We start from the raw sequence: 288,358 nt of genomic DNA on the forward strand, positions 1-288,358 counted from the left end.
ATACATAAAGGTATGTGTGTACCTGTAAGTGTAATGTAAATATTAGTCATGCGTTTAATGAGTAAACAGCATATTATACTATTGCATCTTTATGTCTTATTATTACATTCATCTGATTCAGCAGATGTTGCCTTGTGACTAACCAGAAACACAATGAGCTTAAAGAAATTAAAACATTATTCTATAATGGTGTTATGAGTCATATATTATCTTTTATTGTTGGGCGAAATGATAAAAAATAATGGAGTTTTCTTCCATCTATTGCCTTTTCCTGAGGTATCAAGTCCTCTTTCGTATATACAAATTCAATCTTGTGTCAGGACAGGAGCCAAGGCGCACAATACATGTTTATGGACTGCCGTTATCTCCAAATACGACCACGGAAACATTTGGCCTTGCACAGGCTACATTATGTGACGTCTGTGCGTGTGTTCTTGCATGCTTACCAATTCAGGTTTCTACATCTCAGGACGAATCTGTTCTTTTTCTGCAAAAATGTGCCCACTGAAATGTGTTTGTTATCTGTGAATAAATCATGCAACAATGACCTTAGGGCAAAACCTGTCTTCACAGCTCTGTTCTATAAAAATTAAGGTGTGAATCAGTGGAGAATGGGATTTTCCTTTTCTCTTCATGCCATCATACAGTCTGTGCTTTTCTATTTGAGTAATATTCTGAATAAAGAAACAGACATCAATATTGTATAACGCTTTGAGCTCAGAGGATATTGCTTCTATAAACCTTCTGTCTTTGTAATTGAATGTAAAATATATAGCATATATTTTCAGAAGAAGAAGGGCAAAATAGTACTCTAGATGGTAATTGTTAATAGTGTGTTGGTTAGCTCGCAAAATGACATCCTTGAGTACACTTCATTTAGTCACTTTTTATAAGTCAAACCATTACATATTCAAAAACGTAAAAACTTTTTATGAATTGATACTGTTTGAAGGGCATACATATACAATGACAACTACAGAAAAGTACACTGAGAGATAAAGAGACTGGAAAAAGGGAATTAGACAAAGAAAGCTGAGCTGAGCTAGTGTGAATAGACAGGTCGTTTGCCGATGAATAGCAGCAAAAGTGTTGTGTTGTTTCATAACCTTCAAGAGAATAAACTTCATACATAGAAGTAAAAAGGATGCCTAATTTCTCCTTACACAACTTCAAAGGAACCATGGAATTTTTCATTAAATTAATTAAAGAAACACAGATAATAATTCAAAAAACTATCTTGATTTATATTGATAATTCATTAATTAATACTAATATGATTTTTAAGTGGGAAATTAATCCCCAGTTCATTTCCTACGTAAAAATCATATTAAAATGATAATCTTAATTGTTATTAGCAGATTACACAATTAATTGATTACTTTATTTAATCAGTTAACTGCCAGAAGTAAAACTCTATCTTTTAACCCTCTGTGCAATAATATATTTTATTTATATGGCATATTTAAAAATATATATAGATATCAACACAGAAAAAATGCAGTACAGGTAAATAAATACAATGATTTTATTGTTTAGAATAAACACATGGGAGGAAAGGTTAACTGAGTTTAACAATGACCCTCACATGGTTATAGACAGTAAAAGTCAAGTATTTAATTGCATGTCCCTGAGCACTGCGTAAGTACTCAACAAACTGTCAATTGTGTGGAGTTGACCTGCGCCTATAATGAAATTAAGAAGATAAACTATGCCAGTATAGCTTTCATTATAGTTTCAGATTTGCCTGTAACACTGTATAATGAGTGGCTGCAGGGAAACGTCCCATTACATTTAATTACACTGATGAATGGATTACCACTGACCACCACCAGATGGTGCTGAACTTTTTAAAATTTTCTCTGAATACATAGATTGTCTATCCTTCTAACAGAAGAAGACAATGAGCCTCATTGTAAAGCAAGGTACCGTGCACATTTAATATGATGGAATGAAATCATTAATGAAGTATTGAAGAAAAGCAGTGTAGAAGCAACGACAACTTTGCATTTAACATCAAGCTGCTGCCCTTATAAAACACATTTTGGCCACAGAATTGATCTGATTTGTACTGAACGTTTCCATTTTTACACATTGTTTGCTGTTCACATTATCGTAGGACTATTTATATTTTACTACCTTTCTTAGAATCAGGTTCACAAATCTGTGACTGATCCTGACATGAAGCCTATAAAGCCTCGAGGGCATGTTGAATTCAGGAAGCTACATGAGAGCATCACTGAAGCTACTCAGAGTAAGCCGCCTCTCTCTCAGACTTTCACACCCTGAGGCGATGCGCTGCACACAAAGTTGTTTACAGACACCAGCCCTGTGTACAGGCTCAGCCTCTCTCCCCCATCTCTCACCCTCACTCACAAATTCACTCTCTCACAAGCAACCATACACTTGCCCACACCTTGCTGTGCCTGCACAGCCTGGACTGGGGTAATCCTCTAACTTATAGGCAGTGCTGAGTGCTCCGAGCAAATCCCATTCCTTCAAAATGCAGACACCTCTGGAGCTGTGGCCCAAACACCTCAGAGGTGATAACATTGCTTTGTCTTCTTTTATGCTTGCTCCACTCCTTCCTCTTCTACATGCAAATAATATTTTGGATATGTATAATGTAATAGAAATGTCCACAACACACAGGCTCTACTATATAATCACATTAACGTTTGCAGATTTGTCAAGGCGAGAACAATTTAGTGTGTTACAGTTTTCACAAAATTAAAAGAAAGCCTTGATCACAATTACGTATGTATTATAGATCGAGAAACGTGGGCAGCATGTGGAACGTTTTCTTCTTGCCTGATTTGAAGCTAACATCACCTGCATGGAAATGAACAGGGTGTACACTGGAGGGGGAGGGAATACTGATGCAAACAATGTACATTTCCCAGCTCCTTTTTTATTTTTGTGGTTTTAATTGGTGAGAAGATAGTTAATCTCATAAGTGCACATGTCAATCCATCCATTCACCCGATTGAGGATCCGCAACCCCGACCAGAAGCTCAAACAGCTTCAACTGAATGCTATTGGTCAACAGAACTCTCCTCTGATGCAGTTTTACCTCCACATACCGTTGATTGTCTCCTCATCCAACATTGCCAGGTTGTCAGTGGCTCCAACTGAATGTTCCAAGTCCTTCCTTCAAGTGTGATACCCAAAAGTGGGGCCTGAAGCGGTGCATGTTTAACTGCCTTAACGCTAAACGAGGTAAGCGTAGCTATTCCACGACCCTGCCTTTGTTTTCAATGTTTTACAAGAGAAATGTTTTTCCTTTTAAAATTGACTTTTGGAGTGAGACAGAGGGCGAGCTTCTTGAGCTTCTTTCCTGGTGATCCAGCTGGTGTGTAATTGGCCACAGCTAAATGCTTTAAAAGGTATTGGGTTTTGTTTTCTCTTCTGCGTTGGCTCTTTGCTTACCGCCACAACAGATTATGTTTTTTTGCATTGGGTGGACGAATGATGGATGGTTTGACTCAGCACACTCAGCAACTGGCAAACTGGCATAACAAATGCAGTACCATCAAAATATGTACCTGGATAGGAACAGAATATAATGGCGCGTCATACAGTTCATTTGCCAGGGTCGGCTCAGGCCCAGCACACTATAAAAGATCAAGTATGTCAGCACAACAGCCAACTAGCTTGTTGAAAACAGCTGCATGCAACTGTTTTTATCTACGATAAGAAAATCTAAATATGTAAATAACGTATTGAGTGTACGTTCCAGGGCTTAACACCAGCGCTAATGATGTTTGAAGGCCAGGCATTCCAGCCTTGACACAATTTCAACGCTTAATTAGGTGAACACATTTTGTCATTTGTTTTGAGATAAAATAATGATATCATCTTCTCACTCATCTCAAATTTCGATGTTTTCATAACCCTTTGCAAAGCTCTCTTTTACTTGATCAGTCTCGGGTGGCACAGAATGCATTGCGCGCCCTAGTGTTGGGTCTTTGATCGCTTATCAACTGTGTGAAGTCGTCAAGAGTTTTTCAGGATTTGATGTGTTCTTTGAAATTTGTTCTGCAGTTTGTAAATCTTTTTCTTAAGACCTAAATCTTTATTAACCTCGCCTGACATTAAAGTTTTCTTTTTGCCGGGTGATGATGTTATTGCATCACTCTTCAATCTCTCAACACTGAGTGTGTGCCAATGCTTTTGTGCTGCTGGAAAAAGCCTGTGTTAGTTATGGTTTAAATGTGATTGATACATTTCTTCTGCGAAGGCAACCTAGCCCCACAGTGGCAGATATGGAAATAAGTGGAAAGGAAAACACAAATGTAAATTAGTGTAAGCAGAAAGTGTAGCTCTAGATAAACCCCTGACTGGCTGTAAAGACGAGTGCCTCCGTGCACAGAATGCTGAGCACAGCTAGCCCCTTGTAAACAAAGCTTCTGCTATTTAGTTTCAGTTGGCTTAATTAGAACGAATGAGGGGGGCTTGTGCAAAGAGGACAGTTTTTTGTGGGTGTAGAGAGAGAAGGAATTGGCCATGGTGGAGGGAAAGCTGGACTGAGAGATAAAGTTACTAGCGGGTGGCACAGATCAATTGGACAATGACAAACAAAGCCTCGAGCCAAAAGCCCAGCCGTAATGAATTTAGGGGAACAACATACATGTTAATGTGCGATCAAATTGAATTATTCTGATTATGTGTGTGTGTGTGTGTGTGTGTGTGTAACTCCTATTGAGGCAATTCACCAGCAAGGGGAACATATTGTTGTTCATACCCATTTTTAATAACAGTGTAATGGAGATTACATTATAAAACAAAAAATGACCCATCACAGGGAAGTTTTCACACATTCTTACTTAAAGCAACATTTCTATACAATCTTGCATTGTACCACCAGTACCTGGTAACTATTTTATTTCACTCTTTTCAATTGTTAGTATGTGGATGATTGTGCATGACTGTGTGAGTGCAAGAATTCATCAGCACAGCTCCAAATCTGTGGGGAGCTGCTCAAGTGCAAGCCAACAAAATGAGATTTGTTTTCATAGATAATGCAAGTAAAAACAGAGCAAATGATGCATCACACAATGTGTTTTGTTTCTCTCTTAAAGGCAGAGTTATTGTTCAGGGCGATAATTCTTTATCTGATGCCTTAATTGCGTTTGACTTCAGTAACTTTTATATGAAAGTGAATGTCAAAACATTACCTTCATTTGTGGCGGAACGGTTTCTTATGTCTACAAGGGTTTTCTGTTCATTCGTTCCCTTTCTTTTTGACGATTTAACACCCTATGATTTAATCAATCAATCTAAAAAAGCAGAGGCATGATATTCCGTTATATTTGTTAGTCCGGCAGTCAACGGCTGCACCTCTCGCACACCTTTGACATAGGTGGGCTGTCGAAACCTAGTGGGAGCTGTTGTAGCACCATAAAGCATCGGAATATAAGATTAGGTAATGCATCAGTTCCATTTCCACCCACAGACATGACATATTGAGGATGAGAGGCCACGTCCACATAGAGAAGGTGATAATGACCAATGTTTGGGACAAAGATGGAGACTGGAACCCAATCAGGTATGTGTCACACCGAGTCCTGTCAACCACAGAGCACTGGATGATAGAGTACCTATTGTCAAAAGTAAAGGATTAAGACAAAACCAGGAAACAGAAAGAGTGGAAATGTTCATTTAAAGTATTGGGGTGGGTAGATGAAAAACCTTGACCAACACACTTCCACATTTGACTTTAATGAATACAGTTAATCTACATTTTGTTCGCCACTGAACAATGGTGATTAATCAACATGTCCCATTCTCTCCCCGATAAGTTATAAACAACAATAACACAGAGGTTACCGTGTGATGTGTTCAAACGCGAACAAGTCGCTCTTATTGACTTTGTGTCACCCTACCACTTGGCCTTTTGTTTTGGTGGGGATGGCCTGTCACTGAGATGGCCGTAGAAGGAGGGAAGATTTCTCTGAGGAAAGACGGAGAGGGAAAGGTCATGGTGAATAAAAGCCTTTTAATCTAAATGCCTTGTGTCGTGTGCCTAGGGAATATCAAAGTCATCCCATTTCTAGTGAGGTCAGACGAGGGCAGCAGCTCTGTTTGCCCACCACTCTCTTCTGTGTTTGTGATGCCTAAATACCCAGAGATGGAGCACTTTAAGAAAAGGTTAGAAGCAGCATGGTGTTTGGTCTCACTATGTCCGTTTCTCTCTCCATGTGTTCATGTGTGTTTGTGTAAAGCTCTCTGCATAGAGATAAGATATGCAATGTGACTGTGTTCGGAGCTTAAAGCTTTGTGATGTTACCATTCTCAAATAGAAGGAAGACTAGATTCTATATTTGCTTGTCATTTTGTTGGCAACCATTGAAGAACTGGAGCAAGATTATGTTGCCTTACCTGATTCAGAGTGAGATGCATCGCAAAGGCTATTACATTTCTGCAGGGTTATAGGTGCTAAAATATGTACTAGGTGTACTCTTTTGCAAACATGTACAGTAGGTATGCTTTTGTTATACAATATGCTGGGTGTGATTATCTGTGCCAGCATTGTTGTCAGCTTGGCAAAATGTCCAGGCCTTTATTTAGGAACTCTAGCAGTCTAGAGGACGGCTTGCCAGTCCATTAGGTGTGAAGTGGAATCACGTTTTCCACAACACTGGCCCCGAGCATCCATCATGTCACACATTCACAACTATTCAACTCCACCACAGTGCTTTCTGACTGCTTTTAAAGTTGCACCCTGGGATCCAAAACGTAAACAAAGGTTTAGGAATGAAAACACAACAAAGGCGAAAAGCAATAACTTTAAAACTGCCTGACAGCCATAGAAGAACAAACACATCAGATCAGAACAGTGTAAGACACACATGAGGACAAAATATACAAAGCTTAGACAAAGAGTATATGTGTGTGTGAAACTTAAGAAACCCCCTAACTGAAAAGAAGAAGGTGACCGCAAAACGAGACCTGCCTGATGCATCCTGGGCAGTTATAAAACAGGGATATTGTGTTCTGTCGTGCGTTAAAAACGTCCATGTGCTGTGTGCGTGTTGCAGTTTTGTTTACACACTTTATAAGGGTCACTTAATTTGGCCACCATACACCAAGCCACACACATCAGCTGATATTCCGCTGCAGTTTGAGAGGGATTTTATAGGGTATCTTTAAGCAGTTTATAGATGTGTGAATAATTTGTTGACTGAGAACACAGTGGTCGCAGTGAAAGCTGCAGATGATCCTGACTTGGCAGGCAGGACACAGTGTTGGGTGGGTTTCTTGTGTCAACTGACACCTGAAATCCTAAATTTGATGTTCGCACACAGACATTTTAAACTACTGTTTGAACTCATCGAACTCCATATCAGTTGTAAAAACGACATTTCCCACAAATGTGCTTTACCTTATGTAGCTACTATGTTATTCAGCTCACAAGAGCACAGCACTGTAGCAAACTCAGCATGCAACTAGTGAGACAATACGTCTAGAAACATGTACTGCCAATTAGTAAGTTCCTGTGAGCATCCACGTGAATGTAATGTGAAGCCAGGAGCAGAATAATAATGTGGAAGTTTGCATGTGTTATTGTAAGAGAACACGTTTTGCATGTGCATAGTGCCGATTAGCGTAATTAACATGCTGCTAATGCTAGCTATCTATGGATGTTGCTCTGTCACATGTTCAAAGCCAAACTAATGCAGGATAATATTGTTAAAATTGTGTAAAATGTTCATATTTATTTTGTTTCTGTTCTTTATATACTGCTGTGGTTAATGTTGAGAGTCCAGTTCCACCGTTCAGTGAAACAACATTGTCCATATGTGCATTGGAATGCCCTCTGGAGGCCGTGTGAAGCGTAGCATTTAACTGTTCTCGTGTTAAACTCATAACGCCGTTTGTTTTATCTAACCTACAACGAAGGTGCTTTAATTGAGTTAATGTCGTAATTACTAAAATGATTTAATTGTATTAAGTTCACGCCCATATAATCTCACATCGACTGAGTCATTGTAATGTTTTGTCCTTGACCTTCTGTGGTGGTGATTTGAGAGACTTGTCAGCCTTTTCCTTCTGACCGGGAGGATTCCGTTGCACGTTACTGTGACTCCTATAACCCTTAATAAAAATAATTTTAGCAATATGTTCAGCTATACCAGTTGTCTCTCACGCTGTAAAAATCTAGGCGATAGAAGTTACACCTTTTGAGCTATGGCCATTTGAATGCTGTCAATAACATTCAATACTTTACGGTCCTCCGTGTCTGTCCAGTGCTGAAACTTCAAACCCAGCCTGCTGCTTGTGATACTACTGTGTCGCCGAATTACCACAGCGACTAACCCGGACACCCAGCAACTCTTAAGCAACAACCTAGAAGCCTAACAGAACACCGTATCAACCACCTGCGGTAAAAATGCTCACAGGGAGACTGTAGCGACAACCAAGCAACCCTAGCAAATGTGCAGAATATTGTTTGGAACTTATTATTTATTTTATTTTCCTTATCCATCACCTGACTGCCACACCCACCTACACACCTGCTTCCACTTCCCTCATCTGCTCTGCCTGCCACCTCCACTCCTGCATCACCCAACCACCAACCTGCTTAACATTCGCTCTGATTAGATCCTGGTACCTGCCTGCCTATTACCTGCCTATTACCTGCTTATTACCTACTGCCGGACCTACTGCTATATTTGGATTCTGTAAGTATTTGAACATTAAATCCCTGAATGCATCCTGCTGCCTCCTCAACTGTCTACATTTGGGTGAATCCCTGTTGCACGCACCAGTTAGATTGAGATTAATCTGATTTTGAAATTTATGCCTAACCAAGCTTAACTTCATTAGCGATTTGGGTTTGAAATGTCATATGTTGCATGTGTCTATATCTTATTTGGCCACCAGATAAAGACATCTAGTGTGTGTTCATCTACCATCTGATCTATATTAATGGTTCCCAATAGATGATTATGTGACATATGTCCTACGCTGAGGTTAATGTAGACATTTGCAGCCACAAAATCAATGAGGGTTGAGTGGACATGTGGGATCTTTAAATCTATGTTCATTTATATTAACCACAGCACCCTGTAATGGAGGATTCAAACAGTTTAGTGTCCTTCTGAGTTGCACTAAATGAGAAGTCAGGGATGACGTGTAGGTCAGGACTAGTCGATGTCTGAGTGACTGCTCCATGACTATTCATCCTGACAACACACTGGACTGCTTTCATCCCTACAGCATGCCATATTGCCTGTTTTTTATTATAGAAAACTGTTCAAAGCAAACAAAGCATATTGAGACACAAAGCAAAGGTAGAGTCCTGGCAATTTAACAAGACTGTTACATGTCCCACTTGGTTTGCCACAAACACACTGGTTTTATTAAATCATCTGGACGGGCTCTTTTTCAGAGCTGTTGCTCGGGCCTTGCATCTTAAATGAGGATATTGTGGATGGCTTTTTTTTTTATTCTAAAAGGAGATTTGAACAAATGGTCACATGTGAAATGGTTAATAAAGCCTTTTTACCTTTTTGACACGTCCATAGTTAGACTGAGCTAAAAATCTCACAACAGAGAAATTTCAATACACTCAGTGCTGGATTATAAAAGAGAAGAATGGGTGTCTTTAATAAGATGGGAATGAGATGCCATTATATGGAGGTCAGCAAGATGTATTGTCAAGAGCCGAGGCAGCAGAGAAACACACTATGGAGAGGCTATTTTGCATCAGAGCACTGTGTCTGATGTTGTGGATGAGATATGATGAAAATGCTAAAAGAAAAGCAGCTTTTTTGACATAAATGCCAATTTCAAGATCAATGAAGGCCAAATGTTGTATAAAAAAATTATAAGGTGGCCATGCTTCACCAAAGGAATGTGCATCTTGGACAAGTTGACCTTTCTTGTTGGGTTCATGCAAGGCAATGGCAAGACATTCACAGGAATTCCATTATAGTTTTATGTCTTTCCCCCACTTTTTAGGAAAGAAAATGCATTTGTCTTCCGTAACTCTGCAGCTGCACAGGGGTGTTCTTGAGGGCTGCTCTCTGAATTAATTGTTTTTTTTTCTGTTCTACTGAATGCTAGTATGTGACTTTAAATGCTGCCTTTTGAGTAGCAACACATATTGCTTATTAATGTGCAAAGGCATTGATTATCATGCTTGGCCTTGGCAGCTTGTCATATTTATGGACTACCTTGTGAAGAAATTTAACGCAGAGATTACTTTGCATTTCAGCAGAGTAATTTCAAAGGTAAAATGCAGTTTAGAGGTTGGTGCCTCCTAAGGGAGAGAAGATGGGGCTGAACCTGAACCAAGGCTTAAGAGGATGTGCCCGTAATGCCAAGTTTGATTAATGGCACCGACGGCCTGCTCATCAAGTGGTAATAAAATATGAGGGCATAAGTCAGGCCTCATTCTAGGATCTGGCAGATCTTCAACCACAAGCTTCTCAAAAGGTATCCCAAACCAAAAGATCTAGCCATGGTCTTTTTGTTCAGATTGCAGAACTGCACATTGTTTCTGGCATGTCAAAATGTGCTAGATGTCAGAAAAGCAAGGTTTTCAACACGTATATATAAAAAAATTTTCTTAAGAAATTGAGACACCAAACTTTGTCTAGAATTCCCAAGTATTAGAAAATGTATCTCCCTGACGTCTTCTCCACAGAAATGGACTGGGCAAGAAATATGCTGTCACAGTACGTCATGTTAGAAGAAGGCAAATCCTTAAAGACAACCTTAAAAATCCAATAAGAGAGGAAATCTCTCTGTGGCTCCAAAAAAACGGCTGCCTCAAAACTTGATGGAAGACTAGACGTGACTGAAGAATGCCACCAGAGCTGTTTTTCAGCTGAAAGCTGTGGAAATAACAAAAAAAATGCTGAATCCCAAGTTGTCTTGTGAGATGGGCTTCACTTGTTCATGCCACTGTCTCTTCACCAGTAAACAAATCAATTTCTACATACTTTTTTTATATTGTATATCTTTCACTTTTATAAAATGAGTCTTATAATGAAGGTTGGCTTGTATTGGCATTATTTTCATTCTGTAAGCGCTTCCTGTAGCCACTGTATATGTTAGTCCTTGTTGGTTGCTGGTGGTTTCCCAGCAAGCAAATATGTAAATTTGATGCACGCACAGGGAATGATCCGTACACATATACAATACGCTCAAACACAGGAGAGAGCAGCTAGTGGAGACAATGCTAATCGTTAATGAGACAGCAGATGAATAATTTAAGAAAGGAAGACGATCTACCACTGACATATCCTCTTAATAAAACACTCAGCATTATCCCAGTTTAACATTGAGGGTTTGTTGGAGGGGGTGTTTGCTGTATAAATGTTTGTCTTCTGCTCCTAATTAATCTCTAGGCAGAGCATATGCTTAAAGGCATACTGCTGCCCCGTGTCAATAATATATTCTGTTCCAGATGAAAGTGTGAAATATTGATGTGACCATCAGACAAAACAAGTGTTGCTGAATATACTAAAATAGCACCACACAACAATCTGAGACTTGGATAGCAAATTGAAGTTTTATATACTTCACTTTGAGATAATTTGCTCAAGCCCATTTTCTCTTTCACAAAGCCTGAGCCCGAAACAGCAAACACTGCAACAATTCTCTCCGCTGGTATTGAGTTGTGATTTCTATCACAGGGCATGGTTGTAGTCTCCTAACATATTGAAATCGTCGCTATCGTTTTATAAAGATATCTCAGGTTTCCACCTTGATATATTAAAGTGCAACTTTTTTAATCATACCACCTTTTCTACCTATGCATGCATAAACCCGTTTTTGTATGTGTGTGTGGGTATTATTACACAACTACGTTTGTTCTGCAAAGCATGCAATATGACTGGAAATACTGTACCACAATGAATCACATTTTTTAATTTCCTGTTTACAGAGGGCTTGCGATAGTAATGGTTGATACTGTGCTACTGAGAGAGCGTCCTATAAGATGTTGGTGGAACTGACCAGTTTCTTCTTTATACGTCTCCTGATAAGAGACAATATCTTTCATTAAAAGGATCACTTTTTTTTTTCTTTCTCCCATATTGCCTTCTCAATATGGTTGATACATATTGACATCCCTGGCCTTTTTGCAAATCCAAGTCAATTTGGATAATTGTTTGTGGCATATAAAAGTGTCAAGAGTCATCTTCAAGAAGGTCAAAGGAAGTCCGGGTATGTCTGCCAGATTGTAAATACCTAGCAGCAGCAACAGCGTCAGCTGGATGAAGAATGTCTGTGTGGGGTTCAAAACAAGAGTTTAAAATATGAACTAGTGGATGCATTCTAAAATAAACTAAATATTTGAATGAAGACCGCAGTAATACAAATGATTTTGTAGGTAACGGTAGATACTGTATCACAAAAGCGAAAACTTGATGTAATGGACATGCAACACTGTATAGAAGTTATGTCCACCATCTTTTTTTCAGCATAAACTGACAAAAGCACAAAGTTCTCGGAGCACAATGTAAGCATAAGTCACTAGAAAAATGTTAATGTTGGGATTGAACAACTCATGAAACTTGTGATTCACCGTTTATGGTTTAAGCACCTTCCGGTCAAAATACCTTTTTTAAAGCGGGCACGCATATTGTAGAGGAAGATGGCACTGCATTGTGTTCAAAGGCTGTTACAATGTAAAGTCACGACAAAGAGGGAGATTGATATGCTCCCTCTCTCATCTAATAGACTGTAATGGGTGCTGTCAGAATGACTTCATGTCAGGCTGTCACTCCAGGCTCCGCTCAATCAAAACGAGGCATCTGTGCTTAAACGGGGCCTTGCTATAGCCAGGAGATGCCATTAAGCAAGAGTTCAATTGAAATGCTAAAAGTTTTCACTGATGGCGACCTCATTTAGCTTAATAGGTGATGAGTTACAAGTACCATTACACTCTCCACCTGAATTTGTTTGGCAAATTGTTCAATTTCAATTTGTGCTTGCTTCACACGTTCAAGTTTATTAGATTTACTTCGTGTTTCTTTGGACATACAGTTTACACCAAACTGGCCCCATAGCCTACTTTCACTGAGACACTTTGAAATTCATATTCTGGAGCACATTCTTTGTGCTTCTATGTAAATGTTTTATGTGTCATTGAACTTTTCTCTACTTTTGCTACATTTAAAGTCAAAGAAAGACCATATGGGGACAAGCTATGGCATTTCAAAATAAATAAATAATGGCACATCTAGATTTTCCCACAAGCCTCTTCTCTCACTACATACATTTTTTTTTGGTGTTTTAATGCTTAATTCGTGGGTAGAGTCAACTCTCATATGTTCTACTACTCTATAATCTACAGGTTATACTTTTGGGGGATGTATTGTCTGAATTGAGTGTTTTAAATGTCTTTGTCAACTTTTAAAAGACTCTCCATCCCAGACAGGTGTATGGCATTTGACTGATACGTCTTCTCCTAAGGAAAGAGTGAGCCTGGTCATTGAGCTGTAGCCTCACTATAAAAAGGTCCCCGGTTGGTCCTTAGTATGGCCAGCTTTTACCCTTGACAAAGCTCTGTCCTAGTATTACAAGTTGGTTGATTTGACAGAACTTCCTGAAGCTTTTAAGAAGTCTATTCAGCTCACACAGGTGCCTGGCTAATTCCATTTATCCTCAAGAAAACCTTAAGCTTGTGGAAAGCATATTTTCCCTGACAGATGCTAAAACTCAGCCGTAAGAACAGCTGTTATCCCACCTACTGTACAAGCGAGTTCAAATCCATCTCTGACCAACATTTTATGTCTGTTGGTTGTTTACCCTGACATTTGCCTTACCATTGGAAGTGGTTGAACAAGCGTTTTAAAGCTTTGTGATGTAAAGCACTGCCCTTCAGCTAAAGCATGTTTTTTCTTTTTTTGCCCTCAAAAATGTGATCTTACTTTTCTATTTCTAATGTATGAGTTATTTTAACTTGTCAAAGCTGTAGGTCATTCATTTAAAAAAAGGTTACATTTTTTAACCTGCAAAAACTGACTTGTTTCCGCTCCCCCCCCCCCCCCCCCCCAAAAGGGGGGGGGGGGGGGGGGGAGCGGAAACAAGTTGTGAACACAACACTGCCATTAGATTCATTCTTTATTGTTCTCTTTATGATCTGGCAAAACTTGTTAGCAAATTATTGCTTATTTACACATCCAGCAGTTTCAGAGGGACATTATCATTAATTTGGAGTTGTGTTTTTGTGGCCACCTGATTATAAATGTTAGTCCAATATTCATTCAAAGTTTTATCTCAGTTGGTCTCCCAACCCCAGAGAGAGAAATCTGGCTCTTTTATATGCAAAATGATTCACTATGTTCACCAGCTAGTCGCTAACTGTATAACTTATACCCACGTTACATGCATGCCAAATACCAGCCTTCTGAAACAAATGCTTTACGGCCAGCTGAAGGAAGGGCAAAGCACCCGAGGGGAACAGAAAAAGCGGCACAAAGACAACATCAAAACCCACCGGAGAAAGTATCGCTTCAACCTTAGCAACTGGGAGAAGGTGGCTTTTAACGGAAACCTATGGAGCAGGGTGGCCTATGAAGGCACAGTAGCACAGCAAGAAAAGGACCTCCACTGTGCCATTGAGTGAGATTTCCAGCACCAAAACGGCTCCTCATACCACCGCTACCATGATAACCACCCACAAATGCTCCCATTGCAACTGAACCTGTGGATCAAGGATTGGCCTCTTAAGCCACCTGAAGACCCGCCAACAAGAGTACAATCATAGTCGACTTTGAGTAATCGCCGATGATGATGAGGATGATGATGATGATACTGGGCTTTTATACAGCTTTTTGTCTGAAAACAGCTGCTGGCTGAGGTCAAAAAACAGTGCTCTAGCAGCGGTGAGGGCGAAAGTTACATGCCAGACAGCTAAACAATGAGCCGAACTTAACTATAAAGCTCTGCAAAGCCGAGGGGAGCTGGAGCATCCTTTTCACATAGTTGCAATGTTTTCACATTGTCATTTGATACATTGTTATTAAACACAAATATATATTGATCTGCCTTAAGCTCATGATGTTCTGGCTGTAGACCTATCTGTCTGGATCTGCTGTCCCTAGCAAACATGAGGCAGTAAGGGATTTGCTTAAGAGCTGAAGCAGAATGTGCTAACTGCTGTGAAAATTAATGCTAACTATCCCCCAGTTGTAATGCATCTCTGTGCCTGCCTCTGAAAATACTTTCTAAAAGATGGAGCCTTTTAGTGAAATCAGATTTAGTTCCTAATTGGGAGTGTGGACTCCCTCAGGACAGTGATACACATACTGTACATGGCTGGATAAAATAACAAGAGCACATTACAGTATACCGTATTGCCATGCAATAACACATCAACACATTACAACTATTGTGAAACTTAAAATGTTGACGTTATTGTCGCTCGTTCGTCAGAGAGATGTTGATTTCGTGCTGGTGAATTGAGGCCATAGTTTGTGGTGTTGTTATGCACAAACACCATGAAGTGTCCTTCAATCAGAATTTGTGGGGGTGTAATTTTCAGCACTGTTCATCTTTGCCAAAGCAATATTCTTGTGTTTGGACCTTGACACATTAGATCATTTTGTAGTGGCTGTGACCAATCATCCAACAATGGAAAGAAAATCAAAAACAAAAGTGTCAGGACTTTTTCTAGCTTAAATAGATAATATAGCCCTTACATTTTTAAATAGTAATTGTCTGACTGACTGTATTAAACGTGCTATTAAAAATGCTTTTTTTAAACAGAATTTTATTTCTCTCTGTTTAGCATATTTACTGCACTGAGTGTAAGAATATGAAAATTCTAAATATAAGTAACTAAGACAAGGATTTACTTTACCGTATTTGCCTTCATTTACTTTGTATAAAATAGAGTGTATATAAGGTCAAAATAAGACAATGGATAAGATCATAGTAAACTGATCATAGTAAAATCATCCTTTTTTTATTTCAGAAATAGGAAAACCTCTTAATTACCCTCAGCTCAGATGGACTGACTGAAATGGAAACACTAATGGTAGCTTCTGCTCTCACTCAGAGCTATAACCACTGGAACCCTCTAAGAGGTCTCTATCTGAGGAATGTCCTGCTGGTTTCCCAGAAGGAAGATTCAGGCTATATTGTCTGTCAGGAGCTTCAAACAGGAGCAAAGACAAAGCAGTATGGCTAGTGGCAACCATATCTCCTCTGAACACACAGCACAAGAAATAGTAATTAAAAAAAAAAAGATACTCTAGGGGTAATGCTTTGCTCTTCAGTGGATAGCTGGGGTGTCAGATAACACCTCACTTTTCACACAGGTATGACACAGAAGAGACATCGTTAAGACCTGTCGCTAATTTGTTTTTGTCGGCAGAAAATAAAGGTGATGTGGGGATAGCTAACCCATTCAACTGTCTTAAAATATGAAGGGTAAATTTATTCATTCTCCCTTAAGCACTGCTAAGGGATTCTAGGCAATATTTGATAATGGCATAGCTGGAGTGCTTGTCAAGATATGTAATCAATTCTGAGTTTACTTCCTAGGGATATATTGACCCATATCTGTGCTTAATTGTATGGCATAAAACACATATTTTTTTGAACAAGCACCTCAGCAGAACGGGAGAAGAAAAAGGAAAGGAGACGATAACGATTCAGAAAAAGAAACAAAAGCACAAATTCCCGCTCTGAATTTTAACGTACAAAGTAAAGATTCAAAGAGACAAACAGCCACCTTTTCTAATAACTCATAGTGAAATGCTTTGAAAGTAACACTACTTCCCGTCCTTCCTTTCCTTGAGCCTGTTTGGCTTCCTAACATGGTTGACGGAGCACAAGGAGGAGGAGGAAGGACATCTGACTGGGCTCTGTTGCAGTCCATCGACTGTTTCCTTCAGAGAGAAAGGTCAGAGGATAGAGTACGGTGGGACACCTGCTGAAGGTAATCATTAATACGCCTGCTGTCTTGTCAGCAGCCCCTGGCTTTACCAGATGTGTACTATGGAAAAGAGGGAAATGCTGCCGCACATCATTATGATACTGGCTCTCCTAAGAATATATGCAGCCACGCTGAAGTGTAATTTAGGACACAAGAAACGAGGCAGAATGTGCTTCACTGTCATTCTGACTGTGGTTAGCTACATTTGTGACCTGTGTGACTGAGAAACTGGATGCCACAGAGCTTCAAAACCCTAGACATGTATATATAAAGGTTACCAAGACAACCCTCTCTCATACAATAGATGACTACCAAGGGCAACTGTTAATGTTTGAAACCAGCTTCTGTTGCAGTGCTGACAGTATCGCAGTATGGCAGCTGCAATGGCTGAAACGGTAACTACTTTTTGTCACAGCCATGGCAGTACTCCTGTCTCTGCCTTGTGTTTCTCTGTGTTCCTCACTCCTCTTGTGTCTTCTAGACATATTCTCTTCCTTGCATTTGAGCTCTGCCCTCGTAAGACGCGAGCAATAGATGAGATGCGAGGACAGAGGAATCCTCAGTAATGAAATGGGATATCCTCGTACACTTGAGCGTCACTTTTAAACGACGTCTCTTAATTATGGTGTGTGCACAACCACACTGTCACTGGTCTTAACTCACAACTAATCCTTTAGTCCCCGTACAATCTACTTATTACATGTTTATTGAAACAAATTCATCCATCTCTTTATAATCATGGGATTCAATGTATTATCTCCAGTCCTGTAATTGTTTTCATGCCTGAAATCTAAAAAATACAAATAAATATTAATAATAATGGGTGGTAATCTATCATTAGGTTATTAAAGCTTGGTTTTGTTAAGATGCAATGAAATCTTACTCCAGAGGCTCTAACAGTAGATTTGTGTAGTTGTTACCTTGTTTAATGCCTGTTTGTTCCCTATTCCCCGAACAGCCGCTCTCCATCCCTCCCCTCTCCCTCCTTCCGTTCTCCAGCCATTCTCTCACCTTGGTCATCTTCTGCTTCAGTAACTCCTGCAATAAACCAGTTAAACTTTATCTGCTCGTTTGGGTCCACTTGCCAACACTATTAAGCTGTAGTTGATGTCTTCACAGTTTGTACCTCAGCAAATTTGAGACACAAATTAGTTTATTTCTATTTTGATGTGGATATAAAAAGGGCAGATTGGCAGCAATAGATCCACAGTCTAGTTTATGGCTTTGCTGCCTTGTCTATACCCACTATACTTCAGTTGCAACATCATGCAAATAAGTCTCCTGTCCTGCAGAGGAGAAAAGGTGGGAAACCAAATTGGATCGAATGTAATTCAGTTCACCAAGCAGGGAATGAATCGATAATGCTGAGGAATGGCTTTCGAAGGACTGAGTGCCCACCTTTAGAGGTAAGAGGTTTCTACTGTTTACAGCGCAACCTGGGCCTTCATGCTTATGTATTTTTTACGACGGGTTAATCAAGAATCACGGTTCCCACTGCTTCATTCCTGACGTCTCTTTTTTGTGATGTTCACTGTGCTGCTCTTCAGAAAATGTCCTGCCTTTATGCATTCTCAAGTGTGATAGGTCTGCTTGAATGGTTTTTCCATTGACTGTAGATTTGCATTCTCATCTTTGTGTAATGTATTCACAAAATATAGCTGAGCAGACAAATTGGTATCGTCCGTATTTACTCTCAGGCCTATCAAGCTACTTACAAGATAACGTTTGTTTACTTATACACACAGATGCTTACACGGTATACCGCATATGTACTCCAAAGGACATTTACTACAGCAGTTGTTTTTTCTCAATTACCTTTTGCCAGTCTAACACACATGCGTACATACACAATTACAAATGTCATGATTACAAACACATACTGATTGAATTTATCCTTTTCATTTCTCTTTTTTGCAATTGAATACTGACAAATGGTCAGCACTTCATTTTCATATTACTAGATAATTAGGAATACAAAAGCAAGCTATTGCAATCATACTAGTTTATTCATTACAAGATTATAATTATGCAGTGTTTATTTTATCCAATTACCCACGCTGCAACAACCAAAGGCACTCTACAAACAGGGTGAGGACAACAGTGAGGGACCTTGGAGTCAAGCAATTGCTGCTCTACAAAGGGAAGAGCCAGAAGAGGTTGTTCGGGCACGCGATGCAGATAACAAAATGTTTCTTGCAAGAAGCCACCCGAGCAGAGCAACTGCTATAAGCACTCAGAGATCCCACAGCAGGAGGTGGTTAGAAGGAGATAAAGAAAATACATGGAGCACCCATGACTTAATAAGGTTTTTTTTTTTCCTGCACAAGGTGTTTGGTGGCATCTTCGCCAGTAGAAAACCTGGGGGAAAGGTAATGCATCTTAAAATGTAGATTTGTCCAACATTAGTAGACATACTACCTGCTAAATTTGCTCTCTTTATTTAATACATCACCTGAAAGAATGAGCTTGATAAATGCTAGTGAGAAATACAAATGCAGTTAACAGCTCACTATTGGGCAGCAACTACATATTTCCCTAACAGGGACAGATAAAGCTGTGTTAAATTGAACTGAATTGATTTTCATATGGGAAGAGGGGTCACTGAATGGTTTGATGAACATGTGCTATGGCCTTCGCCGTCACTAGGTTTCAACTCAATTTGGGTCGAGTTACAGAGACTTTCAACGGAGCCTTGAAGATGGTGGCTCATGGTGATCCAACACGTAGGTAAGACACTTTAATGTATTTTATTTTTCTTTAATTTGTCAACCATCCGCAGCTTTTTCTGAGAGCTTGAGCCAACACTGGCGTGATACAACTCAAATATGCTTTTACCGCATGGCTTGTGTGACCCAATGTTTAGTTCAACAATAACAGCACCTATTCACTCTAAATAAAGCAGGTGTACTTAGTAAGGTGACTATGAGTGTATGTCTTCAGGCTGGAGCATAGTGTAAACTTTTGTGCAGACTCGATAATCTGCCAGCTTTCAGGCAACGCTATGGAAAGCATGGATCCATTAGCGGACCATTAGCATGTTGTTTGAACAGTTCCTGGCTTTGTCTCTCCCTGCTTGATTTACAAGGGCAGAGAGAGCAGAAGGGAGAAAAGGCAGTCAAATAGACAGGGTGATGTTCTGAGTGAGGGAAGACACGGCGAGAGGGAGACACAAAAATGTGCTTTTCATCTCATGACAGCCACATCTCAAAGAGAAAGAGAGGGGATGGCAAAGCCAAGGGAAAGGGGAGTGCTAAAAGATGCAAAGTGAGAGTTACAAAGATGTGGAATATTGCTGGAGGGATCAAGAGAAGAGAGGTAGTGAAAGGTGGGCTGCAAAAAAATGAAGGGAAGCTTGGAAGAGTGACAGAGGCAAAAAGACATCAAGGTATAGTAACAGAAGGAGAGGAAGGTAGCTATAACCTTATACAGATTAAGAATGACTGGCGGAAGACGGGTGTAATTAAAGTTCTATTAAGCGAGATTAACATTAAATAAATGTCTCTGTAATTAAACTGTCTGTAATGTGGAAAGGTTGCTTGACGGGTGACGTACGGAGAATTAACACATAGCAGCTTGTAGCTAATTGTTTAGGTTCTCCAGCCCATGTTCAGACAGTAAGGTTACTCCCTATTGGCTCTTATCGACCCTCTATATACTGTAGGCACCAGTGGTGGGCCGTCAGGGCCAGCAAGGCCTTCTCTGCTGGCCTAAACATCATCAGAATATACATTTAAGTTTTATAATATATGTATTAAATTATTCCCCATAGTCTATTCTCTTCATTTCATAGCTTTCCTCTTGGTTGCGCTGCTTCCAGCCTCAGATCGAGATTTGGAGGGCTGGCCTTTATGTTAGAGCTTTTATCCAATCAGATTTCAGCCATCATGTGTTGCCAGGGTCCAAGAAATCTGCCCTGAGGCCTTCAGAATCAACAGTGCGGGCACCTGTCGCTTAAAGTGAACGGAAACAAAACTGTGGCGTTAACCAATCAGATTTCAAGTTGGGGACACCGGTGATGCAACGCCCGGTTATACTGCGTTTCTGTCTAAATGTATAGTTTCTAGAGCCATGGCGTCATAATGATGGTATTAAGAGATGGAATAATTCAGGTAGGACTGTGTAGCACATCACTGAAGGCCTAGGTGTGACATGCAAGGACCGCCACTGGTAGGCACCCATTTCCAGCAGACAAGCTGGGTTTATGCTACCTGCTCAGTGAGAAATGGCAGACAATGAAAGCTAAACACCACAAGCGTTTTCTCATGTGTCAGTGGACCATACCAAAGCTTAAAGATTAGGGGGGGAAAGATTACAAAGGGATGCCCATGTTGCTGTTTCTGATGAAATGTGTAATATTTTTGATATTCTGATTCTTATTACCTTGAAAAGCCTGAATGATACCAGGGCTAAGTTGATATGATATTGTTTTGAAGTCCTTGCCTCATCTAGAAGTAAAAAATGCATAGAAATATAGTATCCAGAAAGAAATTGTCAAGATACCTCTTTTTGACTGCGCCGTTATGTTAAATAAAACATTTCATACAATGGTTTGAGCATAATACATTTCCTTATAATTCTTCCCAGACATTTTTCTTTTTTTAAACTACATGACCTTGAGTGGAATTTGCATGTAAATGATGTTGGTCTGAACAACGGTTGACCACTCAAAATGCATTTGCAATAATGAGTTGAATGCTGTTTAAGAGCTAAACCTGATTAGTCCGCCAGTGTACCCATGGACATCTCTAATGACTCTTGAAAGCACTTATGACAGACATAAAGACGGATGTACCCTGTGACTCATGTCACCATACTCAAGAAGGGCTGTGTTGCCCAGAGCAACACTGTCTGCTGTTCTTCTCTTTTCCCATTGAGAGGCATCCATGACAAACAAGCATGTCCTACAGCGTGGCTGGCAATGGCTAGTTGCCCTGCTTTCATATATCCAAGCTCGAAGCTGAGGCGAAAAAGGGATGAGGAAAAAGTTAGAGGAGGGAGAGTAACAAAGTTAGAGGGGGAGAGAAAGAAACAAAGTAAGGGTGAAGGGGTGAAAACAAACAACCCTTACATGCACTTGGCTACAGCGCTCACAAAACAATGGATTGGAAATTAATTGGTTGGTCATACACTTAATCTGATGCAGCATTGGCAGCGGCCACCAGAGAGTCTGAGCACAATTAGAACTGGTTTTGGGGCACTGATTTTCTGATAGATGGCTACTTAGAAGCCCTATACCTACTGAATAAGAAAGTCGGGGCAGTGTCTGGGGATGCTGCATCAATGCTACTCACGTAACATGCAGAAAATAGAGGGGGTGACTGGCAGTAGGGGGGAGCCGAGCTATTTGGAGTAAATCCACTGATGTACAATGCACTGAGAGCACATAAGCAGCAGGGGCAAAAAGGAAGGCACACAAAGAATGCAGACATGATACAAATGCAGGTGCACAGTAGCTCAGGTAACATGATATCTATTTATATGAACGTTCGGTCTCTTTGGAAAATTGTTGATTTTCTAAGTGAAAAGAAGTAGAAGCTGAGGAGGCAGTTTATTTTTGGCATTATTGGGCAATTCAAGTGGTACCCCAGAGTAGACAGTTTTTTGGAAAAGGCAAACAAAAAGCCAGACTTTGAATATCCTCATCCTACAGCTCTCCTCTCTCCCCTCCCTGTCCTAAGCTACAAGACGAGCATGGACATGTGCATGCAGCTGATATATCGCGGCAATTCTATGAGAATTACCGTCCTGTTTTCTTTGCATACTTGGGCCTGTAAAGCCCTTTGATATTACATACTGGGATTCTAGATTCTAGCTAGTTACAGTATCAGCAAAGCATTTCACAGATGGGAAGAAAGTGTCACTAATAGTTTAGCCTTCTGTTGACCGTAGCTCACACGGGTTAAACCCTTAGAGAGATGGAGAGAAAAGAGGTCACGCTGAAAGCTAAACTACAGAGATACCCGAGCTACTGCTATAGGCTAGCTCATGGCGCTAGAAACAGCAGTGAGCAGAAGGCTAGAATATTAGAAACACTTTGCCAATATTATCGGACCCTCCTTTGGATAAGTCCGTCTTTCTCTTTTTGGTTGCTTTGCAGTTGTTGCCAATGCTGGAAGAGCAACTTTTCCTGCAGGATATTCCATCGTTCAGGCTTTCACCGAAGGGACGTGTGCATTTGTTTGAACAGCCAATAGGAACGCTCTCTCTCTGAACTGACCTGTGATTGGTTAAAGTCTCCTGTCACAGGCTAGATTTTCTGAAGCCTGAATACTGAGCCAAGAGAAGATGCATCATTTATCTCAGACCACCTGAATTACAATATGCTGGTTATTGTGGCATTCTTGCCCAATTATGCCAAAAATAAACTGCCTAGCCCAGATTTAATTCAACTCTGCAGGGAACAATTCTTGAACAAGACACAACATCACGACAGCCTTGGAGTTTCCAATAAACGTATTCCCCTGCAGAACATCTCTAGTTCAGAAAAATGCATAGGTCAATTTTTATGCACTGCACCTTTTAAGATATAACTACAGCTATTCAGTAATATAAAAGTCTGGGGACTGAGAAGGCCAATGCAATACCTCAAAATCATGTGTCTGTAAGTAGTTCATGGTTGATTTAGATTTGGATACTTAATTGTGATATTCAAGCTTTTTCATATTTATCTTTTTCACAGACTCTGGAACATTATGTTTTATGGATTTGGGCTGATGTGATCTGGGCTGCTGGGTTTTAGAAGGCATGTTGGACTCCTGCTGGGAAACCCAAATAAGAACTCAAGTGACCTGTGCAAGTTACACTTTGTGCACTCTAATTAGCTGTTTTTTCTAATCCAGTGAGTTTTAAAGTTGGCTATGTATTGCCTGTTAATAATCGTCAAGGAAAGTGCTTGGTTTTCAACTTAGAACATAAAAAGTAAGAACTCAAAAGTGTCTTCTCGTCCTTTGTCGGATAAAGCAGATGTAGACAAAGCCTGTGTGTCAGGATGTGTTAGAGTTCCAGTGTGTGACTCATGAGCTCGTAAATCAGGTCTGCTAGAGGTGGCAGACTCTGAATGGCAAAGAAACAACAAGAGTTTTCAGAAAAAAATATCCCCATCACATGTTATTCAAGGTTCACTATAAGGCGATAAATACAGTTTACTTAGAGTATTGTATCTTGTGTTGGCACAGTTTTATGTGGGAAACTTTGCCTACACAGGCATACAGTATATTGCAAGTGTTTGCACCACAGAGCTGGCATATGTGCAGTGCATACTTTGCTGACAAATGGGAGGAATTTCATATTTTGCTACTACTGTTGCAGAAAGGGGGCCTCCATCCCAGCTTGCCCCAGCAAGGTCAGGGATGATTTAATATTTTTTCACCCCATTGAATACCTAATTTATTGGCATTGTTCGGGTTAGCATTACAACTGCTACTTCACTACATCTGTCAAGTTGTCTATCAAAATGTTGAATGCCATAGAAAAAAAGAATCCCTTACAAATGTATATCTAAAAAGTTTTTTTCAGTTTTTTTTATAGAGCAACTTGTGCTGTTACTAAATACTAACAATGTTGAGGGATCCATGACAATGTGTAAGTGTTTCTGCTCCCTGGGTTTGAGTGCAATCTTGATTGTCTGTAAAGGGGAAATCCATCTATTTGAATCCATTCTTCTCGCTGTTCATGCAATACTTACTTTGCTTCTAGCTGCCACTCTCTATGTTATTATAATTTGAGGATATACTGGAATTTGAGGCCCCAAATTATACTGCACAGCAATCCAATTTCTCAACTGCATTAGGAGGAACCTCTTGAACAATCTTGATCACCTTTTAATTAAATATTTGGCCTTAAAACCTGTACTTTTTGAAATGTTTATGATACGCACATGGACATTTCCTGGCTTTCACTGAATTGCCAGCTGGACCCGTTCTGGAACGGGCTGATTGACAGTTTGATGGGGTGTGTGATTGGCAGGCAGGTACAGTATGCTTCATGCTGTTGCTCTACTGATCAGATGTACAGTGCATCAATATTTTCACATTCATTAAAACATCAGACGTTTTAATGTCAATTACGCAGAAGAGATGACATTCTGTGGGCAAAGAGGTTGTGGAGTCATTTTAATCCTGTAAAGCACAAAAGCCTACAGACATTTATAATTAGATCCATCACATTTGAGTGTTTTCTCCACACAGGAAATATGCGGTCCTGTTTATAGCATGTTGCTTGGCGTCAGTCTGCCACAGTTGACTTTCAATAATTCTCTCTGCATAACCAAAATAAGTGCCTAAGTCATGTAACATGATTATTATTCGGGGTTGTCATTTTATGCAGTTCTGAGCATGGCATTTGCGCTGTGTAGATATAGACAATAGCTTGCTGAATGCAACCAAACAACAGATAAGCCACAAAATACAGCAGTTTTTAAATTTAATTTAAATAATTCATTCATTAATTTTAGAAAGCAATATCATTATTTTATTTTAAAACATTTAAAATGTATGTATTTTTAAGGGACAACAAAATTAAATCTTAAGAATTTTTAAGAAATGCTTTATCAGTATTGGCTGATTTCCATCTGTCCATCTGCATCTTTACCATCAAGAAAGATATTTTGCTTACAATCTCTTGATACCTTTCATGATGCTAATGACGCTTCCTCCTATATTCCCAATAAATTCCACACTCAGAAACTCTGTGGATTGTTTTACTGTTGCTTACAAAAGTGGCCAGTCAAGCCATTAAAGAATGAGTTTAGGAATATTGAAACGGCTTGTGCCCTTCAGATGTGGGCAACAGAAGGCTGCATTTCTCATCAGCATATGAGGGAGCCTTTGGAACAGCCTTGTTGACTCGTTATATATATGATGTAGTCTTGAAATGTGGACTTTGAAAGAGGCAGTTCCTGAATTGAGACGTACAATTAAGTTGTCTCGTGAAATATTGTTTGGCCTTCCCTATGGAGCTTGCTGTAGCTTTGAGCAAACAATACTTTTCCCTCCACTTCTACCTCAGTTACCAACACCGCAACACTGATTTAGCAGTTTCTCTTGGTGGCATCTGGTGTTCAGTGTAGTCCAAGGCATATTGGCAAACATAATAGCTCAACATTCTTAGCATATTGGCTCTTGATTGCTTTCACTGGCGGAAAAAAGAACTGGGTGGTGAGAATGAATGAGTAGCACTGTCTCAACCTTGATGAAGCGTCTGTTGCACGCTTTTCTCTTCTCAAAACTGATAATAATACATAGATTAGAAGAAATATCATAAATCATCCTAATTACTTAAAACGACTGGACCTTATTTCTGAAAACGTTATTGCTTAGCATTTTCTCCTTGATATGGATATTGCCAAAGTCATTTGTATTTGTGCAGTAAGTTTTAGAAACAAAAAGTGGAACACAGTCAGTGAGTTTATTTTAAGTGTCGTTACCGGCTTGTAAAGAACATTTGTAACGGTTCATTAAGCAGCTAGTTATAATTAGAGCTAAAACACCTCATGTGTATTGCCTTCCAACGCACAATGACAAACATTCATACAGTAAGTGCTGCAGTTGTGCATTAAAATTGCATTTCCTGTGGACCCGTACCTCACAGAAGGACTTCCACAGCAAATTAGTAACTCAAACAGCCGTGTCGCAAACTGTCACTCTTTCAAAGAACAGCCAGATGGTGAATAACTGAGCCAGAGAATGTTATTCTTCACCGAACTGACTCAACAGGACACAGCATGAACATTAAGAAACAAAACAAAACTGAACTTGCTTCAATTGAAATATCATCCTCTGAAAATACATGAGAAATGCTGTAAAAGCACTTGAATTACATAATTAGAATGACAACAGCGCGAGACAGTATAAAGGAGAGGGCCAGGGATATGACCACTGTGGTTCACCATTAATAGAGGTTTGCAATCACAAAAAGGTCATTCTATTGTGTCCTGGCAAGGCAGGGGCTCTTTGAAGGGAGCAATTACAGTATTCACTGCTGCCAGGGCCCTGACTTATTTCTCTTCAGAGAGCGCGCTGTACACATAGTCCATTTTGCTTTTGCCCTATTTACCATCATTCTGTCTTCACATGCTGTTCTGAGCTCTTGTTACGACTGCTGTGGCTTCCAGTACAAAGACCTAATTACAGTAATGGCAAGGGATAAACAGATACACAAGCAAGCAGAACTGCAGGCCATGAAGGCAGTTTTATAATATATAAACCTCCCACGCTGCTTGAATAAAAATCCATCCCAACCAGCCAGTTAGCTAGTCAGGATGATCAGCTAAGGGCCACACCAAAGCAGATTACAAATAAGCATTAATTTGATACATGTGCTGCGTAGTTATTCAGGAGATGTCCAACAGTCTCATAAAACATGCTATTAAAATTAAATCAAATTCCACATCAAATATATTTTTGAAATAGAATGAACATCTGCACGAGTGTGTATGTGGGGTGAATATATTCAAAGCATGTGCGGTGATAGTAGCTCCAGGCAAAATAGGAGAATATGGAATGGGTGACGAATGAGAACATGTTTTACCGCCTTTGCCTCGACTCTCCGGGTGCAGCGCTTAATCGTGTCCGTCATTTAACCAAGGGCCCCCTACTTCACAAATGAAGGGCTTGACGTAGGTGTTGGAGACGGACGGCGGAGATCTAGGAATGTGTTGTTGTCCTTGATACTGCATAGTCCAGGATTATTGATCCAAGGAAAACCACTCAATCATGACTGTGTGCCTTCTGCAGAGCCAGCAAAAATTCCATGCTGGAAAATGTCCCAAGGAGAAGCCCTGTTTTTAAATCACAGTTTTTTTTTCAATTACACATGAAAAATGTGTTTATGGGTGCTTGAATTTATAGCAATACAATGATCATTTAATCTTCAGTAGAAACATAAGAGAGTTTATTTGCATGTGTACACATGTTTCCCTTATTAATGATCTATTTGTACAAAGCATTTAAAATATGTTCCAGCCCAACTGGTGATTATTTTTCTTCCCCCACAGCACTATTTCAGCCCAATTATTCGTTACATATTGTCAATATCAAGTTCCAAGTTCACGGTCCTGGTTTTTTTTATCATCCCCGCAAGAAGCGTGCAATTCCCTTTTCACCTGCCTCAGCAAGTCATCCCTGAACTGTCAACAAATGGGCCATACAGTTGCTGCAAGGCTGTTGACCAGGTACAGCAGGAGGACTCTCATCACACCCATCTTATATTCTTTACATGGGCTTCCATTGAAGTTCAGGATTCTGTTGTTGTTTTGAAATATAGAGCCCTGCATGGCCAGGCACCAGAGTACATGTGATGACTTGCTACATCCTTATATCACCAGTAGGTCACTTATAGGTCTTCTGACTCGTGCTCGACTGAAAACAAAAGTTGCTGGTGCCTTTTTGAAGTGATGGACTGCTCTTCCTATACACCTTGCTTTCTTTGGTGACCCCTTTTATAAAAGCAGCTGTGTTTGTAATGATGTGGGTATTTTCTTTTTTTTTAAAGGTCTGTTGTTATTTATGATTTATGGTTTTTATTTTTGTGAAGCACTTTATGACCTTGCTCTGTAAAAAGGTGATATACTAAATAAACTTTACTTATTCTACAGGGTCACGTACGTAACATACTTAACAAACTTTAACCTGAACCATGATCTTTTCCTGAACCCAACCAAGTAGTTTTGTTGCCTGAGGGGTTCCCAGTGCGTTTAAAAGTTAAGCCAATGGCTACTGACCAATGATTTATGTGTGGTTGAACATTTAAGCCTACATTACAGTAATGTTTACAGTATATGCGCTGTGCCTGTGTGAGCAACAGAGACATACTGGAAGTACACAAGATCAAGTGTGAATGTTTTTGTCCCTGTGTGTGTGTGTGTGTGTGTGTGTGTGTGTGTGTGTGTGTGTGTGTGTGTGTGTTGGCCCTGTGATAGATTGGTGACTTGTCCAGGTCTGTCCAATGCACCCTGGGATAGGCTATGTCCCTCTCAATACTGTACATCTGTAAAAGATGAACGTATGGATAAAAATAATAGTAGTGTGATAAGACAGTTAGCAATTCTGAAGATTGTTGATATTTGATCTCAACACCCACAAATAAACCCTCCAGATTTACAGTCCCTCTCGCTCCCACTGCTTTTCTCGTAATACCTCCACGCTCTTTCCCCTGTCCTGTGCACGAGCACTAACACCCCCTGTTGCTGATTGGCTGTAAAAGTGTTGTATGGCCCGGTCCGAGCCACTTTGTTTGTTTTCCCTTTAAAGAGCGCGGGTTGTGTATGAATACCAGATTGTTTTTCAGCGCACAGAACCGACAGCTATCAAACCGTGACAAGGTATTCACTGAATTTGACAAAAAAGGTTATTGGATCGGAAATGCCGACTACACCTTTTGAGTCATAATGTGATTAAGTACTACAATGTGCGGTACAATTCTTTGCGGTACAAAGAATATTTAAAAAGACAAGTCACGGTCACGTAGGATGTGATGTCTAAATAAAAGATCACAGTCTCAAGTGTAAAAGAAAGAGAATAAAGCACAATAGCAAGAGGAGAGAGGCAATGAAGTGAATCATTGAATTGCACAAAAGTACAAAGAGGGATTCTGATCTGTTGAATGTGAATGATGTTAATGTTAAAGTTAATGGTGGAGGAGCGATTTAGTAACTCAACCTAAACTTCTGCACAGATCACCGCCTTATGGGAAGCGGGTGAGATGAGCAATGGAGAGGAGCTGGTATCAGTAAGGACAGGCTCGTATGCAGGATCTAGCACAATGAATTCACTTGTGTGGTATGATTTTAATAATAATACGAAGCCACAACGCTGGTTACTGTTTAAAGTCTGTTAGGCAGTTTGAAGAAAAAGAGGACATAATAAAACAGGGTCTCTATATTGTTATTGATTTTTACAACTACTGTGACTTTAAGACCGTGTTTCAAACAAAGTTAGAGCACCAATATAAGCACAAATAAAAATGCAAGGGGACAATTCTGCTATTACTGACTCGGTCCCCGATGACGTGACATTTTGATTTTCTATATTCAACAGCAGGAGTGAATCCTTGGAGTGCAATCTGAACTGTATTTGGTTACATTCGCTTGTACAGGTGAACATATGGAGAGAGCGCTTTCATCAGCCCTGAATTAATTACCTGATGGACTTACACAAGCAGAATTTTGATCACATGAGTAACAAATATTCAGAGCTGTGTCCTTCACAGCTATGGAGTAAAAGTGGATGATGCGGTAACAATTTTAAGTACAAAATGACAAAAAATATGCACAGATGTTGAATCTTAATCAACACAACTAGGAGTCCAGCACAGTAATTGTTTGCTGACTACAAAGCAAAGGTAAGTCCACAATAGATCAATATTACTTGTGCAGTAAGACCCTCAGATACTTATATTCCTCATGTGGGGCAATAACTTAATCCCAGCTGGGCAAGCCTCCTGTTTCTGGCAGAGTGTCGCCTCCGATTTGACAGAGCTGACTTTAAACCACCAGGGAAGGAACTGAGACCACGCTCGACATGGTGCCAAGAATGTGGATATGACTCTTTGGTTAAACAAGAATGGAATAATAAAAAATATATAGTCTGTGAGTTAAAACAGAAATTGTGCTCCTTATAAAATTAGGCGTACCTGTAAACTTTCCGTCATAATATCCCAGAGCCGAGGTGATGTCTTCAAATTTCATCTTCTGTCCGATCGACAGACCAAAACGCAAAGATCTTCAGTGAACAATATGAAGCAGAGAAATGCAGCAAATCCTCACATTTGAGAAACTGCGACCTGAAGATGTGTGGCACTTCTGCCTGTCGAATGACTAAACTGATGTCCATTAACTTGTGGACTAACCATTTGATTAATCAACTAATCCTTTTAAGCACTAATTGAATTCAATGAACTCTAATCGTTTCAGCGTTAGACAAATGCATTCTTCCATACTCGTCCTCTCTTTTCCTTCCTTTTCATTTCTTTTGCAAAACCAAACCCTATAGGGCTCAACTGCCGTTGTCACTCTCATCACTAGCACGTAAGCCCTTGTCCGACCCCAAGGACGAGTGCACTCAATAACTGTCCCTGTCCAGACGCGGTAAGCCTATGCCACAATCCCTTAAACCCCTGAACTCTGACATGCTTCAATGAGGTACATGAAGCCTTCTCCTTTGGGAGATTAAATTGAAACTGTTTCCCACTAAACTCCTGAATAATTGGAAACATTTTTTTTTTTAACTCTGCTAATCTTCACTGTTGTGTATTGTCCTCAAGCAGAGGTAAGTGATAACATCAGGGCATAATGATGAGACGTGACAATGCTCCAGATCAGGACTTCTAGACAGAGAAATGATATGATGACAAAGGCCTCGCATATTTCTCTGAAGCAACTGCAAATGCAAAAAATTCAATTTTTTGCCACTGTTGTGCAAAAAAAGTTTTAGACCCTTGTCGCTGCTTATTTAATTTCAGCCACTGCTTTTATTTATTTATGAGTTCAAGATAAACTCAGTTTTTTCGCTAGACGATTATCTGTCATTTCCCCCTATCTGCCGCCTGTGTCCTACATACAGTTTCTGTATTCACCCTTCAAAATTTCTTTATTTTGAGTTGGGTTTCAGATATGAAATTGAAGTCTCAGACAGCTTTTTTCACATAGATTTATATATTACTTTTATCATTTGTTTTAGCTGCTTACTTTGTCACGTACAAACGGCAACATTAATCACTGTTATGACAGCGCAACTGGCAACAGGAATATGTGTCATGTTATCTACCTACCTACTTACCTTCCTTCCTTTCTTCCTGTCTGTCTGTCTGTCTGTCTGTCTGTCTGTCGGTCTGTCTGGGATCTAAGATGCCATATTACACTTGTTTACTTTGACTGCATACTATTGTAATCCCTGAGGTGAGCTGAGATGCTCAAAAAGGTTCTCTCTGTAGTGGGAACTGGAAATAAAACCTTTTGAGTTTGTGTGTTTTTGTGTATATTTTGAGCTTTTGCTCCACTCAAGTCAGATCATGCAGCTCTACAGTGAGCAGTGCAGTCACATACTGTGCTGTACATTGGTTCCACTTCATAGGTTTTCCAGTAGAGTAATTGAATCTCTGGCTCAGCTGACCTTTACCATCAATACTACACTATACACAGTATATGTTCTTTGTATCCTAAATTAAGCCTTAAAACTGTTCTTTTGAAGTGTCAACTGAACCTATTGCGGTACACATTTTTATGTTATAAAGCTTAGAATAAATGTTTTCAAAATAATATATTTTATTTTATATGGACATATAGCATTAGAATTGTAACATACATTTATGCACAGGGACCAGATAGTGTTTGTGTCTGTTACAACACCTGTCCACAGGGAGCTCCTTGTGCATCAAAGCCTAGATTTTTCATGGCGACGGTCACGGAGGGCTAACTTTCGTTCCGGTTCACCGCCCCAGTATTGGTCCTCAAGTGTCATTTAGCCACAACTTGGAATGGGGCTCAGATCACAGACTGATTCCTCAGACAGCTTTGCTGAATGTGATATTTGGCTTCAGTGTCTGACCTCTTATCTCAACCTCTTTAATACCCTTCATGTATGTCTCTGAGAAAAAAAGATATCTTTCATCCCTCTTTTGCATGAAAATCCCCTTAATCTCTCTAGCATGTTATCACTGGATAAGTTTTGCAGGCATGAGATCTGAGCCAGGTTCGTCAGCATATTTGTCACATTATCTGTGTATTAGTGCGCAGGCCAAATCTTACAGGTGAAACAAATATGTTTTATATATGTTATGATTTTAATATAGAATGTATCTTTGGATGATATTGTTTATTGCCAGCAAATACAGTATGTTGGCAGATATTTCTCTCTTATAATGTTAATTTACTGCCGGTTAGGAGATGGTTGGCAGTATACTAAATACATAATACTACATTTACTGCAATACATTAGCTCTGCATTAAATCATAGAAGTGTATGCTAGTGCGTATCATGTCTGGAAGGAAGTTGTCGAAGGTACGAAACTGTACATATCACTGTTTGCATATCATCCCTGTCCTTAATATAAGGATGAATCATAGCCCAAAACACGTTAATGTTTTGACACAGCATTCTCAAGTTTAGTTCCAATTGTTAATTTTATAGACTTAATTAAAAACAATACAAAAACTTCAATACATTTGATAAGAAACAATAGATTAATGACCAGCCGCAGATATAGTATGACAATCCTCTCGCCTAAGATAATATAGTTTTACTGACATTAAAAGCAGTCACAGCACTGGGAGCCATTTATTTTACAAAGGTGTCAGTATCAAAGAAGCATCAATGCAGAGAAGCCCCAAAGCTACTCTGTATTGGGGAGAAGTCATTATCACAAGATCTCACTTCACCGTTGGAATTAAATAAAGAGCATTTCCCTTAGCAGGTGGGTCCGCTTGCATTAAATCAAACTTTTATATTGCACTGCATGCTTTTAGTGGAAGAAAATACAACATGCACATAAAATATCGTAAATCGTTATTGAAAACAATAGTATGAACGTTCCTGTGTCTTCTGGTTAAACACGCTTGTTATCGATACTCTAGTTACAGTATCGATAACAATGTCAGGTACCTTTACTTGCAAATTCATGTCATGTCCACTATATCTAAAGATATGCACACGCTATGTATTGTCATACCAGTGGGTGGTACTTAATGTGTCACTACTTTTTTAACATTAAGTGGTCTAGGTGGTATAATAACCATGTTGTTGGAATTTTCTATCACCATCTATTAACTGAAAAAAAATAAATAGAAAGATTGATAGTGTAAATAAAAAAAACTATTTTAAATTTCTTCCATTTAGGAAGATTTGAGTTTGTGGAGTACATTTCCCATCAAGCTTTGGGGCATCCAAACAGGAAGTAAACCGTGGCCAAGCCTCGCTGTTTTAAGCCTATATTTGTTCAGATTTTCATCATGTTGCCTTTGAAGATAACGGTTTCTGTTAGCACTTTAACCACAGATGTACAGACTACAATCAGCTGAATTAATCTTCATCCTGAAAAAAATGTCTAAAAATGATGATTGCGAGTCAACATTTTAAATTATAAGGAGGTACTTGTCATATGATTTCGAAATGAATTTACGGACGTCTATCCTTGATGGACGTCGGAAAGAACTATATCACTGGAAAGAGTAAGTTGTGCCAATTCCAGCAGTGTGTGTGTGTGTGTGTGTGTGTGTGATGTTTGTACGTTCGGATTTGACTGAGTTATTACTCAGAAAAGTGGTATTTATGATGCAAAAGTGTGCAGCAGTTAGCTAGCTACAGCCGTAATACAACCAGGATCAATGTAGAAAAACATGTCTGTATCAGGTCGTGTCACTCCAGAAATCCACAGACCTGTGTTGATGCTCTGTCCCCAGGTATGGTGCAGCCATGGGTATGATGCTGATACTGAGGCTGTGTTCCTGTTACATCTGAGTCCTCCCTTGGCATCGTTTCTAAACTTCCCTGGAATTTACCTGGAATTTACCTGGAATATTCGAGACACTTGCGCCATCAGGCTGAAGGAACCTGGCTAATCCCTGACTACTGCTGACCGATGTGCAGGTAAAACCAATCCTAGCTGCAAAGATGGTTGCTGTATGCAATGTTTGATTTACAATCTAATTTGTGTGAGCATTGCTGGGATATACAGTGTGTTGGTTGGAAGACATGCTTGGTTTATGATTGAAGTTAATGAATGCTTTGTATGGATTTGACAGATGTGTCTCTGACCTGCACTCTGGCTTTCAACTGTCAAACCTTGGGACGGCTTGGCTTGAATGGCTGCCGTGTTTAGTGATACAGGTGTACATCTGGTTTGCCAGCAGCGGTGTCACATAATGTTGTAAACATGTTTTATTTATATCATGTCTCTCTCTGCGCACCCGGACCAGTTTTGCCAATATGTATTATTTGTGACAAGACTCTGCGTGTCTGCAACATTGACAGGGAATGCTTTGCAGTCATGTTCAATGTAAAAGAAAAAAGCCAAAGCAAATTAGCTGTATATTTACATATCTTTTAGAAGACAGGGTTGGCTCCGTTTCAAGATAATGTCTTAATTATGCGGTAGAACCCAAAAGGAACAAAAAGAAGGAAAACTGTTTGAATTATTCAAACCAAGAGACTTTTGACTAATTGGATAATCAAAAAAGCCTGCACAAGTAAAGGAGCTATGGGGGAAGCTAAGAGGGAGTTGAGAATAAAAGACGTGCGGACGTGTAAGAGAGTGCACAACGTTAGTTTCTAAGGCAAAAGATAACATATAATCCAGCCACAACTCGTTTCTAACACAGACATATTAGGTCTCTACGACTAGTTGTCATGCTGTGGGGCCTCAAACCTCTGAATATGCCTGACACATTCCACATGTCAAAAAGAAGTACATGGTAATCACCGACACAGCCACGCAAGGCCTTGTTTCAGAAGAAGTCAATACCTGTCAGCAGTAAGCATCAGCAGCCTGGAGTTCTGGCCTGGCCCCCTATAGCCGACCTGTCAGTATGCCTCAGGCTCTGCATCATTAGTATAACCCCATGTCAGCACTCTCTCTTGTTGTAGCCAAATACCCACTGTTTTTGTTCACAAAGATTACTAAATGAAGGCTTTGCACAAATCTATAGGTTATCTTCATTAACCTGCAAGTGAAAGATTGGAATTGAAAGTTGCCTCATATGCTAAAGAGCCTCACATATTGACACAAATTGCTTGGAGATATGCTCTCCCATTGTTTACCAACAGCCTGTGTGCAACTCGGCTTGCTTAGTTTTGTAAAAGCTGGAAATCCTGCAAGAACGTCCTACTTGTATTCATGCATTTGAGCATCACTGTCTAATGTTGCAGAGAGGTTTTTGTTGATTAGTCGTGTTAATTCCTAATTGCAAACAGTATACATACTATCTATATACTATAATGGTACACATAGCTATTTCTATGAAAAGAGGTTTTTGTGTTCTTTATACAATTAACTCGAAGATTTCCTGTGAAGCAAATGTGCAAATAAAATATGTATAAATTCTACATACCATCATCAATAAAGACTGGAGATATGTCTGCATCTAATACAAAACAAACACAAAAACAGTTTGAATAGGACACTGCTGACTTTGCCTTGTAATTAGACTTTCACCTGTAGGTTAATACAACAAATAGCAATAAACTATGATTCTAATGATGATTGTTTTTATTTTGGCTTTGTACACTTATCAGTCTACCCATAATCATACGTCTTCCGTAAGTTATTTGTGAAATCTTTAGAGGCTGCATCACTTTTAATGACGGGGACACTGATTAGACAGTTTTTGTCTTAAATGGATTGAGGTTGTTGACGGGGCTGAGGTTCCTAAATGAATCAAAAGTCTAACAAAAATCCAGATCTTGACTAAGCACTGTGAGAGTTAAAGGCATTATACAAGCTCATGCATGGTTTCTGTCTACCTCCAGTGTATATATATATATATATATATATATATATATATTGCAAACACATACAGAATGTCTCGCATGAGTGTCAAGATGAAAAACGGAGGATTTCAAGTCATTTTTTATCCATGATACATGCTCAGTCTGAAGCCTAGGCAACTCAAGTGTCCTCCGGGGAGTCTCTTATGTCTTTCTCTGTCTTTACAGAGTGACAGGATGTATGGCCATTGTCACCGATGTCAGAGTCAATGCTTGTTAGAACACAGTAATGAAAGAACACCAACAGTTCACTGCATACATTTATAGTTCAAACACTGCACAAGTCACAGGATGCTAATACATTGTAGACTGAAGAGTGTGTTCTGCTTTCCCCTCAGTATTGTTTTTAATAGCAATATAACATTTGATTTCCCTTGTTCATCACATGAAATTGTCAGCTGTTTAATAGTCAAAATATTTAGACTTACAGTGGTTTAATAAAAATGTGAAACATGACTCACAACAGCGGATTGAGGAGTGAACAAACTGTCATTTGCACTTTCACTTGACGGCTCCACAACAGGTGCACTTTGCAAATGAGATATATTATAATGTCATTAATAACAAACAGCCTACGCAAAGATCATCATCATTAAAAATAAATAAATATATATTTTAACATTAGTATACAGGAACACAAGAAACCTAAACTCACTCTGGACTTCTGCTGACGGCTGTGTTGCTGGGCATTGACTCTATCTTCATCAAAAATATCAATTCATCTTTTAGCTTTTGTTTGAGTGCCTTTTTTTTGTTGCAGGCAAGCTGTTTGACAGGGGTCCAGGGTTTTTTGAGCAACATGTGATGTGGAGCCAAATGTTTCTTTATGAGTTGAGAATGAGTTCTTGTGTGTTTCGGCAGATACCTCCATCACAGAGAGGAGGGTGAACGCTGCGAGTGCAGTTGGTCCCCGGCTTGAAGTGCACAGTGAGAATACCCTGAGATTGTTGGCTGAAGTCGGTTTGCAATCTTAAGAGAAACTCACTCCGTCAACCTTTTCACTACAATGTTACTATAAAAACAACATAATTCAGATTTTTCAACTGCTTAATAAACTACAAATCTGCTTAATAAACTATAAATCTGCTTAATAAAGGCTCGCACCTGCCTTGGCATCTGCAGTGGAATCAGAAAGCACATGAAGTGTATTAAACTAAGTCTCTGCACGCAGTTTCTCAATATCAGTGCAATGTTTAATGCACTGTTAACATATTCAACTGCAGTGAACAAATCCATATTTCCTGCCCTGTGGTTTTCTGTTTGAAAGCTTCACGAATGCTAAACCCTTTATTCCTTATGTGTTTAGGTAGCCTTAGCTGTAGTGCCTGTTTTGTCATATTGTAAGGCAAGTGTCTATAAAACAGCTTTTACCATCCTTGACTGCTCTCCATAAGTTTTATGAGGCTGTTTTATTTTTTTATTTTTTTATATAATGGTCTATGTACTCTAATACAAGCCCTGAGTTACAGACAGAGTATAAACTCTCAGAGCATTGTGAATGGATTTTTCTAGTGAAAAGCCGCAGTGGTAACCAGGGGGACGATATCACCCACCAGCCTGACACCGAAGCCTCGCCGCGACTTCTGTAAGTCTTTATTCATTGGTTGCATTTTTTTTTTTTGTTGCCGAATGACATTTGCAGTAAGGCAGGCAAATGACAAAGTATTCTCTGCTGTGTGTCATGGAGTGTCTTGACTTGAAGGCAGACTGAATCATTATCTGTGCAATCACGCAACTTAATTACGACTGCTAGGGGCTAGCCCCGCATCTCTACTGTCCATCTGTCTGGCATTCTTGAACTTCATCCATCTTTTTTGTCCCTCCTTTTTTCTTTTTCTTTTCCCACTTCGCTTTCAAACACAAGGATGAAAGAAACCCAGGATTTGAAGACAGCTGAGGGCTGTCATCCGTCTGTTCTTTCTTTATTCTGATATTGCGGCGACATTGGTTGTCTTGTTTTTCTAGTCTATTGAGTGAATGATGTTCACTTTGAGCGAGAGCTGTTTTAAAGTTGAGGTATTGTTCTTCGCTAAGGACGTATGATAAGTCTGCCTCTTTGAAATGCTTTCAATCTCTCTCCAGTCTTGTTGGTGACAGACACCAGCGTTTGATGGAAACATAGGTTGTTCTTCCTTGAGTACTGCTGACATTTGACAAGCTGTGTCTTGAATGAGTGCAGTGTTTGGGCTGGTGAAATAAAGTTGCTAAATTGTTTAGTTTTTTTAGAGAATAGAATAAAAAAAGAAAAGAAAAAAATAACTATGCAGATACCTGGAGACGTATGTTGTCATCATTAGCGCTGAAACAGTCTACTTTAAAAGCATTGGAGAGATAAATGCGCAGTAGCCTATATATATATATATATAATTTCAGGAAATAGTGAAAAATGTTTCCTAAAGTCCCAGATGACATCTTCAAATGTTTGATCAAACAATAAGACAAAACTCAAAACAGATTTGCTTAACTGTCATGTAAGACAAAGCAAAGCAGCATATCCTCACATTGGAGAAGCTAGATGGTGATATTTTTGCTCAATAAATGACTTTTTAATTATAAAAATAGTTGGCAATTAATTTTCTGTCAATCGACTAATTAATTAGCTCGGTCCAGCAGATCTTGCCAGTAAACTAAAAGTGCTTTATTTATTTAGTTCTCGGATCACAGATATATTCCTAATACAAAAGATGCTTTTTGTACATATGAGGATTAGAATTGTTTTCATCTAGTAAAATAACAGATATTCTCCAGTTTTATTGTCAAATGACCCTTGACAACCTACTGTTATTCCAGGGATGGGAAAACTATTCTTCACCTAAAAATGAATTCAAAATGCACATTTTTAGTAGTTTCACTGCCCCATTACCCTTACACGCGCGTATGAGTAAAGAAGATTAACATTCTTTGTCGTCAGTCGTTCTGCTTTAGCACTCAAACACGTGCTATATTATTTTCATATTAGTGGGATGCGCAGTTTAACAAAAAGTACATGGCATTTGGTGCAGTGAAATGATTCAGTTTAATTGATTAATTTTGATTTACAATGAATGGAGATCTGCGAAGCTGCACTGCAGTCCTATACTGGAGGACATGAAATAGATGCACACACACACACACACTGACATTATTCATGAAGCTGAGAAATGAAACCATGATGAATGACTGGACCGCTCATTTATATAAACACACACACACACACACACGCGTGCGAACATAAAAAGACAAGCATCCGAGCACACGAGCCCGCAGACGCATACACACACACCCTGCGCACACAGGCTGCTTTGAAGCCAGTTCAGTGAGTCAGTCAGAATGGCTCTGTCAGTCTAATCAGTAGTCAACACAAGCTCAAGACCCATCAAGAGAGAGACGAGAGATCAGTCATTTTTACTTACTTTTAATTTGCTGTATTTATTCTCACTCTCCTTCGGGTGTGTTTTTTTTTGTACTTATCCTTCGCAACAGACAACATATTAATGTCATGAAGGTAGTAAGATGAGAGAAAGCACTAAGAGGTTTATTATCACTTCAACTCTCTTTTAGCTCACAGCCCTTTGGACAGAGCAGAGATGGAGGAAAGGGTAAAGGAAATGAAAGCGTGGATAAATAGGAGGTTTGGGGCCAAAGGGACGGTAAGTTAATTTCGAATGTAATGATCAGGCCTCGGGCTGGAAGATGGTGGTAAAAAAAAAAAATGCTCTCGTCCATTTGCTCAAGTCCGGCATCTTGCCAGCACACAAACACGAACAAAGCGAGATGTATGTGTGTGTGTGTGCGCGTGTGTGCAAATGTGTGTGTGTTATCATGTTGAGGGGAAGTTTGTATCTGTGTGTATGTGTGTGTAGGTGCATGAGCACTTGTGTGTCACTGCTATGTGTTTACCCAGTGTTATGAGCTACAACCTTGGCACTGTTTTCATACTCCAGACATGCTCCTCCACCCACACAGCTCTGCTAGTGAGGAGATCTGGAATGAACCATCCCTACCACCCACCCAGCAGCCCTAGAACAAGTTGTGTGTGTGTGTGTGTGTGTGTGTGTGTGTGTGTGTGTGTGTGTGTGTGTGTGTGTGTGTGTGTGTGTGTGTGTTGAAAGCCAGCAATCAAAAATGTATTTGCTGATCTGCCCAAAATGTCTGCCTAGAATGAGAAGCAATAAAGTGGTTCTCGCCACTGTTGCACCCCTACATCCCAAAAAAAGTTAAAGCGCAGTTGGAATTGTTTCATCTTTTTGTTTTCTGTGTCTCATCTTTGCCCTCTGGTTTCACACTGTTGCAGCTGCTGACTGGCTCACTATTTTGTACTCACCTTTGTTTGACATTTTCATCAGAAAAATAGCTTTTAATATCCACAAACTTCATCTAATATACACATTAAAATTACAGGTGTATTATGCATTCTTGAGATATGAGACACAACAAGTTTTTAAATAGAAAACTAAGTAAAAGAAACCCACATAATTATGATGCATTGTACATAAGTAGGTCATTACTGTCATCACACACACAATTAACTTTTCCAGTTTGAAACCAGGCCAGTGTCAATTCCTAACACCACTTGTTATATAATTAAACAGAAATACATGTACCTGATGGAGAAGCCTCTTGAAGAAAAATAACATTTTCATTGTGTTATTCACTCAAACTATTTTTTGATTCTCTCTCACTGTTGCTAGGTTGCCTCTCAGTCCTACTTGCATGAATTTATTTTCAGGTTAAAGAAGAATCCAATCATAACGCATTAACGTCTCATAGCTCTGTGACTGCAGTTAACATGGAACCGGTGTATATTGTCAAAAATGTAGCGAACCTGCGTGACCTCGAGTCCTCGCAGCTCCTGCTGACCATGTGGTTTCTGTATCTGCCTCTGCTGATCAACAGCGAGAGCACAATTCCGAAACAAAATACTCAATGTTGTTTTAAGGTTATGAGCATGTGATATATTCACGCTTGTATGTCAGATCATGTTAAATAATATTTTTTCTGTCTTTGCACTTTGAAATTGCCTAATTGTCATCTAAGGACATGTAATAACAAGATGAAATATGACAGAAAGCATATAGCCTTCAGTCATCTCTGAACTTCAACATTACATTTGCATCCATTGTAAATAAGAGCAGGACTGGGATGTGTAACACATGGTGGTTCTGGTGTCAGGAATTATATTTTTGTATTTTCTTTCCACCCATTATGAAGCCACTCATTCGCTTCCCCCGAATGCACGTGTCCTCATATTGAATGTTCGCCACAAACGTGTTTGCTGCAATATTTGCTGATAAACAACTCAGTCTTTGTTTGTTCTCCTCCGAGGACTGAACTAGTGAGCTACACGTGCGCAGACGAGTGTTGTCCCTTAGCAAACAAATCAATAAAACTAATTTCCTTTTGGTCAATTGTTAATTAAATGCCAGTTTTCCCTCAATTAAAAACTGAATGAAATGCAGTATATAGCATATAATCATATTTTCCCTCTGCATCCCTGTGGGCAATTGAAAATACCCAGGGATGATTGCTAATGCAAAATCATTTTCTGATTTGTATCTGCAAATTGCTGCTGCCCTTGTGGTATCATCAAAGCTAGGTAGGCTTTATCAGCCCCCCACCTGGTAAATGATTTCAATGTTGATGGGTTGGATTACCCAGAGAGCAAGGCTTGCCAGTTTGCTAAAGGTCATTCGGTATTATCTAAAGGTTATACCTGACAATTATGCAGGGTAGGAATGTGGTCTTAAATCCAAAGCATACCGTATATGTATTTAAAAATTACACCAGCCGTGTTATTCGAGCAAAGTGTTTTCATTACTGTGATTTTTCTAAAAGGGATGATGCAATGTCACTTTTATATTCCTTGAACTGCAAGGTCTTATTTTTAAGATGCTATCGTGCTGCAAGATGCACTGTATAACGTGAAACTGATATTTGACCAAGTGAAGCTCCCTTGGCTCTGACCCTAAGAGTAATGTATTCGATGTTGGCCTTGGTGAAGTCGCCATCAACCAGGATCAGGGGGGGGGGGGAATGGACCGGGAGCAGGAAGGGGGGAGGAATGACCATGGATCAAGCTGTGGAGCAGAGAAGTTGCTCAATGGGCCGCATTCGCAGTGAGATATAACACTTATGACAGATTCTCCTCTTGAAAATGCATTACTGCATCGGGCTTGAAACCATCCGAGTTCGACTGAGTGTTGCAGAGATTAACTCACCAGAATACCCAAAGCTTTCACAATTGTCAACATGCATTCATTCCCGTCGCCAGCACCCAAATGTTTACGCGTACACATGCCTGTCATATTTCCCAGACAGACATGCTCACACATATCCTCGCTGTCACGCATCCACCCACTCGTGCACATGCAATAAAAATCAAGGAGAACCCTCCCCGAGCATTCATATTCTCATAAAACCTCCACAGTTGTAGTCATAAATACTGTATATCTGCTTCTCTGTCGAGAATGATCCCTGAAGTCGAATCTGCAGCACGGATTTGCTCTGTACTGTCTAACACCCAGACTATTTGATTTTTCTCTCCCCTTTTTTATTGATTCACTTTTTTGCATGTTTATGTAGATGCCAAAATAGAAACAAAAAATACCATGGTTATTAGATTTTGTTTTTAATCGTTGGTGAAACAAACTACTCATTTAGTTACCTAATAGGCTTAGGCAACACAATCGAAATAGTCTCTCAATATTGAGTTTATACAAAGTGTAAATGCTGAGTTAAAAGGCTTCATTGGCTTTTAACACAACAGGAAGTCGATCATTCATTCGTCCGGGCAAATTAATCTGCGTGTGACTAGAAGAATTAGTCAGAGTCTGCAATAAAACAGAGGGTAATGTCAGCTTAGCTGGGATTTTTAGAACTAGTTCAGCCAAACCAGTGCACTCAGCTGTGCTTAAGTTTAACATGATTGCCCAGTAGAAACACGCACAAAATAAACCTTAAAGCGAAGTTGTCAGATTTGTGTCCTCCTAAGGGAGACTGTCCTCACCAGAGAAAACAACACCCCTGGTTGTTTCTTCCAAACACTTCAAACATCACATCTTTGCTTTGTGCGGAGCAAATAAGGAAGTAGTGAGACGTTGTTGCAGTGCCGCAAAACCTCTTAGCGGGCGTCCGGACTGAAAACTGAAAAGAAAGTTAGATTTTTAAAACTCTAAAACTAGTGTCATCAGAACTGTGTGGATGTGTTTTCTTTTGGGTTTTTTTATGTGGGTGACAGCGGCTCATAAATGTCATCACGTTTTGATTTAGATGTCGCTAAATCCTTATTGGATTGGATCCACCTACTTTAAACCAGTGAGAAGAACACAAAGACAGAAATTTGGCGTGTAAAATAACCAAAGGTGTTGTGTAGGAAACGTGTGTTCTCGAAGGATCGCATCGCCCCATCACTCAGAAGCTGACGGAGGAAATAGGTTTTCAGGGTCTTAAAGAAATAATAAAAATGAAAGGGTTTGTTTGAATATGAAGGCTTATCAGACACCAACACACTGCATACTGGGTTTTATGATACGAGGAAGAAAGATGCTCTGGAAAATGATCACTGTGGCAATTATTAATATCTTTAGTCGCTGTGATTTCCAGGTGAGCAGGAGAAATGCGTCAAAATACTCATGGATCCAAAACACACCAAATGTCAAAGATGATTTTATTAAAGTTTCCTGTCAATATATCAATTAAAAAGGATAAGCTTTATTTTACTAATTTTATTTGATCATATGCCTAAAGATAACTGTATGATTTGTTGTTAGTTATGAATGCATTTGCTCATCCACAGTTGGTATGGTATGGTATTAAAAAATGAATTCTTAGCCAGTAAAATGACATCCAGTCTAGTTCTATCCGAACTATGATTGAACTTTTTTGTTTTTCTAAAGGAAACAATAGCAGAGCTACAGTAGACGGGTCCTTTGGGAAAGTTGTCAACCCTGAAAACATATATTTCTTTTCTATCCCGAGAAGCCTCAGTCCCACTGGCCGCTCCTCCCTGAACAGCACAGCCTCAGTGTGGTCTTGTCAAACCCCAATACCACCGCCGCAGTCCTGGAAATCACAGATGGATGCCAGGGATTCATGCTGGTCGTCCATAATGTTCGGCAGACTGTCCTCTGCTTCGGCGATGGCGTGAGCGCGGAGCACATGGTCCACTGTTTTCATGCCAGATGCAACGGCGCAACTCCTGTTCTGCATTTGGAGCCGCTTGCGGATGCTCTCATTGAGTTCCAGAAGGAAATTATCCGCCAGCAGGCAAACAGACAAATTATTATTACCTTCAAACACTCAATACACACAAACATTGACACTCATTTCTAGGGATGGATATATAAATCCCTGGGGATCAGAGCCTTTGCAAGTGCTCACAAAGGATATTTTACCTAAAATGTTCTCCACATTAACATTGATGATGGCATTAAACACTTTAGTACTTAACATTTGAGATCTTCATTGAGGAACACAGGGATTACACCATGTTTAACTGTGACACATTATGTTGCTGTATGCTCTATGTAGTTTTGCATTATGATCAGCAGGCGTGGAATTAATGTATAGTTATTAGTCCCTTTCAATTTTTTTTACAGTATGTTGAGTACCATGTTTTATGCTCCACTGCACATCGTAACGGCTGAATACACAGTTGAAGATCTTCCTGTAGAGGACAGTTGACAAATGGCTGGGCTGTCGGCCATTGAGAAGCAGGGTGTGAACGCATTAATTGCTGCCAGACATGGAGGATAGCTAAGCTATTGCAGCAAAATCAGGTAGGTTTTTCTTTTTGCAATTGATGATATGATTCAAATGGAGATGCAACATATATAATTAAGTAATGCAGCAACAATTTTGTCGTCTCACAAATCATTATGTGATTTTTTTCCCTTCCCATTTCAAATAGAGAGGTTGCTATGGTGCAGTGCTGCAGCAATTTCAAACGAGGTTCCCGATTTTCATCCGTCATGCACAAACCCGGAACATGCACTTCTGGGTGATGGAGACTGGCTCTGCAGCGAGGCATGTGAGCAGAATGGATCATATAAATCGATTGTTACTGCCACTAAAGTCAAGGGGGGGCAACTGGTCCAGTGTGCACCCGCAGACAGCTGCAGATGATTTGAGGGGTACCATGTTGAGTGTCTGAGACAGCAGAAAAGTTCACCATTAGACACAGTGTACTGTATACTGTAAGTCTCTTCATTGCAACTAAAGTGCTAACTTCAGCTAAAGACTACACCGCATATAGGTTAGTGATTAGCAGGTTTAATTGCACTGTAATAGTAGAGGCATGAAATATGAAAGAAAATAATATTGCCTTTGTAAATTATGTGTTTAGCACAGCACATTACTGCCGCTCAGACATTTCTTGCTAATGCATGCAGAGAATATGAGGACAAGGTCCAGAATGATTCAAAAGCTGTCAATGGAGAACTCTTCTGCCACATGGCCAGACGTCACGCTGTGTGGGAGGGTGATGGTGATGACAGAGTTCTTGGAAATTAACCTAATGTGTTTTTTGGGACAAACACACACACAATTCCTAAACCATCAAATGTTGACTGGTAAGATTTATAAACCCCAGGCTTCATTCATTTAATCATCATTTGAAAGATGTCTCCAGTAAATAAAGGTTTAAGAAATTGTCTTCTAATTTATAAATGAGAGGCTAAGCCCCGTACTCGCGGAAAACACGAGAGCAGAGGTTATTAATGATCGTGTGAAATGAAGAAGTGAATATCGGGGAAACACTGGGCTAATGAGCAGCTTTTGGCAGCTCAAGATGAAGTTATATGTGGCAATGGCAAGAGGAACATCTGTATTTTTGACAGTATTGAAAATCATACCTTTGGGATTTCTAAATACCTTGATATATCGTAATACATTAATACTGCCCAAATTAAAGTGGCCATTGAACATTTTCTTATTTATTTCTCCATCATTAGATAAAATGTACAAAAACTGTGTTTCCCGAGTCACCGTTCGCACTGTTGTAAAAATGTTTTAGGTTTCATTGCTAAATGCAAATAACAGACTCTCTTAATGGGCTCAAGTTTAGGAATTTGAACTATGACTATGGCGACTAATGGTAGTATCAACTGCAAATCAAGCTGCCACCTCTTGTCAGTCAATCAGTCCTGGAAACTCCCCCGACTGCTCATGACCATAAGAACCAATAAGTAAAAGCTAGAATACATTTTAAACTGAAAATACCCCATGCACAACAGTGCTTCTCTCCTGGGTGCCAGCTGGTGCAGGATAAACCCCAGTAAAACAAAAAATAAAGTTGCAGTGGATAGACACTATTTTACCTTTTTTCCCCACAAAATTCACTTTGCATCTATCTGCAGCTGGCTCATTATTTGGAAACGATACTTAAAACAAGCACCGCGGGGTGCTCTGCCTCAGCAACGTACAGCTCACATTGCCCGCTGATAAGACTCAGTTCAACAATTTTAAACTCCATGATGTATATTGTTAAATTTTTCTATCGCAAAAATGTCATGCCATTATATTTGAGTACTTGTTTATTTAGGTTATTTACTAGGCCAGGAACGAACGATCTCCACTCTGTCAGTTTCGGGCAAACTTTTGGACGGTACCCCAGGTCTGCCTCGGGGCTTTCAGTTCTCTCTCCACTGTCAGACGCCAGGTCTTTGGTCTCCCTCTCTTACACTTCCCTTCTGGTGCCCAGTGGAGGGCAGTTCTGGTAATGTCATCCTGTTCTCTTCGCATGATGGGTCCAATCCATCTCTAGCGCCGTCTCATGATGATGGTGTCTGCGCTGTCTTGATTTTGAAAGAGCGAGTAGTTGTTGGGTTGGAGATGGTGTTGGGCCGGGAGATATGCAGGAGTTTTCTGAGGCTCATTGTGTGGAGTGTTGACAGCTCGGAGCGATCTCTCTCTCTCTCTCTCTCTCTCTCTCTCTCTCTCTCTCTCCTTCTCTCGTCATTCCCCACATGAGTTTTATAGAAGCGGACAAAGACTGTTGTATTGCTGTTTTCAGGGGGACTTCCGCACATTGTGTAGGTTGTTTCTGGTCCTCTTTTCATGTCACTGCCTTCTCTTCCGTTTTATCTAACAGTGCCTTTAAGATATATCTGTATCGGCCGGGTGTTTTGAGCGTTCAACGTCAGCAGTTCCGTTTTCTTCAGGCAGATATTCAGTCCTATTTGTTGGGCAAAGGTGCTGCGATGAATGTGTTTTTCTATTTTCTGTTTTACATTTCTTATTTCAGTACACTCCTAGTAAACTGTGAGTGTTCACCGAGCTTGAATATTGTCCCATCTAAAGAATCTGTTTATGAGTTTATCGACCCGTCCTCAAACACATAATTCACACTCAAACATAGTGGTGAACGAAGTCCTCGACCAAAGTCTTAACCCTTTTAATTTCTTATATCTTTCTAAAATAGTAGTCAGTCATTACAATTTTCTTATAAAACTCAAGGGTTGAACGGCCAAGAGTCTTGCACTCAGACAATAAAATTGTCCAACGTGCAGAGATTCCCAGGGAATCTGGGAAATACTTGGATGAAATGTTTGCCAAGGCTGAAGCCGAGTATTTCATGTCCACACTCTTATCTCACGGTTCCAATTCTGCACACACACGACAACAAAGGCAATACTTGCAAAGTTTGCGAAACAGTATGGAAAGGATGGGGGTGTTTGTCTTCCTACCAGGCAGGTAGCACAAAGGCTTTCAGGGATTTAGATATACCTTGGGGAAGACGAGGGATAAAGATAAAACACCGGTGATCGGAACATTGGATGAGAGAGGAAGGACATATGAAATAATGTTAGTTTAGTTTTCAGTATATATATATTTCTGCTAAACTAACACATATTTCTTTCAGTTTTTTCAGAAGATATATTACAATGTAGCTAACTGTCACACACAATGATTAAATCATTTAGTGTATTTTGTTTATGATTGAGATTATATAACTTGGTTGAAATCAAAGTTATGATCAAGTCTCTTTCTCAGCCAATAGGGAAATGTGTGAAATGTGTAAATGTAAAACTCACCCTGTATTGCAGACCCATAACTGTTATTATTTATTTTGTCTCGCTGCCTCCTCCTCTCTCATCCTCGTGCCACTGGATTGGTTAAATGCCAGGTTTGACTGAGAAGTCAAAGCTGGCATTGGAGTGGTTTCTTCATTCCAGAAGATGGAGAATTATCCATCACTCATGTCTTCCGCACATTATTTGTGGAAAATTGAAATGATGTGTCTCATATGTGACTATTCAACATTCTGGGTCTCAGTCTTTTGATGCTGACAGTGTTGGCATCCTTGAGTGTTACCTTGCAAAATGAAAACGCTTCTGCAATTTTCTCTTTTCAAAACTGCAAAAGCAGGAATTCATGGATAGCCAAATGGTCCTTAGTCCCCAGTGTAATTTATGCTTGTTAGTGGTATAAATTGTATGCAGTGCCCCGAGGAACGTCACAGGGGAGGAAGAAAAAGGGTGTTTACTTCAAGTAAGGATCCAAATTGGCTTTGAAGAAAAAATGTACAAACTAAATAACTTCAAACTAAGAGATGGTCAGACACTTTGATTTCTCTGCTGGATAATTTAATGTGAGTTCCAATGTTTTACCAGACAAGCTCGCTTCATTAGGGTTTATAAAAAGCATTGCACACAGATCTTACATTACAATCAAACAAGCACAACTACAGTAGGTGTGTGCTACTTTAAAAGCTTGACTGAAGAGCTTAAAACCCTTCAATTTGAGAGTTAAAAAAAAAGTTAAAGTTGTTCCTTCTTTGCTTGAATTGCATGCGATCACATTCAAAAGCCTTGCCTGCGTTATTTGCTTTCTGCTTCTTATCCAATCCCAGCATGAATACAGAGAAGTAACTATAGACCTTCTTGCGATGGGATCACACCAGCCATGATGCCGAATCAGGCTACGGGTTAAAGTGGGAGGGGAGGGGGATAAATGGACTGGATATAGCTCTTTTCTAGTACTAGCGACCACTCAATGCGCTTATACAAGAGCGATAAACTTCACACGACAATTCAGTATGTTGCCCAAGGACAATTCGACATGCAGACCGCAGGGATCAAACCACCAACCTTGCGATTAGTGGACGACCGCTTTACCTCCTGAGCCACAGCTGGTAGGAAGGGGACATGTGACTGCATCTTGCACAGTTATGACGCTATCATGTAAGAAATCTATCCAATGACACCTGGCAAAGTACTCAAAGCTGCTTCTGTGGTAGATCCAGACAGTAGGTGTCTCACGGACCACGATTTGCCATGATGGCACGCACCAAGACGCACAAAGTGAAAACATCACCAGCTGCGACAGCGAGAACATAAACGGTATTAAAACAGAGATCACACAAATGCTAATCATGTAGCACTGCTTGTGTTAGACTGAAGGATAAACCTTTTTTACCAGCTTAATCCTGCATAGCATTATTTCTGATGGGATATAATTGCGCTATCTTACTTGAGGATCATTTTGAGTTCATCCCTCACACAGTGTTTACCCTCTAACATCACTGCTGGCTATCTGTGCAACTGCACAGTCAGGTTTATCCACCCAGTCAAGTTAATCCTCACTAAGAGCTTTGAATGTAGCATATCATGGCTGGTTTTGGCACATGCACATAAGAAAAATGTCATTCAGAGGGAAATAACAGACTCCTGTTGGCAGTAATTTTGAAACAAAAGAAACATTAGCTCCCCATATGGTTTTCCATTCATTTTCCAACGTGCCAAATCCATATGTTGTAAATGACTGTAGTACAGACTTCACAGTAGACTGTTCTGCCTAATAACACTGTATGTGGCCTGATTCATATATAATAAGTCAGTGCAAGTGGGGCTAAATACAAAAAACAATGTAATTAATCAATTGTATAATCATTTACTTAATTAGATACCTTCATGTCGCTCACTTTACTCATAGAAGGAAACAAAATCAAATCAAATCAAATCAAATTTATTTGTATAGCCCAATATCACAAATTATACATTTGTCTCAGTGTGCTTTACAGACTGTACAGGTTACGACATCCCTCTGTCCTTAGACCCTCGCATCGCACAAGGAAAAACTTCCTAAAAGAAACCCCAAAATTAAAGGGGAAAAAAATGGAAGAAACCTCAGGGAGAGCAACTGAGGAGGGATCCCCCTCCCAGGACGGACAGACGTGCAATAGATGTCGTGTGTACAGTTACACAGTACCTTTACAGTTTGACACAACCTTTCTTTCACAGCTTTAAATGTCATGACCCAGACAACCTATGAACCTCCGTGGTTCGTTCAAGATCTGGTACAGTTGGATGCGAAGTACTTGCAAATTGACCCACACATAATTTTTGCCCAAGGTCCCCCTAGTGGGTTAATCTGAACATCAGCTGATTGCACATTTGCACGTTTAAGTAAATGTTGTTGTTTTTTACCTAGTTTATCTGATCCAAATGGTAAACCTGGGAAATCATTAGCAAAGTCTAACTCAAGTTTAAAGGCACAGTCTTAGGAAACGGTGCAAAAAATAGATCGTTTTTACAAGACCTGCATGGGAAGGCATAAAATAATCAAATACATGTGTAATGTGAACAGAATCATCACTCGGCTGTATAGAGCGTTTTAGCATCTTTTAGCTCCTTGTTTTGGTTTTACGGACTGCAACTTTACTAATGATTGATTCACTCTCACGGATCTCATAGTTTAGTTTCTTTAAAAAAACAATGTACGCTAACTTCCCAAATTAGCGTACGTCGACTTACATTGTACTAGCTACACAGTTATGCATTTAAGAGCTAAAGAGTCAGATATCACCATCAGGAGTTGGTGGAGGGAAAGAGAGATAGAACGAGAGACATTGAACTTAACTACATCAGGTGACCAGGAACACTACTCCAAATGAATGCTCCGAATGGACTGAGCAACTGTTCGCACAATGTTTGCCATATCAGGTTTATGTACAAGGTGATATGTCAATGTTTTGTTTACTGCTGGTTTCTGCTGCCCCCAAGTGGCGAAAACAATTAGTTAATTCAGATTTAATGACTCTTATAAGGTGATTAAAAGCCAGTAATATTTGTTTGGGTCAAAAATGTAGGTTGGAGCCAGACAATTTTTTTGCGACCTAGTGAGAATTTAAATGTACTTTTATGGTATCGTCAACACTGGAATGTGTATATGTGCGCGTGTGTGTGCGCGTGTGCAATTTTAACCTCACTTCAATAAAAAGTGAGCCGAGCACATTCCCAGCCACTTTGTTAATGACAATGACTTTCTTGTCACATTTTTCAGACTGCCGAGGCCTTAGCTTACTGCTGCTCATTTTATCTAATTACATTTATCAAACAACAAAAGGCCAGAGCAGGCAGAGGAGATCCACACTAATTACATTAGAGCTGGAGGAAGCTTGCCACATGTGATGAAGTCATTTGGCTACTCGCAGCCCTACCCTCACCGGGCTCAATAACTTCAAGCCCATCCCAGTTGTTTATGAGATTGAGCTGTCAGCCAGACATCACTCACCTAAGATGCTGTTTTAGTCCCTATGTTACAGACCCTTACCAACACAAGCGAGATGAGCACGACGTTATTGACTCGGTTAAATTAAACAAATATCAGGTAAAGAATGGTCAACTAACAAGAACTCTGTTGGGTTGAATTGAATATAAATATATTGTTTTTACACTGCAAACACTTGTTTTTGTCATTACATACTGTTTTTAAAATGTATATAGCCATACAACATTCTCATCATCATGCAAATACCACGCTGTTTATATTCTGCACTACATTTTGCTCCAGATGCTCGGCACGGCGAGCTCCAAGAGTGGCAGGCAGCTCCAAACAGGTCCCAGATAGCAAATCCAGAATCTCTTTGTGGCAATCAGGATTTTCCCCAGAAGACAGAGTGTCACTCTTACTACTGTACACGCTTTCAACACCGCTAAGAATCTTCTGTTGACACAAAAGGGTGTTTGTGTTTGTGTGTGTGTGTGTGTCTGTGTGTCTGTGTCTGTGTGTGTGTGTGTGTGTTTGTGTCTGTGTGTGTGTGTGTGTGTGTTTGTCTGTGTTTGCTTAGGGGGTACAGACAGGAACTTAAGAGTTTGCAGCTGTCACAATGAGGTGTCAATATTTATGACACGTTGTTTGCTATCTGGTACGTGTGAACTCTTTCTCCTTCAGACATCTGCTTCAGATATTTGCACATGCAAACATTGCATTATGAATAGAAACTAGAAAGCCAGTCAAATCGAATTACCTATTGACAATTATTGAGTTTTATTTTCAGCGTGTTTTGTACAGGGGAACAATTCCTCTTTTTTTTTTTTATCCAGGCAAGGTAAGAGAGTGATGCTCCCTTTTTCAGGAACTCACATCCTCACACTGTACTGTTCACACATTACCACCTGGAAGCTCACCAGTACAACCACAGTCTGATCTGTTTGCCACTGGAGCAGTTGAAGCTTAAGAGGTTCTTCATTTCTCAAGGTAACAAGGGAGGTGCAAACGCTGCTCCTCCAGGATCCCCATTCATTTTTTTCCCCTCGTGGCACTGGATTGAACCAACAACCTTCCAGGTACAAATTGCCTAAGCAAGAGGTCAAAACATTATGGATTGATTGTAATTTATTTTAATGAGGGAGATACTTAAAGGTGTAGATGTGTGTGATGTCTCGCTGCTACTATAAAAGTTTACAGCCGCAGGTTTATTACAGGTTTATTAATGTCGGGGGTCAATTCCATCTTCCAGCCCCATTCAAATACCTCCACACTCAATTAACAGACCCCTAGTCCACACGGTAAGCACACTACAGCACAGAGCATATGGCTTGTTTTTGTAGATGAACAGACCATGAGGGAGATGGCTTTGCCTTGATGCCTTACTAGAGCTTGTGTTGTTCCCTCAGCATCCTCAACACTGCACAGCCCTTACTTGTGGACCAGGACATTCGCTGGCAGTCAGTTAGGCAGGTTTTTTCCTGTTACTGTGTCCTGCTTTCCAACACCCGCTTCAATCAGACCCACTCCAGCACTGCTCATCAATTAAATAAACAAAAAGGTAAAAAGGGACAAAAAGCTTATATCTTACCATGTAAAACTGCGCCAATGTTGTTTTGCCATTTATTTGATTTTTGCATGTTATCAATCTGGCATATAATTACTTGCCCAATTGGGCCTTTTGTGTCCCCTTTTCTTTTCAGGCACGATGCTACGGACAATGCTTTGGTGCAGGGGTGATCAAAGTCTGAGACTGTGGAACTCCCCTCAGACAGAGCTTGGAAACATGTGCCCCTCATCAACACATTTACAGGACTGTCTCAGAAAATTAGAATATTGTGATAAAGTTCTTTATTTTCTGTAATGCAATTAAAAAAACAAAAATGTCATGCATTCTGGATTCATTACAAATCAACTGAAATATTGCAAGCCTTTTATTATTTTAATATTGCTGATTATGGCTTACAGCTTAAGAAAACTCAAAAATCCTATCTCAAAAAATTAGAATAGTTCCTCAGACCAAGTAAAAAAAAAGATTTATAACAGCAAAACAACATCAAACATTTGAAAATGTCCATTAATGCACTCAGTACTTGGTTGGGAATCCTTTTGCACGGATTACTGCATCAATGCGGCGTGGCATGGAGGCAATCAGCCTGTGGCATTGCTGAGGTGTTATGGATGCCCAGGATGCTTCAATAGCGGCCTTTAGCTCATTAGCATTGTTGGGTCTGGTGTCTTTCAGCTTCTTCTTCACAATACCCCACATATTCTCTATGGGGTTCAGGTCAGGGGAATTGGCAGGCCAATCGAGGACAGTAATGCCATGGTCAGTACACCAGTTACTGGTGGTTTTGGCACTGTGGGCAGGTGCCAGATCATGCTGGAAAATGAATTCCTCATCTCCATAGAGCTTTTCAGCAGACGGAAGCATGTAGTGCTCTAAAATCTCTTGGTATACAGCTGCATTTACTCTGGGCTTGATGAAACACAGTGGACCAACACCAGCAGCTGACATGGCTCCCCAAACCATCGCTGACTGTGGGAACTTCACACTGGATTTCAAGCAACTTGGATTTTGCTCCTCTCCAGCCTTTCTCCAGACTCTGGCGCCTTGACTTCCAAATGAAATACAAAACTTGCTTTCGTCTGAAAAGAGGACTTTGGACCACTCTGCAACTGTCCAGTGCTTCTTTTCCATAGCCCAAGTCAGACGCTTCTTCCGTTGTCTTGAGTTCAGAAGTGGCTTGACCATGGGAATACGGCTATTGTAGCCCATTTCCCGGACACGTCTGTGAACAGTGGCTTTTGATACCTGGACTCCAGCTTCAGTCCACTGTCTTTGAAGCTCCCCCAAATTCTGGAAGCGACTCTTCTTCACAATGCTGTTAAGGCTGCGGTCATCTCTCTTGGTTGTGCAGCGTTTCCTGCCACATTTCCCCCTTCCAACAGACTTTTTGTGGATGTGCTTTGAAACTGCACTCTGTGAACAGCTTGCTCTTTGAGACATTTCTTTTTGTGTCTTACCCTCCTGATGGAGGGTGTCAATGATGGTCCTCTGGACAGCAGTCAGATCAGCAGTCTTCCCCATACTTGTGATTTAGTTTACTGAACCAAGCTGAGTGTTTTTCAAGGCTCAGGAAACCCTTGCAGGTGTTTCGAGTTAATTAGACGATTCAAGTGATTCGTTGAACACCCTACTAGTATACTTTTTCATGATATTCTAATATTTAGAGATAGGATATTTGAGTTTTCTTAAGCTGTATGCCATAATCAGCAATATTAAAATAATAAAAGGCTTGCAATATTTCAGTTGATTTGTAATGAATCCAGAATGTATGACATTTTTGTTTTTTTAATTGCATTACAGAAAATAAAGAACTTTATCACAATATTCTAATTTTCTGAGACAGTCCTGTAAATGTATAAAATCCGTTCACTGGACCTCCCCCTGGGAAAGATCCGCCTCTGACTTTAAAAACTGCTGCTTTGGTCAATTGGAAAGAGTTCCCTCGCCTTCCCATACTTGCTTTAAGACTGCCTTTTGTGCATGCTGATTTGTGTTGCAGTCTTTTGTATCAGACATTGCTGTCTTTATCTTGTTAAAAGTACACAACTTTGAACTTACAGAAAAACATAGTCTCGCTGACCCTCTGTCGCTCCGCAATGTATTTCATCAGAGAACCCAGAAATCAATCGTCGGCGCAATATTGCTTTTCTTCTTTCCATTTCATTTAAAGTGATTTCAGCCTCTCTTTCAGTAATGTTGCAGTTCTTCTTTGTCGTCCGCACTTGTGTTGCTTTCAAAAATTTCATCTCAAATGCACAGTGCCGCTGATTGCCTTCATGCTGAGATTCGTAATGAGACACAGGTGTACGTGGTGTTTTGTAAATCTAGGAATATACACAGGTACATAGAGACCGGGGATTGCATTTGTATCTTTTTACTTGCAAATCTACTGAAACCTTAATATATCTGGGCCCAACGCTCCAATATTCTGCTAAACTCCTGCCAGGCTCAGGCATATACAAGCTCTCCTCTTGCTCTGGGTGATTAAAATATCATCAAAGCTTAAATTAGCACTTGATTAGCAAAAGCAGATATTTCGCAATGGAGCAGCCAGGACCCCTCTGCAAACAAACATATACAGGGTATTAACAAATGAAAGAGCATGGCCTGAAATGAAATGTCGAAATGATTAAATGAATCTGAAAAACAAAGTGTCATAAGTGTAATGTGCTTCAAAAAAAGTGCCCCGAGCTGAGAAATGCACAGTGCTATGTAGAATGATGAGTGGGGGTGCACATATGAAAAAGGCAGAGGAGCAAAAATATAATCTGAAAAGGAATGAAGAAAAAACATGCAGATATAGAGTTGGAGGGAGAAAGCGAACGCTAAGGACGGAAGAGTTGCTGTCAAGTGGAAAATGGAAAAGTGGGAGGCATGAGATTTTCTCACTGCTGGCAACAATAATGCATATTTTGAGAATGGAGAGCTTCAGCCCAGTCCACAGCATGCCACTGAGCCCATCAGACAGCCTTTGGCCACATCCTAATCGGTGCTTAATTATTTAGAGTGAACAACTGCTCTCAAGGCTGCTTTGTTTTCTTTTCCATTGTAATTCTATTGCATATGTTTATTCTCTTTTTCTGTCTGGAGCGAGAAGCAAACAAAGCCCACATTTCTTTTTGTTTAAATTACACTATTTGCAAAAAGCAATAAGACGAAGGAGAAATCCCCGCAGTCACCGGAGATCGATACTTCCTTAATTTGCCCCACATTTCTATCGGAGACTCCATATGATAATAGTCAGTCTTTCACACGATGTCGGTGGATAAATGCTTAACAATTGGAGGTATTCAACAGGAGGTAATAAAGAGTGCACACTTTATAATATATCCTGCTAAAATACCTGCTGTAACTTTACTGATTAGAGCCAGAGGTCTTGCATGCTTTGGAAGCTTCAGCCTACAGAGAGCAGTGCAGCAGCTGTTTTCTGTCCTCTGCGGTTCATAGTTGAATTATTCTTAAATACTCGGCACTACGCTGCTCATAATAATGTATTTGTGCTGTCCAAACTGGCTTGGCTGTAACGCAGCATCCTTACAATGCACCAAAGTTGCAATGACTGCTTCCCCTTGTGACCGGCTTAACATAAGTGTTGCCTGAAACATGTTGTTTTTAAATTGCTTTGGAATAATAATAAAAACAACAATGTTTGCAATGATACAATAGGTTGTTAAAAATGATCTTTTAAAGGTTTTTTACTATTTATAATGGCTTCATAGGCGTGATTTAATTATTAATATACATACTTAACAGAAGTAACAGTAAAATGTTAACTTCTTTATATACTTTACACTGTATAAGTGCTTTAAAGGGGTATAAAATACATTATAAATAAGTTATAACAAACAAGGTTATTTAAAGACTTCCTTTTCATATGCATAGCCAACTCAGGCTATGAATATGGAAACATAAATCAGTCATATCACCTTTAGTTTCCAAAATGTTTTATCTCATGATTTCACCACGATGGACCATATTTCTGTAATAAAACTCCTGCTCCTTATAGACTGCTGTTCAGATGATCAATTATCAATGGCACCACACATATACAACCTGGATTTATGATTTATCCTTTGTATTTCATATTGCGAACAAACCCACTTCCAAGCAGAGGTTAGCAGAAAAAAGGGGATGTGAGGATACCGCCAAACAATACTTTGATGGCAAAGTGTTAGTGAAGTCTAACAAGGAGGCAACAGTCCAGCAGTACTCTCCTCTGTTCAGAATTCTGCAACAAAAACATAAAGCACATTGTTGAATCTCACACAAAACACAATATTGTTTTCAAAGGTTCTCAAAAAAAAGAAAAATCTCTTTTTAATGATCTTCTAAACTTTGTGTTTCGGTGTGCACCCTCTGTGTGCACAGTCCTTCGTTTTAGTGCCAGATGGGCAATTAGAAGTATGGTTACTGCATGCTGAGCAGCCACCCACACACCGTCTGCAACATTGCCACATGTGGTGAGATTACCTGTAATACCACTCGTATTATATACCTCATTAATGGTCCTTGTCACTAAACTTAAAACTTTCTGTGCATTGCACACAACAGCCGACAAGGAGGGAGCAGCTGACATATGCAATTTTGTTACAGCAGGATTAAACCGTTGAGTCACATAATCATTATGTCTTCGGTGGCTTCTGCAGAGATATTATAGGACAAGTCATTTCACTTTAAGTGAAAATGATTCCTCTGTGACGTACAGTTTAATACGCTTATTGTGTTAAAAACAATTTACAAGAATGTTTAACATTTACTTCTCTATAGATTTTTCTATATCTTAGCGACAAAAGCTTCCTCATGATTCCCTCTCTACTGAGACCATCCTCCCAAGAAGAACGACAGAATCGGTCACTTTAAGTGTCCATGTCATCGTGCGCAGAGAAGAGGTCGGGGTAGATAGAGGGGTCAACGAAATATTGGACTTTAATACGTGGGACAGCTGTTTGCTTCCCAGTCCCAACAGTCCCGGCAGTTGGATTTTTCTTTTCTTTTTAATCATCACTGTGATCGTTTCCAACCCTTAACCATGTGTTTTTTTTTATTATTGTCACCATGACAACGAAGCTCCCCTAACCCCAGAGAAGTCATTTTAACCCAAACCACGACGTTTCCCTTCATCTAACCCACTTACAATGAACCAAACCTTTAACCAGCGATGTCATATAAGAACATTTATATATTTTTAAACAAGGATTTGAAACGGCACAAACAAATGATGTCGTCGTGCCGTATCAGAAAACGCTCCTGTGCTGTTCAACGCTCCCACAAATAACATATTTCATCATTTAATTAGGAGGATTTTCTTTCTTTCCTTCCTTTACTCTAATTGGATGAATTTAATTTCGCTGTGTCTTAAGTAACAAATACATTGACACCTGTCAATTAAATATTTGTTTTTCTAATACTCAGGATTTGTCTTTTAGCTTGAAATGGAGGTGGCCTCAATAGTAAGGTAATACTTTTAAAAGTTGTTGTTGTTTCTATATTTGGATCTGGCTGGCTGGCTGTCTTATTACCCAGAAACTTCCTGAAGATGAGATTGTTTTTCATTAGACTAGCAGAGAGGCTAGGATGGTGTCATCTTCATTCATCTGTGTTTCCCCCACTTGACCCTCCCTTCCTTGACCTGCGAGAGAAAAAAAGTCCTTATGACTGATGGACCTGTTGGCTATTTGGACATCTGTCTTCTCCTTCATAGTCCTGGCAGGGAGAGGCCTGGGTACAGTGTGACAGGCTTCCACAACAGCAAGTACTAACACCGGGTAGAAACGTCTCTGTGGCCTCAGCCTTAGAGATCAGCCATTAGTAGGTTGTCAATCTAGCAAGCGCTAACAGTCTTCTGGGCAGCTGGGAGGAAGATTCAGCCCATGCTTTCCAACAACGAGGTAGATGTGAGATCATTACAGTCCAAATAAATTTAGCTCATGTAAAGGTATAGTGTCTAAGCCTGGTGCTGAATATAGCACAATTATTGTAGTTATGTGGACAATGGAGTCAACTCTGAACGGTATAAAAGAATATTTCTTTCTTGACAGTTTTATTCCCAGACGACTGTGAGTTACAAAATTTGATAATATTTGACATTATGGAACACATGTTCAGCAATAATGAGGCGCTGAATGTCATACATGTTGCCATATTGGTCCTTAATTCTCCTAACAAGAAGGCATTAAAGAAGTGTACATACATCGTATTCTTGGTATGCTTTGAACTGTACGCTTTGTGGCTCATAAGGTCTGTCGGAAAAACTCATAAATTGGTAAGACCGTCTAAAAGAAATTTAGTCCATAGATCTAAAATGATGTGTATATAGAGATATTAGTTAAGAAAGAATAACTCTGAAAAGTCCATTTTGGAAGCCAGATGAGAAACCTCCAGTATTCTTCCATCAAATATATTACATCATATCACACTTGAGTACTTTTGGCTTATTTCTTGCCAAAGTATTCTACCTCTTTGGGATTAACTTTGTTCCTTTTGAGAGTTCCCTTTGACAAAGTAGTTAGTCCTTATAGTTGTATGGCTTATTTTTGTTTTTCAAACAACATGTAAGCCACTATATGGTATGGTATATAAAGACAAACTGCATTTTTAATTAAACTGAACGTGTCAAAAACAATTGATTACAAATATTAAAGTCAAACCTCCTTGTATTTGGTAAATGGTATTTATATAGCAAGGGAATCTTTTTTTTCCAATTTTTGCGATGACTCAAATCGCTTTACAACACATGTCAGCATTCACCCATTCACACACATTCATACAGAGTCAGAGAATACCATACAAGATACCAACTGCTCATCAGTAGTGATAAACATTCACACACACTCACACACCATTGGCCATGCCATGGGGAGCAATTTGGGGTTCAGTATCTTGCCCAAGGACACTTCGACATGGTGACCGCAGGGGACAGGGATGAAACCACAAATGGATTCACCTTTAATGGATTCCATTAACATCCTGGTTGTTAAAATCCAATATTAAAAAATATTTTCAAAAAGTATATATTTTTACAGTCCTTGTTAAAAAGCAGTAGTACTGAAAAATAAGGAGCACACCAACTGACCAGTGTTTACATTTGCATTCGCTACAGCTTAGAGTTATCTAGCCATGTTGGTGTGAAAAACGAAAGAAAACCTCCAGTAAGTCTTGGAAGCAATTTACACGTTATTCCAAAAAAAAAGTTAGACATCAGTGCTAGTCGAGCATGTAATTTACGGAGCAAATATGTATGCTGTTGCAGAAAATAACAGTCTACTTTAAGTTGGACTTCAAGATTTTGATTTTTAGTCTTTATTATAGTTCATCAATAAAACCTTCAGACATCTGTGAAACTGCAGTCCTGTCGGCTCCGCCTGGGCTGACTTTCCCTTAATTTATTTGTCTGAAAGGTAATGAAGAATCCGAACAAGAGAGCACATAATTTTATCTCCAAGACCCGCTATGCCAAGAAATCTGTTTTATAGCCAGGTCTTCACCAATCCACAATCACAAACAATCCAAATGGAAGATAGCAAACTATTAATATGTAGTTACATGCTGAAAAGGTGTACACTGTCTATTTTTGTTTAAATGTTATTCTGCGGTACACAGTGGAAGTCGGAACACATTTTTCATATATTTTAAATAACTAATAGACCTTTCCTTCTTGCCATTTTTTCCTCTCTTTTTTCAGTCAGTTTGCTTTCTTCCTTTAATCCTTCTCTTTGCTTTTAGTGTGCTAACAGTACCTCTCCAACACTTCCCCTCTGGAGATAAGGACATTTAAAATATGCATCATTCCAACACTCTGCTTGTCATCAACCAACCACACACACACACAGTGCTGCACATTTCCCCAGACAGGTGTACCCGGTGCAACAGTGCTATTGAAGATTCACTAAGACATTCACCAGCATGAGCTGCAGTAACAAATGGAAAAATACATACCTAAAAATCCTCATTATGTACTTAGCTGGCTTTGGTGTGTTGGATGAAGCTTTAACTGACATACATATGCAATTACACACTTTTAGTTTCACTGGAAATCCAGTTTTCTTCCTCGTATACCGGCTTATATGTCCTAGATAGGCTGATCATGACTTTGTTTTATGGGACATTTAAGAAACTACACATTCATGATTAGTGAGAGAAGTTGAAGGGAAGTTTCTAATTAAAAGCTTCCACCAATATGAATTCTAGAATGCAACAACTTCAATGATCCCGGAGGTATTTTATGTCGACTATTGCAAAGGCAACGTGTCAAGTGTCACCACCACTTGCAGGCTAATGACTCTGTAATGGTGCCATTTATCTATTTAGCCTCATTGAGTTCTATGCAATGCTAGTCCCACCAGTGTCTTCGCCTGTTGGTGGACGCGTCAAACACTTGACTGCAAGTGGTCCATTGGAGAGCTAGTGGAGTTGAAAACCTGTCTGTGACCACAATGGATGTAGGGGTGTCAAAAACCAAATCAAAGCAAAGTTATCTTTGTTACTTGCTTAGAAGATTTTCGATGAACATGTATGCTGTTACATATACCAATGGCGGTATTACTTTTATAATTATTTGTATTAGTACTATTAGTCGTGTGCAATCCCACCACCTAACTAATGTGATTTAAGCTATTAATATTTCCACATTATCTGTATTAATTTACTTGTTAATATATATTTTCTGTAAACTTTGCCTCTATAAGCACCATGGACAGCAACATCCAGTATTTTACCCTTGAGTTGTGTTTCAGCCCCATGGCCAACCACCACCAGTACTAACTGTTCAATTGTCTGTTAACATTGTCTAAATGCTTCTGTAAAGCCTTCCCTTTTAATGCCAAAAATACAAGTCGGGGTGAAAACATACAAAATCCCTTTATCCTAATTATGAAAATCAGTCTTAAAAAGTCACTGAAATCTGTGTGTAACTGTATATATCTAATCCAGTCTCAACACATGAGTTTGTGATCTGTATATCTCCCTTGTCAATTGACTTAACATCCACATCAGTACTGTACACCTATTGAGATATGTTTCAGCACCATGCACAGCAACCACCAGTGTTCCATTCACTTTTAGGTGAAGTTAAACAAACTCCACAGAGGAGAGTTTCACAGCGAGTCATTCCAAGATTACATTAACACAGTCAAACAGTCACGTTGTATTTTATGCAAAGTGCAGAGCCTGCACGTGGCACCTTCTGTGCCACTAACCGCCTTCTCACTTTGTTGCAGTTTGTTTTTCTTAAAATCTCTCATACTTAAATCATAAAACCTCTCTGTCCCTTTGCTTAGATTTTTTTAACCTCAATTCTTTCACGGTTAAGCTATGGTGGTCAACCTACAGCCTTGGTGTAAATGTTTACCCATCAGCAGAGAAAAGTCACGACACGGCTTCTTATCCTCATCCACCCTCAATTCCCTCGCCTTCCTCCTCATCCAGTGCAGACCCACCCCTTACTGTCTGCCATGACCGTCCTCTACAATACGAGACTGTATTCTTTGTACCTCCCCTTTCTCGCCCTGAGTCTGTGCATCCCAGCCTCCCTTCCTAGATATCCATCCCCACACCTCTCCACCCGCAAACGGCTCCTACGGTGAGAAAAAAAAAGAGAACAGAACAGTTTCAAACACGTCGGCATAAATCTCACATCCAGAGCTCCCCTTTTCTCTTTCCCCTCCTGACGGACTTCATTACTTTATTCCTCTGCGCACCAATGCCCGAGACCACGCCGAAGCGAAGGATTTTTTTCCCTTGAGCATGAAAAGGATTGCCAAATCATCCGCAATCCAACATCACCGACTGAGCCACCAGCATGAGCACTGGATACATATGCTCCAGCAGAAGTTGTTGGCTCGAGAACTAACACATCTTGGACCACAAATACAGCTAAGAGGGGAGAGTCAGTTTTAGGTAAGTAAGGGTTATCCCGACTTGGACCTCTAACATAATATGTGGGTATCTTTTATATATATATATATATTTATATATATATTTATTTTCTTCTTCTGTCCATCACTGACCACGAGGTAGTAGTCGGGTAGGCAGGGCTATATTGTGCCACGATTATGGCGATGTTGCGTGGTCAGCATGTTACTGAGGTGGCCGGTGGTGTCCTTTTTTTCTTTTCTTTTTTTTTTAGGATTGAAGCAATTTGTTCTCCTCACTGTGAAGCGACCTTTTAAATTATCGGTGTGCAAGTCCTTCCAAGCTCCGCCCGGACTGGATGTCGACGGAGCGTTCTGAGGCTGTGAAAAATAATATCATGACTCTCGTAACCTTATTACACCCATCATCTCCAAACATTATGCAAATGAGTTATTCTCTCGATTAGGTGCACTCGACTGCGTTCTCTCTGTACGTTGTGAGACAGCATCTTCCCGCGGTGATGCTGCAGAAGTGCGGATAAAAAAAAGGAGCATAAAACACTGGCAGAAACAATGATCTCAGAATTTTTGGGGTGCGCATATTTACGCGGACCTGCCGCTGCTTCAACGAATGGCATTACAGGGGCAACATTCAGTATGGAGGTGCATTAGTAGGCCTACAGATCACTGTGGAGTCGTCCTCAATATTTGTATTCAAGCTAAATCCGTTTGCAGTCCAGTCGTGGCTTTTTTTTATACATCCATGTTGATCAATTCCTTCCCGGAAACTGCATGATCCATTAACTAAAAGTGAGTGCCATCCCAGCTTGGATATTGGATATGGGATGAGTTGCGGTCATGCTTCCTGTTATTATTATTATTATTTATTTTTTTGTGGATTCCGTGTCATGAATGAATTGCTGCCTGTATTGGATTCTGTGAAAGCAGATAGTCAGCTGGAACTGTGTTTCTGTGAACGTGCTGGTCTGTGTTGTACGTACGTGGCTCTAAGCGCGCGTGCAAGAAAGCAAGCACGTACATGCTTGTTTTATTGTGTGTGTGTGCGCGCATGTGTGTCACCAGTGAGGCAAAGTTGCCGTTCCGTGTTCCCTCAAGTTGCTTTGATTGCTGTTCCACTGACTAACTGCGAGGGGAGCTCATGCTCTTTTACACCAGGTGTCATTATGTGGCTAAAGGCAAGAGAACTGTGTATGATACTGATACCAACTCTATGAAATTAGAGAAGCAGCTTCTGTTTGAAATTGGTCCGGAAGCATTTATCTGCACTTCCATGACTGCCACTGCAGTTTTTGTTATTTTTCTCATTGTTTCTTTTTTTGGAAAGAGGGCCTACTTTGCTACATTCATGTAGTATTTACAGATATATCCAGAGCCATACATGCACCGTATGCATGTATTATTTCCAGGTATAGAACACAAGACTTCTGCCTCACACATTTCTTTTTTCTTAACTGATCACAATGTACAATACAATATTTAAATATTTACTGAAAGACTGTAGCCTTCAAAGAGTGCATCGACAATGTGTCTGTGTGGCACCCGACTGTGAATAATCCTGCATACTGAATGTGAACTTTAATTTAAGCTTTAATGTTTAAAATTGACATTATACTGAACGCAAGTCAATACATCCTGCAGTATTGTTCTGTCTTGGTCTCCAAATGTGCAGACAATTGCACTGGCAGTAGCGGAACTTGCAGAAGAAAAGCAACCTTATTCAGTATGCCTCATTCAATCTGGTGGCCTTTTCATTGGCAAAACGCTGTAATCATTTTTTTCACAAGGGAAGGCATTCCACATCACATTGCCAAAAATAAAAATGCCAGCAGTAGCTTAAAGCTCTATTTGTGTCATGGCTTGAGATGACCCAACGTTGATGATGCTTTCAAGGACTGAAGAGAGAACATTCAGCCTCAAAGGTCCTTTTACAGACCTTGGCAGTGCAACTTATGAATTGTCTGTAAAGCGCGTGGCTATAAATCTTTAAAGGCGGGGAAATCAACACTTGAAGAAATGAACGATATAATTCACGCATTGAACCTTTACACCCGGCGCTGATGTAGTTGCCTATGTTTTGTATAGATTGTTCTTATCTACAAAAGGTCTCTGTGGTGGCCGGAGAACAGTACTAGTGTTGTATTGGCAGAACCCACCAGCTCTCTCTATTTCCCTCTCTGTCACTGTCTTTGTGTTCTTGTATTAGCGCAACATTGTTTATATGTGGGGGCTGGTTGCAGCTCTAGTGGCCAGAAGGCTGCCTCCCAAGAGGTTTGAAAAAAAAAAGTCTGTTTTTATCAGAAACAAACAACAGGGTCACATAATGACATGTGACAAAGTCTCACAGAAATGCTGGTGAATTTACAAATATTTTGGAGAGGCAGCTGAATCATTTGACCTCCACTAGGGACTGTCTGACCTATGTGCTGTCAGTCCCGTAAGGCCACGTGGAGGCGAATCCCGCTCGATGTTCAAAATGAATTCTCACCCTGTAGGCTCATAATTAAAGGGTTGGTAGCTGATCAAAAGTGGTTAATTGCATTCTTGCTCTCCATGAAATTCAAACCATGTTAAGCCTTGATTAACAATTCCAGAAGGATTTTTTTTTTTACAATGGCCTTTAAAAAATCCTCCCTGTACCCCCATGCACAGTACATGAACTGCATAAAAACATTGACTTGAGACTCTGAGAAGGCAACCATAGTTTTAGAATTTTGATTGTTACATCTACTGCCCTTTGCCATCTTTGTCAGTTACTGGAGCCGCACATTTGGGGCTCTGTGCGATGCCTGGGTGGCGCTGAAAGCAGGCTCAGAAAAGCATCACAATAGTGACAATCTGTTGTGATAAACTATTTAGGCCTTCTAACACACACAGTTCGTCCCCCGAATGCAGCTGCGTCTGTCCAGTCTCTCTGTATCTCCCTCTTTCTCTTCTCTTCACAGTAGTGTACCACGGTCTGAATGTTTGTGAGTGAGCATAAGCACCATTTTATTATACAATCAAGAAATACATTGCACATTAAAAGTTAACCAAACAGAAATCAATTATTTATCAGACAAATATATGCACTTTCGACAAAGCCTGTTGTGGCTTTCCGTTTGACTGCTGGTGAATCTGAATGCGAAGTTACGTAAAAATCATTAATTATTAAGATCATTTGCAGGGGCTGCAGTTTTAGAGTTTTGCACTGTGATACATTTTGTAACATGTTTTTTTTTTATGTTTTGAGTTTAGAGGTTGTCATGAAAAAGAAAATCAGCTGATCACCTTGATGTCATTAGTATGTATGCACTGGCATACTTTGACCAGTATGCATCAGCAGTGGCTGTTGAAGTTGTGAGTAAAACCAGGTACAAATAAAAACAACCTCACAAAGGAGGAATATTTCTGCTTTTGAATGTGCAAGAGCTGACCTTGCATATTTGGTTAACATGCACAGTCCTCTGCAAATTATTCGTCTCAAACTAACATTAGGTGGTCGCCAGGCACGAGACGCCGGATACAAAAAGTGATGCTAAATTGAACGTCTGCAAAACCAGGCCCCTGTGCCATTACGCACTACCATGGAGCACAGTTATTACTCCTTAAAAAATATGATAACTCTGACAACACAGTAATAACTACAGTCATTTATCTTGCTCGACACAGTCTGTGCTGGGCTCGGTGATAGCTGTGGTTGTCCATTTGGATTTTGTTACCGTGAGTACGAGATGGAGACGGGAGACGGGGGGAGACGGGGGGGAGAGAGATGTTTTGATTTACCGTGCTCTTTCACATCACTGAACAATAGAGGGCTGCACTGGCCGGCGATTACACATAGAACCTTTTAACTTAATTTGCTTCACTGTTGCCTCCCATATTCCCTCCAGCGATGTAATTTGATCCGCTCCAGTCTAGAAGTTGTGTCTGAGGTATCTTAAACAAAATGCAGTCTTCTCAGTCATGAAGTATCTCCGGGCCCCAATTTGTACAGAGATGAAATGCAGCTGTGACCAGGATTTGGCGAATCTGTTGTGGAACATTTCTTTTCAACCTGTATCTTTGCTTCGTAATTTTTTATGGGGTAGCCATAGTATAAATACATTCATGGAGAAAATGTAATACTGTGTGGATTATGTTCTATATCAGCGTATCTTGTTGATATATTATCCATGCTGAACATATCTACAAAAACCTTCACAGCCAACATATGTTTTTTTTATAGGCTACTGATTGCTGTGAACATTTTTCAGTGTTATATTCTACAAGATCCACTTGTTGCAACTAAAGTACGATTGAAGATATCGTTAAAGTTTCATCAATAAATGATTCTATTTCAGTGAATCAAATGGATGTGTATAATGTGACAGGTGTAGCTAGTAGTGATGAACCCACAGAAACTTATTACCTCTGCAGTTCCCTTCAGCTTTATGGGGGCTCATTTCTTTTGGGGGGTTTTAGGGCCCGCAGCTTTACTGTTCTCGTTCGGTCTTATTGCTCCCAGATGCATCATCACAGGTGCAGCATTCTGTTTTTCAGAAAAGAAGATAACCCCGCTATACACTGTGTGCCACCTGCCCTGCACTTAATGTCGGACAACGTAGCATTTAGCTGACAATGAAGTCTGCTCAATACGTAAATAAACCAACCTGCATAATGTTGCCACATCAACTCTATAAGTGTGTTGATATGTCAGCGTTGTTATTGCAGCTTGGTGTTGACGCCAAGAGGCCAAAACAAATCTCAGTAATGTATGTGTAAGGTTAGTTGCCTTGGTTAAGATTGGGTAAATATTGCAGTCATGATACGATTCGACAAATCTTAACATGTTAACCAAGTTCTTTTGTAAACCCTCCACAATCCTTCATATCAATGCCAACACTCCTTCCAGCAGTGGCCAATGAACGTTGTAAATTAGTCAGTCATGAGGTCATGTACCCAGTCCATCATGCTGCTGAGAGGTTAAAGAAAACACTCCAGTTACTTTATCCAACTTTAACCCTTATTTTCCTTGGTTTTTTGCCGTTTGCTCAACATCGAAACAAATCCTTTTAAACACAATATCACATACCCAATGCGCTTTGGGCACCCAAAAACAAAAACAGTCGGTGCACAAAGTTCTTTACACTTGTGTTTCACACATCCAGCTGGTTGGTCATAACTCAGTGTTGTCGTGGTGTTTACAGCTTCAAGGGTTGTGCCACTGCGCCGACAGTGATTTCCAGGCTGCACACTGAAAAACAATAGCTCAGATCCATTGAAGAGTTTCAGCATTAAACTCTGTATTCTCACCTTGAACACCATGTTTCCAGAAGAGTCTCTCTCTCTCTCTCTCTCTCTCTCTCTCTCTCTCTCTCTCTCTCTCTCTCTCTCTCTCTCTCTCTCTCTCTCTCTCTCTCTCTCTCTCTCTCTCTCTCTCCAGCACAAACAAACTACTAAGAAGCACAACCTTCGTACTTATAACTTAAGTTATTCAAACTAAATGCAAAGTATAACTACGTCTTGCTTTCCGATTGTCAACAATGGGTTCATTATTTAGCATTTAAATACAGCCATTCACCTACTGAGCGCAGCCTCTGGAGCATAATGGGGAAAACAATCTACAAGCAAGCAACAAAACAATGCCAGCGCTAACTGTACTGTGCGAGTCTTCTATCTTTCATAATTGGTTTGAGTCAATATGGTCAGACAAGGGATTTCACAATTTGTGGAAATTGAGCCCCTCTTAAAAAGCAGTTGGTTTGGACTTCTCTGGATAACTCCCAGTGTGTTGTAGCAGGGGACACACTTCCAAGCATTTAAGGGGGTTGAAAGGATCAGATTTTATTGGCAATAAAATTTCAAGAATATGGTCATTTTGACGGTCATGTACAAGTGCAGTGGAGCCGCAAACTTTCCCCAGCACTTATGCTTTGTTCCATGAATAATGAACATGAAAGTTTAAACACTCTCTAAGAAAGACCATCTTCATGAATAAAACACACAGACAGCACAGGCTTTTAATACATTTGTTTTCATATGTTTAATGTAACTTGAACAATCAAAAAAGATGCAACGATATAAACTAATCCAACACATTTTATTGCTATATTTATTTACATTTAAAACAATCCCAGTTATAATGAATGCATCTGTAATCTATCAAGAAATTAATCCACAATTTTTACATTTTTCCACTTTATAAAATTAGATGTGTAACATCTTTGAGGAATTGTTTAAAAAGAAACCCGTCTCTAATCCTTTCACACTTACTGTAAGTAAAACTTAATTATATGACTCAGCTAAGTGTCTGCCAGTGTACAGTAAAAAGCCTCAATTTAAAATGTGAACAATCATGGGATGATAATCTTTCTGACACATTTTAATTAGGCCTCTCACAGAGAAGTTTTTAATCTTTTACAATCTTCCTAGTGCTGACTAGCAAGTGAGAAGCACTCCCTGCTGGAACATGCTATGCACCTCCAATTACTCCTTAAGAATAGAGAAACATTTGCTGAAACATTGAACTAGTCTGGGATTTAGAATAAGATTCTATTTTCAGTTCGTACAGTGTGTCCAAATTTTGAAAAAATGTAACTTGTAAAGCAGTCATTTGGGAGAGAGGATGGATTCATTGACTGACCCATGACCGATGTGACGCTGTCGAGTCGATGCACTGTTGGCTCAGGCCAGTAGGCTTTCAGCATCAGTGACCTATATTGCAGCTCAGGTCAGCAGCTGCCTAAAATGTAGGAAATTACTGATCAGATTCTATTATTCAAATTGGAGTTGAATGATATCTTATTAGCTTTCTTACATGGCTAAAGTGCTACATTAACTGTTCAATTAACAACGCTCACTTTAGCTTCCTTATTGCAGATAAACTTCTATTAGATCTGCATGTGTATACTGATTGTGTACCCTGACACTCTACTTACAAGCTACAGCCACAAATGATGTACATTTACTTTCCACAAACTGGATTTTGAGACTATTGCGAATACTGTGACTCGTCCGTACAAAGACTCTTTCAGACATGCACCTCTTAACTTAAAAGTGATGGCAGTTTCACCTAATGTCTGAATAAGGAGAGTGTCCTCTTAGAAGAATGACAGTTTCAGTTGTTTCAATTTCCCCAAAATGACTTATAAATATTGTTATACAATACACTACAAATATCCATGTTGAGGTATTTGGTCAAACAATATGAACCATTCTTTATTTGCAGGAGATTGTAGCATCAATCTTATAAAATCACAGGTCTTGAACGGTTTACATGTGTACGGTACAATATGGTACTAAACATTGTGTTGGTGTTCCACACCTAACACACCAGGTCTTTTGTCGGCGGGAATTTCGGTAACTCTAATTGGCTGTTCAGCTTAAGCGAATCAGAGCGCGAGAAAATAAACGGAAGTGAGTGAAGCAAGAACATGACTATTTAAGAGGTCACACACCGAAAGCTCTTCTAATTATTATTATTTTTTTAATGGTAGGCGAACGCTGCTGGTGTGTTAAAGGTGTTTTTGGGCCATACACGGGTGAGGCAACGCAACAATCGGCCTTCGTCGCCGTGAGTTCTTGTTCTTGGTGTGTCTGGGCCTCTTTCTTTAGAAGAACATAATCCCAGCAGCAATGTGTTTCCCCTGAAAAGTAACTGCTAAAGCAAAAATGTACATGTACATTTTTTAGCAGTTGATTAGCGCTGCATTCTTAGTGCTGTGAAAGGCATTGTGCTACTGACTCCAGAAGTAGCACATGAATGGCCTGACACAGCACTTTCACAGAAGTACTGACCTATAGATTTTCTCTATACACCTGACCTTGTCTGTGCCTGCATACGTCCGTGTGTGTCTCTTGCACTGTGAGCATCTTTTGAGTGGCTGTGGCTGAACATCTGCTGCAACAGACATGTATATTAATTAGGATTTAAACATAGATCCTTCATGTTCACCAATGTCAATCCCACGCGTCCCAATGGGTGAACCATTAGGACATTTGCATTTTTAGTATGTGAGGTTTTATCGCCTAAGCACCAAAGCCTGTCACATTTAGCCTGAGGGACATGGAAAAGAGATCCACACATATTTGTGATCATTTGGCATTGCCTTCAGGGCTGTTGCTATGGTAACTCTTATAACCTCTTGTCACGTCTTCAACTGGTGTTCGTGTATTTGGTCAGCTTGTCATCATTATGCATTATTTTAAATTAACTCGATGAGAGAAAATGATTAACTGAGTTTCATAATGACCCGCCTTTTCAAATGATGTGGATTCACTGCTGTAGTTAGATTTTCACGACTATTCGTGTTTTACACCTGATGGCTGTTTCAGACATTATTGAATATAAATTGGATTTGCCTCAGGATGAAGAATATAATTAAAAGACAATAAAATAAGAATATTTTATCACCTCCAGGCAAATGTTGTTGTTATTGCTTGGCCTTTAGATAGACTTTATATTTTAGTGCATGTTTGAAATTCTGTGTTCATACTCTTACCGTGTGTATGCACAGCATGTAGCGACGGCATAAATGTTCTTACATTTAGTGTCCACCAATAAAAAGGTATTTTTTTAATGCACATTTCAGAATGTGTAAAAAAAGAGATGTTTGCTCATACATATGTTGGCATTATTACAGCGGCATTTACATGAAAAGAGTCAGTAAAAGTCTGGAATTATTGACATTAATAAGTAAAAGGCTAAATGTGAAGATGGGGTTATGTGGCCGGGACGTCTCTGCTATTTTGTTTCCAGTCTTCCAAATCCCTTAAAGTAAAAAAATTATGCTTTTTTTTACAAGTAAATCTCAGCTGAAAGGGTTAGAAGTGGGATTAAACATTTAAAAAAAGTAAGAACTTAAACTGAAACCCCAAATGTAATGTCTGCTGAACAAAACAAGCGAGCAGATGTTGACTGAAAGACACTGAAGCAGATGGAACTGTGCTTAGACCAACTGTAATGAAGAATTCTACTGAAAAACCACCATCTTCAAAACTAATGATCATACTGTAAAATCCATAATGTAAACCATTACTTTAATTCCGCAATTAAAGTTAAAATAATGCTTAATCCCACACACTTAACAGCAAATGTATTATTTCCACCCATGAAGAATACCAGCTGTGTTATTAAAAGTTTTTTGTTAAATGCTGTATGAAAAAAGTCAATCTACAAAAACGCTCATAGTTTGCTGGAAAGAGGGTTAGGTCAACTGACAGCATGGTTTCTGAAAAGAAGATCAAACGTTGAATATTTAAAAGTAGGAAGAGAGCTGTAGCCAGAGAACTAGTAAAAATAGACGTAACTCTGAATAACAACTAGAAACTTAGTAAGGCAAATTTATGGGACACATTGGGGATTTAAAATACCAGATATCAACAATATTTTTGCCATTGTTTTAAGTAATATCTTAATTATTAATCACCTTGCTTAACGACTTTCCTATTTCTTCGTCTCTTTTCAGTGTCATATAGACATCTTTCTATTGAATTCTAACTTATATTGCCAATGTAAGTGCCTAGTTATGGATCTACTTTTTAATTTCAAGACAAAATAGCATCAATTTAATGCTGCAAAATAATTTAGTATAGTTAATTGAACCTCGCAACCACCACCCACATCTCCAATTTGTCCTATTATCATATATATATATATATATATATATATATATATATATATATATATATATATATATATACAATACATACGCCTGGTCCATTTATTGGGCCTGGTTTAGCTTCTACACCATCCAAGATAAAGCGCTCTGGCACGTGTATTGCATACTATATTTCCCTCATAATTTCATAGTTAAACTGCTTGTGACGGTAATGCCCGGAGCCTCATCACCACCTGGTTGCCTGCCGAATCAACTAAACATTCAAATTCTCCAATATGACAGGATAGAACAAACCAGTCTCACTGCAGCGGAGGCTTTCACGCACTGTTTCCTCCGTTCGCCTCTACTTTGGTTACCATGAAGGCTGTTGGGATTACTAATAAACAATGGCAGTGGGTTGCCACCTGGCAACCTTTTGTGATTGCCTGCTGGAGGAAGGAGACCCAACCAGCTGGCCATTCTTCACCACAGGTGCCAGCCGCTGTCCCTTCCACTGCACATGTGTAGTGTTCAGTAGAGAGGAATGCGAGCTCTCTTGTGCATCCATCATCCTCTGTAGGTTATAACCCTGTCGGAGACTGCAGGCAAGACTTGTACTGTATGTTTGTAATAGCAGCTTACCTGTGTTAGGTAGAGAGTGTTGTATGTTATAGTTTTGTGCCGTGTAAGCTGGTGCCATTGTGCTCCGGCTGCAGCTGCCTTTTAAAAGAGTCTAGGACTGAGTTCCACTTCAAAGAGGAGACGTTTGGAGGGTGAATAAAAGCTCCAAGTCAGTCAATTGGCCCTGAATTGCCCGAACTTAACTGCAATATCAGCAGTGCGAAAAGAAAAGTGGCTGGCGTGGTCAACTTCTTTCTCGGCTTAACTTGCTCGGCCCCTCACATTGACATCAAGGCCAGGTGGATAGGGAGGAAGTGAAGGAGAGGAGGCACTGTGCTCGATTTATCAGTAATTATGGAGTGCTATTTTCTCTGTCTCCTATCTGTGCCTGCCCTGGGAAGCAGTAGCCATTCTTTAATCTTGACACCTGGTGATCATGTAACACAAGGAAGTGCCTATTAAAGGAGGAGAGAAATTGGAGGGGGCTTCTCTCCTGATCCTCTTTTAGGGGAGTCGGGTTGACAGAGATGGTGAGTGTGGGGATACGCAAGCGAGGGGAGAGGGGGAATGGGGTCGACGATAGATGGTGTTCGAGGTAACGAGGACTATTTGGCAGTGGGTTTTTTTTCAAAACTCAAGAGGTTTTGTAAGGGTACGGGGTTAAGGGGAACATCCCGGGAATCTTCAGCAGGCTTTTCTTCTTCCATGAGAAAAGAAAGACTTGCCAAAGGACATGTGAACTAATATGATTTTAGATGAACTAAAACAACTGTAATAATGTGAAATTCCGTTGTAGAGCAGAGAAGGTCTTTATACTGCGCCCTCTGGGCATGCTTTGCACTTAGTCAAACGCAATCAAGAAAATGTCGGGGGTAATTATATTATGCTTTGGGATGATTGTGCATCAGATATCATAAATCAGCTGATGAAGATGCACCCTACGCCAAATGTTGTGTTTTAATACCTCTTATGATTTAAGTTCAAGATTATACCTGCCAGCAAAAACTGACTCAACACATCAGTTTTTTATCTCATTGATTTCTGCTGTAGTCTTTTCATGGACATGCAATATCCAGAGCCACGAAGCCAAACGGTTGCAGTTAATTATTTTCTATGTTAATTTTTATCTTAATTGGGTAAAACTGGATACCCCCTACTGGATCATACATATGCAGGAAATAATACATCAACATTCTTCCAATTTGATTAAGTCTGAAACACTTCAGTGGGTGACACACTGACTTGCCTTCAATCGGCGGAGCCATTGGAAATACACATTGATTGAGTCTCTTAACATGAATAATTTGTTTTCTCAACCAAGTGCAGTGCCGCCAACGCTGTGCCAACCTGGCACCTCACTCCATTAGCAGTCCTCTTCTAAATTTGGAGCAACATGAAATCACCAAGTGGCAGGATTATTATGATCAGTCTTATATGTTGTTCTTCACACAAAGAAGGCAGACACAGACATGTCCTAACTGTCTGAACTATGAATATAAAATCACACATCAGCCCACAGTGGGCCTATTTGTTACGCTGAAACGCCGTTTTAGCACGAATTGCCTGCAAAAAAAATCTGACAAGCATGGGAAATGATTTGTGTTTCAGTCAGATTTGTGTTTGAATCAAACCACTGACAGTGTGCTGACTGAGAGAAGATGCACGCCGTGCACTATAAATACGCAATAAAGCATCTCATATATGATTTAATCAGCCACTGTATACTGTGATTCACTGCGAACATGTTCGGCTATATTTAATTCCCACTAAATTAATTATGGATGTAATGATGATGTGGGTATTCTGCATACTGTGATGTTACAGTTGCATCATCCTTTTAATATGATGCTTGCTAGACATTTGCCACGTGGTTAAAAAAAAAATACAAAATGTTTTGCTTCAAGGTTGACTTGAAATGCTCTTGTAACCCACGACTGGTATTATGAAAGCTCTTGAAATGCCTGTAATCAAGGAACCGCCTCAAAACTAGTGTTTTGTAACTGAGTGTAATAGATGTTTCAACTAAAGGGATAATAGGATCATTCTTCTCATGTAATTACCGTAGTAACGATAAGAAATTGTGGATTTTATTAAACATTGTCCACATTTTCATACTTTACATTACATTACAGGTCATTTAGCGGACGCTCTTATCCAGAGCCACTTACAGTGAACTAACTACAGGGACAGTCTCCACTAGACTACTAGGCCATCACCACCCAATACCGTTACTTAATCATGCCGTGACCGATGTGGTTACATGTTTAGTCTTCTGGAAAATATGACACATTACCAATGTGTGTTTCATTGATCCTGTATCGCTGCTCACTCAACCACATAAATACATACACAGCCGGTTTTGCAAACGGAAAGACATCGATTGAATCGTAAGGGGACAAGGACCAGTATGCATTTACATATGCCTGCACATGTTCATAAAGCACACACACACACACGTGTACCATCCCCAAAGACCTCTGCGCTGCCTTGCTGATGTTAGTTTTAATGATGGAGTCCAGGTGAAGCTGGCCCAGGCAGTATCCTCTCTGGGGTGTTTTTTTTGCAGACTCAGCACACCAACATGACACCAATGTAGGGCAGAGAAGAGGCAACGCGGCATATTCAAATAACAGTGGTGAGCAGAATTTTGTTTTTTTGTTGCAATGGTGGTAGCCTTTACATGGATAACAATCTGGTGGAACAGCGGACCTAAAAAGAGATCCCATTTAAAAGAGACGCGGATAGTGACATCAGATTATATTCTGCCAACGTACTATTGAGCTCAGGAGAGAATCCATAAAATGTGCTTGTACTTTGATGCTCCGTTGCAATGATCTTCTGTTCAAATAGTTCATCATCAGACAAGTATTTTATCATTGTGATTGAGCTTAGCAAAAGTTTAATAAGGAAGACTACTTAATTTTTAATTCTTTCACCTCTAGGCTACTCTTTCATTCATTACTCCCTCAAAGCCACACCTCTTGGCTACATTCCTTTCATTCCCACCTCCCTCCTTCATCATATCAGTTTACAATTCAAGAGGCAAACCTCCTCTCAGTTCATCATCCAATCCAGTAGGCTCTAAAATTAACTCTCTCTCTTTACCCACATGGGAGCTAATCACTAATCAATGCCCTGTTTATTAACCCATTGCCTTCAGTCGCTTTTTTTGGCACTTTAACATAAATACTCCTGCCACCCAAAAGTTGTACCTGACACATAGCGTGCACGCACATCATTTCGACAAGCCTGAGCCTTGTCACAAAAGAGGAAATGGATTACCAAAGCTTATTTCCAGACCAGACAAAGATTGTTCTCCCAGCGGGAGCCTCACTTAGGCACCATTTCTTTAAACAGCATAACTTTACTGTGACATTACTAGTTTTCTCCACATTTGTTCTCTTAAAATGCCAAGTAGTTTTTGTTCTATAATGACCACCCTGAGCTTAATAATATTGCTATTATTATTATTAATAATAATAATAATAATAATGTTTAGCATTAACATAAAATTAGGCAACTCTCCAGATATTCACACACACCTTCACACACACCTTAAAAAAACATTGACATCTATAGATACAGTGATTAGAGCAGATTAACCACTAATGATCCAGCCTTTTGAATACAACATTAAAAGGTTGACTCATCTGTACATGGTGGCCAAAAAGTATTCACTGCAACAACAACAACAGGCTAGAAATCTAACCGTATTTACATATGCAGCCAAGGCTGGAAAATTAGAAAACGATACGGGAGATTTGCCTTCCCTACGTGCCGATCTACGTACCGCTATTCCCATCATGTCATTGTCATCTTCGGATGTTTTTCTTTGACCCTGTGTATATATATATATATATATATATATATATATATATATATAATAAAATATATAACTCAATGCATCTTTTCCCCTCTTGTTGGAACAATTGTTCGGGAGTTGAATATAAATCGTTACACTAATCTATTGCTGAAATTACTATTCAAATAAGTATTTAAAAAATTGAGCATTTACAATTAATTCCAATTGCTACTATGTGTCATGTTGAAAATAGATCTTCCATGCTTTAAAAACAAAATGTTTCTAATATTTTAAATTACTATTTTGTTTTTTTATTTTTGATATATGGAAACAGTTATAACCGTTGTAATTATGATTATTGTTCCACTACCACTAGGGGGCGTCAAATTAGGACATCTTCAAATTCTACACATCGTGGCTTTAATTGAATTAACATATGATGTACAGTAAGTGGTGCGCTATACCCTAAAGAAATGAAGGGCTATTTATGGAAATATCACCAAATTACAATCTAAATAGTAAAGAGCCATTTGCTTTCCTTTTATTGGAACATAAACGTTTGAAGAAGACCTTAGAAAATTACTCCAGTTCTTCTGTGGCCCACGGCGCACATTTTGAAAAAATTGGTCTGTCAATTATTAAGCAGCTGCGGGCATGTTGTTATTGGCTATCATGCATTGAGGTTTTACTTATAACCACAGCGGACTTAAATCTCTGTATAAGGACATGCATTTTACATGGCTTATGACTCTGCTTCCGTCTTGGAAAGGAACGAAGCCAAAGAAATGCTGGAACATGGGAAATGAAAATGCAAGCCTCATGGCAAAAGCCTCTGAGCTTCGGGGAAAAAAGAGGACAACTTAGGGGAGGAATACAGCAACAATAGAATTTCAAAGGCAAGAGGTCAAGAGCACTCTATTTTCAAAATGGGTACAAGTTGGCTGCTATAACCCATATCAAGGGCACATTTTTGCAAACGATAACCTCCCAGGAAGAGGAGGTACAATATGGTGCAGAAAGAAAGAAAGAAAGAGCTTTTCTCAGCAAAATTCACAATCCTTTTAGTCATATCAGGCCTGAAAATGTCTGCTCAGGATGCCTCAGCGCATGGGGATCTATATACAGTACTTTATGACTTTGTGTGTGCATGTGAGTGCGCTTGTGTACAGTGTATGGCAGAGAATCCCCCCAAAAGCAGAACTCTTTTCACTGAGTCTCTCCTCTTAAGATACACTGACACATTTCTTATTTGAAGCACTCAGTAAAAATCACTGAAAGTCATGATGTGACAACATTTACCATAATATTACATAGATTCGAATTTCTGATTTATTGTGTAATCATATATGCATCTGCAATTACATGGTACTAAACTCATAAATACATCCAAATGAACTATTTCCATTTGTTTATTCGTTAATTGTCCTTGGTGCTGCAGAGTAATCACTAAAAATGCTCCCATGGCTTCACAGCTGATGCATTCAGTTCATCCTTTGAAGACTCCTTCTTATATATTACAGATGTAGTGCAGTTTTGAATAAAACAAAACAAATATAGGAGGTATTCTACGTGTGTCTTCGTATGACAGGAGCTGTAATGTACATTGCAATACTAAAGGGCGTACTGTAGGTTAATAGATTACACTAAATTGGGGTTGACACAGAGTAAATTCCTTCTAACTGTGAGGGTGATTGAGCCTGGCACGGAACAAAAACACCCTTAGAGTATTGATATTCATGCACAGTCCCGACACGAGCTCTACGTAATACGGAGCAGTTTAGTTTTGCAATCCTTAATCTGCGAGGAATTGAGATGGTAGCACTTTTTTCACCATCTGCTCTGCGTCTCTGCAAATTTTGCTGATTTATGGAACCCACTGAGTCGGCGCTTGCTCCTCTGCTTTCCTTCCATTTCACAAATTTATAGCTTCGAATTAGGAACAATAGGAGCGGTGACCGTCTCCTTAACACCAAGTTCTTTCTGTCGCTGAAAAGCAATGCGGTTGGTCAGACGGGGAACTCTTGCCAAAGTGTCGTGATTAGCCATTCGTCAAAGGGTGAATTGGAAAGTAAACATCACATTTATTGGGAAGAAAAGGAGGTCAGTAAATTCAGGGATGGCATTGCATCAGAGAGGGGGCAAACGGGGGTAGCAAAGGCGAACAGAAATAACCCACTGCAGCTGGACAAAACCTCTCTCCACATAATGCCAGTGGTCCAGTCTCTTGAGAGGGCAGCAGCTGCTATGTATTTCTGTGAGAAAATACAAAAATAAAAAAAGTAGAAGGTTGTTGTTAAAAGGTTAGGTGAAGCAACACTCAGAAATATGCCGGCAAAAACATTTTCCTTTATCTTTCCTCTCTTGTCACAGTCTTTTTCCTGTAATATATAAACATCTGGCAGTGGAAATTGCTCAAGTATGACGGTCGTTAGGTGTGCAAGTGAGGAGGGACGACTGAGTGAAACACATTGCTGTGTTCAAGCTTCATCTTGTGCCCACGCCCATAAAAATCCCGGATGAGAAAACGAGAAACATTTATTTTCCCTTCCCCAAGTGCCGTACCTCCGATACTGAAATAGGATGAGCAAATCATGCCCTCACCCTGATAAGGTGATACTTCCCTCACATATGTCTGTAAAATAAAATGCAGCACTGCAATCCAATTGCAGTCTTACAGTTGCCTCGCAACAACACTTCATCACACCCTGTGGCACTGATAGTGAGATGTGAGTGAAATGTTACAGACACAAGCAATTATGACAGATCAGTCACAGAAGGGAGAAAAGAGGAAGGAGGATCTGCTGTTAAATTCTGCTGGTAATTACAGTAAAAAAAAAGAAAAGAAAAAATAAATATTAATGAGGCCTGAGGTGAGCTTCACCGCAGCTTCATTAAATGCCTATTATGTTTAGTTTTTTTTGAGTTTTTTTTCCTGAATGCGACAAAAAAAACTAATGTGTTCACACACACACAGACACTTTAGAGAAAAGCATCACCTTGGGTGTGTTTATATTACACTTACATGTGTTCATGTTCCTTTTCTCCCTGTTCAACTATTCCTTTGGTCAAAAAACCTTTTTAGGTCTATTCAGTGGAAACCATACAGTGGATAACATCACTTGACATTTACATGCATGAGCAAGGAAGAACTGCAGTGCGAACAGTGTCATTTACATCCTTCCAGCAACTCCTATTCAGGCTCTTATTCATGTCAGGGGCTCCTCTGGGTGCCTTTTGAGTGTAACCAGCTAAGGGGATGGAATTCGCTCTGGCAGTTTTGCCTTTAATCTCACATTGTTTCAGTGGAACGTGAGCGTGAGGGAATATGTTGAGGTTGGAGCATTTTGTTCCATTTTATTTTCCCCTCTAATGCATTTGGAGAGCAAGGTGGAAGATAACATATTCAAAACAAAGACTGTGCCCAGCAAGGTAAATCGAAGGAAAGCAGTCAGTGGTTTCTCATCAATAAAACCACAGAGTAATTAGAGAAAGCACTTGAAAGCCAATTTGCGAGTTGACAAAATGATCAATCTTCATCTATAACGCAGCCACAGTAGCAGTGACAATTGGCTCTCCTGTGCTAGCATCTCGTTCTCTTTGGTGACTCTGATGCTGGCTAAAGAGATAAAGAAGTCCTCCTCTTATTCCTATCAGTGCAGACCACCTTCTGCTGGAATGAGATGGAACATACGAGCAAATCACTTCTTCTCTGCTCTTTTTTTTTTTGCTTAACGTGTTTAAGAGACATATGCTACCGATCAGTTAAGCTGCCCCATTCAATACGCTAATGAAAAAAGGTGAGCTCTGTGTATTTACATAACAAATTAGAGGGGGGAAATCCGCCCAGCAAAAGAAATAATTGAAGTGTCACAATGTTTTTACTTCCCCTTTGCCGCATATTTCCTCATGGAGCAAATTCATTTAAATTTTATTTCATGCTAAATTGAATTGCCCTTCGGTTAGCCAATGTGCTTAATTTATCTGTATCGCACGCTCAAAAACCTTATAGGCCTACCTTTACCATCCTCGCTGTTTGCTCTCCTGCTTACTCTGAGACCTTATTAATTAGTTTGCTTTATGACAGAGATAGTCCCTGTTAAAAACCGTGTCATAAACCGCCCCCGCATTGCCGCTGTTCAACTAGGCAGCTATCAAATAAAGCTCGCAGCACACTCCTTGCACTGCTTCACATGACAGATGCAACCCGCTCCCCTCTGCCGCACTTCTCCCCGGCTCGCATTGATCCTCCCCTGAATAGATTTGGACACAATAATTCAGCAGCCAGGTAAATTGGAATAACTCTGACCATTAGTGAATTAGTTTGCTCTTTAAAATCAGCCATTGATCCCCCCCCGAGCTGAGCTGATTGGTTGCTGACCAACCAGAGAATTTAATTATCAAACAGAGTGTTGCTTGCTCAGCCATGTTTTCTGAAGGTCAGGGTGTCACTGCAGTCCTTTTTCTTTTTTTTTAAAGAAACGACAGGAGCAAGGCGAGAGATTCGAGGGGGAAAAGGAATCCAGTACAAATGAAGTTAGCCACGGCCTACCTTCCTATTACTCTGTTGCTTCCCAGCAATTGCAAGTGGCAGACCATTACCGCGCCTCTCCAGACATGGCTGTGAGCTGTGCAATAATAATTCTCAGAATTGAGATGACACTGCTTTGGCATATTTAGATGCAACTCTGCTCGCTCTCTCCTCATTCTGTCATTCCTTTACAAACCTTGCACAACCCTTTTATGCCCAATGAGGTCATATTAATATGACTAAGTTAAAATAACTTATTGTTTTTTTAGGATGCCATCCACAGCCTTACCTCAAAGGTTTTGCTTCGGTACGAGCATCATACCTGTATCACTGGGAATTAACTCTCTCTAAGATAACAGTTCAGACAGAACTCCATCTGCTTATGTCTATACAGTTCAAACTACAAATAATGTAGAGAATAAATATTACATATTGGGGACCAGGTGTCATGCACAAGCAATGGATAGAATGATAGTGCAGGAATACATTATATCTGCTCTAATTCCCTTGGGTCTACCTGTCTTTCTGCAAAAGGCTTCATTCTACCACGATCTCCTGCCTCCCTGGGATTTAGAATACAAAAAGGAGAACAAGCCTCCCCATTCTTATGAACTTTATAGAATAAAGAGGGACACTTAGGGCCTCACACAGGGGAGAGAGGAATTGATTGGCAAAGCTAGTGACGGGACCAGAATGGAGATTGAATTCCCTTGAATGAACCAGAATGGAGGAGGAGTTGCAGCATGAATAAGGCTGTTTAAAAAGAGGATGGAGGAAACAAGCCTCCCTTGTCCTGTCTTGTGATTTCCTGAAGCAGACATCCTCCCCTTTTTACCCAGTTTATTCAAGGGTAAACGTGATCCACTCTCTTTCTCTTCCACTCTCTGTATCACTAATCTACTCGGCAAATAACAGTAATCTGCACAAGTAACAGAAGATAAAGAATATTTCTTACACAAGACCAAAAAAACTAATTTGTGGGAATGCATGTGAGATTTGGGATCTGTGTGAGTTATGATCAGGACACAAATACCTCATGAGTTTGACAAATGATATTTTGCCATGAGGTTGATGGAGTGGAGTGGAGTGCAATTGGTGCATTATTTTCTGTTGAGTAATCAAACAAGCACTCTTGAAATGTGACAAAGTGCCATTTGTTAACATTAAAATGGATGGATTGTACCAGCCCTTTAATGTCAGGGTGGACTTGTCAATTACGTTTTGCATAATATTTTGGTATGGGTGTTTTATGATGAAATGTGCAATTTTTATGATGGGTATGGCTCAAGAATTATGTCAACTTGCTTTTTTTTATGTTTTATTAATCTTTTAAGGACGAAAACTCGTCTTTAGGGAAATATCAGGATTGCTGTTGTCTGTGTTGGACCTGCCGGTGTTACATCATAGGGTTGTTAGTGTTATTGAAGAGTAAGGTCCACACCAGCATCTAACCGGACCAAAGTGACATTTGCAGGTACGTTTACATGCTGTTTAATGTTCTGCAAGCTAATTAGCTAGATAGTAGCAGTGCACTTTCCTCCGGCAAGTGTTTGTTTGGTGGCTTGTTGAACAAGCTAAGGTGTGGGACAAGATGTATGTTTATGTTTTCTAAGTTAGACGCAAAGGAGACTTTAGCAGGAAAGCTAATGTGGTTGTTGTTGTTCAGAGCCTGTGACTCTCGTGTTATGTAGCTGGCTGCTATCTGGCTCAGTGTGACCATCTGCTGTGCCTACGAAAGAACACTAATGTTACTGCCTTATGTAAGATTTGATTGGCTGCATCAAAATAAGGTCTCCATCTGGGGAGACGGATAGCGGGAAACTGTATTCCGTGCAACCGATGCATCATCATGACACAAAGAAATATAAAATATAAAATTCTCAAATTATCTTTTCTGATTGTAGCTCAAAGGAGGACACGGGACGTGTGATAGAGCAGAGATGTGTGCCGTACGAGAAAACAACTTTTAAGCATCCCTCTCAAGGAAGCCATTTTCTTTTTGAAGACATCAAATCCACTTCGTAGGAGATGAGGGAAGAGCAGAACACCGTCGTCCTTTCACTGGCGCGCTCGACTTTCTTTAACCTGCTTTGACCTTGACGTAGGTGTGACACTGGCTACCTGAAGCTCTTCATGTGTGACAGAGGGGTTTGGGTTTATTGTTCTCAAAATATTCAAAAGAAAAAATCTTTATGAAGTTTGACTTTTTTGTCACTACATGTAAGTAGTAAGTAAGTCATTCGTCCAATGACAATTTAAGGAAGTCTCATCAAATCCACAGGGTTTTTATCACTAGAACTTGACCTTTGAAATGTGAACATGCACTTTCTCACCTGAAAGATTCGGTCGCTGTTTTTGTTAATATCACCCCGCAAGTCCTCACGTTTCCTTCCAAAGCTTCAACATTTTTTGGCAGGTGCAGTCACATCTCAGTACCAGTGAGGGACTGGCTATAGTGCATGGGCCCCATCCAGTTGTTAAACTGCCCCCGCGGTTCTCTCCCAATTTTTTTTTGGCTCTCCTTGCGATGCCATTGAACTGTTTCCTATATCGCACAACAGTGCACAACAGACATTATTAACCAAATGTGTTATCTCCTCCCAAGCTAATTTAAAATCATCTGCCCTCCGTGGCTTATTTACAGTGCTGCACATTTGCTCTTGATGAGTCAGGACTTCTTGCAAGTGAACATCAGTTTATGCCGGAGAGAATTTGATCTTTTTGTGTGGTAAATGCTCCCAACTGTTCTCTGTGGCTTCCATATTTAAAGTGAAAGAACGGCATGGCATACAGTCTGCATATTTTACAGAGAAGAATAAGAGTGTATCTGATTTCCAATCCCAGCCCTTTTCCAGCTGTGCAGCTGGTGCACTGCACCACATGGCTCCAACCCCAAAAATACCAAAAGTCCATCACCCAAACCCCATGTGGACCGTGTTTTTCGCTGGTGTGAATTGATTCAGTAAAGTGGGGCCTTCAGATTGCGATGGGGGTATCCAGTGGGAGAAAAAAAAAACGTAATACAATAATGAAATATTTTATTGATCATAAGACCTCTTCTCGTTAGGAAGACAAATTGGATCCTCGGACACAGAGGAAATATTTCACATAACGAAAAGATGACAACATGCATATTGTAATGAGAGCTTAGCATTACATTTTGGTTCAAGGTGTGATAATGTTCAGATGCAGAAATAACAAAGCAAACGAGCAGACACACACCTGGCATGAGATAACACAGACAGATATAAGAGTATAGATAGAAACAGGCTTATAGAAAGAAGCGGTGAGAAATGACTCTCATCATGTGGCCTTATGAATGTAAATGTACTCACTGCAGGAGGTTTCTGGGAGTCAGACAGCACTGACGCCTCAGGTAATGGAAATGACTAAGCCTCTGGGTCAGCTGCACAACTGATTTTCATTTTAGTGGGGAAATGAAGAGCACACACTACAATTACATATGGAACTTTTTCATATGGAGTTAAAGTGCAGATCAGAGTTAAGGGTTCAGCAATGAATGTAATAAATGGGAGATTTGCAATGGCATGTAATGGTAAATGTGTCCCAGTAGTATATGAAAGGATTTAGACGTCCATCAATCAGCTGCCACATTGACAAGTCTAGCAGTTTAGTCTCTCGGCACACAGTTTTATGAACAGTTATTCTTCAAACGCCAGACAACAAAAAAAAAAAAAAAATAGTAATGCCAAATGTAAAAGTGTTTTGTGGCACATTGTTAACACATTGAGTACAGTCTAAAGCGTAGAAATATAACAGAGTAGAACAGATGTTCACATTCAGATCGACACAGCAGGATGGTTTAGTTGCCATTGCAAAGAACCATGACCGCTGTAGCTGGAAGTTACAGAACGAACAGTGTTGGTACAATTCAATGTTAGTTTTTGATGGTTATGAATGTAATTATAGGCCCAGGCTACATATGAGCCTCAACAAGAGACAGACAAAAGGAAAACACCGGCTTAAGCCAAAACAAAGTTCTCAAACCTAGTGAGTGTGGCACACTTTACGACCCCACTGACATGTGTTGTCACCATGTCGACTAACAACCATCGTCACTCTCCATTTCTATGGTCTTAACATATTTAATGCAACACACACTGTATCTAGCCTGCGCCGAACGACATTTGTCAATATGCACTACTGTTGTTTTTTTTTTATAATATGCTACCAAAATGGTGTTAGTGGGCACTAATATTAATTAATAATAAATGGTGGCATAACTGAATTTGTAATTTTTAAGTTTGGTTGATGGTTCAACCCTAATATCCACCGTAAAGTGTAAAGATACACTATATATAGAATTGAACTGTAACATGTTCAAGGGCCATTTCAAGTTATTATATTCAGTTTATTTAAGTTAGAAAATGTGGTCATGACTAAATAGTCCAAACATTAACACAACGTTAAACTTAAAAACTCATAGATTTATTTTATATTCGTAAATAGGGAACGAGAACAAAGTATGCCCCATCCAACCTTGTACTCGTTGCCACAAATGCCGAGGAAAGTGAACTCTCTTGTCGATAAATTAACAAATTCTTTTTTTATTCACAGACACATTTTCTCATACAGGTTTTGTTTTCCTGTGAGAATTCACACTAACACCCCATCTTTGCACAAAGGCATATTATTATCATTCCCCCGTTTAGCAGATTATTTTATTTTGACAGCCAAACTCAAATTACTTTTACGCAATTAGCCTATAATGGACCTGTTCAGTACACTGTCATGTGTTGTCATTGCCGCTGAGTATCTGGTTGAACGGTTACAAAAATAAGGCTTTTTTTCCCTTCTGTCAAATGTGCAATAATAGTTGACATTTGAGATGTCATTACAATCTGAAGAACTTTTACATCTAATTAGTTTCACAAGTTGAGATATTCAAATTCATTCATTGTTCCTGGTACTTTGGTCAGCAGAAGCAATGTTTAAATGATAATATACATAATAAATTGGAGGCGTTGCATGAAACCGACACACTCATTTTAACAGTGATATGACGGACCAAATATATTTCCCTTTTAAGTGTGCCACTGTGATTTCTTTATAACTTTTGCAATCAAGTAGTTCATCATCTATTTAACAGGAAAAGATTAGGCCCATTAAATTTCCCCTGCTCTTTTATGATGTGTTATTGTCTAATAAACCATGAAAAGGGGGAGGATTTTCTTTGCATACAGTAGCATTTGATAGCACACTGTTGGGTGCTCCACGGCCAGGGGCCAAAGTTCTTAAATGCAATTACTGATGAAAATCGTTTCCTTATCACTAAGAGACATAATTTCACTGCCAAGTGGATAATAATGTTCACAGTCAATGCAAAATTAGGAAATGGATCATTTTAATGTTCTGTTTAAAATGGTAAAATGTTTTTTTCATCTTCTTCCATTAAGCAGGATGTGATGCTGCTAATGTTGTGCTTTTTTTGGCTTTTACTTTAAAGATTATTTCAACGGAAAATAAAAGGGACATTGTGCTGTACTGTATAATATATCATAATATTAATCATACTGTATTCTTAGTTGGCATGAGTTACATTTAAATTGTCCAATCCCGTCAGTGTGTGCTGTATACTGTCTTCTGCCTCTATGCTTGTTTAAATAAAGAAACGCCATAAATCTGGCCTTGTTTAAATCTGTTTTTAGACGACCTGCTCCTGATTTCTTTTCTGATCTGTGTGACCAGTTTTCTACAATATTTATAGACCGAGGGCCACATTTAGTATTACCGTGCCATTTTGTAGAGTTAACAGCAATAACACAATAGTATTAACCATTTCTAGAAGCTTTCGTGGAACCAAATGGAGGTTTTATTTAGCATTTGATGAAAAAGGCAATCTTTTGTATCACATTAGTTTTAACAATTCATGAAGTCGCGAGTCAATAGTTGAAAGTTTCCTCCAGCAGTAATTGACACCACTGGGTAAAGGGAGATGGTGTTCTTCCACATTAGTGGCTGGGTGTCATAACATATCGTAAAGCAGTCCTCCGACCTTGTCAGAACTTATCATGACACCAATTAGATGTTACAAAAAAAAAAGAAAAGAGACAGTCACACAGCTGAGAATGTTCTTCATGCTCATCTGCAAAAGGGTAACAGTCCTCGTATGAAGAGGCACAAGCTGTGTGGCTTTCCGAAAAACTCCAGGGACGCATGAAGGGTGAACCATCTGAGGAAGTGCAAAAAATAAATACACATCATGTCACAGTAAAGTGACACTGACAAGGGCACTATCTTATTTGTTCAGTACAACACAATTAACCTAACTCTATGACATCCACTTGCACAGCTAAAATAGACTTTTTCATATAACAGCTCTTTTCTTTCTGTGTCTTCCTCCCTCCCTCTTCTTTTCTCTCCCCATCAGGTCTCCACATAATGGAGCGAGAATGAACAGAGAGCGGCTTAAAAAAAAGCATGAACTGGAGGTTTATTGAGGTCATCTGCTTCCTGTTTATATGGGACCATATAACAGTTCAGTCTTCCCGCCAGGACCCGTTGGCCACTGAACAACATGTCACCAAGCAATATGACTGGCTCATCTCTGACCGTGGACCTTTCCACCACTCTCGGAGTTATCTGTCCTTTGTGGAAAGATTCCGCCAAGGATTTACGACCAGATATAAAATTTATAGGTGAGTTCCCTTTTCAGCCTGTGTCCTGATGCCACGCATGCTTTTTAAGAATCTGTCTGTTTAAATGTTTTTTTTCTATTTTGAGATTTTGAGTTGCCAAAAGCTGCACTGTGCACATTCTTTATCCTATTAAGTGTGCATCTTTTATACTGACTTGCGACCACTCTCAGGACTGTGAACTTCTTTTTCTCATATTAATCATTTACTCCGTTCGGACTTTCACTCCACTCTTAGTCTGAGATCCCGATCCAAATATACTGCACGCTACACTTCTACTACTAGGGTTAGGGTCTACTTCTACTTATTAATGACTTCCCTGACCATTTTTAACCGGCTATTGATAAACCAAATATTATTATTCCATACTGTTATTTGGCTAATAGTATGAAACATTAAATTATTATATTACACCAAGAAGAAAAAAAGGGTTGAGGTCCAAAAAGGTTTAAAATCACTAAAGCGAGGCATAAATTATATTTAAGTAGTAATCCGATTCATCCTTTCCCCTACTTGTGACTTGTAAAATACATAATCACAAATGAATATACTATAAGTTCTTATTTCTTTATGCTAACCATAGCTCTAAACGGTACAACGGTCATTAGAAATACTTCTGTCTTTTAAACCACTGACCAAATTTGCTCTTCCATCATCAGTATTTGTTACCAAATGAATTACACATTCAATAATTGCATTATGTTTTATATTTTCCACCTTAGATTTTGCTTTGCATCGCGCATCTCCCTCATTTGTTACATACAGAGAAATTAGATGGTTAGAAACCCTCTTCCTCAGAATGATGTGCTTTGATTTCCTTGCATCCCTAATCCCTAGTCTGCTCACTCGTATAGCACGACTGTGAAGGAGTAAGAGAGTCATTTGCTACATTCCTTTGGCGCTTCTTTCACAGAGTTTGTTCTCTGTCTCTCTGCTCGATCTCTCTTGGTAACTTGCCACAGCCTCACGGTCCCCGCTGGCTTTCGTGCCTTGATATTGTCACATGAACAGTAAACAATGCATTAGCATAATATGTAACTTGACAGAGCGGGATGTTGCACAGAGACATGAATCTCAGAGGCAAAACTTCTGAGGCCGCTTTCCACAGACGCTGTACAGCCGCCGAGTGCTGTCTGTTATGCTGCGGTGATTTATTAAAACAGAGCTTGTGTGTTTGCATGTTGAGGGGCTGCTGGGAACGTTGCCGGGCCCAGGTGGCTCCTGTTGTTTCTCCCTCTTAACAAACCATTAGTGGCATCAAATTCAGCGCTAGATATCCTTTTCCTCGTGACAAGACGATTCATTCTCGCATTAAAAGTGTGAAGTATTGGATGTGCTTCTCGTTAAAAATTAGATGACGATATTTAACAATCCACATTCGCATCTGTCGGGCATCTGCAGCACTGGCAGATTTACTTTATGTAGCTTTGTTCTGAGTGATTTCCCTCAAACAGGGCCTTTGAACATATCCAGTACTATGATATACAGTACACACCGTTCGATACAGTGCAGTACGAATGTATTAGTTGACTAACTGAAAGCTGCTTTTTAGCTTGGATTAGATATTTAGTAAGTAATCATACACAGTATTTGAGGACAAAGCTTTAGAACATTGTCCCAGAGGTCCAAAGGTTTTCCAAGGATTTCCATCCCAACCTGGACCAGCAGTTAATTTCAATGATTAGTACATCTTCAACCAGAGAGAGGGGGAAGGAAATCAGTGACATCAGCTGGTGTAGTGTTTGGTTCGTCTATCCTCGGCACATGATTGCCCAGCCGTGCTCTACTCTAACCAGCAATGAGAACTGAATCGCTTTGTAAATTTCCCCAGGGACTTTCTCTGCCTCGACGATTTAGTGGTGGAAAACGGTTGAATCAGATTTGCGGAGAGACAAAGCATCCATTCCTTTCGCGTTCTCTTATCAAGAGAGATTACCCCGGAGGCGTGCTGCGTGGACAATGCCAACCTGATCAGCAACAAACAAATCTGCCTCATCTTTAATGACATGACCTAATTTGAAGGATAAACACAGATTTAGGAAGTGCCAGCCTCTTGTCGAGTGCTCTGAAAAGGTCACAGTCACTTGAAGGGGAAAGACACACCACCAAGGCACCAATTATCCTCTCCCTCTGGACTTATGGCTCTTAAAGAAATGATTGGAGTGTGTCTTGTATAAGTAATCGTCACTACTGTGTCACCGCTGATTGCAATCTTCAAACGGAATTCCTTCCTTTTCTTCCTTCCCTGTTATCGCACACATAACTGTACATTTCCTATATGGTATTCATCAGTCACAAGAAAGCCACTTTCACCGCTGACTGCATACTGCTCCTGTATCCGACCTGCAGCTGAATAATGTGTATCAATGTGTGCTTCAGTTAGCGGTGAAACTCCACGGCCTGTTTTGCTCACACTAGCATCTCTCATTCTGTTGCTTGTACTCTATTATGGGGTCGAATGTGTTTCAGATAATGCGTGTTCTCTCTTTGGTCTTTGTTCACAGAGCTCTATCTCAGGTTCTTGTGTGCCTGAGTGAAAAACCAATATAAATGCAAATCTGGTAGCCATTAATGCATTTTAAAGGCCTCAAATCAGCACTGCACTGTAATCAAAGCAGCAAGATGGGGGTTGTTATTTAGAATAAAAATATTTATGAAAATGAATAGTTCTGAAAGACATGTTGAAGTGAATGAATAGACAGGATTGATAGAGCCACTCTTGTCATTGGACCAAGGCTCATGAAAACCTCAACAGAATCTATCCGAGGTTTTGAACAAAACGCTGCAATGACCTGTTTGATAATAATGTTTGGAAATGAAATGAAAACTCAGTCAGTGTAAACCCCTCAGAAATTCTAAGTGTTACCCTTTTACATTATTCTATGGTGGGTGTTTGCATAAAAACTCACAATTCAATTAATTAGGATATAAATGATTTACTGTATATAAATATTTTATATTAGTTTATTTTTATTAGTTTTAATGATGTATTATATGCTGCTTAGAACTAGTGTTAGGAAGTTAAACAGGTATTAATAATACATAATACATTTATTTTTTTACAAGATTACATTTGAACACATCATGAGACCATTAGAACATATAATCCGCTAACTGGCTGCACAGCTAACATTAGCTCTCCTGCCGATTTCAACATGGATTTGTTGCTCACGATGTAGCATTATAAGGGTAGAAATAGAGTGCATCCCCTGGACACATTGGGAAAATCTCTGTTTATAGTATGATCCTGTAGGCACTTGCCGTACAGTGGTGGAGTGGTGAGAGTTCATGGGGGCTGCACTCTCCGCGGTGCTGTGCGTGAAAGCTTGGCAAGTAAAAACACATGTGTGACAGCGGACGTAAAACAAAGATAGCGCTCAAAATAGCCAACACCGATCAGTTAATAAATATCTTGATCAACTCTGATACCGAGATCTGATACTCATCTTTGAGATCTGAACATCCTAATGAAATTGGAAAGGATCACATGTATTCTTTGCCTCGCTCGATTGGGCAACTGCATGACACATTTCACTAACCTATACACAGAATTGACTTGTCCTAGGCAAGCATGATTGACGAGCTCTGCAAAAGTAGTTCCATTTTGGGTCTTTAATTATTTTTTTCACGATTGGATTGGCTACATGCTTGCAAAGAAAACGTAACGAAAGGTACGCACACTGTACCTGCCTTAAGAGCAATTTGTTGGCACAACCACACATCAAGTAATGTTTCAAGCTTCATGCTTTTCTTCAGATTCCTCTTTAACACACTTTCAAAGCAGAGACAGAATTAGCAAAAACATCTACGCTCTGAAGTATGATTATATTAAGTGTCACATACAGAATCATTTGAAAAGGAAAATTGAGCCATTGTATGTTTTCCTGCACTGTTTAAGTTCATTGGAAAGTCAGTATAATTTATATTATCTCCAAACTAAATTACAGACTCATTAAAACATTTGGAGATTGCTTGCATGTATATGTTACCAAAATGGCTCTCGCTCTGCTCAAAGAAAAGAAATATCAACTCTATGATTTTCATGTTGAATGTCTAATCTGGGACAGATCCTCCTTTCTGATACACCAAAACTGGTAATAATATCTTAGCCTCTGTAATATAGTTTATCTTATCTGGTCTGTATTTCCGTCTCACTTAATTCAATGTTGGATGATACAGCTGTACAAATGGCTTTTTATTAGATGTTACATCAATTGATTTCCCAACAGAAAAATAAATATTTCACAGTTTCTGAAGCTAATTAGATAGCTAGCAAACTAAGAAGTAATGACACACAGTCTCTTGGCGCCAGTCATAGCAAGCTCCTGCATAACTCTGCTTAAAATGACAATAACATTATTGGTACAGCTGGCCATCTTGAGTTTGAATATTTCAGTCAATGTAAGTATCATAAATCTTCAAAGTTGGATCGTAGTTATTTTTGATTAGCTATAAATAATGAATATTCCAACTTTAGTTGATCATATATTCCAAACTTTGTTGCAAGGTGGACATTAAAAGGAGTAGTTGGACATTTTGGGACAACTTTCATGTCTTTGTTCAGTATATGTACAATATGTATGCTGCCAGCAGCAGGTTAGTTTAGCTTAATTCAGTTTACTTTAGCCTGGAGATTAGAAACGGCTAACCTGGCACCGTCCAAAAGTATAAAAATCCACTTACTTTACCAGCATCTCTAAAGCTTACTTAGTAACACTTTGTATCTCATTTGTTTGTCTTCTGTACGATCTCCTCTCAAGACTGCAGGTGTCGTACAACAGATGCGTAAAAAGGGAGGGGGTCAAATCTTTTGAAACGTTACCTTAATGCTATTGAGGGCAACATTTGGCTGATAAAAACAAAGATTAAAAGGTTCAGACAAACATAAGCGCTACTTGGCACAACGTAGGTGGCTAATCTACACAATGTTTGCTAACGAACAATCTGCTATCTTACAAGCGTTCACACGACCACAGTGATGAGGGAGAAGTTTCAGAGGTGATGTTATGTCCTTTATGTAACATCTCCCAGTTGGTCTCCACCATAAGGGAAGATCTCATTCATGTAGATGTGTCCTTTGAGGTTTCAAATATTAATTTGTTATTTAACATTCTTTAAGCTTTAATAGCTTTGAAAGGCACGACGTGGTTATATCAATGCAAGCACATATGCATATCTCTAACTGAACATTTCTTCATGATATTAATTATTCCTAACTATAATCAGTCCACAGACAACCACTTGATCAGCACAAAACCTTGAATGAATAATCAGCAGCTCTAATTTGCATGTGCAAACAACTCCTTTTATTCAGTCTCTAATTCAAACCGTTCATCAAACAGATAGCACTGCATCTTGAGACTCACTTCACCTTTTATTCCAGATTTTCTTTATCCTCATTTTTCTTTTTATTTATTATTAGCATCGTATCTGTCTGTTGCCTTGTGGTAATTTGGTGGCGTTCTTTGATGACAAAAAACACATTGAGTTCCCCCATGTGTTCAGTGTGGACGTGTGTGTCTGTGCTGATCTGAGCCCCATTTGTTTCAAGGTGTAACATTTGTCCGGCTCAAGTCTTGAATTAGTTTGGATCAGCCATCTGTAATTGGATAGAGAGAATGAAGGCGGATTTGATGTAGTCGGCAGATTTGCTAAGGGATGCTACAGCAATGTTTAATTCAGCAGGCTGTAGCCAAAGGAAGTGGAGGAGAGAGGCAGTCGGGAAGTCAGGAGGGATGAAACAGACTGCAGAAAGAGGACAGAGACATCGTTGGGTCTGAGATGCCATTAGGCTGTGAGACAGGAAGGTGCTAAAAGTGTGTGATAACAAAAATCTATATAAGTGCTAGAGACATGGAAGGGGGTGGGGGTCCACTGAGTTCAGTGTCAAAACAAGGAATGGGGAAGCAGACAGGTACGCTGGCAGTGAGGTCACAGTCAAGGTGAGGAAGAGCTACCTCAAAGAGGCTTTGGAGTGGTTCGGTTGACTCACAAATATCATATACTGAAGTGCAGCTCTACCTCGCAAACAAAAAAACAACCAAAGCCATGTATTATTAAAGCCTTCTCTGCATCTCATCGTAGCTGTCAAAATGTTGTCTTTAACATCCAGGACCTAAACAAGTATGCTGGGCACCACTAGAAAATGGTACACCATTTCTCTATTTTTCTTCAACCGTGCACTTATCTGCCAATGCTCGGTACGTGACACAGCATCATTTTTATTTATGTATTACTTACTTATTCATTCATTATTTTTCCAAAGTGAGAGGGTGACAGAGACGGTGTCTTAAGGACAAACGCTGTGGTGGAGTAAGGATAAATGTGGAATAATAATAGAGGCGATGACAACGATACAGCTAGAAAAATAACAATGCATCTCGCAATAGGAACAAAAATGTCTTAATACAATTTTGTATTCTACCAAACTACAATATAAACTCCCTTTATTGCTGAAACTTGTCACGTTGACATTATCTTACATAAGGAAAACAAATCCAGCTGCCATATGGCACCTGTTCTATCTAAATGAAGGCTAAATAAAGCCCTAAGAAAAAAAACAGATTTTAATTGCCCATAAAATAGAAAATGATAATATTGGAAGTATAAGTAATTTAAGCCAAAAAAAAGCGAGTTAAGTGTATAGTTCATGCACTTAGTGCTTATTTGCAGCCGACTTCCAAGATGTTAAGTCTTCCCACCATTTCTTGAACTCGGCAAACGAGGCATTTGCTGCAAAATGTATTTATTTTGTGCAGTTTTTTAAGTGACATTGTTACAAGGTAACTCGTGTAAATTTAGCATAGATGACTCATGAAGATGCTGTCACCAAAAATAATGTTGGCTGTCATCTCACACTCTGGCAGCAGACGTGAGTTTGCTTTTGCTGACTGAAGCAGTAACCACTTCCAACACTTGGATTTCGAGCACTAGGCTCAGCCAATCAGGCAAGCGGAGCAAGTGTTGCGCACCAACTAGAGAGTTTTTTCTTTTTAAAGCTAAAAAAAACAAAGAACTTTCCCTCTGCATATTTCACTTTTACACGCCAGACACACATACACACAGCACACAAAGTTATCCTGGGGCTACTCAGTAATTACAATCACTGGAGCAGTGCTGATTCTGGGTGTTGATAAGTTTGAGAAAATCAACAGGGGCTGATCAGAGGGGGGGGGGGACTCAATGCCACTTCCCTTCTCCTACCTAGTGGTAAAAAGCCTCCGCTGTGGGACGACTTAATTACTGGCAAAAAAAGGATGGTAATTAGAGGAGAAACAGGAGGCTAGAAGAAACTGTCAGGGTTAAGCACTGACTAATTCACTGTGTGGGACGCCTGTGCCACTCTCCCTCGAGACTGGCAATATAACATCACCAAGTGCAACAGGCTCTGAAGAGAAGACGCTGGAGCAGCCATGTCTCATATCATTTCGGTGATGTGATATGAGCTGCTAAATCATCCTAAATATTCCACTAAAGTGAGTCCTGCATTTTTCTATGCGAAATAACAGAAAGGTCCATTTAATAATAATAATAATAATAATACAAAACATTATTATTACCTTAAGTAGTTCACTGCTGCCCATTAAATGAATAAAGATATATGAGCCATTCGTTGACTACACTTTGCCGTTGCTGACTTTTAATGCACACTAGTAAAGCCAAAGGAATCACTGTATTCTTTAGTTCATATCTTATGTTTTAAAAGATTTTGTTAGGCCGTACAAGTGTTTTCCTTTTAGCTGATAAGTCCTCATTTCAGGTTAGGGTCAGGTGGAGGTGAGGGCTCCAAACTCCATGTATTCAATCGAATCAAAGCTGTTAGTGTTGCCTTTGAGCAGCCTGGATGCGCAGCTGGGGCATTGTGTCGGGGAGGAAACGGGCGAACTCCGCAGCACCCACTGCCGCATATTTTGCCCTCAGTGCATCATTGCATTGGAGGTCAATCAACTCCATTTGGAGGTTTGGTGGTGAGCTTTCCACGTCAACAGCAAATGGGTTACCGAGCAGTTCCAACCTGCTTTTTTGTGCTTCAAAGTCAGCAAATCGGCGTCGAAAGTCAGCGGCAAGCATACCTATTTTATCAGCCAACTGTGCGCTCATATTCTTGTTTTTGTCCGCGTGTTTCGTTTCATAATGTCGTCTCAGATTATACTCTTTCAGTACCGCCACACTTTCTCCACACAGAAGACACACAGGTTTTCCAGCTACCTCCGTGAACATATACTCCGACTCCCACCTTGTTTGAAACCCCCGGTTCTCAGTGTCCACCTTCCGTTTTGCCATTTTTGATGGGTATCTGAAAGTTAATTTTACTGTGATGCTGACGACTCTACCGGGTCCAACACAACTAACACTGGAGGGTCAGGGAGATGAAGTGGATAAACACTTCAAAGTCCTGGGAAAGGTCTTATGCTCTACTGTGCAGTGCACTATTCTAGTTCCAAAAAATATGGGCAAAAATTAAGAAAGTAATTATAATAATATGTTGGTTATACAATTAGATTTGGCAGAGAAGGATCTGCCTTTTGAGGGATTGTGTTGTGTTGAGTTAGTTTCACTTAATAAACACATACAGGAATCTTAGTTAAGTCAGCAATACAAATATGCAACATGAGTTTGGGGTGGCACCAAGCGGTGTTGGCATGTGCATGCTCATCAGCGTAAACCATTATAGTGTCAGGTTATAATGTCTGCACTATAACCCTACACGGATACGATGGGACACATTACTTGAATTACAAAGATTTAATCGCAAATGTGGGTCGAGATATTTACTAATTCCGAAAGCTCTAAAAATATATTCGCTGGAAATATTTCCGTCCCCAGAGTCAGCGTGCAGCCTCTCTGTCGAACACCTCGGTGGAGGTGTCTTTAATCTCTCACTTCTCTGTCCTGCAGTCAGTGCACAGCTTTGGTGGTTTGTGTGACCTACGCAAACACAAAAAGGTTTATTCTCGGCCTCCCGCGGAACATCTGAGTCAGTTCTCTTCCAGCTAAACTCTGAAAATTCTGGGCATGTTATCCTCGCTGTGTTAGAAATATAGTTTATGGCAGGGGCAAGGTCACTTGTCCAAAATGAATTTGGAAAGTGCTTTTCTGTGATATTGGCCTCAGCGTGTTGGGTGTTTACCATCGGTTTAAAGATATACATTTAGTACACATTGTCCAATTCTATTGTGAGTCAGGTTGAAAATGAGATTTATTGCATCATTTTTCCTTCAGTAAAAAGTGTACAGTATGTATGAAGAGAGTTTCATAAAGAGGGCACAGAGATAGCCAGTCTGATATCCGCGGGAAAGTTGTTCTGATCTCGAGGGGTTCGCACAGCAGAGCCCTGATAAGTGGGTTTAACAAGTAATGACGTGTTTCTCATTCTCAGACTAGAAGCAATGGAGCAGCGATGATATTATAGATAACCACGGACTTGTTCATGCTTGTGTCCACTGCCACACTTGAAACATATACTTACCAATTAAGGGCCAAAAGTACCTACGGAAGGCCAGGCAGGACACTACAGACACTCTTTTGCCTTCTGTAAACATTTGATGGTGACTATTAAATGGAAAACCCCAATATCAACCGAGATTCTTTTTTATCACATTGCTCTATATTGAATGTGTGACGTTAAGCATACGGCATATGTCAAACAGGAAACTGCCGGTTTTCCAATGCAGCTTGCGAAGAACATTTATAGAACTTATATTGGCTTTCTTGAATTTGACCTGCATCCACAGGATTCCTTTTGTGAAGCAACTCTGGCTGTCCAAGGTGCTGAAATCTATCCTGAAAACATCTTCTATGCCTCAATGCTCTTCACAGTTTGTGCCACAATTCACTGCACGATGAGAAAACATATTCTTGTCCATTTTTCTTCCAGACAATATTGAACAGATGTTCTTTTTTTTTTTCTGATTTGATGTCATCACCATATAACGCCCTACTCGTATGACACTGCAGAAGTCATTGAGATATCCTTGATTTAAAGTGTGTGTAAGAAGTAAGACGTTTTGTTTCTGGGAGATAAAAAAATAAAGGGATTATTGAATTGAAAGAGCGGGCAATTTTACCCATTCCACCAACAGCGAATACAGTACATAGAAAATCATCAGCATAATGCTCTTTTATTTGGGGTATGACCGACTGTTATTACGGGGCAAATTGAGTTCAGCGGCAAATGGATAGGATACAATAAACTGCATCTAGGGCGCTGACAATAGCAATACTTTTTTTTTACTGCATGAATGCCTTGATCTTGGTAGGTTTTGTGTTGTATGTAGATTGGGAGAGCATTATTGGGGTTTTCATTACACGACGCAGAAGGTGATACAGTGTTTCATCAGCTGTAAACAGTATACAGGAAGACTGAGATGAAGACATGTGGGAAAAGATGAAATTATCTCCTGAGCTGCGCTGCCTTTTGTGAATGCAATGTCAACAATATTTTCGAGGGGATCATTCATTTTGAGATTCCACATGATTGTGCGTTCCACATGAATGCAAGTCAGTGTCTCTCATCCCATTAGTTGTTGTGTGGGCTCATAATAAGTTCCATTCAGTCCTTGCCCACACATTCAGACTAGTTCATCAGCAGAACTTCTCACATTACACAGTTAATTAGATTCAAGCACATGCTCGTGTCACTCACCCGTGCATACGCTTCCGGCACCATGTCCCATCAAATTCTTCAGATCAAAGTGAATTAAGAGATTGTTTTTGATTAGATCCATTTTGGTTTCATTGCCTCATCAGAATTACAGTGCAATAACAAAGCTATTATGACAGCAATCATATTCCGTTTAGGCAATCACGCTCCATTTGCTGATATGCTCCAATTAATGGTTAATAACTAAGACACTTACATGTGAATATGGAGGAAGTACATACATCTCTTTAATAAGTTAGAATGTAGTTAAGTAGTCATTTTGGAATGCATTTTACTGCTTTAATATAAATTTCCAACATATTGCAACTCTGAGAATACATAAAATGAGTCTGTGCTATGTTACCACTGATCCTATTTATTGCCTTAAGTCTGTCATTGTGGTAGTAAGTAAATTCGATTTATGCTGTTTATTTCCTCCTTTGCCTTCACTGAGGATTTCTTCTGGGGTCAGTCAATATTTGGCAGACACCAAATTAAATTAAATGATGACCCAGCCAAAAGCGGTTAATATAAGCTTTATACGAACAGCAGAGTAGTTACTGTAAAGAAATTACCCTCACAGATTAATTCTCGTCTATTTTACTCTCTTCACCTTTCTCAGTCTCTGTTTAGACCTCACAGCTAGCTTTGCCAATACCGACTTTTTGATAGAGAAACTGTTGAATTTTGCCAGTTTATACTAAAGTTGGCAGAAGAAATCCAAATTAGACTGATGTCTGTGTGTTGCATTTGTACATTACAGTAACATTGACATGGGAATAATCCTTTATACACAACTCTCTCTCTTCCTTCTATCCTTTCCTTCCTCTGGACTGAAAACAGTACCGGCCTAATGCCACCATTTTACACAGATGGACTCTGCAGGCATCATGTTGCGTGACGTCACAACTTGGAAAGATCTTTCAATTTGCAAATTGGGTTGTGGGGAAAAAAGAAGCAATTTTTGCCTTCATAGCTTGAATTCCACTATTGTGTCAGTTAAAATAACTAATCATTCTGGCAGGATTAGCAACAATATTATAGCCAACAGTCCAATCCTTTTTAAAAAGCTTGTACTTTAAATTCCTTAGAGCCTTAAGACTATCACTTAAAAGATATCTCATACAAAATATCTCATTATAAAAAGTCATTCTGTTCTAGATCACGTTTTTAAGTTCATATAGGGACACTTGTCAAGAATGTCACTTGCCTCACTGAATGTTTCTATTCGTGATGAAAGATATGCAGCTATCTCTGTTAGTACAGTGTGCGGTATTATTATTAAGTTGACAGACATGGGGGGACATTGACAATGAGTGTAAAGTGATTTACTGTTAACACACACCTAATTTTATCTAAACCCATCAGCTTGAAACAGTCACTCAGATATTTTTACATAGCCTCTCTGCTGATGGTATCTTCTTTTTTTAGCAGCACTATAACAGAATTTCAAAATAGCCCCTCGGATTTCCTGCAGTATTTACACTCCTGTGTTTAGAAATCGAGCCCCAGCCAGTGTTGAAGTGAAAATAAATAAAACAAGCCCAAGCAAACAGTTCAGGCCATCCAAAATAACATTTTTGCATAGTCCTTTACTGTGCACTGGAGCATAGGATTAAGATTCATTCTATAATATTCTGAATGCTTCTTGGTGGTTGAAATGTATACAGGATTTCAATTGTGTCTCTGTCTGTTTGATTTATTACTGGGCCTTGCCTCCTTTTTACAATGAAATGCCTGGATTTTTTTTTTCTTTCATTCCGTCAAGCTGCTGCATAATACTGTGGCAGCGCAGGAACAAGGCTTCTATGGTCTCAGATTATGGGTCCTTCACCAAAGAAATAACTGCTAATCCTGTCCCCCCCACCAAAGCTAATGAAGATCTGCAGTATGTAATGCATTGTAGATGATGAACGATTTCCGGCTGCCTAGTTGTTCCAACATATTTCAACCTGTAAGGCATTTTGATTGTCAGAAATTATGATTTTCTGTCCATATATGGTATTGCTCCCTCTTTACACATTGAGTCAGAACAATACCCTGATTGATCAATGCCCTGTGACCTAAAACATGTGCTATGGTAGAAAATGCTAGCCTAGTTCTAGACCTAAATCTGAATCAGTGCATCTGGTGTCGTGACCATTGATAGCTATTTCCACTGGTTGGAAAAAACAATGGACCAATCAGAGCACTGTATTAAAGAAGATCGGGATTAAGAACATCACGTCATATTACTGCATAGCTACCTTGCTGCACACAAAAATGTGTGGATGACTTACAGAAATAACAACTTTTAGTTTAACATTTTCTTTTTATATTTGTGAAAAATGTTTAATTTAACTGCTCTTAACAACTGCTACTGCAACTTCCGTGTCAGCCAAACATGTGGATGGGGCGTGTATATCCCTCGCTACTAGCATACCCTTACCTTCACATACTACGATACTAGCTTACACAAAAACAATGTCCGACTGATTGAATAAAGTGACATGGATCGGCAATTATGTCTGATGACCAGGCTAGGCAAATGCTGCATAGAATATGAATTTAATCTGACTTTCAGTTTTCTGAATCTTCACAAACATTGTGCTTTGTGTCCTCGTCCTCGTTATCTATTGCTAGCAAGCCACCTAAGTATGTAGTAGCAAACCTTGTACCCATTACGCTAAATATATTTTGAATGTAAACCTTAATGTCATCCGCATATTAATACTCACTAAAAGTTATAACTTATACTTAATGATACATTTAATGAAGCAAAATTGGAATCCAATAAGTGTGACTCCCCTAGAGGATTGTGTCCCAGTTTAGGGACTCCATTCTATAAAATCTGCTTTTCAAGAACTATATATAATATAGTAATAATATCTTGACAAATGGGTGAACAAAGCTTACCCTTTCCAAAGTCTTGAAATGCGATCTTTTTACGAAAACTGTATCCTTTGCAGTCCTTACAGTAGTATGCCAGTATCAGTAGTGTGCTAGTATCATTAGTATGCAATTAGTTAATTGTGCAGTTGAGGATGGCAGTAATTAAGTTTTATATACCAGGTGTTTGTCTTTGGGTACTCATCTATCACTGATAAATCACATGAACTGGACAAATAAAAACGCTACTGCCACATGTAAATCACGGAAGTCCCTCGGTAGCTTGGACAAGTTGTTCTTTAAGGAGGCAGCCTCTGAAATTCAACACATATGGAAATTCATAAACCCTGCTGGGCAACATGGTGCTCTAGATATTATACCATTTACTTACATGCCTGGAAATATATCATATCCAAGTAGATGAGCTCATGCAGCCTTGTCTCTGTGTTGGAACACCATGTGCAGAATGAAGCGCTCGGGAATAAGTCAATACTGAGTGGGAAGACAAAATCGCTTCACAAAGTCATTCATGGGGGAATTACCATTATTGGATCAAAGTCTCCCCCAGTCTTTGCAGCTTGCCAGCATTTTGTGTTGAGGCCCTCATGGTGCACCACTATCAGTCAGCGGCGCATGGCTCTACAAAGAAAAGTGTGGCAAATAACCAATCAATTATGTCTTAGGAATGTTTAATGGTCTTTTGCTAATAATGTAGGATGTTATAATGCAAAATCTCCATTTGTAGGATCACTTGCTAATTCATTTTAATAAGATAGTATTATGGCCATAGACAGACTAGATCATGAGGGTAAGGATGATCCCGACACCCCCAGTCATATCATACTATGTTACCCAACTCTTATCATTCCTAAATGGTTGCACCAATCCTTAGTTTAGACGTGAAACAGCTTATTATCTGTCCACAATAACATAATTATCCTCACATTTCCAGCAGCCAGGTTTCTGACTTCTTCATCTCTCATTCACACTTTCAATAAAGAAAAAACAATGATAAATGTAAGAAAGTGGATTGAGCAAGTAAATACAACACAGTAGCTGAAAAGATACATTTGCACCTTTATAAACCACTCTCTTGCCGTGATTAAGCATCCATTTTCTTTTCTTTTTTTTGTTAATGGTTGTTTGATGGATCATTATGTTTATGCTAATTGTAGCATTTACTATTAGCATAAGCACTGCTTCTGTGCCTCAATGTTGTGTTAAAATAGTTTTATAAATACCAAAAATTAGGATCTGGTAAATGACCTCGCAGAATTCTAAGCATGCATGTGTGGCAGTCCTCTGAGAAAGCATTTATTTTTCTCGCATTTAAAATTGCAGTCACGTTAGCATGAAGCTGCCATCCGTACAAACTTGAGCTCAGTTCGAGCTGATTTCGACTTTCAGAGCAAAGATTGGAGTGACAGCAATTGATGTTTCCACTCCTTTTCATTGGTTGTTGGAAATGGACTGTTACCCTCCAGAGTATTTTGTTTGCTGACAATACATTTGACTAAAGTAGATAGTTAAAAAATTATGTTGTTGTATCATATCCCTTTCAACAAGCAATTGAAGTATTAGCCAATTCATCCCTAACAAACACGTAGTGGAACAAATGAGTAAAAATGAAAGGTTCATCCTTCATCAAAGCATTAAAAATCGATGCTGTCTATCCCTTCTCACATCAGTGGCACCAAACACACACGGCTCATTCCATGAAGTTTAGTATTTCACAGGCTCTGTGAAACAACTGTAATTTTGAGGGTGAAATGCACATTATTCAGTTAAATTGGACATTTTTTAATTTATGGCTTTGTTTTAGATATAGCTCCGCTCCCCTCCGAAACAAAACTGTTTCCATGTATCATTGTCATGTCATAGAGAGCATCCTGTCCTGGATTTCACCTCAGATTTCATTAACTAGCCTATTGTAAAAGTTTATAGATTGTGTACAGTACAGGGAGTGAGCAACCACCTAGCGTGTAACCATGAGCATTTAAATATATATCATAGAAATATGAGCAGAAATAGCAGAATTGACTGACTCACCAGATATAAAACATGTGGAGTGGGATGAATGCAGAGGGAAAGTGAAGGAAGATGAAGGAACTACCAAGTATGGTTCGTCCCAATGGCTGCAGAAGCTTTCAGCGGACACTATAGCAGGAGCAATGGGACAACAGGGTTTAAATAATAATAAGGTAAACTCTAAAAAATAATGTAACTCTAAATTAAACATGTGGTCTGACTTCAGCAGGATAAATATAGTACTCTTGTATATAGTGAGTTTTAGTTTTGTATCTTTATCTATAAATTAAAAGAAAGAAAGCTCCTTTTAGGGTATTCCATTCAAAGATTTTAGATTTATTTTTATTATTATTGGATAACTTTTTAGTGTGGCGCTTTCATGTGTCGCATTTATCTATAACTAATTACAAACCAACCAATTCTTCCTTTTAATTTGAATTAACATGTGGTATGTTCTTGATTAGAGCTAAACATTCAATTATTATCATCGTAAGAGCAATGCTGAAGAGATGCTTTAATCTTTTCCTCAGTCTTTGAAAATGTAATTTACCACATGCATATGACTTTGTTGCACTAATGTTATTTCAGATTTGGCTACTTTGTATGCAAACATTATTGCTGTTTTATTACAGCATCAAAGCAGTGAATACTACATTTTTAAAACAAAATGTACACCAATTGTAAAACTATCTTTAATCGTACCAAATGACCTTTGCCTGTGACAGGCTAACTATAGAAACTGCTTTTACTATTAAAATATGATGTAATTCAGTACAACATAGGCATAAACTGTAGCTATTACAGTTGAATCATCACCTCTCTGACACAGTCCGTTTAAAAATGTTGATTATGAGCTCACAAATGTATAGATATATAACATAAGGGGTTGATTCTCCCGGCCCTCTCATATACTGTTAAAGAGTTTATTTTCTCTCATAATAATAATAATAATAATAATAATAATAATAATAATAATAATAATAAGCTTTATTTGTATAGCACCTTTCATACAAGAATTGCAACCCAAAGTGCTTCACAGCAAAAACTGCAAATTAGACATTTACAGTACAATAATCACAGTGTTGATGTAAATGAGTGTGTAATAGCATTAAAAATAGTATGAAATAGCAGAATAAAAATAGTACAATATCAAGACTAATAGTAAAGAGATAAACATCATACAATCTATTCTTTTTTAATGCTTCAGTCCTGCACCTATGCGCCAAATTGTTCATCCATTCAAAGAATGTGCAACGAGCTGAGTTCCGTCATTAAGTGGAAAGTCAAGATATAAAATTAAAATATATTCAGTTAGTGGATAGTGATATACAATACAGTGCAATGCACTTAAATAAAATAGAATCACATTACTGTTTAATGTCCACCAAATGTTGCTTTACATTAACACTGTCTGCTAAACGTCTATAGTCAAACAAGGAGGCACAAAGTTCTAACAAACAAGATTTATTTTGGCCTGTTTTTGTTCTTGCATGTTTTTTTCCCCACAGCAGGTGCATCCTTTAAATCTTCCTCGTAAAATGTTTTGTGCCACACCGTTGCCCTTTATGACAGCATCTTGTCTGCTTCAAATAAAGTAAGCGTGTTTTGATAACACTAACATGTTTATAGCTAGGTGTAACATTTTTATTTGGTTTGTTTCATCATAAATGGTTGTTCATGAGTGTGAAAAAAGACAAAAACGGCACAGACTTCCTGTCAGATATTCATGATTCTTACCACAAGCTGACAAAGGTCAAGATGTAACTGAACAACATAGCCTTCTGAATATGTATTGCGTTTAACAGTAAAGTCTTTGATTAAGTATGAGAGGAGGACCGAGGTAAACAAGAAGCCACGTATGACAAGTTATTTTACTGACACTCCTGCTTTTATATTTCTTTCTGATGTCATTTATGAGGCGGCCATGTTATCTCTTGTTCCTACAGAGCCAGTTTCCCACTCAGTTACTTAGCAAAGCTTTGCCCCTCTTACCTCTGCGCCACCACACTTTGAATGTCAGTCGTGCTCTCTCAAGGTTTTTTAATTCAGGATCAACAAAGGGCCTGTGGCGACACACTATATGATGGTCGTTTCCTGTCCCCTGTCAGAGCTTCAGGGTATATTCACTGCATGTTAATACAGCCCAACTCTTATTGAAGTGGACAACATGCTGCCTGGAAGGTGTGATGAACTGCCATAGCAACACTACCGTTTACGGAGAGCACCATGATATTCATAACACCTTTAAACTCCAGTCAACTCAACTCTACTCAAGATAAGTGTTTGCTGCCTAATGCTCCAATCAGACAGAGCGCTTTTATGCAGTTTGCGGCGTCTTTATTTAAATTTTTGCTAGGCAACTACTGAATAAGCTGCCCTTAGCCTCTGCATTACTCTTCTAACAACACATAGTAGAACATAACCTCACACAGTCAGTTGCTTAACACTAAACCTTCGTGTTACAAAGTTTGTTCAGATATGTGTTGCCGCCTCGCAGTTCATCCCATTTTTCAATGGGGGAAAAACGTTAACGACGTGGCTTTTCTTTTTTTCTGTTGACGTTCTTTCAACTCCAGTGTGCTGAGTGAATAAGAGCGATACAGATCATGTAAGATTTAAAGCTACCACTTTAAGATTACAACTTTGTGTATGGTGAAAGGTTACCAACAAGTAATCAAACAATTGGCAATTTGGCGCACATGGATATATGTGTATCTGCTTTGTCAAAACAGTGTTTACAGTGCAGTCAAACAAACTGACCGCAATCAGATTTCCTGCTGCATGTAGCGGGATTAATTTTCATCGCAACAGCATTCAGAGCATCTTAATAGAGAGGGCTAGCTCACCGAAAAGTTGGAGTTGTGCATTCTGTCGCCTGCAACTCTTCATGGAACAGTTTACCGTGCTTTGGTCTATCTTGTTCCACGACTCCCTGCGACATTTAAAACTGCATTGGAACCTGCTGTTATTGTTTCACAATAAAACCCACCTTGCGTTTCCCAGTTTAATGTTAAGCAGCTTCAGTAGGAAATGTATCGGTTGGCATTAGCATTAACGTGATACAGCTGTGTAACTGCGCTCGGATAACCAACAGTTACGCTGGACAGGCAATCTGTGGAAGAATGACCTATTTCATTAAAATCTTATGGATTAATAATTTGATGTTTAGTAGCACACTTTTCATTTCTAGTCACCTAGCATGATCAACTGATTGAAATTGAAAATTGTTTTTTTCAAAGAATTTCAAGTTAATTACTGTATTATTTACTTAATTAGAGGGAAGCAGTTGAATTGGCATAATATAGAGCTGATACATTGATGCAGTGAATGGATCGTTACGCCCCTCGTAAACATTCATTAGTGGCAAATAATAAAACTGGGACACTGGCAGAAATGTAATATGCATTCTCTATTTTCTGTTCATTTTTGTTTTCATTCCACCATCCCAGTATACATGGCATTTTGCTTTCAGTTCCTCAAAAGATGACTTTCTAGTATGTTCATGAGCGTTTTCTGCAATAGTGGCTCTAACAAGGAGGACAGACAACAGTAGTGGGTAGTTTAACATCGATATGCCATACAAAGAAAGCATGGAAAGCTCCGACATGCTCCAAACATTATCGTCCTCCCACTTTCTCTTGATTAGGCTTTTAAATAGAAGCAGACATGTTCGAGCCACCAGTACATTCATTAGAGCAAATGATCTCCAGTGAAAAACAGTCTCCTTCTGATTCATTCTGATCTGTTTGACATTAGGAGGTTGCCTCTTTGCATTACAATAATGTATTTCTTAGCAACCACTGTTAATGTTTATTGGACTAAACTGTGCTGAGACAAACATTGGACAGGAATCAGATACAATGGTGGTGTCTATGAGGGGACTGGGGGATTAACTGACTTTAGCTGAAGAAAAACATCGAACAAACTCTTTGTTCAAAATGCCAAAATGTTGCTGGTAGGGCTCTACCGAATATTTAGAAGCTTTGTTCATAATGTTGCTTGTTAAAATATATAAATGTCCTGTATGTATGTGGGATGAGTGCACATTACCCATGCATAAGGAGCTTATGGTGCTCCTCCACCATGGAATTATCCAGCAAGTATTAAAGGCTGTCAGTGCCATTTACAGTAACTATTTATAAATTAATTAAGAAGTCATGGCCCTCCACGTCCATATCATGTATTCTATATTTTCCTGTAGGTCACAGAGACTGCCACAGGCAAATGTAATGTACCCACCCTCCCACACGAGTTACTTGAACACCATAAAGCAATAATCACCTACGTTCCCCTTTTCCTCCTATACAGCTGCAATGCCATTTATCTCCTCTTAACTTCCTTTGATAGGTCATTAAACCCGGTCTTGGAGCTGTGAAGTAATACACTGAATCATGTCGCGGCATCCATCTGCTGGCATGCCTAATCTGGGGCAGAAGGGCTCAAGTACATATGGCTGCCATATAAAGTTTTATATAATAATTGGCAGTGACGGAGCCATGAGGACGATTCACTGGAAATGAATTGATAAGGGAGGAGATGGCAGCACAGAGGGGTACAGTGAGAGAGCTGGGCAAAGAATGAAAAGGGAGAAATGTTGATACATCTGCTGCATATCTGAAAAGCCTCTCGCAGTTCTCCTGACTTGAATGTTTGCTCCAGATTCCAGAAATAACAGCCACTGTGTACCTCTCATAAAGCTAAGTCACGGAGCAGGAGTGGAAGCTGAATCAGCATGTACTAGTATGAGAGCTGAGGCTTGTCCCGCCGCATGAGGAACTTTGTCTTTGCAACATGGAGGAATAGCAAAGTTCTCAAAAAGGAAAACTTCTGCAAATCTGCCACAAAGCATTTATTGAATATCTGGTTGGAAAACATTACTCGATGATGTACGTGACCAGACAGAGTGAGGGAAAAGCGGTGCAGGCATTCTCCTGTCAGTTGTGAAAGTGAATATTGTCATTAGAAATCATTCAATCATTCTGATGCTATACGTCAGAGGCAGCCAAACTTTTTTCCCTTGGAGGGCCAAAGCTCAAACTTAATGGTGGGCCACGGGCCAAAAGCAAACACCGATTGTATCGTTTTGTTTAGATGCAAAATGGTATTAAAATCCCCAAAACGCCTAATTAAAATGCCTTTTCTCTCTGTGCTACTGAGTGTCACTCTGCCCGCCGTGCTCAGATTATGAAAATCATAATTAGGGATTCTACATATTTAAAGAGCATGTGTACCTTTAAAACAGCTTAAACGTCTTCTGGCCGCCCAAACCAAACTTTACGCCGAGCCAACTTTGGTCCGCGGGCCTCCACTTTGGGCAACCCTGCTACACGTGAACTTCTTACTGCTCTTTGATAGTACTACATTTGTAAAAAAAGTGCCTCTTCCTTCAGAGAGTTCTCAAGATATTACCTTTGAAATGTTGGCTACTATTATGAAGTTGTGTGATAACTGGCAGAAAGGAATTCAACTTTAAATGCTAATATTGAGTGCCGAATGGAGCATTAAAAAGCGCTGCAGTCAAGCCGTGCTCCGGCAGACTGACACATCGCTGACTGCGTGTCGGAGAATTCGAGTTACTAAAGATCAATTTGAGGGCACACAACTATTCATGGCTAAATCATGCATTAGGAGCCCCTGAAGGCTGCGAAGGAAAGTACTTGAAGGATGAAGCTTTTATATAGCTGTAGCTTTTATCCATCTTGCTTACTTTTAAAACCATAAAAATTAAATAATTTTTATAGGGGGGGGGGGGATAAAAGCACTGTTGGGTCTCAAAATAATGTGTAAAACAAACATTTAGAAGCTCAACGTGCGTATGTTACAGTATGTGGCTCTGGTACACCTCTTGTGTTTCTTGGTTTGTTTTGATTGCAATCAAGATGGTGTGCAGGAGTTTCTTCACATCTGTTACCTGTTGTATTAGGGGAAGTAGAAGACACACAGACATCGTATTGTTCCACAGAAATCAGACCAACTATCACTCTCTACAGTGCCTAAAAGAAAGTGGTGAAATTAAATCTATGACTAAAATAAACTGTGTTGCATCAGAAATTAACTGATTCAGGGAGTTCATTTCATCAAACTTGAGGTTATAGAATTGCTTGTAATGTCCTTGTGTGTTGAAACATCTTTAATTTGTTTAGATGATGTTAGAGCTTTGGAAAGGGATGCAGGATTTTCTTGCGGACAAAAACAACCTTGAAAGTCTCTCAAAAGGGTATTCTCTCTTTTGTAATGTCCTTATTGTATTAATACAGTTATATGCAAAACCCCATTTGATTTCTTCAAGATTTAAAAACATGTTTCAGTTAGATAAATAGCTGAAGTTAGCATAGCATAGCTAAAATCTTCCGGTTGGTTTGGATTGTGTGTGTCTATTTTGTTTATTTGCTCTGTTGGTTGATTTTTTTTACATATCATTTATATGTATTTATTGAACAGAACACAAATTATTTTGATTAGAGCATGCTTTTAGGGTGAAGTTATTGAGACGACAAAGCCTTTTGTTTGTGCCTAATCTGATGGAGCTTTTGTTGCACTTTAAATCCCACACTTAACGTAATTGGGCTCATTGTTCATACACTAAAGTCTGCATCATTAACCATATCTAAAAACCATCTAAACATAATTTAATTTTGAGGAAATGCTTTCAAAACTATCAGTCAGTAATTGGGAAATTACATTTCCCTATAGACTAAAAATAATTAGTTTTGTGCTCCTCTCAGCAGTGTGGAGACTGTACAAGTGTGTACTCGTGCCCATCTCAACGTTCCCGTCATCACACCTTTCAGGTTTAAGTGTGAGCATGTGCATCACACATCCAATACAGAAGAAAGATCAGCATACAAAGACATGTATGTTTGATGGTGGTGTGTGAGAATGTGCACAATCTGGAAATAGAAACAAACTGGGATTGACTGAAAGAACAGATGGTGATGAAAATCACACTTTGTTTAAATTTGCATTAAAATGATGATTCCTTTTAGAGTGAACCAACACATCAGAAATCTCACGTTGCCTTCTTTCCGCAGGAAAAGAATATATGCTGAATTACATTTATGAACCGCTCGTTTTATAACAAAAACACAATTTATATGCAGCTCTCCAGACTGACAATTTTAGCATACAAAGAAAAGTACTTACATGGATGCCTAATAATCACTGACTGTCAGTACCTGGATGTGCCAGGCATTAGACCCTGACTCAATAACAGAGCCTTATTTTGAATTTCAGATAGCTGAAGAAAGTCGTTTTATCCTCAGGGCAGGGACATTTGTTTGTTTTTTTCTGTAACCCTCAGAGAAACAGAAATGCCTGTAATGTCTGTCTGTGGAAATATTTTCTTGATGTGTTCTCAGCGGGAGAAGAAGCAAACATCAGGAACATCCACACAAATATTTTTGCAGGATTTTAACACTGCAAAATATATCTTTAACTGCAGGCAAAGAACAACAAGGGTTTAGCAGTTTTGAAGTTGTGCTGTTGTTTTTTTGTACTTTTTTCTTAAAAGGCTAAAGTTGGAGCCTTAAACAGAGAAAAGGATCTTGAGAAATTTAAACAGGTCAAAGTACAATCCAGAAAACTGTGATATTTATATCTGAGCGGTAAATGAACACACCTGAAAGCTTCTGCATCACCAGACTCATTATTATTTTTGCTTTACTGTCTTACAATGTAACTTTAATATGAATGTTCACATCTGTGAGCTCAGAACTGCTTAATAAATTATTAAAACACCACTTTCTTTTTTATTGCATTAATTATTTGACGGATTAAACCACAGTGTTCACTTCTAGACGTGTATTGTATTCCCACAAATGCATTTGGTGAGATGGAGTTGGGCTTATTAACGTTTAACCACACTGTAATTAATGCCATTTTACTGTTATTGTTCATAGTGTGGTTGTATAAAAATAATTACTAAGTCATTGTGCTTGCTTTTCCTGTGATTCTCAGGGAATTTGCACGTTGGAAGGTGAGGAACACAGCCATCGAGAGGAGGGACCTGATCCGGAACCCCGTGCCACTCATGCCTGAGTTCCAGCGCAGCGTACGCTTGCTGGGCCGCAGACCCACAACTCAGCAGTTCATCGACACCATCATCAAGAAATATGGAACCCACATTCTCATCTCAGCCACCCTGGGAGGTAAGACAGGTTTCATTTGCCCCCCTTCTATACTTGAGTAACAGATTTAACACACGTTATTTAATCACTCTTATACATGGGTTGTGGTTTGGTCAATGAAATTACTTTATGGGCAAGTTTCTTTTCAGAGCCAAATTTATTGGTCTGCAAATAAGTTTTTATGCAACTAGATTTTAATATTACATCAGGTCTTTAAAGGACCATTAGAGCTGCAACATTAGATGGGTTTTCCCCAAATATACGCACGTAAGAATAACAGTCTGTGACTTTTTGCTATGATGACAGAAAAACACGAATAACGTCTATAAAGTAAAGTTGTATTAAGTACTAAATTGGACCTGAACATGTGAATTTTAATAATTAACAATAATGAATATATTATTTAAAAAAACGACAATTGTTTCATTAAATATGATCATTCTCAGAATCTGGGATTAGCCAGATAAAAAACAAGACAGAACCAATTCAGTAAAGTAATGCATACATATTTCTATCTTCGATGACCTCATCTGATTATTATTTTGGACTGCGACACCAAAGTGTCCTGGATCATCTGCCTGTTTGCAACAACAGCTCAGTGAAGGAGTTTTGGACCACATTTTTCTCCGGGGTGTTTGGAAAGCTTGATTGTAATTGCATAGTGTGCCGTGTGAGGAGTTAATGTAACAGCATATAAGAGCTGCATTCAAATCTATAGTGAAGGTTACATTTATGTCTATGGATTTGTCAGTGTTTGTTCGGGGTCGGTGACTTGACTGACTGAAGGAAAAAAGCATAACTCTATTCTGAACAGGTATTCCATCTCGTCGGGCTTAACTGGATTTTCGAGCACGACAGTGACCCAAAACTTGCATCAAAGCTACAACAGGACTATCTTAAATCTACAGTCACCAAACTCTATCCCATCTGAACACATGTGGGCAAATTTGAAAATTGAAAGGGCAAGACATACTGTGACCTCTTAACAAATAATGTGAATTGTCACACTCTCCCATGTTGTGGCACCATGGTGCGGCTGCCGGCTGGAAGCTGTCAACAATTTAGAGAACTCAGACTTTCAATACGTTTCTGTACGAGAAAAAAGATCAGTATATATCTGTTACGTCCCCAAGGTGCAGCTAGGGGAAGAGGGGGACAATAACACAACAACCAATGATTGAGCGAGTCAGAGTAGGAGTGAACGTGTATAATTGTTTATTGCACAAATAAACTGGTTCCAATGAACTCTCAAACGTAGGGATGAGGAAGGGACCAAATGGTTGAGCCAAACAAAAGAAATAAATATAACAAAAAAAGGCCTGACAACTACTGTCCTTGCAAACAAAACACAAACAAAAGCCTTTACTAACTGATCTAATAACAAGTGGTGTAAAACACATACAGAGGTGGCAACAACCTGCTAACTAGTGTTTCTAACAAAGAAGACTCTACGATGGATGAAAATGTACAGGGTACCCCAACTTAACTAAATCCACAACCTCACACCACACACACATATATATATATATATATATATATATATATATATATATATTACTACAAACATAGAAGTGTATAGAATTTGCTTGGTCTGGGGACGTCAGCAGTAAACCATTACACAGGCTGAAGAGAGAGTATCCCAGCTCTTCCTGGTCCTCCTTTATTGAGGGCCCTTCCTCCTGATAGGCCAGCCAATCAGGTAATCACCACCTAATTATCTGACAGGTGAGAGAAGAGGGGGAGGAGAGAAAAAACACAGCAAAGACCAACACACAACCTGCCTGGCACGTAACAGTATCCAAAACAATATACCTCGTGCACGGCCTTAAATGCTGCGCCATGTAACATTACATGCAAATAAGAAACTTATGCAATTAGCAGTAGTAGTACCAAATGTGATAACAAAATGCAGATTCTAGGGGACTTCAAAAATGAATCTTCTAAATGAGCTCCCTGAAAGGATCTAACAACACGGCTTCAATTTCATTCGCAACACCCCAAGACCATTATAGTCATACATATGGTAATTGCATTTTTCTTTTATGTTCATGCCAAATTTAACCTGGAAATAATCTTCTTCTTAAGTACTTGCACTTATAGACCTTTCATGTAAATAGGGGAGGATTATTATCATGTGTGTATTGCTTGGATTTTTCTGCAGTCTGATTTGCTGACATGTGAAAGAAGAATAACGGATTCCCTAACACATCTTAGGTAGCATATATTAGAAAATAGAAATAAATGTTTTTTAATGTTTTAATGTTTTTTTTAATTTATTTTTTATTGTTGGCAATAATTAACCACCACCACCACCAAAATCCTGCAATTATAGTGAAATATATAATTACATTCCTAATACAAAAATCCACTTTGGAAAGGGGAATAAATGCCTCTCATGGAAGATTTCAGTACGTTGGATGTCCTTCCCAAAATAAAAGTTAAGCACCCCTGCTGTCGAAGTCTAAATATAAATGGCTTCTTCCTCGAATCTCTTATCGTATCTCAAGCTCTGAGGGACACATCAAGGCAGCTAACTGTGCTTACTTTGTCAATTGCATTTCAAAGATATAATTATTAAGATTATCCACACTTTTACTCAATCCCTTTATTATATAATTACATGCATGAAACATTGCCAAGAAGTCGCTCCAGTTGTGTAAAATTATGTGTGTTGCATTGTAATTTTATAATCAAAGGCCGTAGAGAAATATTCATAATCATTTTGGTCATGTTTTCCCTCTATTTGGTACAACGCTGTACAGTACAGACTAGACAGGCTAACCTGATTTAATTGGAGTTATATTTGTAAAAAAAATGATGATGAAGAGTGTAGAAATGATGGTCAAGTTTGTAGAAATCCATTGAATTTAAGTGGAAATCCTTTGTGTTATGTACTCTTGTGATCTTGTTCTATAAAAGGTGCTACATTAAATACATTTGACTTCCTTTAGAAAATAAACCGTCCTTATTGTTCTTTTCTTTTGTCAATTATACAACAAATTCAAGCATTTATTGTAGCACAGATACTTCAACCAGAACCATTGATGCTTAAGCAGTTAGCAAAGAAAATACATCCGGTAGGAGACTTCTTTCATTTGAAAATGTTGCAGTCCACTTAGTGTCGAACACTGGGCTTTAATAATTTAGCTAAACTGTGCAGAGGAATATCAGGTGTGAAGGGTTAGAGTTGCAATATTGTATACACCGCTCCGTAAGGGGATTCATGCTGAGACACTCATTTTGGAAATTGGAAATACAATACTGCTCTGAAACATTATATGAAGGTAAAATGTAATTAAGTGTGTCTAAGCTTGGGACAATGCTACTGCCGCTGATACACCAGGTGGCTAAAATTGGACAAATGAGCCACAGAAATAATCCCAGTATTATTTTCAGCCACCTCATCCTTCTTACTCGCATTGCATTGCATCCTCTTATATTTGTCCTCCTTCTCTTAACATGTCTTGCCTTTCATTCAATTGTAACCTTTGCCTCATCTTCTCTATCGCTGTCTTATCACCATATTATCTATAACCTTGAGGCCATCTTGTTTCAAGTTATGGGTCAGTACACTCTTATCTCAATCTTGGGATTGCCCCATTAAAGAACTCCGCTATATGAAGCATTACACGTGCACACCTGACTGGTGATGAAGTGGGAAGAAGAGGCTAATTCTCTCTTCAGCCACCTACACTTTTTGGTCTCAAGAGCCATTATACACTTGAGAGGAAAGAAGTGAATGCTCTTTGCGCAGGCAACTCAGAGTTGAGAATCAATGAAACGCCACATTATAGGTTTCCTCCTCTGAACTGAAAAGGAAGTGCATGCATGACCGTGAACCATTGTTATATCACCTAGCTTTTGTCTTCTACTTTTTTTTCACCCTAATGGTTGTGCAAGGCAGCAAATGCAAATTAAAATGCACATTATTGCTGTCTTCTTCAAGTCCCACATCTCTACCTGACTCAGTGAATCACTAATGACTGAGCTGAGATACGCTGAAAAATAAGGACCTTTATGGATGTAATTTGGAAGCATCATTTTTATATATACTGCAATATCTCACTTTGATAATTTGGTGTTGATAACTGATTCATAATGAAGTGACAAATACACATCGTCACAAGCAGAATTAATTCAAACAAGTACAATAATGTAATTTCAATTGTCAGGGTGTTCCTAAAATGACCCATATGTCCTTTTAAAAGAAAGTCTTGTACAAGTGTTTTCTGCTCCGGCACCACGACCGTTAAAGGTACTGTGTGGAGCGTTTGACCACTAGTAGCGCTGTGGAACAATATTTACGGGTTGGGTTCCTGATTTGTTCGTATTGTGCACATGTACAAAGACTCACGTGCACACAAAAGATCACACAGCTGACACCATGCACTATCCTGGCGCCGGTTTCACGATATTTCTGGGACTGACATCTGGTGGTGGCAACAGGCAAAAAAGAATATCAATGCGCCCGCAAAGGGAGTGAAGAAGAAGAAGACTGTAAGCTAGCAAACATTGATGTAAACATCACGATTATAAAATATTAAAATAACAACTTTGAGAATTATTTATGAGGAATGAAATGCACCCGACACGTCTGTTATGTCTCAAGGATACACATAATGCTTTTTGATGAGTCCAAAATAAGATTCCACAGGGCACCTTTAAGGTAAGGAATCGTGGCTGCGCCTGCTGACATGGTCCTGCTGGACACCGGGAAGCCTTTTTGACATTTTCCTGGATTCATCCAAACTTTCTCTTTTTCAACACAACATCATTTTCTGTCAAATGTTGTATTTGTACTATGTTGTTTATCCTGTACATACGACATCTATTGCACGTCTGTCCGTCCTGGGAGAGGGATCCCTCCTCAGTTGCTCTCCCTGAGGTTTCTTCCATTTTCCTCCTTTAATTATGGGGTTTCTTTTAGGAAGTTTTTCCTTGTGCATGCAAGGGTCTAGGACAGAGGGTGTCGTAAACTGTACAGTCTGTAAAGCACACTGAGACAAATGTATAATTTGTGATATTGGGCTATATAAATACATTTGATTTTATTTTATTTTATTTAAGGTTAAATTAAGGCGACTAGAAAACATGGTCATGGTGATGGGTTGGTTAAATATTGCCTTCAAAGTAACACACTGTCGGGGTAGGGATTGGAATAGAGGACGACTACCTGTTCTGACACAGTTTCATTTTCCTCTGCCGTTGGCATTGACAGAGACTTTTCGAACAAATGTCAAATGCTGTTGTTTTGTGGTAGGGGGACACTCTTATTTAATCCTTTCAAAAGATGATGAAACGCCATCCCTAAGTTTAGTGAAGTATTACTTTTGGATTCTACAAGGAGAGTGTGACCTTTTTTCAATGTATTTATCTTTTTGTCTTTATTTTATTGTCCCTTGGCTTCTTTTCAATGCCACAAACAATGATGCTCGTGGTGCCTGGAAACACTCGGCATCAATGCCCCTAGAGAACAAAACCCTGTTTGTGACAAAACTCTTTGTTTATGTCTGCATTTATGGAGACGCTCTTTACTGAATATAATGCTTTAAATGTTTCATTTTCATATGCCTGCTTTCTCATGTCTGCGGAAAGGTAAAGTGTGCTTTGAGGCAATGACTCACTAATTGTGCTGTGGTTGTTGTCTGAGATCACACATTTATTTAAAACACAACTATAATAGCAATAATAATAACACCCGTTTTAACTTGTGTTGTCTTTGCAAATTGGAACATGTTAATTTAATACCCGAGCGCTTGGAGTTAACAAATGTGTCAGTGTGAGCGTTCTAACAAGCATTTAAGAGAGGAAGGATTTTCAGTTACTTCCTCTGCTACTGACTGACGGCATCTGCTTAAGATGTTTGAGGAAATAATCATCAATTATCTGCTGCTTTTCTGCCATCGGAAAATTTTAACAACCTCATGCAACTCGAAGCCAAGTCTCAAGTGTGGATTCTTTAAAGTAGGCATCAAGGGATGTGTATTTTGAAGTGCAACATATGACCCGACTGCATCCTGTGTGCGCGCCGCTCGTGGGAAAGTTGAAGCCTAAATAGAATGAATACATCTTAGACTTTCCAACAAAGACACCACGACTGTGAGTCGGTGCTCCGGCATTTACCCGAGTTCTGAAGCTGAAACTGAAAAATACATCAAAAGCAGTTTGACATAGATGCTTGACGTCTTTGGTTTGCCTGCAGCCACTGATAACTATACTGTAGGTGTTTATTGACAGTATGATTCAAACCTTTATATGTGTTCAGAGCTTTAGAAATGGTGAAGGAGTCACTGCAAAACAAAGGCTGTACTGTATGTAAATGCTGGAGGAGGGCACTGCTGTCGGAAAAAAGTGTGAAGGACAGATTTGCCTTTTGCTAAAGCTGCGAGGGTCGTATTCCAACACATCTGTCATCCCCTCTCCCTCATATGTTTTGAAATTAGTCTCACACGTACGGAGGGGTCCAGAGAGTATGCAGAGAGAGGCGAGGCGCAAGTCATCATGAAAGTGTAGGATGATAAATGTGCACTTAAATTCACTACATCTACATTTTTGAAAAGGTCATTATGCCCAATATAGAGCTATAGAGGGGCAGAGAGATACACCTCCTACGTTACTTCTGCAGAACAGCAACGGCCGTGACGACAAGTTACAAATACGAGACGGAGTAATGTCCACAAAGCAATTTCAACCTCAATTTTAGTTAGCTAACAAGTTTAGCTAACATTTATGGCAATACAAGATCAAGAAAGGTTGCATGTGCACAACCCCTGAGTTTATTGAGTTGAAGCAGGGTACATTTTATTGCTAATCATTTCTATTTTTTGTTTTAGTTACATAGTTTCACTTTAAGGTCAAGCAGAACTGAGACTGACATGTATCTTAGCTGAAGGGACTCCTTTGCCATCCTACTCTCTAGTGCAGGGGTCTTCAACGTTATTCAGGCCAAGGACTCCCAAACTGGTGTAGCATGGAGCAGGGACCCCCTGCATCAAACGAAGGGGGTGGGGGGGGATTCTGTCGGAGTTCTGTGCGAGGGGGGTGGGGAGGATATGAATGTGCAAAAAAAAAAGTATTTTTATTTTTTATAAAAGAGCTTTATCTACAAACAATTTTGCGACCCCCCCTACAGTACCTCATGTAGGGGGGGGTCGCATGTTGAAGACCTATGCTCTAGTGAATACACAACCCATATGACTGGATCGGACACCTCTGCAGTGCAACAGTCTTGTGCTTTCAGCACTGAAGAGGAAGAAGTAGTTTATTGAAATGACTTGTGGTCACTGGAGCCTGAGGCTTCAGTTCATATGCAGAACACTGGCAGTGCCCCGTGCTGTAGTGGAAGGCTGCCCTGCGAACGCTGTCGGCGCTACCTTTTTACCACGTCGCACTTGAAACTTTTTTACATTCGCTGTTGTTCTGCTGCCAACATAAAATGCACAGGGCATAATTGGGCATTGCGAGCGTGGCTATCTCAAAGAAACAGCTCCACTCTCAGAATATCTCTTGCATAAAGCAGGGACAATCTAGTTATAGTTGAGTAGAAAATTGGTTGAATTCATTCCTCTGCTTATTCGGATGTATTATGCGTATGCATTTTATTTTTCGAAAGTTTATCCACCTGTTTTCAGGCATGAATTATAACAATAATCAGAAGCTCTTTGTTCTTGATTTTTCTAACGTGGCTTAACATAAGAAAACTAACTTTATTTTATTTAGTTGGGTTTAACTTCTCTCCACTGTGGTCTTTTGACATATACACACATTTATTGTAAATGCAGAACAATAACTCATTATTATGATGGGATCCATTCCCCGAATTTCACAATATACCACAGTTTAAATACATAAAAGAATACGATATGTTCTGATGCATTTATATAATCTGTAAATCTATATGCTTTATGAAAGTCTTACAGTATGAACAAAAAAAAACTATCCATTAGCATATTTCCGCTGTACAGTATAAAGCAGTGTAGTTTAATGCGCTCCATAAAGTGACCCACACATGTACCATTACCACCAAATTGAGCACTCCCAGTCATTCCATTACTTTTAAACCTTAACTGCACTCCTAACCCTCGTTGACATCCACATGCACCTACACACACGAAAAAAGGACACAAAAGATGTACATATGTAGGAGATGCCTTTGCACACACACACACACACACACACACACACACACACACACACATGCGCACACACACACACACACACACACACGCACACTCTTTTGAGGTGAAACAGTACATTGTTTTTAAATACTTCCCAGCTGTAAACGCATAAGCTCTCCATGAGCTGATTAATTCTGGCAGTGTGCCAGCGAGGCTCCCTGTAATAGTGTAACACAATGTATTACTCACAGAAAGGTGCACGCTGATGAATTGTTTTTAAAGCCACCGAGGTAATGATTCTACCTGACCAGCAGCAATAACCACAGAGTATTTATGTACAGAGGATTCTCCTTTATGTCACACTAACATGTGATAGATATAAATAAATTTAAAAAAGCTTAATGCGGGAGCGCTATTCTTGTGCAGTAGTGTAAGTGAAGTGTGTGTAAGTAACTTTGCTAACCCCCGAGGGAGACAGGGCTTGTAGCGTCAGAGAATGGGCCCTCGTCCCCTTAGTGCTTATACTCTAACCAGGCATGAGACATTTGCCCTGACTGCTACCCACCCCTAGACACGGTCACCACAAGTTAAGTGACCAATTCCAATGCATCACTTGGGGCCAAATAAGCATTCACATCACTGGAAACCTGAACATATGTGACATGCTCTTGAACGAGTTCCAGGCATATGGTTTGCCATTTGAACAGTAATCTTCAAAGGCAAGTTTGTGTGAGCTCGCAGAAGCAAAATGGTGTTTGCTTTGTATGCTTCTGTTTCTGCTCGTAAAGAATGAGAGATGGGGGGGGGGGGGGACAATATGACGTGTAAAGGATGAGCAGCTCAACCCTTTCACAGTGTGTCAACAAACAAACACATGCCATGCAAATCGGAGAGATTGTCTGGTGCTCCATAAATATTTGGCCCTGTTAGTGCTTCAAGCTTCCCCTTTTTTTTGCAGTAAGCAGACACTTACTGAAAGGTCAGCGGTTCAGTTTTAAGTTCAACCCTCTCCCCCGTCGTTTTCCTGTGGACATTCAAACTTGACATACTACACGCGTACGGTGAGGATGAAGGTGTTTTTGGGCTTTAAATTCTCTTAATCTGGGCATAGTACTGCATTTATGGAGAATTGGGTGGTGATAGTGGTCTGGTGATACGCCTTCCAAACCAGGAGGTTGTGAGTTCAATACCAGGGCTGCCACCATTGTACCATTGCCACCCTGAGCAAAGCACTTAACCCTGAGTTGCTTCAGGGAGACTGTCCCTGTAGTTAGTTCACTGTAAATCGCTCTGGATAAGAGCATCTACCAAATGACCTGTTTAATCTAAAGATTAAAGATATGCATTTTAATATTCACAGTTGTTTTGATCGTAATACAGTGGAAGTGATTTTAAATTAATTTCACACTGGAGGTGGAAACTCTGCCTCTTTGTCTCAGCAAATGAGTAAGAATTTATCTCACAAATGACACCAACACTACTAATAACAACAACAAGAACAACAACAATGGCTCATCGGGAGTGTTTGTCTAAATTCTGGCACATACTTATGCCAGCAATACACCAAAACAGATTGTTGTTGATTTTAAAGAAGAAAGAAAAACTTGGTTCTTAAAAGTATTTTTCTGTGGTAAGAATAAAACTAGAAGTAGGAAAAGAGTGGGAAATAGAAAAACAACTCTCCAGACAGTGCTAGTATCACCAGACTAATTTCATTTAACTTTTAACCACTTTTAATCCACACATAGTTTTAGTCAGTCATCCAGATGAAGAAAGAACAATTCAGTTGGACTGTGGTAATCCAGGAACATACCACACAATACCTCATTAGAGATAAACAGGTACAATTCTCCCCAAGTGGCTCCACATTAGCCTTCTGTACTCATTTCTAGTCTACTCATTTTCTCTGCACTAATTCAATCAGCATTTGGTAATGTTATTTTCTATTTGTGTGTTTACATTTCATTTGTCTTTTCCCTGCCTGGGGTAGTTGGAAGAAGAGAACCATTTTTTTTTAGACCGGATGTGATATATTTGTTCTCCACGGGATACAATTCCTGTGGTATTGAGGTAAAAACTCTATATCACTAAACCTCTCATTGGAAATAATACCATCCCAATAGGGGTAAATCCAGGGACATTTCTGGGGAGGGTGCCAGATGGGGATAAAGCAGCAAATACAGAGACTGTTCCTGGAAAACTGGGGCATCTGGTTTCTCAAACTGAAAGTGCTTGCTTTGGTACTCATACCTCGGCCTTATCCCTCCTGTTAAGAGCTCCATTGGCTTCTGAGATAAGCCTGGATTGGACAATTCTCCCAAATGAAGATATCTACAGTACACTCACATTATTTATTCAGTGCTCCCCTTAAATCAAGATAAGTCCTTCAATTAAGACCTGAAATACTTTACTCGCCATTTTACTTTACTTTAAATACATCAAGTACCCCCCCCCCCTCAGAAAAACTTCAAAGGCAGTAAGTATATATAATCCTAATAATATCTCCTTTTCCTTGTGCTATCTGTAGGAGAGGAGGCACTGACTATGTACCTGGCCAAAAACAAGCTGGACAGGAAGCTTGCCAACGCTACTCAGAACGTGGAAGCTCTTCATCAGCTGGCCTCGTCCTACTTCATTGACCGTGACGGCACGATGAGGAAGCTGCATGAGATCCAAATTTCCACCAATGCCATCAAGGTTAGTTCGTATTGATGTTGTGCCATGAAACACAGATGCACTACCTTAGAAATGCTATTTATTTTCATATGCAGCCTACATACAGTACATTCACAATACAATATACATGCACTTGACAACTGGAATTCAGAATAAATAGAAATACTGTACCTTATATTTTTGCTAAACAATAGTATGTATTATTACCATAGATGGCTTTTTCAGTATTGTTTGGTATTCCACCGTAATTAGACAAAGAAAACTCAAGAGACCAAACAACACAGTAGGTGTGTGTGAGTGCCCTCCAAAACAGCCCTTGTGAGTGTTCCAACTATAGTATTTTCTGATCTGCCAGCTCTGTGGTAAGGTTATTGACAAACTAAAACTATATGTTTATGGTTGGTAACAGCTTTTTTTGTATGAAAAAAAAGACATAGTGTACCCTCCTCCACACAAACCATGTGATTCGACAGGCAGACAAACACTTTACTCTCACTTCCTCCAGAGACAGATGGCGCACCGTGTTTTTACAAATAAATTTAACTGAAAAACATAAATACATCCCAATGAAATGCAATTAGCATACGTTTTAAGATAGAATTATACAGATAAGCTAGTTTTAATACACAAATTCACAGAATTAACATTTCACAAAAGTACTTATATAAAGGAGTAGGTGAGACGAATAGAAACCAATGTATCCCTGCCGCGCATGATGGGAGCAGATGTATTGTAATACTTTCATTTACATACATGAGACTGAATGGCAGCCTCTATGATTCTAATCACATACTTCCTGTATGCATATTCATCACATTTCAGGGTCAGATGAGCAAATAAATATAAAATGTCACCACTAGAAGGTGCTGAAAGTAAGTGTACCATAAACATGAACAAACAGGGACAGGTCACAAATCTGCTGAAGACAGTTTTCCTCTTTTTTTGGCTGTCAGACTGTGTGAGTCTACTGCTTGCAACTGCTTCCCAGTTGTGGTCATTCAAATGCTCATTCACTCAGGGACACTGAGGAGAGGTGGCTGGGGAAAGTGAAATCACATCAGTCAGAGTTTTGGAATACCCCTCTCTTGTGAACATTTTCCAGTAATTAGCCCAAATGTTAAATCTTGTCTCAGATGACGAGGGAGGCGGTAACAGTTGTAATAAGGTTTAACTTTATGAAATGACTCGATTTATTATTGATACTAATATCCATAATAATGATGATATTAATACATCGAACACGGCTTGACGTTCTGCTTCCTGCTAACTGAATTTTTTTTTGTTATCAAAAGACATAACAATCAAAGTATTGTTGTCATAATATGATTATTACACCCAGGATGTCAGAAATGTAAAACCTGATACATTATTATTCCCCTTGATTTCTGTATCTAAGCCCTGAATGTCATTAAATGCGTGTTAAGTGAAAGCACTTACTGCAGTTTTATTGCAAGAAAAACAAAGCATTAAAACAAAAGCAACAACCCAGCCCCCCCCCCCCCCCCGCCCCCCCTTGCTTGTCCCTGCAATGTTACTGCTTTCATTCACAACACAGCTGTAATGTTACTTAGTCTTGAGGTGGGAAATTGGCGCTACAGATTTCCCAGAATATAGATCCCTGATCTCATCCACACGTGACCCAATGCAGGAATAGTTAAAGGATAGATGGCATGTATGAACGGGACTTAATAGTGAATCACTCCCAAACTAAACTGGCTTGGATGTGTTTACCCGTATATCAAATAACTAATACTGCCCAGGACAACATCCCATCTCTGCTATGACCTTGCTCATGTGCACTTAGTTTGGAAGTAACTAAACTAAATAACTTTATGGAGTGAGCATGAATGTGCGGCACTGCCTCTGGGATGTTTCGTTGTGTGAAGATGTCAACTTGATTAACAAGTCAGCAGTTCAGCAGCATGGACTGTTTGCTTCTATTTTGCTTCCAGTATAGCTGTGGGGACCCGGATAACCCAGAGGAACGCAGCGTTGATTACTTGGCTGTGAAATGCATCGGTGAATATGTAGAATTATTCCTCCCAAGTATGTTCACCTTTAAGTAAATATGCCAAATAAATCACAACTCGCACACACAAAAAGGATATACGAGTAGCGACAAAAACAACATACTAGTTATGTTAATGTCGTCCTCTCCGATTTCTTCTCTTTTAACATTTGCCATCCCGACTAGAAATGTGTTGGTGTACACATCTGCTGCAACGAAGCGACCACTGTGCTGTAGATGAAACAATGGAAGACATATCACTTTTTGATCTTATATGTATTTTAAAACGAGTAGGTGGTAGGGAATACATTAAAGCACACACAGTTGAAGGCTCAGTACCAGAGAAGCTTTGTGTTGATATGGAAACAGAAACACCTCTGTCAACAAAGCCTGCAGGTAGTGGTGTAGGTGTTACCTGCCGCAGTCACATTTTACCTAGACTGAGCGAGGTTAGCTGGTGTTCATTTCAAGCTCTGGTGAGCATAATTATTTAGACATCTCTGGTTTTTCTTTCCTGGTTCTGCAATCACACATGTTTTAGCAGAATGCTGATTTGAAAATAGTCTTCACCTACGTATAACTTGGACACGTGATTGTTTAACATTTCATCCTTCACTATGAAGACCATCTACATTTTAATACTCAAGTCTGACTTTGGACTGAGAGATTTCGCAATTTGTGAAATATAAAGATATGTGTTGTTAACTATGGCATAGGATAATATCTCAATTTAACTGGCGACTCCTGAGATTGTAGGTTCCTACAGAGCACAATTTGTGAACCACTGTCTTACCCCATGAATCCCACACTTAGAGCCCCAGAAATGGAATTGAGATTAGTACATCAACAAGGGTATAGATGTAATTAATCACACTAAAAGCGTCAGGATCCAAAATACCATTTTAATGTGAATATGGCAATAATGCCGGTAAAGTCTCATTTTATCATAAGATTAATGGGTTATATATATTCATCCATGGCTCTATGAAGGCTGTTTGAAGTTTTTATTTTTCATTCGATTGAAATTAGCTGTCTGGAGGCTACAGAAATTATATCTTTAAGTTTCACTAATTTGAAAAAAAAGCACTTAATGAAAGCAAAGTGCCTTTACATAACTCTAATCCATTGCGGCTAGCTTATTGAATTCATGCACAATCAGCACTAGGCTGTTGCAAAAATAACCAGCCAAACAGCTTGGTTATTATAGGTGTTCTACCCAAACTGCTAGTTTTACGCAGTGCAGATCAGCAGGAGCGTTGGCATCCTGTAGCCATAATTGGACACAGAAGGACTATAGAGATCTTTGAAAACTCATTTAAACTTATCTCTCCTCTCTTCCTCACCAAACATCCTCAGGTCTGCCCATTCTGCCAATCCTCTTTCCATGTCTTCATCCTGGGTAACAGCTGCACGCCTCATGCTCTTCTCGCCGGTGGGTCTGGCAAAAGCAGCATTGATTAAATGCATTTTTAATTGCAAAGAACACAAATCTGTCAAAGAACAGAACCATTCCTTAAATGTTCTAGCTCCTTTTTTCATTACTTCATTTGTTTAGTATCATACAACACATTTCCTACATAGTACGATACTTTTTTCTGGGCTTCCTCTTGGCATAGCCTTGGAATATGGTTAAAAATTTCCATAAGTCTTGGAACTCTCGCAGCTGCTGGCATGCACCTGTGTTTACGCACCTGCACAAAAACCTCCAATCCAACTCTCCCGTGCACCCACCGGTGCTCCACCTCCCTGTCTTAATTCAAGGAGCATCTTCCTAGCTTTTTGTTGTTGTGAGTGACAAGTGGATTAAGGGGCTCTGGCAGATGAGACTCCAGGTAGCAGGAAGTCAACCATGACAAAATTAAGCAGACCTGACAGTGGCTGCTGAGTCAGTTTCTGAGGCAAAGGAAGGCAGGAGATGTTGAGAGGAGAGAGTATACATACAGCACACACACGCACACACACACACACACACACACACACACACACACACACACACACACACACACACACACACACACACACACACACACAACCACACACTCACACACACGCAAAGTTACTCCAAAGCTGAGTGGACCGCATGTCTGCTGATCAAGACCGATGGACCTGAAGCGTATGTCAAGAGGTGAATGTCCGTCTGAGTTCAGAAAAGGGCCGGGGATGATTTGGTGATTGAGTGAATTTGTGACTTAGTTAATGGAAATACAGACTATACAGAATATAGCTTTCACCTATCAGGTATAGCATCCTCTGAGAGTTAGTAATGAGTGTCTCTTACTCTCCTAACAGGATGAAATAGCAGTTTAATAGGTTTGCTCGATCAAGTAAAACAAACATGGCTGTGTACACATAAGGCATGAAGGAGGTATAGTGGGAACGACTGCGCACTTATAGCGTTTAGTGTTTCTTGTGTTTGGTACAGTGCACCTGCAACTCTGTATTCTTCACAAATGTTTGCATTCTATGCTATTTAATTTTGTAGCTGTGATAATCTGTTCTGTAATTGTATTATGTTGGTTGTTCTTTACCAACGACATCTATTGCATGTCTGCGTCAGGGAGAGGGATCCCTCCTCAGTTGCTCTCCTGAAGGTTCTTACATTCTTTTCCCAGTTAAAGGGACTTTCATCATGAATTGAGGGTTTAAGATCAGAGAGTGTCGTAATGCTGTACAGATTGTATTGCCCCTTGATTCAAATTGACTTGACCCAATTTAACATACACTTGGTACGGAGGGGATTAAGAATACATAATCATACTGGTAGAAATGTTGTTGATATCTCTCATATTGAATTCAAGTTTTTCCAAATGTTTTGTGTTTAATGATGCACACTTTTTTAATAACTGACTAAGCATAGCGGTCAACTGCCACAGGGGCCCTGGAAACTCCAGGTTCAATAAGTGTGACTTTGGTAATCTAATAAAATTGAAAATAAAATGAGTACTACATCATTATATAATCCTAATACTGAATTCCTATTTTGTAAAGGGGCCAAGTTTTAAAATCTAGCTCCCTTTTTTAGTTTATATTGTGCTTACATGATGCATAATTTGAGGTACAATTGACATTTAACATAAAGCATACACCAAAGGCTCAATACTGTCTGTCCCCGTACACGATTTCAGGGACAAACTATTTTTTTCTCTCGCAATTTTCGGGACTACAGGCAGAATAGTAATAGTAATGTATGTAGGAGAAAGGGTGAAATAGGAATGAATACATTGTTCAGGAATTATCAGAAGATTGAGTTGGCATAGCCTTCAGTAATGGCCAATCACATTAACTCTTCTCATCTCATTTAAAAGCAGCAGACAGTTTTGTAATGGGCTCGGGCACCTTCTCTCCAAAGAAAACTGTCTCCTGTCTTCTGTACTATAATTTGCATTGCATAAAACTTGAGAGCCACAGATGAAAATCTGCCTAACTGTCAAGATATACCTTTACCAAAAAATTGTCAAAGGCTGAACTTCTCGTTTCTGTCGACTATAAATAAAGGCGGTATAAATTGCAGTTCTCCAGTCACGTCGGCAGCAGACAGACAGTGATCAGAATGTGCAGAGGAAGCAAAGTCCAGCAGAAAGCATGGATCTATAAACACAGAGAACAAGGGCTTTGCTCCTCCAATATTGATTCAGTATGGCTGTGAGACCTGCTTTGGATTGCAAACTTACAATCAGGATGAAAAACACGTGTCAATACAGCAAAAATGTTTTAGACATGTCCTGTCTGCAAGTAAGCAGATTGAAAGTCAGGATCACTTAGTTCCACTGGAATATTTTGTGAGGTGAGGGCAACTGTGTCCCCAGGATTCGCTCGTTTACCAGCGTTCTAAGAGTTTTTACGCATTCAGCCACTTGATTTGTAGAATTGTTTTGCATACATAGAGTTAACACACACATAAATGCTTTCATGGACATTTTTGAATAACTTTACATTATTGTGAAGTACAAGAAGAATCCTAAAACCAAACCATATTAAAGAAAAGCGCTATACGATATTTATGATAGCGTGCCAATATTTAGCTTTTCCTTTACTTGATTCCCTAAGGGTCAGTGGGAGAAGAGTGTTCTTTTATTCACTATTTCTCTATGCTCATAAATTAATAAGCAAATGTATGCAGATGACATAGTGCAAACCGACTGATGCAATGAATAAAACTGCTGATTATCTGAAATGTTCTCCTGGCACAATTTACATTGGAATATGTATGTTGTCTTCCATCAAAGATAGATTTCCAGCAATGATAATTATCAACCTGAGGCAAGCGTCAGTGTATAGATACCAGAGCGTCCGTCATATATTAAGATTTTTTATTATTATATAAAAGAAAACAAACTAGAATTACAAATACGGAAACCACTTTCAAATGAGAACCTAAAACATATTGGAATAAAAAAATAAATATATATATGTTTTCTTAATGAGAGACACCCCAGGAGTATAGGGTACACATATTTTACTAATAGATATGACTACAGAACTTCCCCAGTTGGTTACTTACATTGAGACAATTATTTCTGTAAGTTTTCTGAAATTGTATGTTTGAATACGCAAATGAGGCATTATCTTTTATTATGGACTATTTTGCATATATTTCCAGAACAGAATCTGTATATTGGATAAAACCAGATTAAACATCTGCAATAAAAATAAATACATATTTTAGTTTTTAGAAATAAAATAAAAAATCAATCAGGCTATAAATATACATATATATACACAAGTAAAATAAACACCTAAAATGTGTATTTTGGATGTTTTATTATTAGTTTGAAACAAGACATGTTATAAAAGCAAAATTGCCCAAACTCACAAAATTGACCAGTACATGAAAAAATGTTTGTGCCCGTAGTCTTACTTTTAACATAATGCCTGTCTCTTTTGCCGTGTGAGATTTTTCTTACACCATCTGTGAGAAGGTATGACAATAGCAACCAAACAAATGCAGTCAGAAAACTTTATTGATTAATCAATCAATCAATGGATCAATCAAAACCAAAAACAAAATCCCTTTTGAAAAATTGTTTTTACAATACACCAACTATTGCGTCTGGTTTAGAATAGAGAAGAGGCTCTAACTTGGCGATGGCTGCATATTGTGCAGATGTCAGGGACAAGCTGGTGGATACCCCATCCTTTTAACAAAATGTCCCGAATGGTTTGCTGCCAAATTTTGTTTGGCTTGTCGCCTGATATCACAGAACTGTTTCCTATGATAGACTGCAGCTGTCCTAGAACCAAAACAAAATAGTAACCAAATGTGTTATCTTCCTCAGAGAAAATGTAACATCAGGTTTGGTTCCATATAGGATGTTTTAAATTCACAACTGTGTAAGTGGGCATATAGAATAAGGACCGCACTGGCATCTAACCTGACCAACGTGTCGTCTGTGGCAACTGAGCAGCAATCGAGCCGGCCAACTGATGTTCGCACCTTTCCCTGGCGAACGTTTGTTTGGTCGCTCGTCCATCAAGCTAAGGTGCAGGACCAGAAAGATAATGAGCCTGGAGGAAAGCGAATGTGCATGTTGTTCTAAGTCCGTTGCTCTTGTGTCGGCTGCGATCTGGATCAGTCTCTGTCTGTGATAGAACGCTGACGTTACTGCTAAATTAGTCCGACTCACTGGATGTAGACTGTGGGTGTAAATCTGCCATTGGCAGCGTATCTCACGCGGCATTGTGTTATCCCTTCCACTATCTGCGCGTAACCGTTTTGCGATGGCCGCATCCTGTGCTTAGCGGCACCCATCACGATTTGCGATTTGGTTTAAAGAAATACAAACTAGCCTAATGTGTCGAGCCAGACCTATCTCCCGCGCTGACACAGCGCTATGCAGATCCGGGCTGTGCGAGACTACTGCTTAATGCTAGGTTTGAATATAATTATAGAATGTTATTTACTTCCTTTACATGAACATGAAAATTATTTTGTATCTACAGTATATCAAAAACAACATTGATGCTTTTAATAATTATTTTGCAAGCATTATTTGATTAACTGTGTCATTATCAGACTACTAATGAGGCGGCAGAACAGTACGTGAACATCAGGGCAGCCAGCAGGACATATAACAATCAGTCTTTGATGACATCAGACATCTGTGCAGGCAGTAAATTCCAAGCTTTCTCGTTATAAACTCCGTCGTCTTTTCATCAGTGAGAAATACAAACAATTGTTTGATTGTTATTGGACTCCTACAGGTTGCACATGCTGTGCAAGCTGCAATGGTATGACATACAAAATACAGTTATAAAGTGCTTTTAAGGTTGCATGTAAAAATCTGTCCCTAAAGATCACTGATTCTATTGCTAAATACAATTCAATAGTAATCAAAAAAACATGAGCTCTTTGAACAGCAAGGAATAGCTTTCCTCTATGTGTACGTGTCCTTTGTGTAGGTTATGTCTATCCAATTGCTTGTCACTAAATGTGTGGGCTGATAGACTACGTGCGTAGTGGCTGTCTGAATTTATCAAACCTTTCATCCTTGATACCCCGTTCTGTCTCCCTGAGCCGTTGCACTGCTTAAGAGGTCTTAGCTACATGTGAAAGTTAATCAAACCCAAGACATATCCCCACTGTTCTGCTGGCACCTTTTGCCAGAATCTTAGCCTTCTTATTTACTTTGTGCAGTAAAAAAAAAAATGAACCTAAATCACAGCTGTGTAATAAAAAACCACATTCAAGTTAAAACAAAAGCAAAGAACATGTGCCCGAAAGGAAAGTAACACATTCGAGGATGAATCAAAACTGTCAAATACATGTGGTATTTGAAATTGCCTCTTTTTTTATTTTTGGGTCGTGAAATAAGAGCTTAGTTATGGCTGCATGCGAGCATACACGAAGAGACAAATACAAACAAACAAGCACACATCAGACCCACAGTCGTGAACAAGCTGTCCTGGGGTCACGATGTAATGAGTTCATACAGTGGGGGGAGGGGGGGGGGATTCCTGTTCTACATCATTTATCTCCATGAATGTATTTAAGCTCTGATACCTTTCCCACTAGTATACCAATGTTTCCCTATGACGTCATTTAGTCTTTTTTTTTCATGAAAGAAAAAATCATTTAATAATAGGGACAACCTTCTCCATTTATATTATATCAGTAGGGTTCTGAAACACACACAATAAATCAGTGAAAAGACAGCTTTCTTCCCACTGTGACCAATATCATACCTTGCTGATAGAAATAAATGCTATGTGGTTGTTTGTCTTTGTGTGCCTGAACCTGATTGCTGCAAGCTAAGGACTCCAGTGGGGAGGGAGGGTCATTTAGGAATGAAAATAAGATACCCAATGGAGTGTTTTAATGGAAAGAAAATGTCAGTTTTACGAGTGACTGCCTTCCTGCGGGAAAGTGTGATTATACAGGAAGAAGTACGATTAGGAAATCGACTCCTTGTATGCATGCTCACGCGCCATCATGACCGCATACATGTGTGCATGTGGGGCGTGCACGTGTATATTCAGTCATGCAGGAGGTGTGCGAGTATGCATTCCTTCTGGGGGAGTGTGCTTACTGCATCACTCGCAAGGTCACCTATCCATAGAGTTACTCTGATTTACACCAGCGCTCAATATGCATATATCCTGATGACGCTGCAGTGCTGTGGGTGTTGGTCGTGTAGCAGCTACATCCATACTATCCTATTTCTCATTTTGCAGTCCAGTCATGCGAGCCCCATGTGAAATAAGGGACATTTTATGTGTAAACAATATGACCCAGATTTAGTGTCGACTGCGGTAGTGAAGTTTGGAGCAGTTTACATTTAATTTGCATTCGCCACAAGCAAGCATGACAGACTTGCTATGCAGTGTTGCTTGAGTTGTGCACTTGAGAGTGCCACAGATATAATTAGAAAAATCTGCTCAGTGTCATTTCAAATAAATGAGTTGCATTAACAGTGGCTTCTGCAGACACATTGAGTGTTTTCAAAAGAATGCTGCTTTAAATATAAATACAGAGGAATTATATAGATGTATCAGTAAAATGTGTTATTACAAGCGTTCCTTAAATATGGTTGCCTTGTCCGTCTAATGCAGGGGTGTCAAACTCATTTTAGTTCAGGGGCCATATACAGCTCAATTTTGAAAAGTGGGCCAGACCAGTAAAATTATAGCATAATAATCTATAAATAACAACAACTCCAAAATGTTCCCTTTGTTTTAGAGCAAAAAAGTACATTTTAAATATGTTCACATTTAATGAACTATCTTTTTACAAAACATTATGAACAACCTGAAATTTCTTAAGAAACATAAGTGCAATTTCAACAATAGTATGCCTCAGTTTATCATTTACACATGTGCATTACAACTTACAGATCACAGTGTATCTACAAAGGCACACAACATTTCGTCACAGGGATCTGGAACTGAACAATATAGTATTTTACTTCATGATCTAAACAACACATTTTTACACTTTGCAAAGTCATCCCGCGGGCCGTATGTTTGACACCCCTGCGCTAATGTGATGTGACTTACAGGAACACTGTAGCCGCATGTAATATGATATGAACAAGTCAGAAAAAAAAGATGTCCTGAGAGAGATCTTCCACTATAGGGCTTTGAAAATTACTGACGAGCACATCTCTTCATTTCTATGTATCCAGAATTAGCAAGTCATTAAGAGAATGGCAGGTGATGTGCGCATTAGGAAGGCTCAGCAGAGGCGATGTGTAATGAAGACAGTTCAACCTTACAATATTCTTCACCCATCTTGGTGCCTTCATCCCTTGCTTTCCGTAATCTTACATAGCTTTAAAAAAACAAAAAAACAGCCCTGATATACTTCAGCTGCAGCTGCATGGCATGTATGTTCACCAGGATGAATTTAGCATTTTGCAAAAACAAAGTTTGCCTAGACAGGAGAAAGTTAGTTTTCCAACATTTGGGGCTTGGGGAATAGTACAAGTACATTTGGTTGCCAACAAAAAATCTAAAAACAGAAGAATTTCGGATCTCATGTGCATCCTCTCTTATTTACTTGCTTAGATGATTTTCTTGATGACAGATGACAATTAGAGGGGATGTTCCAGAACCGTAGTTTCTGACTGTGGGCTGTGATACAGTCTGGGTCCAGTGGGATTCCACTGTTGTGTTCCGCTTAATAATCCAAATCCTCTAAATCCCCCTCGGCCCACTTCAGTCCTTTGATTGCTCCTTGTATTTTTATTGCGTTATACTCAATTTTCATAATCTGGTGCACAGCACTCTTATGGTGCGTGCTGGAGAGAATGAAAAGAGAGAGCCAAACAAGTGCTGCATACTGCCCACCGAAAGTCATAAAGATTACAAGGGTCAGTCTCTAATCCATAAAGCCGGATATGTCTGCTCGCAACTTGGAATAACATTTCCTGGAGAGAAATGACTGTATGGGAAACTGACTGTGGCAAGCTGCGCTCATGTTTATGCACATCCATTGGAGTGTGTGATTTGTGTGTAACCACTAATGTAAATTTGCCTGAGCTTGTGCCGATGCCTGCTTTTTTGCCACCTGGGAAGATGTCCAATGGCGACAGAGGACAGATAGTCCCTTTTTCTCAGTCACCATGGATCATGCAACACAACCTTTGGAAGGAAGTAATTCATTCGGTGATAAGCACAAACAAAAAGGGAAGAAAAAGAGCACCGTCAGCAGCCATCAAGATGGTAGAGTGTGATAGGCAAGTGTAGCTCTGTAATCAATCTGCACTTGTACTCTATACAAGGCCATGAAGTGCATTTCAAAGTCCATTGCTTGGCTGGAAGGAAATAAAGAAGGGAAAATGCTGGGAAAGGGTGGCCCAAATTGCAATGAAATGATTATTAATGTCTCATATACAATTTCATTGTAATTTCTGTGACATTGGAATGTCATAGACCTAATAGTAAATAATAATGTTTATCAGATTCATTGTAATGAAAGTCACTGAAAACTAAAGTGCATTAGAGATGTGTGTGTATACAATTTATATAAGTTATATAATTGATAATTCACAGCGAAACATAATGTTACATCTTAGTAACATTTTCTTTTCACCCAGGCTTTTTTGAAGATCCAATATCCCCACAGAGAAGTCAAAACGGATTACTGTACAAGACCCAACCTCGTCCAGAGGGTAAAATCGTTTTCAAATTGGTCTGATATAATCGGAAAAATTAAGTAAACATCTTTAATGTGATTTTAAATGTTTGTATTTCCATCTCATATGGGAGCACAACAGGTTTGCAATACAACAGCAGGACTTATTGAGAAAGGCAATTTCACTAACCATTATAACTTATTAGCCTTAATATCCTATTCTATGCTATTTAGGTTGCATTATTCCTCCAGGAAGTAAACAATAAGTATTTTATAGACACAAAAATAAACACACACTTTACTACATAATAGTCTATTAGCATATTGCGCATGGGATTATTATTTTTTTTTAAGTACTGGTTGCATAAAGACACTGATTTGAACGTATCAAATGTTTTAATAGTTTATAAAATCACAATAGTTTTGTGAAATATATCTATAACTGATGTTTCTCTGTCACTCCATATTGAATGTATTAAGAGTGATCAAACTTTATGTGTTTTTAACACGTGCACATTGGGAATGCCACTCCAATGCAACAGTAACACACTGTCATATACAGCAATCATGTTACAGCACAATGTAAGGTGAATCCCATGTCTAGGATGATGAAAATGTGTTCACCAGCAAAATCATACTAAGATTGTGTAGTTCTCCCACAGAGTCTGTGCCTGTCTGTCTCCCTATGATTTTGCATTTTTCCCCCCACAGCCTGATGCCAAGGGTAAGATATACATCTGTCTAATTTCTTGCTTGTCAACCCACCATCTGGTGCCGTATCAACATTAAAGACAGGAAAATTGGTTTCACACTGTCATTCACGGACACACACACATACGCACTACTGTAGAATGCACAAGTTACTGAGGCCATTGGTGATAAACATCTTACAAAATGTGGTTATTTTTGTTTACCCAATATAAAAGCCCTTTATTAAGACCCCAGTGCAGTATTGCAACCTATTGGAACATCCTCCAGCTTTAAAGTATTTTTGTAAACATATTTTTCAGGAACATTTATATGGTTCTAAGGTGGTACGGATTTAAAATTTAAAATGATGTTATTTACTTAATTAAAAAAAATGTTGTTATTCTTTTCCATTTTCCTTCACATTTGTGGGATTTTCTGCTCCTTATTTTAAGCAGCTAGAATCTGTTTACAGTATCAATAGATCACATGACTTATCTGAAATGGGTCGCTCTTACATAGAAAATCAACACCTGTCTCTACATTTTCCTTCAAGGAATATATAGTCGAATATAGGTTTAGGCGATCGTTTCTGTTTTCATATCGTCCATATCGTGGTTACTCGAGATCGCTGATAGGTGTTCCCATTGTCAGGGGGCGGGGCTTGGCTCATCGACTGATGGAAATATGAAATAATGGAACTTTAAAGCTTCCACCTTCTCTTCCCCTCTCTCTGTCACTCTCTCTTAAACAGACGCACAAACAACGAGGGACCCGACACTCAAATCCTTTCCTTTTGGGGGGTTTTCCGGCTTGCAACTTTACTGTTTGGTTCTCTCTCACACTTTTCAGTGAGAAAACTGTGAGAAAACCACTATATGCTACCTACAAGCACCAAATGGCTGTTGGACAAAACTAGATGATGAACATAGTGGAGCATTTAGCATCTTAAGAGCCAGATATCTTCCTCAGGAGTTAGTGGAGACAAAAACAGCTAAAATGTGAGTTAATATTGGACTTACATGTTCCCAAGTGGCTAGAAACATGACTACAAATGAATGCTAATGCTGTGAATTTACCATATCAACTTAAAGGTTGAGTATATGTCAATGCTGTGTTCACAACTTGTTTTTGCTGCCCCAGAGTGGCCAAACAAAACAGCGCGGGTTGACGTACACGTGCTGGTTAAACATGATGCAGCTCATGAGCCACTGGTGAAGCAGAAAACCCCCACTGTGCCGACAGAAACCCTTACTGTTCCTACAGAAATACTTACTGTGTCCACAGAAACCCTTACTGTGCCTACAGAAACCCTTACTGTGCCTACAGAAACACTTACTGTGCCTACAGAAACCCTTACTGTGTCGACAGAAACCCTTACTGTGCCTACAGAAATACTTACTGTGCCTACAGAAACCCTTACCCTTACGGTGGCCTACAGAAACCCTTACGGTGCCAAATACAGAAACACTTTACTGTGCCTACAGAAACCCCTTACTGTGTCGACAGAAACCCTTACGTGTGCCGACAGACAACCCTTACTGTGCCTACAGAAATACTTACTGTGCCTACAGAAAACCCTTACTGTGCCGACATAAACCCTAACTGTGCCTACAGAAACCCCTTACTGTGCCGACATAAACCCTTACTGTGCCTACAGAAATACCTTACTGTGTCCCTTAATATTCCCAAACCTCTACTATTAGAAACACAATATTTATAAGATAACTGTCAAATAAAATAATAAGCATAAATTAAATAATACCTTAATATTCTGGCATGTTCAAATTGTAGCTCTGTTACTTGGCGTTCACATTTTTTTTAATTTATGTGCTCAACAAAGACCAAAACAGTGAGATTCATCTAGTCCCTTTAATCTCCTTTCCTGAGTACCATTTATTTTGGCTTTTTGGAACCTTATAAAAGTACTCTAAGGAGCTACTTGGAAGAACTTCATGAGCAAAGCAACTGAAAAGAGGAAAGGTTTCACACTTTCCTTTTTTTTCAAGAGCAATCTTTTCAAGGTCTCAAATGTGAAAGCTGTATATTCCCCTTCACATTGGAATAGCGTCATTATTTGTTTAGACTGTGGTCAGTGGGTGGTAAACAAGAACCTCTTCTATAGTGTCAGTGCTTTTGTTCGGAACGGACCAAGGACATAGTTCGACAAAACATGTCCGTTAATGTTTCCGCTTCAAAGAAAACCTATTTATAGTGACTCTAAGAGAAGTCACATCCTTGCAAGAAGTCAGATGTCACCATCTGCTGCATATTATACTATTGCATTGCGTAAATGTGTGTATGGCTGGTGCTAAGTTTATCAAGTATGTTTCTTGTGTGATATCCTGTGGCAATATATTCTGTCAATGCACACACCTGTCTGTGGGCCTCAGGGTGTAACATTTACCAGTGGGAACTCAGTGCAATTAGCACATGTGAAAGTCTAACTCTGCACTTATACTGTAAATCTGAGAGAAATGTACATTTCACAGTGCACAAATGAAAGCGGACCAAACAAATTAGTACATTTGTTAAGGGATGTTTATGATGGAGCAGGGCCAGACTGTATTTGCAGAAGTCTTACTTGTTTGTCAGAAATTTGGCAGTGGAAACATGGAAATCAACAAGAAGAAGAAGAAGAAGAAGAAGAAGAAGAAGAAGAAGAAGAAGAAGAAGAAGAAGAAGAACGCGAATGCCTCTCCTCCAGTTTATCTCGATTGACTTTATAAACGTCACTATCTTGTGGACTTTATTTAGCATATTCTGTCTGTTCTCTTTGGCTCAGATGTCAAGCAAATATCAGACTTCTGCAGAAGTCCAAGTTAGTCCTCTCCCACTCACATGTCTCCATCTCAACAAAAAAGCCCACAAAGGGAAATTAATAATCCCCTGCATTTTGTTACACTTCCTGCAATTGGGTCAGATTACGTGGCGAGCCGTCTCGCAGAGGACAATTACTATGTTCACAACTGTCCACATGAACCCCAGCAGACGCTGAGACACATGGAGTTTTTTAAACGGACTAATTGTTTGCTTGTAAAAGCACCATTAAAATGTTGAAATGATTCGGGGGGCAGTGTAATAAAAAAGACTTGGACGAATTCTGCATACTCTGAAAACTGAGACGCAAAAGTGTTGATGTTAACTTTTACGTGCAAATAATGTGCATGCGGATGTTTGCACTCAAACACACACACACACACACACACACACACGGTTACACACATTGCCGCAAGTACATTTGTTTTCTTCTCGAATGCTTCCTTCAATTTAGTCTTAATTCTATTGCAGGTGACGGAGACACGGACGGGGCCACTGGGATGCAGCAGCTATGACAATCTGGACTCAGTTAGCTCTATCCTTCTGCAGAGCCCTGAGAGCAAGCTTCATCTGCAAGGTAAACAATCCCAGCATATCAATATTTTCCACCTGCTGCCCAGTGATGTTGGACATCACAGGGCAGAAGGGTCAAACTGCATTTTAGCCTCTTAAAGAAAGGAGATCTATAGCATTACATTAAATGCTCTTATTTGGACAAGGGGAACGGTTTGCGCCTTCTCAAGTATTTATTGTTAATGCATTTTTAAACTGGGACTGGGATAGATTTGCGCCTCTGGGGATTGCGATACAATTCTCTGTGGTTAAAGGTATTTGCCAAGGTGATTGTGTTCTTAAGTCTTTCTTAAAGCTTTGTTCAAAGACAGAACTTAACTCAAAACAGTTGCCTGAACTGTAAAACTATTCGGACATGAGCGGGGAAACTAGCGCTACAATGTACAAGAAGACAATTAGATCAGCCTGTGAAGATGTTGCTATACGTATCAATATTAGAGTCATGCTCTGATTTATTTTTAGTCCATCAGAATGTATCCCAATGCATAAATGAGTCATTTTTATAAATTAATCTGCTAGAGTTTCAATCACACGTCAGTGGATGCAAATAGCAACTGTTACCCATTAGTGGTTACACTCTTTTAAGCGAGAATAGTTCCGTCTTAAACATTGACACAACTTATAATTAGCATGAGAGAAGAAATTGCTTGCAGTGACAGTCACCCTTGGGGAAAATAAAAGATGAAAGTCTGTGTAACTGTGGTCAAGTGTTTGAATAGATTGATTGTTTCTTTGATTTCTTTGAGTTTATGCAGGTTATTAAAACCAGTTTGAAAATCACAGGCTTATTTTCAATCCAACCCACACCACCTCTCTCTATTTCCTCTCTCTCTGAAGGGATCATTACTCGACGTCTAAAATCAGAGAACTAAGTGGTTTGTCAAAGAAACACTTTTAAGTCTTCCGCTGCCACTTACTCAAAGGACTCTATAGGTTTTGGGAAAAGCTTTATTGTCATGCACCAAACGTATTAGCCTTGTGCTTTGAAGACTGTTTTGTCACCCAATTGATAGATGACAGGCCTGGGAAAGATTATTTTCTTTTGGCTTGATAATAACCCCAATAGACTGGAAAAGCTTTTCCGATTGGTTTCTGGCTTAGAGTTTTGTATTAGGCCAAATTATATTGGTGTGTATTTATGAATTTTGTGTGTGGGCGCAGGGTGAGGGGAGGTGTTGAGAGTTTTCCTGAAAATGTGCTCTTTAAAAAGCAATTATAGTTTCTGCCTTTAATTATAAAGACAGCTGATGGTGTAACTTCTTCAGTAAATCACAGTGCTCTTCAAAGTGATAGCACTTCACAGAGGTGCATCAAGAGGTGTGTAGTCAATGGAGAGCTTTTAAGGTTTACGCTGTTCAAATGTATTTTTTAATGAGATCGAATGATTTAATTCACCCATACCGTTTTCCTCCTGTCACGAACATTAGTGTAAGTGTAACAAGTAGTCTTATATTCTCCATAGTGAACGATGTATTCCTCTCAGATCAAGCCAGCCATGTGCAAGTTGGCTATGGTTAAACGTTTTCATTCACTTGGGTCACAGACTCTGCTCTGCATTGAGTCCCATGTTGGTGGGATTAATGCTGTTTTTCTCTAGTGTTCCCGGGCAATTCAGGCTTCAGAATGCTGTTATTTTTTCTTCTTTTTGGGAAGTGCAATACAAAACTATCATACAGTATATTATTCTAGATCTCTAGGTTTCTCTCTTTTTATTATTAATTTTTTTATAGATATCCACTTATATTATCATTTTAATTGTATGGTTAGTATATCCATTGGCTTTTTTTTGGCTTTTTTTTACAATTTAAAAATAGATTTTCATTAATTAATTCATTTTCATTAATCATTTTTAACAAAGGTTATATGTATAATGTAGTAAATAAAAATACTAGAAAAGGATACATTTCCTGACTTCTTTAATATTGTTGCTTTATAAACCAAATGTATTAGCATCAACCTTTAAGCCGTGCATGGCTAAATGTTTAATGTAGGGCATTGCTAGTTGCAGGGTAAGTGGCTGCTAGGGTATTGCCGTTCACGTAGTCTGTAAGGTTGTTGGTAGCTGGTTGCTATGGTGGTGTGAATGTTTGGTTTGATTTGGTCGTTAGGACATCACCCGATATTTTCTATATAGTTGCTCGGGTGTTTTTATGTGGCCACTTGGACGGTATTATTTGGTTGTTGCAGTCACTTTAGTGCATTGTTAGGGGGTTGCTACTGGATATTTTAAGTTATGCTGTGATAATGTGTGATTTGAAAAAGACATACACTCCACAGAACAAAGCTATAAAGCACAATCTCAAACAATGTGTTTTCCTTTATCTGGGTGCACTCTGAAAAATTGGATAATTTAGAAAAAGTACATTTTCGAGCCATTTGGAAGAACTTGTGAACCTCATAGTGGTTCCAAAAGCAGCTTTACCGCCTTTCATTCAAACAAAACAGTTAGATTCCCTGACAGATTTACTGTATCCCTTGACTGGTCTTTACAGTCAATGCCCAAAAAATGAAAGCGTTGACAGCATTGTCCTAGTCTTTGACAACACGCCATAAATGGACTTTGTAAACTATCCCTGGAGGAGGAGGGAATTGGCTGGGCCCAGGACTGCTCTTATAAGCACTTGCCGCTCCATGCACATCTAATGAACACCCACCATGTGTCTCATTTTCAAATGCCTATTGACCTTTTACCAGACAATTAGCTAAAATGCTAACTTTTGGCATTTAAGTTGTGGGGAGGAGTCACATATGGGAAATGGCGAAGAGCACGGATCACTTGCATTGCTATCTAATAGCAAAATGTGCACACCATGCAACATTTTAACTCAAGCCTAGAAAGAAAATCTTTCCACCAAGTGTAGATGAACCTCCAAAGACAGAGTTAACATCTGGGACATGTATATTCTTTTGTTTGGTGTTTTCTTTCCTCCACCTCATTATTTTAAATATTTGCTGTGTTTAATCAATACAGAACTGAAGGAGAAATGTATGCCTATTCTCATGAGGTAATGGTTCACAGGTAGCCATCAAAGACAGGAGGAGAGAGCTGCACATTTTTAAATAATGCAATCCTTTTAAATGTAGCTCTTCTTTTTTTAAAGTGTTTTGTTGTTGTTATCGAATGACAGATACAAGACATACAATAATACATCTGAAGCAACATTTTTATATTCCTTTTGTTTTTCTTTAACAAGGATACCTCCCCGTATCTTGCCCCTACCCTGAAAAAAAAACACACAATGACATTTATTCCATATAAGGAAATAAAGCACAGTAGAAACAAAAGAATAAAGGAGAAGGGTCTTATCGATAAAAAAAGTTAACCAAAAAAAATCTACACATTTTCTGAGTGTCGTGTGTAGGACAGGTACTTAAAATCTGTGAGCTTAAGCAATTAACATGACCATAGAAATACAGTTATTCAGGCTTCTAACATTATTATGTCCACATCTGAGTAAGAATGTGGACAAAAAAAAAACACAAAATTAAAAAATATACAAGCATTCATGTATTTATTTGTATTATTTTATAGAACTACTGCAGATTCTTCTTCTTGGTTATTTAAGTCTGTTGTTTATTTTGTTTTTGATCATTTCTACAATGTGGCCTATGTAGTCGCCTGTCTTGAGTTCATGACCTCTCTATGGACGCTATTTCTATGTTCATTTTGATTGCCCTGTGAGCCTACTGATTGAAATCCCCTGTGCTACACACTGCATATCTTCGTTGTCCTGTGATAACCATGTATCTCCAACATTTGGCAACCAAACCAAAAGATTTCCTTTATGAGTTGTGAAAATGCTCCTACTTCTTGAGCTGAACAATCCTTTTTAGAACCCCATTGGGTTCGTTGAAAAATATTTTGTCTAAAAACAAGGCTGTTTGTTTGTAGCTCATGAAAAGTTTGCGTTTTAGAGACACGGCAATCAATATGTCACCCAGATGATTTGTAGTTTTCATCCTCAGTATGACAAATATTCATTCACTGTAATAAATCTGTAATAAAAAGATTGCATCAAAGCGATAAAAGTGCATCTCTATCCTCTTTGCTCTGGTGTGTTAAACCAAGCTCTTTGTGACTAAAATTGGTCTAAAGGCTCTGAATTCAATGTTTCTCGTTTGTCAGCGCAGAGAAAATAATGCAACATAAATGTTCCAGCTTTCAGCCTGAGGCTTCTTCACTGTTCTCTCAAACTGAAGAAAGCCTCTGGCCACTTTATCAAGTTAATACTAAGTAACATATTCCCTTGCTAACAAACATTTCAGAGATTAGGCAATTTAGTTGGAACACAACACTGGCTGAGTGAAAATAACCAATTATGATTGACTGATAGAAATGTGGGTCCTGGTAACTTAATTATGGGCCAATTGGGTAAAAAAAACCCAAACAGTACTTACATGAGTTACTCCAGACTTCCATTTTCCATCTTTCTTATGGCATTTGCATGTAGCCTCTTCTGTATACATGACTTGTTTTCGTCACAGCTGTCTAAATCCCTACCAGTGAGGGAAAGAAGACATTGCGACCACATTTTGAATTCAACTTTTGGTGGGTGTCATTTTAGATCAGGGGTGTCAAACTCATTATAGTTCAGCGGCCACATGCAGCACAATTTGATCTCAAGTGGGCCGGACCAGTACAATCACAGCATAATAATCTATAAATAATGACAACACCAAATGTTTCCCTTCGTTTTAGTGCAAAAAAAACACATTTACATTCTGAAAATGTTCAAATTTGATCTTTTTAGAAAACATTATGGTGCAATTTCAACAATATTATGCCTCAGTTTATCATTTACCCATGTGCATTATAACGTACAGATCACAGTGTATCTACAAAGGCACACAACATTTTGTCACAGGTATTTGGAACAGTATTTTACTTTATGATCAAAACAACTTACTTTTACATTTTGCAAAGTCATCCCGCGAACCCGGATTAGACCCTCTGGCGGGCCGGTTTTGGCCCCCGGGCCACATGTTTGACACCCCGGTTTTAGATGGTGTTATTCACATAAGTTTTTTGGTTTGTGTGAGTGAAATGCTATTTCAGAACGGTATGTGTGTGTGTCTTCTATTCTCCTGCAGCCATGTCTGATGAGTACATTTTGTCAGTTAGTATTTTTTTTTTTTCTCAATTTGTGTATTTTGGAAATGATTCAGCAGCTTCATGTAGCCCTGACTCAGCCCTTGTGTATTTTCTGCCTCTCTTCACTGGACTAAAGTCACTCAGTCTACACTGTACAGACAGATGGTGGACACTCACATGTACACATAAACATGCATCACTGTTAAATGTTAAATGTTAAATGTTAAACAAAATTACTTTATGTATAATGCCATCTTTTAGGAAATGAATAAACTCGTAAAAAACCTTAATCTGGACTAGCTTTTTTAATTGCTTATGAATTAAATAAGGGGATCATATTAGTATGCAGCACCATGTGAGTTACAACAAGGATGTGGTAATAGAAAACCCACTTCATTTCATTCTTCTAATTAAACTTTTAATCATGCCTTTTTTTATTTTTTTTTATAAACCTCAGCACATTATCTACCTTGAGGCACAAGTGTAACTGCAAAACTTTGTTAGAAAATACATACAAGAGAATGATTACACAAACCTGTAACCAAACAGCTTTACTGCTTTTTGAGCGATTTACTTTTGGCGGGATTACTTTCAAAACGGAGACAGCATTCGGGTTGAAATGAACAAACTAGTGAATTTAGTTGTAGTCAAAATTGCCCCTGGAGAGACTTTAGACTGTCTCTCCAAAATAAGAGAATTTTTTAAAGGGGATTTTTTTCCCCACTCCTTCTCCTTCTCACCCCTGCGGTCCGCTTTGTGAGCTGGCGGGGCTGTGAGCCACAGATAACACAACGTGGATATGACACTCCCTGGATATTCCCTCTGTTTTCACTTAGATTTAGATTAGAAACTAGAATCAAGGGAGCTACCTATCAAAGCCTAATGTCAGTCCTCTCCTCTCCCACAGTTTGGCTTTGTGAAATGTTTGGCAAATTAACCAACACCTTGTGCTTTCTCAACCCACACCCACCCCTTTCTTTATTCTTTTTTTTTCCCCGACAATCATCAGAATTAGAGATGGCACTGGAAAAAAAATATTGTTCACATTAGATTTCATGCATGATTTAGCAAAGCTTTGATCTAGCAAAGAAAAATGAAAATTTGCATTCCTTAAACTTAATATTACTGTGGAGGTTTCGGTTTTTAAATTTTTGCATGTTTAGCGTCATAGTGCGTACTTTATGCACGGCTTTATTGGCAGATAAATACAGCACCAGAGGGCTTCAGGATACACTGTGTTATCAGCACAGACTGTTTGTGGGCATGCAAGAGGAATTCATTGATCCTGGACCAGTCTTCCTCTTGTCACCTAACATAAATTACAGTTTAACCTTGCACACAGTTGTGTCTCTGAACATGATGTAATGTGCCTATTTTGTATAACAAATGATCAGGGCCAAAGCCATTAATGTGAACCCACTCTTAAATTACTTATGGATTTTTTTGATTAATTGGAACATAGAATTGTTTTTATTAAATGAAATCCAAATTAAATATCTGCAGTATTTAGCTTTACTACAATTTGGATTAAAATACACTTTTTTTCTACCACATTAATTGTCCTTTGTTTGTTTGTCCTCTCTCCAGACTAAAGCTATAAAAACCCCCGATGATATTGTTTTTTTTGCGGGATTCTCACTTTCTCTTCGTAAACAATATGTTTCAGGTGGCAGGGAAGAATGTAGTCACATTTTTATTTTCTCTTCATACCCTAATTCCTTCCACCTGTTAGTATTTATCATTGATTATGACATTTGAATTGGTGGTATTTTTTAAATAGCAAAGCAGCAGGGGCTTTATACTAGGCAGAAGATTGGTTCTGGTATATAGCCAACACAAATAAAGAAAACACGTACTGTGGATTGAAAATAGCAAATTGGATACATGTACTGGGCCAAAGAAAGATAAAATGCCCTGGAACCTCCAGCAGCCATTACCTTGCAAAGACCCAATCACCTCCGATATGGCTGTCATAAATTAGCACCAAAACAAAAGCCAACTAATTTGCTTCTTTCAATCCCCAGCACATGCTTTCTCTCTTCTTCTCTTTCTCCAGTTTCCTCAACAGCCTATCTTGGAAGAGCCATGAGTCTATCTTGGAAGATTTATGAATATGTTAGAATAGCCTGAGCCAACAGTTTTCAAAGTGGTGAAGTGAAAATAAATTAAACTGGCCCTGTAGGCAAGTCGTGCAGAGAGTGATGAATTAGATACTCATTGCTCTGTCGCTCGATTCCTGTCCCTCTTTTCAAGTAGAAACGCAGCAAACACCATGGGGAAGACAAACAAACATACAAATCAATTAAGTTGTTTTTGATGACAGACTTGTTGAAAAATTGATTTGGAGACTAAAGTATATCAGTAAACACAATGTTCTTGGTTACCAGAGAATCATTTACTGAAGAAAAACCTTTGGTGCGAAACATGGAGAGCAAATGTTGGAGGAGCACAACAATAAACACACAGAGGCATTTTCATCATCTTCTCTTTTGCTCAGCTGCATTCTCCCGTCCTCTGCATCTTTCTCCATACACAGACACGACACACGGTCTGGTTTTTAACTATTTTTCTTTTTCCTAATCTAAAAGTTATTTCCACTTAGAAGTCATGGGTTAACTTGTGCTCTATCTCGTGTCACAGTAGTGGCGAGGCCCATGCATTGTACCAAGGTAACCGTTTTTCTTTATGAAAACACGCTCCCCTTTTCCCACTGAGAACTGATAACGCGGGATCATTCCCATCAAGATGGATGGCAGCACACATTTTGTCACGTCTCTCTAACATTCTAAAAAAACCAGAGTACCTGATGAAATCTTTCCATGTTGACCTGAAGGTCATCTTTCAATTGGTAGTGGTCAATCAGGAGTGAGTTTCCATTTGGGCCAGTATGACCATAAATCTCCTTTTCCACTCACTCTTGCCAGCTTCAGGCTGCCATCTCAGTATTTCTTCTCTCTCTGACAGACTGTGTTTCATCAATTGATTGGGGGGAAGCTTCTCTATTTTATTCTTCTTTTGTATTTAGAAGGGCCCTTGTAGTATTGAACAGTTTGCAAAAACACTTTGTATTCGTTGGTTCGAATGTGTGCACAAAGTTGGAATACTGTCATTATAAAGTTATTATAATTAATAATACTTCAGTGTATGACGCCATTATAAATTCTCAACCATTAGAATGGTAACAATACTAACTGTCATCAGCCATTCAATGGGCATTTATTATATGCATTATTATATAATCATAATGTGTGTGCGATGCCAATAAGATTATGCACACTGTCTTAAAAGTTGAATATTTAAATAGCATAATAGGCAAAAACGCATCTAGCGTGTGTACTTTGGCTCTCAATTTTTGAATCAGCCGATTATTTTCTTTTCAGCAGAGTGTAAAGCAAACGTACAAAGAGATCAACATTATTTCTGTATTTGGTGAAGTTTTATGTCATTTCTGTGATAAATCTGGGCTTTTGATCCGAGATTTGTATACAGCACATTTTGACACTTTGAGGGCAGTTGTATCGTTTATAGCTGAATTGGAAATAACAGGGCTTGTCATACGTCTCCTCCCACTCTCCGGGGTTCTTGTAAAACATGTGATTTCTGCAAGAGCATGCGATGTGTGTGTGTGTGTGTGTGTACGCGTTCCCATATGTGTATGTGTTTCTGTGTGTGTGCGCTTGAAAGTGAAACACTAGTACGATATGTCACCAGCTGAGAACCTACTGCTTCTGCTATGAGGGGACACGTGGCGGCACATGACTGAACAGCTTGAACTGTGCCACTGTAGTGCACAAGCAGCCGACAGTAACCACACAATCACATATTTTAATCTCCGCTGTGTTTGAGAGTATATATCGCTAATTCGGAACAAAGTTACCACATTCGAGTAGCAACCCTTTGAGGGCATTATTGAAAGTAGAAAGAACATTGCATTCACAATACTTGTACACACGGGGAAAAATAACAAGAAAAGTAATCTCTAACTTATTTTTACTCTGACTCCACTTGTGTGTCTGTGTCCAGAGTGCAAGCACAACTGGCAATAACTCAGCACCATGGAGAGTTCATCTACCTCTCCAGCGCCTGCCCTCAATCCAGCAATTGCTTCAACCTGCAATTTCAGCAATTCCCTCTTTTCAGGAGGCAGGAGTCCTGAATGCCAATTCCATTTTTATATGTAATTAATGCTTTTACAGTGATTACTGCACCTGTATCCTTGCTTGCTTTTTGTGCTAACAATATGAATAAGTGAGTTTCTTGGAAGCTAACGCCAAACGGAGGTATTGTGTGAAACACATTGTGTTCAGCAAGTCTTTCTGTTCCACGCAGATAGAGCGGTGTGTATCACATAATCATATGCAGGCTCTTGTATGTTAATATGTTCTAGGAAATGGGATTTGCCACTACTCTGTTTTTTTGCTGTTTCAAATATATGCATGCTTAAATATTAATGTACCTTAAAAAATCCCCGAAAAAGAAAACAGAGCACTCGGGGGTGAAATTAACTCTTCTTTGTGCTGCACTTTGGACACATTTGAGATGGAAATATTGACTAAAATTGTCCCAAACAATTATTCCCACACACAAATACTTCAGTAAAACTGTACAACAAAATTGTGAGTCGACAGTCCTGTTCGAGCGTGCTCGGAACACTTATGATAATCTAGGATAATCTACTCAACACGGCAACACATTACCCATTTGAATGCTAAGTACACCTCATTGAGAATTTTAGAAAAATGCAAACATATTCTGAGATCTGAGAACAGCTCCAGTGGAACATGTTATCCTCTGTCAGGCCCAACACACGCTGTCAAAGACCGAAAGCGCTTTATATAAAGGAATGAAAAGTGGATAAATAGCTACTTTAGCTGCACCTTTACCTCATACTTGTGGAAGAGGAGCTCTTGTGTGAAATGGGCCAACGCCGCAAATCTTAAAGCTATATGCCCCTTCTGTTTTAAGTGTCCAGGGATCAGCAGGGCGGCCTGGGCTAAAGAGAAACAGCCAATCTTCCAGTTCAGAGGTCTTTGGTTTTGTATCATGGCTGCAACGATAACCTCCACTGGTAATTTAATGCCACCATTCAAGTAATGCACTTTATTGCACCAGTGGATTAAGTAATGATTATTTTGCGAAATTGCGGCCACACAATGGTCAATTAATCTTTAATGAAACTGTAACTTATGAGGCGGAGCGTGGCATTGCAATAAGCAGGCAACTGCGTGCCAAGGCAGTTACAAGCCTCAGTTGTGGCCTACACTCTCCATCTATCACCATGTAAAAATAGAGCACACTAGAAAGAGACATAATGCAAAGGCAAAAGTTCCAGTTGCAGGCTCTCCGTTTTTAGAATTCATAGAGTGTTTGAGGGGCCTATATCCTCCGACGTACGTGAAGGAAATATATCAGCCTCTGATGTATGCAGTCAGATTAACTGCCATTTTGAGGTGCTATTTATTTAGAGCAAGCTAGGCATAAGGGTTGCGGTGAATTATGTGCACTGACAGAGCATGAAGTTGCAGGTTATCAAATGGCTACACAGGAATTCCAATATGCAACTATTTATTTAATCAGCAGCTCTTTAATGATGATAAATGTAACTCCCTGCTCCAATTTCTAGTGTCTTTCTCAACAAACACCTGCGTCAGAGCCATATAAACTGTAGCTTTATGGCCTGTCATTGTCAATGTGTTCACATGGCACTGCACTAACAAAGCAAAAACCTGGATAGTCACAAAGATAAATGTTTTTTTTACTCTGATTAGTTTCTCATTTCATTTTTGGCCCAAGGGCTCCAATTCTCTTACTCGTTCCCCATTGCACTAACAAATGTTGATGGATTTACTTTTATTGCATGACATCATTTCTACACTAGAGTGGGAGGACAACACATCAAATTTCCAATACTTGAGTGCGTGCTCGGTAGGAGAACGTAGAGGAGAGAAGAAGAGTTGAAGAAACGGGAATGAGGAGAGTGATTGATGGAGGGAATGAGAGCCAAAGGATGAAGAGGGACGAGTCAAGGGGCATGCGCACGAGCGTGGTGGGAGTAGGAGTGAGTGTAATGAAGTAAGACAGAGGAGATGTGTACAGAGACGCAGTACGAGGTAGAGCAAGGGAGGCTCGGGAAGAGAAGGGACTGAAACATTGAGAGGAAGAGAGAGTGGAAAAACAATAGATTGCAAGACTGATAGTGCCGAGCCGAATGTCAGCATCCCCAACGAATCCTCCTGCAATCTCCTGGTACCAACACAATGATGTCAGAGGAAGAAAAACCTGTGTGTGTGTGTGTGTGTGTTGATGGTAGGGTTGGGGGTATGAGGTATGGTTAGACAGCAGAGGGAAAGAGGGAGGGCTGAGGCACTCGGTGTTATTGTGCACCCGGCCGCTGGCACCAGCACTGTCAGTAAGCAGCGTTGATCCGTGAACTTGCCATCTGGATTCTCCCACAAATCACATTAAAGTTTCAAGCCCAGGAATACATCAAGCTAAATGAATATTGGATCCAGTGGCCGTAGACAGGCCTGATGGAGAAAAAGCCCGGTGCAACTCAACTCTTTTGTGGTCAGACATGATCCATCCATCCCCTTTTTTTACTCCCGCCCTCCTTCTGTTCCCGTCGTCACTGATGGGCAACGGTTCTAAAGAGGCGTAGAGGAGAAGGGATCTTACTGATATCCAAAAAGAGGTACACAAGGAAATGTTGTTTAGTATAGAGAGCAGTTGAAAGAGTTATTGTGCTGAATACATGCAGAAGTAAAAGGTTTGTTTCGCGGTAGCCTCCTATTTGAACCGATTTCATCATTATATGCAAATATGACTAGACTTTTCGCATCAAATTGACAAACATTGCCGCATGAATTACCCAATCGCAGTACGTGTTACCTTTCGTTATGCGTTATGCATGTTGAAGTTGTCCTATGTTTCAAAGCCAAGGTCTTGCCACATATTAAGACGTTCATTTGCTTCTAAATCACGCACAGTTTTCACTTTAGTGTTTGTTGTGGTTGAAAATAAGGAGCATTAATTGGCCAGAAACCATTCAACTCTATGACAATGCCATGGAAATTATTCTTGTGTACAGTATTAAATTATAGGCTCTGCCTTTTTATTTCAGCTACATTATGTTGATTTTGCATAAATGGATTCCTATTTTCACCCGAAGAGAAAATAATACGTGAGCGGAAAAAATAATGCAATCATTCATCATTCAATAACATGTTATGTTCTGGTTCCTGGCTGCATATTTTCTGCTGAAACACTGTTTGTGCTCAAGTAAAACCTATTAAGAAAATATTGCCTCACCAAGATGCTGTTTCATACAAGAAGGAAAAAATCTATTTAGTCCTTTTCCAATCCAGTGGCTTGTAGAGCTAGAGATTTATTTTCCTCGGGCCTGGACTGAAGAAGAAAAAAAAAATGCCTTACTGTTAGCTGTTCAAGCTTCAATTCTATGAGATCCCCAGGGTGAGATATGGATTGGCTCGGAGTCTAAAAATTATAAATACCTTGTCAGTGGTGAGAGTGAACAGGTATTTTCTTCTTCAGCCCCAAATTGGCACCCAGACTACAAATTCAGCTTTTTGCCATCAGCGAATAATTAGCAGAATGTTGCAAAGTGTAAAAACCACAAGTAAAATACAAATGGATACACTTATTGTACACGGCAAAAACAAATTCCGTGCTAAATAAACCAACACGGCACAAGCGAGCAGGCATCAATCACTGTTATACGTTGGCACATCATGAGTGACCCGCCACAGAACAGGCAGCTCAAGTTCAACATAGTCGAGCTTTGAAGCACATCCTTCAGAAAAATAAATGAGTGCTTATAACACAAAGGCAGTTTACCATTTCACTGCCGCTTTATTCCATTATGGTAACCTTTTTCTCACATTTGTGTTGACTATATATATATATATATATATATATATATATATATATATATATATATATATATATATATTTACTGTATGTATTATATATAAAAAGATACCAGTAATACTGACTCTCTTTTTTTCCATTTCACTTTTTACTCTGAGCACAAGAACACATTTAATTACATAATGATGAAAAGGTTATTCATGTCACTCGTCACTTTTCAGATTAATTTAATCAGTTTTGTTGTTTTGTTTTAGTGTATTTTTTGGTGCACTTTCATGATATAAAAAGCTTAAAGGCTGCACATTTCACATTTCTTTTTTTATCCAAATGCTTCACCAATTTCCAACATGAAGAAAAAAAACAAGAACAAAAACAAGTTTTCTTGAATTGTACTTTATGTCACATTCGACAATAGAGAATTATAAAACTAAAACCTCACATGTTTTCCTTTGTTTCTCTGTCAGGTCTTCAGGTGATTTTCCCAGAATACCTGCAGGAGAAATTTGTCCAGTCAGCCCTGAGCTACATCATGTGCAATGGAGAGGGAGAGTACGTGTGCAGTAACAACCAGTGCATCTGTCAGTGCGCCGAGGACTACCCCCAATGCAACTGTCCCATCACCGACATCCAGATCATGGAGAACACCCTGTTGGGGATGTCTGAGTCCTGGGCAACCTCTTATAAAGACTTTGAAAACTCTGGTAAGCTTGAAATTCATCCATTTTTATTTACCATGACAGTATGAATATAGCTGTATAGGTTTTAGTTTTTCTTTTTATACTATTTTGCAAGGGAATAATCCCTGACATATTCAGTTATCCTAAATCTGAAGTGCATATTATTAAAGGGCATACATGCACAGTCAATTAAGGTTAATATCATAATCTCGCAATTTCCCTTTTTTGCTTGAAGATTATTTAAGAACACATTTCATAATTCTGCAGCTTAGTCCTTCCTTGCTCACTGCCAAATCTACATAATTAATAGAACATGTCATTTCCTATGTTCACTGCAGAAAGTAGTGTGAAAATGTCATAGTGCTACAAAAGGTCAAGCTTAGGTCAAAGCGGTAGAGCCTTAAACTTGCATTCTTTGAAATGTCCAGCAGGGGGCTACTCCGCAAATTGAGCAAAAGAAGAACATTTGTATAGAAGTCCATGAGAAAATGACTCTATTTATCACTTGATTTATTACCTAAGTAAACATTTTCCTGTAATGTTTATGATCCCAATCGCTAGTTTCAAGTCTTCTTTAATGCAGCATGATGTTCATTTATTAAATTATGGTCCCATTTAATGAAAAATGGAACATAGAACACGAGGCTTCAACACAATAGGAGATGTCACGGTGACTACGTGCACTAATTGTGTGCGGTCTATGATTCTGAAACAAAAGACTGCAGTTTGCTTCCTGTCTCCAACCAATGGTAAACATTTTCTTTAGCCATCACGATGGCCTTTCCTTAACTGCAGTGTGGTTTACATACTGGCAATAGATCAGAGAAACACTCACATGGACCCTCTTTGTAATGCACTTACAAATAACCTGTTTTGTTACTTTGTTTTTTGTTGTTTATAAGGAATGAATGACAGCAAAGAAAAGGCAACTTTTAAATGTCAAATGCTTGAATGTCATCGCAAGTAATCTTCTCTCCCATACAAATGTATCCGTTTTCATTGAATGCTGACCCAAAGGGGGGGGGGGGCGTAAAATATTAGACACAGTGGGGGAAAAAAAGCATAGCAAGTCCCCAGCTGTTACATGGCAAGTCACCTTGTTTATCTATTATTGATATGATATAAAAGTGTCCCAATAAAACCTGCCAGCAACAGATAAATATATTTATGCACCATAGAAAGTTAATGTGAGTCATGGAGGTCACTGAGTGCAGGAAGTCTGGGAAAAGGTGCAGCACGAAGAGGCCGAGAAAAAAAAAGAAGGATTTATATAAATGTATTTCTGGCCGTGATGACAAATTTTCACACTCTCACCAAAAGAAGAAATAAAGGAATTAATAACTTTCTCAGGGTCTCTTTGGAACATTTGTACAAATGTCATCACTTTGTCTTTGGTAACTGTATGTAGCGACAACAACAGGGAACAATTAATGTCCAATAATATTAAACTCAACATTCCTTTATATGAAAGATTGGATGATGCACAAGTGATTTATTAAAGCCATGCTTTTCATCATCCAGTGACATAGTCTGGTTACATTTTGACAGTCAAGCCAGTTAATTATTTTTTTAAAGAGCTCTTCCAAAAATCACAAAATTACCAACCCTATCCACTATTAGTCAAAGTCAAATGGTAAGAAAATTAGATACATCCTGTCAAGACACTTTTCATCTTCATAGCAATTACAAACAGTCCCTCTTCTTCAAATACTTATGTTTCCTTTTGGGAGGAATGTTTTTGGCCTCCTTTTTAAAAAGGAAGATGACGAATGATCTACCGCTCGTACACATAATGTATTTTCCTACATTGCTCCACCTGTATCTGTAAAAGATCACGCCAGCTAGATGTTCTACACCTACACATTGACTTAATAAAAGTTTGGAATACATTTGATCCTAAATCAACCAGCTACTACAAGAATACGAACTAGTTGGATTTGGTTGCGTACCCTTTCCTCAGACTCTGCAGATGTTGCATGGATTTTTTGGTACAAACTGCATACATCTCAATGGTGAATAAAGTTTTGGACCATTACATGAATACAGTAATATTAGATTGATACAAATTAAATATGTATCTTGGACCCTACGCAAGAGGTAAAGTGGGGTTGCATTCTGGTGGCTGTAATCTCGAGATAAGGTGCTGGGTGACTTGAGATAAGAGCCATTCGAGGGACTGTGTGAACTCTTTGGAAGCTGTATCAAGGAAGAGATCCTCGATGGCTTTGAAGCCTGTATGAAAGCACTCGGCAACTGTTGAACTGGCATGATGTGATAATGGATTCTTTTGGTAAGGGAATCAAACGTTTTTGACTACTGGATGCTGGGTACACCCATCTTTTTTAGGGAAAAGGGTGTGGGAGGTGACCTGACATCTCTGAAAAAGTGGGTGGAGGAATATGGCAATTTTGAAAACAGGGGAGGGGAAGGAATCTGGCTTCTTTGAAGAAAAGGAGCACTGACATGCCTGGGAGGAGAGAGGAGGAAGATCTGACATTTCTCAGCTGTGTCTGAAAAATATTTTTTCAGCAACTGTGGTTAATGCTGTTAGAATGTCTTGGAGAGGTCTTTCGGAGAACACGGACTTACTGCACAGGTCTAGAATGTGGGGATCTTTTCTTCTAAGTGTAGCGTCCGTTCTGTATGTTACCTTTTTTCTCCACGACAAATATATACATGGAAGTGCATTAGAGTGTGAGTACCCTGAGTCAGTACCCGGAGGCAGCTTTGCCTTGCACTACTTTTGTCTTCAACCTGCTGACATTGCTGAATTGTTCTATTATTTATAACGGCGTGCTTAAGTTATTTTGTCTGGGATAATAATGAGCTACTCTGAGTCCTTTGAGTGAATATTTTCTTAATTAGCACACCAAATAAAATATTCCCTCTGCTTGTGTGTTTGCTGCTGGAGTGTTAGTAGCATTGTCATGCACATCGTTGGTAAAATAAAATTGGAGTTAGTGTTGAAAACAAAAGGTCAGAGAGCTGGGCTCACGGGTTGTCTGTGGAGGAGACAAGCAATAATTATCAAAAGCAGCAGGAGGAACATGAGGGCAATGAGCGACACTGGTGGGAACACAGTTGTTGAGGCAGTGCTCACAAAGTCAGAGGGCGTTTACTGCACCAAGGGTTTCAATTCACTGCAAATACTAACAACAGAAGCAATCTGAAAAAGTAAACCAAAGACTTACAACTATATATTAAGAAGATTGGTCAGAATCTGGGCTGCTCACTGACCATTGCCACGTTAGAAAAACTGGGGCTGACATTCTTATCTGCATTTCTTTAAAACGTTATAAGTTCCTTCTACTGTAAAGTATCCTTTAACAGAGTACCAGAGGTAAAAAAAAAAAAAAAAGAAGCAAAAATACAGGCTGTTTTAAATCTTTACTAAAGTGTATTCATTAGCTTAGCATGAGCCCTTCATATCTGCATAGGGAGTTACTGTATTTACCAAAGCACCCGGTAGCACAAACTCAGTGCTTCAGCTTACATTAACTGCGTCCAGCTCAGGTTAGGTCGGACGTGAAAAACAGACAGACTCGGTTACTACTCCCTCTGACTCGAGTCGGGCTCGGAGAGATATGTGCTGCATGAGCCACACTCTATTTTAGATTGACATCTTCCAGACAAAGTGTGTATCACCAAAGAAATCCAACAGATGTAATTGTTTTGTCCTGCAAACAGTTTGCTGCTTATTGTTTTGTTTGTAATTCTACCCAGTATGCTTAGCTGGATTAGGGCTGAACAAATAAGTGCTTTGTAAAGCAAACACTATTATCATGTGCATGCACACACACCGGTTTGTTCACAGATAAGATTGTCTGTACGTATTTTTTTATTTTACTATTTCAACAAAGAGAAAGTTTTAGTCTTGCTAAGGAAATGTCTGTGTAATGTAACAGCTGCTTACCTGTGTACAATTAGAGAATACATATAATCTGCTCTCCTTTACTTCAGAAGTTCTGATAATTGACTAAAAACTACAATACTAAGATACATATTAAGTGAAATGAATGGATGTTGAATGGTAACGATTTTATCTTAACTTAACAACTTCCAAGCCAAGTCAGAAAATATATTTTTTTATTTCCTCTTCTTTTTTTTCACTTTTCTGTCACACCACCACTTTCTCTCTCCACTCCTTATCTCTCTGTTTTGTTATCTGCTCTCTCTCTCTCTCTCCATTCCTTACTGTCGTCTAGATGAGTTCAAGTCCTTCCTGAAGAGGCTGCCCTCCACTCACTTCCTCCCCATCAGCAGTGTGCATCTCCTGTGGGGCAGCGACTGGGACCTTCAGGCTCGCTACAGGCTCCTTCAGAGTTCCCTGGAGATCCAGCGGCTCAGGATCCAGCGTACTGCCCGCAAGCTCTTTGGCCTCAGCATCCGTTGTCACCACAACCCCAACCACCAGATGCCTAGAGAGAGGTGGGTAGAGATATGACCTCCAGATTGTGGTGGGAATTAGATATGGATTCACTCTGCGACATAAAGCAAAAGTGCTGTTTTTGACGTTGATATTTTTGGATATTTCCTTTTCCAAGTGTGGGAATAGCGGATGTGAAAATGTATCACACAAAGGATTTTTCCAGGGACATATCTCCTCTGGAATTACGCAGAGGTTTAATTTAGATTGTTGCTCCTTGAAACGTACACCGTAAGGATGCCAGCTGTTATACATTTCAACTTATGGCTCTGTTGTTTCTGTCCATCCAGCCAACTCAGTGCTGAGTCTTGCACATGCCAAAAAGCACTCTTGCTCACTCTTGTGTTTCACAGTGCAGTCTGAAAAGAAAATGTAGCTGTGGGAGTTTTCTTGATAGGTCATTGCACACAACTGTCACCACCTATTGCAGTTTCAGCTTAAGAGCCTTGCTGCGGATGTGCCGTCGTGTCAGCACTGCTAGGAATTTCCCCGTCCGCTGTGGCAAATATTAGAAAACACTATGCGAAATATGCAAAGTTCCCGTGTGCCACACGAAACATCCCCCCAACGGTTCTGTGTAGGGGATGTCGCCATATAAATGGAAAAAGGATCCTTCAAATATTTATTCAAGTGGTCTTAAAATGAGCACTTGTCAACAGTCACTGACAGAAAAGAAGCACACCCACATTTGCGTGTGAGAGTTGGCAAAGGTTTGTTCTGAAGTGTTATCAAAGAGACGCAGTATATGCCCTTCTTTTTCCATGGAGTGTGCATCAAGGGGGCCTGATGGCACTGGAAATAGGAGCAGCATGTTTATTTGTTTGCTTGTGTGAGATAGTCTTGCATCAGATGAAGGACTTGTTTGTTTTCACATCTGTGTGCATGTGTGATTTGCATACATGTTTGAGTCGTTCGTAAGCGCTCTATAGCTTACACAGGGGTTCTAAACTACGCTATACTGCTGTGTTTTCATATAATGGACTGCAGTGTTATATTTGAGAGGGGATGCAAAAGGCCTGTGGCGACTCAAATGTTTTTAAGGAAACAGTTTTTTATGTTGTATCCAGGCTCATATTCTCATATTCTTCACAGTCCCTACTTAGTAGCTTTCATTGTGTTTCAGAATCTCAGCAGCTGTCATATCTAGAGTGTTTCCTTGGCTGGGTCATTCCTATGATTCCAGGAGTCTACATTCCCAAGGTCCTATGTTCCAGGGGTCCTATGTTCCCCAGATATACAGTATATCGCACATCTTGGGAACATGACAAAGGGTCATTTATTCCCCAGTTCTACATGCAGTATGTGCTCTCCCAGGGTCCAATGTTCCTTTGTCACTCAGAGAGGAAATATATGTGTAGCTCCAGGGATGGTTAAGATTAAAAAAAGAAAAAAGAAAAAAAAGGAGTCACAACCCAGCAACCCTCTCCCTCTGATAAGTAAAGAACAGCGCTTAGTATAAACTATTGTTTTGTCGTATTAGAATGTTTAATGAAACCTAACAATTGTTTCATGTAACTGTATAGTGAGAAGTACTATGTTCAAACGTTTTTATCACATATTTATTTGCCCTATACATATCTATATTTAATATAGTCCCGTGACGATCTCTTCCTTTGTCCCCGATTCGAGAAAAATGCCTCCATCACCATCAGGGACTCCAACCTTCACCTCTCTACTGTGCAGCCTATAACAGCTGATCAGTGGATGAGGGACTTGATGGAAAGCTGAAGGCCCATAAACCATGAGGCCAAGTGTTGTCAAGGTGTGTGCCAACCTCCTCAGGGAGGCCTTCCAGCACATTTTCAACCTGTCAGTGAAGCTGCAGAGGGTGCTGATGATGATGTGAAAAGCATCCCAGCCCCAGTGGCCAAGAATGGGCACACTAGGGTTCTAAATGACAGCAGGCCAGATCCCTTGTGAGGGACAGTTTAGATCCCCTCCAGTTCATACATCAGGCCCACAATGGGGAGGATGATGCTGTCAACCACCTGCTACTCTGCGCATACTTGGACGGGCACTGAGAGAATCATGTTCATTGACGTCGCCAGTGGTTTGAACACCATCTAGGGTCCTCTACTGGGGGAAATTCCCAGAGCTATGCATGTGGAAGCCCCAGTGATCACTTGGATCTAATATTACTCCACCAAGACCACAATTTTGGATTCCGCCAACTGTGTGTCAGATCAACAAGCTGGAAACACAGTTGATCTCCGCGGCTTATTAACCATCACATCTTAGACATATTCAGAATCATGCCATCTTCAGAGCGTCCCTGAAAGCTGGTGATGGAGCAGTGCATCTGTTAGGGGAGGACGGGTAAATACATGGTTGTGACAGGTTAGTCACGCCTATCAAATCACCAGTGACACTACAACACAGTGGAGTGATGTATTGCTAATGAACCAGCTCCTCTTTTGTTCTCCTTACATGGAGCCTTAAAGCATTCATATAATGCCTATTGTTATTATGTCCTAGTACGCTTTTACTTTAATTAAATTATGGATTCAGAAGTAGGGGAGAGTAGAGGAAGTTACTTTTACTAATTGCAATTATTATGATGTAAACTTATGTTATCAAGTTTAACTTCTCCAAAAAAGATTTCAAGTTTTAAATCATGTAGCCTCTTCAGCATTACATATTGTAACAGGTCAGTCAATAAACATATTTACATCAGCTAATGAAAGTCGGGCGTCAGACGCATTGTTGCCTGGCCATGATTACAATTGCATATCACACCCTTATAATTTTTCTGGGTTTTACCTCGCCGCAAAGCCTACATTCATTACAAGCGTCGTAAATTCCTGTTGTGAACACTCACCGCAATAACTGAGTGGAAACTTTATAGCCGAACTATATTGGATTTCCTATTGCATTTCCTGTAATGAGTATAGCAGCTTGCTTCAAGTAGAATGAACATAGCAGTTTGTCTTTGGTATAAATGATTAATAGTGACAGATATGAAGTAGCTTCACTCCCAGCCAAATCATTTGCATCCCAACTATGCATTGGCTTTAATTATTCATGTCAAGTCAAGCATATTTACAAATATGAATGTACGCTCCATGTGATGAATTACTTTGCCCTAATTCCTATCGATTTTGACATGACACTGCTTTTGTGATCTCGCTTAAACATAGTCCAACGTAGTTTTTGCATTTAGTTTTGTACTGCATCCTGTCTGATGAAATCATCAAGGGAATTTCTCTCTCCCATACGGAGCTCCTGAAAGGTCAGGTTTGGAATTTTTTTATGAACTACTTTTGCATTGCCTCGCAATCTATTTTGCATCCACCCCAACCCCCAACCCCCTCGGATCCATGGAAACTGTTAGTATGTTATGACACACGGTCAGCTTAGGGAAACGCTCTGCGGATACTACAGAAAGAGATGGCGTGACATTTTTTTTATTATCCATTTATTGCTCATTGCTCCTTTCAAAAGGCCGAGCTGTGACACAATACAGACAGTTATACACCGCAGGAGTTCAGGAATACAGCAGCTTCAAAGCTCAGCCAGAACAACCATTGCTGTTTTAGACGTACAACCCCTGCATTAGTGTTTTACCCATTATAAAGTAATGTGTCACGGTCATTATCATAACCACCAAAGCACAGCCACAATCACACTACATAATGCATAATCCTATACCACAATGTCTTAGCCTTTTTCTATGGATCAGAGAGAATGCTAAACGTATTGCTAGATAACGCAAAATATTGGAAGAGAACACAAAACTTAATGCGAGGTAACGCAAAGAGATTTCTGAATTAAAAGTCGCATACGCTCTCACACTATTGTTAATACCATATAAAATGTACTTGCCTCATCGGTAAGACTTTCTTTTTCTGTTTTCTTTGATCAGAAGCAGATTCCATTATCCTGCTTGATGTTCCCTTTCTCTCTTTTTTTTTCTCCTTGCACCAACGTAGGAGGGAGCTATGACGTATGTCATCTGAATACCAGCGGTGTTTTAATGCCCTATTACAAACACAAAGTGCGCTTGAATTTAATGAAAACAAACAGCGTCCATTCCAATGTATTTTCATTTAATTTTCTATGGCAAATCTAAGACAAGCTATTGCCTTACAAATAAATAAGGCAAGAATTAGACTAGCTGCATGAGGTACTCAAACTGCTTATTGAGGGAGGCAGTTATATGATAGAACATGTTTTAGTTCAGTATTTCAGACGGGATATTATTATTGTTATTGCAAATAAATTCAAAGGAGGGATCATTATGACTGTGCCTGTGTCCAAAGAAATAATAGATAGCCAATAAAAATAATGGGAATAGTTTCATATTTGAGGCACTGAAACCAATCTCTTTTGTATTCCAATGAGGATTTGTTTTTAATAAACAAATAAAGAAAATCTTTGTGTACTCTACAATATCTGGAATTATTAGATGTCGAGTGTGTCACACACATATTAACGGTTGAACAAGAAATAAGTTGTAATATTTGTCAATTACTTAATGTACAATGAATTTGCAAGTTTCATCTCTTATATTAAAATCCAAACACCTATAAAAACACACAAAGCATCAAAGTTTTTCTTCTCAATAAACAAGTTTCCCCAAAGAGTTGTTACTCAGTATTAGGGATGTGCTGCTGTCACAATTTCACAGAATGGTTATTGTGGACTAATAATTTAAAAAATTGCATTATCTTTATAAGCATAACATTTTCCTGAAATACAACTATTAGAGCTAAGATGAAAAATGACTTCCAAGTTTCCACCATGACTGTATGATGAGTATATTGTTTTTATTTTATGTGTATAGATTTGTTGGACTTATAGAATAGGGTGAAATAGAATGTAATAAAATAATTGAATTGTTTATTGCCCAGAACAAAATTAATAGACAATCCTGACTGTGCATTCACACATATCAAACAATAATTGAACGTAGAAAATAATTTTTAAACAAAATTATTAATTATATAAATGTAAAATAAAATAAATAAATACGTTCAAAGGAATACACTAAGATGCGGTTAGAACGTAAACATCTGTGCAGTGTTGTGAACATCCAAAGGTTGGAATACAGTTGGAGTGTAGCTGTAACTGTAAGTGTTGATAGTCAGTGTAGAAAGTAGGTGCCACTGTGTGACAGTGTTCAGTTCTTGTATGGCTCTGTTCTAGAAGCTGTTTTTGACTCTGTTTGTCTGTGATTTCATGGACCTGCAGCATCTTCCAGGGGGCAGCAGAGTAAACAGATGGTGTCCAGGGTGGGATGGGCCTTTTAATATGTTGGCTGCTCTACTGAGGCAGCAAAGGCTGAATAAGTCCTCCAAAGAGGTCAGTGATACAGTACGCCAGCACACTCTTGATGGAGCAGCAGTAGAAGGTCACGAGCAGCTTCCGCTGAAGGTTGGTTTTTCTGAGAATCCTCAGGAAGTGGGAGCTGCTGTTGTGCCGTTCTAACTACTGCAGTGGTGTTGGTAGACCAGAAGAGATCTTCAGCAATGTGCCCTTTCCACAAAGCCCTTGTTTATGTATAGAGGATTGGGGTATGCACTGTTCCTCCGGAAATCTATTTTGGGTTCTTTTGTGTTTGAGGAGTTCAGGACGAAATTGTTCTCTCAACACAAGGCTGTCAGTTTTTGGACGTCATCCCTGTATGCTGTCTCGTCTTTTCCGGAGATGAGGCCCACCACAATAGTGTTGTCGGCGAAATGTGTTATCTCAGGAGGAGACGAGACAGCCTAAAGGGATGTAGTCCAAAAAAGCACTTAAAACGTTACAACAAAACTATTTGTTGTTAGAAGTTTAAGGCAGTTGATTAGAAATGACTTTGATTACAGAATATTTTATCTATAGATGTTATGTACAGTATCCCCATTCTTGTTTTCACTTGCGAGGCTGAATGGAATGTGCTCTATTTTGAAGCGGCGAGTTTTCTTCTCCTATGTGTCAGTCATGTAAAATGCATGCACCTGCTATGCTTCAGTAGGTCGACTAGCTAATGTAAACATAGCAAGTAACGGCCAAAGTAGCTAGAGCTCAGAGACAGACAGACGTGGAGCCTAGTTAGCTGATCCTGCTGTGACTTCTCTGCCTCCATTAGAGCTAATCAAAATAAAACTGTGAAAGAAGACAGGTTTCACGCTGCCCCAGGAAAATGGTGATAATCGCAGTTTTGACGGTAATGAAAATTCCTGCCGTCTTACCATCAGAATGTTTCAATAAACCAGTATATTGGCACATCTTTGCTTAGTAGCTCCTTTTGAATACATAGTGGAATGGACAGCAAACACACGCTGGAGGGAACTAACATGATACACTCATCTCTCTAAAGACACTCCAGGCCAAACTGCAAAAACGACAGAGAGGCAACAGAACGTGATATGAAAATCACGAATACAGTGCCTGCAACAGGGAATTAACACATCTCATCTCTAGGAGCAGAGGCAAAAGCAGACATGAGTACACTAGTGCACATAAGCAAACAACCTCAAGAAATAGCTGCTCCACACAAGGCACATTTCACGTCTGCAATGAAACAAATTAACCCACAGTGATTGACATGTTCAGATGGGTTACAGTGTTGAAAAGACCACATGGATTTAGGGCATGAATACAAGGAAAAATGAAGTCAAATAATAAAATAAAATGGATGATAGCTCATATTAAAGGGTTGCCAACTGTCACACATTTGGTGTGACACAGAAGTCATTCGAAAAATGATCATGGAAAAAAAAAAACTAAATATACAACAAAGGCATAGCACTCTCTATAAAATAGACATATTATCATACATCATCATAGATCAGTGCTATTCAGTTTCTCCTTCGCCGGTTTTAATACAAAGAGAATACAGTACGTACTCTTCAGACTGAAGGCAAGCTGCTTTTGTCCACATAGACAACTAACTTTATGACTCATGAAACACTTTGCCAGGGAGAAGGTTGGCAAGATTCAACCCCTCTAAATGCGGAGAATGACCACATCCAGCTTTGAAACTGATCTGGATGTTATGTTTTGTGTGAGGGGAATGAAGGACACGTTAGTGCTATTGAGTACGCTTCAAGTTGCATTTCTTAAACTGCAACTAGGATTTATGAGATTATGGTTATTATAGCATAGCTTCCCGTGATGCCATCCTCAATTTGAAGCCAAAGTTAGTGGATTTAAACAATGTGATCCATTGTCCGCTATAGGTGATTTGTTCCAGGCTCATTTTGGGTATAGCTTGGGGGGTTTCCGGCCTGCTGAGAATGCAATGCCATCCATCATAGTTAAGCCTTAGCTTCATTAACATGTCAAGTTAACCTTGACCAGCCCTCGTCTCAGAAAAATCAGGATTCAGAATTCATCTCCTACAGTCTGAAAAGAATTTCCAGTGCTGTCAAGATGACAGGGAAAGATGCCTGAGGGGAAAAGAAGAGACAAGATAAGAATAGCAAGTAATGCCTTCCACCTGAGGGAAATAACGCATCTCCTCCCCCTTGAAGGGAAGAAATTATCCTATTCCTTGATTATCCTGACTAGATGATTTTCATGTATACATTGCTGCCAACCATTTAACAAAGAATTTCATTGAGTTTTGGATTCTTCACTGTGTTTTTATACCTTCTAGCCAATAGTGTCCATTCATTTCAGTATAGTTAAGTCAACTGGTTACGAGGTACAAGCGTACTCGAGATACAGTAAAGTATCCCAGTTAACTTAATGATAGGTTTTATTTTCAAGTCCATTACCATACACAATTAATGACAAATGGGTTTACCAGATAGTGCCGATATGATACGACTTTGAACTTTCCATCTGATCACTGTTAATGCTTCTTTCCTGGTTTGCTTTCTCCTTTTTCTCTAGATCTGTGATGCAGTGGCTCAACAGGGTTCAGTCTTTCCTCTACTGTAACGAGAACGGGTTCTGGGGGACCTTCCTGGAGAGCCAAAGGACATGCGTGTGCCACACAGGTGTTACCTTATGCCAGCGACCCATCCCATGTGTCATAGGTGGCAACAACAGCTGTGCCATGTGCAGCCTGGCCAACATCTCACAATGTGGCTCCTGCAACAAGGGCTACAAGTTGTACCGTGGTCGCTGTGAGCCCCAGAATGTGGACTCAGAACGTAGCGAGCAGTTCATCAGCTTTGAAACTGATCTGGACTTTCAGGACCTGGAACTCAAATACCTGCTACAGAAAATGGATTCCCGACTCTACATCCACACTACTTTCATCAGTAATGAGATCCGACTAGAGACCTTCTTTGACCCTCGATGGCGTAAGCGCATGTCCCTGACTCTCAAGAGTAACAAAAACCGGATGGACTACCTCCACATGATAATCGGTCTATCGATGAAAATCTGCCAGATGCGAAATAGCAGCATTGACCCCATGTTCTTTGTTTATGTCAACCCATTCAGTGGTAGCCACTCTGAAGGCTGGAGCATGCCCTTTGGGGAACATGGTTATCCACGCTGGGAAAAGGTACGACTGCAGAACTCTCAGTGCTTCAACTGGACTCTCCTGCTGGGCAACCGCTGGAAGACCTTCTTTGAGACGGTGCACATCTACCTGCGTAGCCGCGCTAAAATCCCAACTGGCCTACGCAATGACACGGGACAGGGTCCAGTTGATCTTGGAGACCCTAACAAGCGGCAGATCTACATTAAAATATCTGATATCCAAGTGTTCGGCTACAGCCTGCGCTTTAATGCCGACCTGCTCCGTAGTGCTGTGCAGCAGGTTAACCAGTCGTACACACAGGGAACTCAGTTCTACTCATCCTCATCTGTCATGCTCCTACTACTGGACATTAGGGATCGGATTAACCGCCTTGCCCCTCCATCTGCACCTGGTAAACCCCAGCTGGACCTCTTCTCCTGTATGCTAAAGCATAGGCTCAAGCTCAACAACAGCGAGATGATTCGAGTAAATCATGCCTTGGACATGTACAGCACAGAGATACTAAAACAATCAGATCACCTGACTGCTAAACTCTGCTGAACATTGTAACATTAACACAAGGACAGCAACCAGAAACACCCAACAAATGAACTACACGGGGATATTAATCTTAATTTTCTTTTCTCTTTTTGGACCTTTTCTGCCTTTTGATGTAATATTAACTTTGTAAGCATAATTCTTAAAGAGATAAAGGAAAAAGGCAGTGATGAAAAGCATTTCAGATTAAGATAAAGAAGATTAATGGAACCACTATAAAGACTGTATCATATTTGTCCCAGCATGTCTGTCATTCCCTAAAAGAACTTAAAAGAGAAAAAAAAAAAAAAAAATTAAATCTATGTACTGGTGAAAAAGAGGCCTTGATTTTAATCTGAGGGATCAAAGGTTATATCTGAAACTGCCATTCTTTACTGAGAAAAACATTTTTAAAGGAATAACAATATAACACAAGGGCAGACCAGATATCCTTTTATTTCAGCTAATGTGCAAAGTATTTCAGACATAACAGACAGTTTAATATTTAAAAAAAAATGTTTATACATTGTAAGGATTAAATAGCCCTAGTGAATAAGTAGTCAACACATTACTTATAGACTCTTTATTACATTTCAAACCCACAGCAACTCTGCATTGTGAGTTATGCGGCACTCTGTCATTGTTCTGACACATAAGGCACACAGCAGGGCAGTAATGGATAGTCATGTCAAATAACAAAAGCCAGCTGTTTATATATACATATATATGTGGATGAATGTATGTGTGCGTGTGCAAATGTGCGTATACCTTTTTTTGGCTTGATGCTTATTGCTGTTCGTTAATTGAATGTGTCATTTGAGATTGACTCCAGTCTAAGCAAAATCTTGCATTTGGAGCGCTTCTTCCCGTGTTTGAAATTCAAGCTGTGTTTTTCACAAGGCAGTACCTCCTGGTGCGTGAGTGCAATATTGTGGTCTGAAGATTTAACAATCAATGCTATTTTGTACAGCTTTGCAAAATGTACATGTTGTGACTGCTGATTTGTGGAGCTTTTCCGCACCAAGAGCAAAATGTAAACATTCATCATTCAGGCACATTTGCAAGACAACCTAAAGCCATACACTTCCCTGAGGTAGACATACAGTAAGACATCAAGTCCATCCCCGTTTCACGAAAGTACGTACATTTAAAAAAAAAAAAAATGTTCCATTTGTATGTTTTTATTTTGTTCTCTCAGTTTTTAGATAAGAGCACAGCAAAAGTGAGATGAGGGGAGAAGGCATATTATGTTGAATAAGAATCGTGTTGTAAATCCATTGAAATTCTCTGTTGTGCCACAGGAAAAGAAAAAGAAAAAAAGAAATGGTTATATTAAAGCTTAAAATACCTTTTTGGCAGTGTTTAATCTGTAAGCTTTTAATGGCTTGTCTCTCCAGATATGGAATTTAACTTTGTTTTGCATGTTGCTGGAAACATCAACAGAGCTACAACTGTGTTTAACATTCAATCATCAAACTGAAATATGAAACACTACCTATGTATTGTTGGTCACACTTTATTTGGGTAATCTGATGCCGAAACAAGGCTATTGCTGATGACCTTGTGTAGGTCCAGTCCATTACCTGCATGTTTGTTAACAACAAAGGCAAGGTCAGTCATGCCATACAACCTAGCTGTTCTAGCCATTGATGGAACTTAAAAAAGGGGTGACTTCATATTTGCTGCCATGGTTCCCAAACTTTGGGGAAACCTTCCTCCCAGTGTAAAAGCTGCCAACCCAGTTGCAAGCTTTTAGACTGACATCTAAAATCTCATACGTTTATAGTTTTCAAATGAGTTTTATTATTTATTTTTTATATCTGTTAGTCTCTGGATGTAGCTATAGTTGGGGTTATATCTTTGTCTTTTTTTTTTTTTAGTTGTGTGTTCTTCTAAATAATATTTCTTTTTTACATTGTGATGAGACTAGTCTTGTGGGGTCAGCTGTAAGCAGAGGCATGTAATATATCTGGGAACAACCATGGTGGGGTTGTGACTACAACGTAAACCAGGAAGCCGGGTTTGGAATTCCTCAACCAATGCAACATCTCTTAAAAACAGTCAAAAGTCGTGGGCAATGATTTAAGCAATCAAGAAATGTCAGCGGCCCTGGAACAAAACCTCTCTCTGATTCATATGGATGCAGCTTTGTCAGCTGCAGATTTTACTGCATCCACGATAGTTGTCTCTAGTTGTGAATTCTTGTCATTATGTAACTAACGGAACTACGTTTTGCTTTGTGTGGCGATGATTATCCTTATGTTTTATTTTACTGTTGTCAGTCTTTTTGTGTAGCATTTTTAACTCTTGAGAGGCGCTTTATAAATAACAGCTTAGTCACTTACTTAAGTAACTATAATGCATCACTACAAATCTAACCAATTTTAGGTGATTCAGCAGTCTGCAAAAATAATATACCGATTTTCAATGTATGGGTTAGCGCATATGTGGTTGGTGGCTGGTTCGGGGCGACAGAGGCTCTTCTAGTTGTCAGGCTGAGCTCTGTGTTGTCAAATTAATCTCACAGTACAATACTTTTATCAGTCAGGTAAGCTGCAGCATAGGGAAGAGAGGGCATCTGGACCCGATGATACCAGTTAAAAAAACTGTATCGTGACCAGTGTGTCCGCTTGGGTGTAGATGGTAACTGCAAGTCTCAAAGCTGTTTGGTATTGTAGTTTATCAGGTCCAGTTTTTGAATTTTGCATAAGCATGCTAATGTTAACATGATAGACTTTACACTTTCTCAAATATGTTAGCATCCATAGCATTGCCACCGTAACATTTGCATGCTAACAGCACCTCCTCATGGATTTGTTTGAGCTGACGTACTGTAGAGCTGATTTTGACATACTGAAGCGAAGCATAGCAAGCGTGAGAGGGCCACAGGCCTGCTGCCAATAGGGATGCAGTAAATAGGGGACTTGATTGTTCAGCATTAACATTGGACTATCCAAATGAATTACTTTATTATTATTATTATTATTATTATTATTATTATTATTATTATTATTATTATTATTATTATTATTATTATTATTATTAAGTGCCTGTTATCTATCCCTTTAACACATTTAGAGCTGGAGAAAACTTTTTAGACGTTACACAGACGAGTGACACTGAATTAGCTTCAGAATTTGAGACCATAAATGTTGATCAAATATATACTTTTCAAATCCTCCTCGGAACTTCGCCTTGATGGGGGTTTGTGCATGTGGGGAAATCAACCTCCAGACAGAGGGTCAAAGGATGACTTGAAGTTATGGTTGAATTTTATTTTTGTCCCCTGTTGTACAATATTTCTGTAAATATGAACTCTGTTACAGTATCAACCCTCTGCTACAGTAACAATATTATAAAATATAACAGTATTGAAAGGGAATACAAAGACTACTTAAAAAAAAAAGAAAATAAGCCCTCCATTTGAATACATCAGCACAAAGTACAGGGCACCCATGTCTTGTGTATCTAATTAGATTCATGACAATGTATGACTGTTTTTATATTGTCAAAACATACTGTTCATTACTATTTAGTTTTGAGCCACTGCAAGGTCCATGAAACAAGCACATTTAGTCGTATGGCGTTATGCTACCACAGTGTTGCTTACATGTGTCCATGGATATGTCTGAAGATTTCTACACCTAATACCTTGCCTATGTACTTTTTTGCTGTTCTGTTGAGATCATTATATCAGCTTATTTCAAATGAATGTTTCATATAATAATCTATTTCTCATTAAAAGGCTATATTTAATAAGAAGAGCAAGGCTTGTTTGTACCATTTCATATCCTAGAAACTATTATTAGTATTTTGCACACAACGATGCAGCACAGTATACCAATATCCTATGAGCCAGCTCATTTTAGTGTACTGGCATGGCAAAAGCATTACCTAAATACTTTTCTTAACTATAGCTGTTGGTTCTATAGAACATTCTCGCCAAGGCTGTTATCCTGTCTCTGAAGTTTGCTGATAACAAAGATTTATTCCCTTTAAACAAAAACTGTGAAGCCACACAAAGAACTGCCTTTGTGTGGCTTCACAGTTTTTGTTTGTTTGCTGAATGCAGTGAAAGAAATAATGCTTGTGCTCAAGGATTCACATCCAGTAAGGCGGCGGCATTCATCATCGACAGATTTGGTATTTATTTCCCAATCATGCAGACCCAACAGTTCTGCCCATCTTCCCATCCACTTAATCATGCCCTGCTTTTGTCTTTGCAGCACTTTAATGGCTAAAAGCGGTGCTGGTACAAGCATCAGAGCAGAACTGTTCTCGGTCCTTGACATGTTTACAAAAAAACATGCAGCCATGACGACCTGGGGATATGTAAGCTGCTATATGGTAGCTTCTGCAACAATATGAAGGGGTTGCAAAAGATTGCCTGGTCAGGGGGAATTCAGAGAACTGAACTGATGTTACGATATCATTTTGGAGGCCATTTTATGAAAAATCAACTCGACATAAAAATAATAAATGCTTGCAAGTGTTTTATGTATCATTAAAAACATCTTAGTTCTTTTAATGATCCTCAGAGGAGCAAAGAGACCAGAGGCTTCAGTGAGGAGACGCTATTGATTGTAAATCTGTTAAGAGAGTGTCACTGTTGAAACTGCATCAGTACAACACTGAAGTTTTATTACAGGGGGGGTCAGGTGACATCACAGGTCGTCTGTATTTACGGGTTTGGTAAAAGCAGCAGTGCACCCTACTGCGCACATTCACAATTATTAGTACAATTATACCAATAATTATTAATAGAAATTATAACAATGTTGGTCGTGATAAACAGGGAAGTTTAAATTCACATGAAAAATGTTTTTATCTGCCTTATTTTTTAAATGTGTATCAGTATACAGTATACTATTATAGGACTATTTAGCATTGCATATGAAATATTGTAGATTATAAAATATTTGACACAAACACCACAATATGCTGCCTTAGGAGCTGTGTATAACAAAAAACTGAAAAGTATTACAGCGATTAGATTAAAGATATTAAATTCACTGTCATCAGTGCTATCTATATAAAGTATATAGGAAGTGGACGTAGTCACTGTGACGTCACACATTGGTTTGTGGGCTAGCGTTTTGAAACCTCAAGATTAGCATGTTGGCCCTCGCCATCTTGTTTTTTTGGAACCAGCAGTTACACGAGAGGGTGGAGCAAGTACGAACGAATGCTAAATAAGACATTTTTCGGCAACTAAAAGGGTTAAAGTTATAAAACGAAAACAGATAACACCCAGACCGGACAACACCATGGTAGTGACATGTCAATCACAACTGGATGTACACAGCTGGCATTAGAATGCCATTGGCCACGTCATTTTCAGTATTTTCTCCCCTTCTGCTATCTCCGCTATCTATTTTTCCAAAGGGGCATCATCCCTGCATCCTGTGCTTAGTGCCGCCTAACACGTTTTTGATTGGTTTAAAGAAATACAAACAACCCAAAGCGTTTTTTTTCCCTATCCAGAATGATAATATGTGGAGCCACACCTTTCTCTATGCAAAACTAACCACAAGTTTAGCCACGCCCTAATGCACACGCTGCTTTATCGTCTATTTTACTCTAAATGGAACCAACATTTACAAAATTAACATCATGTTGTATTGAAGAAAAGACTTGAAACTAGTCATTGAGACCATAAACACATGTTTAAAACGTTTACTGAAGTAATAAATCAAGTGAAGAGTGGGTTTATTTTCTCATAGACTTCTATAAAAATCTGATTTATTTTTGCATCCAGAGGAGTCTCCCCCTGCTGGCTATTTAAATATTTCTTAGTGTTCACACAGTATTTTCAGTTTGGAATCTTTGTGTTGCATCAAAAAAAAACAGTGTTTAGTGAATGTCCTTTGGATATTCCACATCCTCCAGTTGCAAAAACACAAACTCTAATACCTGGTAAATCGGTTGAAACTGAGATATATAAAGTGGTTAAGATAAATAAACTGACTTGCAGTTTAGCATGAATAGCATGTTCACATTACTAGCTCCAGTGGTGTAGTCTATGTGATACTGTCGTGGAAGTTTTTAATCAAGTCCTTAAACAAATTACCAGTGAAGTCTATGATACTGAAATGACGATTCTTGAGAAGTTAACTTGTCTTTGGAATATTTATTATTTGCAAATAGGATCATCAATCATACAGAGTTGCAAGCAATCTGCGTGAGGAAGAACCCAGAAAAGAGAGTGTTCATGTATCTTAAAGACAGAAAGGGGAAGGAGGAGTAAAAGATTGCCACCGTAGGCCCACAAACAAAGGAAGAAGAGAAAGGAACTGTGGAGAGTTCCCACAGTTGCAGGTGTTAGAAAGACAAAATAAAGAGATAAGTAGAGGGGAAGAGAGGGGAGGGGAAGAAGATGGGAACATTTGGTATAAACAGAGAATAATATGGTTGGAATAAGATAAGGTTACAGATCAGACAGGGAGAAAGACAGAAGTTAATTGAACCAAGTATTAAACAATACAAATATAATATGGACATATGACATTTTCCATTACAATACGCAGCTATGGCATATGCCCACAAAAAAATAATAATGACAATAGATTCCATGTGAAGCTCTGCATGCTATAGTATCCAAGCAACATGCTCTTACATTCCTGCATTTTTACAAAAGTATGATTTGGTCTCAACCCTCAGAGCTCCCAATGCATAAAAAACATGAACATGCTCCCTCACTGTTTTCCCACATGTTAGCTCTACCAGTTGTGTTAGTTGAAGTGCCAAGTCAAGCCAAAGGAACGTCTACCAGGAATTGAACCGTCAGATGTCTGCTGTGGTGTGCCGTCTGCCTTTGCTTGTGTGTCGGTGTCCTTTTTTTAGGCGCAAGCAGTTTAAGTACTTATCAAAAATGTATACATGAAGCACTCAAAATGCACTTGGGTATATAAGGTTATCACTTGTTACAATATATGTCAAGTCATCACATTTGAAAAAAAATAGGATATGGTGTAATAAAAAAAATTGTTATATGAAAAACAGCTAACAGTAACAGTTACAGTTAGTTATTAATAACATGTTTACTCTACTATATTATTAAATGTGTATGCAGTACACACAGAGATTAGGTTTTTTTACATCTTAACTGCAACAAGTTTAGGAATTTATTTTCTTTGAGCATATGAGAAATTAACATAATATTCTTAAAGGGAGAAGCATCGTATTTGATGTGCATAAATGATTGCTTAGTTCCCCAGAGATCCTTTCTTTTAAAAGAAAAATATATTATTATTTGAACTAAAAGGATAGGTTTTTACAAAAATAAACTAAGGGAAAGCTTTTTAGATAATTTGATTGAAATACAATAGAGTGAAACAACTGTTCCACGCCAAGGACATTTCCGTAAAGTAGTTACAGTATTTGAACAGCTGCTTCAGTCTATTACCATATCATATATAAGTTTACAATATCATATAGTATACCATATTTTCATTTACAATACACTGAGCTTTGCACTTAAGACACTCCGCAACCAAGTCAAAATCCAGGAACGTTTAAGTCAATTTTATGAGCTGCGTGGTCGTGGTAGTCTGTTTAGGTCTTGTCCTCCATGAATCAACAGAAATTGAACAATGCATATTGGGTTCCCCTCCTTTTTCCTTCTTCTCCAACTAAGCTAATTAAAAAGATGAATAGGTATTGTAAACTCAGCATTTTAAGTGAGACACAAAAGGCTTAGTAAATCTAGAACTCCCTCTCATGTTGGAGTACAGTGCCACCTTAACTGTTGGTAACTGAATGTAGTTTCTAAACTTTGTCTTTACAATGATTTGACAGTCCGTTTTCAGCAGTGAAGTTTCATAAATAAGAGATGAAAGCCAACAGGGAAACCATTTGTATTTAATTTCCCCAATGCTAGTCATGGATGTATAAAGGAAACTGGATACTGTGTTATAGGCAAGGCGCTGTTCATTCCTATGAAAGTTGCTTAGTGGTGCATGAAGTTAAAATGGTTCGACTACAGTATGAAATTACATCCCCGCCCCTCGAACATTTGTTCCATTACCTTGAAGACCAAGCTCAAAATTGTGAAGAAAAAAAGCTACAGATCAGAAACCATAAATGAGAAACACAAAGAAAACTCACAATGTCACATCAGTAGAAAAATGTTGTACGGGTGGCACGGGACCGGACCAAAGCATCAGTATAATAGAAAACACAAAAAGCTGTGATACAGATGAAAATACTGATAAAGGACTCCAAAAGGTTTTGTTAGACAACCTCCAGTTTTGTCGACTTCAATACTCAACCCTATGGGGACCTTTTCTGTCACTCAATAGATATGATTTGCTTTGTACATTAAACGTCCCATTGTAACAGTATCACCCTGGATCTGGTCCTCATTTGGATTATCACTGTTTCTGATGTAACACGTTTGTATATGATCTCTATGACATGAATTGTAATTTGAAGTACTATACCAACGCCAAGATGGCACTTGCCATTACATTTTCTCCACTGGAAGGGAACCCTGAAGGGCTCTTTATCACATTTTATCCACTTGAAAGGCATTCTATAGGACTCTGCGTCGAGTTTTCTCCACTGGGAGGGCACCTTAGAGCAGGGGTCGGGAACCTATGGCTCGCGAGCCATATATGGCTCTTTCCATAACGCGATATGGCTCGCAGACAATTTTTTAACATGATTAACAAGTAATAAATAATTATATTGTGTCATTTTAAAGTAAAACATTTGGCAGCGGATTTGTTTTTAGTTCTCCCCTCTCCTTTCCTCCGCTCTGTCTCTGACTGCACAGCGCACACACTTACACAAGTGTGTGTGCGTGTGTGTGTGTGTGTGTGTGTGTGTGTGTGTGGAGGGGGCGGAGCCCTGCCCGTCGCGAAACTGCGCAAAGCAAGCAGTAGACCGGGGGCCAACATTAAAAACTGGGACTACGTCGAGGGCCAAACACGGTCCACATTTATTGAACAGGATACACATAGATATGGAACATATTTAAGTCAACTGCAGACGGATTGCTGAGCAGTTCAATTCAAATTTCTGAGCTGCAAAGTCGGCAAATGCGCTCATTTGATCAGCAGAATGCTGTCGGGAACACAGCGGGGGAGACGTTTGTCAGTGTTTGGAAACATGTAGTGACCAAAGTTTACTTCTGCATCAGAGTCTCCCACAGGCAGCTTGGCATCATACATGTCCGTGATCACACGGCCCTGAAGCTGCAGGTTTAACAGTGGGATGCTTCGTTATGTCGCACAAACAGTCCAGCTCACATCGTCCCAGAGATCTGTGGTGTGTTTCCCTTTGCCTTAGAGGGTGCTTTATCATGATTTCTCCACTGGAAGGGCAGACGGTCCTGCATCACATTTGTTCCACTGGAAGGGCATCCAAGAGGGCACATTTTTATATAGTAGAATTCTTTTTATTTGTCCCTAAAGCTCCCGTAAGCTAATTTCCTGAGCAATATTGCAGTCTCAATAAATTAACTCATGATAATTGCTTCACTACTGAGTGAGAGCTACAAATGTAAGCTCCTCAGAACTCATCAATGCTAATTAAGATAATCATTACTTTCTTTTTGACATGATAGCTTTTTTAAAACCTTCTCATTGACCATCTACTATCCTCGTATCCCTGTTTGCTGCAAATGATTCCTTAACATTCTTTAATGGCACGTTTCTTAATCTTCTTCAATCCCAAATAATTGACCTAATCAGACATGAAATTATCAATTTAACTAATGAGGTCTCTGGTCTCCAAGAATGTACACCTACTGCTTTGGCGCCCGCCAGTATATTCTCTCAGTGAGAGACGGGCTCACCAGACATGTCTGCCATTAATACAGGATACCAAACCAACATCTTACCTGTTAAACCTGCTCCCTGCCAAAGTAAATTAAGAGCACTTAGGATCTCCTTTCCAGGTGGTCAGTGAACCACTGCATTAACTAAATATTACATTACAAAGTCATACATTACAAGCATTATTTCAAATCTCTGACACTGATAATGGGATTCATGTAAACCTGAGGGAACGTGTCTATTGAACTGGACAGCATTATTAGAGCTTTAGCCATAATACTACTTACCTGAAACATTGACATTCCTGCTACATCAGTGGAGCGTTATGTGTTTTGAAAATTAATGAAACAGCAATGTTTCATTTGGTATAGGAATTCATTTTAGGATGCAGCCGGTAAACTATTAGTGTGTCACAGTTACTAATGAAACCAGAATCAACTTTATTTGTAAGTCTGTAGGCTGCAGTATGACAAATATAAGATTTTGACTCGCAGCTTTTCAGCAGCCCTGCACATAAATACCAAGAACATAATGAATTTCACAAAAGTACAGGAAGCTACCAATATAGATGTACAGCTTTGATGATAATCACTGCATTAGAATATATACGCCATTCCGAAGATAAACAAATGCACATAAACATAAGCAAACAAATAGAAATAATGTAGAGTTCATTTAAATGACAGTACATGGTTGTTTTTGACAACTTAATGCATTCCTTATATATATATATATACATATATATATATATATATATATATATATATATATATATATATATATATATATATATATATATATATATATGTATATATATATACACATATAGCAACTGCTAACCTCCTGTCCCCCCCATCCGGACCAAGCTCAAATCCTGGGGGGACAGGGCCTTCTCCATCGCTGCTCCCACCCTCTGGAACTCTCAAACCATCATAGACTCCTCCTCACTCACCACATTCAAATCATTACTTAAGACTCATCTGTTCAACACTGCCTTCAAACACTGACCGTCTCTTCTGCTTATCCTCCCTTTTTGTTTTGTTCGTTTGTATATTTATTTTTGTGCCACTCACTCTGTCAAGCGTCTTTGAGTTACTAGAAAAGCGCTATACAAGTCTAATGCATTATTATTATTATTATTATTATTATTATTATTATTATTATTATTATTATTATTATTATTATTATTATTATTAACATTCAAAATCACCATAAACATCAATTATATTAGTATTGCAGAACTTAAAGCTTTATATATATATATATATATATATATATAGTGTTCCTTATCAGATGACAGGATTGTGTCATGCTCTAGTCTAGTTAAATTACTATGATGCTAACATTTCTGGTAGGGTTTGCAGGTTAACATATATAACACTGCCAGCTTGTGTAACTAGATTGATTCTCATCTTAACATTTGAACATGTTATTCCTGAATAGCAGAGTCGCATTTGTACACGTGGCGTCACCCTCCCAAGCACCCAGGAGGACATATTGAGATTACACAGACGGTACAGAATTAGAGGCTTTTATTTTGGTTCTGAAAGATGATAAGCAAATTACTGAAGAACAGATGCCGAGATATTGTTTGTTGCTTAGGCCTGGTTCTACACTGTATTAGTGTCAGCCCCCCCGAGCTAAATTAACAAGGGTGGGGGGCATTCAGTTTTCACACTGGAAACCAATACCACACTGCTGCTAATACATCAGTATTAATATTTCCCTTAACAAACCGTGTTCAGATACAAAAACACATTGCAAACTTGATGATGATCAACCAACAATGTCCAACCTTGACAGAAAGAAACTCACTGACTCCATGTCTGCGTCAGAGCTCATCACAAACATTTTCCAACACAAATTTAATGAAAAAAAGAGAAAAAGCTGATTAATTCAACTAAAATTCCACAACCTAGCCTAACTCACAAGCCTGAGTTTAACCATCACTGACAACTCGGATCATTTTTGCCCGACAGATTTTCATACAGCCAGTCTGCAAATCTGCGTTAATAAAAACAATAAAAAGCTAGCACAGCATTGGACTCACCGTTAGAAGTGCAGCAGGCGAGGGGTCTTCCGACGACCTTGTCCCGAAGGCCAGCTGCTACAGCTGCGACTCAAGTGCATGGCGCATGGACTGATGGTGGTCAATGAAAATGTTCCTCAATAGTTAATTTTCTCTCACTTCCAATAGTATCAGGCAGAAGTTTTGGTCCATGGACAGTCACACCAAATCAGAGAACCCATGACAGCGGCTGCTAGCCACTGGGCTAATGTTAGCTTGGCCGAACTATCGTATCCCAAGCTGGACATATCTTTACTTTTATCAGTTGAGTTAAATTTTGCATTAAGCCACTTTCATATATCTATGACCAACCATAAGTACTTTTTGCTAATGCTAGCTCCCAATCTTTTTTGTGTCGTGCGCTTCAGGCTTCACCCTTGAACTTGCGGGTCATCCTTAATCTCGCAGTAATGTGCGAGATTTGATGGTTGACCTTCTTCCTTTCCTAATTAGGCTGCTAAATCCATACTTAAAATGTGCCCTAAAATGGGTTTTATCTGTATAATATCAAATGTAAATATATATTCAAAACACTTTTTTCCCCCTGTTCTTTAGAACATGTTGTCAGATGGAGGGGGGTTGGGTGATCAGGGGCAGCTGTCATTCCCCAGGCAGCTAAAGGCCAGGTAAATGTGTTTCTTTGTTTATTATGCTACATTTTTTCTTGTTCGGCATAAGAATAAAGAATAAATAACAATATAGGAGATTACATTACTGCTTTTCTGGTTTTTGGTTGGAAATGAAGAATTTCAGTACTCAATTTACCACGTCTGGTTTGCATGTAGAGATGCATTTGTGCATCAGAAAAAGAATATTTGTTGAATACAAACAGATCACAACTGTGGCTTTGTTTATGAAAATGTGTCGTCTGAATTGTTCGATTTCTTTTGTGCAACTTTGTGTTCGCTGATGAATTGTTTTATTCTTGTGCCTTTGTATTGTGTATCACCGTGTTAGCCTCTGATTTATTGTTTTGTTGACCTATAAGGCTGCTTTGACTCATATGTTTCTTTGCAAATTTGTGCCTTTCCTCAGCAGGAACTGAGGCACCTAAGGGCCATCATAAATAACACCACAGCTGAACCCACAACATCAGAATATCAAGACATATCTTCAAAGCACACTAGTTTTCACCACACACAAAATGCATTGAGATGTTTCAAGTCATTTTCTTCTAGCCGTGAGCCATATGACAACATTTTGCACCTAAAATACATAATGCCGTTATTTTTGTGGAGCTTGTCACAAAATTCACTCTGTGGAATGCCCTTAACATTTGCACACACACATTTCTGTCATCCACAGATGTTAACAAGATTCTAGAATAACAACAGCCTTGAGGTGTTTACGGTGTTGTGTCTTCAATTATCAGGAGAGCTACCTGCCAGGTTGTGTCTAATTCCTTGCAAGGCAAGAGTGTACACTAACAAGTGTGTTTATTCCTGTCAGCTGTTTTTTAGCCCAGAGGAAAGTAAAAATGTTACAGTAAGTTCACCTGTTCCTTGTTAATGGGCTTTATTTATTTGACATGTATTTAACTGAAGCTGGGTTTTCTTTTGCCACTAATCCATTATATAAGGCTACGTACCGTGGTTTCATTGTCCTACTTTTTGTCATTCTCGTCTGCTTTCCTGTTGTCTGGAGGCTCTGGGTTTTGTGAACTTTAAAAAATGTGTATTTTCTCTTTTCTGTCCTTCAAAACACAATCAGTTACTGTGAACCAGAGGCCAGAGGGAATAAGTGCAATGAAGTGTGTAACAAATAGGAATCAAAATCTGATTTTCAACTTCCCATGTACCCATTGTATCATATTCTTTATCTTTTCTAAACTCTGTGACATACATTGTTGCCACCTCGTTCACTGATTCTCTGCCAAAATCTCATTGAATGAAATGTCTCTGATGGAAAGCATCTGTCTCCTCTAGTCTTCCTGTTTCTGTGCTGCAATCTGCCAGGTGTTGCCTTCAGACCCTGCACCACAGAAATGTATTAAAGACATTAATTCAGGCACAGCAATGTGCAGTGAATAAAATCAAAGAGGCAACTGTTGTTTCTTTATTAAAAGCAAATAATGCTGCGTGCTTAAGGGAGCTGTGGCTCAGGAGGTAGAGTGATTCGATCCCCAGCCCCTGCAGTCAACATGTCGAAGTGCAAGATACTGAACCCCAATTTGCTGCAGATGGCCTGGCCAACGGTGTGTCAGTGTGTGTGAAAGAGCTGATGTGCACCTTGTATAGACCTTGTATAGTAGCCTCTGACTCTGTATGAATGTGTGTGAATGGGTGAATGGCATGTGTTGTAAAGCGCTTTGAGTGAAAAGATTGGAAAAGCGCTATATAAAAGCAGTCCATATTATAAATTGCTTGCATTATAATTATGTAGCTTTTTAAAAATAGTTAAAGGTGAATGGTATTTGTTATATAAAATAATATATGACATTAAATTACGAATAGATAAATAGATCTGCTGTTTATTTAAATCCCCCAAAAATGATATTGATGAGTACAATGGCTGTAGTAAGCAGGTTTACTTCACAGCAATAAGTAATGGCAGGCATTATAAAACAGTAGTATATTGTACTGATTTGTAAAGTGTTAGTTAGCTACCATCACTTAAGACTTAAGTGACAACATATAAACCACAAGTACTAAAATGTAATATTTTGTATGTAGTTTATTTGGTATGATAAATAATAAAATGCAATTGAGTAATGTCCCTGTTCATGCACAGATGAAGGTAGCAAGGCATTCACAATGCACATACAGTATATCTAATATAATTGTATATATGTATATATGTATATATATATATATATATATATATATATATATATATATATATATATATATATATATATATATATATATATATGTATATATGTATATATGTATATATGTATATATATATGTATATATATATGTATATATATATATATATATATGCTGTTTAGTGTATTTGTCAAAAGAGAGGGTTTGATTAAAAATGATGCCAAGATGTTGATGTTGATGTAGCCTAACTGTAGTAATGATTTGGATTGGGTGGTAATTCCTCGGCTCAAAGAAAATATATTTTAGCTGTGGACTCTTGTGGCAAACAAAGCTAGTAATATAAAACAAGGTTTCTGTATTAGAACTATGAAGGTTATTTGGACCCCCGTGTACATTTATTTTATATTGAACATAACATTAATTTCCAATATAACTTCTATCGTCATAGTCTTACGAACCATATGGTCCAATAAGATTTGGATTGTGATCCAAGGTAGTTGACATAAGCGGGACATTGCACAGCTGGAACATAATGGTGGTAATGGAATTTGAAACCTTCTATTTATTGTAAGAGAACACTGTCCCTTTTTTATATTGCACTGAGTGATTTAATCCATGAGCAGCTCATTTGTGGTAAAGAAATGGAGACACGGATGGCGTCTCCAGTATCACTGCCTTGCAGCTTGGTGTTAGTAAGGAATCACTCACTTTTTTTTAAGCAGCCCTGAGTCTTGCTTGCTGAATGATGAATTGCTAAATATGTGGTTTTCTGTAGTGTGCTGCCTCATGAAAGTCTGACTCAGATTTTAAGTCCTGTACGAGCAGTAAATAATCAGTGTGCTGTATGTGTGAAGGATTATATCACATCGTTCCATCCACATGACAAATTATTGTTATTGTTATTGATATTCTTTTGGTTGAAGGCTATCATTGCAACTTTGTTAATCATCACCGTTTTACGTAAACTATACGTTTGGGTTGGACTGACAAAACATGAAACCCTAAGGGTTTCCGCCAGAAAGGCTGTTAGACCTGGCTCCCAAGTCGGGCCCTCGCCGGGGGTGGGGGGAAGCAAAAGTTTCGGATTAGCGGCTTGTCCCGATAATGAGAATAGCTGGTCTACCTTAAAGGTCGGCCCAGCTTAAGTGAGCCTGAGCTGTTGTTGTCGCTAGCTTCGGGGCTAACCCCCTTCTTTTAAATCAGCTGGATGCCAGCAAGACATGATGGGAACTTGGCTCGGGCCTTGAGGAGTTGCAGCATCTGTTCACTAAACTGTACACACACTTAACTGCTACGTTCACGGCTATAACTTCATACTCACAGTCACACATGCTCGCTCTCTTTTTTTCTTTCTCTCTCTCAACTGAACTTTATACACACAATTTAAGCCAGTTATTCATTAAAGAAGTTTGCTACTTGTATCGCAGTCTTTAGTTTAAGAAACATCTTAGAAATACTAAAGTTATCGTTCAAGGCAAAAAAGCCCCAAAAAATATTTTTGAAAAAGGGCTACTTTAAAAAAATAAAAATAAAAATACTAAATACATAAATGAAAAAGTCCCACATGCTTAGGCCTGGCTTACAAGACGCCGGTGGAAACCCTGCCCTTTTCGCCACCCAGTTATCTATATCAACTATTAATCCCAATATGAACCAGTTTAACCAGTGCTCCCACTTTATGGCAGCAAATGAATGAGCACTGCTCTTCCTTCCCCATCCATCCTTGAAATGATTAATTGTTATGAAACTTCAGGAGCGGTATATTGCTTTTCTTCTGGTTTTCAAGAAAGAATGCTACAATTTAGCATAGAAGGTTAACAGGGTCATTGGATTAAAACGGGGTCAAAATACGGACGGTCAAATTTGTTTAACATGTTGCTTTCCCCCAATGAACTGTATGTGCCTGCAAATAGTCATAAGAGGCTGCCTATTAACACAGAACCTCCAGTTGCACTGCCCTAGTTTCACTGTTTGATTGACAGAATGGGGCAATTTATTTACATACTGATGACCGACAGCTTCACCTTTTACCACTTAGTTCTTTGCGTGAAGCTTGCTGGCGGCTGTTTTGTCTCTGAGGCCTCAGAATAGTATAGAATAACACACTCATCTTTTGTGAAAACTAACAAACTAGCTCTCCAGCCTGCTTGATCTAGACAGGCTCTGGTGAGATTGATGGCTGCGACTTGAAAGCTGTATTTCAGAAACTGCCTACTCTCCCCTGACAATATTCTATAAACTGCTTCCTCTGGTAAATCTGGTGGCTCCCGCTCCATCTGTCTCTGTCAAGGGGGAGTCACACGCACACGCACCATGATCACAGTTTGAAAACACAAGCCAGGGATACCTTTATAGCCTCCCTCTCCTCCTTTCCAGGGTTTGTAGTAGGATGGAGTACAATTATGTAGACACATTCATAGATATCAGTATCAGGTTGGGTCAAAGACAAGAAACCATCTGTTGTCTATTGGAAGGGTCACTGTGCTACTTTTATGAAGGACCTGTTTCTGTTTTAGGGAGAAGCTCCTCCTGGGTGTTGAAGAGGAGCTCTGAGAGCTAAATGCCCAATTAACCTTGCCTGGCCCAGGCACATTTTTACAAATTTAAATGGTTCCCAAATGGCAAAAGGTAATTAATTAATTTAATGGGAGGACATGCTCACCTCATTGTTGAAAGGTGCTGAGTTCACTCAACACTAATCAATGGGATTAACTTTGGCCTTATTTTTGCATGCCACTGAGAAGATTCTTTGACTAAACAAATTATGATTTGTAGGACAAGTAATTAGTCTGCCATACTACTCGGGCATTGTGAGACAATGAGAAAATGTGTCATTTTGACACAGCAATGTCTCTGCGAACTGCACAAAGAATACACAAAGGCATACCAATGTTTGAGTGATAGCTGGAAGACATCTAATGACACTTTTTGTCACAAATTTAGTTAGTAAAATTAAGATTTAATTACATAAAATAGAAAGGACTGCTCTTAATGACTTATTCAAAGATGCCTCAGATGCCACCAGACCGTTGATTTGTTTATTGGGTCGTTGGCCATCAACTCTCAACACATATCATTAGTCTCCAGTGCTTCCCTGCAGTTTCTTTAATTTCCTGGTGCAATTGCTCAGTTATGATCACTTACAAATAGTTTAATCTCAGATGGATGATATTGACATTGCTGTGCATGTTATTATTTTTTACAGAATTTACAATGTTTAAATCAACACATTTCTATGATGTTAACACCTCCACACAACCGCTAGTGGAATGATTAGATGTTTAATGATCAATCGATCTGGATGGATATATCGATCCTATTTAAAAAAATATATATATATATATTGTTTTATTTATTAACATTTCTGGAATAAAATTATCAAATCTATATAAAAATATAAAAACAATCTGAGTTGATTATACATTGATTGTGTTGCCTATGAAAATTGCATCATGGCAGACTTTGTAATATCAGCAAAAATATTGCATCGTATCGTACCAAAGAATCTATAATATCGTATTGTGATGAAATTATGATTTGCACCCATAATGATGATGTGAAAACAAAATTGCAATGCAGGCTGATTATCAGCCTAGACATGTCTGGTTCTAGAATGTTGCTCTTTGCTGTGTGTCACCTTTTTAAGGCAAATCATTAATTATCAAGTTAGATTTGCAGGAATGGTAATGTGCTAACCTGAGTGGAAGGAACATTACCTGAGAAGCCTGTTATTTTGAATGTTTTATTTATTTTTCCATCATGAAAATTCTAAGCTACTTATTCTAAATTCCACACAAACAGAATATTTATATTCAGTGTGCACTTCAGCCAGCTTTCCATTCAAACAAGTAAACAAGATAATTTGTTTGTGGCAGCTCCTCTGTCGAACCTAGCAAAGGATTTGGGAGGTTATTGTGAGTTGGTTGTAATAGTGTATGTGTTGCCATTAATTAGACAGTACACACACGTTTTACTGTTATAATGGTAGCTTCGGTATGACATAATGCTTTTTGGCATCAGTTACTTATTGTCTCTACCTCACGGCCTAAAATAGAAACACATACTGCTAAAATACAAGGCTCATTGTGCCATTCATGTTGTTGTGTGTTGTTCACTCACACTTCAGTAAACAAACTCAGGCTGCTCTGCAATATTTTCATCACCTCCCCGAGACTCTTTCAGCTATTAAAGCTCTCTAGCTGAAGGATACAGTAAATGGCTGTTACCTTAACGCTGTACACCATAGTTAACGAGCCTATCGCCTATCAACCTCAGCCATGTGCATTTGCTTTGGTGTTATGTCTTTAGGTTGTTTGCAATATTTATGAGGCCTTCTTGGATTCATTTTCATTATATAAAAACTAAAATGACCACACGACCCGCATCAATCAGAACAACTAAAGAGAGGGCTTGCTGGGCTGCAAGGATAGTGAAGACTTGTAAAAATTGAGTTTGTCACAAGTGGCCATTTTACATGGAGGCTGCTGCTCAGGAGGTTGACCTTTTTTTATTATCACAAGGTTGGCGGTTCGATCCCGGCACCTTCTGTCCACATGATGAAACGTCCTTGAGACCCTGAGGTGCTCCTGTTGGGCAGGCCATCGATGTATGAATGGGTAAATGAGAGGCAAATTGTAAAGCGCTTTTCCCGGCTATATAAATGCATTACCGTTTACCATTTGAGATTATATAAATGAGAGTAAAGTATGATGCATTTTGAAATGTGAAGCTCATTTGTTCAAGCAGATTCAATCATATCAATGATAACAGATTTTTTTTCCAATGCTAAGTGCCCCTCAGGCACCCTTGAACCTTCATACGACTGAACTATGCTACACATTAAACAATAATATATGATAAATGAACCATATTAAATCCCCTCCCATGTCATGCCTAAATATACAGTACTTGCAAAGTAAAAAAATGGACATAAAGTGGTAACTTTACTGCTCACCCTAGTCACAGTGGCAAAGAGAGGCCAGCTGGCTGCCACCCCATGGGAGAACACACAGCTTTGCCATCTGCCACCAAAAATTTAGCAGATCTAATATGTGCCTCTTGCCACTGCAGTAACAGCCAGGAACCAATGCTGCTGCCAATCAATGATAGGATGAGGTATTACACTGCTGACAAACATAGCAGAGGATGCAGACTATGCTGCATTTCTTTTTCAATGTACATTTAATAGCAGATATGTGCCAGGCTGTGTATGACTGAGTAATGTGAAAGGGTCCATCATATTGTGGGATATACTTAACTCTGTAATTCTGCAGCTCAACAGAGCTTTTTAGCCTCTTCTTGCTCATTGCTTTGCTTTTATCTCAGAATGTTTATTGTGTGGTTGAGTCTGAGAAGGTCCAATCGACCCCTGTAGAAAGCCGTTGTCAGTGAAGTAGTTTTGCTAACAAGTTACCCCTAAAATCCATAAACTGATCACATGTGGTGTGTGTGTGTATGTCTGTCGGCCTATATTGATGCTTTTCTGTCCCATGGTGGCCAAAAGAAATCAATAACGCAGCTTGAAGGTAGACATAGTGGCAATGTACACATAGTGAAAGGCTCCAAAAGGCTGAAAGCTGCGCAACTTTATTTCTTCATCTGATTAATTAAAACGTTTTGCATCATCTGCTTTCAGAGAAATGTAATGCTACTCGTAATGTTTCTTCACTGTATCAGACAGAACTTTCTTATTCAGCACATCATATCTGCAGAGGGTTTGCTGCTAGTCAGTTGGTCATTCCTTATTCAGTATTCATCTGCATCAATACGTTGCATCACGGTTAAGGTTTGGTTGGTAAGGGTCAAAGTAAGACTTTAGTTATGGTTTATTAAAGCATATACCACATGCACATTTTATTTTATGTTGTCTCTCATAGCTTCTGGATATTTGGTCTTTTGTTCAGAATGATACCCAATCAAATTATTTTCAATGTACCATCACTGTAGGCTAAACACTTAATAATACACTATTTGGTGGATGAAATCTAGTCAGATAACTCTGAGCATGAAATAGTTGTAAAAAGGAAGTTCTTAAAGAAATGGACATTAAAGACCTTTTTAACTGCTAATGAAGATGAAGGCACTACTGTGAGTCAAAGCTCAGGCACAAACACAATTGCTAGTAGAGTGTCACCATTCATATATTATTAATTCCAATAATAATCAAACACATTGTTATTGTACGCAAGCAGAAAGCATCAACATATTGTAAATGATCATGAAGCACATAGAGGAAATTAAACTTAAATTTCTCAAACTCGCCTCATCACAGCTGGTTCAAACTTTCTAAAATGTACCCCGTCTACTTTGTTCACTCATCATTTACATGGATGCAATGGGAAACCTTTCGGATGCACCCCACGACTCGGGCAATACGCGCTAATGGAGACTGGCGAAGTCCATGAAAAACTGTCAAAGCTGAGGAGTTAAGTAGGGCAGAAATTCATCTGCATTTACATCAGATTTGTAACCATAGAAAGATGAGCATGACTGATTGTCTGTTCAAATTGATGAGTTGATTGCACAATCCATGTTGCCCACCCCAGGACAGGAAAGCCATTAAATACACTGACCTTTTGTCTTTCAATGTGACAACAATGAACTGATGAATAGGACTGAACATTTCAACATTTTAATCCTCCCTCTTTAAGTCACCCTCTGTCTGCCCCATGCTCCATCTTTTTTTTTTTACACACTGTTTCTCTGTCCTCCCCATCTATCTCCCATTTTAATCCTTTGCTATACTCTTCGTCTCTGTGCATTCAACCCCCTCTCAATCTGTTTTGATCCAATTCTTAACAGCCATGTGCACTTCTGTAAGTAAGAGTGAATCACCCAGGGGGCTCTCATCAAAGGGCTGCCAGGAAGACAAAAAGGCTGGGCAGCCCTGTGCTAACTGCCAATGTCCTTAAAGGGGGCATGCTGGCAATGCCACCTTTGATCAGTCCACCATGACTGTATTTCCCGCTGCACTGGGACTGTCAGCTAACTTTCTTTGTCATAACTAGAGATGCACTGATCTATCGACCATGACTGGTGACCGACAGTTTCAAATATAGCCGATTCTGTGCCAGTCAAATGTACAGACATGTGCCACACGGTGGTAAATGTCGCCCACACAGCAGCACAGATCGTAACCAACTCTTGTCAAAGCCTCACACACACACAATTTTGCCAACCCAATTCCTGCTATATCTAGTGACTTTGTTAAAAAAAAAGTGATTCGTAACAAATGTAGCTACTTATTCAAACCATGCGTGAAAAAGCGTTCTAATGTATTCTTTATATTGTGTATTGTATTTACTCCTGTGTAATTCCTCTCACTCTCAGTGGGCTAGAATACCAAAATACAACCAAACTGCTGAAACTTTGAGAGCCGGTCAAAAACATTGCTGTCTTATAATCTTCACGTGGGGCTGATCCATCTGTGTTTACTGGGGAACTACTGTTAACCGAGGGCTGTGGACCATGTAGCGTTATGTTAGTTTGTTTTTTGGAATATATCCAAAGTGACAGAAACTAGAAAATGACCACAGAATGAGAGCTGCCCTCCGGGGAAGGAGAGAGGTTGGCCGAGCCGCCACTCTGCAGCCATCTTCATCAGACGGAGCCTTGTCAGAGGCAGAAGAGACATGGGCTAAGCCAGAACAAGCCCCCGTGCAAGGCAGTCACAGCGGGCTGGTGGAGCTGTCTAACGGCAGCAACACGGAGTCTACAGTTCCTCGGTGCTGTGGCTGAACTCGAGCTAACTGCTAACTAAAGCTACGACGTTTCCTGTGGCTGCCGACAGCTCTACACTCGGCGAAGCTGCGGAAACTGAGGGCGAAGTGAGGTGGTGCGTGTAGTTTTCTCGTTTCTGCCAGTAGATATCTCTGCAGCACAACACATAGACGTCTTTGACATAATGTCAACACTGCTACCTCTTCACATTCTGTTGATAATGTTAGTTCACTATAGTAATGATTTAAGCTTAAATTCTGGCATATTTTACACGTTGAGCCTTTAAGTCTTGGAACTTTTTTTACCCTGCTGTGACTTAACATTTCTGATGAAGCATTCTGGCGTTGACGTCTCCATGGGGAGTGTTCGGAAGTTGCACAGGGGTTAGATTGAGGGTCCTCCTGCTTCATGCAGAGTAGTAGGCTAAGGATTTTGATATGGCAAGGTCAGGCCAGAGTTTAGACCACCTGCTGTCAAAGCACAAGGACAAGGGCGGCCTTGCAGAGCTGAGCCAGTGCAGTGTCAGTCAAGCTGTGCACCAACGCAACTGCTATCCCTTCCTTCTCCTCCCCACCGAGGACTTCCTTCTCGCTGCCCCTCTACAAAGGACGAGTGGAGGGTGGGAATGGTGCTGGGTCCCTCCCCTCCATCTGGTGCCGCATGGCTCTGTCAGGATGTCAGCCTGCACATAGTAATGAAGGGTGTCATCAAGGTTACTGCAGGCTGGAATGTTGCCTGCTCCTCCCTCCCTCTCTCTCGCTCTCTTTCTCTCTCTCTTTCTGTCCTTCTCCGTGTATCCCTCATCACTGTCTCTTGTAACAAATACTGTCCGTCGGTGTAAGAATCCAGTGGTTGGTAATCGTTATATATTTTCATTCATGGGGTTAGTTTCAGGTAGGAGTTGGGATATTCACTTGCAGTGAACACCAATGACTTGCATTTTGATTCAGAATACAAGTACACTAAATACCATTTGTATATTTTCTATGTAGAATTTTATTTTTAAGCTACACTAATGAGGTATTGTTAAAAAGGTAACTGCTTGTATTCTAAAACAGTAGGTAGCATTCAGTAAGTGTAATACAAATGTAATTTCCTGCATTTAATATCAACACTGAGTTAAAGGGTACAGTTTCAGTAATTATAGGTGGAGGCCTGTACCAAGCAGTTTCAAGGTATTTTAATGTAAACCTGCTCCAATTACAGATTGGAAAAAGTACCACCTGCAGTGACTACTGGAACATAATGAAAGACACGGCATTACAAATAATAATGTATGGTAATCAGTAGCAGATGGAACATATTACCATGAATGTGCAATAATGGACAGTGCACCATAGTGTACAAACTATATTACTATAAACTTTTATATTTTATATAAATATATTTGCATTATTATGTGTTACTTGTGTGACGTCCTCCTCATAATAATCTGCCTATATAGCAGAGGAGCGCTTAGATTCTGATGAATTCCAAGTATTGCAATGATCATTAACTAAACATTATATTTTAATCACTTCGTCATGTTTGCGACCCGTCCACTATCATGATGAATGGTCTCTCCCTCAGACCGATCCATAATGTGTTATTAATGAAAGCATAATTAAAACTGGGGGCCTCTCACTGAGAACTGCTCATCTTGTTATTCTGATTACTCTATTCTTCATTTGCAAAATACAGAGTTGGTTCTTAAGATATTATCTTAACTATTTATTTAACTTCCGTTTTGCAATAACATCTAGGCCTAAAATATATTTGACACTGTCAAACATTGTGAAGAATATCTCTTTTCTAACATTTTATTAGTGTCAGCATGGGGCATTTAAGATTAATTCCACTCAGACACGAGCAGAGATAGAAGGAGGCTTGGTATCTACTTTCCTTTTTAATACAAAGTGTAACATCTTAATGCTTTACTGAGGATGAACTTAGCTGAAATCTCGTGTCTGGCCACTGAGCAAGATGCCATCAGCAGCATTGCTGGGCTCTGTATTTCAGCGACATTAATTTTCATGTGTCATGTTGATGTATGAGGCTACTGGACGAAAATGGTAGGGAGGGCATGCTAACCTTGTCGGAAACTGTTTGGGGTCAAACCTTAGCAATCTCAGAATCTGTGCTGAGGAAGGTATGCAAAATGCACATTTTTACAATATCACAGTGAAACTCTGCAGCCTGTATTGTTTTTCTTTTCACATTGTTTACGCTAAGATACTTTTCTAACCTATATTCCATTTCATTTATCACTTTCTGTGACAAAGCAAATACATCATTGCAGCTGATATGTCCAATATGTCATTATTTTACCAGGTATGACCTCTTCAAGTTTCCCATATTTAAATTACTTCGTACTTTTTTACTTCATATTTTATATGGAAATTGAATGCATTACCTGAATTAGAACATGGTTTTGGAAAATCTCTGCCTACAACATTAAACATTTCAGCTCATAATTTCAACATTTTGGCTCCTGACAGAGTCAGGTGATAAGACTGAATTAATTTCCCTTTTTTAAAACCTAGTAGGGAATAAAAGGGTTTTGTGTCTTATCTCTTTATGCTGTCTACCTTGTCCAGCTCTGCCTTGGGAATCAGGATACAATACAGAAGAAAATAAATGAAGAACATTCTCAAATGCTTACTACAGATCCTTGGAATGAGGGCATGACACTGCACCCACACATCTCTTTGTGCAGCATAATGTCTCTGTGAATTAGGATAGACTCTGCATCAACACACCTGCAATAGTGCTCTTGTGAGAGGGAAGGGTGTAGAGGGCAGGCGTGGGACAAGGTGGGCTCTGACCATGGCTGCTCAACCTTGTCAGATGGCAAAGAGAATACACCTTTGCCAAGCTTAAAAAAAAAAAAAAAAAAACATTACTGTCATAGTGATTGGTCTGACACAAGCTATGAATGGGACTATGGAGAGGAATAACTTGACAACCTTGGCTGTATAGTGAACAGACGAAGATATGCGCTAATGGTGCCAGAACGTACTGGGTGCTGGGTCCGTAATCTCCAAGCAGATGAAAATAACTATTGCTTTTCACAGAAAACAGATCAAAGGTGTAGGCTACATAGATTTCAGAGCTTTTGTAACTGTTCTTTAACATTTTGACAAAAGCATCCACCCGCCATTTCTCTCTCTCTGTTGCTCATCCACACACTCGTTACATGTGGTGTAACGGTCCGGCACAACCGCGGAATAATTATACATTTTAACAATCATATGGTGAAATAAAGTTTTACTGCAGATCGTTATCAGGCCGATTTTCAGTAAAAAATTATGCGATCGGGAGATCAGCATTAATGCTTTCTAGTCACCGATCCCTAATGCTACATAAACAACACTTAACAACAAATCCATGTTAAAATCGTCAGCATGAGAGCTAGTTAACATTAGCTGTGGAAGCAGTAGCACATTCACTTTTATCATGATGCATTCAGGCTATATTGAGTACAAAATAGGGGCAAATGTAAATTATGAAGGACAGTTTGTGAGTAACTTGAATAAATACAGTTGTTTGAAGGACATTTTCCCACAGCAATATAAAATGATGACTTTTTTATCGGACACAAACTCAAGTTTTTCATAAGCAATGCATATATTTTCAATATGTAACAGACATGAATTTAGGCTATAACTGCTGTCCTTCAAGAACAACTAAGTCTGGGAAGGAATATCCCTTAATAAACTTGCATTACCTGATTATAGAGCACTTTTGTGCAATGGTCATAATGCAGATCACAAGAATTCAACGGTCTTCCAATGCCATCTCTTCAAATTACTCAGAACGTGCATGCAGTTTTAATGCAAGATATGTTGCATAATGTATAGGCATATGTGATCTTATTTAAAAAGAAATGTTATTTATTTGAAACACTTTTTGATCTTGTTCTATGAAAATGCTATACTAAATAGAATTGACTTTTATTCTCAGAATTATTACCCATTATTATGTCTTCATGCACTCAGATTTTTGTAACCTTTAAACCTTGTCATTACATTCCCATTATTCACAACTCTCATCACCAAAATAGAAAACGGCAATACAATACAATGCAATACACATTTCCAATACACAACATAACCATTTTAGGTTTGTGCTCTTGGGAGAATATGGAAAGATACTTGGCCCTCTTCGACAAAAAAACAAGATTACAATGGGTCGGAGGAAAAATATTAATGGAGGTGGAAGAGCTCTGTGGCTTTTAAATCCCTGGCCTAATGGACTGTATTGACCACATTAATAAACCAGGATATGTGTTTCTAATGTCCTCTCTGTGGTGCATTAGGCTTTGCTTGGACTGTGGTTCCATTTGTATGTCTGGATGGCAGCTGGGTGCAAGCAAAGATTTGAATCCTGAAACTCATTTGATCTCTAACAGAATGGAGTCTTCTATGCTGTGCAATGAATTATTGCAAGGTTTGATGAAAGTTTCAACATCTATGAGACAATAACTTGATAGAAAATGTGGCTTGAATGTTATAGAAATGAGAATATCAAAGCTTAATTATGTAGGCAGCACTGAAGGGTTCCCACATATTATTACTATATTATTATTATTGTAATATTTTTTCCATATGAGCCCTTTAGTGTCATCCTTTACTTTTTTATCGTCTATATGCTCTCTGTCCAGCAGCCTCCTTTGTTCCTACAGAAAGCAGATGGCCCATGAGCCCCGTGCTCTAACACCCATCCTGTAATTTAATAGTTGTACAGGGCCACATACTATATACAGTAACGGGTTATAATAATGAAGGTTAAAAAAAAAAGTAATATAAAGATTCATCACGTCCAGGCTTACACAGTACTTACGAGACACTGGAGTTTATTTATTTTATTATTTATATAATAAACTATACTATACATGAACTAACTAATGGTATTAATATCAACCTGAGGTGTAAGATGCTTTACGTTTTGTACTCATTAGTGAACTTTAGCATGCTAGCTAGCTGCTAGCATGCTAGCTGTTTGATAGTGCAAAATAAAACAGTCTGATAGCATTTTTAGCATGTTAGCCTTCTGACTAAATCATGTAGCCTCACAGAGCTACATAGACTCTAAGTCTTGTTAAATTAAACATTTCAGACAAAATGTTCATATAACGTGTACACGCTGTTCACATTTTGGATGAATCTGAAAAGTTTTTTTTTCTCAGTATTATATTTCCAGTTGTGGCATGGCCGTCATATGATGCTTTTCATTAGGATATTCTGATTCATTACAATACAAAACCACACATTGCCGTCTCACAAAGTGACAGCTGAAGTCAAACATATCTGGCCATGGCTTTACTTGAGCGGTAGACGCATTGCAGGTACGAGCAAAGGCTCTCTGAGAGTGGCTAATGTCATAAGAACACTGTTCTCTGCCTCTCTGTCGTTCCCTTTAGCCTCAGATTCCCCCCCCCCCTAGGCTTTTGCATCTTTTATTCCAAAACATGCTATTTCCTACCTTTCCAGTATTTGTCCCCAGTGTGTGTCGTCCTTTCACATTAACTGAACGCCACGCTCACCTGCTCCTCATTCCCTCATTAGTCCCTTAGTATATTTAGCAGCCATCCACCTAATCACTGCCAGATCGCTTATTGTCCCCCTGTAGCCATACAGCCTTCCAACCTCCTTTTTTGTTCCCTGTCTATTTCTGTTTATATTTCATTCCTGCTTCCTTTTTTTGAAATGTTTGCCATGCTGATTGAATTCCTTATTTTTTATTTCTTTTTTGCGAGATTCAGTAAAGCTTATTTTAACCTTACTTGCTGTGTCGCTGAGTTGGCTGTCCTCAGAGTCCAAACTTTTTCTAGCGCCACTAGAGCTAAAGCTAATTATACAAAATCAAGCTCTGGTGCACACATGGCAATTACATACAGCATTGCATTTCTTTATCTGGTTTTATCTTTAAAAATAAAGACATCTTCATCTTCCCATCTGTCTAAAAGAAGACCTTTTAACTTTTTAAACCAGTCAACCATAAACTTAATGTTGCGTTCAGTCCTTTCTCACCCTTGAGCAAGCATCGTAGAGCAGAGATTCATGGCTTTGCTAATTAAATTTTTGCAAACCTGGTGGAGCCCCTGGCAGCCATTATCTGCCAACAGGATTTTGATTAACTGGACATGAATACACTATTATCTAGAGTTACTGTTTGGGGCTTATAAACATCAGCCCCCTAATTAAAAAGAATAATACAGCGCATATCATGTCCAAAGCAATCTGCATCTTGCTTAGCTATCAGGGGGAAAATGAGGAAAGTCAAACACCTCTTAAATGTGTGCATAAAACATTATTAAAAGCAAAGTGATGATTCGTGTTTTGTTGTTTGTCAGCGGTTGAGCAGAGAAACATGAAGTGTTTTGAATCTTACACAGCCTTGTTCAGCCTACTGTGTGAGGACTATTTGTACTCTGTGTTAACATACAGGCTTTAAATGATACATGTTGATAGTCAGTGAGATGACAAGATATTTTAAGGGTGAAGGGGAACATACAATAATATGTAAAAAGGTTGCATTAATGTAGCATATTAGTATTATCGCTCTAAACATGCTGTAGGTTGTAGATTCTGTGCCATCCATTCTACGCGTCATTTCCCTACGGAAATAAATGTTTTGCACCTTCAATCTTTGTTTGATATACAATTAATGAATAAAACCTTGTGTCAACAATCGCCAGGTCCAACAGAATTGGCAACTACTCGGCTTGTCAAAAGCTTCACTGAATCTTTTGTGATACAGAGACAGTATGGCCGCTGAAATAAATAGCTCATTGATAAAGTGTCAGTCATGTGAAGGCTAAGCACATCTGCGCAAAGTGATGCAATCCAAGGTTAGGCCTTACACTATATGTAACTGAACTGTATGTTCTGTGGACTTTTCAGATGGAATAATGTTGTGTGTGTGGAGGGGGGTGTCTGAATTTCTATTTATAAGTCCCATAATTCCTAGTTATGGCCCTGTCATGGACGCTTACCCAGAACATGCTTAAAGCTGAACTGAATTTAGAGCACAGATGAAGGGACACTATTAGTGTATTACTCACAAAAGTAAAACATGATCTTAGACAATACTCAGACATACCGTAATACACTCACAAACACACACACACACACACACACACACACACACACACACACACACACACACACACACAACCACTGACGTATCTTCTATCTTCTCTCCCTCATACTCAAGCATACAAGATACTGTCCATACCTTGTAGGTCTTTAGGCTGGTTTTTACTACTGCTAACGTCACAATCAATAAAATGCAGTAAGATTTGAATGACTACAAATTCCACAGAGAACAATCAAGCCCATTTCATTTGCTGCACCACAGAAAATATGATACGTAATATTCTCCCCTTGGAGATGCCGGGGCAGAAAAAAAAATGAGAAAGAAGGAAAGAATGCTGGCTGTGCCCGAGATGACGCCTGTCATTTGATGCATCTAGTATAAACAGGCCTTACACAAACTATTCAGAAATCTATTGTACGTTACTCGCAAGACCTGCAGAGCAAATCTCTCAGCTGTACCTCACTAGCCAATGACATTTTTAGAAATGCCGGGACTGTGGGTTATAAAGGTCTTGGTGTTTTTTCTTTCTCAAAGTGTTCCTTGTACATTGTGACAAAAATGAGACCACAAACAAATGTCACCTGACAAGAGAAAAAGCGAAGGTTTAGCAGGATATATCAAACCAGGCGGTGAGTCACAGGGGCGTGGGGGGGGGGGAAGAAAAGCTGCACGTACTTTGCAAAATCCAGACCACTTTCAAGTGACAAGTAAAAAGTTGAAATATCTTTTAGGAGTTTTAGATGATTCTTAAGGTTGGGGTAAGTAATCGAGCACATGAGCTGGCACTAGCAGTGAGCTCACTGTCTATTCAGGCATGTTTCTGTTGTGCATGTGACAGTACACAGCCAGCACAGGTTGATTTGTCAATTGGTTTTCTATGTTCCGGACTCTTTTGTTCAAAGAAAAGAGTAGAGGAATCTTTCAGGGTTCTGGCACTTGCTTTACAGACCCGGGTAGAAGTTGACAGGGATGCGATCTTCACAGGACTGTTGGTTTAAAAGGATGTTTTATGGATGTTCAAAGAGATGGATGACAGCCATTTGGTGCTGTCAAGGATTAATGTCTTTTTTAGGATTTCAGCTGTATCAGAAAATAATTGCTCAAATTTCAATAGAAGCAAATTGTTTTTGATTTTTCAACTGTAAAAATAAAAAAGAGTAGCCTATGGCTTTAAATGAACAATTCTTCACGGCCAGAGAATAAAACTGACAAAACCACAAATCATCAAAAAGGATTTGGGTGCTCACTCAAATAAAAAAATGTCACTTGTCAAAAAAGCATAACGTAAATAATATAAAGTACCTCAACATGCAGTAGTTCAGTTCAGTATGTCCGCATGCTTCATGCTACATTTCACTTTTGCAATATACATTTTGACAGCAGTGTACGGTATCCAGCACTGCGTGAGTACATACTGGCATTGATTTAAAATGTGCTTAAAATGCAGATTTTGCCTCAGGATACAAGGAAACCAACTTGCTACAACATTTGTTGAACCTCTCAGAGAAACATAATTCAACATGGATGAATCTGTGCCACAAGTAATATATAATTTAGCCTAAAATGATTTTTAAAATGCAAAGAAGCAGTGAAATGGGGGTTCTACAATCTCTGACAAAACTAGATAAAACAACCTAGCAAGCGGTCTTTCTGAGTCCCACTCTGAGGAAGATGGGCAATTACATGTAAGGATCACCCTTTGAAGGTTGCCCTTTGAGGATGATATATTTTACTTTGTTATCAATCTCTGGAATCGGTACGGACCTTCCACAGGATGTTAAGGAATAGACATAGCATAGCAGAGATATCCCCCTGCACGGCTTCAAAGAGACTTAAGATTTCTAGATTTAAACCTTTTTGTGATAGCTGCTTAACTCAGGTACTGTGAAACTATGTGAATATATTTTTGCAGAAAGATGGTAAACTGCCTGTCATTACCTGATAAGATACAATGTTTATTGTTCGTAACTTTTGTGTTTTCCTGAAGAAATACAGCTGCAGACATGCTTTAGAGGAATAATTGTGGCCGATGGTGTTTTGCAGTCAGTTACATTTTCTGTAGTTTTCATTCTCTTCCCTCTCCTGAGAATACTCTATCCTTTTCGCTCGGATTTATCTAGATTTTAAAGCATGGACCCTCCAGCGGCCGAGGCTTCAGCTGACTTCCAACCTCCATGTAATTTTGTTTTGGGCCGCCACAGGCCGCAACATAAAATTACATAACAGAGCTTTACCTCTTCCCCGGTCTGAGAATATCGTGACCTTTCATTATAAAGCCTCTATAGTACCAGTTCATCACCATAGCTCAGGGATTTGGTAAGGGGGTGGAGTGGATTGGTTTGAGAAAAGACTACAGGAAGCACTCTTCTTAATGTTGGCACTGGAGCGATGTTTTGAAGGGCTCCAGGGCTCTAAAGCAAAGACCTTTTCCCTCAGTTAGATTGATTCAGAAGCCCGTGGCTTTAACCTCTGCTGGAACACAATTTGTCTAATTTCGCTCTGATTTGAGGATGTCCAAAGCAATCTCACGAGTGCCTACAGATTCCTGGCTCTGTATGCTGTTTGCCTGGCATACCCATTTGTCTATTTATGGAAAGTGAAACGTTTGACGATGGATATCCAGAATAAAGTTGGCTGTATTTACTGAGCGGGAGACATAGGATGTGTCTTGGCTTTGTTGTCTACACATAAAACAAAAAAAGAAGAAAAAAAAAAGACTTGTCTGGCTTTGATGTGAAAGGGTCAACACATCTAACCTTATACTATAACCTTGCTGATGACGTAGGTCTAACATGCTCTCGTTTGGTAAACACGGGCTGTCAATTCCACTTTCCAGTACTGCAAAGCTTTGCATTGTGCTTAAATAATGTACAGAAATACCAAATATTCTAAATAGTGTTAGTGTGCATGAACTTCTGTGACTTTTGCAAAGTGTTAAAATGGCAGCCTTTTACAGTAACGGTCACTGGTTCGATCACCACACCAGCAGGGTAAATATGGGTTGGGAAAGTGTAAGAGCAGCACTTGCCGCTCGCTAACTAGCACCACTGAGGTTTTCTTGAGCAAGGCCTCTCACCCCCAATTGCTCCAGGGTAGCTGCTCAATGGCCACTATAACAAACTGTTGTTTTGCTGGCCATCTTCCAAGTGTGTGTGTGTGTGTGTGTGTGTGTGTGTGTGTGTGTGTGTGTGTGTGTGTGTGTGTGTGTGTGTGTGTGTGTGTGTGTGAGTGACTGTGAGAGTGAGTTCCTGAAAAAGACAGCATTGTTCTCAGCAAAAGGTTCCTGCATATTAAACTGATAAAAGTGATCTGTAAAAAGAAAAAAAAATGACAGCCTTTTCAAAAAACCGAATTAGCACAAGTCTTTTATAATTATTTGCTCAATGATATTTATGATACTTCAATTGCTGTCATGTATGAAAGAAGTTGACCCGTGGCCTTATTAATAACTATAAAAAGTTACAGAAAGCCTGTTTTTGTAGCTGTGAAGATTTCCTATAACAACTCAAGGTAGGAATAGACTAAAGCTTTGTTTTTATATCAGTGAGGAGCTGTGGTTTTACACTTTATATGAGCTGCACACAGGGAACCACCCTCCGTAATGACGCAACCCATACGCTTTAATTGATACGTTCCAAGAAATGCTTCCTATTTGATAAATATATACTGCAGTTTAATTATTTTATAAGAAGGTGCAAAGAAAACATTGCTTTGTAATAATTGTGCAGCACTCACAGGCCTTTAAAGATATGTCAATACATTGTCCTATGAGTGCAATTTCTCTATTATGTTGGCAAGCGTAATGAAGGAGACCGACAATGACACAGGCGCATGCAATGATCCCAACAACACCGGGAAAATCTGCTAAATCCATTAGTGTCATTGTTGGCTAGTAAACTACATACATCTGATGGAAAGAAAATCAATTATGGCCCCTTCCATTCAGCGTTTGGTGAACATATCCCTCTTGAAAAGAATCTCCCAGGATGCATTCCTCCAACAGCTCTTCAACATCAGTGCTGCCTATGGGTAAATACACTTTGTGAAGAGCCTTTATCTAAAAGGATGTACCTTGAATATCCACAGAATGTTCAGACAGGACAAAATCTTTTCAGTAGTCCAAATGTTCGGTCACGGATTCAAAGTAATTTAGGTTGGACGAGTCAATCCTCTGGCTTTTGTCAATGTAAATATGGTACAAATATCTGACCGTTGTAATGTTGTCTGGGTTGACGAGGCCAATATTTATAAAAAAAATGGAAAAAAGAGAGAGAGACAGAAAATGTGTTGAAAACCAGTGCTGCTTTCCTATAGGGAACCGTGAAGAAATGGAACCAGCAGGTGGGTAATTGAGTAATAGCATGACACGCATACGTAGCAGAAGCGGGAAACGAGCTGTGATTTGGACTTCTCCAATGAACCACCATATTGACAATGACACTATACACACTCAGCATTATGAGGTTGTGAAAGGACTCATTTTCGTTCCGATGCTCTCATGCTTTGAGCCTACCTGAGGCCAGGTGTGAGGATCTACATGGCTCATTTACTTTAGGAAATAGATAGCAATAATTACAGGTGTATGGCAGATATGCTCTTTGGTGCTGAACTTAAATCTCTCCTTTACTAAATGACCTTTTTGGCATGGATATCATGATGTGGTTTCTTTTCCTTCTGGTGTTGCTCTAGGATTTGCTGTTAAAAAAGCATTGACTTTTTAAACTGACCTTACTCGATTTGACTTTGATGACACTGTGACTCTCCCCATTGTCTGAGCTACTGCATTCTATAAACAGATAGTGGCTTAAATAGGATTTTCTCCACGGGTGCAGGAGCAATAATCCACTTTGTAACGTTACCTAACATGACAGGCAAATTTCGCAATTTCCCCTAAGTGGTGGGGAGTCAACACTTTGCTTAGATTCGCCTTTCCAAATCTGAGCACACACAAGTCCAAAAACACCAGTAGGACTAGCTTAGTGGTGACAGTTGGGTTTTTTATACTCCATTTTTATTTATTATTCAGCTCTTTGTCCCAGATTTGGTATTGTCACTTTAGCAAAAAATACTTCCCCCCCCCTCTCTCTACTCTCCACCACTGCCCAGCCAACTGTAGTGTCCTGGAGTGGTCCCTAAACACACCCCTACAGTGGATGGTCAGACATGGCACACAAGAAAGGAAATGAAAAACATGTCATCAATCATAAAAGCTTCAGGCCAGGAAGGCAACAGCAGCATCACACCATTCATTTCTTGCTCTTTGCTTGCTTCCATCTTTCCTGCCTCTTTTTGTCCCTGATTTCACCCCTCCCTCCATCCATTTCTGTCTCACCCCTCCTTCCTCGCTGTTTCTCCTCCATTTTATCCTTCATCCTTCCATCTATAGCTCTTTCACTCCATCCTTTTACTCTAGCCATAATCCCATTTTCGGTTTATCCACTTCTCCTATCCCTCCTATTTCTTCTTTCAGTATACTAGGTTGTCCATGAAAGTTTTGTTCAAATGTTGTCTCTAGGAAAAATAGAAATCCTCAGACACATCTTACTGTTCACACACACAATGATGATTTAAAATAATGCAATGGCATTCATTTTATTCTCTGTGTTTGGACTACATAAGTAGCAAGCCGATGTTTCTGTGTAGGTTGTAATAATTGTGCTGGTGTACAAATATCAGTATCAGAGCAATGAGGAAAAAAAACGAAAAAGACAAATACTGACAATCATACAAATGGCAAAAAAACGTAGTTGCTAGCTTTTGCTGTTGCATAATTTATTATTTCTATAATTACAATGCTTTGTGGGTGAGTGAAGCTGAAGAGCAGGTATACCAGCTGTTTTTACACAAACCTCAAATGATCAAATCATCCATGTTCATAGAGGCTTTCCTTCTTTGACATGCTCTGAACACTCGGCTATATGGCTTGTGATGAGTGTTTTGTTTATCTTGCCTTTCCAAGCTTTCTATCGCAATTTAATTTAAATACATCTTTCATTCATATCAGATTCTAGTTGGTTTTGAAGTGTGTGTGTGTTTATGTGTGTGTGTGTGTGTGTGTGTGTGTGTGTGTGTGCTTAAAATGTTGAGCAGTTGAAGAAAATGAACAAGGCTTTTCCCCAAGTTCCTGAAAATGTGGTCAAAACAAGAAATACAATAAAATACTGAGAGAAGAGGGTGTAATCTGTGTGTAGATAGCACAGTAGCTACATCTGCAGCTTCAAAGATAATGGCTCGGGGAGAAAAAAAATCATTGCAGTTTTTCAGTTGCTGAACAGTTTAATCACATTTTTCATATGATAGGGTAAGTGTTAGAAAGGAGGGAGGAAAGAGGAAAATGTCTCAAGGACAAAAGCATGATGCATGCTTTGCAGTGTGATGACTGAAGATAGGACCTATCTCCTGGATATCTTTTTTATTGCTTTTATATTTGCTCCTGTCCTTGGGTTCTTCATAAATTGGAATTTGTTTCCTTGAAGTGCATTTCTCGCCGAACAGAAAAATAAGCACATTCAAATGACAGGTATGATACTTGGCTCTAGAGGATTTCCAGGTAGACCAAGGCTGCCAATGGATTGTTTTGAAATCCTTTAAACTTACCGCTTTAAAAATAAATATTTAAGTCTGTTTTCAGATTCAAGCTCACTCACCAACCATGCTGTCAAATTACATCTTATTATAAATCATAAACATAGTTTTTATTTGATTTATTTAAATGTTCAGGAAGAGTCAAATGCAGTCATTTAACAAACTTGAACAGACCGAATGAAGCTAAAGATGCTGTGGCTCACACCGGCTGCCTTAACTAGGTTACATTGAGAGCGAGCCAATTGCCAAAAGGGAGCCATGGGGTGCCGTCACTGTCACCGTGACGGGGAGCACGTAGGGACCTAATGGTTTGCCCCCACTGTCATCGGCAAACCACCAAGCAGACCTCAGAGACGTCTGCTCAGGAGGGGTGCAGCTTTGTTGTTTACTCCTTCTGAAGACAGCTTGATGAATGGATATCTGAGCGAGTGGATGCATTATTTTCCCCCTATAGATTTGTTCCCTCAGCCTGTCAGGGCCAGTTCCCAATAGCATGTTCCCTACAAATTGTTTCAATAAATAATCATTCAACTACATCAGGAGAAGATGCATAAAAACATGCCACCTCGTACTCAAGGCTGCCCAACACTTTTCTCTATGAGTCAGTGGGCGTAATGTGTCTCATGTGCTTTTCAATTATGTTATTATACATTAAATTGCAGGTGTAACCATGGTTTCGCAATGGTATCCCAAAAATAAACTCAACATAATACAGTAAGATATCCTTTCAATTGGACACATTGCAAAAAATTGCAGAAAAGCATTCAACAAAGCAACATAATTGAAAAATCTCTCTCTCTAAACTAGAAAGTATCTTAGCAGGACAACTGCATTTACAGAGACAGCACCATCAGCCACTACGCTGAATGATCAAGGTCAGTATGGTGCTTCCTTCAACCCTGCTACATCACGTCCATCTCTTCTGCTGCAGACCAGAAATTAACTCTAGCCGCATACATTCCAATACAATATTACAGCATATTAAGTACAGCGCTTAAGTTATTTCCTCTCATGCTGACAAAAACAATTTCCCTCTGAGGTCCTAATGAGGATGGCAAAGCCTTTCATATTATGGTTCCACATAGCTTATCGCATCTCAGCCTATGTGATATTGATGAGAGGCAAGCAACCGCATTCATGAAATTAAGGTCTTAAAGTCACTGCAACAGAATGCACAGCAGTTAGCATTTCTTCTCATGATTTAGAGGGTCTATTTACTGGCAAGTGCATGGTTTATAGCCGCATTTATGCTCATAATTCAACAGCAACATCATTATATACTTTGTAAAAGAGTCCATTCACAAGGGGAACTAGGAGCGTAAAGGAGAATATGACTCATGGTCAGGACAAAGAAGGAAGTGAAAAGAGAGTAAGAAGAAAGATCGGGAAGGTGGGAAACAATGGAGAATGTGTGACGATGGAGAAACTCTTTACCGGTGTAGGCACTAGGGCCAAATCAGAATTGATCAGAAATCTACTTTAGGTAACACACTTGTGTAACTCCCATTAAACATGATTTTGTAACAATAAATATGGTGTGTCTCTCTAACACAAATAGGTAGCAGTCTAGACATGGAGTGCTCCTAAAAATAGACATTGACAACAGTATTTTCATCAAAGCACAAAGGGAACCGGTCACTGGGTGTAGGTAACTCACTTACATTTCAAGTAGTAGCGCAATACAAAGCAGACGTACATTTGTGTATTTGACATGGAGTCGTTCGATAATAATATTTACATAGAATACATAATACATTTTCTGTCGAATAATCATTTAAGTCAAGGCAAACAACTCCTCAAATGTGATGCTTTTCTCTCTTTCATATTGTTTTAAATTAAGTCTTTGGGTTTTGGACTGTTGGTCAAACAGAGATTTCACTTTGGACTTTGGAAAATTATTACAATGTTCACTAGTTTCACTATTTTATAGACTATGACTCTGACTATGACTATGACTCTGTGTTGAGAACAAACAACATAGTAAAGATACAACATAGACAATCCATGTGACAGAAATGATGATGAGATCATATATGAAAAGGATCCAGGAGGATGTCAAAATAGGCTTCCCAGTGCTTCCAAAAACTAAAAATGAACGTGGGTGTCAGGCAGGACAAGGGCAACAGGCGCAGCCACGATTCATGATCCAGACGTGACCTTTAATAGTGGCAACCTGCCAGATGAGAGACACAGTAACTCCGGGGATGATGCCCCGGATGCTGAGTTAGTAACATGCGTTTAAGGGACATGAATGCATACAGATAGAGAGGGAGAGGAGGAGAGAGGAGGGAAACTGCTGTTACTGTCACTCACTTGCTACTGGGGGGAAATGACATCTGCCTTCGAACACAACCTACAGACAACATATTTCATAAATGTGTTTTATTTTTAAAAGAAAGAAATTTGCGCCTGCAAAATTGGTCCCTTTTGAACAATGCTAAAAAATAAAAATAACCTACAACAGATGAACCTAATTGCTGACCTCTACTCTTTACTTTCTGTGTTTCTTTCTTCATGAGGCAATAAGTAATGTACGATAAATCAAAAAAATTATTCTAGTTCCATTAATAAAAGGTAAAAACAGTTTTTGTTTTGGACGGAAACCTGCCATAAAGTGCCAGTGGAATGAAATGAAGCTTTTCCAAACACCTGTATGGTATTTAGATGTCCTTATTAAAAATGCATGAGTGAAGAAGAGGAAATTGTTAATTTACCATGTTCATAACCACTTAAAAATGTGCAACATTGAGCCTGAAAGTGAAGTGAGATATTCACAAGGAATGGTTTTAAACTGCATTACATTTTCTTACAACGGGGCGATAATTTCATGAATCAAGACACAGTTACGTGGGCTTGTTTATATTCTACCTGAGTAACAATAATGTCACTACTGTTAAACTGGGGATGCCACAATTGTCAAAGCTCACATAATGAACAGCCATGTTTTTTTTCCCAACACATCACATTGTTGATCGCAGCCACAATTCTTTCTTTTTTTTTTAAATGTATAAATTCAATTGTTCAGCAGATACTTTTACCATCCCTGTTGGAATTTAGTGGATAATGCACTAAACTGTGGCACCCCTCTAAACAGGTATAATGTTAAAGAACTGAGAGATAATTAGAAGAACAATAAGTCTTCAGGGAGTGAAGTCATGAAGCGTTGAGAGAGAGAGAACTTTGAAATTCTTGTACTTGTAACATTTACACTCTGAAAGGTGTATGCTGTGTGCGTGTCCTGAGGATCTTCAACACTCCCGTGGATTTAATTGCATGGGACGCTGCACAGAATAATGAATCCGAACCAATCAGGGTGATACTCATAAGAACACAGACGTTTGTGTGGTTATTTTGTGACAACCTGGTGGTGGTTGTTTTGATTTAATTAGGGGGATCACTCTGGAACTAGCATGCGGCACTGATATTAGATGCTGCAGATGGAGTTTACCTGCTGATTTCAGATGGCTGTAAAGAGAGTTAATCAACTGAAAGTGAAAGCCTTCGTATATGCAAGCTGTTGTGGATGACATTTGCAGTAAGAATCACATAATCTATGCTCCGCCTGCCAGCATTAGCACCATTACCATTAGAGGGCAAGTGAGAGGTGGGAATGTGTATGATGTGAATATTGACGTGATACAAAAACTTCTCTGGTTATGAAAGCCAGTCCCACTGCAGACTGGATTATCTGCTCGTAGTGAAAACCAGAGGGACTGTTGACTCATATGAGCAGGTCTAGAGTGTATGTGCGAAGAAGAGAGACGGCATTCACACACTTGGCAGTCTGCTAACTTGTTGCTCTCGCCACCAATATTAGTTGCTTTGTTTCAACAATGTTATGCTGTAAGAGAAATATTCAGCTGTGGTCTTCTGTTGGGAGATGAAGTGACTTAAACCAAGAAGAAGAGCTATGAGTAAGGAAAAGTCTGCTCGATGCAATCGATGCAGTGTAAAATGCTATAGGCTTATGCTAATATTGGTTACATCCAGTAACTACTGTTACTAACTGACAGGCGGCTGCATAAGAGCCAAAGTAGCAAAATAGGATATCTGTTATGTAAAAATAACGTCACCGATAGTTATAAAAACAATTGAATATCGCATCCGATAATCGGTCTTTCCTTCTTTTTTTTTACACATTTATCGGTGTCCTTCCGCCAATTACAGTGATGAAAATATCCAAACAATCTCACAGACAAGTAGCAACCATGTGTTTATCTTTATTTTAGTTTGTCTTACTCACTCTATCAAGCGTCTTTGAGATTTTAGAAAAGAGCTTTACAAGTATAATGTATTATTGTTATTATTATTATTATTATTATTATTATTATTATTATTATTATAATATAATAGTTAAAAAAAATTACCTGTAATTATTATTATTATTATTATTATTTTTGTTATTATTATTATTATTATTATTATTATTATTATTATTATTATTATTTACTTAATTTATTTATCTCCAATGTCATGAGACCCCATTTCTCTATGAGGTATTGTTTCTACCCAATCCACACTTTTATTTTCACCATTGCAGACACTGATACAGCACAATTTCTTTAGGAACATTGCCATCAGATGTCATGCCTGTCCTCAGGAGAAAGTGTAACTGTGCTCTATTCAAAAACAGGTCAACAAATGGTCGCGATTCCCAGAAGGCAGTTGCTGATGACAACAACCAGTTGACAGACGGAGAGGGACCAAATAACTTAAACCAAGCCTGATGTGACAGGGGCCGCCATCAAAGCGCTGACCAGCTGACAGACTGTGACATACAGACAGACGGACACAGGCAGACAGACGAGAGAGGGGCAGACACACAGAGAGGCACCAGACAGAAGGACAAAAGGTCTGATGGTTGGAGAGGATGATGGACAGATGCAACAGATATTTGCAATGTATGTGAGAAACTTTGATTTGATTTGACATGGACTGTGTAAAAGCGATGCGACAGACATCAAGACAAATCCCATTCATTTTTAATGATGCTACAAAAGAAATGTTTGTGTGTGAATATTTCACTCAGTAAGTGTATCATAGCCGCAATGAAATGTTGGGACAAGCAGATGCAGAATATTATTTCCGTTAGCATCGTGCAGTGCGACATGATTTTACTTTGCGCTTATATTTTATAGCGCGTATACAACCCACTTCACACAGAGTATGAACAGGGTGTTTGCCACAGGATTATTTATTTAAAAATAATAAAAATAATAAATAAAAAGGTGTCTTTTTAGTGCTGCATAACTCTGTGTTACAACAATGAACATTTTTAATTAGGTTTTGGCTTTTTTTGTTTGATTCTTGATCTGTTTTACATATGTATTTGAAATGCTTTATTTATAAAAAAAATAAAAAAGACTTCCAAGGTTTCTTGGAGTTTTCTCTTGGGTTGGGAACTGTTGCTATTGTGGGTGTTTCATGTGATAATGGCAAAAACATATAACCTTGACTTGATATTGTATTTTACTGTAATATTTGCCTCATAACACTTACTGCAAGTTTATTTCATCATTACTTGAAGCTGCTATAGTGAATATTTGTTTATATTAACAATGGTTTGTGCCTACAGGCGTCCCCACAGATTAATATCATACAACAGTTCCAGAACTCTACGGAGCATTTGTTGTTTTGTTACTTTCACCACATTCATAAGTGGAGGCTTCAGCTGCCACCGCAGGCTGTTTTCAGAGAAAATACTTTAAAAAAGAAAGAAATCATCACTTATAATAAAAGGAATGAATATAACATTACCAGATGGAATTCATGTGACCAAAAACTTAACTCCAAATGAATGCAAATGTGCCGATTTATTGGACGTAAGTAAATAGGCAACTGTTTGCTAGAACATTAGCCATATCGATTTAAAGGTGATAATATGTCACTACTGTGTTTACAACTTGTTTCTGCTGCCCTCAAGTGGCCACAAAAACAATTAACACACATTTAAAATGTCAAAACTTGGTAACTACTATGAGACAATGCCAGTAAAGTCAGTTTATAGCTACAACTCTGAAAGTGACAAACTATGTATTTTCACATGATGATGACATTAGGACACTAGTCAAGCCAGTAGTGTCACACGTTCCCATGTGGCACATTTAGCAAAAATAAGAAAGAATATTTCATATTGATGTAAGTATTCAGAGCCTCTGCAGTGACACTTGAAACTCAGGAGCTTCCTGTTTCTATTGATCATTGTTGAGATGTTCCTACACCTTGTTTGGAGTCCACCTGTGGTAAATTACATTGATTGGACATGATTTGGAAACGCACAGACCTGTCTATATAAGCTCTCACATTTCACAATGTATTTTATGTCAGTGTGAAATTTCAGTTTCTTATTTTTAATACATTTTCAAAAATTCTGTTATCACTTTGTCATTATGGGGTATTGAGTGTAGATTGATGAGGGAGAAAATTAATTTAAACAATTTTAGCATAACGCTGTAACATACCAACATGTGAAAAAATTGAAGGGGTCTGAGTACTTTCTGAACCCACAGTATATATAATATGTGTGAACTGAAAGTATACTTCTTATGAATTTATTGTATACAAGTATAATTAGGCCAATACATCTTTGGTAAGAGCTGTGACGCTATGAAGAAGTTAGTTGATGCCCTTCCCATTGTTATGGAAACAAAATGGCAAGCTGTCACTCATGTCAATGACTAATGGCAGTGAGTGTATGACATGATGATAAGGGTTGTTGCTTTGATGCCAGCAGTGAGAGGCAAGCAAATATTGTTGGCGTAGACTGAAAGCTCCATCAAACGAATTTAGCAAAAATCAAATAAACAACCTTCAACTAATCTGTATTATTTCCCACATTATTTATAGATTGTCCTCGTGTGCTGTTCGGCTTTCTCAAACTATCAGAGTGTGAAATGACAATAAAACTGACAGCAGCGTTTTTGCTGTGTGAATTTGATGTGTGCTTGTTGTGCCGTTTTAATATCTCTAGCATCGTAGTATTCTTAGGCAACACTGACCACTGCGATCTATAGCAAATATTCAAATAGAGATGACTCACCGGTCTCAAAGAAGACTTCACTTCTGCACTTTTTTTAATTGCTCCAAAGCAGCACGGTTAAAACCTTTGCATGGCGGTATATCAAAACGCTTCAGCTTTAAAGAAGCTTCTTTTTAACCTACCAGAGTTATAATCACCAAAAACCTTTGTGTGACCTTGACTTTCCTGTTCTTATTCCCTGAGTAGAGCACATCAAAGAAACTTCAAGCGCCGCATCTGGCACTCTGGACAAAGATGAGAAAGTGCTGCAACCTCAGACATTACTCTTAGAAGTAAGCACCTGGGCTTAAAGGTACCTCAGGTATTCAGACTAAATCAGAAGAAGAAATAATCTCTGTATCACTCGGCATTCAGTTCTCAACTTTCTCTACATACTGGTTAACATCTTCACTACAGATTAAGATTTGTACTTTTGTGTACGGACTTCTCTGCCTGTATAGAGCCTTTACTTGCGTACGAAATGAACCCTAGTGTGACTAGTTGTGATATGTAATACTGTATGTAGTCAGCTGGAATGGGAGGGAACATGCCATTTATTTATGGAACTAAAAACAATCTCTTCTGAACGCACGTGGAAATGTTTCTCTTTCTGAAATAAAACCAAATCATCTAAAAGCCTTGCTCTAAAAAAAATGCGACTAAATTATTCATCACACAAAGCACTTTGGGTCTTACACCTCAACCGCAGTATGTGCCTCTTTCTCATGTTCTTCCCTTTAGGAGATAGCTGTGGATGTTCAGGGTCCAGGGTCACCATAATTAAATAATCTTGATTTAAGGCAACGCATCACATGCTGGGGGATCGGTTAATGTTTGCCGGTGTTATCATCATGTAAGGGTCATCCTCTCCTCCCTGGGGTTGCTTTGGATCATGTAGGAGTTAATGATTTCCCAGGGGACCATATCAATCCATGCCATTTTCAAATGTCGCTTCAATTTAATCATTCAATTAAAGAGCTGGTTATTGCAAGGTATATTATTACACTCATAAATGTGTTTCCTATACTGATGATTCAGTTTTTTTAAATGTACTTTTGTTCTTGGGTATAATGTTTGTTATTTTCACATTTCATTTGGAATTTGTTTATAGGGTTATTATTTGTTTAGAGATTCCTGGATTCTGAGTCAAATATACATTTCTATACAAACAGAAATACAAGGTTTTTGAGTGAGTAACTTTTTAAAAGGATGTCTTAAAGCTTGAGTAGGTAACATTGGGGGAAACCAGCAAGAGTAAACTAGATTTAAAAAATTATCCAACCGAAAACCTTCGCCCAGTGTTACCAATTAAAGAAGCTAGCTAGCACTAGCTCCAAAAGTTGCTAAATCTAGTGAGAAAGTCACTGACAGCCCGTCCCTTCAGGCCTTCCTCCAAAGCCACTTCCCCCAAAATTATTATTATGAACGTAAACAGCGGATGTGGGTATTGTTAGTCCTCACAGCGTCAACAGTTTGTGGAAGACTCCTGTGACGCGCAATGAGTGCACGGGCAGGGTGCACGGGCAGAGTGCAGGCAACAGCCACATGTATCAAATCGATTTACTTTTGAATTTCTGATGTTCCAAATATAGCTTGGGTACCTTTTTGAATCTCAGATTTTTAGGGAAGCGCACAGACATTTCCCCCTTCAGTTGAGGAATGTGAAAACACCTCTCTAGTGACAAACTTTGCACCGAAACATGTCAGTATAGGAAATGTCAAACATTTTGGAGTGGAAGGGACCTTTTGTTACTTGGAAAGTTTATCAGCTGTTAATCAAACAGTGTCAGAATGTTGCTTAGGAATATAAAGCTACACTTTCATCAGTAGTTCTGTATGACTTTATGAGTGCTACCGCCTATTTTCACACCCCTAACCCCACCCCCGACTTCTCCCGTGCCCTCACCTGTACTTGTTTGCTTGAATATATGAATACATTTAGAATATAAATATAGATGGGAGGCATTAAAACCGAGAGATGTTTGATTATTTCATCAGATAGCTGAGCATTTTACAAAATGACACTGAGACACAGTCACACTCTACAGCCGATAGCCCAATTACACAGAAGAGGGAGGGGAGGGGAGGGGATTGTGATCAACTACATGAAGGTGCAGAAGAGATACGAAGACAATAACAAAGGGAGAATAAAATAGGTTTGAATGAAGAAATTGAACCGAGAGAGCAAGCGCATCAGATAGGGCATGCAGGGGAATAGAATTACAGAGAAAGACTGAAATACGATTAAATGAGAGAGAAAGAAATGGGAAACAAGAAAGAAAAAGAGGGAGAATGAATGAGAGGATAGGGGGGAGAGGAAGAGGCTATAAGAGTGATAAGAGGAAATGTGTTTAATAATGGCAAAATCAGACAGTTTCTAAACCCCTGATGAGAATCCAGATTAAACTTACTTTTTAAGGTAATAGGACAAACCAAATATGAAAGATATTATGTGAACACAGGATATATTACAAGTTGAATTAAGAGTTAAAGGTTTAAGAGACAGCATCTCTATAATGATGTGTGACGATACAGGTGATTTGCGAGAGGTTCAGCAGCTTTTGGATCGATCGGTGCAATCTAATTTGCAGATACGCTCAGATGACTATTGATAGAGCACATTAAAACGATAAATGGCTGCACAGAAAAAAGTAATCTGATCGGGCCTCAACAGTTGAACCGCCTATGAGAAACACAAAAAGCACTGAAATCATTAGACCAGTGGCTAGAAATTATAAGATGAAAGAAATTCTTGATTTGAGAGGAATACTGCTTTAATGAGAAAATAAAATGATGATATTATAATGCGAGAAAGAAAAGACTTGGTAAATATATCACCATATCACCTTAACTGTTCCTTAAAAACCTGAATTAAATAAATCAGATATGAAGGAGGAAAATGGGACAGTTTACAGTGAAGACACTATATTATGCATTGAATTCATTTGAACAAAGAGGATGAATTTCTAGGCAATCAATTAAAGAAACGCGTGTTAGATTAGATGAAACACCTAACACGTTCCTATAATTTCTCAGAGCACCGGAAAATTCGATCGGTCAAACAAAAGGAGAAAAAGATTTGCAACTATTCTAGGTGGTTTGGAAATAGACTTTATATTATTATTAATAATAATAATAATAATAATAATACATTTTATTTATAAGCGCACTTTTCATTTGCGTAAACAAAGCTTAAAGTGCTACAGAGTAAAAACTATTAGCAAAATATACATTTAAAAAAATAACACAAGACAACACTTTAAAAGGTTAAAGTCTAGCAAAATGCTCCGTTAAAAAAATGCGTTTTTAGGCCTGTTTTAAAAGCATCCACAGTCTGTGGTGTCCTCAGATGTTCAGGGAGAGCATTCCACAGTCTGGGAGCGGCAGAGCAGAAGGCACGATCTCCCATGGTTTTGAGCTTGGTCCTGGGGGGAAGGAGGAGGTTAGCCTTTACAGAATGGAGGTTTCTTGTGGAGGTTTGTGGGGAGCAGTTCTCTGAGGTAGGATGGAGCATTTCCGTGAATGCACTGATGGGTGTAAAGGAAGATTTTATAATCAATCCTGAGTGAGACCGGGAGCCAGTGCAGTGATTTGAGTATGGGTGTGATGTGTTCAGTACTTTCACACTCTCATCAGGATCCTAGCAGCGTTGTTCTGGATATATTGCAGCTTCTGGATGTTTTTGTTGGAATCCCGATGAGAAGTTCGTTGCAGTAGTCAAGTCTGGAAGAGACATAGGCATGGACAAGCTCTTCAGCATCTGACAGGGAGAGTGTGGGGCGGAGTTTGGCAATATTTTTTAGGTGGTAGAAGGATGTTTGCATGTTTGTCTGATGTGGGCCTCAAAGGTCAGGTGAGGATCCATTTTAACACCCAGATTGGTGACTGTTGATGAGAGTGGAATGTTCTGACCGGAGAAGGTGATGCAGGTTATGGAGGAGGACTGGACCTGATGTGGGGTGCCAACTAGAAGGGCTTCGGTTTTAGTGCTGTTTAATTGGAGGAAATTGTGCTTCATCCACGCCTCTATCTCCTCCAGGCAGGTGGTTAATGTGGATGATGGCAGAGGTACAGAGGAGTTGGGTTAGTTCTGATGTAGACTTGTGTGTCATCAGCATAGCAATGGAATGATATTCCATGCCGGTTGATCACACGACCAAGGGGGGACATGTAGATGGTGAAAAGAGTGGGACCCAGGACAGATCCTTGAGGGACACCACAGATGACAGAGTGTGTTTGTGATTTTGACACTCCCAAGGTGACATGCTCAGTCCTCCCAGTGAGATATGAGGTGAACCAGTTTAGGGCCGAGTGAGAGAGTCCGATTGTGGAGTGAAGACGGTTGAGGAGGATGTCATGATCAACGGTATCAAAGGCTGCAGTTAGATCAAGGAGGATGAGGAGAGATGGAGATCCGGCATCAGCTGTCATCAGCAGATCGTTGGTGACCCTAACCAGGGCAGTTTCTGTACTGTGTCCAGGGCGAAAACCAGACTGGAATTTTTCAAAGAGGTTATTAAAATTGAGATGGTCCTGAATCTGAGTGGCAACTACTTTTTCCAACACCTTGGATATAAATGGCAGGTTGGAGATGGATCTGTAGTTGGCAAGGACATCTGGGTCTAAGGTGGGTTTTTTGAGGAGTGGTTTGATGAGAACAGTTTTTAAAGGGGATGGAACATGACCAGACTGGAGGGAGTGGTTTATCACTGTAGTGATGAGGGGACTTATGGCACAAATGTTAGATTTGACCAGGGCTGTGGGAAAGGGGTCCAGGGCACAGGTGGAGGGTTTCATCTTTTTGATGATGCCTCAACTTCTTGCTGCGAGATGTCAGTGAAGTGGCAAAGAGGCTGGGTAGGTCCGGGCTGGGGGTTGACATTCGGGACTGGCAGAGCAGCGGATTTGGAGAGGAGAGAGCGGATGGTATCTACTTTTCTTTCTGAAAAATGCGATGAAATTGTCACACTGCTCCTCTGTGGTGTCTTGGTGTAAGGGAGTTTGAGGTTTGAGGAGATGATTTACTGTGGAAAAAAGTTGCTTGGAGTTGCCAGGGCTATTGTTGATGATGTTGGAGTAGAAAAGTGACCGTGTGTCTCCGAGGGACTTTGCGTAGGCCTTTTGGTGGTCTCGGTATGCGTGTCTGTGAAGAGTGAGTCATGAAGCCTTGAGGCGCCGCTCAAGGACACGCCCCGCTGTCTTCATCTTCCGCAGCTCGCAGATGTACCAGGGGGCTGAGCGTGAGAATGTGACTGTTCTGGTTTTGACAGGGGCATGGAGATCCAGGAGACTGCTCAGAGATTTGTTGTAAAAGTCCACAGATTCATTGACTGATGTGAGATTTATAGCGGAGACATGCTGGAGATCTGAGGTCATGGTGTCCTGGTTGATGTTTTTCAGATTTCTGAAATGGATTTGATGTTTTGGTTTGGTATAGGGAAGCAGGAGTGGCAGATCCATTGTGATGGCCTAGTGATCCGACACACCCAGATCGCAAACAGATAGATTACGGATGGGGGCAGAGTTTGTGATGACTAGGTCAAGTGTGTGTCCCCTAGTGTCTGTGGGGACATCAACATATTGAATGAGGTTGAGGCAGTCCAGAAGGTGTAGGAACTTGGCTGCATAGTGACAGGAGGGGGTGAATATTTATATCTCCAAGTATTATAATATTTACAGAAGTAGTGCAGAGTGTAGTTAGAAGGTCGTGCATCTCTGGGATGAAAGCTGAGTTGGGTTTCGGTGGTCGGTAGATGAGAAGTATTGTCAGGGTGAAGGGTGGTTTACATTTGAATCCAAGGCATTCAAATGAGGATAGTACAGGCAGAGGCAAGGGGGATAGTTTCAGTTCTTTTCTGTGTATTATTGCTAAGCCGCCACCACGACCAGTGCTGCAAGCCTTTTCTAGGTAGCTGTAGCCAGGGGGACAGACTTCAATTTAGAAGTTGTGTTTATAATTTTACTTTACTGCAGGAAGAAAATAAAAATAAAAAGATAGAAGAGATGTCAAAAAAAATGTGGAACGATTTAGTTTCCCTGTGGCATTGAGTGAGGCTGTTGAGAAACGACAGCAAAAACTTAGTCACCTCAAGTTTTCAGCCTTGACCTTGATACAGCCAGAAGTCCCCGTTGTAAGGACATGCAATGAATGAGAACATAGATAACCAGAAGATGGCAGGTCATTTTGCCAGGGGCAGGGTGATATCTCTGGCATGCAGGGTGATTCTTTGTGGTCTGGTAGGTCATATTCAAAAAATAGTAGTTCACTCCACACCACTCCTTTCCTCCGCTCTGTCTCTGACTTTAGGTGTGTGTGCGGGAGCGAAACAGTGGTGAATGCACAAGGCAAGAAACAAACTTGAATTTCTGGGGGTGCGGGGTTCCGTTGGGGGAATATGTATGTTTTTTAATGGTACGCGATCTAACCGCACTACACTCGCGATCGACCTTTTGGGCATCCCTGGTTAAGACCAACCACAAGATACTGTATGAGTTAGACTTTGATTTTAACTTTATGAAACTGCTAAATTAGACAGAAATTACACAGATTAATATTGATACCGTAATGCTTGGGGCAATTTGTGACAGTTATGCGATCTGATCCAATGTTCTTTGGATTGCATCCCAATGTGTCCACTCCTGATACATTTTTACAAAAAAAATACAGCTTTCAAAACCCATCCTTGATTAAAAGTATACACTTCTATTCCATCAGGATACTCTATTGGATAACTGATGAGTTCAGTTGACTGAGGCTTTTAACGTGTTTTTGTTTTCTTCTTCCTCGGGCTCACTTTGATTACTTTGAAATCAGAAGGATTATCATTTGAAATGCAGAAGAAATGTCCCTGTCTGTGATGCTCGGGGAAAACTTGACCAGTGTAGATACTTCTGTATCGCAGGGAGCGGGAGATGAGGAGATAATGGGGCAATTGCCAAGCCTACAAGTGCTTGAGTCCGTAGTCCAAGTCACCGTTGAATCCTTCCACTGCAGGTCAGGTCCTTAGGGCATCCACTTCATCAGTAATCAAGATACAAAGCACAGGATGGGGCACATAGAGTTGAAAGCACTTGTCAAATTGTCCCGAGAGTATTGATCCAGTATCGATCCTCCCACACACACACACACACACACACACACACACACCAGACGGGAGGGTGGGAGTGGGCGCTGTCCCCAGCGCTGAATGACATCAGAGCATCTTGTCCAGGTTGGAGCTCACAGCACACCGTCTTAGGACTGCTCGATTATGGCAACAATTATAATCACGATTATGTTGCCCAATATTGAGATCACAATTATTTAACACGATTACTCATTGGCTTTGGACACAGCATGCAATTAGAAAGAAAATTACAACAGAAATGTACAATGTAGTCATTGCATTCAATCTGGTGCACTTTGAGAGCATTGTTAAGAGACTAGATCTTTGAAGACCTTTTGTTCTCTTGTAAACAATTTTGTGTATACAATTTATTTTAACAACACATTGTTTGTATAGATATGAAACACGGCAAAGTCTCACCCACAAAGCAGGATAAACGTGACGGTTGTTGCGTCTTGAGACGGGTTGGCCGTTATTTCACGGCCTCGGGAGGCGCTGACGTCCTGCAGGGGCGCTGTAAAGCTCAACGCCTGAGCCGCGAGCCTCCTTCACCCCCTTCACACCCAAGCCTTTCCAAGCCGACCTAAAGCTGGAGGGCTAGTCAGGTTCCATGGGGGGGATTCTCCCACATCGAGCGGCCATCTCTGACCCGGCAAGCAGGGCGCATTGATAACACGAGACAAAACAAAGGTGAAATTGTGAAACGGACTGCAGCACAATAATCGTTTTTAATAAAATAAAATTGGATTAATCGCCAAGGCCTACATTGTCTCATCTTTTCCTAGGTGGTGCAAAACTGCACGAAAAAAAAGGGAATAGACATATAATAGGTAATGATGGGTCAGATAGTTTGAAAGAGGAGTAAAGGAGAGAATGAATGTCAAACATGAAAAGCCATCCCTGAACTGAGAGGGCCTGCAGCAGAACTTGTTAACTATGTACAATGCCTTCCTGCCGAGGCAGTTTCACACCAATTTGCAATTAAGTTCATGTGAAAATGATAACTTTCATGATTCATATGTGACCTTGATAAGTCACATGTGATCGCAGCAGCCTTCTCGATGATAAACAAAGTCTGCGAGTGGAAAATACTCCTTTTTAAAGAAGTATTCATATCAATGCAAACTGAAGAGCCCTGCTTTCCAGTCCTTATTAGTTTTTCCTCTTCTCAAAGCAAGGATGCTCCTGTAGCATCTCACATCTTGGCACCATTTGAAACAATAATGGAATGGATTAACTAGCAGTGCCATCATTCTCAATAAACTTGGACTAAAAGGAAGAAACGGTGCATTTCCCTTATTACACTCGGAATGGTAAAATCAAACGTGTAATGAAGCACCACTTGAATAAAGTTAACAGGACAGTAACCAAATCTGACTGTACAGCAAGAACAGCATTGGTTCAAGGATTAGGCTAGCATTAGCAATATACTGACCTCTCTGGAAGTATTGCAGGAGTCGTAAGAAGTTAGAGGATGTTGCCGGTGTGTTTTTATTTATTTATTTTTCATTTTGCCTTAATTTGACAGGAGAGAGCAACAAAAAAAAAAACGAGAAGGGAGACAAAGGTCCTTAGCTGGCCCTGAACCACAGACATTACAGGATAATGACACGCCTCACAGATGTTGGGACACCAGGGCACCACTATTTTCCCCCCACACATTGTACTGACCTTTTCAGTACAATCCTTAAGGGCTGTTAAGTTCCTTAATCCAAATGCTAAAGGGTAAGGAAAGTGTGACGACTTGCTGTGTGTGTTTTGATGCTTTGTGTCACACACATGTGGCTGGCAGGCACACAGTGTGATGTGTCAAAGAATCAAGGCACAATTTTGGAAATCAAATGGTTACAGTGCCACATCAATAAAACATGTTTTCATTATAGACAAAAGACAAATTGTAAATCAAGTCTGACATGGAAAGGTGCCGTCTCTGCTCATTGGACAGTACACTGTATTGGATTGGATGAAAATGCATTGATCGAGGTCTTACCCTTAAGTAACATTGACATGCAGTAGTTCCTGTTGCTACTGTGGCGTATTGAATGGGGAGTCATGTGCACATCCTAAGACATGCAGTATTGTGCAGACAGCATTAATAGTGAATTGGGTGTCTCAGGCAGTAGCAGTTGTGGGAGGACAGCCTATAGATTTGCAGAGTATAGCAAACGGCACCAGATGGTTTTGGTGTGATGGGCCATCGAGTCACAGGCAGCAATTCCTTATACCCTCTTTATCACCTCGCTATCATGCAGCTTTTCCATAGAAAGAAGCTGACAAGAACAAGCATTCACCTTTTTAAGCAGCGCAGAGCATTATTAGTGAAATGAAAATGTGTAAGGGCCTGATCACTAAACAGCTCATTTTAAGAGGCAAAGGGCAACTGTATCTCGTTCAGTCAGACACGTTTATGTTTTTTTTTTTTTGTTATAGCAAATGATTATGTAGTTAGATTTGATGGAAAAAGGCTCTGCTCTTTACGGAGCTTTCATAGAATCCATTGTGCACATGGAATCTGAGTTTGTTAAACAAATACTTTAGTACATATGTCTCCGAGGTCTGCACTGCACACCTGCATGAATATGACTGGACATATCTAGTTAACTGGTTGTCGAGCAGCTGAGAAATGAGCCAGTGGTTGTGAAGCATGAATGAAACAGCTGATGCCAATCAGCTAATGCAGGGTGCAACTTCAGTGCTCTGCCTAAACTAATGCTATGCTCCATTTATTTCCAAAAGAATTGCTCCGCACGCTGCTTTAATATATAAATGCTACACTAATGTCTCACTTAGGCAAGTGGTTGTTAGGTCACTGTAAGTTAGATTAGGGTGATTAATGGTAACGTTTTTTTAGAAAACAGTGCTTAGGAAATGGCAACAATCGCTTCACAGAACATACAAGGACTTTACTTTTAGTAAAACTTTCCACTTTTACAGATTTATGTCTTTCAGAATACAGCAAAAATGTTTATTTGATGGCGAGAGTGATTGTGGGTTGTCTTGTTCTAAATGCACGGATGCTTTCTTGAGTCTGCCATAGCCGCCTCTTCCCTTCACCCAATTTGTCTCGAAACCATAATCAGTCCAAATCACAGAACAAGAGACAGATACTATGTCCGCATGTATCTCCACTTTGTTGTGTTTCCTACTTAAAGGAGACACGTTCTCAAACGATATGACCCTCCCGCAGTACAGAAAACAATATATTGTTAATAAAGCAGCAGAGTTCACCATTTTGTAATGCATTATATATACAGATAAATTCATATTTTATTATTGACTTTTATTTTATTATAAACCGAAAATAATTACCCCTACTTTCTGGTTAGCATCTGGCGTGGTAAAGACCAATAAAATGAGATATCCATAAAAGTATTTTCCAGCCTGATTTACTGGTGTTTTGGATAGTTGCCTTGGCAATAGGTAGTGACATGGTCTGTGCTAAAAGTCCCCATTGGGGCAGTATGAAGGGTGTATCTAAAATGCGCATACAAGACTATCACCATGCCATCTGTAGTCACTCCACAGGAACATAACCAGCACCATTTATTGCACACATGATTACTGGTTGGCATACTCTTTTTTTTCTTTTAAAAGCCATCTGCTCAGGAGAGGTGAGAAGGGATTTGTGAAATGAAATACTGAAGCATATTGATTCTCTGCTTTAACACCTACATATTCATCCTTATCATACTTGGCTGTTTTTTTTAATTGTGTGAAGTGAATCTGTTAATTCTGTGGCTATTTGCAGTCTGATGTTAAAATAGTGAATTAAACAATGATATGTGTGACTGTAACTAACAATGATTTTCATTATATATTATATTATATATTTTTTGATTTAGATTAGAATATTTGTTTTGCTATTTTTGTGGAACTATGTTTTACATCCCGACATAACTCGATAAATCAAATGGTCGGACACAAAAAACGAAGAAATTCGATATCCGTGGCTGTCGCAGGTTTGTAATTACTGCTTGAATTTGGAGCAATTCGTGTGAATCCCAAACCAATCCATAATAGTTTTTTAATTCTTTATCGGCTGCATTTCCGTTCAGTGTTGTTTTTCCCATCCCTCCAGAGATGCAGTTTATGGTTTTTCTCTAATAGATCAGAATTTACTAAATATTATACATTTCTATTTAAATATTATACATTTCTATTTCTATTTAACAGGGTATGATTATAATTTCCCATTGTCAGTGTTTTAATTAATTTGTAAAACGAGAAAAAACTAAATTTAATGAATATCTTTAAATGTCTTAAATATGTCAGTCCAAACCCCAAAGGTATTCACTTTAATATGATATAAAACGGAGAAAAAAAGAACAAAATCTCCATACTTGAGAGGCTGAAAACATTATTTTCTGCCATTTTTTGCATGCCATTCAAATTACTTTAATGGTGAATCAATTATCAAACAGTATGTGATTGTTTTTCTGATGATTAGTTGACTAATTGTTGCAGCTATAATGATATTATCTGTGGAGCAGGTAAGGAGGATATACACACCTGCAGTCTGCTTCCCTACCCGTTTACGAAGACAAGTCTCCCAGTTGATGTAGGCCCGAGGCGGATTGTTACGCAAAGTTAGGAACGACGGCAAAACCTTAAAAAGTCTTCAGTTAAATGTTGCAATGGATCTATTTTTAAATCAAATCAAATCAAATGTATTTATATAGCCCAATATCACAAATTATACATTTGTCTCAGTGTGCTTTACAGACTGTACAGGTTTACGACACCCTCTGTCCTTAGACCCTCGCATCGCACAAGGAAAAACTTCCTAAAAGAAACCCCATAATTAAAGAGGGAAAAAATGGAAGAAACCTCAGGGAGAGCAACTGAGGAGGGATCCTTCTCCCAGAACTGACAGACGTGCAATAGATGTTGTGTGTACAGGATAAACATAGTACAAATACAACATTTGACGAGAAATTATGTTGTTGTCCAGCAGGACCAGGGCAGCAGGCGCAGCCACCGTTCCTAATCCTGACGTAAACTTTATCAGTGGCAACCTGCCACATGAGAGATACAGAAACTTCAGGGTTGATGCCCCGGATGCTGTGTTTGTAACATACATTTACATAAATGCATACAGATAGAGAGGGAGAAGAGAGAGGGAGGGAAGGAGAGAGGAAGAGAAGGAGGAGTGCAGGGAGGTGTCCCCCGGCAGTCTAAGCCTATAGCAGCATAACTTGGGGCTGATCCAAGGCAAACCTGAGCCAGCCCTAATTATAAGCTTTATCAAAAAAGAAAGTCTTTAGCCTGCTCTTAAATGTGGAGAGTGTGTCTGCCTCCTGAACACAAACTGGAAGCTGGTTCCACTGGAGTGGAGCTTGATGGTTGAAGGCTCTGGCTCCCATTGTACTCTTAGAGACCCTAGGAACTACAAGTAACCCTGCAGTCTGGGAGCGCAATGCTCTAGTTGATTTATAAGGTACTATGAGATCTTTAAGATATGCTGGAGCCTGACCATTAATTGCTTTGTAAGTCAGGAGAAGGATTTTGAATTCTATTCTGTATTTTACCGCAGCTAATACAGGAGTAATATGATCCCGTTTCCTAGTTCTTGTCCATACATGTGCCACTGCATTTTGGATCAACTGAAGAGTCTTAAGCGACTTTTTGGGACAACCTGATAACAATGACTTGCAGTAATCCAGCCTTGAAGTAACAAATGCATGGATTAGTTTTTCTGCATCATTTTGAGACAGGATGTGTCTTATTTTTGCAATGTGACATAGATGAAAGAAGGCAGTCCTTGAGATTTGTTTTATGTGGGAGTTAAAAGACAGATCCTGATCAAAGATGACGCCAAGATTCTTTACGGTGGTGCTGGAGGCCAAATTAATGCCACCCAGAGCTTCTATGTCATTAGAAAATGCGTTTCAGAGGCGTTTAGGGCCAAGTATAATAACTTCAGTTTTGTCTGTGTTTAAAAAAAAAAGTTGCTAGACATCCAAGTTTTTATGTCCTTTAAGACATGCTTGAAGTTTAGCCAATTGATTGGTTTTGTCTGGTTTAATTGATAGATATAATTGGGTATCATCCGCATAACAATGAAAGTTTATAGAGTGGTTCCTTATAATATTGCCCAAAGGAAGCATATATAAGGTGAATAGAATCAGTCCAAGTACAGAACCCTGCGGAACTCCAAGAGTGACTTTGGCTGTCATGGAGGATTTATTGTTAACACATACAAATTGAGATCGCTCAGATAAGTAGGACTTGAACCAGCTTAGTGCGGTTCCTTTTATGCCAACACAATGTTCCAGTCTCTGTAGTAGAATGTCATGATCAACAGTGTCGAAAGCAGCACTGAGGTCTAACAAGACAAGAACAGAGACAAGTCCTTTGTTTGATGCCAATAGAAGGTCATTGGTAACTTTCACCAGTGCCGTCTCTGTGCTATGATGAACTCTAAATCCAGATTGAAAAACCTCAAATAAACTATTATTATGTAAAACATCACACAACTGTTTTGCGACTGCTTTCTCAAGGATCTTAGCGAGAAAGGGAAGGTTAGATATCGGCCTATAGTTGGCTAAAACCTCTGGATCAAGACTAGGCTTTTTAAGAAATGGTTTTATTACAGCTACTTTAAAGGATTGTGGTACGTAGCCAGATAATAGAGACAGGTTGATCATATTTAAGACAGGTTGATCATATTTTTAGTATTTATGCACAACGTGCCTTGATACATTGTTTTTATTGATATAAAATAAATGGCAAAAATCAAACAGGGATCCTTTGCGGCAAACTGACACCCTGTGCAACACATTCCTCAACCTCACAATGTTTCGATCACACACTGCTCCTGGTAGTTCACAAACAAGCTGTCTCTTTTTAGGTGGACGTTGGGAGCTGGCTCATCTATCTGAAGGGCATTGTTGTGTGTGTGTGTGTGTGTGTGTGTGTGTGTGTGTGTGTGTGTGTGTGTGTGTGTGTGTGTGTGTGTTTATTTTTGAGCCCATGCACCCATAACGTCTGACTCATTTGGAAACAAACATTTGGACTCAATTCTGACAAGACTGCAACAGTGTCTGTCTCCCTCTGGTGTGTGTGTGTGTGTGTGTGTGTGTGTGTGTGTGTGTGTGTGTGTGTGTGTGTGTGTGTGTGTGGCTGAGGATGTTTCTGACTAACTGCTACTGTAGTCTTTAGAGTTGAATTTTATGTGGCCTTAATAAATAAAGTTGTATTATTAGGGCTGTCGAATTAACGCGTTGATTTCGATTAATTAATCACAGAAAAAACAACGCAATAAAAAAATTAACGCAGATTAATAGCGCTCTTAGATGCCCCTTGACTCTTTACGTTACTGATGCGGCGCAGCCACAGCAGCCTAGTCAACATGATGAAGCGGATGAACGTTACTTAGCCCAGTGAATGGACAGTTTACATTTAATAAACGCCCGGATGTAACTGTTGATAGCATCGTTCTGTGTGATTCCTGCAGAAAATAACTTTCGTATCATCGCAGTACTTCTAGCCTGACATCATCTCAGAGCAAAGCATTTAGCAGCTAGCTCGGAGCTAGCTAGCACCAAGGTGAGCCTTGTCAAAGCTCTTGATCAGGCGTTCAGAAGCAGAATTAGTAAATCTACCTCTGACAGATTAACCAACTCAATCGCGAGATGGATTGCATTGGACTGCAGGCCAATTTCGGTGGTAGAGGACGGCGGTTAACAGAGGTTTTATGGATAGTGCAAAAGAAGAGAGCAGCCTTGACATCTCAGAATATAATCAAGCTAGTTTGTCTCAGTAACTGGCTGAGGGAGAAGTGAGAGGTATTGTGAGGCCGATGGGTCCGTTAAGTTACACTACATGTTGATAAATGAAACTGTTATGGCATATGTTGCCAGAGGAAACTTTTGCTTGGTTTTGTTAATTTTGTTGTATAAGAGGTTGTTTACTGTACAATGAAAGATGTTAGGCTATCTTGTGGCAAACAAGATATTGGATATTGGTATTGAAATAAAAGACATGTTGACCAGTTCATAATGCCTACTCATTGGTTCACTCAACTTCCAACCTCCCGTCCCCCCGGTCGCAATTGAGCTCCGACAGCAAATATTGATATATGCGGTTAATCGCTATTCACGATCACAAAGCTTGTAATTAATTAGATACATTTTTTTAATTTAATTAATCTATTACCTAGGAGTTTCAGTATTGTCTAAGCATTGTTTCCTTGTGTTGAAAATGCACATTATGTTGCATTATTATTTTAATAATTTGATGTGAACAGTTCAGTGGTTGACTTTAATGGTTGCTGTGCCACTTCAGTGGATTATAAAAAAGCCCTACGGTCAATCCATGCATCTAATGTTTGAATATTGTAGTGTCCCAATAATTATTATGTTTATTAAAAACAGTAAAAAGAAAAAAGAAACATCACAAAATGTCTTTTTAGTAGAAAAAGGTGGAGAAACACTCTCCCTATAGTTTTCTGTACATATGCTGGGTGATTCTGCAGTATATCCTATACATTTACTGTCCTGTATATACATTAATGTCCTGTAATTTACAATGTGCTCAGCAGGTTTATCCTCCTCAGTCACAGACATTGGCTCTACCTTTGACGTTGCTCTACTAATGAGGATACAATGTTCTAATGATGTCAGTATAACTACAAAATAAAAAAATCTATAATGGCCAAATTCAGTTATCAATTGTTGTAAATTGTCTCTTAGTGTGACAGAGGTTTTTAATTTAGTATGTCTGAAATGAGCCTGTAAAATTGTCTTGCTCCAATCATGTCACATCGTTATGGATGAATTGTAGGTCCACGGGAACTCAGGAGCTCAGGCATGTGAGAGTTACAGTAATCCAAACACAAGATGACTCTAAATTGGAGTACAAGAAGCAGGATTAACTCGTGGCTGCAATGTGAGCCCAGCACAACTGTTTGTTCTCACTTTGATGGCTTCCACGAAAAACTGTTCTTTTCGCTTGTGATTAAAAAATGGTCTCGGAAGGCAGAAATGCAGACAAAATGTCTTGCCAAAAATATGCACCAATAATCACAGTGTGCCACTGATCTGCATAAACACAGAATTAGCTGTGCCACTCAGCCCAACTCTCAAACGGGTTCATTTGGCAGTAGCAGAGCACTTTGGGCCAAAGATCAATGTCTGACTTTGTAGCTGTCTCATTAGGTTTGAGGTGTTATGTCCGGGGTCAATAGAGAGGCTGAGCTGTTAACTGATCACCACCTGGTAGTGATTTGGATCAGGTGGCGAAGAACGTAGGGTGTAATGCGCTGTAGGGTGTGCTACTATATATGCAGAGTGGTTTTGCTTAGAACATGTCTGTCCAAAAAATAATTTCCGACATTCACCTCTGAGCACACTTTTTTTCCCCCATTTGTAGGCAGAGGTTTGAGGATATTTGAATATTGTTCAAACCCTACAGCACGGACACCAGCAGTGAGGGAGGCTGTCAAGCTCAAGGAGGTCGTCCAAGCCTGGTTGGCACAGTTTACCTACAGACTCAGATGATGTGGTTTCCACAGGCCAAAGAACCTGTGTAGGCCAAACGGCTACTGTGGTTGCAGAACGAAGTATGTGTTTGGAGAAGCTATGGAGGATGACTTTTAAAATGTTTCAGTCTGAATATCAATTAGCAACTCAAGAGAGCAGAGGGAGAATTGCACCACTTCAGCTGGGCAGAACATTGCTGATTCAGGGTATTAATTTATGTTTCTTTCCACTTTCCAGTTCCGGCAGTTTCCAGTGGATCAGAAATCTGCTATTTTCATTTTTTTTATTTGCCCCTATTGAAATTGTTTTTATTTATTAGTGGCTATCAAAAAACAACAAAGACTAAAGTTAATTGCCACGTGTAATCTTTATTTAGGTAAATGAGTCAGACGTCTTTGCCCACATCGGTCAAACATGCGGCCCAGGGGCCAAAACCGGCCCGCCAGAGGGTCCAATCCGGCCCGCGGGAGGATTTTGCAAAGTGTAAAAATTAGTTGTTTTGATCATAAAGTAAAGTACTGTTCCAGATACCTGTGACAAAATGTGTTGTGCCTTTGTAGATACACTGTGATCTGTAAGTTGTAATGAACATGTGTAAATGATAAACTAATACTATTGTTGAAATTGCACCTTTTTTCTTTCTTCAGGAATTTCAGGTTGTTCATAATGTTTTGTAAACAGATTAAATGTGAACATTTTCAGAATGTACTTGTACTTTTTTGCACTAAAACGAAGGGAAAGATTTGGAGTTGTCGTTATTTATTGGTTATTATTAGGGCTGTCGAGATAAAAAAAAAAATCTAATTAATTACATGCTCCGTGATTAATTAATCCAGATTAATAGCATATATCAATATTTGTTGTGAGAGCTCCATGCGAGGGAGGGGTGCTGTCGGAGCTGCAAAGTGGGCAAATACATGGGGTATCTAAGAGCGCGATTAGTCTGCGTTCATGTTTTTGTCACGTTATTTCTTCTGTGATTAATACATCGAAATTAACGCGCTAATTTGACAGCCCTAGTTATTATGTTAGGATTTTACAGGTCCGGCCGCTTGAGATCAAATTGTGCTGCATGTGGCCGGCTCCTAAACTACAATGAATTTGACACCCCTGCTTTAACGCCATCCAACTAAACTCCTGCTTCCAGCAACAGAGAAGAGAAGGAAGCAAGATTTCTCACTCTGCTCTCAAATCTGGAAAAAAATATGTGTTTAATTATTTTTTACCACTTGCCCGATCAGGGGATGTGAGTTGTTAGATTTACCGGCCCGACTTGGCATTTTACAATGAAAAATGTGGTTTGGGCAACCTATCAGCTTCATATGTCCTTGTATCAAAAGTACAATATCATGCCACTGAAAAGCAACAAGCATAATCACTGTAATAATAGCATAATAGTTGGATCTGTTAATCTGGGGTGTTTCATCTGCTAACTCGTGGTTTAAAAGGGGATCAATATTGTGATTTGGGGGTTTAATTTTCTCCCATTCATAATCATCACACGCTGTTTTCATTCGGCAAGTACACAGAAGCACAAAGCCCCTAATGCCAAGTGCAATTGCATGTGGTTTGGTGCAATAAATGCTTCTAAATCCTTTGATGTGTCTGACAGAAATTGTGTGGGTTCAGGCGGTGCAATGAAGTCATGCACACCATTAGCTGATAAGTGCTAGCTGACTCCTAACGATCACCAGTCACATTCAAACAAGTCAGCAAGACAGCCTTAATAATCTAACAAGCTTACACTCTCGCTCTCACTCTTCTGATCATTCATGCTTCCTCCCTGTCTACGTTGCTGCTTCCTCCTGCTGTAGTGTATGTGCTGGTTTCTCACTCCTCCACCTCCTGTTCCACTGGCTTATTACCATACTTGAGATGGAATCTGCTGCCTTGTGCATTATGTATATCCCCCATCTCAGTGATATGTACCCTCTGGGTTCTCTTCTGTATATTCCTTGTAGTTTTAATGTGCTCCCTCAGAATCTCATATGCTGCTTGGATTCATTTAGGGAGCACCATCACAGAGCTTGTTTTGTTTTTTTACATTTGAATACGGCTCTGTGGTTAGAACTCCAGCCTCACATCAAGAGGGTCCTGAGTTGGTGTCTGACAGCTGGCTCCGACCTTTCTGTGTGAAGTGGGTGTTTTCTCTGGATGATCTGGGCCAAATGAAATCAAATGATGCAAGCTGAAAGGGAATTTGAAACAAATATACTAGACGGTAGGTGTAAATCTATTCAATTGTTTTAGCCATGAGTAAAACAAGCAACCAGTCAAGGGTGTACCCTGTCTCTCATGCAAAGTGTGCTTGGACATGTTCCAGCCCTATTCGACCCACGATCAGGATCTATCCATTTGTTGCAATAAAAAGTCCTAAAAACGTTTGATGTGTCTGTGACAACACTTTTAAATTGAAAGGAAGATTTCCATCAGCATCCAAGTGCAACACTTAAACATATAATGACATCATCTTTATATGTTATTATGTACACTGTAGGTTCAAGACGACATGCCACCTTAACACACTTATTCAATTAAGCAAAGTGTATTTTAAGCGCAAAGTTTAACTCCTGTCTAAATTAATTAAAAAATAATGACAGGCTGTATGAAAAAAGTAAATAACAACCAGCTACAAGAGGTAATATCTGCCTGTGTTACCCTATCTTTCAATCTTCCACATCTGCTACACACACTGATGGGTTAATGAGGGGCACACATGTCCTGTCCTATTTCCTGCAATCAGCTCACTCAGACATTTTGACAGGAGGCAATTATGGGCGAAAAATACTGAGGAGGCTGCAAAATTGCTTAGACACAAGCACACACACGCACACATAGATATCTATGCTGAGGGTCAAAACTGCGTCAGGGATAACTGCTTGGTGTACCTGATTGGCATACACTTCGGAATTAGGCTCGACATGTGTAGACTCGGTACAATCTAAACCTCAATCCCTCGCACACGATTTGGGGTCATAAACAAATCAGCATCCGTGTGTTTCCTTAATATGATTCTGTGGTGAACATTGAGTAAAGTACACGCAGATTGATAGTAACTAGGGCTGTCACTGTTTTCAGATTTTCACTACACGGTTATCGTGCCTAAAATATATTATTATAAAGATTATTTATATTTTATATACATATACATATATCATTATTATTATTATTATTATATTATTATATAAAGATATTAAATATATTATAATATAATATTATAATAGCTATACAACATTTATAAATAATTCATATTCATCTTTGACTTTCTAGGTTTTTGGCAAAATAGTTACACTCTGTGTGTGTGTGTGGGGGGAGGTAGCTAAAGCGAGAACAACAATTATTAAATAGGCGCTGGATTTCTTATAAAACATGTTTAAATATGTGTATTAGTAACATGATATTAATATAAAAATGTTTAAATATCACGATTATCGTGAGTACCTGTATTGACCGCAGGACGGAGCGTCGGACGAGAGGAGGCGGACTCTGTGTTTACATCGATGTGCTCGGTGCTCAAACTTAGTGATAGGATAATGTTTCCCTGATGAATTTTTTATGTTAAGAATGGCGGCCATATTATCTGCCCAGAGAATTCACCATGTAAATTGTTTTGTTTACATTCCTCCCGATTTAAAAATAAATAAATTCCCTACACTCTTCTTGTCATGTTTTTTTTGTGTAGCACAAATGGAATAACTGCATTTTGTTCTTTCACCCTGTGTTGCACAATGACAAATGACCCTTGAATTATTGAATATCACGACATCCCTAGAAACTAGAATTTTTTTTTAGAAACAGTAGACCTTGTAATTACTCATCTATTTGAAGTCACACTGTGTGTGTGTGTGTCATTAATTAGTTGTGTCAATTGGAAAATCACATTGCCAAACACATTAAAACAGGACCAGGCTTACACAGCTTTGATGTTACATTGACTGTAGGAGAGCAAACTGAAGTGGCTGACATTACCTGCCTGTGACTTGGGTGGAGGTTGGGGTCATTAAAACGGTCTGCCTGTGCATCTCCATCTTGCTGAGTGATTGAGCGATAAGGCAGTCACAAATGATGCAGGCCAGTCATACATCAACCAAATACTTCATATTACCCACCTCCACACCCCTGGCTCCCCAAGGTGATATTGAATAGAGCTTGATAGAGAAAGGCAAGAGAAAAATGTCTACACCCAGCATGCTAACATCATACTTTAATCAATCTAATATGTCAGAAGCTATAACTCTATATACTCTTGTGTCTTGTTGGTTAGAAGAAGATTGTATTGGTAGTTGCCATAAAGGGCTGAAACTATGACTTTTTTCCTAGCTTCAGCATGTTTCACTCTCATAAGTGCCCATAAAAAATATTTAGGTATTTTTAGCAACAATCAGATAGTGCTTATAATTACAACCATCCTCCCTCTGGAAAGTTTGCTAATCAAGGCATAAGACACTTTTAAATAAAGGGCTTAAGAAACACATTAAAAAGCCCCAGACTAATTCACAGATGCCTGGTTTCTGACAAGGAGCTGATTTAAACCCGTAAAGTGTCTCCTAATCTGCCCTTCCACCTTGGGCAATCTGTCATGATTGACAGTGTGTGTTCAGTGGTAACAACACAAACATTCAATCTGACTGTTGAGGCCCCACAAGACATTTAATTTCCCTCCAATGAGACAGCTAGGGAGTAAACCCTGTGATTACAGGTATAGCACTGGTTAAAGTTCAGCTTGGCAGGATACTGCTCTCTGGAGATTCAGGCGCATTAACAACCCGGACACTCAAGATGATTTGCATGCATTGTCAGCCCTTTTTTAAAAACATCACAGGGAGCACTTGAACAGCTTGCTGCTACTGGGGCCAAGAGGCCTCACACCTCCTTTCTGTCAAAGATTTGTACACTCACAACCCTAACCGGGGTGTTGGTGGTGATGAGGTTGCATCTTATCTGTGGAGAATGACTATAGAGGTAATTTGTTTTGTTTTATCTCATTAAATAGCTTTAGTGCTTAGCTTTATTAGTTAAGAGGTAGTGGAGTAAGGGCAGCACAGGTATCCTCTGCCTGGTTGAACCACTGTGTTGGAGGAAGGGATTCAGATGGTGTCGGAATTCACTAAAGCTGATCATTCCAGATGAACAGCTGTGGGGTTTGGAAAGATGAGCATTCAGCTAAAGATTGCTACAAACGGGCACAAGGTCACAACAAACTCAAAACAACTGAGACTTTCATCAAATTTAGAGAATGTAGCAACAATATGCTGGCATTCATTGGACTAGTATTGTTTGTCTCTATATTTTAAAATGCATAATTCAAAACCTACTAGGTGTGTTTTACAAACATGAATTTGTTATTCAATTGGTTATTTATCGCATTTGAGATTACATATTTTCCATCGTATTTGAAAAATATAAAGTTTCCTGCATTGAAGCACAGCACCTACAGGCATATGAAAACAAAATGAGAGCCTCTGTTACACCGTCAGACATTTACATTAATAAATCGACTGAATAAATAATAAAATAATTATTATTGTTAGTAGTAGTAGTAGTGGTAGTAGTAGTAGTAGTGGTAGTAGTAGTAGGTAGTAGTAGTAGTAGTGGTAGTAGTAGTAGTGGTAGTAGTAGTGGTAGTAGTAGTAGTGGTAGTAGTAGTAGTAGTAGTAGTGGTAGTAGTAGTAGTAGTGGTAGTAGTAGTAGTAGTACTAGTAGTAGTAGTAGTAGTAGTGGTAGTAGTAGTAGTAGTAGTAGTAGTAGTAGTAGTAGTAGTGGTAGTAGTAGTAGTGGTAGTAGTAGTAGTAGTAGTAGTAGTAGTAGTAGTAGTAGTGGTAGTAGTAGTAGTAGTGGTAGTAGTAGTAGTAGTAGTGGTAGTAGTAGTAGTAGTAGTAGTAGTAGTAGTAGTGGTAGTAGTAGTAGTAGTAGTAGTAGTAGTAGTAGTAGTAGTAGTAGTAGTGGTAGTGGTGGTAGTAGTAGTAGTAGTAATAGTAGTAGTAGTAGTAGTAGTAGTAGTAGTAGTAGTAGTAGTGGTAGTAGTAGTAGTGGTGGTAGTGGTAGTAGTAGTATTAGTAGTAGTAGTGGTAGTAGTAGTAGTAGTAGTAGTAGTGGTAGTGGTGGTAGTAGTGGTAGTAGTAGTAGTAGTAGTAGTAGTAGTAGTAGTAGTAGTAGTAGTAGTGGTAGTGGCTGCAACACTTAAAAACAAGGTTACAAAGTGCTTAACATTTAAACATTAAAACAATTACTTAAGTCACGAATAAAGTCAACTGTAAACATCTGTTGTGAGACTTTATGAAATTAATACTGTTCCACAGTCTGTTACAGTTACCTTGTTACCTTTCACTTCATCTTAATGTTGGAACATCTGTGGCTGTTCCAACACTACAGTATAGGGCAATGCAGCAAAAATTCTAGCAGATGATCAAAATAGTTGTAGTCAGTATTTCTGATGTTATATTTTTTGACTGTTATCTGCCCTCTTGTTTGTGCTGGTATTGGTTTTTATCTATTGTTATGCTTTGAGGAGAGTTTCAAGTCCCTTGTTTGTCACACACAAGATCCCACTCTGATGCACCGCCATCCAGAAGAGAATCCCATAAAAATAAATAGTCCAGTAAAACTTACTGCAGCATAGCGCTCGTCTTCTATCGGCACCAACTTCTGCCTCCCGTCAGTAAAGTCCTTCTCACCCCTTCTAGTGTACTGGTAGTATATTACGTCTGCTGAAGAGGTGCATGTGTTTGGTGCCGTTCTAATAACGCAACATGTTTAAAATCAATGTGAAATGTTAATTCCGATATGAATTTGTAAAATGCACACACTGATAGACAATGGTGCTGATTTTAGCTGATGGCTGCAATGACTTGTAGACAATACTTAACTTCTCTGCAGGAATGAACAGGTTTGGTTTAACCGTTTGAATTAACCGAGCTGTCAAAGTACCAGATAAAATGCAAACGCTCAGAGGTGGTGTGTGCACTTTTCACTTTTTTGTGTCAAAGAGTTATTGAAGTGCACATAAAACAGACCATGCCTACAATTTAGCAATAATTTACCTGCAATTTAGAAACAATTAATATAAAAAACAATGTATTTAATGGAATGGAATGGAGATAATAACTTTTCCACGTTAATATGGGCTCATCTCCAATATAATTTGGGGTAGATTTTATGATTTTGAAGGACAAGTTGTGCAAATAGTTTATCAATATATGAATGAATGAAGCATTTGTTGTTTTGGAATTGGAAATGTGTGCGGAACCGAATAATCCAGAACAAAACATGTTCTCACACTTCAGGGTTACACAATTATAAACTGAGACTTTACCAAATGGTGGCGATATGTGATCCAAATCCCCACCAAAAACAGAAGAAGAAAAACAGAACACATTCTATTGGAATCTGCTGACAAGGTTTAAAGATATCCTGCTAACAGACAAACAGGACTAAAAACAAAACCTACCTACTTTGCGGAGGTAATCCCATCTGTTGTTTCCCTGCCACATTTGTTACATCTGAATGTACAAGTCTGTGTTCCTGTTGTCAAGATACTTTTTTTTATTATATTTTTCTCTGTATTTCTTTGCATCCCGCAGGATGTCCTTATTCCCCAAAGGAGTTGCAAGTCTACTGTGTTGTACCTCTGCTCAGAGCAAGCACCCAGCATGGTTGTTAGTGGGGAAACTGGATCTTGCTGAGCTTTTGAATATGTATCTGTACGTGATATCTTGCTTTTCTCAGTGTGACACCGTGGCATACAGTACCCTTTCCGATTTGATGTAAATCCTCTCACCCAGAAAGGACAGTCTTCTCTCCAAGCATTATGTCTTTGTAAGAGCTGATCCTTTTCTGAAGGGACGTACGAGTTAGGTTGTGTGTAGCGAATCAAATGGGAAACAAATACAGCATAGAATAGTAATTTATGTCACAAAAAAAGGTCCTTGTCAAAAGCCAGAGATCAATCTTTTTAATTATTGATCATTAAAATATGTGTTGAACCTTTTTAAGCGCATGAAGTGGTGATAAGAGCACTCATGCATTATTTATTAATTGTTTAATTCAAATGTCTATATACATTTTTTGATTTTTCAGTGTTATAGAGAAGAAGATCAAGTAAGGTTGGATCGTCATGAGTTGTAGAACATGTGTCAATTTGATCATAAATGTCTTTACAGAGATATTATGGTTACTTGTTGTCTCTCTCTAATAGCGACAGCTATTGTAGCAACTAGGTGGATCACACGAAGAAGCTGGGGCCGTGCTCGGCTTGTGATTGGCTTGGTGTGGTGTGTGGGAGGGACCTCGATACCGCTACACCAGCCCCTTGATCACTCCTGCGCAATCTAAATGGTAAATGGAATGCATCTATATAGCGCTTTTCCAATCTTATGCGATCACTCAAAGCGCTTTACAACACATGTCAGCATTCACCCATTCACACACATTCATACAGAGTCAGAGGCTACCATACAAGGTGCACATCAGCTCGACAGTTGTGATAACCATTCACACACACTCAGACACACCATTGGCCAGGTCATCGGGAGCAATATGGGGTTCAGTATCTTGCCCAAGGACACTTCGACATGCTGATTGCAGGGGCTGGGGATCGAACCAGTGGACGACCCCTCTACCTCCTGATCGACAGCCGCCCAAATGGCTCCAAATGGCTCCAAATGACGCAAAAATCTCAAGATAGCAATACCTGTTTTCGGGATTTGTTTGGCTTCACATTTGTACAGTGGGCAGGAGGCGGCGATGCGTCATCAATCAATTTATACAGGTTTTTGACGTGATCCGTCACTGGCCTCCCACTGGAGAACACAATCTAACTGTTCTGCACATCTTGTTTGCTTCACTTACGTTTGCAAGATAGCAAACCTCTCCTAATCTGTCATGGCATCTGTTTGATCAGGCTGCTTGTCACACAGACTGAAAGCTCCATCCTCAGACAAAATTATCATGTCAGTATTAGATGAAGGGGCAACTTCACCTCGGAGTGCAGGGACAGTGAGAAATGGTCAGTACCAAAAAGACAGCAGACGGCTAAGAGCGATACCCAAACAGTTCACTTGAAATGTAACACTGTATGTGAAAACAGCTTTTTACCTGTAGACATTTCACTAGTGATGAAATGATGAGTTATCACTACAACAAGACAAAAAACGTTGTCGTTTCTTGGCAAGATTACGGATTTATGTTTATTTTGGCATTTTCCTAATGACCTGCTATTTTATCTTACATGCGCACTCTCCTTCGGTACAGAGCTTATCTTTCAGAGCACGAGTCACAGAATTCCAAATAGCACAGGTCAGGTTTTGGGAGATTCTGTGGAGATTGCTTTCACATAATGATGTGTACTTTTCTACCAGAGTCATAATTCTTTTAGCACTTCGTGGTTCTGTCAGTCCTTGGACATTTTTTATTCATTACAACGTTTTGGCCATAAAGCAAATCATATGTTTGAACAAAGCTCTACTGAAGTGCATAATGTTGTCGGAAGCAGTTGTGACGCAATGCTGCAGATGCATGGAACTGCAATGCATCATCGCTCTGTGTTTGTTTCAATGATGCATCATTGTGATGTCTACAGATGATTTTTTTATTTCAAAGCAATCCCATTTAACTGTGTTTCTCAGTAGATTTAATTTAACGTTTCGCGTCAATATCGGTTAAATTCAAGAATGCCTTTTAACCTCTCTCACTACTCGCAGTAGTACAAACCACAGAAGAAATATTGCCACAAACATTACATTGGATTTTACATAGTTATTCTTTATCTGAACTTTGACGAGTAAAGTATTTTTTGCAAATACAGACCTTACAAGCTTTTAGAACAGCAGTTAAAGCAGAGCAGCAGGGGAAGGGGAGGGGGGGGGGGGTCGGTTAAACTAGGTCTGGGCACAAATAAAACCCGGTGTAAATTGACCTTTACGTTGGGTAGTCTGGATGAGTTTAAAGTGCTTTGTGGCTCGTTGTTTTCAGGGTCTGATGGCTCCCAGAGCGAGGAGCTTGGGTCAGTCTGCCTTTCATAACAGGCTCCTCTCATCCTCTCTAAAAGCAGTGCTCTACCGGGACGTACTGACAGTTTGGTAATGGAACGGAGAGTTCAGAGCAGCTTCTCTTGAGAGGAATCTAATATTCTCGTATCGGACGTGCGGGGTTGCAAGTTTTCAGATACTGCAGTTCAAATATGATAGCAACAGCAGATGACTATCCTCCTTTTTAATTCACATTTCACGACATGTCGTCAGTTTACAGATCTAAATGTTTTCAGTTGTATGATGTTGTGACATTTTACTTGCAATTACAATCATCAATACAACAACCGTATTTGTGTGTTTCACAGCATATTAAAAACAATTAAACTCAGCTGATCTAAGTGCCGGACAACATATGTCTCTAGAATTAGAACCCACAGATGGAACACATGGGCTACCTGCCGACTTCAGTTGACATTCAGATAGCGTTCATTTACTGAAAAGCCCTTCCCTTGTGCCAGAATAGAAATCAAATTATACTCACACAATATGTGTCTGTGCCTTCCAAAACTGTTACAAATCACACACAAATCAGTTTTGTTGAGTTGGAAGCAAAACACTATGCTATGGGGTTTACATACTCATCAGGAATATGTAAACATAACTTGTTTTACACATTACTCGTACAAAATACATTGTTTTCCGGTGACGGCAGTGTTACTTTAAGTGCAGAACATAGCACAGAACAGGAAAAGGCTTTGCACAATGCGCTGGAAGACGGAGCCTTTGATTTTTGTTGTGCTTCATTACAAAAATAAAAGTCATCATTAGTCTTACAGCACTTTAAAGAGCATAATCCAAACTGTGCTGCATTTGTGAAGAAGGTGTATGCTTATATTCCTTTACTACAAAAGGGAAATGTGAGAATAAACCTAATACTAATACACTTAATTTCAGTGTATCACAAAAGCCCAAATCAGGCTTGATTCTTTTACTTGGTTGTTTCATGAGACCTATTCGCATGGGACTATGGTTACCTGGGGACCTTGTGTGATTTAGAAATGACTGCTCAGCATCTGTGCTTCCTGCAAGGGTTAATGAGCAAAGTCTGTATTTTACTTGAATTTACTAACATATCACCGGGTCTGATGTCAAGGCTCGGCATAGCTTCAGCTTACATTAGACATATTATATTGTACTATATGATATTTATATCACAATTATAAGTATTCTTATAATGTAAAGGCCTATTTATGTTTGTATATTACTATTCTATATTCTTTATGCAATATTTACTTTTTATAACTTTTTATCAACTACTTTGTACTTATATTACTTGTATTCTATTGTATTCTATTTAACTATTGTATACTCGCCATACGTTCTTTTGCTGTAACAAGGTACATTTCCCCGTATAAAGGAATAAAGGATAAAGGATTTCTGATTCTGATTCTGATAGACGTCTTTGACATAACGTCAACCCTGTTACCTCTTCACATTCTGTTGATAATTGTTTTAATGGTTTAAGTTTAAATTCTGGCGGACATTGAACCTTTTTAAAGGAAGAGCATAATCAATTCAGCGGTACCGGTTGCTTGGTAACTGAGGTCAAGCTTGGATATTTTCATAGGTTATATGTGTTCACAAAGATCTCCTTGGCCAGTAAACTAAGCTACTTCACCAGTTAAATATGTCTCTCCTTGTGCACACATAAACACACAAAGCATTTCAGTATTACTATCTCCCTACAGAGAATCAGGAGCTGCAAGTGGAACAGGTACGTGAGCCGCATGGCAGGCTCGTATTTTACCTTCAGGCAGTGGCTGTCAACATCTCGACCACAGAATTACAAATGACAGAGCAGTTCCTAGAATCACGAACATCAGTTTCTGCACACCACAAAATGCTGGCCATAGGATGTTAGTAACTGCTGTGTTCTGGAAGTCACACGTTGAAATCTATTTTAAATATAATGTTTGATATTTCTTTTTTTGTTTTTTTTCTTTCCAATTACCAATTATATATATATATTAAAAAAAATAAAATGATATGGTGGCTATCGTGAAATACAGATTTGAAACAGGGTTACCTCTTTGTTGAGTTCATCTGTACAAACCGATGCAATCTATCTTGTACTGAGACATGGGACATTGATATGTGATGACAGTACATGCCAACAGCTTCGTCTTAGGAGGCAGAAAGAACCTCACACACTCTCTGTTGTTTTTTGTCAACTCTTAGTATGCACTGTATACACGAGTAGTGTGTCTCTATATAGAGTGTGGGTATTGATGTCCTTTGGGAATGGTGGTATATATTGTTCCTTGTGTCTCACATAAACCGATGATGGCCTCTTAGTTTCGTATAAATCTGCATACAACTCACTGTTCTCCATTCTGGAACGTAACCAGGTCGGTGAAGGAGATAAAAAAAATAAATCCAATTATATGTTTTTCTGGTGTTATCCAAAATTTTTCTTGAAGGAAAAAGAAGTGTGTTTAACACAAAGCACACAATATAATGGTTTGCTTAATATAGCCAGGCTTGTTCAACAATGTGTCATCAACAATAAAAGTGTTAGTGCATGCATGTGTGTATGCATGTGTGTGTGTGTGTGTGTGTGTGTGTGTGTGTGTGTGTGTGTGTGTGTGTGTATATATATAATAGTTCTAACTCAAATTTCAGAATATTGAGTATGCTCAATTTTCGTTCCCAGAAACATACTCTGGAGCTAGACCCACAGCAAACTGTTGCAGTAGTTGTGCAATTATAACCGATGAGATGGGAAATAAAAGGTGAAATGTCGAATGAATGAAAAACTGGTGGACAGGTGTAGACAGGCGTAGACAGCTGAGACGGACAGTTCTGCAGACAGAAGTGGACGTGAGAAGACTCGCTTAGGCTATCTGCATACTGACAAAAAGCACAAGATAATACATATTTATTAACACAATGTCACATAGACGTCACACCAAAGGTCAAACTTCTGCAGGCAGTTAGGCTTGATTGAGAAGAGTGCAGCATCCACAGGACCTGTAAGCCAATCACCACAAGGAGTTCAAGGTTATGTGGGTGAAGTCACAAAACATTTGGGTCGTGCCACTATATTAAATAAGGAGGAAGACGTTCCCTGTCCTTCTGGGCTGTCAGTGCATCTGATAAGATCCACTAATCAAATGCTTTTAGATTGCAGATGATTGAGGTTAGGGTCGAGGTCATGGCTAGAGTTAAGGCCGGGGTATTGCTTGGAACAACCTAGTACGTACAACCTGTCGTCTGACCAAGGTAGAAGTGTTTACAGCCACACAACGTGCCGCGGGGTAGAAAATCTGCTACTTTCTCACCTCCTCACACGTGGGCAATCGCTGCATGAAGTGCTTGTCGGATTGTTGGTTTCTGACAGTTACAAAAATTCGGAAAGGTGTTGGGGGAGGCAGGATTTTAGCCTCTGAAAAAAAAACCTCTGTCTGCGGAATTTGCCTCAGGGCAAAAAAGTTTCTTGCCATGCCAGGCCCATATTAATTATTTCTTTCTAATATTTATTTATTCAAGGGCAAAGATGTTTTTGTTTTGTTTGTTTCATACCTTTTTGTTTTGCCTTTTGTGCTTGTATATATTCTTTTACTTGAAATACAGAAATAACAAAAACATGGTGTACTTACTACAACATTCTGTGTATTACCAGCTGTTATATATTACAAAGATCCAGCATGGTGGTACCATATGTAGAGAAAAAATGTCAGTGAAGGGCAAAAATGCATGTGTGAAATCATCTGTTCAGTGTCACTGCATTATTAAAACATGAACAGGAACATTGCCATATGTGCACAGATACAGCGCACATAAATAAAGTGCAAAGTAAAGAACACATAGCAACTTTTTTTCAGAGGTTTAAGGAAACTAAATGTGTAGAATACATTACAGATTTTATAATTCGATTTGGCTCAATTCTTGAATGAGAATACATTTCAACAACAACAACAACACATTTTCATTTCTCTTTCATCGAGCAAATTGCTGTGCACAAAAATAAGTGCAATTTTTTTCGATTTGCAAAAATCCCACTCACACCTCAAAACTGATGTGTTGGTTCGCAGTGAAATTGCATCTTTCATACAAACATGTATATTCAGGATTAGTTTAGGATCGACAACTACTTAGTGACAGTTATAAACTTGGATTCACAATATGACATGTAACACTTTGCTACACAAATCAACTGTGTACATACAAGTGTGCATCCTTTTTCTGTGCACTACAGTTATACACAATAGCAGATAGACAAAACAGACATTCTTGTATAGTAGCTACAATAAGCATCAAGTTTAAAGAACAAAACAGATTTGTATAAAAGAAACATTTCCAGGGTTGAACAATGGCTCACATGATGACAAAACAACTTTTCATTTTGGTGGCATTGGTCAATTTACTGACACAATAACTAGGCTTTGAAGCATGGATGTACTGTTTGTAGGTAATAATAATATTAATAATACATTTTACTTGTATAGCGCTTTTCGCTTGACAGAGTGAGTAAGACAAAAATAAAGATAAACGAGCAAAAAGAGTGAGTTACTTCCTTTTGCAGACATGCAAAGGAGTTGTGACACTCCATGAAACAATTTGAACAGTTGCATTTACAGTTTTAAGACAATTTTAAGCCAAAGCGATTTGAGGAAAAACCGTAAAAAAAAACATTTTCACTTTTGATATGGATAACTTTAAAGTAAAATTCTCTCCAATTCATTTATTTGACATTCTTAATATGCAGTGATTATTCTTTGCAAATTGCAGAATGTAAACAGGCATTTTACTCTTGATACTTTAATGTTTATAATTACGCCTCGAGGAGTAGTACCAATAACACATCTCCAAGACAATTACATCAAAGCGTGCATTTCCCCCTACTTTCCTTCCGTGATATAATTATCATTTCCAAAGGGGGTAATGTTACACAGGGAAATGCCCTTGGAATACACAGGTTTTTAATGTGCTATAATTACAATTTGGTCACTTTACAAGGTGAATCACAGGATGAGTTTTGTGCTGCTGTAATAAGGTAACTGCTCTAATGCTGCCTATGTTTTGGACAGGATTTTACCACAAGATGGCATTGTGAAGACAGATGAGAGTTGTCACAGTGACCTAGAGGGGTTAAATATAACATAACTTTGTAATTGGGTGTTTGTCACTTTGGACTAGGTTGACGTCATTCAGGGTCGTGGACCTGATGATCAAAATAGCTTTCCTAGATTAATGTTTCATAGCAAACTTTTACTAAAAGTCATTCCATCTTTGAAAACTCTCTGGAATATATTTAAAACAAAACTGCTACGATATAAATTATTGCACCTCGTCAGTGAGATTCCATATCAGTAGAAATATTCCAGTACTATTAGCATGCATGGAAGATTGGAACCTCACACTCAACCCACATCATTACCACAAAACACCACAGGCAATAGTGAGTCAGAAGAAGAAACTGTTCCGAGGAAAGAAATCACTCACATTGAATTACTGCAAAAGTTAAGTTCAATTGGTTAAACTTTCCGTTTTTAGGCAGTGGCATTTCATATAGTAAAATATGTATATATGTTTAAAAGCCTGGATTTGTGCTGTTATCTTTATCAGTTTGTGAAGCTGTTTGAGCAAACCTGAGGAGGCATGGGTGCAGCTGTGGGACAAGTAAAATCTAGGCCGAGAAACCTGTCAATCAAAGTCCCAAAATGTTCTCCTCAAACCTAAAATATGTTGGTTTTTTTTTTGTCAGTTTTAGTTTCCCTAGACACTGTTTCAGTGTCACTTGCTGCATTTTAAATATGTCAAGTTAAATTGCCTAATTAAGGTTTTAAAAAACATTCTGCTATTTGTCAACCTGGTGAATTTGGCCATTGTGACAATCCTAGAATCTCTATAACATAGGTGCAGAGTGCAAAGTTAACATATTCCCTCTAGTCACTATGGCTATGAAATACGAAAATAATGACCCTTTAATACCTTGTTATTGGAACATAGATTCCCCAAATCACCCCCAAGAAAGCCTTAAAGTAAGTTAAATAAAATAGTCAAAGCCTGCAGCTGAAGGAATCTCTGCATTGGTGTCACTCAGGTCAATTACAAAAATAGTAAAAACAGATCAATTTTAGCCTTGAGCTAAAGGCAGAAGCATTATTATATCACTTTCTTCGGGACACATCAGGGGCAGGTAGGCCTGCATAGTAGCCATTCTCTAAGCTCAAAAATTACGTCATTGTCATAACTTCTCCAAAAAAGCAAATCAACCCATAACCGTGTGCAGCCAGCTGTCGCAACATGAGATGGTGCCCCCTGCTTTTAGTATTTTTTATTGCAATGAATTACTAAAAGGATGTCATGAGAATCGATACTTCAATACCAAGTCGATGCCAAAATTCTGAAAACTTGACAGTACTCGTTTATCTCCAGTACAGCAGGGACTATAGGCGCCCAGGGGCTCCAGACTATCTGTGGACCGGGGGCGATATACAATGTTTTTGGGAGGAACAAAGATCATCCCCGTGCATACGGAGGACGCACCCTAAATATGTTTTCCTGATACTGCTACATACAAAATCCATGTTGAAATTAGCAAAGGGAGAGCTAGTTAATATTAGCTGTTACAAGCCAGTAGGCAGCACAGTGATGCTTTGCTAAGTAATGGAGCTAAAAGCTAACATTAACGGATGTTCCATTGAGTTCCATTATGATGCGTTCAAGCTCTATTCAATAGAACCAAATATTGGCCGAAGGTAAAATATAACAACAACATTGAATTGAAGCTCCCTGAAAGCTGCACATGCACTGTGAATATTGATGCCTTGTGCATGTACAGAAGCCACATGTTGCACATAAACATGCCAAAGCAGAACACCAAGAAGATTTATATTCCTCCATGAAAGGCATGCTCCAATCTATAGACAATAGAGCAGAACTGTGAACACCATTTTATTGTGAGCTCATTGTTGTAAGTCAACCTCTTGGCTACTTCAGTCAGTCTCTGATGCATCTCACTGGTACACCACCTCCAGTTTGTTCCTGCCATTTCCTCTTTCGCTCTCTTCCTCCTCGCCTGGAAATATTGTGACAAATGTCTGGATTGCATTGCCAGCAGCTAATTGCATCATGTTTTCACAGGCATGATTCCACCTAAAATGTCATTTTTAGAAAACTGAAATGTTCTTTCAATTTAGTACTGTGAGCCATACTACTGTAATGTTTTGAAAATGCATTAAGCAACAATCATTGACACTTAAAGCTTTTTAAATTGTATAGGGGAACTTGCAAATCTACCATCTCTACTGTCTCCAATTCATGGCCTAGTTGTGCGGAGGAAGGTGCAAGGCTTATGTACAGAGCCCAGATATTTTGGCGAGCTGGGGATTTGAAGCTGTTTTAGTAGTTAGTCATTAATATACAAACAGTACTATGTATCTCTGCCACACTGTCCAGCATCTTAGAAACATTAATTTAAATCGCCAAACTTCATCTTCTGTACCAGAGCAAGGATCCTTCTAAGTGTTCCAAAGTGCTGGTTAGCGGAGGAAAATCCCTTTGGAAAAGTTCTTCTTATTTTTTCTCAATCAGAGCAACTTTCACTGTATATACCAGTCCCTTAATGTGCTCTGCACAATCTGTTAGAAAAAAGCCTCTCAACCCTGAACTAAAGCAAAATAGCAGAAACCTTAGAGAGACTACAGTTTGCGAGAACACATACACAGAATTCATGACCAAAAACCTTTCCACCGCACAAAAGAAAAACTTCTTGGCAAACTATAATGTTTATAGAGGCTTTTCACAGATAGGCTGGAATATCTTCTTTTTTTCATATTGGAAAGAAGGTCAGTTGCTTTGTTCAGAACAGCGGTAGCTATTTATTCATGTTTGGAAAATATTAATGAATACAATTGTTGTCTTAATAACAGGATTTTTAAATGTTTATCTATTTAACCCTTGCAGAGCAAGTGGGCGTTTGGACAACAATGGTTACCAGTAGCGTCTTTCATACAAAGTCTTTATAGCAGGGGTCTTCAACGTTAAGGACCCTTAGCTGAAAGAGAGACGGAGCAGAGCCTACGTCCTGATACATATGTATAAAATTGAATAGCATATTTAACTGAGCCAACAATAGCGTTTAGGGCAGCCTAAAGAATCATGTATAAACTTACCCTTAACCCTACCCGCTGCCGATGAGCAGATTCGAACCATACATGGCAGTCATCCGTGTGTGAATGTGTGTGAATGTTGGCACTAACTCTATATAAATGCAGTACATTTTACATGTAAACATTGCCAATAAAGCTTTACAAGAAAGACAATGGAGATCACCCCTATTACCAGTAGTCTATCAACAGCCTTTATTTTGTGTTTGCACCCTGTCTGCTTATAATGTCTGCACTGTTTATTGTTGCTCTGCACACCCCAATTCATATCCTTTTTTTATGTAATATGGCAAATAGATTTGAACTTGATATTAAAGGCTGCTGTCACAGTTGTTCTGCCAAACCATTCCTGCTAGGCATATTATTAAAACATATTTACTGTAGGTGCTTGGCCCTGGTGCTTATTTGTTGAAATAAATCCCAGAGTGCTCTAAATGCTGTCAATGCTGCTGACTGTGGAAGTATATCACCACACTAACTATCTGGGCCACAAAAGCTGTAGTCACCAATGAGGGAATGTTGTGTGTGTGTGCTCTTATGTATCCATAAAGCTATGTGTTGTGCACGGGGGCGTTTGTGTGTTTGCAGCAGGGCACAGCATGGTCATATTCTGTTATGGCAGTGATTGTTACTGTGGGAGTCCGCAGCAGAATGTTGGAATTACCAGAGCTGTTAAAAATGCCACAGGAGCCAAACCCCACAGATTTTTATAGTTTTCTCTAGAGATAGTAAAGTTTTTATCCCCAGGGATCACAGAGTGGGCTTATAGAGTTGTGGCACCCAAAACAAATACTGTGGAATGCGATCACACTGTATTAAACAAACTGCATTATTTTTACGCAGAACGTGTGGATTCTAGACCTTGCCACTCTCCAGTAGCAACACACCTGTTCACATTTTCCTGATTTTCTCTGAAGAATTTATTAAATTATGTGCTGCCTTCCAGTCAGTGTGAGACCAAGATTGAGCACAGGCTATACTTTCCTGGTGTCAATCTTAATGGTTATTGCTACAAATTTGACACCCCGAAGGCCGCAGCCAGGTTCTAACACACACAATTTCCCCTCAGCTAGACAAGACTGCCAAACAAACCTCATCAAGTATCATCAGTGGCGTATAAAAACATCTCCCAGAGGTTCAAGAGAAAGACATCATGGCACTTTTATCACATGTATTTTGGGCTTTATATATTGAGGAGAAGAAACTCTGGAGGGAATAATAATGTGTTTTTGATGTTCCAAATACATTGAATCATGGCAGAGAGGAAGGAAAAAAAAGTAAAAGAATGGAAAGCCTTGTGAAACAGAGTGTGACTTACCTGTAAATACAGTATCTAGGTAGTTCAGGCTATATATTAAATACCTTATTTGTGCACATCCTCCTTTAGACAAACTTATTTATTTTTATTTTCTTACAAGATCCATTATCCACAGGTATATCCATTTCATTGTGCTGTAGCTCATCTTATGTTACAACCACTTTGGGCATTTTGAACCGTAAACATAGCAGCAAAATACTTTTCCATGTGTGTCCTGAAGGGATAGCCGACAGCAGGGTAGATTCCAGATGAATAGTTTACTGATTTTAGAGAACCAATCTCTATAATGCTGTAGTGCAGCGGTCCCCAACCTTTTTTGCACTACGGACCGCATGACAATTTTTTTTGCATAACAAAACACACAATAAAGTGCTAAACATATAATTTAATTATTTCATATATAATGTAAATGTCAATGATGCACTTTATTTATATTATTATTATATTGTAATATATATAATATAATGCAACTCACCCTAAGCGGTAGACGATGGATGGATGGACCCTAATGTATATGCAATATATATATATATATACATATATATATGTTTAGAATAAATATTACCACACCAAAACAATTTTTTTATTCTTTCTGTGTGGCCCGGTACCAAATGATCATGGTTGTTGGGGACCCCTGCTGTATTGGATGCAGTGTGGTACCTCTACATAAATTGGTAGCTGATCCAAGGGTTTTTTTTTATGGTGATCATTTCCTTGACTCATACACAACCCCAAAACAGATCAACAAAGATTGTTGCAGCATTACTCTATGTAGCGAACTGAGACACAGGGTAGGAGGACTCAGATGCACGACACCTGAGACAGATGTGAAGTGTAAAATAAAATACAAAAGGTAGCACAAACCCAAAACACTCACAAGGAGGATATACCAAAAAAATTTAAAGTTACTGCTGATACGTTGGTTCATGACACAGGGACATAACAAGACAAACTGGCACAAGAGAAGGCGAGATGGGACTATTTATACATGAGGTGAGTGGGCACAGGTGGAAACAGGGGCGGGCAGGCACTGATATGGCGGGAAACCACACAAAGGCAGGAAGTAAAGGAATCTGGAATGAGGGACAAGAGGTAAGTGCATCGTTCATTGTCTACCGCTTATCCGGGGTCGGGTTGCGGGGGCAGCAGCTCAAGTAAGGAACCCCAAACTTGAAGGTCACAGACCGATGATGCCATAAGGACCACATCATCTGCAAAGAGCAGCGATGAGATCCTCAGACCACCGAACTGCAACCCCTCTCCTCCACGACTACACCTCGATATCCTGTCCATGAATATCACAAACAGGATTGGTGATAAAGCGCAGCCCTGGCGGAGGCCAACATTCACTGGGAACCAGTCCTACTTACTGCCGAGTATCCGGACACAACTCTCGCTTTGGGCGTACAGCGATTGGATGGCCCTCAGAAGTGAGCCCCTCACCCCATACTCCCGCAGCACCTCCCACAGTATCACCTGGGGGACCCGGTCACATGCCTTCTCCAGATCCACAAAACACATGTAGACCGGATGGGCGTACTCCCAGGCCCCCTCCAGGATCCTTACGAGAGTGAAGAGTTGGTCCATTGTTCCACGACCAGCACGGAATCTGCATTGTTCCTCTTCAATTAGAGGTTCGACTACCGGCCGAACCCTCCTTTCCAGTACCTTGGAGTAGACTTTACCAAGGAGGCTGAGAAGTGTGATACCCCTGTAGTTGGCACACACTCTCTGGTCCCTCTTTTTGAATAGGGGAACCACCACCCCTGTCTGCCACCCCCTAGACACTGTCCCAGACTTCCACGCAATGTTGACAACACCCAAAGCCTTCAGCATTTCAGAAATAAGTACAAAACAAAACAGGAAGTGCAATGACAGCCGTAGGACAGACAAGACATGACTTAACAACCAACTAAGATTAAAAATGAACAATGCTAAACATGAACCTGACTAACAAGCTAAATCTGACAAGGAAATAAAACACAATAATAACTACGACATGAAAACTTTGACAAACTCGACTTGACATGACGGCCAGTCTACATTTTTTCTTTTCATTTATGGTGCTTTCTTTACTCCATTCAACTCTTTGCACCAGGCCTCATCCTCACCTGCTGATTAGATTCAACTGTTTTTAATTGTGTAAGAGGGAATATAATTTGCCCACTCAGCAAAGCATTGTGATGACTGCCACTGAAATGGACTGAATAAACATGAGCAAGAGTTATAATAATTGTACGTTCACAACATAATTGTTGATATGATTTAAGGACATAATGATACTTATTTGACCCGGTACTCATTCCCCCTACATAATCACGACACACTTCCATGGAAGATATACGTTAGTATCCAGCCATGCTACCTTGGAGAAGTGTAATATCCCAGCAGGACTCTGTATGTCTCATCATCTCTCTTTATTTATGCACTCATTACATTTTGATGCAGTGGCCACAGCTGTTACTCGCACATACCATTTAGTTCAATAAAAATCTCACACTTTAAGCGATTAATATAGCATGAGCACCTGCCAAAACTGAAAGGCCCTGTCAGCAGCACGCACATTTGTTTGTCTGATTTGTTTTGTTTTGCATTTCCACTTTATCTGACTTGTATATCTTTCCATGTACTAAATAGGTTTTGTACATGTGCTGTGATGTTGGATAACTGCATCTGTCTTGTTGTTGGGGTATGAAACTAATTCTACGTGTGCATCCAGAAGGCTTTTGTAAAACCTGTGCCACATTTTACCTCCTTTGGATTCATAACACAGATCTAATGGTACCAACCAACACATGTAAGTCAGCTGGTGGTGATTGTTTCGCTGTGACATGCAGATATCCACATCCTGCAACCATAGTGGCTGTATTGGAATCAGTTTTGACGATCCCCAGCTCCTCCTGTCCACATGTCAAAGTGTCCTTGGGCATTTGGACATTAAACCCCAAATTGCTCCCGGTAGTCAGTCCATCACTTTGCATGGTAGCTCACTGCCTGTGTGTGTGTGTGGGTGAAAGTTAAGCGCTATGGATAGAATATCTGAAAAAAAAGGCAAACACATTGGCCAGTTTGGCCTTAATGTTTATTGTACAAATGCTCTAGGAGTCGTGGTTCAGCTTATAAATTGTCTGAAATCGGCTCCGTTATATTTCAACTTGGTGAATTTGGCCATTTTGACTAACGGCAAATCTCTACAACGAAGGTGACGAGTGCAAAGTTAGTATGGTCCCTCTAGTCACTATGGCTATGAAAAACTAAATGTAATGTCCCTTTAATACCTTGTTATTGGAACAATAATTCTCCAATTCTCCACAGCTTTATCGTGACGTGTGATAAAAGAGCAACAGACATGGTACCACTACCTGCATGTAAATAAATAAATTAAGCAGTTTAGATACGTACTGGGAGCTAATATAAATGAAAAAAATATTTAAAAATATCCCTCCTACTATCCAGAAGCTTGCTGTTTACATGTAGGAGGTTGACCTATCAACATAACCTTTTCAACCTGCAGCGCTAACTAGCTGTTAGCAAACACCAAAGTGAATGCTAACACTCTGACTGCAGGAAAATGTATCTTAAAGTTCACTGTCCTTCTGGCTTTGGGGCCTGCGATGTTAATGTCTGCTGCAAATGTTTTTTAAAAAATAAAAACCCTGCTAGGTAGGCTTAAAAGGAAGCAGCACATTTTGTACCTGAATGTGACTTACTTGTTGTTTTACCATTTATTTCATTACAAAGAAGAGAGCTCATCTCAAAATGTATCTAGTCATGTGTGAAAGATTGTTCTTGAGTCACAGTTCATTATCCTTCTGTAACCTGAGTGTACACAGACTGAATGCACATATTTAGCATTTTCAATTACGTGTTACTTACAAAGTTGGTTAGCTTTGCTTACTTAGAAAATTAATTCCATTCATTTCCTCTACACAAGTGTGCCATTCATCACAAGTGTTCTAGGCAAAACAGGTCAGCTCTGCAAGGGGCCGGAGCACAAAGGAGTCTTTGGTGCCAATTTCCCAATGCGAGCATAGAGAAAAGGAAATATAGATGAAGAAGTACATACATTTTTAATGACTGAGATTTTGACACTGGCAGATTAACCTACTATCCAATGCTACACCCCAACAGAATACTTTGCAATCCTTTGGCACAGATGAAGCAATTCATTTAAGTCTTAGCTAATTAAAGTGTTTTATCTTTATGACATTTATAATGTCTATCTCCTTCTTGGTAAAGGGCAGGAGGACTGATTAGTCTCCATTAAATCTATATTGTATCATTTATAATTCTGTTGAAATCCTCAACGATAGATGAAACGTTAAAGATTGTAGACTTTGAATTTGAAATGTTCTCAGCAAAAAGAAAAATGCTCTTCCTGTATTTCCACAAGTATATTTTAATTTGGTAAATTATTTTCACATTTGCATCAGCAAAGATTGAAAATATTAATACATCAAATGGCAATAGCATGTAGTTAGTTTAGGGGCACAGCATTCTAATCATATCAAAAAACACTTAATACATACAATTTTCTCTATAAAGGGAGAAATGCACCAAAATATACAAAGCACATTTCTGATACCTGGGTGCATTCATATTCTGACATCCAAAATCATCATCCATCAGGGCTTTTTTAATGGAACACCAAATCCATTTGATCCTTTTTAATATTAGCTTTAAAGGTATGAAAACATATATTCTTTTAAATGCATTGGTGTTGGACAGTTAGACGACTGGAGCCACAAGCACCAGGTTCTCCACGGGTTTGAATAAGGTAACAGGGTTTAAGGTTTTGTATGATATACTCTGCTGAGAGCTATTGTTAACACTATCAAAGCAGTGTAACCCCCACTCAAATTTCAGTCACAGAAGAGCCGCCCTGGCAAGCCTCTTGCACATGTGTTTGAACAATGGGGAGTCGGTAACTAAGGTCCATTCACCACTTTATAGAAAAAAAGTCTCACATTTCTCAATCACGATTTCCTGTCATAAATATTTGTTTGTATTGTACATGTTCTCTTTGTGTCTGTGTGGGTGCTCCGGTTTCCTCCCACACTGAAAAGAATGACATGTTTGATGATGTGGAAACTCTAAATTGCAAACGAGAGGAGGGCAGTGTTTGCTTCCCCCCCCTATATATGTGGAAATTGTATAGAAAAATGATGAATGTGGATGCAATATGATAGACATACGTAGACAAACATAGATAATATTATAGACATTATTATTGAATTTGAATACCACAAAACTCCTTTTTTCTTTCCTCTTTTTATCATTTACTGCTAAGTTAATGCCTTTGTCTTATCAGGCAGTTTTAAACATGTCATGTAAGATTTCAATGTTTAGTGTTTCTACATTTACTGCAGGAAATGATTAGCTACAGTAATTGAAGAGCATAATAAGTCTGAAGCGTCACGCCACTTATCTCTTCACTAGAATCCGCCACAGTCTGTTAAACATTCTTGCCAATGTTAAAGCACAAATATCCTCCTTCCTGCTCTGCGGTCACATCTTCAGCTGAACAGAGTGACTGGCCTTGTTGGACGAATCCCCAGATTTGTCCGAGACCAGCCTATGTACACGATTGCTTCTTCTGTTGCCCGGCAACTGACCTTGACTCGCCATCTATGCCTCACCAGACGCAGCGGTTCGAGATGGCTCCGCTCTTCCAACACTGACTGTGACTTCGCATGTCTTCTGGCTGAGAGAGTTTGAAAAACTAAGAAATTATAAATTAACATCAAAACATTGTATCTCAATATCCTCACTTACTGAACCTCTTATTTGTTGATAATTCCACAAAGTAAATCTTAAATTAGATGAACAAAGAACTTTTTATACGATTTTCTTATTTACATGTATTTGATCTTCATAAATTGGCACTGAGGGAACAGCCATTCTTCTTGGTGTCCACAATCAAACATCAAAACTGCATTCCCAAATCAAACGCAACATATTAGCTCTAATGAAATGAAAATAACAAATGGAACAATCTCACATTGACAAGTGTTGGATTCGGCACACAGAACTGCAAAAGGCTGTTCGTAAGCGAACCTCTTTGCAGAAAACATATATGTGCATAGAGCCAAATCTGCTCAACTAAATATGTCAAACTAATGCCCTGCTGCTGAAAAAAAAACCCAAACAGCTGCTGCACAACTGTGGCGTAAAATACTGACTGAACAAATCTCGATTCAATTCCCTCAGTAGCCATAGCAAATAATATGCATCATGTCAGAATTTCACCAACTGCCAAAGCAACTCTGTGTGGTCACTGGACGAGCATTTTTATATCTGTTTTTTTTGTTGGAACATCTGTATTATGTTGAATTTTCTAGCTGTTGCAAGTTTCTTATGGCTCAATGCAAATCTTTTTTCCACATCAAATACATTCTGATCTTTGTTACAGCTGTGCAATCTTTCCTGTTTTTGTCAGATTACTTGTGAGTCCAGACACAGTTTATTTAGTGGAGAGGAGTAAACACTAAAACTCGAAGTGAAAGTCTCGAGTCCACGTTTCTGTGATGGATAGTGAAAGGACTCCAAATACATGTTTGGTCCACTTTCGCCAGGATTAAGGGTCTGAATTAAACATACTGGCATTCCAGCTGAGAAAAGCACCTGGTAAGCTTCGAGGAAAACATCTCATAAGCCTGTGTGCTGCTGGGATAAACAGGTAAAAGCCATTCAGAGACACGCTCCAAACACGGCATCAGAGGCACATCGGAAATAGTCCAGCTGAGCAGGAGAGGATTCTGCCACCAAGCCAAGTACTCTGTAGAGAATAGGGGTGGTATGAATAGCTTGGAAACTTCCCTAATCTCCCTGTCAGAATTCCAATCCAAGCTTGTGAGAAGGAGGCATAGTGCTCATTCCTAGTGAGGGGGATGTGCACTGTGATCTCCCAGCTATAGTTCGGTACAGACATACAGTATAGGTACCTTAAATGACTGACGAGACTAAAAGTTGACGGAGTATATAGGATAATCTTTTAAATTTTGCGAGTTCGTTTTACCATTGAGTCATCATGTGCTGCCATAGTGTGTTGGTCAAAAGAGGCTATTTAATTTAAAATCATATTAACAGTCTTAGCTGCCACATACAATACTGAACTATCATCAACAATGTCCCCAGCTGACCTTTCTACACAGTTACATTTGTCACAGCTACAGAGACGTTCAACAAGAAATGTTTCAAAAATAAATTGAAAAGTATAACGCAGATCATTTCTGTGCTGGAAACCAACACTATTTTATAATAATATATTTTCAAGTTACCTTGTACTGGGTATATAGTATCTGAGTCACCTCTGTAATATCAACAACTTTAGCCTATCTGACAGGGATACATGTATCTGAATAAAATTCTGCTTTATTTTTTGACTGGGATGGTTTATCTCAAAGTAAATAAGATACACCGATTGTCTGAATCACACACAACTCTGAGCACGACAAACTCTCATCTCTGTTTCAAGGTTCAGTGTGTTAAGTCACTGCTGCTGTTATTATGAGTACTGACTTTCAATGCTTGGCTTCACTGATGGTGTACCCTTTTTTTTATAATGACAAAGGTCGCTCCCTATATATAACTCTCTACATGAAAGACACAACAGTGTGTCTGCTTCAGGGATTTTCATGTGCGGAAAGAGCATTTCCAAATCCCAAAAATAATTATTCAGAAATTATGTTCAGACTTTTAAGAAGGAAAAAAAAACCCACAAATAATTAAAATGTCTCACCTAAAATGTAATTTAGTCCAATTCTTGTGCACTACTTTTTTAAATGTTGCATTATAAAACATAGGGCTGAGTATCACAAATTGACTCCCCTCATTTCATACACAGTGCCTCTTTATCATGTTGTAAACTTATTGTGTTTTGATTAATTTCAAATTGCTTGCCTTGCTTCAGTAGAGTGTGAAATGCACTTTCCCTTTTGTAGTTTTTCAATTTCTATCATTGTGAGCAGGGGGAAAAGAGTATGGGGCGGGCAAAGAGAATGAACACATGGATGTCTGGTGTAATTAGGAAACTGAAGCATTAGAAAAGGCAGTGCCTTCACCAGCTATAATTCATCAAACATGGTCTTAATTAAATTGTTTACACAGATGTCTGCAAGCCGGTTCCTGCAACAGTCATTCCAATATAACAAAGCAATATTATTACCTGACTCATAAGAAAAGTTTTGTGTTTGTGTTCACTACAGACTATAAGGCACCATAAAACAGCAAAATGAATTCCTATTTGAGATTAGCCAATTCAACAAGGTCTATATCTCGTTGAAGGTTTCTATTGGAAAAGGCTCAGTTATTTGCAGTGGCAGCTGTAGCGTGAACGGCACTAATGTTTAAGCATTAAATACCTCACTGTCGACACATAATTGAACCTTGATGGGCAACTGCTAGGTGTTAATAGTTCATTTCTACATATTGATTCCATGAGTTTCAAGTATTTTTGCACTGCAGCCGGCTTTTCATACCTCGTCCTCTGCAGACTTGTTTGATTTGATTGGGGGATTTTTTTCAAGGACGGATGAGGAGTGTTTTTAAAATATTTTTTTAGTCTCGCACAGAGGAGAATCCATACTATTAATATTATGTTCATTACATGAGGTGAGCAAAATAATTCCACACACACAACACCAGTGAATGGGTCTCCAAAGGGAAAAAAGGGCTCAGGTCAGCTTCCCTTTTTAGCCAGTTAACAAAACAATGTTTAAAGTCTAAGTCACACCCTGTCAGAGCCATAGGAGGAATGCAACCGCTGTCTCAATCACTCTCTTTTATTAGCCCAGACCAGACCAGTGGTCTGCCTGCCCTCATTCCCACTCTTATCTCAGGGATTAAGGGATTGTTGTCTTTGACCATCCTCTCTTCGCCTGGTCAAACAAATATAAACAAGCACTCTGAAGACCTGCAAATGGAAGCACACACTTGCCCACACATGACTTACCCAGTGTAGTTAGGAGGGAATGACTGACTTTATGTACGGATTTGGTAGATATAGTTTTTATTTTACTTTTCATGCTCAAACATATCTCAGAATAGCTAGCGTGAGTTAGAGTATGGAGCTCCATAGAACATCTAGGTTTATAAATTATCTGCGTTTTCACCACCATGAGTAATCTCTTTCATATTCGATATGCTGATTTTACATTGTAAATCAATGTAAATATCAAACAATTTGGATTAGTGCAGCTTTAAATAAAAAAAAACACGGATAGCACACAATATGACACTGTGCAGATGCTGACACCTAGATTATCCCCCTCCCTCCTTGACGGGGCCCTGACAGATCCTTGGCAAATCTGTGCTGGGACCTTGCTGGGCCCTCGGCTTAAAGGAGATCCCCCGTGATGACATAGTGAACACGGGTCCAACTTGTAATATGTGGAAATCAGTTCCAATGGTTTATCCATCCACCAGGTGGAGCAGGGATTATGGAAAGTCAAGCACTTTACTGCGCCTGAAATCAGCTGTTTTTATCATATTTGATATGATACTTTTAATGATTACTATTATATCATGGCAAGTTACATTTAAGAAGGGGAAATTATGTTTTAAAAATTGTTTGTAATAAACTCTGATAAAATGTATATAAATGTCCTGACCAATGTGATTATCTTGGGTTCTCGCTATCTTACTGTAAATGTACAAGTATATATATATATATATATATATATATATATATATATATATATATACTTAGTTGCATTCCACCACTGGAAATCAGGGTTTAATATGATACAAATATGTAAATAATAACTATTGACAATTGAGGGGCGGAAAACCTTTTTGAAGTTCCATCAATTATTTCTAATCTGGGAAACATAGGCTACTGTGCAAACCATGACCTAAACAAACAAATATGGTTCTTTACTTCAGTTAGTTTATGTGTTTTTGTGAAGGAAGCGCCATCTCATGGGCCTTATTTATCTGTGCTAACTACATCCCCAGTATTAATCAAATTCATCGTCAAGAATACATTTATCTCAAAAGTTACCCTGAAATATTCTTGAATTATTTTAGGGCCATAACGCCCACCCCTACCACTCGCCACTTCTTCTATTCATCTGACACAAACGAAGCAAAAAGAAGCAGCACATTGTTGATTTGAACTTATTTGATAGGGTTTTAAGATAGTGTAGATATTTACTTCTCTACACAGTTCTTGACCTTTTTTTTTCAAATACACTTTGAATACCTTGTCATTTTGCTGTTCTCTTTTAAATTATCTTAATATCTTTGACCTTATTTATAAAAGTAGTAGTCGATTACTGTGCACTTGGTTTGTTCAAGTTTTTCTAAAAGTTAAAGGAGTTGTATAGACAAGTTAAGTAAAGTAAGAGGAGCACTTTTGAAAATGAGGTGAAATCAATATATATGGATTTTTGAAGATCTGAGATTGAAAGGCTCTGTTCAACGCAGTACAGCAACAGTAGCTGATCCAAGGGACCAATGAAATTACCACTTTGACTTGAGATGCTGAATACAGCAATTGACTGGTTCAATCATTGCAATAGCAGTGTACTGATTGAAGCCTTGTTAGAAGGAAGTTTGCAAGGAAAACAGGAGCAATAACAAGTCTAAAAATAACAATTCCTCCCATGACTCATTCAGCAAGCAACATACATGTGTACAGCCGAGTGAACACTTAACAAAGCCTCTGCTCCAGAGTTTTGGTCAAATGCTCAAGCCAGAAAACTGAATTTGTAATGGTTTGTTTCTTTGTTAAACCTTGTTATCATATTACTGACCCCGGTCCGCTCAATATGGGGTTTTCCCAGAGATGTGGACCCGAGTCGAGTCGGTCACTGTTTTGATGACTTGCAACTTGACTTGACCGAAAATGGTTTACTTGAGAGCCGATGAGGACTTGGAAATTAAAAACTTGGAAGTGACTTGACTTTAGACTCGACTTGACCTGACATAACCTCTGACTTGATTAAACTTGCCCAAGAAAAGAAAAAAATACTTGCCACTTGCTTGAGACTTGGACCAAATCACTTGAGTCACAGTAAAAATGCCAACCAGCATCTGCCGTAACCTTGAAGTCACTATGAATGTGAAAGGTTTAAACTGCTCTTTTTATGCAAATGTAATATTAGTTCAAACTATAAAGTAACACAACCATTTCACAATTTTGTTTTATTGAGTAATAGTAACATCTTACATATATGGTGTTTCCGTAAAGACATTCCATTTGACCTCTCTCCTGTAGGTCTCACTCTTTGTTTCTGTCTGACACAAAGGTGCACATGCACGTACACACCCAAAGACGACAAATTAGTTGTCAGTTTTACTAGCCGTGTGACCTCAAAAACAAAGACAAGAGAGATAATGATCTTAGGCTAAGGACATACAGACACACACACACACACACACAGACACACACACACACACACACACACATACACACACACACACTACACTGCCCAAGGACTTCAAACCCTAGATTGACGGATCAAGGGGGACTGGCATGAAGATAGAGAAGGGTAAATGTAATTATCGCATGACAGGCTTTAGCTGTCTTAAACTGAGTTGATAAACTGTGATGCATGCATAAATTAAAGATATTATGATTTAGATTGTGTCACAGAACTGCACATCCTATATACACCCTCTTGTCCATAAATGAAATGAATGTTTTGTTGGCTAATTTATCATTCACTGAAGGGTATTACAGAGCAGTCATCTACATAAAGCCAAGTGACATATTACGTATTTATAAACTAGACACATAATGGAATTGCTTTGCTTGCTTTCACCTTGTATCCCCACAACATATTCTATACTGAATTTAGAGCTGGGCATGGGAGCACACAGACAATGGACACATTCAAACCAGGGATTGGTCATGATTTTTGATTTAACATTAAATTGTAAAGAAATCGAATAGATTATGTGACTATATTCCTAAACATATATTTTCCCCTTGTTTTTACTGTCACAGGCTCCAATAAAATTTGTGTGGCACTTTCATTTTGGCACTTTTCCTTTGGCGCAGGTAAGTGTTTCAGCTGGGAGATGTGTTTGAGCGGTGGAGCATTGTAAAACACACTTCATTCAAACTTGACAGAATCAAAATACAGTAAATTTCAGGTTTCTAAATATGGTGGAACACTCAAAGCTACTCAGTGACAGAAGATAGAATACAAGCTAACATTTCTTTGGTAAATGAGAAATTGTTAAAATCCCTAAACGTATCATTGAGAAGTGATACTTTCCAAACGCATATCTAATTGAAAAAGGATTTGGCATACCTTCTGTCTCCAACCCTAACCCTAACCCTAAAGACTATAGAGCCATAGCATAAGTTCTAAGGCATATCTAATCCATTTCCCTCAAGCCCTATCACCGTATTGCCTCAAAAGACAATGCCCTCCTCTTACTATAAAAAAGGATACATGATAACAAGTCCCAAAGGGTACTGATCCATCCTGAGACCTCTGACATAAAAATAATTAACTATGTGTGAGTTTGCTACTACAGCGTTTCTGAAAAAAGCATTGTTCCAGAAAGCAGTGATTCCCAGACTCTCAGCAGTTAGCGACAAAGCTATTTGGGTCCCTTTCCCTCATGGGCTGATGCATTGTGCTGTGATCCCTTTGTCCATCAGAGAGACAGAACATTTTCGGCCTAATGCAACTGGACCCTCACTTATGACAGCAAATATCCCTGTTGGCTATATGACAGCAGCTGAGAACAATACTTAATGTTGACATCACTTGCTATGGGAATCTATTTCAGGTTTCTTCCTTTTATAGTGTGCTGTTGGAAATTGCTATCTTGCTCCCTAGACAAAGCACATATAAAAGCTTTGGGAGAGGTGGTGGCCCTCTGTGCTTGAGAATCCTTTCCAATCCCTTCAGACTCTTTCTTGTTTTTTCAGCTAGCACCAGCTCATCTCTGAACACCTTAACAACATGGCACCAAAGAAGATTGAACCAAAGAAACCCGACCCCAAAAAGCCAGAGCCTAAGAAAGATGCTGCTCCGGCTGCTAAGCCAATTCAACCTCCACAGCCACTGCCTGAGACGCCCAAGGAACCTCCGTTCGATCCCAAAAGCATCACTCTTGAATACACCAGTGACCAGATTGAAGAGTTCAAGGAGGCCTTCACCTTGTTCGACCGCACAGCAACTGGAGAAATGAAAATCACATTTGGCCAGTGTGGAGACGTGATGCGAGCTCTGGGCCAGAACCCTACCAATGCAGATGTGCTCAAAGTGCTTGGAAAGCCACGGCCAGAGGACATGAGCACTAAAATGGTGGATTTTGAGACCTTCTTGCCAATGCTGCAACATATCTCCCGTGCAAAAGATCAAGGCAACTTTGAGGATTTTGTGGAGGGGCTCAGGGTTTTTGACAAGGAAGGCAATGGCACCATCATGGGAGCAGAGCTGCGTCATGTGCTGGCGACACTGGGAGAGAGGATGACAGAAGACGAGGTGGACAGACTGATGGCCGGACAGGAAGATACCAATGGGTGTATCAACTATGCCTCCTTTGTAAAGCATATTCTCTCTGGATGAAAGTGACATTTAACCATAAGGACTTTACTTATGTTTTCTCCACTTTCTCTATCCTTGCTAAACCTTTTTGTCCATTTAGAGGTGAGCATGTCACTTAGTCCGTGACATTATTTTGCTGTCAAGAGCATCAGTTTATGTTCAATGAGAAAATGTTGGCCGCAAAACCTATGATAAGTTATTTTTAATAAACACTCTGAAGTATAATGAAATGCCAGTGAGATAATATGGACATCCATAAAGAGAACTCCATTAATAAAGGAAATATAATTACAAACTGCCTCACAAATGTCATTTCAGTACAAATAGCCTTTACTTTTGAAGGATTGCTGATAAATGTGCTTATTTTATGTCTATTCAACTTTTTACATCAACTGTGTTAATATGATTAGGGGAAAGTATTGTTGGTAGACGAAAAACAAATAGGATTTAGCTCCATCTGAAAATAGAACAGATTTTGATTCTATTCTACTTAACACAAAGAGTGTACGAATGAGCGTGCTTGTCATTGTGCTTGAGGGGCAGCTGCTGTGGATCAAGATACGTGCACGCATGTGCACGCATGCACACACTCATCCAGTTCCTTTTGACAACTACCAGACAGGTGCTCCAAGGACAGGCCGTTGCAGTGGCTGAAGGATTTGTGTTGTCTTTTTAATGTATAATTCTTTAAGCTAGCATTATCATATGCAGTGAACAGTGTTTAAGTCTTAAGAATTACACGTTCATGGTATAGCAGAGAAAAGTGTGCTGCATTTTGTATGTAAGTCCCCGTCTACAGTATAAAAATGTAGACATCCATATTTATCACTTTAACACTTAAGAACATAAACTTAGTCATGTCTCATTCACTTTAACAACAGTGGATAGGTCACATCCACACTATATAAAGAGCTTTCAAAGCTGCATTAAGCAATTATTTAACAGCAGGGTGCAAAAGGAGGATGTCTTTGGAAGGAAATTGTGCTCTTTAGCTCGCCATCATTTCGCACTGAGTAAGGAGCGTGCATTCGGGTAGTGCAAGTTCATGTAATGGAAACGACTGGCCATTCATATAAGGTGTTTGGTGAGAGCTGAACCCAACCACGTGGACCAGTGGGTTGAAGGCTGGAGGCAAAAAAAGCTGAAGAGTGTTTTCATTGACACAGGGAAGTTGATAGTACTGGAAACCCACATCATGAGAAGTATCTTATTCAATGTCAAAATCAGACACAGAGCTGTGAAAAAAAATACTCACAAGGTTGTTTGTACAGTTTGAAGTTTAAAAGCAGCTGGAGAAGAGCACATTTTTTCTTCTTTATCTTGCATTCCACAATTCAAAGAGCTATCAAAAATATTCAGACCTTTCTGAGCAACAATACAGCTCAATCATGGGACAGTTCCATTTAACATCTACCATGGAAACGTGAACAGGAAGTCTTGCTGGTAGGAGTCTTTCAATTTGGATGACTCATTCTTTTTTTTCTACATCAGCTGTTGGAATCACATTTGTTGAATACAAAAACTGAAATCTTGACAACTAAGAATTACTCAAGAACTTCCTACTGGTAATAATGTATATGTGTAGCAATGGAAAAAGGAGGATATGATATGAACCCTTACCAAACTGATAACAATTGCAGAACACAATTTGCATATGAACTGGTGAGAAAAACATGGGTGAAACAAGGTATCAGTTGTGGCCTTATTTAAACTGTGATTTTGCACATTGAGCAGTGAATAATTTCACTTCAAATATAAACACAATTTTCTACATGACGATATACAGCACAGTAAAAGTCTACTGTGCTTTTGGGCTTTGGAGACATTTGGCCTTGGTAAAGGTTTATCTGTAGTATCTTGGAGACTGAATTCTTAAACTTAATGATTTAAGTTGATAAATTAAACAATGACTGAATCAAACATCACAGGCAGGACTGGAGGGAGGCTCACTTTCAGCCTGAGAGTAAAGGTTGCTGAAGATGCCCGAAGGCAACAAAACACACAACACAACTCAAAACCAACAAAAACAAATCAAAAAAAAAAAAAATCAATTTGAATATTCTGAATATTCTAGTTTCTGTAATGAAAACAACAAGAAGATACAATCCTACATGAACTCTTAAATCAGACACCAGTTATCCGCCTCGTTGTCTCCTTCTGACATTGTCTTATTATCACTGTGCTGACAGCTCAAAGGCTGCACAAATAATATTAAAAAAAACATAGTGCAAACTTGACAGTGGATTATGGAAGCACACAGTTCATGAAACCCGCCTGACCTCCATCACTAGCAGCATTGTATTGCCTCAACTGCCACGTCAACAAACCATAGGTCAGTTTCCTAAACACTATTTCAGCATGTGCTACTGTATAATCCTCATTAACCTTACTGGATCATTTTGTCATGTAAGTCAGTGTAAAATCATTATATTATACATACACTGTATACCATATGCATATGCACACTTTGTGTTTTAGTGTTTTCACTTTAGACCAGTGTTTCTCAAACTTTTTCAGACCGAGGACCACTTAATCATTAAAAAAACACTCATGGACCACCTATCTCCCCAAATATCCAAAAGCAATAGGAGGGGGGTGCTGTCGGAGCTCCGGTGTGAGTGCTGGTGCGGGGGGGGTCCGCTGATATACACATGAAACTGCTGGAGTATTTTTTCCTCCTCTGTGGATTACAGGAACGTACAGTATTGTTGCACTGATGACAGCTAATGGGAACCGAATAAAATAAAAATGAAAACAATTAACAATTTTATGCAAATCTTGTTTTTAGGACATATAATGTCTGCAATTAAAGCCTTACTGTAAATGATTGATTATTAAGTTAATGAAGCTACCGCAGTAAGTAATGACTTGCAGTCACTGAGAGTTAGTTTTTAATAAAGGTGAAGTTATATCTGGACTGATGGACAAAAGCTCAAGCTTACTCTAAACCATTTTTACAAACAAACTTAACAAATGGATCTGAATATGTGATAGCGCTTTAAATACACGTGTTCGGAAGCTATTTTTGGCTTACTGTAGAAGGAGTAGAAAGATGCAGCTAAATTGGCAGAAGTGGCACTTACTCTATGCAGCTGTCAAGTACATGCAAAGGAGGTTCTAAGTGCACTGGGCATCCAGCTCCATACCCGGTTGAGAGCCAGCCAGTAATTTAGACCCATCGTGATTAATCAGCAGCTGTTAGCTTTAAAGTCCTTTGTCAAATATGTGGGGCTTTTTGGCCGAGAGGATCCACCAGCTTGTGCATATACGTTTTAATATTCGTTGTGCAGAATATTTTCTGTACAAAAGGTGGACGCAAGATGTTAAACGTTTATTGAGTGTGTCAAATAAGTGATGCCTCTACTGTGATTTCCATAGCCATGGTTTCTGCAATTGTTGTTGTTGTTTTAGAGTGTATTATATTAAAATGTCAGCTTTACAAACTGCTCTATGCATGGCTCTCGCGGCCCAGGTGGCAGCTTAAACCCACGACAGTGCACACACACGCTCGCACAGAAATATCAAGTGGCAGTAGTTTGTCCCATTTAAAGTGGCAATTTGTGAGATCCTCATATTTTTGCCAAAGGCAACAAGCGGTGTTCGGTGCCAAGCAGTTATTGCTTTAGCAATCATGCACTGTAACCTATTTTGGGTGTCAAAATGTCTAGTGAGTACTGAGTTGTCTCTTAACTTGAATTTTAATTTTTTTCTGTGCTGGTTTCTTGTCATTGTTGTTTTTCTTCTGCCAAAAAAACCTCGCTTTCCATTGTGGGAAAGGATTTTTCATGGGAAAGATAAGAGCAAATATAAACCTTTCATGTGCTGCAGATTGTCACTTGAGCATCCATTGATAATAGCAAATTGGGAAACAAAACATTTATCTTTTCTTCTGCAGTATTCTTGGAACAGGCACAGTTTCTGTAAACATTTTTTAATGTCCAGTTTAACACTGTTTAGCTCATTATGAGAGTAATGACAAAGATGAATGACAACCGTGGTGATAAAACACGTTGTGCCAAGTTAAGATCAGCCGGCATCATTTGTTGGCAACCTATCATTTTTCCACTGTATATTAAAGAATACATGAACTCATTTCATTTACTAGATTTACTGTGAAGTCTGACTGTATTTTGAATTTTAAGAGCAGGTTTCATTTATGGATAAGGCATATCAGGCCCAATCCATAAATAAAACCTGCTCTTAAAATTGAAAAGTGAACATAATTCCTTCATATATAATGAAAAGGAGTCGTATCCAATCTATAAGCTACAAACCCTATCACATCTTGAGTGTTGTTCATTGTACATGATGAAATTGCTAACTCTGCTCAGAAGGCAAGAACCACTTTAATGTAGACATTTCATATCAGCCACACGGCAGTTATATTACTTTTGATATCCACATGAGCCAATCGTCTCAACTCTTCTTTAAAAGACTTACAGGTCACACACACACACGGTTTGCTTGGTCTTCTTTTAGCTGCCACTAAATGAGAAAAAACAAGTAAACACCGATATCTATGTCTCCTCTTGTAAGTGAAAGCAGTTAGAAATCAATATAGTTAATTGTTTTTGGATGTGAGCACCATCAACTAATTCCCTTGAGGATCCCCCAGAGATAGCTCTCATAAATTGTATCCCTACTCCTACGTGCAAATAAATTATGTTCCCGATTTCAAAAACTTTGTGTACCTTTTTATAATGGAAATCAACAGTGGCTCAATTGCTGATGCTGTCATTGTGATGCACAACACCACAAAGCTTGTTAGCACTAATGACATTAGAGTGCATGTGTCCTGTTGACTGATGACAGTTAAGTAATCACACTGATGCTACGCTTAAAATAAATTACTACTAAAATATGTAATGCACCACTTCTTTTGGTTCGAGCTGATTTTGTCCATAAATTAAAATAGTATTCTCCCCCAAAGCTTTTGAGCTCTTAAAACAAAAACAATTAGGTAGATTAATCAAACACCTGGTATTCTCTTGGGACAAGCGCATGCACAACCAAGGTGTTAAGCACATCAATTAAAACTTTGTATTTGTTGAAATATTCCATTTTTAAAATCACACCATGCAGGTTTTAAATGGTGTGCCTCTGAAAAGCTTCCTTCAACTACAGTAGACTTAGGAGCTTTGATGGTGCCACTAAATATCAATCTGAAAACGGAGGATCACAATTGGAAAAACAGTGTGAGGACAAACATTCATTTTTAATGCAGACATCTAGTTTTCTTTTGTGTTGTTTGAGATTGACCCGTTGTTTAAATGATTACAGTGATAGGACTCGTAGCACATATGATTAACGGCGTCAGTTCAGTCTGTGGCTTGCGCTGTCCTTTACGAAAGGAAAAGCAAGGCCTCGGTATAATAAACGGCCTCTATCCTCACAGCTGCTTTCATTACCATTCATTCAACACGTGCGTGTGCCGAGGGATCAATACTTCTTCACCTTGTGCTGTACAGATGCCAGATTAGATACAGCTCCAAGGGCAATAATGAGGAGTCTCTGAACTCGCTTGTCACAAACATGTGAGTCTATAACATTTAAAATAATCTGTTTGCGAGTTATCAAGCCTATTAATGCTTCGGCTTTATAACGTTGCTTGTGATATGCATACATACAAAGAGACTCATTTCAAGAAATTAGTCCTAAACACGATGATATATAATAGGATTCTATATGATTGGGTAAACCCGTTAGGATTCTATTTGGCAACTGAGTGAAAATATAAAAAGTCTCTGAGAGCGCTGTAGAATTCCTCACGAAAAAGATAAGTTTATTTATTATACAATTTTTTCTTAAAATGGGAAAATGTTCCCTTAGTGCAAAATATTACATTCTTAAAAAACATAATTTTACACCCTGGCCTGCCTCAGGGTACAACAAACTGGAAGTCGGAAAGTAACTGAGAGACTAAATACATCTGTAAAAATGTCATGTTTTAACATAAATTGAAAGATTACACGGTTGTCGAGAGATAATGTTTCCACTTGTTCCAGTAAACACTTAATTGGCCTACATATTGAACATATGCAACCTCGCAGTATACATTCAGTGAGAAAATAAGTTACATTTTGCTGATAGGGTAAAAGTTGTATTTTGACCAGCAGTGAGTGAACAATTTATAATTCTATGATACCTCTGAAGCTGCAGGGGCAGTGTTCTTCATCTATGCTTTATGGATTGTATAATGTTTTGCAATTCTCTCAGATTTCCCTAATGTGTTCCTAAAATACATCTTAATTAGAGTATCTCATTGCATTATAGGATGTTGAGAGGCAACAGAGAACATAATCACCAACCTAATTTGTCTTATTAAAAGTTCTGAACTTAACTCTTGATATTGAAAGAGAATGCTGAAGTAAAGTTGGTGTAGAAACATAACATCATGCCATTATGTCTTGGAAATGTATTAGGGTGCCTAATGAACCTGTTTGCCACCGTGTAGCCAGGAGCCCACAGCCATTTATTTTAATTCCACATTATATGTCTTAAAACTAAAAACCTAACATTGAAATGCTTATTTTGGAGGTTTTTATTTCCGAGAACATTACAGAAGACCATAATGTCTCTAAATGCCTCATAGGTAAGTCGAGCCCTATAACAGAGCTACCACTAAGCTTCCACCTTCAAATCTTTCATTTGACATTTATTTTTCTGGATGGCCCATATAAAAATAATTTCTTAGTGAGGACAGCGTTTTTCTGCCAGTTACATGCCTACCCATAGGGAAGGTGAGCCCGTGCCTAAGCCTCCAGAGATGTGTCCTTTGTCATGCTCAGCAGCGTGAGGCTATTATTTTTCTCTAGTCTGTGCTCCTTAATAAGAAGTCAAGCTGACAGCCATGCTGGCACCTCTTCCTATCAGAACAAAACAAACAAAATACAAATCTGACTTCAAAATATTGAATCAAATGTTGCCTTTATTGTTTAATCTGTTCAGTCATTGAAACCAGTATTCAGTAGCATGCTGTAGAGAGGGCCAGAACAGACGGACAGATGTTATTAAACTCCCCGGTTGGATTCTCTCGGTCTCGACATCTTAACAATTGGATGCAGTGTGGAACTGCGGTAAAATAGACGCCAGGGAATGTTCTTCTTTTGAAAAAAATAATGCTGTCAAATAATTGGCCTTAACACATTCAGAAGAAAGTTTTCAATGCAACTATGTACATACAGTATATATATATATATATATATATATATATATATATATATATAGTATATATACTGATGCCTCTGGACACATCTTCAGTGATGTTCCTGGAATTATATGGTCTCTTAGCGGACAACCTTTCTGACTTCCTTTAGTTGCAGCTCTGACATATTGAATCAGGTTCAGGGGGGGTGTAATAGGATGTAGCACTCCCCCAGCTCCTGATCTCTTTCGGGGGTCGCTGTCTGTCTACTTCAGATGTTGGTCAATGTCTTCCTGCGATCATGCAAGTTTCCCACGGGCCCCCAGCAACATCTTGGTGAACTTGAAGGGGTTGCCGTTTTTGGTTCCTTTCGCAACATCGCCTCGGATGCCACTTAGGACCTTGATCTTCTTTTGTATGATGCACGTCAGCTGAGCTTCTCCTGCCTCCTTGTACTGGTACTTTAGCACTGTCATCTCCTGCCTGAGGTGGATCCTCACCGCTCTTCAGATTCTCGGCATTCTTCCCCTCGCTGTGATGTCACAATGATTGTTACCATGGCTCCCTTCATCGCTTCCTCCAAAATGTGTTCAACATCTTCGCCAAACCGATTCAACACAGAAGTCATGTTCGCTGAAGGCCATTGGACCTGGCAACTCCTGCGTCTCACCAGGTTGTACACGTGTGTTGCTCCCGCAAGACACTTCATCCCCGCCAGGAGGATCTTCAAGCTGCGATCTTTCTTGCAGATTTTGCCACGTGCACACTTCTTGCTCGTGGTTGTTCATTGCCTGCGTCTGATGCTGTTTGTGTCCTTCTGACTGTGGTTCTGCGACAATAATGAGGTCAATGTAAATGCGACGGGTTATTCATTTTTGGCACAATCACTAAACTGTTTATTTTTTCCAGTTGGTATAAAAATGTTATCCATACTATTTGGAAGTTTAAAGAGGTCATTATAAAGTCCATGAGTTTTGAAAAAAAGCACTTTGACAATATTATGAACAGAGGTCATCATTTATAAATGTAGATTTCATATATAAAAAAACTGAAGACACGGATGTTATCTCATGGGTGCCAGCTGGTGCAGGGTCAACCACAGTAAACCGAAAAATGTATTTAAATTCCAATACACACCAGGATACTAGGATAGACACATACGAACTACGTGTTTCACCTGTTGCTTGCATGCACTTTCTTTTGCTTTCTTTTGGTTTACTACAGATTAAATATGTGTTTGCATTTCTAGGAACATAAGTAGATAAAAGCACGATCAGTTGGAAAACTATACTTGACATTCGACAGACTGTGGATAGAAATGTTAATCGACTGCCTGTTGGCAAGTCACAGTGATTGCACCTATTCTTTTCAGAATTTCATTTAATTGTGAGGATGCTACCAAGACCGAAACAATTGTTCTATGTTTGTACGTGGGTGTGCATAATATCAGTTTTCAATCTGCCATGTTGTGAAACCTTAAAAGATCTGAAAATATCTGTGTTGGTGCTGCATAGAAAGACAGCCCCCTGCTAAAACAACAACTTTACAGTCTACAAAGTAGCATTTCTCAGCATGTATACACAGAGCATTACTAAAACATCACACAGGCAAACACGTTGAAGCCATGTGCCCTAAACATCCATGTCAATCACAGGGAATTAAGTCATTTGGCTGTACTTCATATTGATGTTTTGCAGTTTTAGAGGGAAACACTAAATGTAAATCTATATCCTGGGGTCTAATCCTAATTGAGTGTTCTAGACAGTGTTTTCCTTATATTTTGCCGTAACTGAGAAACCATTGTAGGGATTACAGACACAGCCTCTGGCCAAAACATCTAAGTAGCAGTAAGAGGAAACACTTTCTTACATTTCTCATTAAATATTGCACTTTTACTGAGCTTCAAATCTGCTTTGAATTGCATGGTGAAAAAAGTTCTTCTTTTGCCTCACAGTTGCAGATTATTAGTGTGAATTTGTAGTCCTGACCCCAAACAACTACCCATCAAACCTGTGTATTGTAATGTAAAGTAATTATTTCAGGGAAGAAAATTAATTAATCCGTTGAAGTACTTAGGCTTCATTACCGCAAAGAGGATGCTGATTTCTCCCCCTCCTTTTCCATGTGGAATTCATTTCTTTTGATCAGTAAGCTTTCTTAAAAATAATATCAGCATCTGCTGGAACAACAAGGGATTAAAAAAAACGCTAAACTATTGAGTTTGTCTAGCCAAACAATGACGTTTGTGATGAAGTGATTTAGCTGAGAAATAGCCTTTAAACATATTTGCCGTAGAAAGACACACTAGGTGGATTAAGCGAGAAGTGAATGACAGCAGCTGTTGCAGAGACAGAGTGGGGAGATGACAGATGTCCCCCAAGCTGAAAACCATTTCATTTACACCTTAATGCATTTGCACAGTTTAACGAGGCCTCACACTATTTAGAGTCAAAGTTTGATTTATTCGAGAATCGGTTTGCCCACAAACACACTGGTGCTGGCTAATGGCCCTTTGAGACACAACGCGACAACAGCACCATTGCGCTCTGGAAACAATTATTTCCTATGGATTGTGCAGCGCCACAACGGCCTTTCACTGCGACGACAAAGGTGCAGGTGCAGCAGAGTGATCAACAAACTAGTTATGTCAGTTCAAACCGCGTCGGGTCTCAAAGGGGCCATAAGGTTTCTGCACCAGCATCTTCATGGCAGCCCATTTGACTATGATGAAAATATCTCAAAAAGCAAACGCATCAGTACTCAAATTTCACTTGGGGTAATATTCTACTTTTCTATTTATAAGATTAGTTTGTGTTCCAAACTGAACAGTGTCGCTAAAGAAAGAGGAAACATTCTCCACTTGGCCTCATCAAACTCAAAGTCATGACAAATGTGTTATTCTCAGCAAGTTCTTAATTACATAATTTTGTGCTTTGGTTTTGCATCATTATCTTTTCAAGATGTATACTGTAAGTCTAGTCGTCGTCCCCCCCCCCCCCGACTGGATTTCAAGCATCATACTCATTCAGGAATCTCATTTGAAGGTAAATGTCTGTATGGCAAGTTTAAAATATTTACAAAGATCTTGTTTTGTCATTCCAGTCATAGGATGTATGCCAATGGCAAAAATTTGCTTTATTTATTTGAAGTGAACACAAGAAAATATAGAAAATGAATGCTTTGTGACTCCACTTTAGGTCAGTGTGTATACTCCATCTTCTGAGAAGGCCAAATATATCAAAGGGTCATTTTACTTCAAATGTCAAGTGCAAATATAAGTGAAGCTGACATGGCCACTGTTATCACATCTGCTCATAGTGAGAGGGAAACTGTGGATAATGGAGTCTCATGTCCATCCACTCAGTGTGAGGAGCCCTAATGCACAGTCCACATAATGATGCCCTGGGCTCTAATGGTTGAGTGGGGTGACAGCATGTTATTTTTTGATAACCAAGGGTGTCAGTCTGTATGTCAGTGATGTTCATGGTGGGCTTTCAGCAAATCAGAGTATAGAAACGTAGGCCCATAGATAATAACTAGTTGTCTGATCAGATATGGATAGAAAAGGGCAGTGAATTGACTTCCAGTTGTTCACAGTAACAGTATGAATTGTTCTATATTTCCTCTAAAGATGTCTATAGAGAAAAACAAACTGATCACAAATATTACAAGCAATACAGAGTAAAAGGCTATCTCACCAGTGCAAGGGGTCACTGTAGCTTGTAGAATTGAGCACCACGGACTATTGTTACGAGATTGAACGCTCCAAGTCATCTAATTATTCAAAGGCTGCAAACAATGTGCCCATCCCATTCTTCCCTTGTCCGCCACAAGTGATGAGGTGTGCCTTACTTAGCTCCATAGCAAGTTATAAAGCACTCCAGCTAATGAAAGAGATCCTTGTTTTTAATAGTAGATGTATCTCGCGTACCACTAGTAGTACATGTACCACAGTTTGGCAATTACTGTATTAATGCATTGAGTTAGCAACATAATATCAGACAAAAAAAAAAGCTTAAACTAACTAAAAGCATGAACCTTTGTTCTGGTTGGTTGCCACATGGCACACGCTTTTGGCTGTTTGCTGTGATGTAGATAGGATTTATAATTACACTTGCAATGGAATCCACATGATGTATTAGGGTCTTACCTTTTAGTTGATTAAATCCCTACAGCAATTTAAAGGTGGAAGGCATGCGCATCCTCCTCCTATAAGCTGCAACAATTCAGAGCTCTTGTAATCATCAAGACAGTTTGGAGATGGCAACATTTTAGGGTCACATTGGACACGCACAGTTCACTCAGTGTGTGTACTGCATACTCTGTCAATGTGTAAATTATGAAGTTACTGAGCTGAACTCCAGAGCACCCGTTCCCACTAAATCTGTTTTCCAGATTCTAATACAAAAAAAACAGGTTATGACTTCAACAGCTGTGTTCATCCTCACTTTCATTTCATTGGGCCGAACAAAAGTGATGTCGGAAGCAAATTCACCGCTATAAAAGGCAGAGCTAGAGCAACGTAAAGTATGTATAACGTTGCAAAACATGAACATACAACTCCTCTCGGTGAGTGATGGCAGGGGGACTCAATGTCATGACTCTGGATTTGTGTTCCTGTTTTATTTTGTAGAGTTCACCTCCCTTGTGTCATGTATTGTGTTTACTTCCTGTCTTTGTGTGGTTTCCCACCATCGTCAGCATCTGCCCCGCCCCTGATTGTTTTCACCTGTTCCCACTCACCTCTTGTATAAATTGTCCTGTCTCCCCTTGTCGTCGGTCAGTTCGTCTCGTCTTATCCTTGTCATAGCATGTGTCAAGTACCAGTGTGTCAAGTACCAGTGTGTTTTTTCAGAGAACTTTGTTTATCCTCCTAGTGAGCACTTTGAGTTAAGATTTTGTTTTATGGAAGTAAAGTATTGGTTTATTCTACACTTTACCATTGTGTCCGGAGTCGTGCGTATGAGTCTTCCTTCCCTGTGTCTGAGGCGTAACAGATCTGACTCATACGCACGACACAAGATGTGTAATGTCATATGTCTTTTAAACTACTGGATGCTTACATTTCCCTCGGGATCAATAAAGTATCTATCTATCTATCTATGTATCTATCTATCTATCTACTAGAGTGTGATTCTGAGGAATCTTGTATCTTGTATATTTTGAGAACATGATCAAATGCGCGTTGTTCATTTCCATCTACACACACTTGCACGTTACATTTGTACACATCACACTAAATAAATTGACATTATGCTGAGGGTTTGATGATCAAAAGAGAACAGTTGAGAAGAGAATTCCTGCACTCGCCTTGCTACCGTGAGGTTGAGTAGCAACCAGGGGAGACTGCAGGAAGTCACTGCGTCTGACCAATAAATAGTCCAGCACATCATTTGCAATAAATTCACAATCATTTTTTTTTTTTTTACAGTTTTTGTACAGATTGAACAAATAAAATATATTGATTGTGTTACTTTTAAAAACTGCTTCTCCCTGCTTCCAGTCTTTTTGCTATAGCTTCATATTTAACGGGTGAGTGGTCTGACCTCAGTGAGAAAGAAAATATCCCAATATCCCAAAATTGAATACAGATAACCTGCAGGTCTGTGTGATATTTCCTCTCTGGAGAAAGTTCTGTACTTCATATCAAACTGTCAGTGCATCATAGTGGGGAGATACATGCTTCTTTAAAGGGATAAGAGCAGCTCATATGATTGTTACACTAACACACCCACTGATATGTAATTTATGATAATGCATTCGTCCTAATTTCAAACTATTACCGAGCACTGTGTGAGTTCACTGGATGAACATACCAGAAGAATCTCGTCTGCCCTGTGCTTTGTGCCGTATGCCATGACTCGCATAAATAAGGCCCTAAATGTACAGAATGTCATACAGGCTACGTCTTAGACTGAACTCATAAGGCTTGTTAAACGCTGTAAGAGCAGCACATTAAAAAAGCAGCAGGTGATCCTGACTCGGCTTGCTACATCTGCGTGGAACCTCATCATGGCGCAGAAAATCTCCAGGAGTTCGCCAACCTTGGTTAGGATATAAATAAATGCTTTATAATATACATACAGTATATATATAGTATGTAATAATGTGCTGATTATGTACACTTTAGGTTTTTTTTTTCAGCAACAAAAGTGAATAGATGGCCTGCATGAAATAAATTAATTAGAAAAATGTATTATGTATAACATTTATAAATGTTTAAAACACAAGGTTTAATAATTTATGATCGGATGAAACAGTAATTCATTTTGGAATCAGCTCATTTCCTGCAGGTACAGAGTTTGACAACTGTCCATCACCTGTAACCTATAAGTCCCATTACCAGCAATATATGTGGACACCCACCTGTGCAAGGCAGAAAAATGTTGTCTGACCTTGTAGTAAACCCCAATTTGACTGTGGACAACCTTACTTTTTTGGCATTGCTTGTCAATTGCAAACCCCCCAAATGCCCCAATTAGATGCATTGTTGTTGTCACTGTGTTTGGCAAGAGGGAGTAAAGAAGAGCCATTACATTTTTTTTCGTTATTTTGCAAGATGGGTTATTTTCGTAGCCCTAACCATCATTCCTGCAGGCTTTGTTGACCGACCAGGTTGACAGGTAAGATCAGGGGACAAGTAACAGAAATGGTCAGACAATCAATTTGTAAACAAACCTGAACCTTTTTTTGTAGTAACGCACGTAGAAGCACACACACACACACACAAACCCTGATTCAACAGCTCTGACAACCACCCTAACATCTATTAAAGAAAAAATGCTGCAATGCAGGTTTGAGAATACGTAAAAGAGAGATTGCCTCTAGATTCCCACTGGCATACCTTTCCACATCTCAGATCAATATTGTCTATCTAGTGAGAGCTTTTGATATATGAGGAGTCAATGCAGTTTCCTTCCTCCCACTAACTGAGGTTCTAGCTTTTTTATCAAAACAAAACGTCAATGCTTGTTATAAGCAACATTTCCAAAAAATAACCTTTTTATTAGTAATTGCAATGAAAATGAAGAGAGCTAATGGAAGCGGTATCTTAATAGATTCAGAAAAGAAATCCAAGGTGAGTCAAATTTGACACAAACATTTGTGTTTACAGTGATCTCTTAATTACCACACAAAGGTGGATGACTCTGTTTATGGGGGCTGGACATGGGGTTTCTAACCCTGACTCCAAAACAAAATGCTTCCATCATGTATCGGGCACGGTGCTGGCCTCTCGAATAACAAATCTGAAAATAAGGCAGGGAGTGGTGCTAATTTAATAAATAAATAACATTTTATTGACTTTAAATATTTTGTGTCTGCATGAGTATTGACTAAAGAGGCTCCCTGGCTCTTGACTAATAAAGCGTGTACAATATTAAATGATGCAAGAGAGGCGTTGCTGTATCCTCAGAGTCGATGGATAAACAGAGCTGTGTTCATCAAACAGGGCTGACTATAAATTACAAACTGACAAATGGAACACACTTTAAAGATGGTTATACTACATTATTTATCACAACAATATAATATTCCAGGCGGTTAATCAAACAGAATATACAGTAGTATATGTAGTGAGGTATATAAAGCGAGTCTAAGGTTGTTGTTGTTGAGTAGGAACAACAAACTTGACTGTAAAACAGCATTGCTTACCCAATGTAAATGCCAAGCAATAACTGCAGATGCTAATACAAATAAACTATGGAGAAGACCGTTGCTCTTAGCACCCGCGCATGCAGCACAGGTGAGGAGGTGGACAGCAGCTCTGAGAAGCACAATGAAGGCTTCAGTGGCCTACAGGAGCCGGACTTGAATGCAGCAGGGAATTTGACTCCACACCTTGACAGGCAGGAAAATAAAATATCTGTTATAATGATGTATGTTTACGCAGCAATAGATATTTCAGTGTAGGCCCTCCTGCTTCTTCATGGACTCGTCTTGAGTGCATATTTGATTGTTTGCCGTTATTAGCTTGGGATGTACTGCCACGGGCTGTTACACTCATCTGCACCTTTCCACCATGCATCAAAATGGTATAACATTTATCCATTAGAAGTCATTGTCCTTAGCCCTGGTAGTGCACGAGATTCTTTGCAGAATTATAATTGAGCAGCTTCACATATTGTAAGACAACAACATAATTACATTTGTACGAATGTTACATGTAACCAATGACAGGTAGAAGCATACAAGCATAGAATTGCACTAAACATGGTCTCATCCAACACGAAGAATGAATGATAGAAAATAGATTCAACGTTTTGTCGGCAGGCTACCGACCAAGGTTGCACGGTATTGTGACAGCAGACATACCCTGATTGGAACACGTTGTTCCTTCATTCAATGCATTTGCAGCAACACAATCTCACAGCGTGACAATAAAATCCAACAGCGGTAACATCAACATGTTTACTATAACTTACTGGCAGTATTGGTGCAGTGACGTCAGTCAGAGAGTCCTACTATTGGGTGAGAGAGAGTGCTAACCCATCTGTTAACTGCAACATGATGACGTCTTGAAGAAGTCTGCAAGTCTTCACACTTATTAGACTCATGTGGTGAGAGGGTGGAGATTGAAAGGTTTTGAACAAGCTCCAGCATGTCACAGTGTAACGCTATGAGGTTTGCTGATTTTTATGGTGAATGATTAGAAGAAAATTAAGCTGAAAATCTTTGTGAATGTCATAAATTAGATCAATTTAACCTTTTTATTTTCTTGTGATTATTTGAGTTTTTCCAATATGAATAAAAGGCGCAATTGTTTGGGTACACAATGTTTCTCAGGACACAGACCTGCATAAATGCTCATCTTAGGCACCCTACTCCCTAATATACTCCACAAAGAGTCCCAAAATCTTAACAGTAACATAGATTACCTTATACCAGTGAGACGTTTTTATAATAAAGAGGGGATGAAGATTTCCCTTCCCTTAAAATAACTAGATCAATTTAATTTAATTTCGGAAACAAAGTGGATTGTCCTCTGAGCGGGATCTCTTTGAATGTGAACCTTATCTATCTTTCGGAGACATATCTGACTACCTCCCTATTACTCTCCCATTAAACGCTGCCACTCATGGCATTTTCACAAAACCTTTGCTTCTGTGCAAAAACACGATGGGCCCCAATTGAAAGCATGTTAAAAAGGTCACGCATCCAAATAAATGCCAACAATGCCAAAGCATTTCTCTCCTTATAAAAATACAACCCCAAAAAAGGGTGCTTGCTGCACACACAGGGAGAGCAGAGTCTAGTTAAATTGACCTGATGTTATGTGAGCTTGGCCTTTAATTAAATAGCGCAGGATTGATTTTTTGGGTCACAGCTGAAGAAACTAAGCTTCATTGTGACATGGCATAGTGTCCAATATGATTATGTGGCTTTTACAGGGTAATTAAAAGTAATACTGTATCTTCAAAGTTCAAAGCTTTTGTTAGAAAAAGAAAAATGTTGCCGTTCTTTTCTTCGAATATGTCAACCATTATCAGTTTCTAAACAGATATGTTCTAGATTTTACTCATGAGGTTTCATAATGAGTGTCAGACAGGAATGGAGCACAGCTTGCACGCGTGATAAACAGCAGTTGTGCTGTTGAGAGGAAAGGCTGCGCATTTGACTTCAACCCCTAGCTGACAGCCGAACCTGCTGAGGATGTATTCAGCGTGACTTTTTTTCCAAGGTTCCAAGGAACCATTTATCAATGCTGAGTAATTGCTAAACACAATGGAAGAGGAAGAAGAATGAGGGCACTTTCCTAAAGCGCAGGGCACTGGCTGAACTTTACATTTTATTAAGCCCAATGCAGGAGGCAATATTAGATTCAACTGTTTTTTTCTAAATTCATTCAGTAACTAGCATTCATGACAGTAAATCTCTGTTAAATCGGCCATGGACACATATTCATCTGGGATTATTGTCTGGCTTGAATGATCGGTGTCAGAAAAAAAAAATCAATAGCAGAAGTGTATCAATTTGTTTACTTCATTTTTTGCCCAATTATTTTTTTTCTGGGTCACAGATGACTGAAGTTTGACGAAATAACATGTGCACTATGGAGTATCTACAATCCACCATGCATGTCTTTGGGGAGGTAGTAAGAGTGCTTAACGCTAAACCAAAGTACAACTTTAACCTACCTCTTGTTATGAGGCCATGCTAACTCTGAACCACTGAGAGTAAACACTGAGATAAGAAACAAGCATTTTAATGAATGCAGTTCATACCCCTCCAGTCAACAGTAATGCACAGCACATCTAAAAATATCATGAATCTTTGTTTCTTCGTGCACAATGAAGTTCCCAAACCAGTACTTCAGCTGCCTCTTTTACAATTATGTACCCAGTATGAGGTACAGGACAAGTAAATGAAGCATGGGATGCAATATTTTAAGAATCAAAACTATGGTGTTGACTAAAAACGGGAATTAATTTGGTTAAAGTCCTGTTGCTTTCCCTGAAATTTTACCATTCATAATGGTGGCATTTTGTCAACATAATGAAGGAGTAAATGGTGTGGGGTAATAAATGACTCTGTTAAATGAAATGGAAAATGAAAGGTTGATGTAGTATGAGCCCCTTTTTGCATTTTCATTGTGTTGTGCTACCATGCTCAACCCTCACATCAGTGTCACACAGGCGGACCTGGCTGTACGTAGACTGCATGTTAAGCATCAACCTGAATACAAGGAGTCACATGTACATGCAGACGTAATACTTCTTCTTGGTGACAATAAGAGCATTTGCACCATTAATGTCTTAAAAGTCAATTTGGACATTTCTTCCATTGGACAACCATTATACTGCAACAAGGAACTATAAACACCACTCCATAGTTAATCTAATCTTTTCTTAGCAAATAATGCTACATATCATATTATTATTATTTTTTCATTGATGTTAAATTCTTCCCAAAATAAAAGCGCCTTTAATTCAAACGCAACTCGCCAGTGTGCTTCTCAGGCTTCTGTCCAGCTATCATAAAGGCTAAAAGCTCTCTAGAGCCTCCTGTGAAAAAAAAACTACCCTCAAGCTCCAGAGGTACAGTACAATACAGACAGATCTTCATCTCACACAGCTTCACTTGATTGATTAATTGCTTTGCTGATCTCCTCGGTCTCCTTGATATTAGAAGAAAGTAATAAATGCTCATGCCTCTAGGTATTTTGGAGAGTCCGGGCACGACCGAATTGCCCACAAAGGAACGAGGAAGCTTCCTCAGTTTGGCCGTTTACAATACAGAGCAGGTACAGAGACCAGGCAGACATTCATTATTACTTTTTCAAGCACAGTGTGTGTGTGTATGATAAATGATAACATCTTTTGTTGATCCCTAATAGGATCATTACAATTACATTCCACTCCTTCCCATGAGGGTAGAAGGTTATGTGTGTCCGACTCAAAGGTTTTCATTTACACTGTGCTTACACGTTGCTTTGGGTAACATGGCAACCTGATTGTAGTTCATTCTGGAATGTTGAACAATCCCAAAATTCCACAACCAACAAAAGTAAGAGAATTGGCATAATTAAGCCCACACCAGGACACTATGATAGACACTATTTATTACATTAAAAACAAGAAGGAGTTAAATACGCGTTTTGCATGTCCAATTTGATGAAACTTCATCGGACAAATTGGACTAATTAATCTTAATTTCACCACTTTATTCTCGCTCATTTTAGCTTGGGCATTCAATGCTGGAACTTTATGAACTTATGTTTAGCACGCAAACAAATACCGCAAATCCTTTTAAAGACTTAACATTAACAAAGAATTGCTGCTTGATTTGTCAGATTATTATTCATAAATTGTATAAACAGAGTTAAATATAGTTGTGCGTCATCTCCGAAAGAAATACGCTCTCCCCGAGCTCAAGTGAGCATAAAAAAACAAATCTGAATTTCAAATAACATTTGTCACATCTGTGTTGCCATGGCGTTTAAAGGGTCTCTAAAATGGCCATCAGTCAGTCCCCTCTTTGTCGCATTCTCTGTGAATCCCTCTCATGTATTCATTCTCCAGCCGCCCTGTTGCAAGTCTGTCCTCCCTCTCTGCTCTCCAGACCTCTCGGCTCTCTCTCTAATGCCTTCCTCTCATGCTGTTCTCGCTCCAATGGTCTCCTTTCCCTTTTATCCTCTCTCCTCTCCATTTCCTGGAGCTACACCAGCCAGTCTGGCTCTCTATGCTTCGTAACTGGTGTGTCCTCCTCTTCACAATCTGCCCATCTTTTTTTGCCCTGTGCTTGTGGTGGAGGAAAAACCGCTGCTGCGTCCTTGGGGGAGTCACACTGGGCCGGAGGATTAATGTGATGTTTAGGTCTAAGCGTATCGTCCATCATCCTGCACTACTTCCAGGATGCAGCAGTAGTTCCTCTTCTCTCTGTTGCCCATCCCTGTGGGTGGGTTCTTTAGCTTCTAAAAAGAAATAAAAATATATTCTATTATTTTAAAGGTACTGTAAGATGTCTTGATCTGTCATAAAACAACATTTTCTGTAATTTTCTTTTGAGATTTTCTCTCCTTTTACAATTTGGTTCTATTTTTCCCTCCAGGTTTTTCTTTCATTCAAGCCGTATAAATATTAAAGCAGTACGGGTCTATAATAATCAGAGGTGATTTGCTTTTGACCTTTTTAAAGATGAATCAAACTTACAATTCCTTCGTGATATATTTTAATATCTTTGCCTGTTTTATGAGCCGTTTAGTTACTGTTAGCGGTTACAGCTGTGTAGACCAGGGGCCTGTTTCACAAAGGATTGTTTCTCACACATTGTACTGTAGATACATGTTAGACTCCTCCAAGGCTCGTGTGCTTGTGTTTCTCTTAATTTATGTAAAGTGTCAAAATGAACAGGAGATAAATGATCAGTTTGCATGAAACTTCACATACAGTATCTGCCAGAATACACACAATCAATCAAACTTATTCAGCCAGCATGTCTGGTTTACTGTCATTGTGTAGTGTCTATGCAGTGTAAAAGCAAGCTAGCAAATTGGCCAAATCAAAGCTTTCATTTTCAGTTTATCAGAAAAGAATTGGATGGTAAAGCGGCTCTCTGTCGAGATGTACGCAAGAATACCAAGAGGTTGTTTAGTCAAGCAAATTACGATAGTACAGAGGCAGTGGCGAGCTTGGTCATGTACTTCCTCAAATTGCAGAGAAGATTGACCTTTTGTTTGTTCAGCCGAATCAGTTCCGCAGCCTGAGCCTCTTGGTATAAACAATTGTTTTTATTTTGTGAAAACGTGTTCTTATGTGACTGTAGCATGAGGGAGGAGGAGGGGGGGGGGGGGCCCATGCCTGGATTTTCCAAAGGCCGCCAAATCACTTAATCGGCTAATGTAAACCTCACATACATCAATGTTGCTGGGATAAAGGTTACTTTAGCAGCAAAACTAAAACACCTGAACATATATGTTACACTTTTGCTTGGACTTGGACTATTGGTTTGCAGGTAAACCTTAGAAAATCATAATTAAATACCTTTCATACAAAATTCAGACACACACACACACACACACACACACACACACACACACACTTCAAACCTTATTCCGGCACCTTCTTCCATAAATCTGTTACTTCTAGCATTAAAAAGAAAAAAGGTGGCAATGCAGATTCCGAGACACACGGTCCTTCAGGCTGTTTTAATTAATGGGCAAACTCTCACAAATCTATCCGCGGGAGAAACAGTGCGTTGACAGGGAGTGCATGACACATCACAGACAGGGGAATAGTGTCATCAGACTCCAAGGGCACTGTTCCTTTACCCCCTCACAGTATGTACACCGGCTGCTTCCCTGAAATTGGAAATGACAGCTCTGTGATATACAGTCAGCTTTTAACATATTTCACTGCCCCTTTGTTACAAATGTGACTTCTTTAACTCGCTCAAAATGAGCGAGTGATAAATCTTATAAGTGAACAAACATGTAGGAAAAGCGTTTCAAATGTGAGAACAGTGCAAAAGTTACTTTGACACATGAGAATGACGATTGACGTGAGTACATTGATAGTAAATCAGCCACCTAAAATGTTGTATGGTATTGCGTCTGTCACAAAGCCAACAGAGAAAGTTGCAGAAAACATTTTATTGCAGGATTTGACACTTCTTCTCTTCATATCCACGTTACTGTGCTAGAAGTTAGAGCTGCAACGATTGACAAGAACGATGGACAGACAAATAATCTCCAACGATTTTGATAATCAATTCATTAATGCAAAAAATGGTTAGCGGCTACTTGAGTGCTCGCTGGCGTTTGTGCTACGGCGTACACTGGGCACTATTTTCATGCTGGCAGGAAGCCAGTGGTATCTGAAACATACAAAGTATGCAGTGGCCTTTTCATCAGGCGCATGGCAATTCATTTCCTATATGACAAATAAACTAGCTTGCCCTGGGATAGTTGCCATATCTGACGTTGTGTTTATGCAGATGAGGCGGCACTGTGCAATTTATGGAAACCCATTTTGGCAGGAAATCGTTCCTCCATTTCTTTCCACTGAGACCATCTCTTATAAAAAAAAAAACACAAGTACACAGGATGTCTTTGTGGCTTGGCAGACAGGTATCCAAATAATGTGTTTTCTTACATTAACCCAGCACTGTGATATCTATTTTAGATTGTCATTTATCATGAATAATTAGATTATTTATGTTTATCTAAATAATGCAATCAAAGACAGTTAGCATGTGCAATGACACACCGACTGATAATTTCATTTATTGCGTGGAGCTATGAGAAAAAAAAATCACATTTACGTACAGATTATTGCATCCAGGGTATCTTTATGGATTATTTCACACAACAGACATCCAGCATGTAATTCAAGCGTACATGCTGTTGAATGATGATTATGTAATTGTTCCTTCTAGACTCAAAATAGACTCAGATTGCACTTGTCTCTATACATACATTGCAGTTCAAAACGTATAAGGAGAGTGACACATTTCTTATTGTATGGTATTCATCAAGCCATTCTCTAAACGGTTTACTCCTGTTCAGGCATGCAGGGGGCTGGAGCTTTTCACAGCATGTTCACCCTTGACAGGTCACCAAACTGTCACTGGACTAACACATGTAGACAGACAAACACATTAACACTTGTGGCCAAATTAGAGTCGCTGAATTGCTTAACTTGCATGTCCTTGGACTGTGGAAACATAACCGGAGCACCCATAAGGAAACCCACAACTGAAAAAACTCCCACATAGAAGGAGGTGACTGGTGCTAATCACTGACCCACCTTGCTGCCCAAATGCAATCATCATACATAAGATATTAGAACTCTAAATGTCAGCATTTTTTTTTGTTCATAAAAACTAAAGGCCTTTTTGATTTGAGCTTTTCTCACTTATAGACAAGCACTAGCTTAGAGCTCTAATGTTTATCCCATGCATTGTATGGTAAAAATAATCCTTTACAAATTATGTAATTTGCATTTAGAGAGACTATTGTCACTTGAAAAATTACATCATTGGTCATTTGTTAATGTTTTAAACCTGAAAAGCGGCCATATTGATTGTGCAAAGACTGTCCTCTGTGAGTAGTAAAGTTGGAAGTAGATTGATGTTGTTATTTAGATACAAAGGCATACAATGTATGACCTTTCCTTCCTCTATAGACAATGCTTCCTTCGTTAACCTTGAGCTGACATTGTGTGTTTTCTTATTAGCTGCTGTGTGTACACCTTTCCTAACCAGAGAACCACACTGGCACACACATGCAGATTAGCTAAAAAGAAACACAACTTAAAACCAGTAATAAACTAAACTGTCAGACGCTCAGTAGGTAATGCATACCACGCAAATTAAGTTGACATAATACAAAAAGAGAGCTATATTTACAGCAGTAGAAGAAGTGCTATTTTCTTTATATTGTGGCCAAATTAAGAGTGCACATTTAATAGTGTGCCTTGAACACCTTGAAGCAGTCTTTCCATCGTAGTTGTATTTTCTTCCTTCCTTATCTGTTTACACTCTGAATGAGGGGGCAGCCACACACACACACACACACACACACCTTTCCAACAATGTAACTTTTGCATGAATAGCACCTAGCTCTGCTCGCAGAAGCCCATATGGCAGCTTAGAAGCCAAGTGACCCTCTCAATATGGAACAGGTCAGCACTTTTGTGATTACTGCCATTAGTTCTTGCAACACCAATTCAAAGTATTTTCATCATCTGAAGCAAAAAAAAATGGGGGGGAGGGGGAAGTACAGGAGTGAATGAACGTATAAGTGAATAGGGAATACAAGTTTACAGAAAGGTTAAATAAGAGAGGACAGGGTTGTGAGAGAAAGTCAATGAAAAGTGAGTGACACAAAGCTTGAAAACAAACGCTTGGGTGGTTGGGTGTGATGTGTGAAGTATGGAGAAATGAATGGCAGCATGTGCCATGTTCAGAAGTGCAGAGTGACAGAGCTAATTATAGCCATCATGGTGTTCCTGTGTTCAAAGGCGGAAGACAAAGCCAAGCAAAGAGAGAAAATACTCAGCAGGTGGAAACAGCTGTGCAAAAATCCCTGGGGGACAGCAGCACATTCGTTAGCACGCCGGCTCTTCTTATTTGCCAAATTATTTTGCATAAGAACTGTTACACTGTGTCCTTGCCACTTGTAAGGTTCAACAACTTTCATGATTCTACCTTTTCTCCCAGACTGCACCTCTGCTTAAATAAACTTTGCTTTCTTAAAGCAATTCCACCCACCTCCTACCCCTTCCCTTGCCACCACAGTTTCATTGCAGCTGTTCTTTTTTTCTCACCATGTGGCATGCACTACTTAACCACTGTCACTGAGCACATGGCAGCAGTCAAATAGGGTCAAGCATCTGCCAAAAATACAAGTTGATAGACATTCAAATAATTCCAAGTCTTTTCTTTGTCAAATGTTTCCATCTTTTTTTTTTTTCGTCTCCAGCTAATGCATTTAAAAGTAAAAAGTGAATAATACAACAATATATATATATTTTTTAAAGATTTACCTCAATGGAAATAACACAGTTACCCAAAAGGTCTGCAATGGTTATGTTTGACAATTCACAGAGTGTTATTAGACAATCAGAGCATTGACTTTCATGCTGAGTGTAACAACCTGCCTTTTCCAGAGGGTTTAGTTACTTCACTCGTTTCATGGTGGGGAACATTTTAATGAGAGTGAAATAAATATTATATTTTGCAATATCTTTTGAATTCAATATGTAATTTAAGGTCAGAAAATGTTGAAGCATAGTGAGATATATCAATGGATCCTCCAATTATGGATATATGAAGAGAAAGAGAAGGGGGGGGTCTGGAAGGTACTCTAAAGCAGCAAAGAAAGTAGAAGCAGAGAATGAACAGTGCGTGTTACGGATTAAATAGATCGCTCAATTGTTCGTTGCAGAACACAAGCTAAGCTGAAGCATCGCCTGATCTACAACTCGGACCTAGCAATAGCTGTCCAAACCAAAGACTTTGCTTTATTTCTGCCTGTCAAGTCCCCAATTGAATAGCAACAGTTTTGTTGGAATATGTGTACATTTAGATGGCATTTTATCATCAAATCTGTGTCTGGTATTGAATACTAAAAAGGTATGATGCAAAGTAAGATCAGTGTGATTTGTAAAAACCACATACTGTATATAAAGCTGGACGACATGACAGAAGTGAAGCCAAAACATCTTGATAGGCCACCTGGTTGCTGGCTGCAGTATAGATCTTAAATCCCGCCTCTTCCAGTTTAGCGGATGGGACAGGGGCAAAACTAAAATGTAAGATGGTTTCTTTAATTTTAGGTAGTTCTTATCAGCTCAAGTGTTAATTTTTCTAATAAGTGTGTTTTTAATTTAAAGTTTAGTAATTTAGTTATATGATGCTATAAAAATGGGGTGAGAAGTAATGATTGACAGCTACTCTGAGTGAAGTGGTGAAGAGGCTTGGGAATCGTACGAGAGAGTTTCTCACTATAACTTTCAATAACCGGCACGAGTCTGCACGTATCAATTTGATTATAAATGTATTTTATATTATGGTTTGTTCTAGCCAAACAGCTTCCACAGTGCTAACGTCACAGCTAGGTGGCTCATGCTAACAAGCTGTGGTCGTGCTCGGCTCGTGATTGGCTTGGGTGGGTGTGTGGGCAGGACCTTGATACTCTGGCTCCAAATTATGTCAAAATCTCAAGATGGCAGATCCCGTATCCGGGATATTTTATATTTTGTACAGTGGGAGGAGGTAGAGACACATCGTCCATATATATATACATATAGACTGTATATAAATATTTATACAATACAGACTATATACATATTTATCAAATAACACTATGGCTCAAATGCTACACCAAACATGCTAACATATTGGTGGTAGCATCACATGAGTTTTATTAACTATCAACGGAAGAAGCCTTTCACTGCAGATATAGACAGGGCTAAATTTGACAGAAAATACATTTTGATAAACTGTTTTGTTTTCCTTGCTGTAATGAAAACATACTAGGAATCAAATATGACAGTACCAATTGACCAGGGATGTTCTTTCATTTCTACCCTGCTTTAGTATGTTTATTCTTCAGAACACTGAATTTAATGCCCATTGAATGAATTTTGCAGGCCAACAATAACATAATAAAAATGCAGAATTGCATAAATGTTGAAACATATTACCATAGAAAGTGATTCCTATAGAAGACATAAGAGACTATTCCCTGTAGGATTGTATGCCAGTTAATTACACTGTATGGGAAAAAAATTCTAACTCCAGGTCTCCACCCCCCATCAATTGATTTTTCTTTCGTTCCATTGCACAGAGCAGAAATGCCCACTCCATCTCAATTGTCAGAGGCAGCAGGATCCACTTATAGGTTCTTCTCAGGTAATTGCAATGCAAATGAGGTTCTCCAAAGACAAATTAGCCACCCTGAAAGAGAGGCCATGTCCTCAGTTGGCTGTCTGTCTAGTGGCTAGTCCAAAGGGAAGTAAAGAAAATAATAAACGTCCCAACTTTGACTAATAAAACATGACTGAGAAATCCTGATGATCTGCAAGGGAGACAGTTTTGATCTCGATCTGACGATAGAGAAACACCAGAGTTCTGTGCTCGCCATTGTAAATGACATGCTGCAAACAATGGTCAACAATGGGCAGTGCTCAGTTTCACATATGAGGAGAATAATAATAGCCTGTGGATAAAAGGTTGGCCATGTGTTGACATTTACAAGACTTTAGGTAAAGACTTGTTTCCATGTGTTGGTTTTTGAAGATCAAAGTCAGTTTCAAGGTGTCATAGGTAGTCAAAATATCCCATTTAATCCTTAAGCTTCTGAGTTTGAAATTCCTCTTTTCCCCTAAAAAAACATGTTTTTTGTTTGCATGACTAAATATACTGTAAGAGCAGGGTAACATTTGCCTTCGGTTAAATGTTGATGTGCTTAAACACGCATTTTCTCCTCTTTGAGAACAGAATCGGTTACAATGCACGTCCACTCAGCCCTGGAAATAAGTAGTCTCATTTAGTCTGTTAACATTAAAGTCATGGAGGGTCTCCAACTGGGATAACACAGAGTGAAATCATTCATGTTAATTTGTGCATACACAAGGTGCAACTGTGTGAGCAGCCATGCATTTTAATGAATCTGACACTGAACTCTTGGGTGGCAGTGTGTTCAAGTGTGGAAAATATGTTGGTTCGAACGTCTTTGGCACTAAAGCCTCACTTGGCCCTGTGAAGGGTACACAAATTTTAGAGCATGCCTGGAGAGTATTAATGTGTGCACTGTCTTATTGCAACTCAATTTAATTCTACAGTGATTAATGAAGTCCTAATTAGCCATAAGTTACCCCTACGGTACCTTTTTGCATTTCTGCTATGCATATCTGCCAAAAAACACTACAAATTGATTCTGGTTATTCATATTTTCACACATAGGATGAAATATTGTAACCCTGCAGGTCTAGATACTGTACGGCAGCATATGATATACCAGATCACTTATAGTTTCTTTAATCATTTTCAAAATAACATCTCATTTTTGTAACGTTTTCCAACAGATGTTTTCTTATACAAGATTTAATGAGCAGTGACTCAACCTGCTTGGAAGGGCGCGCAACAGAAATACCATGGGAGATTTAAACCTTTGACTTTTGACTACGCCATGAAAGGCTGATGTTGCTTTATCTGATGATTTGCGGCAGTGGTCCACAGAATTGTCTCATATTTCTATAGCTCATTAACACTAGACTGATGAAGTATAAGGCAATTAACGAAAGGTCACACCTGTCAGTTCCAAGAACCGTCCACTGAATGTATGGCACCGGGCCAAAAACTTCAGAATAATCTACATGGCAGGCTCTCCATGGGATTTGCAGGTCACAAAATGAATTAGATACAGTATTCAAAAGATTTTTTTGAAAAATCAGGGTTGGGGGTCACAGGTACAAAAAAGCTTGAGAAATCCTGGACTTGAAGGACTCTAATCAAGCTGTATGTAGCCTTTTTTCTTCTATGTCTACCATGCAGATGTAACAGTAAAACACAATAGACATATCATTATAACAGTCATAACTGTATCATAGATGCATATTCTACAAATGTCTTTTTATGTGATAAATTTGTTGTTGTTGTTGTTCAACTCTGAATAAATAAACACTGATATGTCAACGATTTGACATTTTGGTTTTCAAGTTGCTTTTTGTGTCTCCAATAGATGGTGGAGGGACAATATGATGGAAATATGGCATTTTTGTGGTCAGATTGAAAATGTGCATACAAACAGGTGGATTGAAACAGCAGTTTACCAACAACAACGTTGCAGAGGCTATATTCTCCTTTGCTTCAATTGGACAAGAGTCAGAATTCTTTTAGGCATTTGTTGAAAAGTGCATTTTCTAATCAGCAACACAGGGAGGACAAATTGGAAGTCACAACAACATTGAGTGTCCACAATATAATCAAGAATAAAGTACTGAAGGAGCAATTTTGCTGGAAGTTTAGAACAGAATTTGCATCTTGGTCAGAAGATTCCAGTATATTCCAAGATACCCATCTATGACCTATTCAATGTGAAATGAGATACGTGAACAGGATCATTAATCAAACTAAGGCCTCAGCCCACATGTTTCCCATGGAATCCTCCATGAATGCAATTTCGGTGCGAGCTAGTCAGAAGGTCTTTTAGTTTTGACCTGCAATAATGATGCCCAGCACCCGTCCCAAATAGTGTTTGAAAATGCTGAAACACACTTGTTAGTTTCATCATGCCTCCAAGTTTCTGTGCGGCCAATCTATTGTCCCTCTCCTGAAATCGTTGAGGAGAGAACAATTACACTGCTGTGTTGTTGTTTTTTTTCTTTTGTACAGCTATTCAAATGCAATAAAAGCAGTGCTGGTTCTATAATGTTGTGGTAGTGTTCATGAAAACATGTTCAGCGTCATTAATTATTTGCCTTTTAGACCCACAGTGGATTGATTTTGCTACAACACAATTGTTTTTTTTTTCTGCACAAGCTGTTCAAAGTCATTTTCCAGTAATTTCTGGTGTTTTTCGCTGGGGTCCCTATATGGTCTCCAGCTAATTTGGAGAAGGCGGCACAGAGCTGCACACACACACCTTATTTATGTTACGTGAAAACACCTTCAACATGACATGTTTTGTTTGAACCTTTTGTTTAACAGTCTGTCATAGTAACTACAACATTTCTATTGACAATACTTCAAAATTCAGTTATAAAATACAGTATATAACATATATACAATCAATAATATTGTCCATAACAGTGCAAATTTTCTCTGTGTACTTTATTTCACCCCGTAGGAATGTGTGTATTGCAACATTGAACAGTGAGAAGGTGCTTGCTAAACTAAAAACATTTTCAATTTGAAAGACTTATGCATTTCAGAGAAAAAAGTTATGTGCTGCAGCTTGCAAACACAGAGTGATTCATTTGGTTCACAAGGTTCATTGTGGAGTACTTGCAGATGGCCGTAGAAAATAAATGAGATTTTCAAAGTATGTGTAGGTGGAATATTTCTGCGTGGCTGCGCTTCGCCATAAACACAATTATATGTCTAACCCCTGACTCCAGGTTGAGAGACAGAGATAGCAATAGTGTTTGCATATATCCTCTTCTACTCTGACTCTTCTAGTGTATGTCGCTGTGTGTATGTGGTTACAGTAGAACAAGCTTGTGAACTGTAAAATATTTTCATAAGTATATCTGGAGCAGCAGCAGCAGCAAGACAAAATACAAAGTTTGAAAGGATTCAACAATCTTATATAACAGACAGTAATAGCAACACACAAGGAGAGACACATTGTTTGTGTTGGCATTGATTGTTGCCCATTAAGCCCGAGGATGCACCGGCTCTGCTGAGGAACTAATTACAGTGGATGCCATCCAAGATGAACCGAAGTACATCCCTGGACTGAAACACTAGTGTTTGTGCAGTGATGTCCCTTGAGAGAGAAAAAAAAAAAGACTCCAAACAAAGAACAAATAGTAAAAATACTGTAAATTGCTGGCTCGATTAAACAGGTGACACTTTAATGCCAAGCTCCGTCAAATGCTTTTGT

General features: G+C 39.2%; 2 protein-coding genes across 3 annotated transcripts; both read left to right on the plus strand.

Moving 5' to 3' along the window:
• The first annotated feature begins 62,967 nt into the window (after positions 1-62,967).
• Positions 62,968-167,292, plus strand: brinp1 (bone morphogenetic protein/retinoic acid inducible neural-specific 1). Its single transcript, XM_029444373.1, has 8 exons — positions 62,968-63,307; positions 88,182-88,449; positions 111,941-112,131; positions 122,755-122,924; positions 138,962-139,067; positions 152,507-152,743; positions 156,925-157,147; positions 164,967-167,292. The coding sequence occupies exons 2-8, from the start codon at positions 88,232-88,234 to the stop codon at positions 166,105-166,107; spliced, it is 2,286 nt and encodes a 761-aa protein (XP_029300233.1). The 5' UTR covers positions 62,968-63,307; positions 88,182-88,231; the 3' UTR covers positions 166,108-167,292.
• Positions 167,293-258,047: 90,755 nt separating this feature from the next.
• LOC115016636 (myosin light chain 4) lies at positions 258,048-258,910 on the plus strand. Of its 2 annotated transcripts, XM_029444550.1 has the most exons (2): positions 258,075-258,140; positions 258,174-258,910. In XM_029444550.1, the coding sequence occupies exons 1-2, from the start codon at positions 258,075-258,077 to the stop codon at positions 258,681-258,683; spliced, it is 576 nt and encodes a 191-aa protein (XP_029300410.1). In that variant the 3' UTR covers positions 258,684-258,910. The 2 variants fall into 2 exon arrangements, with proteins under 2 accessions (XP_029300409.1, XP_029300410.1); XM_029444549.1 differs by having other exon boundaries at positions 258,048-258,910.
• Positions 258,911-288,358: the final 29,448 nt, after the last annotated feature.

Source organism: Cottoperca gobio, chromosome 12, assembly GCF_900634415.1.
Source record: "Cottoperca gobio chromosome 12, fCotGob3.1, whole genome shotgun sequence".
NCBI lineage: Eukaryota > Metazoa > Chordata > Actinopteri > Perciformes > Bovichtidae > Cottoperca > Cottoperca gobio.

Bases quoted from the DNA above. Each gene is read 5' to 3' on its own strand.
- brinp1 (XM_029444373.1), top strand. From the start codon at position 88,232: ATGAACTGGAGGTTTATTGAGGTCATCTGCTTCCTGTTTATATGGGAC. The intron at 112,132-122,754 runs GTAAGACAGGTT...TGCTATCTGTAG, and splicing joins CATCTCAGCCACCCTGGGAG to GAGAGGAGGCACTGACTATG. The intron at 157,148-164,966 runs GTGGGTAGAGAT...CTTTTTCTCTAG, and splicing joins CACCAGATGCCTAGAGAGAG to ATCTGTGATGCAGTGGCTCA.
- LOC115016636 (XM_029444549.1), top strand. From the start codon at position 258,075: ATGGCACCAAAGAAGATTGAACCAAAGAAACCCGACCCCAAAAAGCCA.